The sequence below is a fragment of the Vulpes vulpes genome, chromosome 8, assembly GCF_048418805.1.
Source record: "Vulpes vulpes isolate BD-2025 chromosome 8, VulVul3, whole genome shotgun sequence".
NCBI lineage: Eukaryota > Metazoa > Chordata > Mammalia > Carnivora > Canidae > Vulpes > Vulpes vulpes.
The window spans coordinates 58,477,037-58,765,394 of NC_132787.1; the positions used below are offsets into that span (position 1 = coordinate 58,477,037).

The window sequence follows — 288,358 nt, forward strand, 5'->3', positions numbered from 1 at the left end:
TTCCTATCAGGTATTAATCCCTTAATTTTGAATGCAAGTGGCCCCCCAAAAGGGCCCTGGTTGACCAGACCTTAGGAGGTCCTTCCTTAACTCTGACATAGGGAATGTAGGGACTATTCAGGAAGAGTATTTTAGCCAGAGAGATTTTCATTTGCTTCATTTGTTGCTCTGTATATTCATTCTGTATTTCCTAAAACAATATGAGGTATGGAAAGCAGAGTTTAAAAAACAATATAAAAGGGAATATAGTACTCCAGGGTGGGGCTGGGAGGCAGAGATTTGGCTAGTAAAGAGATATACACACATCTTGGGACCTGTGATTTTGAAGATTCCAGAACCATTTCTTGGATAACTCTGAAGAAAGAGTCCAAGGATTTTGAGAATGGGATTTTGAGAATTTAGTTGGAAGACCTTAAACTGAAGAGTCTGAGAGTTTGTACCACTGAACATGACATTGGTAAACAGACAACAGACTGTTTTAAGGCAGGGTTTCCTAACATCAGTACTACTGACATTTTGGACCAGATAATACTTTGCTGTGGGGCTGTCCTGTGCATGGTAGAATGGTTAGTGGTGTCTCTGGCCTATTGTCTTCAAGTGCAAGTAGCACCTCCACAGTCCTGATCACCAAAAACATACAATAGGTTACAACAGATGGTTCAAGTTAACATCAGCTAAACCCAGTGATCAATCCTAACATCTTAAAAAGTGAGATAATCCATCATATGTTCCTCTCAATGTGATGGAGTAGAAAGTACATAGCACTACGTATGGAGTATTACAGGGAAAAATAAAAAAGAGTGCTGAATCTAATTAAGTCTCTAGATTTAACTACCCAATAAAAGGAAATACATGGGGTTAAAGGAACAGGTTAAATGACACCAAGAGGATGCAATCTGACAAATTCAGAATGAAGGAAATTCTACAGGGCAAATAATCTAGTATCCTCAACAAATAAATGGGATGAAATAGCAAAATAATAATAATATTAATAAGAGATTAAGAGAAATTTAAGATACAGACCAACCAAATGGAACTTTGTAGATCTGATTTAGATTTTGATTCAAACCAACCAACCATAAAAAATATTTCTTTGGGAAATTATTTGAAATTAAACATGAACTAGATATTAGATGATATTAAAGACTTATCATTAATTTTGTTGAGAATAATAATGGTGTTGTGATTGCTAGTCTTAAAAGAGTTCTTATGTTAGTGATAGACAAAGATGTTCACAGATTAAATGATAGGATATTTGAGATGGCTAAAATATTCCAGTTATATTCATGTATTGGTTGCATAAAGATGTAAATGAAAAGTAAAAGAAAAAAATAAAGTGCAGAGACCATGTCTTTTTTATTCACCATTAACATACAAGATGGATCTCCTTTAATCTAAAGAGTTGGGTAGAAGGCATGTCTATAGAAACCAGGTTCCAATGATATAGATTATTGCGGAAGAGGTTTTCTGAAGAAAGAGAGAAGCAGGTAAGATGTGTTCTAAGACTTTGCTACTCAAAGAGTAGTCCATGACCCATGAGCACCAGCATCTCTTGGGTTCTATAATGCAAAGTCTCAGGCCCACCTCAGACCCACTGAATCAGAAACTGCATTTTAACAAGATACCCAGGTGATTCATTTGCACATTAAAGTTATAGACTTATTGCTTTAAGTGCATGCTCATCTTTTAATAAAGTTGCTTCATTATCCACCTCTGAAAGCTCCTAGTGACCAAATCGAAGATTTCATGCAGGATCCCCTGGGAGCAAAGATTTGTGTATTAATCTGTTGCAACACCTACACCAGTTCCCTTACTAATGGCCGATCTACCATCTATTCCTGGCCCCAAGCCACGCAACATCCTCCCTGCCATGCTTCCTAATTGGTAATCTGCCACCCATGACCTTGACCAGATGGTGTACTGCCTTGGGACCCCTGGCCTCATCAGCTGATTCCACACTTAGCCAGAACCACATTACAAAGAGAGGTTAGTGCCTGGAGCATCCATGGAGATGGATGGGCCCCCAAAGATTGTGGCATGCAATTAAAGGGAAAGAACTCTATTAAGTATTTTTATGAGAGGCCAAGGCCCTTTACAGATAGGGGTCACCAGCCCTGCTATTAATCTACTCTTGCTCTGTCCTCCAAATAGAAAATACTTTACATATGAAGAGATATGAGAAGGGCACAAGGGCAGATGTGGAGTACTTCAAATCCATTCGGAAAAGTGGGACCCTTTTCTACCTTCTCTTTCCCTAAGACAGGAAGGAAGGTTTGTCTCCATTAGTGTTATCTTTCCATTCGGGCAGAGCCAACTTGGGTGCAGCATCTATGCCTTCTTTGTGATTAACTTTTGTTCATGCACATGGCTGTTTAATGAATATTGATTCTGGTGATTGCTTTGATTAATAAGGTCTGAGGAATTTCACACTTAATATCTGAGTTGAGATGAGGCACGTGGCATCATTTCAATTCTCATGAAACTGGCCAACTACATCACAGCCTCTTTTATGAAGTGTCTTAAAAGAAATCCTTTCCATGTTTCTGAATATTTGCCATCAGATATGCCCGACATCTTTAAGTGGGGGCTCTTATAGTTTTGTGTCAGCTGCCTGTGGGTGAGCATTGGGGACTGTATTGGGGTAGAGTTTTAGGAAGTGGGCTCTAGAGCCTAATTGCTTGAGTTTAAATCCTAATTTTGCTACTTACCACCTCTGTGCCTCAGTTTCCTACATATATAATGGGGATGATAAGGTCTTCTGTCTCACAACTTCATTGTGAGGGTTAGATGAGGTAATATATGTAAAGCACTCAGAATAATGCCTGGGACAGAGTAAGTGCTATTAATGTCATTATTATCACCTATGCAAATACTTACTATGTTCTAATACTAATTATGACACTAACTGGGTACCCTACAGTTCAATTTAAATCTGACACTAACTACTCAGACTTAGCACAGAGCCCAGAAATTAAGGACAAAGTCCTTCTATTCTAAAACTACCTACCTGTAGTACCAGATACCACAAGATAAAGGGCAAGGTCCCCAAGACTGCTTTTACTTCAGATACCCATTGCAAGTGGTAACCTCAGGATACCTGCACTTCCGTGTGATTGGTTACAAATTCAGGGGTTTCTATGAGCCCCACTCCCTTCAGGTTTGATACATCACTAGAGGTACACAGGATAAGTTCTTGGGAGAAAGGCACAGAGCTTCTTTGCCCTCTCTGGCGAGCTTCTTGGCACATCCATTTCTTTACCAACCAGGAAGCTCTCCTGAGCACTGGTTTTCAGTTTTTATCTGGGGTTTCATTACATTGGCACAGCTGATTAAATCATCGGTCACGTGACTGAACTCAATCTCCAGTCTCTCCCCTCTCCCCAAAGCTCAGGGGGTAGGGTTGAAAGTTCTAGTACTCTTTTTTTTTTTTTTAACATTGGCATTTATTTATTTATTTATTTATTTATTTATTTATTTATTTATTTAATTTATTCATAAGAGAGAGAGAGAGAGAGGCAGAGACACAGGCAGAGGGCGAAGCAGGCTCCATGCAGGGAGCCCGATGTGAGAGTCCATCCCAGGTCTCCAGGATCAGGCCCTGGGCTGAAGGTGGCACTAAGCAGCTGAGCCACCAGGGCTGCCCAGTTCTAGTACTCTAATCACAATCATGTCTTGTTTTTTTTGACATGACCAGTCCCTCCACTGAAACTATTTAATAAGGCTCATCAAGAGTCACCTCATTAGCATAAACTCAGGTATGGTCAAGGGGCTCTTATAATAAAAAATTCTATCACACAGGAAATTCCAAGGGTTTTTGAAACTCTGTGCCAGGAACTAAGGACAAAGACCAGCTGTGTTTTTTATTATACAACACTCAACAAATATCCTAGCACTTACATTGGGCCAGGTACCACGTGAGGCAATGGGGAAAAATCTACACTTTCAATGGTTTTCATTAAGCCATAAGCCTGCAGGACAGTGCCGTATCTAGATCATGAATCAGGACCACCACCCTTACATCACCATCATGACCACCCACACAGGAAGCACATCTCAGGGGTTTGGAGAACCTCATTTTTGAGCTGCAGGGTACCTGAGAACTTACAAACAATTCCACCCTTTTACAGATGAAGAAACCAAGAATTAGTTGGCCCAAAGTTTTGTATGACATGTGCCATACATAATAATCTGATAATGCGGAGCTATTTCCATTCACCATGAGCTATGGGAGTGAAGACATCAGTACTTGATCAAAGGTAAAAGGTAGATATTTAATGTCCTTTGCATTAAGGGCCTAGTCATCTTCCTTTGCCTACCTACTATTATGGTTCTCAGAGCTAGCTTGGAAGACCTATAGGACATGATAGTGAGAGGCGTTGGTCAGAGGAACAGGCATCAGAACACGCTCCCTTTTCTCTTCCCTCCTCCTAAGCTAATTAGCTCTCCAGCCACCATCTTCCTCCCTTGGAGGAAAGGCCTTAAAACTTTGACAAGTCCATCTGACTCAATATGTGGGGAAGGGACCCCCACTATGTACAAAGCAACCTACTAGCTGCTAAGTATACAAAGCTGAGTAGGATATGGGCTTAAATGATATCTACATCTATAACATGAGAAAAAAATTAGAAATGTGGTACCAAAGGCCTAATATACCATCAGAATATAGGGGAAAGAAAGATGAACTCAGGTGAGGAGTCCAAGTAACACTGCTTTCAGAAGATATTGACTTCCTTGCTAATCTAAAGGCCAACGAGAAAGGACCAAAATGCTAAAATTATGGTGTGTGCCTGCCATGGTATGCAAATACACATTGTGATGTGTATTTGCATACCTCTAGTGATGTATCAAACCTGAAGGGAGTGGGGCTCATAGAAACCCCTGAATTTGTAACCAATCACACGGAAGTGCAGGTATCCTGAGGTTACCACTTGCAATGGGTATCTGAAGTAAAAGCAGTCTTGGGGACCTTGCCCTTTATCTTGTGGTATCTGGTACTACAGGTAGGTAGTTTTAGAATAGAAGGACTTTGTCCTTAATTTCTGGGCTCTGTGCTAAGTCTGAGTAGTTAGTGTCAGATTTAAATTGTATTTGCCTTCAATTATCTAAACTAGAGACTTTCCAATAATTTTTATCATGTGCCCTAATTTATAAAACATTTTGATAATTTTATAAATACATACATACTTAGCAATGGGTAAAATGTGAACATATACTGATGTACTGTATAAAACACATAAAACATAGCAAGACAATAAAAATGATAAACTGGGAAAACTGTATTTCCCACAAATGTCTATATCACATAATTTGTTCCCCCCTATTTTTTTTTTTGCAACCTGACACTGAAACTCCTGGATTGAGGGGTGGTGTCTGTGTTCCCTCCTTTTGAGCCTGGACAGAAGTTTGTAACTACCTAGCTAGACTAGGTCATAAAAGGAGATACTGCTCTGATTGGCTTTTTCTCTCTTGGTATGCATGCCTTGGGGGGCCTGAGCTGACACAGAGGAGTAGATGGTGGAGAGGAGTGGACAGTTGGCATTTACTCCTGGACAGGAAGATTCGAGGCTAGCCTTTGAGCTGATGCAGGTGACACCATGTGGAACACAGATAAGCTATCCCTGTTGAGCACTGCCCAAATTGTTAAATAGTGTGCAAAATCAATATTGTGGTTGTTTTGAATACTAAGTTTGGGGATGATCTGTTCTACAGCCATAGTAACTGGAAAAAAAGAAAAAGATGAAGTAAAAAAATATTTCTAAAATCATTTTTACTTTTTAAGGATACAAAAACTCTCTTTTAATATTATAATTTATAGACATTTTTAGTTAGAGCAAAGCAGTTGGATATACTTCATTAAAAAGTAAACTTCGTTTAACAATTTATAATACAATAATTCAAAGTTGTGGTTCTGTGCCTAGTTTATTTCTCTACTAGAATTTTTAATTGATAATGATTCGATATTCATATATATTTTGAAGTGATCAACACAGTAAGTCCAGTTAATATCCACCACCCACAGTTACACTTTTTTTTTTTTTTTTGGCTAAAGTACTTTTAAGTACTTAGTAACTTTCAAATATACAACATATTATTATTAACTATAGTCACGATGCTATGTATTATATTTCCAGAGGTTACTTATTTTATAACTGGAAGTTTGTACCCTTTGACCCTCTTCCCCATTAGATTTTCGTGACAGACTTGGCCAGGCAGATACCTCACTTCATGAAAACACAATATGTATCTATGGCTCGTACCCTGTTACTAATGTTACTAATCCATATCTCAAAGAGTCTTGAAAAATTTTAATTTTTTGTCTTTTTGTCAGAGCTAAGCCTACCCATTTTGCTTTTACCCCATAACGTGGCTGACAGCTCAGGCCAAAAGTAGAAGGTTGGCTCTACCATTCTCCTGTTTGCTTGTCTGCTGCTTCTTTACAGGAACCTCCTATTGCCACTCATTCATTTAGTGAGGAAGAGTTCAATTGAACCAGATTTTAAAGAGTATAAGCACTATTGCTGCAGTGATCTGCTCCTACCCTTTCTGTTTACCACCTCCAGTGCCTCCTCACCACCTTCAGAATGAATGAATGAATGAATGAATGAATGAATAAATAAATAAATAAATAAATAAATATCCAAGCCTCAAACCTGGCAAGCTATGTTGTCTGCTCCCTTACATGCACCTAGGTGCTAGCCTTTCCAAATCACTTGCAGCCTCTGTTCAGTTTCCCAATGAATGATTACAGAATAAATTGATATATATGAATTTAAGTCAAATGCACAGAAGATAGCCACTCTTGCAAATTCATATACACTTTGTCAAGGACAGCATAGAGAAGGGGTCCCACTTACTTGTAAGACAACCTTCTTACACAAAATGATGGCAAAAACTAAGCAAACATTCCTTAAAGGTGCCTGAAACTGTAGAGTTCAGGGTAGGGACAAAGGAGTCCTTCTCCTAAGTAAGGAGTCTGTACCAACCACAGTGTAATTTGTCTCTTCTGACTTAGCATGGATGTATTAATGACAGTCCCCCAACAATCAGTCTTGACCACCTTTCCCTCAGATGTGTGATCTTTAAAGCCTTATAATGTTTTAAGTATGGTTCCTATTATCCCTTAGAACAAGACTATTTATCTGGTACACAACTTTACTTTTCAGATGAACATCTGTGGCAAAATACAATTCTGTTACCCAGACATTTCTTTTTTAGCCAAACCTTTAAAAACTCATCTATTCTGTAAAGTAGGAAAATTTATATTCCTCTTTTCCTTAAGGGATGGAGGAGGGAAATGGAGTAGTCATATGCATTCAGCTCACCAGTTATTAATGTTGTGGATTACATTCTCTGTGGATTATAAGGGGTGTGTTTTTCATTCTGGGCCAACACTGACCGAAGTACCTGGGGAATAAAAACTCATTTTAAAATTAGCCCAAGCAAAAATAAATAAGGAGGGAAGAAAATGCTTTGTTAAAAAGAATAATCTGAAGCAGGTGAAAACCAGATAATACGGTTTTGATCAATCACTGCTTTGGATTGTCTTTTCCCTGCTTTCTCTGCTATTTGCATGCATAATTGAATGTTGCCTACTCCATGAAAAGAACACTTATGAGAAAATATTGCTATCAGGATGACCAAGAATGGTTAAATGTGTGCTTTACTAAAACTTCAAGGACCCCTTGTAGGAAATCTCTCCTGTTTGTGCCCACTGAGAGTTCAGGTCTGGTTCACCTTTCCTGGATAGCTGATGGACCTTCTAGGCAATGAGTTAGTTCTCCATATCTCAGTGCATCCCTATTAGGGATCCCTAATAGTATTTCCTTATGAAATGCCCTCAGCCATTCACAGTTCCTAGGAGATCCAAAAGTGACATTTCTTAACACTCATATTTACTTTTTATTTACTCCTCCTTTCTCTTATTCATCCTTTGGAAAGTATTCTGAAGATGTGGTCTCTTTTTCCTTTCCCAAATATATAATGACCTAAACCTATAGCTCCTTGGTAACCTCTATTTGGGAGTATCTTCATCTCTTATCTTTGTTGTCACTGGAGTCATAGCATCTGAGTTAGCTCAAGTGAAGAAGATAACATTAATTTTATACACTTCCAAAAGAATGAGAAGACTGTACATGATGGCGACACAGCTATTGGGATGACTTATTTATTAAAATGTAAGGTTTATAGTACAGATAAAAGAAAATTGTTTGGGATCCCTGGGTGGCGCAGCGGTTTGGTGCCTGCCTTTGGCCCAGGGCGCGATCCTGGAGACCCGGAATCGAATCCCACGTCGGGCTCCCGGTGCATGGAGCCTGTTTCTCCCTCTGCCTGTGTCTCTGCCTCTCTCTCTCACTGTATGAATATCATAAATAAATAAAAATTTAAAAAAAAAGAAAATTGTTTGATGGCAACTTCTTCTGTGGTAGAACATCCAATAGCTCAGGCCTGTATTTAGTGGAGTAATACCCAGAAAGCCTTTTCTTCCCTGCCTTGATAAGTAGTACTATGTATCAGAACATCAACAAATCTTGTAAAATAATACCTTGAGGTGTCTCATTCTAGAAGCCATCTTTAGAAGCCAATCAAGCTCAGTGAACTGCTCCAGCGAAAGTTCTTTGCTGGGCTTCTGTTGACAAGCTATTGACCTGAGGGGCAGAGGGCATCCTGGTTTTTTGTTCACCACTGGAAATTTCAATGTATTCAGAGACACTCCTTAAGAAGGACAGAAAATGCCTTCTTTTACTCTTTTTGTGATAATGTTAATTACTAGGACCTTGAACTCCACGCAAAATAAGTGAAAATTGGTCTTCTACAACTCCCTACACAGGAAGGTTACTCAGCAGATTTCACTACAACCAAATTGCTTTCTCCTCCCTTACATATTTTCCATTTTTTAATCTAGACTTACAAATGCAGTCATTGAAAAAAAACAACAACTAGCCTTTGGGCCTAATGTATTTTTTTTATTAATGATTTTTTTAAAATGGAACCTACATTGGCCTGACTTCCTTTTGTCTGAATAAAAGCTTTAGCACAGTATAAAAGGGTTGCATGTGCTGAAATGTTGCCCAAGGATATGTGTTATTATTCCTCCCCCCTTGACCAGCAGGGTCTCCGTTCTCTTTCCCTTTCAGCCTTTTGTTTGAACAGATGGGATTGGGGAAGCAGGGAAAGAAAGCCATTCTGTTCTCATTAACTCTCCCCATACACAAACACAAACCCGGGCTTCAGGGACTCTGAAACGGGATGGCTCCCACTCTATTGCCATTGAGACCCAATGTACTAAGATACAAAGGACGCCAGGCCAGAGGACTCACATCACCATTTCAATAAGGCCGACAACCAGTGAAATTACGTTTATATATGGTTTTTATAAATGCATTCACAAAAATATGTGCCTATATCTTATACAACAGAAGCAAACATTATACGTATAGAGAAATCAATCTATTATATATACGATATGTAGTATAGTACTTTCAGAAATTTGTCACATATGGTGATATCTTGAGCACAAATATATTTGTGATGAAAGATACTGGTATTCTGTGAATTATAAAATCCTCTCCCCCTTTATCATGTCTTCTCTCTATACAACAGAGCTTAAATATATTGAGAATGGTGGGGTTTTCCTATATCATGCTTTCTTGTTCAATTTTGATGTAAAAATTATCATTAAGGTTTCTAGTTTGGATGGTCTTGTTTGTTACAGCTCTTGACCAAAAAACACAAACATTTTAAAATATGGTCCAAATACTGACAGCTCTCTCTTTAAGGAGAGAGAATAAAAATAAAAAACTTAAATAAAAAAATCTTGAGAGAAAGTGAAAGGCTTTACAGAACTAGATGAGGGTGTTTCCCCCCTGGTGAGCTAATTCTGGGAAGTGCTATCTTTTGTTCTGGATGCTGGATTAGAAAGTGGTCTGGCCTATCTGTTAGATCATATTTGCCTTTAAATCTCCGTCCATCCTCATTATTATGATGAGGGTACTGAGGCAAAGATAAACAGAGCCTGCAAAGATGTCTTCTCATGGCCAGATGCTACCACCTGAGCTTTTGCCTCCATGAGCCCTGAGTCTCAGGGGGGCAAGGAAAAAAGGAACACTGCCCAGGAACAGATGCATTTATATTTCATAGCACATTCATACATTCAGAGTGCAGTCCCAGAGGAGTGGGATGCTACTTTTATTCTTCTAGGACTTCCAATGGTGTGAAATACGTAGAATAAAACTGAAATGGATAAAACTATGGAGATAGTTAAAAGATCAGTGGATTTCTGGGGGTTGGGAAGAAGGAGAGAGGAGTACATGGAATACAGAGGGTTTTTAGGGCAGTGAAAATATTCCACAAGATATCATAATGATGGATATGTGTCATTATACATTTGTCAAAACCCACAGAACGTGCACCACCAAGAGTAAGCCCTAATGTAAACTATAGGCTTTGGGTGATAATGACATGTCAATGTAGATTCTTGACTATAACAAATGTAGCACTCTGGCAGGGGATGCTGATAGTAGGGGAGGCTGTGTGTGTGATGGCAGAAGGTAAGTGGGAAATCTTTACACTGTCCTCTCGTTTTTTTTTTTTTTTGTCCTCTCACAGTTTTGCTGTGAACCTAAAACTTCTTTTAAAAAAAAAGTCTATTTTTGTGAAAAGAAAAGAAAAGAAAAAAGAAAAGAAAAGAAAAGGAAAGGATTCTGTGGTATCTCTCTTGGAGGAATTCCCCTAAACACAGGGGAATATTTGTGTCAAAAATTAAACATTTCTACGTGATAAACAGTCCTTTGCAGTTCTATGAAATATTTCCTTGGAGTTTGTTATGAACACAAATTAGCCAGTTTACTTTTTTAGACCCAAAGAAATTGAAGCACAAAATGCTCTAAGCCTGAGTTTGTGATCAAAAAGAGAAACCAGGTAGAATCTGTATTATTTATTGGTAATTGCTAACTCATGACCATAGGATCCAAAAGAACCTGTTGAAAATAAAGCATTTTGTCAACTATCCAGATCACATCAAAATATGCTGATATTTAATATCCTGTTAGATAGAAAAAAACTCTGCTGTATACCATAATTGTTTCCTGCTGTATACAGAAAACAGAGATTTAGACTCTAACTAGAAAATCTTAGAGTGTCTTTCAGGATTTTTATTTCCAAAATTGGTTCAGATCGACTAGGCTGAGGACAGAGGAAGAGGACTATAAATTGGCCAAACAACTGCAGGGAAAAAAGGCCAGTGATAAAAGGCAGCCAGTCCCAAGGGGAGTTGCCTAGCAGGGCGCTGCAGGGGTCAGCACTGGCTTTAGTCCTATTTAATATTTTTATTACCAATCTGAGGGGGGAGGGGAGGTGGAATAAAAATGAAATCCGCAGATGGCTACTCATTATGGAGGATTTGCAGACCCCAGGAAGAGCAGGAATGAAATTCAGAGGTTCATTTGGAAAGGTGGTCAGAAAAGGACAAAGGAGGCTGAAAGCAGCGAGATGGGGAATCCCTAGGCAGTGACTCCACTGCAGCAGGTGAAAGGCATCTCGGGCTGCAGGAATTCTGAGAGCAGCCTGGCAGCAGTCAAGTTTCACCCCACACATTTTGGGTGTTTGACCTGGCAAGGTAAAGGTCTGTGACACTGACTTTAGATTGCTGAATCTAGTTACAAGAGGACAAAGGAAATTTAAGTTAGGATCTCTCTCATCTCTGCCTTCATAACTGCAGGTGCTCCTGCTGAGGGGTGACTGAAGGCACACGGATGATTGAAAAGACCAGTATGTAAGCAGGTCCATGCCGTTCTTTGATGTGCACCCACAGCCCTCTGTCCTCAGAGCCTGTCACCCTGGGCAGGTTGGCTCCTTAGATGCACAGTTAGCACAAAGCCTTTCTTCAGGAATAGCTACCCACCAACCCGGCCTCCCTTTGCCAGTGGCCCATTCAATTTTTGAAGTGGTACCCCTGAAAGTTCTGCAAGCCTTCCTTATTTGCTCAACAGAGAAGTCATCATCAACTCAAGAGATCTCCCCTTTGCTCTGAACCCTCTGTGGCTCCCCACTGCCTGTAGGAAATTGGCATTCGTTAGCCTGGGATTCTGGCTCTCCCCTAAAGAGCATCTAGGTTTCTGCACTGTCCCTGGAGTCAGACTGATAGGCTTCAAACAGCCTGACTCACCAAATGCCCATTGTTCCAATTACCAATTACCAGGCACTTTCAACTACCAAATAGGGATAAAAACAGCAGCTGCCTCACAGTGTTCTAAGGGCCAAATGAAGTAAACATACATGAAATGCCTATATCAAGTCTGGTATACCATAAGTGCTCAAGGGTTGCCAGCCACAGCTTTTTGTTTGACAATTATTCACAATCTATCCCCAATAACCACTTTATAAAATAACCTTTAAAAACAACCTTCTTTAATTTATGGCATGCATTTTATCTTCCAAAAATTGATATTTCTAAGACAAATATTTAACCTACGATATAAAAGTAGTATTTTTCCTATAGAAGCTTGATGACCTGCTCCGTGATTGGACAGGTGTCGAAGTCTGTAGTGTTGCCTGCCTCATTGTGGACTAGCCTGTCATAGAGCATTCTTGGCTCTCTGGTCTCAGTCCAGCCATCTAGCCTCCCATCTTTTCCCTGCTTCCCCAGGCCTCTCACAAGCACATCCTGCCTTGGTCCAACACCCAGCCCCAGTCACCCATGTTGCTTGTTCCCCCACCTCACACAGCTAGGGGTTTCATGCCTCTGTGTGTCACTCACAATGCCCTCTCTGTCCTGCCACTACTTCCTCATTTGGAAACAAAATCTTAAGTATTCTCTTTAAGACCCAAGCAAGATGGTACCTCTTCTGTGAAGCCTTCCCAGAACTACTCTGCTCCATCCCATCTCTGAGGAAATGAGTCTCTTCTTCTGGGTGCCCACTCTTATGACTCCCAATATCCTGCATATCTGTCTCCATCTCGATTGTAAGGGCTCCCCAGGGTCAGAACCATGTCTTACTCAACCTATATTCAAATTCCTGGCACAACAGCCCTCAACAAATATTTGTCGAGTGGTTTATTAAACTTGTCAAATTAATGAGTGGAAGTTGTTCCAGCTAGAGAAAGGAAAGAAGCCCCAAGAAATCCAAGGATCACCTAGGAAAGGGGTACACCGGTAGAGGTAGAGGTAGAGGTAGAGAGAGAGAGAGAGAGAGAGAGAGAACAAACTTGGTCTATCCACTAGGACCCCCTGCTGGAGAAATTGAGTGCAAGTAGCTCTGAAATTAACCTTGTGACTGGGAGCCCTTTCCCCATGGGAACTGGGTCTGGGTTAGCCACAGAGAAGTGTTGGAAGTGAGGCTCCAAAATGCAATTTCACAGTTGGAGCCACCTCCCTCCTCCAGCGTGGCAGCAGCACGTCTGTCCTGGGACAGGCACACAGACTGTGTAATCAGGCTCAGCTGGTAATCAGGGAGCTGCCAAACAGACGCGAGACTAAATTACCTCCCTGTCCCAGACAAAGTGGCCTTCTCGATGAGGGTTAAAACCAGTGATGGAGGAATAAACAAAAGAAGGAAAGTGGCAGCTGCTACCAAACACCTGGCCAGTGGACAGCTCCCAACTCGTCCTTATTCACCCGCAGACCCTCTAAAGCCAGGGTTGCTTAATGAGGAACGGGCATTTCAGACCAAAGGTATTTGGTGCCAAAGTCATCGTTAGAAGAGGAAAACAATTTATGACCACAATAACAACGAAAGGGGCAGAACCAATTTCCTGTCAACAGTTTGCCAATGGCAGCCCGAGGAAACTTGAATGAAACAATGCGTCTCAGTTTCCCTCTTTTAGAATTGAGAGGAATGCACCACTCAAGATTCAGATGATGAGATCTTTTTGGAAAAGAAGACTCTATTACTATTCCTGCATGTGTGTGTCCTTGGGAGGGCTGGAAGGGACCTTGTAATTATAGTCAGAACCATGTAAGTTCATGAGCTGAGAGATACAAAGGGCTAGAGAAAGGAAGGAAAACCCAGAACTCAAATAAATGACCTAGGAAAGGGGCACTTCTGAGGCTTGGAAAGAGAATGAGGCTCTTTATTCAATTTGTAATTACTAAGAACTCTGTGTCCCAGGTCCATGCTATGTACTGAGCATGCGGTGGTGGGCAAATCAACCATAAACTTCATGCCTTCATGAAGCTTACAGGTGGGGGTGGGGGATGGGCAAACTGCCATTAAACAAATCTTCCCAAAAGTAAATGTCAAACTGCATCTCTAAGTGCAATGAAGAAGCAACAAGCTATAGGAGTGGCCATGGGGGACTGGATCCAGTTGGGTAAGGCCCCTGAGAAAGTGGTATCAGAGGGGAGAGATGAGGGGACAGGTGAGGTCCATTCCATGTGGAAGGGAAGGATGAGCATTCCAAGCTGCTTGGACAGATGGGCAAAAAAGGCTTTTGTAATTGCAGGTAGGTCTCATGATTCACTCAATCAATTATTGTCTGATTCAAACATTGTATACTATAGGTCTATAGCATAGGGCCAGGTTAGCTGCAAGGCAAGGCTGCTTTCTACTATGGAGGTGGATGATGAAGCAGAGGGTCTTCCCGAGTAGGATGGTAAACTTCACCTTCTACAGGGGCCAGAGGGAGGTGTTTTGTTTCACTCAGCTGCTTGGCTAATCTGAACAAGGTCAAGATGTTCTGCTACAGCTCGTGGGTAGCAGACACTGAGATGGGCAGGAGTTACTCCAAGGAAAGGATTTTAGACAGGGCCTATAACGTTACATCATCTGTATCAGGCATCTATTGCCATAATGATCCTGAAAAACAAGTGAGCCCAGCAGTCAGTGCATTACCACACCAGCATTTATGCTCATGCTCACAGTCTACAGTTTTTCTGCAATTTAGCTGATCTAGAATGGGCTACCTGGGAGGATCTGTTTCAGATTGTGGGTCAGCTAGGCAGGGCACCTGTCTTCATGTTGGGTTCAAGCCCACTCCGTGTGTCATTCTAGGATCCAGGCTGAAGAGGCAGGGCTACCGTCAAGGCATGTTCTTGTCATGGCAGATCACTGGATACAGAAACAAGACATTCAAGAACATTTAAGGCATCTGTTTGTGTCATGTCCATAAACATTCCAGTGGTCAAAGAAAGTCATATGACCAAAATCAACATTAATGCTACAAAGATGTATATTCCACCCATGGTAGGAAAGGGTAGGAAATGAATATTTGCTGACCAATAATGCAAATTATTATTCTATCCTTAAGATCAGCATGTGGTTATCTTAGGATCAGAAACTGGTGCTCTGGAAACTCGCTATTTGTATTGTCTGCTATTATTTCCTTTTTGTTCTCCCTTAGTATTTAGTTAAATTCTTTTTGAAAATGTCAGATTGTCTCAGCTGTGTTATGAATAACTGAGGGAGACACTTGTCTACCCTTGCACCTGAGTTTTAAATGGAAACTGATGTACTCCAGGGGGAGTATTCCAAGTGGGAGGTGAAACTCATGGGAACAGTTTCTAAGAATTCTTGTTCAGTAGCCACCACCACCCCTTGCATGAGTTCTCCCTCCAGCATTCTTCTTTGCTCACTCCATGGAGGACTCTGGGTTTGATTTCATAAAAAAACAGTTTCAGTGTGTACATGTGTCAGAATACAGCATAGTAGACACAATGTGCTACCCATCCTAAACCAAGTTGCTTCCAGCTGACTTGCCATCAGCAAAACAAGCCTCCATAAGACAGTCAGTTACTCTAACCACCAAGGCAAGACTCTACACATCAGATTTCAGGCATGTCTTCATCTCCAGTCAGGCAGGGCAAGCAAAGTTGACCAACACTCTTATTTTAGAAAGTGAAACTCTGAAAAGTTATAAACACGTCCATGTTCTTTCTGAGAGAAGATGCTGGAGATAGTCAGGATCTGTCACTAAAACTCAAAATGCAGATCCAACCTCTGTGTCACAGAGAGTAGCCAGACCCTCTCCTCATTCTTCCTTACAACCAGTGGTTCCGATTTGCAAGAGTGTTCCCCAAACTTTAATGGGCTAAGGAATCACTTGGGGAGGTTTGTTAAAATGCAGATTCTGATTCAATGGGCCTGGGGTGAGCTTAGAGTCTTCATTTCAAACAAGTTCCCAGGTTCTGACACTGCTGCTCCATCAAGCACACTTTGAGCAGCAAGGGATACGGAAACCAAGCTCTGTTCCTTCTAGGAAATGAAGGGAATAAAACTGCCACTTTAGGTATATGAAAATGTCAAAGTATGAGGCAACCTTTGTTAGACTTTGGTGGACTGGCTGCATATGGTTTCCAATCAAATCAGGGGAAAAGGGAAAAGTTATATAGAAGCTGATTTAGGCTTAATATTGATTCATTTAGCCTCAACCAACTGATTTAACCTAAATCCGGCTATAAAGAACTTATAACCACAGTTGTCTACCACTGAAATGACTATTTCCGAAGTACAGCACTTCCATCTCTGAAGGTGCTGGTGAATGTGTGAAGAGACTACTGATGAGAGAGGGTAGAGAAGACTCCAGCTGGGTGCAGAATGTGATCAGAAGACCACTAACCTTTGAGCTCTTGGTCTGTAATTAGATTGCATATGTGGTTTCTATACAAAGTATGATTCTTTCTAATTTGTGATTTATCTTTTTTGCTGTGAAATGTTCAGAAATGAAAGATGCTATAAAGCCATGCAGCTGATGGGAATGAATTCTAATCCCCTCTTCCCTCACAGACTTTGTCTTCCTAGGCAGTCACAGGTTTCTTAGGAATGGTGGGGGGCAGATGTGAAACTCTTACATACTGACCTCAAGGTACTGGCTTTGGAAGAATTCACGTGGGGTAATACAGAAACAAAGTATGAGAGACCCAGCAAGTCAGACAGGAGACAGTGCCCACCTGGGAACCCGAGCCTGTGGGCTCCAGTGCTGAGCCTGCCACCTGGATAGCTGTATGCCTTGGAGAGGCCATTACCCTCGCTTTTCCTATAAGGGGATGAGAGAACTAGACTCCATCCCTTTACTTTGTTTTCCTGTCTTCTAAGTCATGGAGCCTTCTGTCAAATGAAATCTAAAGAGGAACCTAACATAAAAAGCAAAGCTGCTCTCATTGGGGCAGAGGGCCTGAACTTCTCTATAGGCCCCTCAACACTCTATGAAGCATTTCTATGGGAGCCAACAGCTGCAAAGACAGTCTGCAAACCAAAGCAAATCTCTGCCCTAGATGACCTCAAAGGTCCCTCCTGTTCCAAGGCGGCAGGAATCGCCTCATCTGCAAGAGTGCCCTCTAAGACTGTGTAAAAGTTTGGAACTAAGCCTCTCCTAGCAGTAGGACACCTGTCTGTGAAAGGCGTGGACCTCCCCTTTTTGCTCTTATACACTCAAATTCAGGTTTTCATAGATACATGACAAAATCCTGAGCATGAGGTACTGTTCACTGATCTTTGGTTGCAAGGGACAGAAAATAAATTTGACCCGGTTAGGCAAAAAAAGGAAAACGGGTTGGCTCACACGTCTAACGTTAAGAAGCACAGGAGGAGCTGATCTAAAGTCAACTAGAACTAAAGACTCAAAACTACTCTTTCCCTTCCTTCTGTCTTTGCTTCTGTTTATGTGTTGATTCCATTATCACTTCCCAAGTGATAAGCATCAGCTCTGGTCATTCTTCAAGCTTAGTAACTAGAAAAGGGTGAAACGGCCACTGACATACCATGTCCAGTTAAAAAAAAATATCAAAGGGAGGGCTCTGCCTGGACCATCCTGGGCTGGGCATCCCTCTCTGGGACCCACTGCTACAGACACTGTCTGCATACAGACAACAGCACGGTATCCTCTGTGGTGGGCAGAATCCACTGGAGCCACGTTACATGCGGCTGTTATGAAAATGAGGGGAAAGAGGAAGGGAAAGAAAAACAGCAGATGTCCACTGTACCTGCCATCCCAAGCCTTCCTCAGTGTGGTCCAGTGTGTGTTCAAGCATTACTGTTCATTAAAGCTGCATACAGCCTTCACTCCAACCAGACCAGACTGTCTCTTGCCTTTTGCTTTGTCTCCCTTGCCTTGACATGCCCTTTTCTCCCTTCTCTGCTGGTCTCCAGGCTCTCTATTCTTCAAGGGTTAGTTCAAATCCAAACTCTCCCAGAAAGGCCTCTTCTTCCATTCTTTCCTTTCCAGGAGAAAGGATCTTCTGTCTGTACATTCACTGGTGTGTTGCCAATGTTTAAAAACCACTCTCCTGAAAAACAAAGAATCAGACAAAAACCCTGATTTTTAACTTGTCAATGTCCATGGTGTATACACTCCTACCATGGTCAGTTTCTTGCTCTCAGCATGATGGTCACTGAAAGCAGAGTTGGAAAGAAGTGTGCAACATGGCATCATTACATAGAATTCCTAGCATACAGATACAACAGACCCAAATAATCTCAAGAGCATATACATTAGTAAAGTGCAATAAATAATTACAAAGTTTATGAGTTTTTAGTATTTATTAGCTTTATCTTTAATGTAATTGTAAATTCGTATCATTTTAAAATATTGGCAGTGTTTTAAAATCATCTCATAAAATTCTTAGAAAATTAATAGCTACAGTTTTAACTTTCCTAGGATCTCATTTCAGTAGGATCACATAGTAGGTAGTATTTTGTTTCTGGCTTCTTTCATTAAGCCTAATACTTTTGAGGTTTATTCATGCTATTGCATGTTACTTTTTATGGATGAAGGATAGTCCATCACATGAATAATACCATAAAGTTGAAGTTATTCATGATTTTGGTTTGTTTCTGGTTTTTGGCTATTATGCATAAAGTTGCTGTAACAACTTTATGTCTAACATTTGTAGACAGGTCTTTTTATGGACAGGAGTATTCACCTGTCTTGGATAAATATGTAGGACATTGTTCTGTTGTAATAGTAAGTGTACGTTTTACTTTAAAAGGAACCACATAAATGTTTTTCTAAGTGAGCTTAATATTTTGCATGAAGATCAGAAATGTAGAAGAATTCCACTTGCTCCCTGTGCTGTTGAACACTTAGTGTGATCAGTCTTTCTAATTTTAGACATTCTAGTGGGAAGTGTGGTGACAGCTTACTCTGATCTTGATATGTATTTCTCTAATGACTAGTGATGTTAAGGATCTTTTTATGTGTTTACTTGCCATTCATCTACCTTCTTTGGTGCAATGTCAATTCAAATCTTTTGCTCAATTACCAATTGAGTTGTTTTGTGGAGTTGTTTTATTATTGAGCTATAAGAATTATTTATATATTCTAGATGCAAATTATTTATTAGATGTACATTTTGTCAAAATATTCTCCCAGTCTGCGGCTCTCATTTTCTTAATATTATCTGCGCCCAACCCAAAGTCACAAATATTTTCTTCCACATAACAAAAACTACTATTTTTTTAGCTCTTATATTTAAGTCTGTTTAATTTTTGTGTATCATATCAAGTAAGATTTGAGGTCCATTTCTTACATACGAATATCCAATTTTTCTAATACTATATTTTAAAAAAATCTTTGTTTTTTAGAATAGTTTTAGGTTCACAGCAAAACTGAGGGGAGGGTACAGATATTTTCCACATACCCCCTGTCCCCACACAGGCATAACCTCTCCAATTATCAACTTTCCCCACTACAGTGGCACATTTATTATAATTGCCAAACTTAAACTGACATATCATAATCACCTCAAGTCCATAGTTTACACTGGGATTCACCTTTGGTGGCTACATTCTGTGGGTTTGGACAGGTATACCATAACATGTATCCATAACATGTACCATAACATGTATTATGACAGCATATAGAATATTTTCACTGCCCTGAAAATCCTCTACTCTACCTATTTATCTCTCTTCTAACCCCTAATCTTTTAATTTATTTTTATTTTTATTTATTTATTTATTTTTTAATAAATTTATTTTTTATTGGTGTTCAATTTGCCAACATACAGAATAACACCCAGTGCTCATCCCGTCAAGTGCCCCCCTCAGTGCCCGTCACCCATTCACCCCCACCCCCGCCCTCCTCCCCTTCTACCACCCCTAGTTCGTTTCCCAGATTTAGGAGTCTTTATGTTCTGTCTCCCTTTCTGATATTTCCAACACATTTCTTTTCCCTTCCCTTATATTCCCTTTTACTATTATTTATATTCCCCAAATGAATGAGAACATATAATGTTTGTCCTTCTCCGACTGACTTACTTCACTCAGCATAATACCCTCCAGTTCCATCCACGTTGAAGCAAATGGTGGGTATTTGTCGTTTCTAATGGCTGAGTAATATTCCATGTATACATAAACCACATCTTCCTTATCCATTCATCTTTCGATGGACACCGAGGCTTCTTCCACAGTTTGGCTATTGTGGACATTGCTGCTAGAAACATCGGGGTGCAGGTGTCCCGGCGTTTCATTGCATCTGTATCTTTGGGGTAAATCCCCAACAGTGCAATTGCTGGGTCGTAGGGCAGATCTATTTTTAACTCTTTGAGGAACCTCCACACAGTTTTCCAGAGTGGCTGCACCAGTTCACATTCCCACCAACAGTGCAAGAGGGTTCCCTTTTCTCCGCATCCTCTCCAACATTTGTGGTTTCCTGCCTTGTTAATTTTCCCCATTCTCACTGGTGTGAGGTGGTATCTCATTGTGGTTTGGATTTGTATTTCCCTGATGGCAAGTGATGCAGAGCATTTTCTCATGTGCACATTGGCCATGTGTATGTCTTCCTCTGTGAGATTTCTGTTCATGTCTTTTGCCCATTTCATGATTGGATTGTTTGTTTCTTTGGTGTTGAGTTTAAGAAGTTCTTTATAGATCTTGGAAACTAGCCCTTTATCTGATACATCATTTGCAAATATCTTCTCCCATTCTGTAGGTTGTCTTTTAGTTTTGTTGACTGTATCCTTTGCTGTGCAAAAGCTTCTTATCTTGATGAAGCTCCAATAGTTCATTTTTGCTTTTGTTTCTTTTGCCTTCGTGGATGTATCTTGCAAGAAGTTACTGTGGCCGAGTTCAAAAAGGGTGTTGCCTGTGTTCTCCTCTAGGATTTTGATGGAATCTTGTGTCACATTTAGATCTTTCATCCATTTTGAGTTTATCTTTGTGTATGGTGAAAGAGAGTGGTCCAGTTTCATTCTTCTTCATGTGGATGTCCAATTTTCCCAGCACCATCTACTGAAGAGACTGTCTTTCTTCCAATGGATAGTCTTTCCTCCTTTATCAAATATTAGTTGACCATAAAGTTCAGGGTCCACTTCTGGATTCTCTATTCTGGTTCCATTGATCTATGTGTCTGTTTTTGTGCCAGTACCACACTGTCTTGATGACCACAGCTTTGTAGTACTACCTGAAATCTGGCATTGTGATGCCCCCAGATATGGTTTTCTTTTTTAAAATTCCCCTGGCTATTCGGGGTCTTTTCTGATTCCACACAAATCTTAAAATAATTTGTTCTAACTCTCTGAAGAAAGTCCATGTTATTTTGATAGGGATTGCATTAAACGTGTAAATTGCCCTGGGTAACATTGACATGTTCACAATATTAATTCTGCCAATCCATGAGCATGGAATATTTTTCCATCTCTTTGTGTCTTCTTCAATTTCTTTCAGAAGTGTTCTATAGTTTTTAGGGTATAGATCCTTTACCTCTTTGGTCAGGTTTATTCCTAGGTATCTTATGCTTTTGGGTGCAATTGTAAATGGGATTGACTCCTTAATTTCTCTTTCTTCAGTCTCATTGTTAGTGTATAGAAATGCCACTGATGTCTGGGCATTGATTTTGTATCCTGCCATGCTACCAAATTGCTGTATGAGTTCTAGCAATCTTGGGGTGGAGGCTTTTGGGTTTTCTATGTAGAGTATCATGTCATCAGCGAAGAGGGAGAGTTTGACTTCTTCTTTGCCAATTTGAATGCCTTTAATGTCTTTTTCTTGTCTGATTGCTGAGGCGAGGACTTCCAATACTATGTTAATAGCAGTGGTGAGAGTGGACATCCCTGTCTTGTTCCTGATCTTAGGGGAAAGGCTCCCAGTGCTTCCCCATTGAGAATGATATTTGCTGTGGGCTTTTCATAGATGGCTTTTAAGATGTTGAGGAATGTTCCCTCTATCCCTACACTCTGAAGAGTTTTGATCAGGAATGGATGCTGTATTTTGTCAAATGCTTTCTCTAGTGAGAGGATCCTCTCATGAGAGGATCATATGGTTCTTGGTTTTTCTCTTGCTGATATGATGAATCACATTGATTGTTTTATGAGTGTTGAACCATCCTTGTGTCCCGGGGATAAATCATACTTGGTCATGGTGAATATTTCTTAATGTACTGTTGGATCCTATTGGCTAGTATCTTGTTGAGAATTTTTGCATCCATATTCATCAGGGATATTGGTCTGTAATTCTTCTTTTTGGTGGGGTCTTTGTCTGGTTTTGGAATTAAGGTGATGCTGGCCTCATAGAACGAATTTGGAAGTACTCCATCTCTTTCTATCTTTCCAAACAGCTTTAGTAGAATAGGTATGATTTCTTCTTTAAACGTTTGATAAAATTCCCCTGGGAAGCCATCTGGACCTAGACTCTTCTGTCTTGGGAGGTTTTTGATGACTGCTTCAATTTCCTCCTGGTTATTGTCTTGTTCAGGTTTTCTATTTCTTCCTGTTCCAGTTTTGGTAGTTTGTGGCTTCCCAGGAATGCGTCCATTTCTTCTAGATTGCCTAATTTATTGGCGTATTGCTGTTCATAATATGTTTTTAAAATCCTTTGTATTTCCTTGGTGTTGGTAGTGATCTCTCCTTTCTCATTCATGATTTTATTAATTTGAGTCTTCTCTCTCTTCTTTTTAAGAAGGTTGGCTAATGGTTTATCTATCTTATTAATTCTTTCAAAGAACCAACTCCTGGTTTTGTTGATCTGTTCCACAGTTCTTCTGGTCTCGATTTCGTTGAGTTCTACTCTAATCTTAATTAACTCTCTTCTTCTGCTGGGTGAAGGGTCCATCTGCTGTTTTTTCTCTAGCTCCTTTATGTGTAAGGTGATCTTTTATATTTGAGTTCTTTCCGGTTTTTGAATGGATGCTTGTATTGCGATGTATTTCCCCCTTAGGACTGCTTGTGCTGCATCCCAAAGATTTTGAACGGTTGTATCTTCATTCTCATTAGTTTCCTTGAATCTTTTTAATTCTTCTTTAATTTCCTGGTTGACCCTTTCATCTTTTAGCAGGATGGTCCTTAACCTCCACGTGTTTGAGGTCCTTCCAAACTTCTTGTTGTGATTTAGTTCTAATTTCAAGGCATTATGGTCTGAGAATATGCAGGGGACGATCCCTATCTTTTGGAATCGGTTCAGACCTGATTTGTGACCCAGTATGTGGTCTATTCTGGAGAAAGTTCCATGTGCACTTGAGAAGAATGTGTATTCAGTTGAGTTTGGATGTAAAGTTCTGTAGATATCTGTGAAATCCATCTGGTCCAGTGTATCATTTAAAGCTCTCGTTTCTTTGGAGATGTTGTGCTTAGAAGACCTATTGAAGGTAGAAAGAGCTAGATTGAAGTCACCAACTATAAGTGTATTATTATCTAAGTATTTCTTCACTTTGGTTATTAATTGGTTTAAATATTTGGCAGCTCCCACATTCGGGGCATATATATTGAGGATTGTTAAGTCCTCTTGTTGGATAGATCCTTTAAGTATGACATAGTGTCCCTCTTCATCTCTCACTACAGTCTTCGGGGTAAATTTTAGTTTATCTGATATAAGGATGGCTACCCCTGCTTTCTTTTGAGGACCATTTGAATGGTAAATGGTCCTCCAACCTTTTATTTTCAGGCTGTAGGTGTCCTTCTGTCTAAAATGAGTCTCTTGTAGACAGCAAATAGATAGGTCCTGCTTTTTTATCCAGTCTGAAACCCTGCGCCTTTTGATGGGGTCATTAAGCCCATTCACGTTCAGAGTTACTATTGACAGATATGAGTTTAGTGTCATCATGATATCTATTCAGTCCTTGTTTTTGTGGATTGTTCCACTGAACTTCTTAAAGGGGAATTTTAAGAGTCCCCCTTAAAATTTCTTGCAGAGCTGGTTTGGAGGTCACATATTCTTTCAGTTCCTGCCTGTCTTGGAAGCTCTTTATCTCTCCTTCCATTTTGAATGAGAGCCTTGCTGGATAAAGTATTCTTGGTTGCATGTTCTTCTCATTTAGTACCCTGAATATATCCTGCCAGCCCTTTCTGGCCTGCCAGGTCTCTGTGGAGAGGTCTGCTGTTACCCTAATACTCCTCCCCATAAAAGTCAGGGATCTCTTGTCTCTTGCTGCTTTAAGGATCTTCTCTTTATCTTTGGAATTTGCAAGCTTCACTATTAAATGTCGAGGTGTTGAACGGTTTTTATTGATTTTAGGGGGGGATCTCTCTATCTCCTGGATCTGAATGCCTGTTTCCCTTCCCAGATTCGGAAAGTTTTCAGCTATGATTTGTTCAAATACATATTCTGGCCCTCTGGCCCTTTCGGTGCCCTCGGTAACCCCAATTAAACGTAGGTTTTTCTTCCTCAGGCTGTTGTTTATTTCCCTTAATCTGTCTTCATGGTCTTTTAATTGTTTGTCTCTTTTTTCCTCAGTTTCCCTCTTTGCCATCAACTTGTCTTCTATGTCACTCACTCGTTCTTCCACCTCGTTAACCCTCCTCGTTAGGACTTCTAGTTTGGATTGCATCTCATTCAATTGATTTTTAATTTCTGCCTGATTGGATCTAAATTCTGCAGTCATGAAGTCTCTTGAGTCCTTTATGTTTTTTTTCTAGAACCACCAGTAGCTGTATAATAGTGCTTCTGTGGCTTTCTGACATTGAATTGTAATCCAGATTTTGTAACTCTGTGGGAGAGAGGACTGTTTCTGATTCTTTCTTTTGGGGTGAGGTTTTCCTTCTAGTCATTTTGCTCAGTGCAAAGTGGCCAAAAACAAGTTGTACTGGGAAAAGGAGAAAAAGAGAGGAGAGAAAGAAGGAAAGAAAAGAGAAAAAGAAAACAGAAAAAAGGAAGAAAAAAGGAAAAAAGAGAAGAAAAAGAGAGAAAAAGAAAGAAAGGGGAAAAAAGGGTGGGGAAGCAATCAGAAATCAAAAAGAAAAAAAAAAAAAAACCACGGGGGAGTATCTTCTGATTCTGTATACTTTAAGTCCCTTGACTTCCCCTGGACCTGGTCCGTCCAGCTGGTCTTCTGGGGGAGGGGCCTGCTGTGCTGATTTTCAGGTGTTAGCACTTGGGGGAGCTGCTCTGCCCCCTGCCTGGTGCAGGGCTCAGTGGGGGTTGTTCACCCCGTGAGGCCCCAGGAGGAAGCCACAGTGGCGGGGGGGAATCTCTGGAAACCTGGATTCAGCCCCCGTAGTAATCCGGGGCTCTCCGTCTGCAGGGCCTGGGGGCTCCCGGGCGGGGCCGCTGATCTGCTCAGCTCGGGGCAGGAGCGTCCTTGCTGTCCTGGGCCCTCCCGGCCTCTGCCTGTCCCGGGGGAGGCCGGATCCTGGGCTGTGTCCCGGCGCCCTGTGCTCCCGGCCTGCACTGTTGGCTTCATGCTCCCGCCCCGCAGCCCCCTCCGCGGAGCCGCCGCCCGAGCCCCTCCGGCTGCTCCGGGTCCCGCCGTGCGCGCTGCAGCCCTTAGGGAGCTCGGCGCACTCTCCCGGGGCGCAGGTGCCTGTTAGTGTCCCCGGGAACCCGAGGGCATCCCCGCCCTCCTGGTCCTGCTCCAAGTCCCTGCGAGCCCCTTTCCGCCCGGGAAGGTTGGTGCAGCTCCTGCTCCTCCGGGACGGGGCTCTCCTGTCCTGGGGACACTCGCCCCGGCCTCAGCCCGGCTCCTCGCCGGGCCCCTCCCCCTTGGAGGCCTTTTGTTTCTTTATTTCTTTTTCCCCGTCTTCCTACCTTGATAGAAGCGCGAACTCTTCTCTCTGTAGCGTTCCAGCTGGTCTCTCTTTAAATCCCAGGCCGAATTCGTAGGTTTTCAGGATGATTTGAAGGTTATCTAGGTAATGTGGTGGGGACAGGTGACTGGGGACCCTACTCTTCCGCCGTCTTGCCCCGCCTCCCCCCTAATCTTTTTATTTACTGTCTTTTCCAATGTCTGATCTACTTTTAATCCCATTTAGTGTATTTTTATTTCAGATAGTTTATTTTTCATGTATAGAAGTTCCATTTGTGTTTTTTTAGTGGGACCGACTCTTGTCACTTAGACATTTAAATTATTTGACTGGTCCTATCAGTGTTTTAATAAGGCCATGGAATTTCTCAGAATAACCTACCAAATAATAGGGAGTTTGAAATATATAAATGTAGGGGCACCTGGGTGGCTCAGTCACTTAAGTGTCTGCTTTCAGCTCAGGTCATGATCCCAGGGTCCTGAAATTGAGCCTCAGGGTCAGGCTCCCAGCTCAACAGGGAACCTGCTTCTCTCTCTCCCTCTGCCCCTCCCCCGATTTGTGCTTTCTCTCTTAGCTCACTCGCTCTCAAGAAAATAAGTAAATAAAATATTTGAGAATATATATAGACGTGGACTATTAGTTGTATCACTTTGGGAAAGTCACTTAATTTCTCTGAGTTTAAGAATGATCATCTAGAAAAATAAAAGAATCATCATCTCTAAAATTGAACTGAATGCTAATGTTAACTGAATGGGCAGGAATTTGTTGGAGCAGCAAACAGGTGGAAGAGGTATTTGTGGCCATGAGGCCCCCCTCTCTTAAGTTCTATAACATCACTGCTTTGGAAGCTGGTTTTAGCTATGAGTCAGAGGGAGGATTAGGAGTCCCTCTGCTCTTGGAAGGAGTGGAAGAGGAATATTAGTAAATACTACAAGCCCAGACCATACATTGTAAGGTACAGTGGCTGTTCCCAGAACACAACTGAGATGACAATCTAGAGGATGTCATTCCTGCTCTTCAGAGGCCAGAAGTCTCAGGACTGTGGAGGGAGGAAAATGAGGGAGTTTCAGGGAATGGGTGGCTCCTACCATAGAACCCAGCTAACAGGATGGGCATAAAGAGGAATCAAAGGATCATATTCAAGCGTGACCCCCGAAAAGGTAAAAGAATCACGCAAGCTGTGACCACTTGTCTTGGGACAGTTAAGGACAGAGTGTCTTTCCTGATCTAAACTTATCCTGCAGCCCATGAGGCAAGGAGACAGAGCTATAAAGAGTAACAAGTCATACAGCTGAGGCTGGAGACACAGGCCAAGCCAGTGCTCACGTACCACACAAGGGATGAATTCTTTAGGTTCCGTGAGCACGCTTAGGATCACTGCTACTTAAGTCACAAGGACCAAAACGCTGGGTAACATCCAGAGAGAGGGACTCTCGGTCAGCACATCAGCAGCAATCTTTCGGTCTAGTCTAGGAGCCCAGGTTTTTTCAACTTCAGCACTAGTGATATTCTGGGATCAGACAATTCCTTATTGTGGGGAACTGTCTTGTGCACTGTAGAAAGTTTCATGCATCACTGACTTCTATCCACTAGGTGCCAGTAACACGCCAAACCCCTCCCCTTGGCGTGTGACAACTGAAATGTTTTCAGGCATGGCCAAATGTCTCCTGGGTTGTCAGGTCGCCCTCAGATGAGAACTACTGATCTGGCCTTCTGGACTTACACCTTAGAAAAACTGATGGCACTAGCAATAATATTTCCTGACACCAGAGCTCAGTGTGAAATACAGGGACCTCTGCTCAAAATCCAGTATTTATGTTGGTTTAGTTAGAGCTGTGAAGCAAAAAGCCATTTATATAAAAATCTGCCTCAAGCATTTAAAAGAAGGTAGTGGCTAATTACACACACTCCAGAGCATGAATCCCAGGGCTCGGACTCCAGCTTCCCCACTTATTACTGTGTGGCATTGGGCAAGGAAATTTCATCTTTGTGCCTCAGTTTATCTGTAAATTGTGGATAATCACAGGGACTACTTCACAAGGTATCTGAGAATATATATTTGTTGTTGTATGTAACACACTCAGGAGGACAGCATTTGGCAAATGGTGAGCCCTAAAGATGATCTATTTTAGCACTTCTCAGGGGGATTGCAACAATGTTCCAAGGGTACATGTGTTCATGACATTAATGCCACTAAGACTTCTTTCTTTTTTAAGTCTCCAAAATACTAACTTAAATATCTTGCCACTTGCAACTACTTGAGAGCCTCCAATTAAATATGAGTATACATGGCCTTGAGTGGGGTCAGATAGGCCAGCTCCTGACTCAGACACTCAGATTATCACTCAGCTGCCACAGTGGTTTTGGCTACTGCAGAGCTTTCAATTATCTTTATTCTCAGTCATCATGTTTTCTAACCTGTGCCTATAACATGCTCTTGTACAAAGACAAAAAAATACAAGGAACACTGGTGCTGAAACACAAGAGGATGCATATGAAATTAACTAATTCTACGACTACATCTGGAAATGATCTTCCTAAATCCATGAGTTTACTTTATCCAACCCAAATCCTAATTCACATATCCAGATACCACCAACATTTCTAAAGTCAGTATCCAAAATATACTATTATAGTGAATTTAGCCCTTCATTTATTGGGAATAAGGAGACCCTTCACCCCTGCGTTGTGTTATTTGTCCCAAAGAGCTTACAAACAGCCCGACGCCCATTCAGGTAGACACTGATTGCTTCCTCCTACTGCTCTGACTTTGCCTCCTTCCTGGTATCCAGGGCTTCGGAGGAAGCTGACTCCATCAGTCTCAGTGATTCAGTGTAAATGCATCCCTTGGACTCTGGTTTTCAGAGTAGACCTAATTCTAGCTTATGAGATTGGGGAAGATGGTTGTTGGTGGTTTCTGGGGGGAACAGTACTCACAACTGTCTTCCTGGAAGTGGAAGAAGAAGCCTGGAGCCAGGAGTTGTTTGTAGTCATCTATCAACCACCAGGAATAAGCCAATCATATGATGAGTGTTTAAGACAAGAGAAGGCAGAAGAGATGAAAACAAAAGAGATCCTGATGACACTGTCAAGCAGATGAATTATATCAATCCTACTGCCCTCCCCACTTCCAATAAAATGAGCTAAGCCAGCCTGCATTAGGTTTTTGTTAATTGAATCCTAACAAAATTTTACTGCTATACCTTTAGCTTCCCTATTTACAAATAAACTTAAAAATTATAAAAACTAAATTAGAGATAAATGCAATCTATGAGAATGATCAACATTATATCATGAGAGCAGTTTTTATTTTGCTTGTATAGTCCATACTAAATTTCAATTTTCCAAGACTTTTGCTTCCAGTCAAAATGGAACCAACTTAACCCTTGTCTTTAAAACAATAAAAACTAATCCAGAAAAGCACTTGAAATAAGTTTTTGAAATACTATACATTAGGCAATGAAAGAGTGTGATCCCTGAGATATAGGAAGCCAATGATGTAAGTCCTTCAACTACCCCAACACAAGGCCTTCAGAGAACTTCTAGATGATAGACAGGAAAGGATAACCACAGCAGAGTCCCTGCACTGAGGAAAAGGAGCTGAGGGCTCAGGGAGTCCAAAGAGGCTAAAGCTCACAAACCATAGCAGCAGAAAAGATCGCTGCACAGAGACACAGCCATGAAGATCACAGAGGGCCCTCCTTGAGTACCGAGCAGCATAGTGATGAAGGTATCTGTGTCAGGGAACTACATGAGACTAGGCAAAAGAGCAATCCAAAAGGATCATACTAGGGGGAATGGTACCCACTGCTCACATATGGCCTAAGAAGGCCTGTTTCCACTAGCCAAACTGAAAAACCTTGTAATTTGTGAGGCATTGGGTAGACTGCTCAGAAGACTCTTGCCTCAAGAATAGAGAATAATTAGTCTTAGGTCAATTACTGCTCTGTTCCCGCCAAAAATTATCTTAACGTTGAGACCAGAATGGAGACTAAACTGTCCCTCCAACCCCAAATTAATTTCATCACAAAGTTCAAAAAGATCTATAAAAATTTTAAAAACACAGCACCCAATTAGATAAAATTCACAAAGTCTGGCATCTATTTAAATATTATCAGGAATTCAAAAAAGCAGAAAAATAAGACTCATAATAATGACAATAATAATAATTGAAACTGACCCAGAACGGACACAGATATCAGAATTAACAGACAAGGAAACTAAGATAATTATTATTCCATGTGTTTGAAAAATTAATTTAAGGAAGATACAAAAAGACCTCAATCAGACTTTCAGAAATGAAAGTATTAATATCTAAGATGAAAAATACGCTGGCTGGGATTAACAAATCCTATACATTGAAAAAGAACAGACTAGTGAACTTGAAGATGTAGCAATATAAGCTATCCAAAATGGAACACGGGGGATCCCTGGGTGGCCCAGCGGTTTGGCGCCTGCCTTTGGCCCAGGGCGTTATCCTGGAGACCCGGGATCGAGTCCCACATCGGGCTCCCAGCATGGAGCCTGCTTCTCCCTCTGCCTGTGTCTCTGCCTCTCTCTCTCTCTCTCTCTCTATCCCTCTCTCTGTCTCAATAAATAAAAATAAAATATTAAAAAAAAATAAAAATTAGTCAATTTGGCAATTCACCACATCAACAAAGTAAAAAAGAAAAACCATATGGTCATTTCAATAGATGAAGAAAAAGTATATTCAACCCTCTTTCCAAAAAATAAAATCAAACTCCATTTCTGATGAAAATTCTCAGCCAATTAGGAAAAAAAAAATGAACTTCTTCAACCTAATAAAGAAAATCTATAAAAAATCTACAGCTACTGTCATACCTAGTAATGAAAGACTGAATTCTTCTCTCAGAAGATCAGAGACAAGACAAGGGTATCCATCTCACCATGCCTATCCACACTGTACTGAAAGCTCTAGTCAGTGCAATAAAGCAAATAAAAGAAACAGATGGCATCTAAATTTCAAATAAATAAATATTCTCTTTGCAGATGACACGCCTGTAGAAAATGGAGAGGAATCCACAAAAAAGCTCCTAGAAATGCATAATGGAGTTTAGCAAGTTTATAGGATACAAGATCAATATACAAAAATCAAGGGTATCTCTATGTACATCAAAAAAAAAAAACGGAAATCAAAATTTTAAGTTTATCATTTTAATCATCAAAAATATGAAATAGTTCCAGATAAATTGACAAAAGATAAGAGACATGTATACTGAAAACTACAAAACACTGCTGAAATGAAATTAAAGACCTATATCTAAGGAGAGATAGACCTTAATCATGTTCCAGAAAACTCAGTATTGTAAAGATGTCATTTCTCCCCAAATTGATTTATACATTCAACACAATGTATAAATATATAACTTGATGAGCTCATTCTAAAGTTCACATGGAAATGAAAAGGCCTTAGAAAAGACAAAAAAACTTGAAAGAGGAGAAGAAAGTTGGAAGGTAAATATTACCTGATTTCAAGACTTTCAAAGCTACAACAATCAAGTCTATGCAGCTTTGACATTTAAACAGATAAATAGATCAAATGAACAAAATAGAGAACCCAGAAATAGACTTACAGGTATACAGATAACTAATTTTTGACAATGGTATGAAGGCAAATCAGCGGGTAGTTTTTTCAAGAAGTGGTGCAAAACCAGTTGGATATTCTTACACACACCACCACCACCACCATCACCAAATTTGATCCAAACTTCACACCATATTACAAATTAACTCAAATCACAGGTCTAAACTTAATATTCACAGATTTATGTGTGAAAATAACCCAAACGTCTATAAATAGGGAATGGATAAACACACTGTGCATACTGATACAATGTAATTCTAATTGGCAATAAAAATGAATGAATTATATACAATAACAGGCTGAGTCTCAAAAGATAATTACACTGAGTGGCAGAAGCCAATTAAAAAAAAAAGAGTAGGTAATATCATTCCATACGTTCTCATAAGAGACTGGTGCAGTCTGCAAGCTGGACAGATGACAGTTTAATTCCCTCTCTATCTTTTAATGGTTGAATAAACTTTGGAGGATCACTCAGTCTCTCTGATTCTCAGGAGCCCACCCTTGTCAAATGGGGAAGATTAGGGACACCTGGGTGGCTCAGTGGTTGGGTGTCTGCCTTTAGCTCAGGATGTGATCCTGGGGTCCTGGGATCCAGTCCTGGACTGGGCTCCCAGTGGAGAGCCTGCTTCTCCCTCTGCGTATGTCTCTTGTGAATAAGCAAATAAAAAATTTTTTAAAGATTTTATTGATTTATTCATGAGAGACACATACACACGCAGAGAGAGAAAGAAAGAGAGAGAGAGAGAGAGAGAGGAAGAGACACAGGCTGAGGGAGAAGCAGGTTCCATGGAGGGAGCCAGATGTGGGAATGGATCCTGGGACTCCGGGATCAAGCCCTGGGCCAAAGGCAGGCACTAAGCTGCTGAGCCACCCAGGGATCCCAGCAAATAAAAATCTTAAAAAAAAAAAAAAAAAACCTAAATGGGGATAACTATGCCTATAGTTTGTAACCTCCCAGTGCCTCATTTTACCCATCTGTTCAATGGGGATACTAAAATTAGCAACTTCATAGGGCTGGTAAGAAGAATAAATGGATTAAATTTGTAAGGTACTTTAGAGTAAGACCTGGCACCAATTAAGTGCTTCAAATTTATTTAATAAATATTTAATGAGAACTATGATAGGCCAGGCTAATTTCGAGGATTACCATAAACAGATGCTGTCCCTGCTCCTATAAGGCTCAGTCTAGCTTGGAGAAAAAGAAATCCCCAGGGTAGAGATGTTTCCAAGGAGAAGTACTATCTAGGGGGAGTAAGTCAGCCTGGGGGCTACACTGAAGCTTCCCTGAGGACGTGACATTAGTTAAAACCCGGACTTGTTAGTGGGAGAGCTTTGGGGCTCTTTCTGCTTGGTCCTGGGGCTGCCTGATATTCAGAGGCAAAAAAGAAAGGATGGCCTTGGGGTTGCCAAGAGGCCTGTTCTGAGCGACTAGACAGAGCCTGAGGCCGGGGTGCACAGGGCTCTGGACACAAGCACCCCTGGGACTCTATACCAGGCCAGCAGGCTGACTCCCTGGGCCAAGGGCCCAGACAGAGGGAAGAACGGGATCCCAGAAAGAAAGATGCCATACTCCGCTTCGTCCACGCGGTGGAGTATTTAAGCCAAAGAAGGGACCTCTGGAGGCGTGAAGCCCTAGTTGCTCCGATTGGCCCAGAGTCACCCCCATCGAACCCTCTTCCCGCAGGTACGACATCAAACTTCTCAAACCTGTGGGCTGTGTCGAGACCTATCCTGGGAAGAGGAAGTCCTCTATAGGCGTTAACAGATGGGAACATTTTAGAGCCAGGAAGGGGCCAAGGGAGACTATTTGGGCCTGGCCCTTTTCCCACGAATGACAGCCGTGCGGGCCGGGAGGTGAGCGGGGGGTGCTGACCAACGCGGCCCAGCCGGGGCTGTCAGACCAGCCCAGAACCCAGGTCCCCCGGCCGCCTGTCACAGTCCCCTCTCTGAGGGCCCTCCGGGTCCCTCCGACAGGGTCCCTCCCTGTAGACCCCCCCCCCCCCCCCCCAGGATGTAAACTCAGTTGAGTTCAGATTAGTGACAAATCCCCAGTATGCTGCAGAGTGTCTGGTACATGGAAGACGCCTGATAAAAATATGATTAACAAGTAAGGGAAGACCATGACGTCAAGTCCTGATTGGTCTGTAAAATGAATTATTGTAAGGATTAAAATGAAATCAGTAAAAATTAAATAACATATGCAAAATCACTATGCCACCTATGAAGAATTTAAAAAAAAATGAAAGGGGTTAGGTCAAAGGACTGTATTTAGTGCCCACTCATAGGGTGGAGGACTAGAAATTGATAGCAAAAACAAGGGCCCTGCATTGTGACAATAATTAGCATATGTTTGTATTGATTTGTTTATTTTGCTTCATCCTGTCCTGTTCAAGCAAAACAAAACAAGACAAAAATACGTGCTACATACTCTAGCACGATCCCATAAACTAGGATTGTGTGCGACACACAGTGACTGGGGCAGCAGCTAAAACGGGAGTGAACTGATTTGGTGGATACAAAGTTGACTCAAAGTTCAGAAGCATTTCCCTGCTTACAAAATGAATTGATTAGGGCTGGTGAGCAAGAAAGCAAAGGAAAAACAAAGAGGAAAATAAAAGTAGCCAGAGAAATGGCTGGTACCTAAAAAGTAGACCATAGACGGTGAGAAAGCTGATTTCCACCGCATGTGTCCTCAGGGCTGGGCTGTGAGGCCCCCAGTAGAGTCCAGGATCTGGGGACAGGAACTCTCCACACTGGAGCTTTTTTTTTTTTTTTTTTCTGTTAATACACAGTTCGTCTCGAGCCAGACTTGAAGGTGAAACTTATATTTCAAAAATTTCTTTCTCTCTCTTGGTCATTTTTCATCAGTTTTGGTCAGGAAGTTCAAAGACTCTGACTTTCTTTCCCAGCTTTTGGTAAAATTTTTAAAAACTTACATATTAAGAAAAGTAGGGCACATTCTAAATAAAGGGAACCCCATGAGATTGAGACAATTGGAACAATTTTCAGAACCTGACTTTGAAAAACACAAGACATATATGGTTTAACTTGGAAATCTTGTTCCCCTTAAATTTTCTAAAGAAAGCAGAGATCTCACATGTGGGCCAATGACATGGAAAGTTAACCATGTCTTAGGATGGCTATTTTTGTCTTCATCTTTAAAAACATAGAGAATTTGCCATTAGAAAGAATTGAAGGCTTTCACAGTTTCACTGATGGGTTCTCCAAGGTCCTGGCTTCCTGGACATGAAAGTGTCCCGACAGACAGCAACTTGTCACCCTGCCTCTCATCATAAGGCCCTCTGGTCTGGTCTCTCTTGAGAAGGATGACAAACTTCCCTTTTCCTTCGATCCTCTATAAATGTTGTGCATGACAGAGTCCTCACTCTTTCCAAAGCTGGTTTTCCAAGCCAAAGGAAGACAAAAATTTGGTCTGAATTCTAAGATCCATAGATCACTCTAAAGAGTGGAAAGACATGACTAGACTATTCTTTGACCGGAAGAGATAGTTGAGGAGCCACTTAAGAAAATGGATGTTTGCAGAGGAATTGCCCTGAGTCAGAGTTCAAGCAGCCAGGAGCACTGGGCTCCTGAGTCCTCACGTTGGCAATCTCAAACAAGTTGCTAATCTTTCTGAATCTCAGCTCACCTGGAAAATGAGCACTAATTGCTTCTGCCCCAATTGTCTGCTGGATTCAAGGAGAAAATGGAACAGGAAAGGATTCACAAACTGTTATTGTTAGACACTGACAAGTATTATAATAACCTATGTTCCACCATCTCCAGCCAAGAATGAAGTAAGAATGATAGCTACCGTATCTGGGTACCTGCTTTGTACAATGATTTTCCGTTTCTCTGTGCTAAACCTTACAATATGGTCATAATTATCCCCATTTGACAAGGGGGATCTGAGAACTGGAGAAAGTGAGTGACCCTCCAAAGTGCATTCAGCTAGTAAAAGGCAGAATGGGAATTAGAAGTCCCATCTGTCCAACTTCTAGGCTCTGTGTACCAGTCTGTCTTTAATGAAGAGGAAAGAAACAAAAACAATATATTAGGGGCTCAGGTAAAAAAAAAAAGAAATATGACAGAAATGGTAGCAAAAAAAACTAAGAGGGTTTCTGAGGAAGGCTGCTGAACTTTTATGTAAAATACTTTAAAATTTATTTTTTAAGATTTTATATATTTATATTAGAGAGAGGATGGGGAGGGGCAGAGGGAGAGGGAGAGAATCTCAAGGAGACTCCCCACTGAGCATGGAGCTCAATCCCATGACCCTGAGATCACGACCTAGGCCAAAATCAAGAGTTGGAGGCTTACCCAACTGAGCCACTCAAGTGCTCCTGAAATTTATTTTAAAATAGGGATGGGTCCTCCTGGTGTCGAGAGTGTTCAGGTGTGGGCAGGGGTAGAAGAAGAGGAAGTGTGGCCCTGGGTGGGCTGCCAGGAAGGGTGTCCCTCTATCCCTCGCCTGGTGCCTGGCAGAGCCGTGTGAGCATGCATGGCACAGGGGCCAGCCCAGGCCCCGTTCCCAAGAAGAGAGGGTGGGAGGCAGAGAAAGGCAGGTGCAGAACATAAAGTTCACCTCGGGGGCTGCACTTGGTTCGTGTGTGAGCAGTGATGAGGTAGGGGACAAGCAGCCCACCAGGAGGGGACAGGCTGGATTCTCTCCCAATAGTAATTGAACGAATCCGAGGTCTGGGTGGCCCTGTGTCTGTGCACACATCTCCACTGGCCTGTCCCACCACTGTCCCACCTTTCTCCCGTCTCATCTTCTCTTCCTCCTTTTTGAGCTTATTTCTCTTTCTTGACCTTGCTGGCCTCCTTATTTCTCATGCACACGTTCTCCGCTTTCCTTCCTACCTCCTCCCTTTCCACCACTCTGACCGACTGTATCAGCGAATCCCTCAACAGTGTCATATCTAACTTTTTTATTCATTGCATGATTTATTTTTAGCCTGAAACAACTGCATCCTAAAAATGGAGTTCCTGATGAGACAGGGGCTGGGCCGAGCTATGCGAGGTATCTGGGGCTGGACCGCCCAGCCTGGCCCTCAGTCTCCACTCGCGTGTGTCCTGAGCCCACGCGTACTGCTAGGCGGAGCCCAGGCGGCGGTGGACAGTCGGTCCCCGGGCCCAGGAGGGACACAGGAGAGGGACCAAATCTGCTTCTCTGCTCCCCACTCCTCTTAACCAGTCCTCCGAGAGTCTTCAAGCCGCTTCCCTGCACTCAATCTTTCTGGGAAAGTAAAAGGAGACTTTTCCCAGATGAAGAGAACACACCTGTTCATTGCGGGGCTCTACCTGCTGGCCTCCTGCCGGGCAGAAGAGGGGCTCAACTTCCCCACGTATGATGGCAAAGACCGTGTGGTCAGTCTTACTGAGAAGAACTTCAAGCAGGTTTTGAAGAAATACGACGTGCTTTGCCTCTACTACCACGAGTCCGTGTCTTCGGACAAAGTCGCGCAGAAACAGTTCCAGCTGAAGGAAATCGTGCTCGAGGTAAGCAGGGAGGCACACTGACCACACTGGCCCAGTGACCGGGGCCTGGCCAGCGGCTGGGATGTGGGAACACGGGTGCAGAGGCTCTGTCCTGAAGGCCACCTGCATTTTAGTCTCGTTTGAATCTGAAGATACTCTTGCTGCAAAGCTGGGGTGTGTGAACAGCAAAGGGTGGGTCCCGCCTCCTAAAATGGGGACAATTAGATGTGCTGCATGATGCCTAGTTCTGATTGAAGCCTATCACATGACAGTCCCCTTGACTTTTCAAGGGCAATAGTCCCAAGCGACTAATTCTTCTGAGATGATGTTAAAACTATCATCGAAAAGCCTGGCTGAAATGCAATTCAGAGATTATTTGTGGGTTTCATTCTGGGGTGCTAACTCCCCCCTCTTGGCTCCCTGAATTTCCCCCCGCAATCCTGGAGACTCAGGAGGTATTTGACCTTGCTTCTCTTTCCATGGGTCAGATGCAGAATATCACGAAGTGATCTTTGCCTCTTGTGATTTTGGGCCAGTCTACATTGCAGGGGTGTGAAGATCGTTAGCTGCAAGTTCATTAACGGGATTTTTGTTTTGTTTTGTTTTACCTTCAGAAAGTTCTTGGTGTGCATTCAGGGCAGATGCTGAAGTCAGTTCTTATTTTATCTGCATTACATGGCCTGTTGTAAGCCTGGCACGGGGGCCCATTCTCTAATCCTTGGTGAGTGCCCCAGGGCCGATTTCCGCAGTGCCTCCTGGACAGTTTAAGATTGCTTACACCTCAGGAGCACCTGGGAATGCTAGGAACTCTAGTTGTCACCAAGATCCCTTCTCAGCCCCATGCTCAGCCCAAGCACAAACCTGGGGAAAGGACTATTGGAGAATTAACAGCAACTCACAAACTAGCATATCAGAAAGCTCAACTTAATCGAATACTTTGGTAAACCAAGTGTCCATATATGAAAACATGTCCATTTGCATCCCCCAAAATAGATTCTAATAAATTCCATGAAAACCGTCTCCAATATAGTAAAACATTTTTGATGACTTGAAAAGTACTTAAAAATCCTTAGTATCTCTGGAGCATCATACAAACACCTACTTTCAGAGCACTTACGTGTGGTGGTGTGGTTATTACAGAGAGCTGGGGCTGACGAAATGCTAAGCATTTTAAATATATCACCACTACCGTCATATTTTTCCTCAGGCTTATCCTGGGGGTTGGAAGTGGAGATTCAGTTCCTTCTGTGGATTGCAAGCAAAGAGAAAGCAGGGACAGTTTTTAGATCTTTGTACTATATTTGGAAACATCACAGGCTGGAAGAAACGAGGACATATAGCATAGCTTAGTCCTGACATCCTCACTCATATCGTCATCTCTGTTTCAAATTGCCCTACTCAGGTATCAAGAGACATTTTTTTCTGAAAAGGTGAGTGGAGGCATAAGGATTCTACCCGATATGCTCATCACTGTCTGATAGTCCAGATCTCAAAAAGAATGCCAGTATAGGTAATGACCTCCCATTTCTGATTCCCCGTCATAGTAAAGCGCACACACACACACACACACACACACACACACACACACATTCTCTCAAGGATGTATCTCCCCCAAAGTAAACCTGAGAAGGGACCTTTCCCTGGGCTGCCCATCCCTTCAGACACCTTTGATCCAAGAGTGGCCAGCAGAGACTGATGGGACATAGTGATGTCCCGCAGGCTGCTAAAGCTGGGGTGGACATCATTAGGGGGAGAAGGATGCAGAACTTAGAGTCAGGAGATCTAGATTTATATTCTGGCTTTGCCTTTCCTAGGCACATGATGCAGGGCAAGTCACCTAGTTTCTCGGAGTCTCTTTTTCTTCTCTATAAACATAGGAAAAAAACCAATCATCATACATGGGTAAGAAATAATTAAATAACAGTAATATTTATTGGATGCTTGCTGTGTACAGAGACTGTTCTAAGCACTTTGTGTACATTAGCTGGTTTAATCTGTATGGTATTTCTGTGACAGAAGCACAGTTCTTATCCTCATTTTACATAGGGGGACACTGAGGTACAGAGAGGGTAAATTGCCCAGTGCAGGCAAAGTCTTAGCTTCTGCACTGCACTATTGCTGTAACCAAATGAGATGCCGTTTAGTTAGCTGCTGGATACCCTGTTGAGGATCCTTTCGAGTCTGCCTTAAATAGAGTTGCTCCGCCCGTGGGCTGGGCCTGGGGAGGCCAGCTCTATCAGCAACAGGGTTGAGAGGCACCAAGCCCCCCACCACTACTCCTGTCCCTACCATGGAAGAACCTGGGGTCCCTTAGTGAGGACAGGGGAGGGGGAGTGTTTACTGAGGTGCTTGTCAGGTGCAGGCTCTTTTTCAGAGTCCAGGACAAAAATGGTTCCAGGAATCCCATGCGTAGAAAGAGAGGGATGAAGCCTCTGCATTTCCTTCCTCATCAAAACAGTTATTTTGTCCTCTTGATTCCCTGGCCCCCAAACCTGCGTTTAGGGAAATACTCTGCCAGTTTCAGGGTTGTGGCTGTTGAGGGATGAGAGAAGAGGAGCTCCTAGTGAGTATCCACAGGAAATGAGGCCTCGGCCATGGGCAGACAGCGCAGGGACAACCGGCACCTTTCCCCCAACTAATTCAGGAAGGTGGCTTCTGATGTGTCTTTATCACAATTCACTAAGACCTGGTGCTCATGAGCACATGCGGACACATATACACACACACAAAGGAAACACAGATTTCGTGGGACGACACTTAATATTATTTGGGGAATGCTTGGATTTTTAACAAAATCCTTTGTCTTTTATTCTGTTCTGTTCTAGTCCATTTTGTTCTTCACTTAAAAAAATATTGATTCCAGAGTGCCTGGGTGGCTCAGTGGGTTAAGCAGCTGCCTTTGGCTCTGGTCATGATCTCAGGGTCCATTGATCGAGCCCCATGTGGGCCTCCCTGCTCAGCAGGGAGCCTGCTTCTCACTCTCCTCCTCCCTTATGCTCTCTCTCTCTTTCTGTCTCAAATAAATAAATAAATAAATAAATAAATAAATAAATAAATAAAATCTTTAAAAAAATATTGATTCCAACTTGTTAAATTGATTTCATTCTATAATAGTGAGTTGTCACCTCCCAGTTGAAACACCTGAGAGATTTTTAGGGATTTGGAGCTCATAACTTGTCATGTAAGGGCCACCCCATTCTGTTAAAAACCCAAGGAAACCAGGGCCAGTTGTGCATATTTTGCCTGCCACTCTAAGGGATAGACAATGGAAAGACCCAGCAACAGCACCATCTGCAGGGTGAGGAGGTCATTCCCTGGGATTCAGGTTCTTGAAATGCTGATCAATCACACAAAGATCTGTCACTAGCAGGTTGGACTTTTGGAGTAGCTGCTATGGATACAGGGACATGAGACACCCAGGTGGCTCATGGCCTATGATGGAAGAAGGGCAAACAAAAAGCTATAGTGCAATGGGATCATTGTAATAGTGGAACAACTTACAAGGTGCTCTGAGAAGAACAAGATCTCCTGCTCTCGGGGAGATATGTGGAAGGCATGAGGAAGAACTGGTCTGTGACAATGAGTAGAATTTAGCAGGCAATACAGAAGGGCTGGGGGGTGGGGGCACTGCAAGAGCAAGGATTCTAATAGCTCTCAAGTACTTTCCCCACCCAATTTTCCTAAAATTTGGCCATGAGGGCCTCATTCCTTTAGGATGGCGTTTTTGTCTTAGCTGAGGCCCTCTGGGAGAGGTAGTCCTTTGTAATGTTGCCCATAACTTACACCCGCATCTAACCAAGTTTGAGTTCTGTGTGAGAACAAGGTCTGATAAGGGGAAGAGGAGTTGGGAAAGAATATATAAGGTCACTAAAAGCTTAGGTAGAAAAAGAGAAAAAAAATAAAAAGACACTCAAGCTTGGAGGAGCACCCAAGCTCAAAACTGTTTTCCAGTCTGACTGGGTCTAACTCTGGAGGGCAGGCACCAGGGGTGATGTGCGGTACATAGTTAGGTAGATGCGTTGGGTAGAGGCTTGCTGAATGTGCAACATGTCAGATGAAATGTTGTCCTGGGGACCGTCTAGATTGCTCTGAACCAGGACGCCTGAGTGGCTCAGCGGTTGAGTGCCTGCCTTTGGCCCAGGGCGTGATCCTGGAGTCCCAGGATCGAGTCCCACATCGGGCTCCCTACATGGAGCCTACTTCTCCCTCTACCTGTGTCTCTGCCTCTCTCTGTGTCTCTCATGAATAAATAAATAAAATCTTTAAAAAAAAAAAAAGATTGTTCTGAACCCTTTACTTCAGAGCTGAGGCTTTGTCATGACGGGACTGGTAATCCTGACTCTTGACTGGGCATTTCATCCACGAAAGAGCACATACTCATTTAGTAATGTTAGAATACATGGAGAAGAAAAAGGAAGGAAAAAAAAAGAAAGAAAAAGAAAAGAAAAAAGAAAAAAAAAGGGAAAAAAAGAAATAGCTCCCTCAGAAAGAAACAGTTCACGTCCTGAGATTTCTCTCCCATATTTTCTGTCTATATGTAAACATACATTTCTCTCTCTCTCTCTCTCTTTTTAAAGATTTTACTTATTTATATAAGTAAAAGGCAGAGGCATAGACATAGGCAGAGGGAGAAGCAGGCTCCCTGCAGGGAGCCCAATGCAGGACTCAAACCCAGGACCCCGGGATCACGCCCAGAGCCAAAGGCAGATGCTCAACCACTGAGCCACTCAAGTGCCCAAAACATACATTTTTAAAATGGATTTGTACCCTTTATACAGTTTTGTTTCCTGCTTTCTTCATTTCAGTATATCGTGAGTACTTCTGTGTCATTATAGAGTTTTTATATTCTTGACAAACATAATGTCAGCACTGGCCTGGTATTCCTTTGTATGACCATGCATATATTTTTTAAAGATTTTACTTATTTATTCATGAGAGACACAGAGAGAGAGGGAGAGAGGCAGAGACACAGGCAGAAGGAGAAGCAGGCTCCATTCAGGGAGCCCGACGTGGGACTCGATCCCGGGTCTCCAGGATCACGCCCTGGGCTGAAGGCGGTGCTAAACCGCTGAGCTACCTGGGCTGCCTGACCATGCATAATTTTGCCTATTTGGAGATTTTTGACACAATTTTCAGAGTTTTAAAAATCTTTGTTTAGACTGCCATTGTACTTTAATGAAAATTCTTTGATTTTTAAAAGCTAAATGAAATTTTTTCATAAAATTATCTGCCATTTACATTTTTTTCTCCCATGAATTATTTTTCTGTGTCTTTCCCCCATTTTTCTATTGAGGGGTCATGAAGGACCCCCATATAATGGTGTTCCATTATAAATTTTGTATACTATTTCCTTCAGCTTCGGCTGAGACAACACGCTGAGTTTTGCCACAGTGGCCAAGTTCTATTAGCATCACAGGACTCAGACCCAAGAGGAGCATCTGCCTAGTGATTTTGAGTCCTCCTTGCTCTTTGTTTCTTGCTTCTATTTCCCCCTTGAAACCACAATATAAGCCACTGCTGCTGTCATGTGTTCTACAAAGGTTGCCAGAGAAAGTCCTCTGACATCACCAATCTCTCTTGGGTTCAAATGCTTGAGAAGTGGTGTGCTCTAACATGGGCTTCCGAATCAGATAGACTTGGGTCCAGTTCCAAGGAAGAAGTCTGTGTGTGTTCGGGCTCCTTGTTTGTAATGTGGAGACAGTGGTGGTGTGATGTCAAGGTAGCATGGCAGGAGTGTGGCTTCTGGCACATGGAAGGTCCTCCACAAATACTGGCAACTTGCAGCCCATGCTCCCCTCTCCAGTCACGATTTTAGACACCACCCAACCTAATCCCATCGCTTAACAGACTGAGGATCCAGGCCACTTTCAGAGAGCTCAGGACTGGTAACACGGTGCCATGTGGCTTATTCAGCCAGCTAAGCTCCAGAGAGCAGGCGAGACTTGCCCTTGATCACAGATTCTTGATGCCCCCCCCCCCCCCATCTCAGCTCTCCATCTGCTCTCCACCTCTGTATGTGGTACACTCAGCAATTTCGCCCACACCATTAATTAACTAGGCCCCTTCCACATTTTAGGTCACAGTGCAGTCTATCTTTGAGGGGTGCTTCCAGTTTTCTTCCGACTCCTTCTCACTTACTCTTTCTCCCCACGGAGACATATGTTGAAGTTCTCCCTCTGGATTGGAAGCCTCCCGAGGGCAACCTGAATTCAAAGCAAACTTGGTAATAGAGGAAGTGAAAAAAAACCAACAACAATGGAATCAAATTCATATGGGCAAGGACCAAAATCCTGCTTGTGAGTCAAAACCACAACTAGAAGAATGATCTAAGGGTGTGACAAAGTGGCAGAAGGGCACCTGGGTGGCAGAAGGAGTCTGAGCAGCTGTGCACAAGGACTATGACATCCATATTAGGAGTTCCTGAGCTCCCCGGAAATGGCATTCTAAATAGCTAAGCCTGGTATGGAAACTGTTTACTTCTTCCTGTCCCCTCCTGCCTTCACACAGATCTTATCTTTCCTCTACACCACTCCATTTCCAGGAAGACAGCATTCCAGCCTGAAAAAGGAGAAAGGAAGAAGGACCAAAACTTTTTCCTAGTGAGCTTCATGCTCATATAGAAACAATGCCATGGCTACGTCAACATCTCCAGAAGGGAAGGAGAAAGGAGACATGCATGGACCTCAGTTTTAGGATCTCTGGGTATTCTGTATCGCATCTCATGTTCCAAGTTGATACTGTTAACTGTGCACATGTGTTTTGTGGGAGCAACTAAATAGGCCAAGCTATTGAATAGATGAGTGAATCAGTGAAAAGATGATAAATGAGCTGTGCTTTCCTCGTTGTGGATGGTGACAACTAGTTCAGTTGTTTAGGGTGAGCAATGTCCCTTGGATGGACAAGCAGTCCAAGCAGTCTTATAGGAATAGCCATACCATCCTGGTAGTTGCATGCCAGGTTGACCTGGTGCTCCTGTTATTTTTCAACAGACCTCAGCTAGGGTGAGAAGTCCGAGGCTGCTCCTCAGCATCTCCCTGCAGGGACCTTCTGTTCTTCCTGCTTACGGGGGTCCCACTTCCACTCACCATGTAAAAGCTACTGCCATCCACACACACAGCCTGCCTGGTGACTTTCTCCTTGGCCCTCTTAGATACTGAAAGCAGCATCATCACATAAAATTATTGGAAATGGCCTGTCTACCAGTAGGAAGACAGCTTTTCATTATGACCAATTTTCCAGTGCTGGTAAACAGATTATTTTCCAATAGTTTTTGATGGTAATTCTGGCATAGATCATTCATTGAGCCCTGTGAGGGATGGGGGAGGCTGGTTCCACCATCTGTAGCAGAATCAAGAATCAGAATCCTGATCAATGAAGGGCTCTGGGTTCTGGTGCTTTTTAAGGAAGTCTCTTGATGATGCTGTGCCCAGTCTACCAAGGTCCCTAACAGACTGAGCTCCCTTCTCTATTCTGAACTTAGTCTCCTAATCAATTTGCATATCAGTGAAATCTCTTTGGCTGGGAATGACACAATGTGTTTAGACCCTGCAGTATGCTCAGTGTCATTGACATGATTCTCATGTGCACTTTCTGAGCATGGCTGCCCCTCATAGCCAATCTCAGATGAGGGAGTCATGCTCAGGAAAAGCAGACAACTGGAGTTCAGAGTGCCTGAAATTCTCTTATACTTGCTTTTTGACCCAGAGCAGGTCATGGATAGGCACCTCATTTCACTTCTCTATTAAACCAGTCTTGTAGTTTCTATCAGTGAGTTTAAAGACTTAAATGAAAACAGATGAATAAAAATTTCTTATAAAATTATTAGAAGCTGTACAAGAATCATATTATTTTGTTCCACTGATTACTATTTAGGAGATTAATCTATGTAGAAGGCCTAAATGAGTGCCTAAAATTTAACCAGTGCTTATCAAACGCTAATTCTCTTCACCTGTTGTTTGAAATTCAGACCACATTCTTGGCCAATTGCAATAGTTCTCAAGTTTGGCTGCATATTAGAATCAACAAATAGTTTTTTAAAATACTGGCACGTCGAGGTGCCTGGGTGGCTCAGTTGGTTGAGTGTCTGACTCAGTTTTAGCTCAGGTCATGAGACGGAGCTCAGCATCGTACTTCACACTCAATGGGGAGTCTGCTTGAGATTCTCTTTCTCCCTCTTCCTCTGCCCACCCCCCTCACTCACATGTGCACTCTTCCTGTCTCTCCCTCTCTCTAAAATAAATCTTTGAAAACCAAAATATTGGTACCTGGGTCTCCTCCTCCTGGATACTGATTTAATTGGTGATGGGGGAAGGGATGAATCCAGGTACTACAGTTTTTAAAAGCTCCAGGGGTGATTCTCATGTGCAGCCAAGCTTGTAGACACTTGAGACTTGATGCTCAAAATACAGACCCCAGAGCAGCATCAAAGGAATCACCTGGGTGCTTGTTACATTTAAATGGGATTCTCTAAATGATTCATAGGTGTGGTGAAGTTTGCAAAGCACTGGTCTCTTGGGCTAGAGAAATTTTCTAACTGACCAGAATCATTTTGTAACTGCTTGACCTTTGGTCTGTTGACTCTCTTAAATGCTATTGGACCTGTTAGCATACCTCTGTGTGGTTTTTTTTTTATTTTTTTTTTCATACCTCTGTTTTGAAACTGCTGGGATAAATTGGTTCTGGGGCTGCAGGGATTCGGGTCTTCTCTGGGACTCAATCAAGCCTCTCAGTATTCTCCCACTGTCCCCTGTCACAGCCAGGGACTGACATTTTGGACCTTCTTAAAAGGGGATGATTGGGCCCATGGGAAGTCCTACCTTCTTGAGAGGTTTCCAGTTGTATTATGGGGTTTTCTAAGGCCAAATCAAAAAGTAATCTTTGGTCAGGGTCCAGGATTTACCCTCTGAAAGAAAAAGCCATCTATTTGGTTGCTATGTAACATTGCCCTTTTCTACAAAGAAATGACAAATCTGAGAACCCTGGAGAATATGGGATACTGAGGTGTTAACCTGTTTAACAAGAAACTGTGGGAAAGCTGCTCAGAGCAAACTAGGAAGTGTTCTATAATGTGAAACTTAGCCCTGTGACCATCCAAAGAGAAATATTCATTCTTTTATTTATTCATCACATATTCATACCTGCTTCCTTACCAGATGCAGATGAGAGGCTCCTGGGTGGCTCAGTCAGTTGAGCAGCTGACTCAGTTTTGCCTCAGGTCACAATCTCAGGGTCTTGGGGAATCAAGCCCTGCCTTGGGCTACGAGCTCAGCAGGAAGTCTGCTTAAAGATTCTTTCTCTCCCTCTCTTCCTTCTCCCTCTGCTCCTCCCCTGGTTCATGTGTTTGCTCTCTCTCTCAAATAAATCTTTCTAAAAAAATCTTCAAAAACAAACAAAACAAAACAAAACAAAACAAAACAAAACCAAAATGCAGACAGCATGGCCCCTGATAGCAAAGGACATATACTTTTATTAATGCTAAAAACTCATTCCCTTTAGTTCTTTCCTTAAATATCACCTTATGAACAAAGTCATTCCCCTGACTGTGTATATAGATCACTCTTTGAGCACTCATTAGATTTTTATTATTTTTTGTATATATATTTTTTATCGGAGTTCGATTTGCCAACATATAGCATAACACCCAGTTGAGCACTCTCTTTAATCTCTTTTCCCTACTCTTTCTCCATAGCACTTGGCTGCCAGGTTGCCCATTGTCTGACACCCTTATAGAATGTAAAATCCACACAGGCAAATGCAAAATTTTCTCTTCGTTGTTGTACGCCAGCACCTACATTAGTGTCTGGTTCGTGGTAGGCACTGAGCAGTGTTTGTTGAGTGAATGTTAAATGAACAGAAGAGAAGAAGGAGAAGGGAGATAGCACTTATTATGAATTTACCATAAATCATACCAATATGCATGCTTTATATGTTATTTTACTTAATTCTTACAGCTTTTTTTCACACTACATGCAAAGAAATGATCCCAAAAGTTAAGTAGAAATTTCCCAAAGTCACAAAGCCATAAAATGGCAGAACATGAATCAGGATTTGAATTCATATCTATTTGGTTCCAAATGACATGTCCCTTCCATTACACCAAGGAACAGCTGAAAGGGATTGCTTCATGTTTGTAAGCAGTGCCAACTTACTAAGGGACAAGTGTCTTTAGTTTGTATTCTGGATTTTCACCCACACTTGAGTAACATTTAATTGTACAGTTGAACTATGTGAACCAAAATGACCAGTGTGAGTAAATGGGCTAATGCTTAACACCGAATTGGAATTTAATAAAAATCCAGCAAACACTGAATAGATGAATGGATGGGATGGATGGATGGAGAGAGAAGGAATGGCAAACAATTATAAATCTATTGCCTATATTGAAAATATATTTCTCCTTGATCTCTTTAAGGTTAAATTAATTTTAAAAAAGCGTTGAATAGAAAAGTATAAAATTTGGTTGACTGTCAGATTCAGGGAACTTTTTGTCATCCTTGTCTAATCCCACTGAAATATGGGTAAAACCAGTTGGTTTTTTTTAAATCACAGGACACTCAGTCCCAAATATATATCCAGCATGGCCAGAAACCTCTGGGCTCTGGGAGGCTGACCCGGCCTTCAGACCTATTTAGCACTGGCAAATGTCCCTACGGTTGCATTTCTAAACCCCAAGAGAGGAAGGCAAAATGGAGTTACTGGAGTCAAGTAAATCTACAGATGGAATGATGTGGGAACCGTGGGCAGAGAATAGCAACACGCAGAGGATTCAGGTATTTCTTCCAACTGTTCACTGCCCAAAAATGGCATCCTCCAAACTTGCACCTGCTGCCCTCTGTAAAATCAGATGAGGTCAGGCTTATTTTGGTTTGGCTTTGGGAATGAATCCTCTCCTGGAGCCAGTCCTCTCTCAGACGATGTATACTATGCCCACTCTGAAATTGCAGATCTCCTTAGAGTCCAAGCGCCACCCAAATATTTGATGAGAGTTTACTGTGCACTTCCCAGGAGCAGATGGTGGAGAGACAGAAGCGCTATTAGAAGATCATGAGTCTAATCATAGAATAGATTAATTCTCCTTCCACCTAGAGAATTAATAGAGATTTTATAAAATGGAAAACACACTCTTGATTGAGAAGTTTTGAGACCATTGGAACTTTCTTCCCTCACTCTAATGCTCAATTCCAAAGAGGGTATTTGGCCATCATATCCCTTCTCCCAAAGTTATAAAATGTTAAGTGGAGACCTGAGATACCATGAAAGTCACAGCTATAAAACTATTAGAAGGTAAAGCAGTAAGATTAAAAAGTCAGAAATAAAGTGTTTCAGAATCACAGGGTTTTTCTTAGAAAACAGCAGCCCCGCTCTCTTGTAGTTTGAGCATCTCTAGTTGGTGTGGAGGATTTTTGTATAATTAACTGCTCAGCCTTAGCGTCTAAAGTGACTTCTTCCACCAAGAAAGCCAACCCTCCAAAAGTTCTGAGTCTGTACAATGAAGCCTCGAAGCTCCCTCTTCTATCAACTGGATGTGATTTTATCCAGATAGGCCTTTTTGGTTTGGACAGCCATGCAGGAAAGTGGCCAGCGTGCCATCTTGCAGTGTGCTGGGCTGGGCAGGCCAAAGCCGCTTCTGAGTGCCCACAAAGCCTGTTCCAGGAGTGCCCGCCTGCTGCCTGGTGCCCCACGCCAGGCAGGCCTCTCCTCACCATCTGCTGTGTGCTGGGCAGGGAGGCAGACCAGGCGAGCCAACAGGTACTCCCTCACATGCTCACCTGCCCCTACTTCACACTGACACACACAGCCAATTTGGCTCACGACACCAAACGATTCTGACCACACACACCCAATTTATTTATGAAGGCAAAGAAAGCATTCCCCGGACTCAAAACAGTAAACAGCAGCCCTCAATATTGCCTGGTAATCAGACACACACTTTGGAGTGAGACCCATCTGACTGGAGTCCTTGCACTACTGTGTGATTGCAGGTGGGTCACTTGGCTCCTCCAGGCTTCCTTTGGAAAATAAAAACCACAATGCCTCCAGCACAGAGTTCTTACAAAGAGAAAAGAGGTGATGTGTTAAAGTGACCGGCACATGCTTGGTGCACAGTAAAGGGCCGGCTGTTCTTAAAATGACTGTGTATGTGAAAGCATGTCGCAAGCTCCAGCTCTTCCCACGTACTGGATATCCGTGGTTTGTTGTCATTAGCGGATGCTATCAACATAAATACTGATCAGACATTTCATAAAGTTCGGCCAAGCAGTAACAGGCTTCTCTTCTGCTTTTCACGGCACCCTATAGGAGCAACAAGTCCAGGAGCTCCTGGCCTCGTCATTGTTTTACGTTTAGGAAGCCTCTCCATCTGCTGAGGCACCTCCTGCCTATTTTCTTTTCTTTTTAAAGATTTTATTTATTTGAGAGACAGGGAGCACAGGTGAGGTGTGTGGATCCTGGGATGGAGCCCCATATTGGGCTCCCTGCTCAGTGGGGAGTTGGCTTCCCCCTCTCCCTCTGCCTGCCACTCCCTCTGCTTGTGCTCTCTCTTTCTCTGTCAAACAAATACAATCTTTAAAAAAAAAAAAACTCTACTGCAATAATGCTTGTAGGATGAAAAGGAAAAAAAAACCTGGCCTTTCTCATTCAGCCAATTTGAACATTGCCAGATGCTACACGATAAAAGATTGTGATCGTATGTTAGAGACGGTTGTAAAGTAGTGGTTCTCAATGTGTGGGCCTGGGATCAGCAGTATCAGCATCACCAGAGATGCATTTCTTGTCATAAATGCAAATGTTTGGGTCCCATCCCAGACCTGCTGAATCAATAACTCTGAGGTAGGCCCAGAAAAATCTGTGTTCACAAGGCTTCCCTCCAGGTAATGCTGATGTGGGCTAGGGGTCAGAAGCCACTAGCTTAGTGTCATGGGGTTGCCAAAAATGAATTTTTTAAAAAGATTTTATTTATTTATTTGACAGGGTGGTGGTGGAGCACAAATAGGGAGAACAGCAGAGGGAGAGGGTGAAGCAGACTCCCTGCTGAGCAGAGAGCCTAATGTGGGGCTCAATCCCAGGACCCTGAGATCATGACCTGAGCCGAAGGCAGACGCTTAACCAACTAAGCCCCTCAGGCGCCCTATCTCAAGTGAATTTAGAGGGAACAAATATTCTCTAAGTACTTGCTTCCATGCTACTTCTACAAGAATTAAATCCCACTTTTAGGTTAGAAAACTGAAATCAGAGAAGTCGTGACCTGCTCATGGTAGCAGAGCCAGGATCTGGGCCTGGGTGTTTCTGGGGCCCAGGTGCAGAGAGTGGAATGTAATGGTTGAGAGCCTGGGCTCTCTAGCTACAGTGTCAGTTTGGAACCCAGCTATGTTACTTAAGCACTGTGTGGTCGTAGGCAAGTTGATTGACCTCTCTATGCATCTAAACTTCTGCTTTCTGTGGGTTTTGGGAAGATTCAATGAGATAATCCACCTAAGGCACTGGAGTAGTATTTGGTGTATAATGAACACCCAATGGGTGCTATTTTTATTATTGTTGTTACACTGCTTCTCAACATGGTGGAAAGAACACATAGCCTTGGTCCTTGGGTCTCTTCCTTGGCATTGACCAAAGAGAGAGCCTAAGAGTGCCAGTGGAAACCATCAACAGCCTCCCTCTTCTCCAAAGCTCTCTTGGAGGTCACCCATTTTAGCCTCAAGAGGCCCAATATTTACTTCCATCTCATAAAATAGCTGTTCCATTCCCTTGCCCGCCTCCTGCATGGAGACATCACGTGCCAACGCCTAGCTATACATAGCCCAGGCCTCATCTAAGGGTGGCAGAAAGTGACAGGAGATTACCGGGGATAAACGTCAGCTCTCCAGTTTCAAGGGAGGACACGCAGTTGTTGAATTGCTTGACATGTAGCCAGATGGTATCAGGGACAGTGGGTGAAAACAGTGTGCTTCTTGGCTTACATGGAAAGAGCAGGATTGCAGCCAGGGTATTTTTAATGACGACCTGAGGGACATTCACTTTGAGCAAAGATCGGTGACATTTTTTCCTCCAAGCTCCCCAGTCCTTGATTTTCTTCAGAATCTTGCCCTGCTGAAGGTACCCCTCCACACACTCAGTTCCCATTAACGGAACCACTGCATGCCTTCCCCATCTTCCCTCTGACCACTGAATGTGGTACAAATGTAGGAATGCATTTGGAGGGACAAACACAGGGTCCCTGCTAGTGTGCATTTGCTGTCCAGAGGCCCAGGGAGCAGTCACGCAGCCCACGGGACATGACTGCTGGTGCTGCTGGACTTTTCTCTCCCACCTTTCATGGGCAAACTTCTTGAATGAGTGATCCACACCTGCTCTAACATGTCCTTGCCACCCACTCAGCTGCTTAACTCCCAGTGCTTTGGCTTCTGGCCCAGATCTCTGAAAGGTCACTGGTGACTTACCAGTCTCACTTCACGGTGGTCCCACTGTCCGTGACTCCCTGTAATATTTAATCCAACCACCTGCTCCTTCTTGAGCTTCTCTCCTGCCGTGACTTTGGAGTCATCACACTATGTTCCTTGTCCTCCTCTGATATCTCCCCGTACTCCTCCTCCCTGCCTTCAGGGCAGGCTCCTCTTTCTACTCATGCCTCCTATGAGATGGCCAGTCTTCCAGCCTGTGGTTTTCTCACACACTGACCTCCCTGAAAATGCCACCTGCCCTTACGCCTCCACCTTTCACTTCCACTGCTCCTTTGGGACTTCACCCCCTGAGCACTAGGTTGGCACTTCCATCTCTTGGATGGACTTGGATTGCCATGGATGCGTGGCATCTAAATCCAAGCTGAGAACTTTGCCTCCAGTTCTGGCATGCCCTTCTGATATCACTGTGTCGTCCTTCACTCTGTTCCCTGGCTGGGGACCCTGGAATCATCTTGCCTCCTCCTTTTTGTGAGTTCTCCCTCATTTCTCTCTCCAAAGCCATGGAAGAGTTGCCAGTCTGACGGACTCTCTACTTGAACCATCACCTCCCACGTTACACCTCCTCCGTCCACTGCCTCCACTTCAGTCTGAGACCAGTCCTCTCCCATTCAGACAATGGCATCAGCCTCTCAACTGGTCACTTTTCCTTTCCACTCTCTTTTCTGTCTGTCTGGCCTATGCCCTCAGATCAACCTTCCTCAAACTTCAATTAGTCATATTGTTCTTCTACCCAAATACCTCGCTCAGAATCGCTCATCCTAATATTCAAATCCTTTACATTCTTTTTCTCATGTGCCTTAAATACATCACTCCATTCAGTGCCCTCAGATAAGCTCTCTTAAGCCCAAGTAAGCCAGCCTGTTCGACACCCACCCTGCATGTCTGCATCTCCCAACCTCCCCTTCTGCCATTCGTCTTCCTGAGATGCACTCAATGCTGACCTCTGCCTGTCTGTGCACTCCTCCTTGGTCCAGGTCTCTCCTCTCCCAAGCAATCTCCTCATTCATTGATTTATTTCCTTGAGAAATTAATTGTGTTTATAGTTACTGCAAGGTAGTGATGTGGTTCCAGCTCCTCTGACTTTTCAAGGAAAGCCAGAAATCTCAATTTCCATGTGAAATTGCTTAATTAAAATTTTTTACACCATGTTGTAAAGCTGCTACCTACCAGAGGCACATAGTCCCTTAAAATTATAATGTATAGACTAGTTCATGTGCAACACAGATATGAAATAGTAATATATTCAAGGTACAGAGACAAAAGAGGGGAACAATTCTACCTTTCAGGACAGGTTTTAGATCTATACAAGTAGATTTTCTTGCCAATCAGGAGTTGGACATTCATCCTATGAGTTTGGGATTTAAATTAAAGCCCAAAAATATAGCAGTGTTATCACTTTTTCATTTTACAGGTGAATTTAGTAATTTAATATTTCCATCAGTTAATGTAACCAGATGACTTTAAAATCTTGTCATTTTTATTTTATGAAAATATTCAATAGAACAAATTCAGGGTTTTTTTCAGACAGGGAGGGAGAAAGACGGGGGAGGAGAGGCAGAGGGAGAGAGAGAATCATAAGCAGGCTCCTCACAACCCTGAGATCATGACCTGAGCCAAAATCAAGAGTTGGAGGCTTAAATGACTGAGCCACCCAAGTGCCCCTCAGTGAAACAATTTTTTATGGGGATATAACTGACATATAACATTATATTAGTTACCTGAAACTAATACAATAATATATGTGTGCAATAATAATATAATATAATATAATACAATATACAATACAATATAATACAATAATAATATAATATAATAAATATATGAAATATATATAAATGTATATATATCTCTCATATATATAAATGCATATATAGTGAAATGATACACCACAGTGTCACCAACACATCAATCACCATACATAGTTACTAATTTTTTTGTGTGATGAGAACCTTTAAGATCTGTTCTCTCACCACCTTTTAGACATACAATACAGTATTATTAACTATGCCCATTATGCTGTAGAGTACATCCCCGAGTTTTATATTTCTTATAGCTGGAAGTTTGTACCTTTTGACTCCGATTATTCATTTTACCCACCCCCTATAAACTCCAGCAGTCACTTAGCTGTTCTTTGTATGTATGAGTTCAGTTTTGTTTTGTTTTGTTTTAGATTCCACAACTCAAATGAGATCACACTGAGAGCAAGGAACTAATATTTTCTGAGATCCATTCCGGTCAGGTTTATATATACTAGGGAGAGCACGGGAAGAAAAACAAACATGGACATAGAGCTTAACAGATATCAAATGAGTAGGTATAGAGAGACGATTGTATAGGTCAAGGTGTTTTTACGAACTGAGAAAGGTGTAAAGGAAATTCCCAAGACGCCTTGGACAAGAGTACAAAAAGTACTTGATTCAGACAGGGGGTCAGGGAATGCCTTTTGAGAAACTGTCATTTATGTGCAGACTTCAAGGATAGTAGGAGTTGGCAAAGTATGAAGAAAAGAATCTTCTAGAATGATGGAAGGGTGGACATGGAAGTAGAGCCATTCAGTGACTTTCTGTGAATAGACCCAGGCATTCCTTGCAGACAGCTGCAGCTGCTGCCCAGCCTCGGTCTTAGGGACACTGCTGAACAAGGACACTCCATGCACAGACCTCCTGGGGCAGGAAAGAACTTGATGTTTTGAGGAACTGAAGAAGAATGTATTAGGTAAGAAGCAGAGTGGCCCCACATGAGGTTGGAGAGGCAGGCAGGCCAAACTGTGCAGGGCCCTGTTGGGCATATTAGGAATTTTAGATTTCATTCTGAGTGCATGGAAGGTAAATCCACGCTGCTTATCACAGCCCCTTGGGCTCTGCATGATTTCACCTCCCTGCCCACGAGCTCGCTCGCTCTCTACTTCTCCATAACCCTTGTTTTCTACCTTTTGTCTTTATGTACCTACCAGTTAACTTTTCATTAGCTTCGTCCTTAATGAAATCAGAGGGTCCTTGACGCTCTAACCTGCCTTACACACTTTTGTTGAGCACATACCTTGATCATAGCAGGTCCTCGATGAAAAGTTTTTGCTTTATCTACATCCTGATACATTAGGCTTTGGTCCTTTTGAATTGGCACAAGGTCTAGAATCTTATCCAGCTGTCATAATATTAAGAAAAAAAATATAACATTTATTAAGCACTTACTGCATGCTGAACACTATGTCAGCAACTTTACGTGCATTATCTCATTTAATCTTCAAAATAGCCTCATGAAATAGATATTGTTATTGTCCATATTTTATAGCAGAGCCCCAGCACTTGTGATCCTGTCAGGAATCCAGGTCTCTGACCCCAAGCATTGTATTCTTTTTTTTTTTTTAATTTTTAAAAGATTTTATTTATTTATTCATGAGAGACACAGAGAGACAGAGACACAGGCAGAGGGAGAAGCAGGCTCCATGCAGGGAACCCGAGGTGGGACTCGATCCCAGGATCTGGGATCATGCCCTGAGCCAAAGGCAGACGCTCAACCGCTGAGCCACCCAGGCGTCCCCCAAGCATTGTATTCTTAACCACTGGGCTAAACTATTTAAAGATGGGATTCATTTATTCATTTAAAGATGAAATTTACTTTGATTCCATCATTGCAGGGTAACAGTGCTGCCATAAATACATACTCAATGCGATATAAAGAGAGAAAGGGTATACTATGAATATCTTCTTATTTACACTGACTTGTGCATATTACTTAGTATAACTTTTTTAAAATTATTATTAAGTTAGATTGTACTCAAAGGAATCATCCAGGGCCAAAGAAAATCCTAATGCTTCTGGAAAGAATGAGCATTGGACCCATGCCCAGGGCTTCATGTACCAACCAATAAGAGATAACCTCGGGGATCCCTGGGTGGCTCAGTGGTTCAGCGCCTGCCTTTTACCCAGGGTGTGATCCTGGAGTCCCGGGATCGAGTCCCGCATCAGGCTCCAGCATGGAGCCTCCTTCTCCCTCTGCCTGTGTCTCTGCCTCTCTCTCTCTGTCATGAATAAATAAATAAAATCTTCAAAAAGAAAAAAAATAGATAACCTCATTCTGTAGGACAGAGACGGCCATCTGAGAAGTAACCAACTAACCAGATAAAACCAGTGGAGAAAGATTATAAGCCAACAGGAAAAGATTGAAGTCACATCGGAAAAGAGTATTCCAGTTTTCTAAGAATTCAGGAAATATATTGACTCTATTTTTTTTCTCTTCCTCATATTTGTGACTCTTAATCACTGTAATTAGTGATTGCCTCTTCCCACTTTGGCTCAAAAGTCCCTTGAACTTATCAAGTGCTTGGGCCAGCTGATTCATATATCCAAAGTATGCTGAATGTCTCTAAGGAGCTATACGAGAGATCAGAGGTGCAAAATGGGGTCCTTCTCCTTTGGGAGGAAAGATTGACAATACAGAAGAGGTTTATATGTGACTCTAATGACTGCAAAATAAGTAAGTGTCAGAGGGCCATGTTCCTGCCATGGACTATTGGAATTCACAGAAAGGAGGCTGGAGTGAAAGATGAGCCTGGAGCTGCTTTACAGCCAGGGGTGCCAAGGCTGGCAGCAACTGAGAGAGTGCAAAAAGACTGGGCTGCAGCACAGTGGAGAAAGTAACATTTGAGCTGGAGATTTAGGATCAGAGCAAAGGCAGAAACAAGACATAGCCAAGTTTGAGAGGCAGACAATGTCCAGCTGGCCCCATCAGCTCGGCAGAGATTCTTGATCCTGGGGGTACTGGGTCATGTCGGGACTCAGCCCAGGAGAGCCTGGGCTTTCACCACAGACATTCTCCCCCAACCCAGTCTCACTGCTCTCTCTTGGTTTGCTGCCAGCACTGGCCACCCTTGGCCCAGCCCATTAAGGGTGCATGCTAGGGCTCACGGGAGTGATGACAGAGCTCAAGTGGGCAGGCTTTGGGCCTAATCAGGGTGGGAGGCGAGAGTGACAGGACACTACAGGGATCGTGCATGTGGGTGCCAAGAAGGAGGTCGGCAGGTCTCAGCTAGCATGGGTTTCTGGTCCATCTGTGACTGCCAGCTCTGTCCATCCATCTGTTCTTAGGACAGTGACTGGCTATGCTTAAACAGGAAACCCAATAAACAGGACTGAGCTTGCTTGAGATAGCACTTCTCACTCTGATGGGTTCAAAAGTCACATATAAATAATGATAAGGTAACTAGAGGCCGTAGCTTCCATGCCTAGGGGAGGCACACATTTGCATCTACCTAAAGCCCAACAACACATGGTGGGGTATACCTAAGAGAGGTCAGAATTAAAATTGCTGCTTAATGCTCAGAGTTCATCTCTTATATTCTTACTATTATTAATATTTCTATCCTATGCCTAAGATAGAGAGGTCAACAGAGCCAAGCATGGGCTTGAGGGTCACAGTTGAAAAACATGATACTGTATCACTTTTGGATGAACTGACAATCATTTATAGCAGAGCTTTCCACAGTGTGGTATGTGGTATGAGATCTGCTGTGTCAGAATCATGCGGTGTGGCAGTGTGGTTATGAAAACGTACATCTCTAAACCCCAGCCCAGCTCTATTCTCTGCTTTCTGGTGCTAAGGCCCAGGAAGTCCCATTTTAACCAGTGATTTAAATGTATGCTGAAGTTTAAGAACCAATGCTAGAGGCTCATGCTGCAGGAGTAGGAAAACTTACTACTATCACAAAACCATTAGGTCTCATCATCATTAATTTTGAATGATAGACAAGGGAACATATAAATAAACATTTTGATAGCACTAAATAGGGCAATCACACTTAAATATTTTAGAAATGACCTTGTCTAATGAATTGAATACAGCAGAATAGAGCCAAGTGACTTTGCAGAAAGATTGGCCTGTTCAAGTATTGCAGGAAAGCTCAAGATGAGCCATAACATAAACACTGATGATGATGTATTTCATCCTAAGCCTTCCCTAGTCTCTGTGAAAATCCAAGAAAGGAGAAAAAAAATGGCTGGAGGGGCAGGTGGTGCTGTTTGTTAACTGTTCTTCCACCCCCAGTCACCAGGGGCACTCCACAGAACAGCTTCTGTGCTTCTGATCAATATGTTAAGCCTTAAAGGAACAGAAGTGGCTAGGAGCAGAGGGAAAGAAAGGGAATGGGGAGCACGTGAGGAAGTTAAGGAGGGAAGAGTGAACAGGCAAAAAAATCCCTCAAAGAAGTTATAACAGGAAAGGAAATTCAGGGAAGAATCCATAGATACCAGGAGCAGTGAAGGGAGATATAAGAATGAAGAGAAAATTAGAGAAGCAACCACAAAAGGGGAAGTAGAGGTACTTACAGCACAAACTATAGAGCCAAGTAGATCCAGGGTCACTCCACCAAGAAAGCAAAAAATCTAAAAGAATGTGCACCAAAGAACAGGACTACAAAATATGTGCAACAAAAACTGATAAAACTGAAAGAAGTAGACAAATTTCTAAGGTTGAGAACAAGGCATAGATGTTCACTTTATTCAATATAATGCTGAAACTTCTTGTCAGTGCGATAAGGGAACACACAAAAATGAAAGGCATACCTCTTATTTTTTTTTTAGATTTTATTTATTTATTCATGAAAGACAGAGAGAGAGAGAGAGAGAGAGAGAGAGAGAGGCAGAGACACAGGCAGAGGGAGAAGCAGGCTCCATGCAGGGAGCCTGACATGGGACTCCATCCTGGGTCTCCAGGATTGCACCCCGGGCTGCAGGCAGCACTAAACTGCTGCGCCACTGGGGCTACCCTAAAGGCATAACTCTTAGAATTAATAATAGTTCAGCAGGGTTTCAAAATACATGATAAACATGCACAAACCAATTGTATATCTATTTACTGGTGATAAACTGGCTTCTATTATATCCATGTGTTTATTGCCACCAAAAGTTGAAATATGATACTATTAATAATCACTCAAAACTTTTAAATAGGTAAGTAGAAACCCAACAAAACACACAGAAGATTTGTATGCTAAAACCTATGTAATGCTGATGAGAGAAGTCAAAGAAGCTCTAACTAAATAGAGAGACATACCATGTTCATGAATTTACTATATAGATATAGTAAATATGTCACTTCTTCCCAAGTTAATAAACAGATTTAAATGGGAAGATTCAATACAATTCTTGTGAAAATCCTAGAAATACTTTTTGTAATTATAGACAAGATTATTCTAAAGTTTCCATCGAAATGCAAAGGAACTAAATGGCTAAAGCAATTTTGAAAAAGAAGAATCATGTTGGGGGGGGGGGGGTGCCTGGCTGGATCAGTCAGGGAAGCGTGCAACTCTTGATCTTGGAGTGGTGAGTTCAAGTCCCATTTTGGTGTAGGGATTACATAAGAATAAAATCTTAAAAAAAAGAAAAAGAATCATGTGGGGAGAGGTAGTCTGCTCACCTTCTATTATATAGCTACTGCAATCAAGGCCATGGGATATTGGCAGATAGAAGAGTTCCACGTAATTATGTCAACTGATCTTTGGCAAAAGTGCAAAAGCAACTTAATGGAGGAGAGATGGACTTTTTGACAATGTTGCTGGACAAAACAACAATAACAGCAACGTTAACATAAATCTTACACTTTACCAAAATGTAGCTCAAAATGGATCAAGAACTTAAAAGTAAAAATAAAACAATAAAAATTTTAGGAAAAGAAGGGCACTTGGTTGGCTCAATCAGTTAGGCAGCCAACTCTGGATTTTGGATCAGGTCATGATTTCAGGCTCCTTGATCAGCAGGGAGTTGGCTTCAAAATTCTCTCTCCCTCTGCCCCTACTCCTGCTCTCTCTAAAATAAATCTTTTTCAAAAAAATTTTAGGAGAAATTTTCAGGATAAAGATCTAGACGTGGGAGAAGATATGTGCAATGACCTATCAGACAAAGGGCTAGTATCCAAGATCTATAAAGAGCTTATTAAACTCAACAGCAAAGATACAAACACTCCAATCATGAAATGGGCAAAAGACATGAACAGAAATTCCACCAAAGAAGACATACACATGGCCAACAAGCATATGAGAAAATGCTCCGCATCCCTGGCCATCAGGGAAATACAAATCAAAACCACAATGAGATACCACCTCACACCAGTGGGAATGTGAAAATTAACAAGAAATGTTGGAGAGGATGTGGAGAAAGGGGAACCCTCTTGCACTGTTGGTGGGAATGTGAACTGGTATAGCCCCTCTGGAAAACTGTGTGGAGGTTCCTCAAAGAGTTAAAAGTAGATCTGCCCTACAACACAGCAGTTGCACTGCTGGGGATTTACCCCAAAGATACAGATGCAGTGAAACGCCAGAACACCTGCACCCCAATGTTTATAGCAGCAATGTCCACAATAGCCAAACTGTGGAAGGAGCCTCAGTGTCCATCGAAAGATGAATGGATAAAGAAGCTGTGGTCTATGTATACAATGGAATATTACTCAGCCATTAGAAACGACAAATACCCACTATTTGCTTCGACGTGGAAGGACCTGGAGGGTATTGTGCTGAGTGAAGTAAGTCAATCGGAGAAGGACAAAACGTATATGGTCTCATTCATTTGGGGAATATAAAAATTAGTGAAAGGGAACAAAGGGGAAAGGAGAGAAAATGAGTGAAAATATCAGTGAGGGTGACAAAACATGAGAGACACCTAACTCTGGGAAATGAACAAGGGGTAGTGGAAAGGGATATGGGTGGGGGGTTGCGGTGACTGGGTGATGGGCACGGGGGCGGGCACTTGGCGGGATGAGCACTGGGTGTTATGCTATATGTTGGTAAATTGAACTCCAATATAAAAAAAGGTTAAAAAAATTAATTAATTAAAAAAAAAAGATCTAGACATAGAGTTCCTAGACTTGACACCAAAGGCACAATCCATAAATGGAGAAGCTGTTAAATTGGACTTCATCAAAATTAAAGACTTTTCTTCTGTGGAAAACTCTATTAAGAATATAAAAAGATAAGCTACAGAGTGGGAGAAATATTCGTAAACCACATCTCTGACAAAGGTCTAATATTAAAGAGCTCTCAAAACTCAACAATCGGGCAGCCCAGGTGGCCCAGTGGTTTAGCGCCGCCTTCAGCCCAGGGCCTGATCCTGGAGACCCGGGATTGAGTCCCCCGTCGGGCTCCCTACATGGAGCCTGCTTCTCCCTCTACCTGTGTCTCTGCCTCTCTCTCTCTCTCTCTCTGTCTCTCATGAATAAATAAATAAAAACTTAAAAAAAAAAAACCTCAACAATCAAAAAGCAACCCATTTAGTAAATAAGCAAACCTGAGCAAGAATTTCATGGGAAAGGACTCTCTAGGTCAAATAAGTACATGAAAAAATGTTCAAATGTTCAGCCTCATTAGACATTAGAAAAATGCAAATTAAAATCATAATGAAATGTTACTACGCATCTATTGAAATGGCTGAAATTAAAAATAGTGACAACTCCAAATCCTGGCAAGGATGTGGGAGAACTGGATTACTCATCACTACATTGCTGGTGGGAGTGCAATAACCAGCTACTCAGGAAGACAGTTTTGCGGTTTCCTTAAACATTAAACATGCAATTACTTTATTCAGCAATCACACTCCTGAGCATGTTTCCTAGAATAATGAAAACTAACCTTCACAAAACATCTGTACATTAATGTTTGTAGGAGCTCTGTTCATGATAGTCAAAAACTTTAAACAACCTAGATGTCCTTCCATGGATGAATAATTGACCAAACTCTAGGTACCTCCATACCATGGAAATACTGCTCTGCAATTTTAAAAAAGATGGTCTTTTTCTCTACACAAAAATCTCGATGAATCTCCAGAGAAATATGATGAGTTAAAGAAACTAATCCCAAAAGGTTACATACTGTATGGTTCAACTTATGTAATATTCTTGAAATGAAAAGGTTATAGAAATCTCTTTAGGAAGAGAATGGGAGTGGGATCAAGCAGATGTAACTATAAAGGGATAACATGAGGGGTCCTTGTGATTATGGAAATATTCCGTATCTTGACCACATCAATGCCAATGTCTAGTTTGTGATATTGTACAGTTTCACAAGGTGTTACTTTGGAGGAAACAGGGTGAAATGTACAAGAGATCTCTGTATTATTTCTTAGAATTACATGTTAATCTATAATTATCTTTTTTAAAAAAGTTTAAAGAAAAGTAATTTTAATATTTCATGATCTCTCTGATAGCTTCTGCACTGTTTCTGTTTAAGCCCCCATTCATCAGAGGGCGGGACCTCCCTGTTTCCTTAGATGTGAGTTTCAGGAGGGTTAACATGATGCCAGTCCCGGGTTTGGAGTCATCATCTGTTCTGGTGTCTACCCAGAGTAGCATCCAGCCATCCGTCCACCTAGGACACTGCTCTATCCTCTTCGCTTTTGTGGCTGATGGTTCCATTCCAGTGCTCCACTAGTTATTTCTCTCAGTGGGCTGCGGGAAAACTTGAAAGACCATCTTGGGTCTATTTGGCAGACACACCCAGTGGATATTCCCACTCCACAAGCCGAGGGGCTGGAGGAGCTCGAGGACTATGCCTGGGTATTGGGGACACAGGTCTCCTTTGTTTTAAGTTTCCTCAGTTTTTCTGGCATCCTTCAGCTATATCAAGGATGAAACAGAGGATTTTTTTTTTAATTTTTATTTATTTATTATAGTCACATAGAGAGAGAGAGAGAGGCAGAGACACAGGCAGAGGGAGAAGCAGGCTCCATGCACCGGGAGCCCGACGTGGGATTTGATCCTGGGTCTCCAGGATCGCGCCCTGGGCCAAAGGCAGGCGCCAAACCGCTGCGCCACCCAGGGATCCCGAAACAGAGGATTTGATGGTGCATGGTTAAGTGACCACACAGTGCACGTTGTGGTCTCTTGTGTCCCCACGTGACTCCAGGTCCAGTTGGTGGCTAGGGAAGGGCTTGGGCCCCTTGTCATGTATCCACAGCCATCCAAATACTCTTTGCTTCCTTTTTGATTCTTCTCTCCCGCAATTTAAATTTATCTACCCAGAGGAAAGTGTGGGAGAGTGGATATATTCTTCCAAATCCTATGTCTTAGGTCTGGTCCTCACATTTTTCTCTCTTTGGTTCTCAGCATTCTGATAAATCCTTCTCCTGGGAGAATAGCATGGAATCCCTTTGTTGCCACTAGAATTGGTCAGATTAACAGGACACATGGAGGCAAATCCTCTTGTCATTACATCATAATATCATCCTGTGACATTTTCTACCATCTTTCTGTCCTCGGCCTACTTACTCTCCAGCTTGTCTTTCCCTTCAGCTTGTCGCCCAGGTCCTGGAGCATAAAGATATAGGCTTTGTGATGGTGGATGCCAAGAAAGAAGCCAAGCTTGCCAAGAAGCTGGGTAAGTGGGACTTTTTGAGGTCTACCAGGGAAGAAATCAATGTGTCTTGCAAGAAAAGTACAGTTTAATTTCTTCATGCACGATAACTGGACTATTTTTAAATGAATATAAAATGACTCTGCACACCTTAGGCCTGGGTGGGGAAGAGTTTCGTGAAAACAGTATCATGTGAATTATTTCACATGAATGATCTAATATATATTTGTATCATTGTAGAAACTGATGCCAAAGAGTTAAATCTTTCTTTTTTGGCTCCTAGAGAAGGTTAAAAGCCTAACCTTTTTATCTGACTGCTGTGGTGATCTCTCTGGGGGAGAGAAAAATCCTTTCTTCCATCACCTATTATTTCTTTACCCCTTGGCTGAAGCAGCCAACACAACATAGCATTAATAGTAGTGACTCTGAGGTCCCAGTGGTTTCTAAATGTAAAGCTAAACCCCAGCTGGGCATTATCATTAAGATCGAGAGGGAGGATTTAGATGAGGCATGGTTAAGTGACCATACAGTGCATGTTGTGATCTCTTGTGTCAATAAATCATGTTTAAGTGCAAGTGAGCTTTCAGATTCTCACACCCCTAATCCCAAGGAAAGAGAGAATGGGTAGGTCCTCTGCTTTCTGAACACTCACACATGTGTACTGTCCATTTTGCCTTTTCTGCATGACCAGTGAAGAATGGCTATTTAAAAATAGCAAAGGGTTATAAACCAGGACCTTTGAAGAAAGGTTAATTGGATTTGGAGTAGTAAACACAGAGGGAAAAAAAAAAAAAAAGATTAGTAGTGGCATCAGGTACGTGAAAGTTCATTATCTTAGGGCATTACAAACAATTGTTCTCTATTTTATTTTCAAGAAGACCAGCTTTTTTTTTTTTTAAGATTTAAATTTTACAAGACTGTATTTAGATTAGACTAAGAAGAACTCATGACTGTAAAATGATAATGCATTATTAAGGATGTCTGGCATATCTTTTTCCCTGGAGACAAATTAAGGAATATTTTTTCCCTTGAGCAGAAAAACAAGGTATGTTAAACTCTTTCCCTAGTCAAAAGCAACTCAATGACTTGTTTCTCTTCTCCTAGAACCAATTGATTCCCTAGTTTTCTTTCCTATTGTTTTCATGGGAAGCTGAATTTGGGAGAGTTTCCAGTAAATTTAGTTAGAGGAAAATACTAGTGTTCTTATGATCTAAAGATTTAGAGAGGACACGCTGGGCAAACTTTCAAAAGAATGGACCAGTGGTTATTCTCCCAATGGATAGAACTTTGAAAAATCTACATGAACTTTTCTCCAAGCTCAGCCTGGAGGAATTGAGGCAGGTTCTTTTGGACTATTTGGTTCTTAGAGCTTACAGGACAATTATAGTTTGTGAACCTGCTCCTTGATCTTCACCTGCTCTTTCATTTGCCCGAGTTTCATCTCCATCGGGCTATGCTGAAAAAGCCTCCTGATTTCACTCAGAGCAAAATCCGACATCAGAACACTGGCTGATGTTCTGAAGGTAACCTTCATGATCGGTCATTGCTGACATCAAGGAAACCTGGTACATTGGCCCTTTGGATTTACAAATGGTGCTCCGGGATATGACCAGAGCTCTTCAGAGGTGCATGGGACACAGCAGGCAGTGGACCAGCCTCCCTTTCCCTAGAGGTTCTGCAAGAGAGTTCATTTGGAGAAAGCATCCTCCAGCTAATAGAAAGCTTGAAAACAATTAGTCTAAGGAATTAAGGATGCCATGCAATTGGACTAAATGCTAGTCTCAGTTATTTAGCATTCCTGGGGGGGAAACACTGTTTTCCAGCAAACATTTGTTAAAGCACACAGCATTACACCAGGAGCAATGGAGGGTAGAAAAGATGTAGAACCTTCCCTGGTGGCATCATCAACAAAGTGGGAAAAGAAGATGTGCAGAATTCAGCTATGATTGAAAAGTAAGCTGTCTGTTCTGGCCACGGACATTTATGATGTACCTGATGTGTCCAGCCTCTGTACAAGGTCCTGGGGTACCAAGGTGACAGTGGTGCTGCCTTTGGAGAGCTTTCTGTTCCAGTGAGTGCTGTAAATAGAACCAAGAGAAGAGCAGTAGTGACAAGAGGGTGGCCTTCTTGGGAAAAATAAGTCCTAAGCTGAGACCCGAAGGAACTGACCAGGATGGGGGCACAGGGGTAGAAGTGACCAAATTTGGGCAACCAGGAGAACATCTGTGACTTTTCCTATGAAGGGCAGGATTGGCATTATATTGCAGAGGGACTGGAATGCCTGGGTAAGAAGTCAAGTGGGCAGGGGGCAGTGAAACTTTTGATAGGGAGAATAGGGTTGGCAGTATTTTTGGAAAATTAAAACAGTGTTAGAGAACAGATTTTTCTTTCAAGTTAAAGTCCAGGTGGAGCTGGTGGTTCTTGACTATTTCAATTTAAATGTGTACTTCGGAAGCCCGTTGCAGGCATGGTTTCAAGGGAACTGATCCTAAGTTTAATGCTAGCTCCAATGGTCCTGACCCCACTGTCACCCAAGAATCCTGAGCCAGACCTCAGCCCACAGGATGGCTCTTCTTGCATCAGAATGACCTTGTCTCAGGGACTCTTTGTTTCTTCCAGGTTTTGATGAAGAAGGAAGCCTGTATGTTCTTAAGGGTGATCGCACGATTGAGTTTGATGGCGAGTTTGCAGCTGACGTCTTGGTGGAATTTCTCCTGGATGTAAGCATTTATGTACAGTGGCCCTGCATGGAGCTGTTTGGGTTCAAATGTATGGGGAAGTAGCATCCTAAAATAAGAACAGAGAAGCTAGGTAATCTGTCCTAGTCTAAGACCGATTCCTCATGCTTCACAAAAAACTAAGGAGGCCTATTTCACAGTGGTTTTTTCTTTTTCTTTTTTTTTAAGATTTTATTTATTTATTCATGAGAGACACAGAAAGAGAGGCAGATACATAGGCAGAAGGAGAAGCAGCCTCCTCTCAGGGAGGCCCAATGAGGGACTAAATCCCAGGACCCTGGGATCACAACCTGAGCCGAAGGCAGATGCTCAAGCATGGAGCCACCAAGGAGCCCCCACAGTGGTATTTTCTTCTACTAGGAAGCTAGTCCTTAAGTTACCTTAGAAACTGTTTTATTAGTGACCAGAGGGTTATGAATCGGGACTGTGTAGTAGTAACCCATGAATTCTCTTAGCAATTACACACCACCATGCCCTGAAATACCCTTGGCTTTGTTCCAGCGCTCCCGGAAGGGGGTTTAAGAGAGTGGGAAAGAGAGGTGGATAATCACCTGGAGATGGAGTAACAATCAGCTGAGTTACCCTCAGAATAGAATAAAAAGAGACAGGGCTAATGAGCCCCCCAATATCACATTCCCTCCCAGCATGGAGGTCTTAGATCCACCTGCTTAGGCAGATAGAGGAACAAACACCATAAAAATATGTTATCCATAGATAAACGCACACTTTCAATAATAGCTGTGAAGCTGAATGCTTTTGAACAGATTCCTGTACAGGTAAATGACATCCCTCCTGATGATTCCCTGTCTACCAGCTAGCGCACAGGGTCTGTTGCCTTTTCCTCACAGCCTCAAAAACCCAGGGAGAGTGAGTCAGAAGTGAGTTGAAGGCCACCTTCTGCAAAAAAAACACCCATAGACTCTGCTTGGCTCTCTCCTGGACTCATACCTGCAAGCCCTCAAAAAAATGAGGGAGGCAACAAAAAGCCTGACACTGTCCCATCTCTATCAGTTAAGTGGAGGCTCTTAGATGCACAGAACAGAAATCATGCTCAACCACCTGAACCAAAAAGCACAAATAGAAGAGCAGAGTGAGTACAGATTTTAGACTTATTGATGAATCATAGGTAATGCTTTATGTGTGGTTTTTCCTCAAGCTGACTCTTCTCAAGTTGGCTATAAGATAACCAGTGACTGGAGTTCCCATGCACATCTCCTCATTCATATCCAATGTGTGTGTGGGGGGTTGTGAAGTGGGGGAGAGGATCTGGCTTCCACTGTTCTCTTAAAAGGAAAGGAGAACTTTCCTAAAGCTTTCGGGCAAATCTGCCCTAGAGTCATTGGCCAGAATTGGGTGACATGCTATTCCTAAATCAATAATGGACAAGAGAAGTAGAACTTGCCTAGTCTCGGCCTACCCCTTGAGTTAAGCCAGTTCCTCAGAAGGCTCTGCTGCTGGGCATACTGGGGGAAGATGGGGTCCACAGCTTCCTGCCAGTGTCCTACATGTGCGCCTGGTTTCTCACTGAGGAAGGAACGGTTCTCTTACTGGGAAATATTTCGTGTGTGTGTGTGTGTGTGGCATTCCAGCTAATTGAAGATCCTGTGGAGATCATCAACAGCAAACTCGAAGTCCAAGCCTTTGAACGCATTGAGGACCAGATCAAACTCATTGGCTTTTTCAAGAGTGAGGAGTCAGAGTGTAAGTTGTCTGTGAGCCCCACCTGTGAGTCTAAAGGATAGATTCCCAACCAGATATGTTAGAATGTTGCTCGTAAAGAGGATGGACCATCAGTATATCCTGTGCTGGGTGGAATAGAGGAAGAATCTTCCTTGTACCCACACAATGGACACATCTATAAAAATTATGCGAAGCAGGCAAGGATACTGGAAGAGCATGAAGGTTGGGCTATGTTCTCTGGTCTCGGGAGGCAGGGGAGCGGTAAATGTTTTACAGAAGAGAGAAAAGTCTTCCTCCCCTTTTTCCACCTGCCCACCTACCAATGGGACTCTCTTCTAAAATAGGCAAATAATGGGCTCTCTCTCTGATGTTGGCAGCTCCTGTGGCCACCAGTTGGAGAGCATCTCAGCCACTTGGACAGGATAAGAGGAAAATTTGTGTAGGCAGGGCTCAGCAGCCATAGCACAATGTGGACAATTACTGGCCAACCCCACAGCTGACCACCAAGGCTGCCTGCAATAGCACAGCCTCGCCCTTGGGTATAATCCCTTTGAACACTTTGTGGCTAGGTTTTGGGTGGGCACAGAAATGCATCATAGCATCACCACAACCCATATGAAGGCAGGAGAGTGGAGTGTGGGAGTCAGGAAGAGGAGGGACCAAGCAGGCTAATTCCTTGAGTATGTCTTTTTAAACAACTTTGGCAGCATGGTTTGATGAGGTAAGCTTTTTTCTGGAGGTTCAGCTTTAGAGAGAAGGAGAGTAAAAGTAGCATTAGTACATGCAGGACGTGCAAAGGAGGGCTGCTCATGATGTTTCTGGAAACTCCAGAACACTTGTAAAATATTTTGAAATTTATTTGTGAAATTGTTTCTTTCCCTATCTGCCAACTGGCACCCTTTGTCTTCTCACCAGCAAGCTGCCTATTTTCTTTCTCCCATGACCAGACTTAGCTGTCTTCTTGTTTGCTATATAAAAGCCTCTACTTACCTCCCTTAAAAGTGTGCTGGGGGGAGATGGCTAGCCAGAGAAGTTTGCCCAGCCCTCCTTTGGGTGACTTCAATTTTTATGTTTTTTATAGATGCTGACTACTCTGGCGTGCTCCACCTGCCCTCTTTTTCTTTCTCCTTAATTTCATCCTATTTCTCTTTATTTTTTTTTCTGTCCCACCCTTCAATTTGTTTCGTCCTCTGTCTCTTTCCCCTCCATTAAGTTCAGGATAGCAGGTAACAAGCAAGGCAAGGCCACGATTGGGATAAAGAGCACATCTTCTGGTTCCTATCCTCCTTACTAAGCCAATGACAAAACCAGCTTCGCTTAATCAAACACATGTCATGTGCCAGGGCCTATGCCGGGAGCTCCATATAGATACCTTGCCTTCTTTCTCACTACTAACCTGTAAAGTGGTTACCATATTATCAGCATTTTGATGAGGAGGAAATGAAAAGAACAAAAAAGTTAATAACTATCATATGGCTAGTGAATAAATCCTAGAGCCAAGATTTAAATCCTAGCAATCTGACTTTATAGCTCACACACTTAAACACTGTTTTGTACTTTCAAGACTTTATGTACTGGAATCCCTGGGTGGTGCAGCGGTTTGGCGCCTGCCTTTGGCCCAGGGCGCGATCCTGGAGACCCCGGATCGAGTCCCCCGTCGGGCTCCCTACATGGAGCCTGCTTCTCCCTCTGCCTGTGTCTCTGCCTCTCTTTCTCTCTCTCTGTGTGACTATCATAAATAAATAAAAATTTAAAAAAAAGACTTTATGTACTTTTTTAAGTCATGGCACACACAAAATGTGGTGATGCTTGAATAGCCCATGGGGTAAACTAAAAGGGATTTGGACTTAGTGGAAAAACAAAACAAAACATTATTTTGCTTTATATACTACCACTACTAACAACAACAACAACAACAACAATAATAAAACAAGATAATAGAAAAGTTATCAATATTGCATTGTATAAATCTTCCAAATAAAATGTTTTTAGAGTTTTTGGGGAAAATGTTGTACTTGCTTCTAAAGCTATAGCTTTTGAAATAATGACATACAACTCCTGGTGAAGGGTTTAAATGATCTTTTCTTGACCATCACAGTCAACAAGAGACTTTGCTTGTGCATGTGGATGACAGCAAATGACAGGGCAACAGTCATTGCTTTTTCTTTGATTGAGAAGTGGTCTTTTCTTCCCACTGAACAGAATTTAGGAAATCTAATCTCTAACTTGTCCTTCAAATGTGTGAGCATTCTTTAAGCCCTCATGGCTATTACTCTCCTTTTCATTGAAAACTGTAATATTCTTTGATAATCTGAATAGTTTTCAAATGCAATCGAAATTTCCCATATATTTCAAAATAATATCAAGGCATTTCCTTAGGAATACACAGATAGAGCTCTACTAGTCTTACCATGTTTTTCTAAAGAGTTAAGTAATAAAATCACCAGTGAGCCGTGTCAATCTCTTTTTTAATGCTGAATTATTATCTTTAAATTGATGAAAGACTTTGTCTTTAGGAAGGTCTATTACCAGATCATGTTAGTAATACTGATGATGATGATGATGATGATGATGATGATGATAAAAATAGCAATCATACATCATTCATTCCACTGATATTAGTAGACAATACAAACATTAGAATATATTAAATCAAAACAAAACAGAAAGCCCTGAATATTTTACAGTGTGTCACAAACTGAAAAAACACTACTGATGACAAACTAGCTTGGACTATATAGTCACAACCACACCAACAAAAAGACCCAGTCAGGAAGTCAGGGGAGCTGCCTCTCCAAGGATCTCTCTAGCTGCCATGCTTGCCAACATCTTAGATAGAAAATAATTGTTATAGGATACAAGAAGTTTATAGAAGGAACTATTACTTTCATATATAATATTAACTACTATAGAGTTTTGAATGGTTGTAGAAAACATGTAGAAAGGGTTTTGTTTATGATTTTATTTATTTATTCATGAGAGACACACAGAGAGAGGCAGAGACATAGGCAGAAGTAGAAGTAGAAGCTCTCCACAGGGAGCTCAATGTGGGACTCAATCCCAGGACCCCGGGATCACGTCCTGAGCCCAAGGCAGATGCTCAAACGTGGAGCCATCCATGCATCCCTAGAAAATTTTATCACCACAAAAAATATATGTCTGTTGTGACATACTCCTGGCTGTCACACATGGACTGAAAAGCATCATGATGTTCTCTCAGGCATCCATGTCTCTCTATTTCTTCTTGCCCTCCAAAAGAGCATGGGGTCCATGGGTAGGGAGTTGGTAAGGTGCCCAGGGAAGCAGTGAAGAATCCGGTATTTCTGCTGTAGTGTGAGGGTGTTTGGTCCAGGAAGTTTAATGGCACAGAGGCACTGGCTTTGGAAAGTGATCCCAACCTATCCTCTAGAGCAAGAATAATGGAGACACAGTGGAGAACTGGAGGGCTTTAATGCATGGGTAGACTGGAATGGTCTTGGGAGAAAAGGCTCCTAAGAGATTTGGGATCAAATTAGAAAGGGCTTGGAAGAACTGGGTGGCTACATCTTCCAAGAAAGTTGGGCATGAAGGTTCACATCTGGCTTGAGCATGTAGCTTTGGATGCAAGTGTAGAGAGAGGGTGGCAGGAAATTTCTGAGGGAACTCAGCTGATGGTGAAGAATGCCAAACTGGGGAAAATCTGGAGCTAGGGATGGGAAATATCCAGTATGGAAAACCCTGAGAGATGGGAAGAAAGATGAGGAAATGCTAAGGTAAGTCTGCAATAAGCTGAAGGTTGAAGGCTGGGTCTTCAGGAGCCTATTCCAGGAGGGGAAACTGAGGGTCAGACTAGAAGAGCCAGGAAGGAGCTGGTCACCATCAGAGCAGGACGTGAGGGCAGGAAAAACCTGGGATCACATGAGATCAGGCAGCAGGAGATTAGACCATGTACCCTAGAAGACAACCACTGTTTGGGCAAGGCTCAAGGCTCAACCACAGTTTGAAGTGCCACCCTGGGGAGTTACCTTGCTCTACCCTTTTTCATCTTAAAAGGGCTATACACTGGTTCCCCAGGTGAATAAGGGAATTCTCTGGACACAGGTGTAGGTCATCATTTCCAGGGGAGGATGTTCAAAGAGGTAGGGAGAGATTCATCAGGAACAAAGGGGTCAGGGAGGGAGGATACAGGGGATTCTATTGGAGCCCACCGCAGCTCTGGATAGACATAAATGACGTAGGTATGGCTTTAACCCTTCCATTCTCTCCCACCTTCTCTCTATTCATTTTCCAAACTTCTCACCCACCTTCTTCCCCATCCACTCAGTTCTCTACCCCAACTATCAGGCTATAGGATATATTTTCTGACTACCCAGTTACTTTTATGGGGATGAGTTTGTGTGAATGTGTATCTGTATATACAGACATTCTTATAAATTTTCAACCCTCCTCATCTGTGTTTTTTTGCACTTACCTCTATTCTAGCCCCTATCACATTGCACTGTGGTTCTTTAAAGATCCATACCCTCTCTGAACTGTGTGCCTTTAAGATCAGTGTCTTTGTCTTACTCATCTTGGTGTTCCCTGAGCCAGTATTAATCTTGAATGTTTTTGATTGAATATTAGAAAATTCTGCATGCTCCTGGAACTCTAGCATAAGCTTATGCCTCTAATGATCAAGAGAGAGAATACCACAAAATGGGAAAAGGTTAATCTTCTTAAGAATGAATCATAGGATCACCAACTTTCAGGATGATAAATGTTATGCAATATCACCACCACCACCACCATCACCATTCACATTCCCATCACCCTCACTTTAAGGCTAAAATACCAGTGTCTTTCTCAGGTAGCTGATAAGATGTAGTAAGGCACAGCATGGCCATGCTCGTGTGTCTCATGTCTATCTTGAGCAGTTTGGATTCAAGTTTGGGACCAGAATCAAGCATAAGCTTGATTGATTCTAAATCATCCTCTCAAGGGATCGGAATAAAGTTAATGAAAACTTAAAAAGAGGGAAAGAAAAATGAGGATTTACCAAAAGAGGGACTCCTGCTAAGAAGTTCAAGTACTTTCATGATGTCATTTTTGATTGAGGTTACTTTACCTATTAAGGTAGATTTTCTTCTCAATTTAGTGGTCATTTATAATAAGCTGTGCTCTCTCTAGAGGGTCACTCTAGAGGCACACTTACAACTAATGGTGAGTCTGAGTGGAAGAACTTTTTCCTTCAGTGTAGAATCAAATATTCTATTTTTTCTCTCTCTCAGTTCCCTCACTTTCTCCATCCTGTTTATCAATTTCTAAAAACTCATGAAAATGTGGTAAAGGGTTCTTCTTTAGCTCAATTGAATACCAGCTAATTTAAACTCCTTGGGGGAAATTGTAAGGGTTTAAATAGTACTAAATAATTTTCTATCTAAATAATATCTACTAGATAATTACCCAGTCAGGATTAATTGGCTCCCCACTCTCTCTACATCATTTAAAAAGAGAAATGTCTTCAGTGCACATCTTGAAAAGGTCTCTCTCTCTTTTTTTTTTTTTTTTTTATCTTTTTTTCCCTCGCAGATTATAAGGCTTTTGAGGAGGCAGCTGAACACTTCCAACCTTACATCAAATTTTTTGCTACCTTTGACAAAGGGGTAAGTACCCATGAAATCCCAATTTGAATACTTTTGTAGGCACAAAGAATTAAAATTTGAACTTTCTAGTACCTTTTTTAAATTTTAGAAACGTTTGCCATCCTCCATCCACTAACACTTTCTCCAGAAGTGTTGGAAATACTGCAGTAAGTCACTTTTGATTGGGAGATGACTGCAAAGATGATTAGTTCAGATGAACTAAGGGTATTTCTGAAAACAGCCAATGAAAAGTGGTGAACCACTCTTAACTGCCTTGAACACTAAGAATGGGCAGTGCATGAGCAGAGTGTGCCAGGACACTGGTTACTGCTTCCTTGTCTTTAGAGCTATTCTCTCCCTCCCCAGGGTTCCATACCTCCCCTCCTATTGGGTTAGGATGTGGGATGGAATGAGGAGGACCACTGGTCATCTGAAGCCTGAAGTGCTTCCATAGTTGCCTATATCTTCAAGAAATGTCATTAATGTACTCTTCTACATTTCAATTTTTCTTTCTTTCTGGATGTGGCACGTGCTATTGTAAGCCAAAGATCATGATATAGGAGGGACCTTTAATCAGTGCGTAATTTATTTGGGGTCTACTCTAGGTAGAGTACTCCACTCTAATTCGAGTTCTGACAAAAATGGCGCTATTTATTGAGTGCTTTCTGTGTGTTGGGTACAACCTGATATATTGTGTAGATATGACCTCTAATCCTTTAAACAACTTTGAGAGGCAAGAAGCCCCATGTCCCATATGACAAAACAGATTTAGAAAGATTAAGTAATATCCAAGGTCTCCAGTGGGTTAATGGTAGTGCTGAGATCTCAGTCTATGCCCCACAACAACCATGCCCCTTCCTTCATACCACACACTTAAGTAGAAGACTCTGTATCTGCCCTTGAGATTCAGGTCACATTGACACACACCCACACTCATATAGGAGACATACATAACATGAAAAAACTGCATACTTCACACACATGTAAAACAACCAACACACATATAATACACACAACAAACAGAGCACACATACATAACACACAACACACAAACACAACACTCATAAGGACACAACAAACAGGACACATACAACACCCATGAACATAACATTTACCTGCTCATACACACTCACACTCAAACCCAGACCCACACTTGTATAACATTCAGTACACACATTCACACATCCACACTTACACACATATGACTCTATCATGCACACACACATACACACTCACACCCCAACTAAAAACCTTCAATCACCATATTTACTAGAACAAATAAATCTAGGACAGACTAAATCCCAATCACATTCAAGTATAAGTTCCTTAGAAGGTGACCTACTGATGAGTACGGCAGTTGGAAAGCGGGGCTCATGGCCTTTATAGTACGGGGAGTTCAAGCTTTCCGTGAAAAACAAGAGGAAGCCTGTAGGTGCTGGAGCAGGGAAGGGGTATTACAAAAAGAGATTATATTCAATCCTGGTAATATGTAAATTGAACCACTTCTATGGATATGGTCCTGGCCTAAAAATTCTGTGTTGAAAATAATACAAAAGAAAGTCTAGAATCTGAGTAATGTAATCAAGTAATCTAAACTTGAAGAAAAATTACCTGAATTAAGGCTGGCTTAGAGTCAAGGGAGATCTTTTTAAATTTTTAAAAAGATTTTATTTTTATTTATTCATGAGAGACACACAGAGAGAGGCAGAGACAAAGGCAGAGGGGGAAGCAGGCTCCCTGTGGGGAACCCAGTGTGGGACTCGATCCCAGAACCCTGGGATCATACCCTGAGCCAAAGGAAGACGCTCAACCACTGAGCCATCCATGCGTCCCCTGAGTCAAGAGAGATCTGGAGCAAAAATACCAAAAGCAATAAGAACAATCACTTGTTAAGTACTTTTTACATGCTAGGCTTTGTGCTGAGAGCTTTACATAGCTCTTTCAATCATCTCAATGTGCCTGGAAAAGACAGATTAGTCTTCTCAATCTACAGAGAATGAAACCAAGGCACCGAGAGATTAGATGATTTGCCCATGGTCACATAGTGAGTTGAGTAGTGAAGCTTGATATAATCACAGGTCAGTCAGTGCTCTATACCACTGTACCCCAGAGAAAGAAACAATACATGTGAAGCGCTTAGCTGGCATCTGGCACGTGGTACGCATTCAGTAAATGTTAGTTGGTCCTGTTGTGCATAGAAAGCAGCCATATCAGCCCAGAAGAGTGGAGTTTGGGAGACAATTTTAGTAGAGAAGGGGAGTTACAGGGCAGCCTAAACTGAAAACATCACTGATGTTATGATAGGCCAGCAGTGACTGAGGTGGTTCCTGGGGATAAGAACTCCTCTGAGAGAACAGAACCAGGCAGGCAGGCTTGGCCAAGCAACAAAGCCTCAATTCTTAGAAGGGTGGCCCAATGCTGAGTTCAGAGTAGCATCTGTTTTCAGACGTGCCTCCCAGCCCAGCCATATGGCTTCATGTCTGTGGCCCATGAAGAAGGTGAGGTCAGGCTATAATTAAAAACTCAGAAGCCTCTTCACTCAAGACTCTGTAAGACATTGAGTCATAAGTGCCCCTATTCATGTAGCCTTGTGGGATTTTATAACTTAATGGGAGAGAGGCACACTCTACTTCTACATGGAACACGGAAAGAAGAGCAGTCACCGGCAGAGGACCCAGAGACATTTGGGACTTGAAAAGTTGCACCTGTCAGTTGTGGGGAGGAAGGGAGGGAGGGAGACAGAGCCCAAGAAAGCCTTAGTGGTGTCCAGCAGAGGGCGCTGGTGCAGAAGAGGATGCAGGAAGAACCTTTTGTTGGGACTTAGGGAAGCCCAGAGGGACAAGGGGGAGGGGAGTGCTTTGTAGAGATGTGAAGTCAGGAGAGGCCAGGGCCAAGGAGGCACTAACACGGTCCCAAAGATGAAAAGCCAACTGGCAGACAGTGGAGATAACAAGAAGACTTGGTCACTGTTGAGGTAACGGAGAGAAAGCCAAGAGAAGACTCAAAAATAACAAGAGTGCAAGACAGCAAAGATTGTGAAGCTCCTGAAAACATTAGAGAATTAAGGAGAAGAAGCTACTGAGGAACAAACCAATAAAAATGTTATATTCTAAATATGAGTTAGAGAACCATTAAGGCGCTGAGATGTCAGGGCTGCTGATGTAGATCTGGGAGTTAGTAGTTTCCAATCATTGTCCATATTGGTATCCCCCAAAGAGCTTTTAAAATCATGGATTCCTAGGCCCCACATCTAGAAATCTGTATCTTTTTTATGTTGTGCCCAGGCCCAGGAACATGCATTTCCAGGGAGTTCCCTGGGGAGTTTTACCTGGCCTGTACATTTGGGACCAGCAATGGTCTTTGCATCCAGATCCTAAATCAATTCACAACATCTCTGAATCAAATGGATCCAGAGAGTCAGAAGGCTAAGGATGACGTGCTTACTGACCAAGATACAACTGAAAAAAATAAAAGAAAGGGCTTCTCTGAGATACAGGCCAAGGGCACTCAGTGGTAGTGGTGAGAATAGAATGAATAGGCCTCTGGAGAATTTTTTGCAGGGTCCCCAGGACTTAAACTTTAGAATATCACAATCCAACTTTACATTTGTGGTCTTAACATCACAGACCCAGACACTGGCATTCAAGGACCCTCCTTCCCCTACACACACATACACACACACTTTGAAAGTTGAGAATGAAAAGAAATCACAATTCCAGTTGATACTTTATTTCATTTTTTTGAGATTTTATTTATTTACCCATGAGAGACAGAGAGAGAAAGAAGGAGGCAAAGACAGAGGAAGAAGTAGGCTCCCCATGGAGCAGGGAGCCCAACACGAGACTCAATCCCAGGACCCCAGGATCATGACCTGAGCCAAAGGCAGACACTCAACTGACTGAGCACCCCACCACCCCCCGCCCCAGGCACCCATTAAGTTGGTAGTTTAGAACATTCCACTGCCTAGACATGAATTCAGGCTCTATCCCCTCCACATGTGATCTTGATAAGTTGCATACACTGATTGGGTCTCTGGTTCGTTTTGTGTAAAATAAGTATTAATAATGGCTCTTACCTCAGCAATCCAAGAGAGGATTCATAAAGTACTGAAAGCATTTGGTGCTAGTGCCTGACACAGAGTGAACACTCTGTGTTCTTGCTACTATTACTGTTTTCCTTCATCTGGTCACTCCCCACTTCATTTAAGCACTGTTTGCTAGTTCCTAAAGTATGTAGTAGGTAAAGTCAGAAACCCAGAATCCAGTGGCATTTAAAGCCACTCTGAAAAAATAAATAAATAAATAAATAATAAAATAAAGCCACTATGAAAAAAAAAATGAAAAAAAAATGAAGCCACTATGAGGGGCCCAGTGTTGTGAAGAACAGCGTGGAAACCCAGACACTGGTTGTGCAGTTCCTAGTTCCTTCCCACACTCCCCACCAAATCATCCACACCACCCCCATTCCCTAGAAGAGGGAGGAAAGTAAGAAAAAACCCACACTTCCCTTAAAACCAAATCAACATGACCATAAATCTCTTTTGATTGACTATAACTCTTAACATGTCCTGTTTCCTTTAGCTCTGAAGAGGCTTCTGGAGTTTCTTTCCCTGACATACTGTAAGAAATGTCTTTTGGAATATAGTGACCTGAAATTAATAGCAATTGATGACAAAAGCCATAGGGACACCAGTGTTTGCTCAGAATGGCCTTCCTTGTATAACGGCTTATGTAATACCCAGTTCCTCCCCGTCCCCAATTAGTCACAGCAGCCCTGGGCCTCTGCACCGTTGGTTACCACCACAGGGCGTCAGCTCTTAGGCAATTCTTCAGTTTCAAGGGAACCACTGTTCATCCCTGTGCTTTCTTGGACTACAGCTCAAACTAGAAAAGAATGAGAATGGCATTTGGTTTTCTACAAAGCATTGCACATTCCAGGCCTCTCAAATCATTTCACAAAAAGAGATTTGAGCTCAGCAGTTCTGCAGGCAAACACAGCAACCGTTCTGCCCCAACAGCAGACTATGTGGCCACTTTAATCAAGAGAGCAGATGTCTTCCAGACTACAGGCTGGCTCTCCCTGAGCTTTGTACCTGGTGTAGGGTGAGTAGTAACTCATCCTGGCTGGCTGGGTACTCTCCCAGTTGTAGCACTAAGAACTTGAATCCTGGGACACCGCTTCCCTCTGGACAAACCAGGGTGGTTGGTCACCTTCTGGCTGGTAACAAAGCGGGCAGTTCCTAAAGTCTGAGAAACCATCAGACAAGCCCCAGTACTGAGATATAACCCCAGAGCCAGTGCTTCAGCCTAAATCACAAGTAGGGGTTAGAAGCTGATCGAGGACAGATTAATGGGTTGACCTCTGATTTTGAGTACTTGTCAGCTTTAAATGGTTTCTGTCAATTGCCTGTGCTAAAATTGGTTCAACTAAATCCACACATCCCAGAACACTGAGCTTGCTCTGTTGACATTTGCTTCTTCCTCCAGCCCTGGCAAATACAGTGGATTGATGATGATTGTACAAGTAGATTTCACACTTTTCATTCCCACCACTCCCTCTTCCTGCTTAGACCCCATTTGCCAGATAGAGTCTTTCCTTTCTGTCTGTCCTTCTTTGATTGGTCCAGTGAGGGTTCCAGCAATGAGTTTCTATCACTTCAACATTTATGTTAAAACTGCATGTATATGCTCATATCTTTGCCAGAAAACACACACACTCCTTATAGATGGGCAACCCACTGCTACTCTAGACTAGCATTCAAGGAAACTCTTGTTGTATTTCTCATTGTTACAGGTTGCAAAGAAATTGTCCTTGAAGATGAATGAGGTTGACTTCTATGAGCCATTTATGGATGAGCCCATTGCCATCCCTGACAAACCTTACACAGAAGAGGAGCTTGTGGAGTTTGTGAAGGAGCACCAAAGGTGCCCCAGATGGCATGCAGGGGAGGGTGGTGGTGGTGGGGTATAGTGTCTGGAAGATTAAGAAGAACTTCTCAGTCCTAACATTTTTAAGCCTCTCAGGAGCAACAAGTTGGAGCTACTACCCCAGCAGAACTGAAATCAGTAGTATGGCTTTGTTGGTCATTGATCAGTTGGGCAGAGATATTACTACCTTTTCTGAATATGGGGCTCTGTTTGCAAACAGGGTTAGACCACCTCCCCACAATCAGCAGATCCCCTCCAAGTCGAAGTAAGTTACAAGTCAAATTCTGCAATAATAACAATAGAGATTTAGTGACAGCCTCTTACATGCCAAATACAATGCTAGGTGCTTACAGAAGCTATTTTATCTAATATTTAACATTACAGAGTATTATTACTACGCCAGTTTTACGGATCAAGGAATTGGGCTCAAGAGTAGTTACATAACTTTGCCATGGATGAACATTTTATACATGGAAGTTCTGGGGGAGGAATATTTGATACCACTTAGAGTAGCTGTAGCATGAACCAGCAAACTTTTCCTGTAGAGGGCCAGAGAGTAAATATTTCAGTTTCTGCGGGCCAGATGGTTTCTATCGCAATACAAAACTCTGCTATTGTAGTGTGAGAGCAGCTGTGGGCCAGATGTAAACAAATGGGTGTGGCTGTATCAATAAAAGTTTATTTATAAATACAGGAGGCACTGGCTGGATTTGGCCCACCAGCTATGGTTGGTTGACCCCTGCTTTTGAGGGAGGGACAATATCAAAACATTGAACATGGTGGTGGGTTCACCACCTCACCACACCACCCACCCTCTCCAGCACGTGGTCACATATGTCTGTGGAACCTGGAACAAGCACAGTGATTCTATCACCCAGTTGTCCTGGACCCGACAGGGAGACAGCATTTGGAGGAGCAAATCTCAATGAGTCTGACACAGCTTTGCCAACATTCAGAAGAAGATAAAACCATGAACAAAATATAGTTTTACCTGTTCATCCACACATCCTCAAAAGCTTTGGATTGATGCCCCTGATGATAAAACAGTGCATTTCTGGTCCAAGAAAACCAAGACTTCTGTTTTTGCTCCCAGGTGTCCTCATTCTGGGTCTGCTCTGGGCTCTCAGAAGTGGCCCCAGTCTATGAGGAAGGAAATGGCTTCTTGCCCTGGGAATACACTGACCCTGCACCCTCTGACCCATTGTTTGTAATAGACTTTATTTATTTATTTATTTATTTATTTATTTATTTATTTATTTATTTATTTATATCTTTGAGTAGGCTCTGCACTCAGCATGGAGCCCAATGCTGGGCTTGAACTCACAACCATGAGATCAAGACCTGAGCTGAAATCAAGAGTCGGATGCCTAACTGACTGAGCCACCCAGGCACCACTGTAATTAGGCTTTATAATCCTTGGATCAAATGGGTCTGTGCAAAGGCTGGGAGCTTCAGACCCAGCTCCCCGTGTGGTGCATCAGGATAGAACAGCTCCATCTCCTTAGGGGAGATTTCTAGAGTTTTTCATGTCCTTGCAAATGAACCAGCATTGCATTTTACATTTCACTGTGCTGAAGCTGCGGTGTCTGCTGTGGTAATCCCTACTCAAGGAAGCTCGTCTTTGTTTTGTTTTTTTCAGACCCACCCTACGTCGCCTACGCCCAGAAGACATGTTTGAAACATGGGTAAGAAAGTGGCAAACTCTTTCTGCCTTGTAGACACCAGTATTTTGCCCAAGAGGAGTACCCCTTTGAATCCTCAAACTTCAACCACATTTTATTTTGCCAGAGTGGATGTCTGGATGGTGGAATATTTGAAGCATGGATAACATCACACTCATTTAAAGCCCAGTTCTCCATGAATCTAATTTAAGCCTCTTTGGTACTACCCATGAGGCAAAACTGCTCCATCTCTGAGTTTATTTCCCACGATGACTACTGGCTTCTGTTCCCTGGCCACCAGAAACCCAGGGTAACATAATGAAAGGAGTCATATAGACTTGGGTTCAAATCTGGAATCTGCTACCTGGTAGCTCTAAGTCTTACATTGTCATGTTATCTTTCTAACTTTAGTTAGTTTCTGCTTCTCAAATCAGGGCGTTTTGTAAGGATGAGAGGTTGCAAAGAGCCCAGAACCTGATAAGTGTGTGGCCGATCGATCTTAGTGGTTTTCATAAATATCAACAACTCAAGGCGCTGGAAGGCCCTGAGTCAGATTGTGCTCAGGTCTAAGTCATAGACAATGTGTCAGCAGATCAAATAGTGTAGAGAGAGGGTCACAGACATACAACCTGCCACCCCACCTCAGCTTTTATACAAAACTCCATAACCAGTGATAACCAAAGCCTGTGGAGCATTTTTTCAAAGCAGTCCATGTATTCTTTTAACCTGGATGTTTCAACAGTTCTAAAAAGTGTTGTAGAACAAGTATTATTTAACTTCATGTTACATGGGGAAACTGGTGATCATACAGATTAAGTTAATTACTACAGGCCAGCTAACTAATAAGCATTAGATCTTGGGATTTAAATTTACATCATTTGGAGCCAAATCTTGTGTTCCCTTCAATATAATTCCCTAGAGTAAGCCATATTCCCGTAAGGCAACATTTTGTCAAGGGCTGGGATGGGGGAGGGGGGCTGGAGAATTAACATGGAAGCATATATTTATTTATGCTTTGATTCAGAGTCTAAAATGACAGATGAACAGAACCATGGAGTAACTTGACACTTGATGTCTTATTACTGGTAACCTATTTGTACATCTGAAGGCAGAACAAACATTTCAAAAGACACTGAAGAGCAAGTAATCCAGTCTGGAGGAGTGGACTATTTAAGAACAACCCAGCACAATGGCAACATACTTTCCTAACATTTGAACTTTCCAAAAATTTAACCTTTTTTTTTTTTTAATTTTTTTTTTTTATTATTTATTTATGATAGTCATACAGAGAGAGAGAGAGAGAGAGGCAGAGACACAGGCAGAGGGAGAAGCAGGCTCCATGCACCGGGAGCCCGACGTGGGATTCGATCCCGAGTTTCCAGGATCGCGCCCTGGGCCAAAGGCAGGCGCCAAACCGCTGCGCCACCCAGGGATCCCAAAATTTAACCTTTAAAAGGCTTTGTTACTAGATTTAAAAATAACAAGAGTGTAACAGTGCTTTAAAAATAATATTCCTCTTAGTTTTAAAATTTTTTAAGATTTCATTTATTTAGTTGAGAGAGAGAAAAAGAGAGCACACATGCACACAAGTGGGGTGGGGGATGAGTAGGAGCACAAGGAGAAGCAGACTTTCCATAGAGCAGGGAGCCCGACTTGGGGCTCAATCCCAGGATCCTGGGATCATGACCTGAGCCAAAGGCAGACACTTAACCAATTGAGCCATCCAGGCACCCCTCAATAATATTCCTTTTAAAAGATATTTTTGCCTTTTACTTAAAATAATTCCAGACTTACAAAGAATAATGTAAAGAATTCCATGATCTCTTTGCCAGATTCCCTAAATGTTAACATTTTACCTCCTTTGCTTGATCACACAGTTCTTAACAGATAATAGGTATAAACATTCTCCCTACTGTCTGCCACCCCACCCCCCACCCCCGGACTATTTGAGAGTAAGTAGCAGACACAACTCCCCTAACCCCTACATACTTCAGATATTTTCTAAAAACAAGGAATGTCTCTCATAACCACAGTATACTCATCAGGAAATCAGTAAAACTCGATTTTATCTATGGACCTTATTCAAATTGACCAGTGTCCCACTAATGTCCTTTATATTACACACACACAAAATTTTTTTTTCCTGGCCCAGGATCTGATCTTGGCCATGAACACCATCATGGAATCCCCATATGACTTCTCCAGAAGCTGTAATCAGACCTAACCAGTCCCAAGTCTTCAACTAAGGAAGGAAGACAGGATCATCTTCCCATCCTTACAAAGGAGAAGCAGGAATCATTTGGTCAGAGGGATTTCTGGGGAGTCACTTCATGTGCCTTCCCCATCCACCTTTGCCACACAGGAAAGCATTGCTCTGAAAAGCAGCATCTCCACGGGTCCTTGGCCACAGCAAACCAAACCAAACCATAGAAGCTGGGGAGAGTGACCAGTGAATGAATTTGGAAGTCTTGATCTTCAACACCCACTTCCCCAGACATTGCAAAATATTTAAATCAGATGGGAAAACTAAGCTGAGTGAAAGCAAGTATTGACTTTTGTCTTTCCCCAGTTGTGCAGGTTCTTAAAGCAGCGAACCATAAAAAACAAATACTTAATTATTACTAAAGAAATTGGTGATGCAATACTTGCCTTGTGTAAATCAAATAGCTATTTATTTATTTAGAATACTCAAAGAATAAATAAAAAATCTTTTTTAAAAAAACCAAAAAATAAAAAAAGAGAGAGTATTCAAAGAATGTCAAGATGGAGCAGGGTGGTCACCCAGACTGAGTGCTGACCAGTCCTCCCCCTTTGACACCTTACCTTCCAACCAGCTTTCCAGCCTGGCAAGTGGTCAGGGTCCTGGCCAAAAGCCCACAGGGATGGGAATCAGCAGTGCTTTCGGGAATAACCCTCTCTCTGTGGCAGTAACAAAGTAGTACTTCCAAAAGGGGGCCAGAAACCTCCAGATAAGCCCCTGGGATGCTCCATCACACCAGGGAGTCCGTAGTTTTAAGCGCATGTTTTTTTTCTTTACATCACTTCATTCAACAAGAGAACAAGTATCAACAGACTCTGGAAGGAAACAGAACAAAACAGAAACAGTGGTAATATATCTGGTTGGTGGGTAACTGATGTGTGGTTTCCTTTTGGTATCTCTAATATTTTCTCTTTTTTTCAACTAGTGTGTAAGATTTTTATCACCGTATGCTTTTTTTTTTTTTTTTTAAGTCAGTGAGCATTTGATTACCTATTACATTGTGCTAAGCACAGGGGTTATAAAAATGAACATCGCTGTTGTGTCCTTAGGAGTTCAGGGTTGAGTAGATGAAACAGTCTCAAAACATATAATGCCACTCCAGTATAGCTCATACTATGACAGATGGACATACAAAGTGAAAGAGAATTCAGAGTAGGGTATTCAGCAAAGTAATTCCTAAGTCTCCAGCTCTTTGGGGGAATCTGGGGCTCAGTCAGCTTACCTTATCAGCCTCCATTTTATTTTATTGTTTTGATTTATTTTATTTTATTTTATTTTATTTTATTTTAGAGAGAAAGAGAGAGCAGGAGCAGGGTGGGGTGGTGAGAAGAGCAGAGGAAGAGGGAAAGCAGACTGCCTGCTGGGCAGGGAACCTGATGCAGGGCTCCATCCCAGGACCCCAAGATCATGACCTGAGCAGAAGGCAGACGCTTAACCGACTGAGCCACCCAGGCCTTCTCATCAGCCTCTTTTAACTTAAGAGTCATTAATCTGAGTTTGAAACATCTGCAAACCCTATAGGGGACAATAGATTCATTCTGTTGCTATTGGTGATGTCAAGGAGGAAAATTGTTTCTCCTACCCTCTTAGGTTCAGTTCTGAAGGGCCGAAAATTAAACTGACAAAATACAGATTGGCGTGGGCAAGAGACAGATTTAATGACCTATTTATTATGCAAGGGCGTTTACAAGGAAATGTGAAGGGGCTTATCCACCATCTTAACTGGAAATGGGAGAGGCAAGGGGTACCTTCTGGGAGAACAAGTGACTTGTTAGGAGGTTGTGGAGAAAGGGAACTTATGGAAAGACAAATGTCTTTTTGGGAAAGAGAAATGGGCTTTTGGCAAATAGGTGGGAGATTTGCTAGTTCTGTGATAATATCTGTCTGAGAAGAGAAATCAGAGCGGCTCTTGGGGATGAGGTTTATGACAACCAAGTTCTTCTGGGAGGCTCTGTTTTTAGGTAGATAAGGCATTCAGGGATTCATATGCTTTTGGCTCAAAATAATTTTTATGGCCACGGTGGCTTATTCTGGACCCTTTCAGTGAGAGAAAAATCACGCAAGGCCAGATAGAACTGGCTTGAATCCCAGTTAGGTCACGCACTAGTTCTGTAGCATTTAGATAAGTCCCTTCGATTCTTTAAGCACTAAATAGGAATAAGACTTTTGTCTGAGATTTAGAAATAACGTACTTACAAAGTACTGATACAAAGAAGGGCAGGGGGCAGATACTATGGTGGCCATTTTCATCATCAGTGTTATTTGAAGGCATAATTCTTTCCCTCAGAGTGCTTGCCATCTGGTTGAGAAGGGGCGATTTCTGCTATTAGAAAGATAGTTTCCAAGGCAATGTGGTTCAAAGGTCAAACGGGCGACCCGAAGCAAAGGTTCAAGAGAAAGCCCCTGAGGGGTGTCAGTCCAGTGCCTGGTGAGCTAGGCTCTTCCTCACTCATGCACATTGGATTCTCACTGACGAACCCTGATTCGTGCACTTGCCCATGGATTCTTGCCTTGTGAGTTTATTACTGAAAATACCTGGCACCCAGCATGCACCTGCTTCCTTACAAGTGTTCAGCACAGGTTTATGAGCTGACTCTGAGCCTTGATTATAGCCCTCCATTCAGGCACCATCTTAGGCCTGGGGAGTGACAGCCATATGATGAGCAGCCTCTTAGCAAACAAATATGGATTCTTAATTCCAAAACCAATTTCCCGATGCATTCTAGAAGGGCACACAGAAGTGAAGCCTGCTGCACAGAGTTAACACTGCTCACTTCCCGCTGATGGCAGGAGACAGAGACGAAGGGAAGCCTAATGAGAACTGATCAGGATATTCTGTTGGGTGATCATAGCAAATGTAAAACAGTGAAACCTCAGACTCCCCTTCTGGTTGCTGTCGGATCTGTGTAATAAATCTGCACACGCATACACACGCGCACACACGTACCTATCTGTAAAATTCAATTCCCCAGAGCGTCTCACCAAGCCCGTGCTCACTCTCTTGTTTTTAATAATAATATTTCTCATTTAATCTGTCTTAGAATTTTTGGAGGTTTTGTCCATTCCAAACTCAAAGGGAAAAATTAGCATTTAGATAGGATTGCACCAGCATTAAAATCAATTGAAATGGAAACGGGGATCATAGGAGGGTTGAGATGCCTGGAGTCTTTTCCACAGGATGATTCTGATATGACATCCAGGGTGCCCAGTGACTCCCTTTCCGGGGTCAGCAATAATCAGTATTCACTCCAGTTCATCACTGGTGCCTCATTTTTACACATCCTCCTCTCCATGTTTTTTGAGGAATCACATTTCTCCTACAGAGGCTCCTCCGAAGCTCCTGCTCTTCCTTTTGCAGGATGCATTGATGCAAAGGGGACACAGGTGCATGGTCCCTTCTGTCCAGGATGTAGAAATATGGAATGCCCTTGTTTGCCCAGTGACCCTGTTACTGCCATCCCTTCGACTCCAGATCCACTCTTTGCTCTTTGCATAGCCTCCCGCATCTCAGAAATGTGTTAGAGGCCTTCCGCCAGCCTTGGCCCCAAGCAGGAGCCCCCCACCTCCACCCCAGGAAGGCGCCCCTTGCTGACTACACAGTTCCCCAGTAGGGGCCGTGCTCACAAAGAAACCCTATGCTCCTATGCTCCTATATGATTCTTGCATGAACAGGACAGACCTACGGCCTAATTTACCTCAGTCTACCTGCTGCCAACTTGGGGACAGCTTCAGGATCTGTCAGCGGCATTCAGACTGTCCCATAATCGCTGGTTGCTGGTGGTGAATTCTTGAAACGCAGACCAACAGTTGCATTTACTGAGCTGTGCTTCTGGGCTTGCTGCCCTCGGGCTCCTGATGAGCCAGACTCATGTTTTTCCTCTTTTGCCTTTTACTGCTGCCCTCCTGGATCCTGCAGCCCACAGGAGTGAGGCCCATTCAGTGCTCGTGTCTTGTGTGTAGTGGGTGTTTGTCCGTCTCGCAAACCCATGCATTGGACAGCACACATTCCTCCCAGTTGCTCAGCAGTGTTTCCTTCCTCCCCGTGTGTCCCTCTGTCCCCCTGGCCCCGGGTGTCCACTGCCCCTCCACTGCCTCCCCGCTGCCCACTTGCATCCCAGCCTCCGTGTCTGTCCCTGACTTGCCCCCTTGTCTCTCCACCCAGGACCGTAACCTCTGATTCCTTTCTCCTCCAGGAAGATGATTTGAACGGCATCCACATTGTGGCCTTTGCAGAGAGGAGTGACCCAGGTAGGAAACCCTCCCCATCTGCCCCCTTACACCTTAAGCGGGATCTAACTTCTCACCTTTGGCAGCCCTCATTCCTTGCTCTTCCCTCACTTCCGGTCTCCAAGGCCACTGCAAGATATTGGGCACCCCCTGGTGGTCGTTGGTTAGCCACGAATCCTTTGTCAGTGTGCATTCAGCTAAGAGAAGAGATGTGGGTGGAGCTGAACCTCATTCTATTCTGCGTAGCTCTCCAAAGTATGAAGAAGCGCTGAATACTGGGGAGAATATAAAGACATCCTAGCTTTCCAGGGTGTGTGTGTGTGTGTGTGTGTGTGTGTGTGTGTGAGAGAGAGAGAGAGAGAGAGAGAGAGAACTTGTGTATTATTTACCAGGATTGTGATCTAGCCTATATAAATAATAATCCTACATGAAAATTACAACAAATGTATGCTTTGGTTTGTAAAATATGGTCTGTGCTTGGAAAACTTAATAGATAATATTCGTTCAAGCAGTGAGAACTGGACAAAACCAGCAGTTGATTTCTCAAGTGCAAAATGACCCTGCAAATGGATGCGTGACTTTGTTTTATTTTGGAACCTGGACGACTTTTTCCTGGCCTCACTCTTTTTAACATTGGCAGAGAGGGAAGGGCAGGAAAAATCAATATTGCTGGCAATAAAATGCTAAGTCCCTTTGGCAATGCTCTGTGAAGTGAAGGGGCCCCAGGGGGATCGTGTAAGTGCGCATTCCAGAGCCCGTAAGGGGAGTCTGGGCATAATCCGCACTGCAAACAGAGAAGGCAAGGCACTTCATTTAGGATGGCTCAGCAGCAAGGCCTTGGGCCGTGAGGTGCCCAGGCGGGGGTCCTCGGACCTGACAGTGTGGAGAGCCACAAGCACCAAAGCAACCAGGGACTGATTATGACAGGACCTCCAGAAACCTGTGATTTCACGGAGCTCGGAAGCAACTGTTAAGGCACCATCAGGCTTAGGAACTGCCACCCCAGGTAATGTAGAACGGTGGCACTTGCCTGGGACCTCTGTACACCCTTAGGGACAGCCAAGAGAGCTCCAAGAAGTTGAGCAAACTTCCCAAGAGGGCACAAGGAGTTAATGGGAGGTCACGAAGGAGCCATGGGTTGTCTTGGTCATCAGTACATACCTGGTCCTTGCATAGCACCCTGACACAGAGTAGGTGCTCAATAAATGGCTCTTGGAAGGTGAGCAGATAGGAAGATGACTGACGAAGACTGATTCTCAACACCAGTTTTTTTGTTGTCGTTACCACATTATCAGCCTCTGTGATTCTTACAGATGGAAACCTAAATGCTCTTATCACACCATTTCTAAACTTGTGAGATAATCCACACATGACAGTATTTGCCTTTTTAAAGTGTGCGATTCGGTGGTAATTTCAGTATAGTCACACGGTTTTGCACTATCTAATTCCAGATCATTTTCAACACCTTTTTCAAAAGGAAATCCCATGCCTGTTGGCAGTCACCCCTACTTCCCTTCCCCCAGCCCCTGGCTACCACTAATCTACTTTCTGTCTCTATGGATTTGATGACTGTGGACACTTCATGGAAATGGAATTATGTAATCTGTGGCCTTTTGTGCCTGGCCCCTTTCAGTCAGCATAGTACATTAGAGGCTCATCCATTATGTAGCGTGTATCTGTGATTCATTTCTTTTTAGGGCCAAACAATGTTCTGTTGTATCAAAACCAAATTTATACTCCAAATTATCTGAGGGTGTTTCCTCCTCCTTTGTTTTTGTTAAAGTCTTTGAACGCTCACTGGCATCTCAGTTTTCCCACTGTGGACTTGCAGGGTTGGCAAAACTCTTCAAGGATAGCTAGTCTTTGTCTGAAAAAGAAATGCCAGCATGGTTCTAGCAGTTTCTGGCCACCCCTCTGCCCCTGCAGGGGAAAACAGTGAAGGAAGCCAATTGCCCAGGTTTTACAAGCCATAATCAAACAGAGTCGGATCCCTGGTGTTGTGTGAACAGAGATGAAACTGCCATCAGTGGCAGCCTGCTGGCATGACTCCAGGGGGCTTCCTCCCCCCCCCACCCCCCCCCATCCAGGATTGTGGGGAAGCCTGTCTGGCTCTGTGGAACAATGGAACAAATTGGCCTCCAAGAAGTTGCAGGAACCTGTCTGACCGAGATTGTGGCTGTAATGAATCAAGCTCCTGAAACTACTTCCACCTCCTCCCTGCACAAATATCTCTGGGCCTGAAGCTGTTCTTTTCCCCAGAGGAGGCCAAGCCAGGGCTTGTTACTGGGAAGCTGGAAGAAATGCCCTGAAAGGGAGGGGGGGGGGGGATCAGGGCGTTTGCTTCAAGGGAGGGCCTGGCCCACTTGGGTCTGGGAAAGAAAGACTTTTCTGTGTAAGTCCCAACTCTGTGACTAGTCGGACCTTCAGTGACCTGCAAGTCACTGAAGTGTAACCCAGGGCAGAGGGGCCTGGCTGAGGGACCAGGAGCTTCATTCCTGCCCAGACGGCAGTTACTTGTGTACCTTTGCTCCTGCTAACAAGCTGTGCAAGGCTGATAGCCCCAGCCAGACCCCTACCGGCTTGGCCAAAGAAAGAAGGACATCCATCCGGGACATCCATGCAGCTCTCCTTAGAGAGCTAAGACTTGAGGGCCAGTGGGACGTGGAGATGATCTCACTGGGTCCCATTCTGTGATACGTGCATGATCATGACCATCCCAGCCTAGACGAGAAGAGTGAGTCTTCTGAATCACTTGCTGTGATTCGAATTCCAGCGGGCTTTCCTGACCTCTGCCTTGGTCCTGATTATGATGAAGTTGGTGATGATCACTTGTATGCTTATGTGATGGAACCCCACATGGGCACTGCTTGTTTTCTTCCCATGTTACAAATGAGGAGGGTGAGGCCAAGACAGGGTGACCTGCTAGGGGAAAGCAGAGCAGGAATGGAGCTGAGGGCTGACTGGCTTCCTTCAGGGGGCCAGGCCTTGCTGATGACCATGGGCCCCATCCAGTTATGACCCCTGGGGACCTCCAGTGATCATTCAGCCTGCCTCCTTCCTCTCTGTGCTCTTCACCACTCCCTCCACCTCCACCATGCGGAAGACCTGGTGAAGATCAGAGAAGATCAGTGGCCAGCTGGAGATCATGCAGCTAGAGGCACAGTGGACATGCGAGCTTTGATTTCCTGGTGGTTTTCTGGGCACAGTGCAGCTGAGCTTGCTACCTGCCTGGCTACCCTGCAGAGACTGGCCTGAGCATGCGCTCTGCTGCTGCACAATGGGCGGAGGGGGGGTGTTGTGTGCGGTGTGCAGGGCAAGCAGAAGGCGGGAAGTGAGACGAGAGCAGCCATCTGGACGCTTGAGAGCCAGTTAAGGAAGAGAAGTCAGCAGTCCCCCTGCTGTCCACTGATGTCCCCAATTGGGGATAGGACTGACTATCCCAGGGACCGGGGTCCCCCTAGGGCTCCTCTCCGAGTCATTCTGCCACTGCCAGACTGCAGATCAGCTCTCCAGGCCCTGGAAGGACAAGTCCTGTGCTCTGCTCCTGCCCCAGGCTGCTCCGTCTTCCTCCTCCAGAGCCTCCTGAGCTCGGGATGGCCCCGGAGTCACTGCTTGACAGGTTTGCAAATGAACACCTCTCCTCTGCCGCCCCCCGCCCCCCGATGTGTCTGCATCAGGCTGACATCTTCTTTATAACACCTGCTGAAAGGTTCTCAGAGTGGCATTTCTACATGAGTGCATGCTGGATGGATATCCTCCAAGGGCCCAGGGAATATTAGCACTAACAGGCTGGAAATGCAAGGACAGGCTGCCGTGCACGCGCGTGGATTGGCCGTGGAATGAGCGTCTCCAAGCCCTGTTCCAATTGGATTGCAACCGCCTGGGGGTTCTTGTAAAATGTTTTTGAGATCAGTTGTCTCAAATGGGAGGGCTGACTGCTTCTTTGAGCTTCCAGATGTAAATCTGGTTTATCAAACTTAACATTTTTTAGTTCTTGCTAGTGTGAACCATGCATGTAATCTTCACAACAGCCCTGTGCACTAGGTATCGTCCGTATGTTCTTCCCCGATACACAGATGAGGAAACAAAGGTATGGAGACATTAAACAATGTCGCCAGGTCACATAGCTCATAAGTGGCAGAACTGGGATTCAAACCCAGGCTCTCAGCCCCTAGGCTGCGCTCTGAGATACACCCATCTGGGCCAGACAGAGCCCTGGTTCCTAACAGGGCTGTGACTGGCCTGGAACTGGTCCCCCAGGGCTTGGTGCAGCCTCATTCCCACCAGATCCTCCCTGCCTGGGAAGGAGGAGAGCATAATCACCAGTTTCCCCTCCCACAGAGATGTGATTCCCCGAGGCCTCTTGCTTGCCGTGGGAAACCTGGCTGCACATGAGCCCTCAGCCCTGGGTCATGGGACTTCAGGTTCCAAGCCCGTGTGGCAGTCAGGGAGTCTTGGTTCTCACAGTGCCAGGTCCCTCTTCTTTATTTAGGCTGATCTCTAAGACTCCAGTGGCACTTAGGGACCTCGCCGAGTTAACCAAGCAAGCACACTGTGGCTGGGGGGAGGATGTGGTGTGATTAGAAGGGGGGGTGGGGGGCGGGGGGCATCCAACTGCCCCAGAGGACGCTGCCTCCAGGCTGTCTTCTCAAGCCCCTTGCTCTCCTCCTGTTGAAGCATTCACACTCCACTCACAAATCTTGAGCGCAACCTTGAGGAAGGAAAATGGCAACAGTTTTGGTAGGAGGCCCAAGACCCCAGAGGGAAAATGCTTGTGGAAATGGCTCTAGACCTGCAGACCAAAGACCTGAGTTAGAATCCTGACTCCTCCCCGCGCTCTCACGTGATGCTGGGCGAGCCACATTCTCTCCCCAGTCTCAACTCCATCCTCTTTAAAATGGAAATAAGAAAATCTTCCTGACTCTAGGAGGACTAGATAAGAAGATTAAAGGCAGAGACTAGTTTCAGTGGCTAAATAACTGCTAGGTCCAAAATCATGGAATAATATTTCCTCCTTTTTTTTTTTATTTAGCTTAAAAAAAATTATGGACTCTTCCTTCTAAAAGATACATGGCCACAATTTTAAAAGGTCTCTAAGTTTAGGTATCATTGATGAAGGAAACATTCATCTGTTTCAGATCTATCCATTCATTCATGTAATTCCAATTGTGGACTTGTCTTGGGCTTTACATTGAATTACAGAAGTGAAATATGGCTTCGTGCCCCTGTTTCCCCCATCAAAAAGGGAAAGTCCACAGTGGCTATTTCCCTTTTCCAAAGGCACCTGCCCAGACACCAGTTCTACAAAGAAACAGAAGCTCTCCCTAAAAGGAAATTGAACTTGTAACTTACAGTTGTAGCAACTAAATACCTGGGAGACCAGTTTAGTGGCCTTCCCTCAACTTTCCCATATGCATGAGAATCCATTCCAGCAGGTCTACATTCAAGGCTGGGAATAAAAAGGTAGAGAATGTACCAGGCCTGTGAACCTTGAATCAGGAATGTCCAAGTTAGCTTAATGACCTTGAAATAAAGGAATTAAACCTTGCTTTAACCCACATACTGAGGCAAGGTTCTCATAATCACACCTGCTGGCACAGCCACCCCTGAAGCCTTCAGTCATGGAATCATTAACAGGGGCCAGAAGGAACTGCCCCATAACATCATATCTCCTTTTTTTAAAGAAAGACGCAGAGAGAGAGGCAGAGACGTAGGCAGAGGGAGAATCAGGCCCCCTGAGAAGAGCCCAATGTGGGACTTGATCCTATGACCCTGGGATCATGCCCCAAGCCGAAGGCAGATGCTCAACCACTGGGCCACCCAGGTGTCCCAACATCCTATCTCCTGGCGTAACTTCCTATGAGCCTGTCTTCTCTACTGTGTGGGCCAAGACTGCATCTAACACACTGTTTGTGCTCAGATCATTGTACTTATTACCTATGCACTAATGGAGAAATGAACGGCCACATTCCCTTTATTTAAGCAGGAGTCCAGATCATTTAGGAATAATGGCTAAAGCTTACTATGTGTTAGGCGCTGTCTCAGTGATTTAGAGGTACTAACTCATGTGACCTACAACCACCTTATGAAATAGGTACTTTTATTATCATCATCCCAATTTACAGATGAGGGGCCAAGACTTAAGTAACTTGCCCTAAGTCACACTCAAAATGGCAGAACCAGGATTTGAACCAAGGTGGTTTGCCCCAAGTGTATGTATGTTCAAGCCTAATGCTGGGCTGCCTCCCTCTACTCTATTTTTGGAAATATCCAGGGATGCAGAAGGATTATGCCTATTATAGAATTCGTCACCCCAAAAATCAAAAAACTGTCCTTGGCTCTGGATGAAGTTTCTTTTGCTTTAGTGTCAAACTCATTTATCAATTTATTCTGTGAATGTTTTTTGAGTTTTCCTTAGTCTTCTGTAGGTGCAAAACCCTGTCATAGTTCTAAAATTGAGCACTAAGCCAAAATGTTGTCTTCTCTTGTTTTACATAAATACTCCAACTTGTTTGATTTTCCTTGTAGAATCCGATTTTTATTCCTTCAATCTTTTCATTTTTATCTCTAAACCTGCTCTAGCATGTAAAGTAGAAAGGGTTCCTGTATGTATCATTCCTTTTTATTAATTCCAACATTCTGTGGGGTTTTCCATCACAAATCTACAGCACTCTCTTGTGTGTGCAGCTGTAGTACCGATGACGCAATACAGTGCCTAGGCGGCTTCTCCCCTCCCTTTACACAAGTCTATCTCTTGTACCTCAGATTTACTTTCTACATGAATCAGGGGCTATGTCGTTGAATTTTATCCTCCTCATGAATTTCTGATTTGTCAAGTTCACTTTTACATTTGTAAAGTTCACCTTCCAGAGTACTTCCTTCTGGCTCCCAAGAGTAGTCATAGAAAGTGTTTTTAGAGAATTTCCCATTGTGGTGTGTGCATGATGATACATAATCCACAGGTTCCAGAGAAGGGAGATCCACAGTGTTCGGACAGCAGTGGCCAGTGGCACTCTAGAGGAGCTCGACATTCTCAGCCACTCCTACAGGCAGCAGGAGTTACAGCCCCCAAATCCAACTCCACCCAACCGTCACAATGATAATGACCTCTAAAGCCCCTGGCCCTATGCATCCCAAGCGTCTGTCTACAACATAGCTTGTGATATACAGGTTTCCCTCACTGTCTCAATAATCTCATCACATCCCTTTGCATTTACGAAATATCTATGTTATTACTTGTTTTTGCTGATGAAAAGAGGTCCAAAGAGGATTTTTGACTTTATGGAATGTTATTGCTTCTCTACAACATTTTGGTACATAGGAACATTCTACTTTTGGATATCGGGGGAGATCTGTAATTCAGAAATAGATAGAAAAATCTGCCCTATGACCCAGCAATTGCACTGCTGGGGATTTACCCCAAAGATACAGATGCAGTGAAACACCGGAACACCTGCACCCCGATGTTTATAGCAGCAACGTCCACAATAGCCAAACTGTGGAAGGAGCCTCGGTGTCCATCGAAAGATGAATGGATAAAGAAGCTGTGGTTTATGTATACAATGGAATATTACTCAGCCTTTAGAAGCGACAAATACCCACTATTTGCTTTGACGTGGAGGGACCTGGAGGGTATTGTGCTGAGTGAAGTAAGTCAGTCGGAGAAGGACAAACATTATATGGTCTCATTCATTCGGGGAATATAAAGAATAGTGGAAAGGAATAAAGGGGAAAGGAGAGAGAATGAGTGAAAATATCAGTGAGGGTGACAAAATATGAGAGACACCTAACTCTGGGAAATGAACAAGGGGTAGTGGAAAGGGAGGTGGGCGGGGGGGTTGGGGTGACTGGGTGATGGGCACTGAGGGGAGGCACTTGGCGGGATGAGCACTGGGTGTTATGCTCTATGTTGGCAAATTGAACTCCAATGAAATATATATATATATTTCTATATATATAAATCACCCAAGCAGAGCACATCTCTGCAGGAAGGGGCTGTAGGCTCTTCTTTCCGAGCAGGAGCTCTGCTTTCCAGGTAGCAAGGCTTGAGGAAGCCCAGCCTGAATCCTACGGCTAACAGTACAAGTTAGCGACATTGAGAGTGACTACACCCACTCAGAGCAGAGCTGCTAAGATTAGCATGCATTTCACCTGGAATGTATAGAAGATGAGGAAGTGTGGAGAAGAACCTTTATGGAGAGGCCCCAAGGAGCCAAACAAAGGCTGGAGCTCCTGGGGAGAGGAGAGACTTGTTAAACAGGTGCTCAAAGTCACTGGGACCTCTGACAAAGGAAGAAACTTTACAACGAAAGGGCAGTTGCCAGATGGAATTCCAAGGCAGGTGGTGGGTTGCTTGTAGAGAGGATGTACACTGCAGGCCACACATTCAGCCAGGCTAGAAAAGTGACTTTCCTGTCTAGAATCAAACTTTTTTTGTTTTGTTTTGTTTTTTTAGAATCAAACTTGTACCTGGTGGGAACTGGATCTGGTCACGGATGGCTCCCTACCTTTACCCCAGCATCCCTAAAAGTCAATTGTCATGCGGCTTCCCAGGCCTATCTGGTCAGAGTTGCTGTGGTTCCTGCAGCCTCTAGCCCTTGTTCCCAGAAGATCACCACTGGTCCTGTTCATCCCAACTGTGGCTTCGTCCGCATTCCTCAGAACCACAGAGAACTAGTGGGGCCTCCCGACAGACCTTCCTGCCCTAATGCTCCTGCACTAAGGGGTCCTCCAGGAGATTCTGGGGCCTTCCCATTTGCCAGAGTTTCATTCTGAAACAAAGCATGGGTCCCTTGTGCTCTGAGATTCCCTGGATGTGTGGAGTTTCTGTGTGTGGACACACAGGCACACATTGGCTTGCATCTGTGTGCACGCACACACACGTATGTACATGCAAACACATACACGCAGGGGCAGAGCTTATTCTCGGGAACTTTCCAGAATCTATACTATTTGTTCCTAGTCAGGAGTGGGGTGGGGTTGCTGGGGCTTTAGGGTGACTAAAACATTCTTCTGAAACTTTTTGTTTATGGTATAGATTTTATGCTCCCAGTCCTTAAATGTTTAGGCTTTAATTTTTTTTTAATTAAAAAAAATTGTGTTCTTGAGGCTCACAAGGCTTGTCTCTGCTTTTCTTATGAATCATCCCTCCCCTGGGGGCAATAAATGCCGCTGCCTGACTAGGGGGAGGGCAGAGCATACAAGGAAATGGTGCGAGAGGGAGGGAAGTCCAATTTACTATCTCAAAGCTATAAAGCCAGCTATAAATCAGAAGCTTGGTTTGAAGGTTTTAGAAATTCCAGGTTGTAGAAATCTCAGGGTCCTGCCTAAATGTTCTTGGTCCGTAGAACTCAGATGGATAGCAAATTATTGGTTTCAAGAGAGGGCACAGAGGGCCAGGCAGGGGTTCTTCTGATCCGGGATTGCACTTGCTGACTCCAGGCTGGTTGGTTTTCACATGTGGACCAGCAAATGGAGGCTGGCTTTGAGTTAAGAACCAGAGTCTTCCCTGTGAACTTTTCATTTTTTTAATTTAAAATTTGTATTGTTTCCTTTGAGTAAGCTGCTCGGTGGATGGAGATCTCATCTGACTCATTTTATAGAATACTCCTACAACTGGGGTATACACCAAATGGCCTAGGAAACCCTCATGGAAAAACCACACTCCCTACTCTTCATGCTGCATCCCATGTGCGTGCAGGGAGTAACTCAGACTTCTTGAATACTACTTTAGATGGCTACGAGTTCCTGGAAATCCTGAAACAGGTGGCCCGAGACAATACAGACAACCCTGACCTGAGCATCGTGTGGATCGACCCGGATGACTTTCCTCTGGTGAGTGGCCCAGACCCAGGCACCGTCCTTGGTCACCTTCACAGCCCCGTGTTTGTGTTTAGTGTGAGACCCAGAAGCATGAAGGAAGATGCGAAATAGGAGGACCATTTGCGGAAACACAGTGACCACCTCTATCCAGTGTGGAAGACCTTGGTGATATTGTGGGGCAACATTGAATTTTGTACCTGGTGCTGACGCTGACATGCTTACACTCACCATTCTCACTCCCTGGAAACCACGGAGCCGTCCACATGAGTGAGCTGGGTGAAATACTGCTAGTGCTTCCGTTCCTGTGCCCCTTCCCACAACTATCCTTGCTACAGGCTCTTTCCTGTCCCGGCAGGGGACCATCATTCTCCAGCAACCTGAGATGCTAAGTAATAAAAAATCACACCTGACCATTTTGCAGAGTGAAGAACTTTGTGGAGAGAACACCAAACTCTTGGAGGGTAGAGCCCCTGTCTGTCTTGTTTCATTGTGTTCTCTCAGGTCATAGCATGCTGAATGTATAAGAAATTTAGAGTCAGAACTCTTGCTCGTGTTAGTGATCAATGCCAGAAAGCCTTAAGTATGCTTAATTTTAAAGAGAATAAACAGAATTTGTATGGTACATGAGCCCAGTGGTGATGACAATGGACGTAGCTACTGTATGCCAAGAACTATAGTAAATTCTTCACAGGCACCATCTCATCAAACCCTCCCATCAACCCTATATAGTAAGTAAGGACTGTCATAATCCATATCTGACAGATGAAAAGAATAACAGCTGGCAAGGTTAAAGCCACCATGTGGGAGATGTGATATCCTTGTCCAGGTGTGTGTGATGCCAAAGATTTGTCTACTAGTGAGTCAATAGACTTTAGGCTGAATTTAATTGCTGGTAAGCAGTACAAGTTTAGCTATCAGAGGTTATAAATGTTAACTTCTCTTCTTCTAGGACTTACCATTTTTTGCATATTACATGGCTGATCATATCATGACCAAAAAGCCAAAACTGAGGGAGTTTAATGACCTCAAGGGTCCTGACACCCAATTCTACATATAGAATAAGTGAATCAAAGGCAGAGACTTTCAGGACACTGGGAGCCAAGGTCATAACTCTGGGTAATCATAACAATGTCATGGGCTCATCAGACCCTAAATACCATGATTCTTTAGTTAACCTCTGCCTGGCTGTGTTTCTAGTTTATTTGGACTGCTTTGTCGTGCAAGCTTGCAGATGGTCTGCCGTTGTCCCAACCTACTCTATATGTTTGTTTGCCTTGGTTTTTACAAAGGAGAAATCTTCAGACTGTTCAGATTTCCCAGGTTCCTGATTATCCCCAGTCCCCATCAGGCCATATATTCGCCTTGGAGAGTTCCTGCCACTGGACATTTGCATTGTCTTGGCTCCATGGTCCCTTACTCCTTTAGTCCCGCCCCAGTCAGACATTAGTCCCTGTGGATCCCAAGCCTGGTGAACAAAAAAGCCCTCCTTTTACTTGCATGGCCCTTCACTGCCTTCCCAGCTCATCTCATGGATCAGAGTAGTACAAGGTAAGGGATTTTAAAATGGAAGCTTGAAAGAAAAGTGGAGTAAAATTGTTCCCTCACCACACGTGAACTATAAAAGAGCCACAGTAATTTAGAAATCGTCATTGGATCATCTCTGTAATATTCCTCCTTACAGCTGTCAAAGCTTTTAGATGACATGTTTTCATAGTTTGTGTTATGACCTCTTCTCCTCATACTTCTTTAAAGTACTTGAGGGCTGAGGCCAAGTCTTCAATTTCTGAAGTGCCCACAGCTGTTTGGGAGACCTTTAAGCAATGGTGACCGATGATGGGAGGGCAGGCGCGTCCAGCCACAATATGTGGCTTTGACAGGGAATGCCCTCTGCCTGTGATCTAATCTTATTTTTTGTTGCTTCAGCTTGTTGCCTACTGGGAAAAGACTTTCAAGATTGACCTATTCAAGCCACAGATCGGGGTGGTGAATGTGACAGATGTGAGTATCCCTCAGGAAAACTCGCTTTGTCGCCCTTTGTCGTCCTGTTTTCTGCCTGGCAGTCCAGACTGTGACACTATGTATAGGAATCTAGCCTCCTCTGAAATGAGCAGGGCCCTTGGCTCTGCCCAAGCTCAGGAAAATTGCCAGTGTGGCCCAAGCCTTGCCTCTGAGCCAGTCCCAATCTATGGGGTCATGATTGTCTTCCATGGGCACTTCCATGGAAATACATGGCCCATTTCCTTCCTTCTGGGGCCAGCCCGTCCTATTTTACCAACTATTTGGAACTTTCCATCCAAGTATGCTGTCCTGTGTTTTCTCCTAAAGCCCAACAACAAATCCGTTTTATACAAAGGAACCCGCACGTGAAGCTGCCATTGCACAGTGGGTGATTGAAGGGGCTGCAGGAGGGCAGGAGGAAGATCACGGAGGAGCAGGGGCCATTCCTCACCAGCAGACACCATTGATCTGAGTCTGAGAGAAGCCGGTGTGGTGGACTAGTGGAGCAGGAGGAGCTTTAGACCTCAGTCTCGATGGTTGATACGAGTCCACCATAATAACAAAAACAGAAGGGGAGACAGATACAGCAGACAATGAGCAAATAATGGACAGAAAGAGATGGCCCCAGAGAAGTCACTAGAGCCATAATTGATTTGCAGTGGAAATGCTTGTGGATGTTAGCAATGTTATCCCATTGGTAGGCATTCGGTCACCTTGGGAATTCCACATTTATTTAGTCTGTAAACTGCTTTTTTAATTAGTAATACTGATTGATAATTTTTAAAACTTACTCAAAACATTTGTAAATAAAACGGTAGCCTATGAGGTGGAAAGCAAAAGTACTTCCCACTGCCCTGACCAGTTCCTGAGGGAGCCATTGCTGATAGTGTCATGGCTGTCCTCCCAGAAGTGGCATGTACGTGTTGGCTGTTGTTAGATGGGTATCTTGTAGATACGCTCGTGAAATCAGAAGGAAAAAAATACCGGTGTGAATATACTTGTGATTCATAATGATACTTGATTCCAATACCCCTGGGAACTGCCCCAATTCTGGGCTGCCTCTCACCCTCCAGCACTTTCCACAGGGTCAGGCTCATGCTGGGGATAAGGAGGGCAGGCAGGTCAGGGTAGGGAGAGGGGTCTACCAGGCAGTGCTGGTGACCTGGAGAGACTACTCCAGGGTGGGAAGGGAAGGCAGAAATTCGGGGGGTGGGGTTGGAGCAGCTGCTGGTCGTAGTGGGCTGGACCTGGCCCATTCCCCTGCCAACCCTCCACAGCCCTGCCTCCATACCCACTCTCCTTCCCCAGAGAGCCTTCTGTGCCAATTATACACACACACAATGGAAACACACTTTTCCTTTTACACTGTACAAGCAGGCTCCTACACACAGCATTCTGCATCGAGGCATGCCCATCAACCAGCGCACACGGGTTCCTGATGACTGGGCCAGGCTGCTGGAGCCCTCTGGTTTGGCTGGTCCTTCTGGCACTCACTTGCTCACTCTCTTGCTCTCTCGCTGTAGGCTGACAGTGTCTGGATGGAGATTCCTGATGATGATGACCTGCCCACAGCTGAGGAGCTGGAGGACTGGATCGAGGATGTGCTTTCTGGGAAGATAAACACTGAAGATGATGACAACGAAGAGGGGGATGACGGGGATGATGACGAGGACGACGATGATGATGATGGCAATAATTCTGATGAGGAGTCTAATGACGACAGTGATGATGATGATGAGTAGCCCCGACCCCAGGTGATGGGTGAAAACACAATCACAGCTGCTCACTACCATGCAGACAGCACCAGGGGGCAGCGAGCAGCCCCAGCCTCCGCACACCAGCTCCTTCTCCCTTTCCCATGCCTTTTCCCACCCCCTTCTCACCGGGAGCTGTTCCACTCAGCAAACGCCTCTAAACCCTGTAATCCCACTCAGCAGGGACTAGTGGGGAATTATTCCCATGTGGACTGTCTTGATTGTCTTGGAAAAGCTCTTGTTCTTTGCCAGACCGTCACTGGTCATGGCAAGGCCAGAACCTGGCGGTCTGGGGACGATAATCTTCTGACACCTCAACTCAAGTCTACTTGTCCTTGATGTGATAATAACAGAATTGACAGCCGGCAAACTCAAAGCAGAGAGTGACCTCACAGTCCGAGCCCAGGGAGACCCACGATTCATCCATTTAGCTTCGTGCCTAGAACATCAGTGATAATCTCTCCTTCAAGCGAGAGGTTCCCTCTTAGGAAAGGCTCAGCCTTGGAAACAATGTATAAATCAGGTTTTCTTGGCTCTATTAAACGTATTATTTCAAGGGTATGTCAGACCATTATGAATTCAGATCCAAAGGTTTGGATAGCTATCAGGAGGCCTTGATACACATGCGTACAAACGTCACCATCATTTCTAGCACGTTGGGATATGGGATGGGAGGTCGATTTGCTTTCTTAATTTCTTGTCAGTGGCAAGTCTCACATTATACACAAGGGGCTGGGGGAACTGTAAGGATGAAAGGTTTTAATTTTTTTTTCCTGCAGGGTTCATGCCCTTGATTGAGTCAGCTGGCTTCTTAGCCTGAGCTGGGATCTGGATACACTTTTCTGTTGCTGCTAGTGGGTGCTCCCATTGGGAGTAGAAGTTGGTTTATCCAGAGGTCAATCAATGCTCCATTTGTCAGCCCTCCCACACTTGAGCAGGTCAATAGCTAGAGTTCAGAATGGTGCCCCGAGGCACTGAGAAAATCCCAAAGTGCCTTCCAAACTATCTAAAAGTTACATTGTGCTCAGTAGTTTTAGCATTAAGTGTGCTGATATTATGATGTTCTAATTTATTTTCTCAATCTTTTGACACATGTGTAAGACACTGCAAATTCTTTGGAAATAGAGTAATTCTTTTATGGAATAGTAGCCAACTAACTCTGTCATTAAACTTATACTTTGAAAATATTGAGACTATTTTAAACATCCTCTTGGTTTTTCTGATCCTGCTTGTTCTCTCTTGGTTCCTGTCCTACATTTCCATCCCTTCTCTGTTTTTCTTTCTGGCCCCTCTTCCTCTGCCTGCCCTTTAAGTGAGAGTGTTTCACAGTATCTCTCAACTCTAACATTGTTCCAAGGTATTACCATCCATGCCCATCAGCTACCACCTTTGTGCTAATGACCTCCAAGTCTGGGTCTCTAACCTTGACCACTCTCTCGAGTTTTAGATGCTCTCATTGATCTTGGTTTGGATGTTGCACAAGCAATTCAAACAGCAGAGCAAAATCCTAACTCATTTTTTAAAAAAGATTTTATTTTTATTTATTCATGAGAGACAGAGAGAGAGAGAGAAAGGCAGAGACACAGGCAGAGGGAGAAGCATGCTCTACGCAGGAAGCCCTGTGTGGGACTTGATCCTGGGACTCTAGGATCATGCCCTGAGCCAAAGACAGATGCCCAATCACTGACCCACCCAGAAGTCCCAAAATCCCAACTCATTGCCTTTTCCCCTAAACTTCTCCTTCTCTTCATGGTGTCCAGATTGGAAGAGTGATATCACCACATATCCAATTGTCTAGGTGGTCTGAAGGGGCCCCCTTCCCTTCTGCAACCATGGTATTTTGTGCATACCCCCAAGCATGGAAATTGTCTTTTAGATTGTAGTACATATTTACATGTCTGTCCTTTTGCTAAATTGTAGGCTTCTTGGAGGCAAGGAATTTATTTATCTTTGTATCCTTAGCAGCTAGCACTTTGTCCAGCACAAAGTAGATACTCATTTATTGAATTGATGGGTAACTAGTTGATTACCTGGAATACCTATGATTCCCCAGCACTGTTGGATAACAATGCTTACAAGGCCTCCTTATTTTTATTTCTCCCCCTCATAAATCAAGGCAGGCACTTCCCAAGGCAAAACTATGCAGCAATCCAGTCAGATCCAACCACACTTCTACTAAGCTCTTGGGGGTGGGGGGGTATGTAAATTTTCAAAGCAACCTTTGAAGCTAATCTTTCAAATAGCCAAAGAATGTAATCTGTCATGAAAGTGGTCTATTCCCCAGCTCAGAAAATTCTCTTGTTCCTGGAGGCCTGAGTAATATGCATTAAGTCTAAGTCATATCATGGTATTCCCATATTAAGAATCACTGAGTGTTAAACTAGTACTATCTGTAGGTAGTCATGCTGTTTAGTTATTGGTCTAAACCTTTTTAAGCTGGTATTTTTATTGAATGCTTGGTATGTGCCTGGAGCACTATGCTATGTCCTTTACATGTATTATGTCATTTCATTCTTACAAAGTACTTATGAAGTTCTTGTTATTATCCCCATTTTACAGATGAAGAAACTAAGACACAGAGGGCCCAAGTAATTTTCCCAGGGTCACACAAACACTGCACAGGAGTATAAGTGTAACCCCATTTTTATACTTAAATCAAGGATTTAGACTAAATTCTTTAAATTAATCAATCAAAGGATTCCATTTCTTTTCCTCAGATAGCGTCCTGAGATAGACTCAAGTGAATTTCCCATAACCTCTTCTCACTGCTTATACCAAGATACTCTTTCTCTTTTCCTTCTGGAGGCCATAATCACCTTATCCCATATTGAAAATGTAGGGCAATTAGAACAGCAAGATCTGGCTGTCCTGTTGAGAAAAAAAAATTGTGTTATGAAGAATGCACAATCATTTTCAGTGTATTAATTAAGTCTTTATTTATTTGTGTGTGCCCATGCATGGTGGGGAGGGGCAGAGACTCCTTAGGAGTCTCCTAAGCAGACTCCTTGCTGAGCACAGAGCCCAATGTGGGGCTTAATCCCAGAACCCTAAGATCATGACCTGAGCTGAAACCAAGAGTCTGACACCCAACTGCCTGGGATACCTAGACAACCCCTCAGTGTATTCTTTAAAAGATAATATCTCATAATTAGAAATAAGTTTATCTTTTCCATAATAAGGCTGTGTACTGTCTAGGCCCTAGTTCATAAAACACAGGAGGCCCATATTCGAAATAATGTCATTTGTCATAGACCATTACCAAGTAGCTTTTGATCAACCATCCTGATACATGGAGACACATGCACCTCTCATAAGTGTTGATGGTTCTGGGGCTGTGCCCTCCAACTTCCCACTCTCACCAGGGCTTCTCAACCCTGTGCAGTAAGCATCAGAATACTGTCTGCCCAGCTGATATAGAAAAGACAGATAGATGCCTGGCACCAGCCCAGAGATCATGATGAGCCACCTCCAGAGCTAGAGCTTGACCATCTGCATTTTAGAAAGTGTCATTGGGAACTGACACAAGCCAGGGCTGGGGACCACGGCTCGTCCTCTCCCCCAGGTCATTTCTCCCAGCTCGTGCTTACCAACATCTGTCTCCAGACAGGCTTTCCTGTTTCCAAACCCCTCATTCCAACGGTTTCTCCTGGACAGTTTCATCTGGAGGTCCCAGAGGGCCCTCGAATCAACATGGCTTTGAGGTCTAAAGATCTCTCTAAAATTAGGTCAAGAAGTCAGCTGTGCAACATTAATAATAATAAATAATCACCATTATTATAGAAAAACAGCAATTTGGAGACTAGAGATGAGTAAAATAGGCTTCCTAGCTTCCTACCTCCAACTGCTGGCCACCCAAGGGAATCAGGCTTGTAGAGCAGACCCAGGCCATTGCTGCTCAGTGGGCAAGGACGGACGGGAAGGAGAAAAAAAAAAAAAACAGACCCTCCACAATAACTTCACCCCAAGAAACATGGACAAAGGGTTGTTGCCCATTAACCTGGTAACTCTATCTCTGGCAAAAGTCCAGCAGCATTCAGGAAAAGGTCCTTCTTCACAGATGCAGAGGAGCAGGGGAGAGACATACCCCTCCGACAGTGCTCAAGCCAGAAACCTTAGAGCCATTCCATGTGTCCTGCTACTGCACTAATTGGGGGCATGTGCTGTGCTCTCCTCTGCACCCACCCCTACCAGGCAACAGGTTTTACAGTCTCTCACCTGGGTTGCCCCAGCTGCTCTCCCATCTCTGAGCCAGGCTGCATGCTGAGATCAAGTGAACTTTCTTTTTTTTTTTTTTTTTTTTTAAGATTTTATTTATTTATTAATGAGAGAGGCACAGGCAGAGGGAGAAGCAGGCTCCCAGCAAGGAGCCTGATGTGGGACTCGATCCCAGGACTCCAGGACAAAGGCAGACACTCAACCACTGAAGCACCTAGGTGTCCCTCAAGTGATCTTTCTAAAATGAAAAGCTGATCATGTCACACACATACTTAAAATTCTTCAGTGGTTCTCTATTCCCAGTAGGTGTTTAAAGAAATTTTTTTTAAGACTAAGAGGCCAAAGAGCGAGCTATGAATGGAAAGGGTGTTGACTGCTGACTGTCGAGCTGTGTGCGTGTGGTGGGAGGTTGGGGAGGAGAAACGAGATAGGTCTTATGAAATAGAAAGTCCTTGAAGTGTCTTTCCTGCCTATGAAGAAAGCAAAGTCTGAGTAGTGCTGATGCTGATGGTGGTGGTAGCTAGGCTCCTGGGTTAGGAAAGGATCAGACTAAATGGGGCAATTTCTGCTACGTACAAGGAGTGTCTGTTTTGGAATTAGGGCATCCAGATAGCTCATTGGGGATTATAGCATCCAGTTGTTATTCTTAGCAGAAGTTGGGTCGGCACCCTTAGCATCAAGATAGGGCGTCAGGTGTAGCTTTGTAATTGGTAAAAGCCAATTTCCTTCACAGGGCACTCAAGGTCTGCATGACCTGCCTTCTAGCCACCTTGCCAGCCTCATCTCTTACAAGCCTCCCAGCCACCTGCCTCCTCTACTCTTAGAACCAGAAGTTGGTAGAAGCTGCTTGGCTGCTTAACAACTCCAAGCCTTGCCTCATGCTCTTCCATACTAGAACACCTGTCTTTTCCCATCTGCCTGGCAAACTCCCAACTATATTAAGTGTAAAGTAAGGTCCATCCTATGACTATTCCGGTCATACCCAGGTGAACGGGCCACCTCATCCACTGAGCCCTCACTGTACCACGTACAAAGCTCTCTTACAGAAGCCAAATTTATCCTGCTTTTACTTATATGTCTTCTTCCCCCTAGTTGTCTCAAAGCAAGCTTAGGAAAAAAGACGTCAGCTAATTCTGTTCCATCCTCAGTGCCTAAGTTCTGATAGGTACTTAGTAAACTCGTTAGACTGAGTACTCTCTAAGCCCTATGCAAAGCTAATTGAACAGTGATTAGTACCATGAAGAACATGCTAGTGATTATCAAAAGTTAATCAGCACCATTTTGGCAATGGTGTCATCTGTTCCGATTTGCTTCAAATAACAAATTGCGACTATACAAAAAATAGGAACGTAGAATCTCTTTGACTCAGAGAGGAGTTTCTGATGTGCAATGTTCTTTTTTTTTTATAAATTAATTTTTATTGGTGTTCAATTTACCAACATACAGAAAAACACCCAGTGCTCATCCCGTCAAGTGTCCCCCTCAGTGCCTGTCACCCAATCCCCCCCACCCCCCGCCCTCCTCCCCTTCCACCACCCCTAGTTCGTTTCCCAGAGTTAGGAGTCTTTATGTTCTGTCTCCCTTCCTGATATTTCCCACACATTTCTTCTCCCTTCCCTTATATTCCCTTTCACTATTATTTATATTCCCCAAATGAATGAGGACATACACTGTTTACACTGTTTGTCCTTCTCCGATTGACTTACTTCACTCAGCATAATACCCTCCAGTTCCATCCATGTTGAAGCAAATGGGGGGTATTTGTCGTTTCTAATTGCTGAGTAATATTCCATTGTATATATAAACCACATCTTCCTTATCCATTCATCTTTCGATGGACACCGAGGCTCCTTCCACAGTGTGGCTATTGTGGACATTGCTGCTAGAAACCTCGGGGTGCGGGTGTCCCGGCGTTTCATTGCATCTGAGTCTTTGGGGTAAATGCCCAACAGTGCAACTGCTGGGTCGTAGGGCAGGTCTATTTTTAACTCTTTGAGGAACCTCCACACAGTTTTCCAGAGTGGCTTGATGTGCAATGTTCTTTACTCAGGTTAGCAAAGTCCACTAGAAATACAGGCATCGTGATGAAGAGCAAAGTAGCATGGGGATGACAGTAGAAGTCCCAGGCCCCACTCTCTGGGAACAGAATGCTCCATAGCCCCCTAAGTATCCATTCATTTATTTTAATGTATTTGCAGACCCAAATGCTTGCAAGATGAATCAAGGACCTCTTTTGAATTAATCTGATATTTTACCCATCTGAACTCTTCACAGTAGTGATGGCTAGAATTGTTATTGTTAACCCTAGGATCCTTCAAAATCCCAATGATTCCCCCAAAATAATCATGTGTGATTAGGTTATAGCCGATAGCTTCAGCAGTGAGTATGCCATCATGTTCTCATTTACTTAGTCACTCAAATATTCAATCAATGGACCTTACAGCTTGTTTAGTACATGCAGATCAGAGAAGACAAAAATGAGTGGACAAGATGGAATGTCCGAGCAAAACTCTAGAAAAAGAAATGGTTTAAAGTACCTTGTGCCACCACCATTTTGTCTGAAAATATTACAAATTCTCAGAACCTCAATAACACATTCAGATGTAAATACAGAGAACGCACCCAAATGTCAAATGTAGTTTTGTTTTTCCACAGCAACATTAGCCTGTATAACTAGATGTTTGCATGACTTGTTGACACCAACAATGAATTGCCAAGCTTCTCTGGAAGCAGGGATACTGTCCCTGGCTGTGCTGCTGCTGGTGGGTCCAGTCTCTGGCACTGGGTATACAGGCAGTGACGTAATTGGTGCTATCTTGATATCCATCCCTCCACTTCCATAATCTGATAGCTTATCATCTGATCATCTCAATACTTCTCCAAAATTCTATAGCTGTGTGATGGGTAATGAATGAAAAAAGAGAAGAGTCCTTGGTTTATGTCTGCAGCAACTTGAGTCTTTTCTCTAGCAGGGGTTGCTAGTGCAGATTTAAATTATGCATGGATTGGCCAATGGCCCAGAGAAATAGACCTTATGGATAAGCTAAACAATGAACATCTTCAAATCAATTGCTATCTCTAACCCCTGTCCATGGAATAGGTTAAGAATTTGATTGTGTGTTATCAGTACTCTATATAGATAAAAAAAGATAGCTGAGGGTAGCAGAAGGCAAGTTCCAACATTTCTTTTTTTTTCCTAAATTAATTTTATTTTAAGTAGGCTCCACACCCAAAGTGGGACTTGAACTCACAACCTGACCCTGAGATCAAGAGTCGCATGCAATACTGACTGAGCCAGCCAGGCGCTCCCACTGTCCCCTTCTCCCCACAACACTTCTGTCATATTATCAAGTTCCTTTTAAATAGACCTATTTTTAAATCAGTCAGTAACGAAAACTGAATTACCAAGCCACTCATCAGAAGATTCCAGTATTCACCCCCCTCACCAATCCAGGGTCTGATGCTTCTCTTCCTCCTTACTTGACTCAAAGATCTTTATTCACTTGCTGATTTACTCAAAAGGCCTATTTCATCTTCATTTCTAGAGCCTAAGATTTTAGTTCTCAGTAATCTATTCATTTAAAACATTCTCTCAAGCATAAAATGATTGCAACAGATTTTCATTACAATGACAATCCACTCTCAGATTCAATCTATCAAAGTTATCTTAGTTTTCATAGAAACTTCACAGGTTGTCTTTTTTTTTTTTTTTTAGGATATATTTATTTAAGAGGGGGAGAGAATGAGTGTGAGGGGCAGAGGGAGAGGGAGAGAGAATCTCAAGCAGACTCCCCACTGAGGATGGAACTTGATGTAGGTCTCAAATCCAGGACTCTGGGATCATGACCTGAGCTGAAACCGAGGATGCTTGACTAACTGTACCACCCAGGTGCCCCTTGATGGGTTGTCTTTAAGACGGTATCAAAATTATGCAAGAGTGAAAATGTTCCCTATAAAAGCAGACAACTTTTTAGATTGAAATACATGAAAAAAGGAAGCGAACCACAATTTGGGATTTCTGTTTATTTTTCAAGTTTTACAGTATTAAAAAATGTAACATATAAAATGTTTTACAGTTAATTGGGATGGAGGATCCAAAAGGGAACCAAATAACTTGGCTGCCAGGTACACCATGTCAGTAGTAGATGCTAACATTATTAATGATGGATGTCACAATGAAAAGATATTTCATTACATACACCTCATGAACATAGGTAAACTTACTTTCGCAGATGGTTGCTAGTAGAGTCATTCATTTAGATGTTTGAAATGCCTCAACAGAGCCTGCCACCTGTTTACGCAGGACATCATATTTAGACTTTCTCCTACAGATACAGTGATCGGAGTAGAGACATTAGCAAAACTGCCTCTCCTGGTTACAAGCTATAGTATTAACTACTGAGAAAGAACACAAGGACCTCTGGCCACATCTTTGCTCTATCCATCAAACAGAGCCAGATGGTTTTGTCACAGAACTTTCTAAGTTCGAAATCCAGAAGCAAAAAATTCTTTCAACACAAGAGCAATTGTCAAATAAACTTATCTGAAGAAGATCTGACTCAGGCCTCCCTAGCCTTCTCTCTAGCATCTTTGCCACTGCACAAGGTCACACTACCCCAGTAAGACCATTCCCACCTGTGCTCATTCTGGTTAGTGTCCTGCACTCCACACAATAGTAGTGCTCATAAACAACTACTTGGAAATAAAATTTGGTTAATGTCATCATTTAGGGGTCTCAGGGAATTTGCTATTTAAAGCCTCCAGTGAATCCATTATAAAAATAAGGAATTACCACCAAGGTTTGAATTTTACATCCCTTTTTCTTTCTTTCTTTTCTTTTTCTTTCTTTCTTTTCTTTTTCTTTCTTTCTTTCTTTCTTTCTTTCTTTCTTTCTTTCTTTCTTTCTTTCTTTCTTTCTTTCTTTCTTTCTTTCTTCTTTTTGAGGATGATGAACAACATTAAGTGAACATTCCATTATTTCTGTGACCAAGGGGCACTGGCACATGAAAACCCACTGCCACCTCTTTCTACCTGGCCCCTGGAATGGTGACAGTGTGCAACGACACGAGTTAAACTAGACTCATCACCCACAGATCAGCTGCCTGGGTCCCACTGCTAATTCCCTGAGCAACAGGCACTGGACCTCAGAGATGAAGCTTTCCTAGGCTTTGGGCTCATTGGGAACTTAAGAGCTCCTAAATGATAAGTTCCTCCAGAATGAAAACTCCTGTTATAAGAGAAAGCTCCGATAAATATAAGCAAACACAACACCAGACAATTATACATTCAAATATTTTTAAGCAAATATAATTTCAGTGCCCAAAGAAGTGCCGAAAGGCCACTCTTAAAAAGCCTGGGGGTTTTCATATTTGCTCTCCAGGCTTAAGAGTATTTTTATCCTACTAAGACAAAACATTGGTGTGTTTTCAAGCTGTAAGACATATAAACTGTAGATTCTTAGTGTCATTTTGGAATTGGCCTTTTACAGTACTGCTTCAGATATTAGAAGTCTGCTGTTATGCTGGGGGGACTCAAAGACAACCCATTAAAGATATTTATTTTACAGGTGAAACAGCAAATTGGATTATCTAAGCAGAAATGGGATGGTGCATGGGAGACCCAGGGAGTCCTCAACTTCCTATCTTATTAGTTTTATCATTTCTTTTCTACCCTTTGAAAATCTGTCCTGATTCCAAATGAGTAGCCAAGCTGAGGAATGTATCAGCTTCATTTTCCTGTGCTCTGAAGAAAATGAACAGCATGAAAGAAAAGGGTAGTTTGTGCACAATGGAACAGAATCTTAAAGACATTAGAAGAGAGGAAAACCATGTTTTCAGACTTCTGTTTTATGTATGTTCTGTTAAAACTCTTGAGGGCAAATGTGGGGAAAAACAGTGGGATGTAAAATGCCTGCTGCGAACACACAGGTCAAGGAGGGAGGCCAGGGGGCCCCAGTTCCAGACCTCTGGAGGCTGGGCCTGCATGTGGTGCCTTTACCACCCTAACCAGAGGGAGTGGAGCACCCGTGAAGGGTTCCTCAGCTTGAGAAGAGGCCAGGTCTGCCCCTGCCCAGCTCCCTGCCTGGGTTGGAGGGCCAGAGGGGCCAAAGTAAAGGACAGCTACCAGAACAACAGCTCCTTGGTCTATGTGTGGTGCTAGCAGGGCTAGTTTTCCCAGGGGAAGGGCATTCACAAATTCTTTCAATTTAGAAATCCTATGAAATTTGCCAGCACGATGGAGATGCTCCCTCGGGCCACAGCTCTGGTACAAAATGGAAGAACAGAAGGGATCCCACTCCCTGGGAGGAACCCTCAGCCCAGGTTCTGATTCCAGGTTAGGGGTCCTCAGGTCCCTTATCCACATTCCAAAATGCCAGCTTGTTTAGATTACACATCAAGGTGCAGTGAGTGAGGTGCTGGAGTCAGACATTAGATTTGAAATCCCATTCACTAATCAGGAGACCTGAGACAAGTCCCTCCCTCTCTGATCGTCCTCTTCCTCGTTAAACTGAGAGAACTGCCTAAAAGGAGTTCATGTTCTAGAACAGCACCTAAATACGTAATACCTGATAAATGTGCTGGTACTCTTCTCTTCCTTGTGTGGCCAGAATACATTTGGTCAAAAACATGATCTGAAATCTAATTTTCTCAGCATCCACTTGGTTAAAGGGCAACACAGGCAACTTCAATGTAGCATCTAAACTACCTTGGTTGACTGCTGCACTGAATACCATTCAAGAACGGTGCTATGGGCTTAAGAACAATTCATATTTTATTTATGATGGAATATGACCACAAGCTTACATAGTAAAATCACAGCCGTGATATTTTTTTTTGTAACAAGATCCATAAAGCATAAATGCTACCCAGAAATGCATTACTTTACAATTGCAGGATCTCTGTTGGATGACTTAAATATTAACATTTCTGTGCTACTTTTGATAATCAGTCTTATTTTTCTTTATGAAGCTCAACTTTTAAGTTATATTGAGAAATAGATAGTAAGGCTTCCAGGGTGGTAAAGTTGGAGCAGTAATTATCACAAAGCTTGACCTTTCTTTCTCTGTTTCTTGCTGTTTTCAGGCCATAGGGTCCTAAGGCAAGAAAGAGTCTAATGGATTGCCTGCAGGACATCAAGCTTTCCAGAAGACACTTCTATGCTAAAGCCATTTACTCCTGGGGAGAAGCCAGTGTAACTGCCAGGACGGAATAAAGAGCCAGGGGAGAAGTAAACTGGCTTTAGAGCAACCTTCCAGAAAATGGGTGCTGTTAGGAAATCCCTCCCCCATGGGCCACAGGCAGAAACACACTCTGAAGACACTCACCCATACAAACACATGTCTAAGTTACTTGTTGACGGGACACCCACCAGCTGCACACAACACAGAGGTTCCAGAGGCCTCACACATAAATGTGCCATCTGTGTGGTAATTCGACTCAGAGCCATGCACATATATATGGAAAACACACAGCTACCATTTAGGGAGACTTGCATCGCACGATCCAGCCAGAGGGAGTGTGAACCAAGGATCTGATTCTGATTCTCTTAGTTTCACAGAGACTAACCCTTCCCCAGGTGCGGGTGGGGGACGGGGGGAGGAGGGGCAAGGCAATGATTTCCGCCATCCTGACAGGCTGGGGGCTTGCCACAGAGCTACAGCCTCATCTAAATACATGCCTGCAAAACCCAGAGGAGCCCCAAGTATGGTGAAAGGGGAGGGGGACACCCCATCTCATCCTCCCCAACAGCAGCCCAGCCACCACCACCTCCCTGCTAGAAAGGAGCTCCAGCTCCAGGAAAGAACCCCAATGTGACGCGTGCATGTGCACACACGTGCTCCAGGGCCACTCACCTCCACCCACTTCTATACAGAATTTGTCCTATCCGTAGACTTGAAAGGGGAGGACAGAGAGGAAGAAGGGGATGATGACAGCTGGGCAAAAACCTGCTCAAGCATCTTCTCAAAGGCTTACCTGGTGAACTTTAGCAGAAGCATTCAGCATTCTGACTTAACTGATTGATGCAAAGGATGGGAAAACTATAAAACCTTCAAGATCCTTCCAACTCTGAGCATGCAGAGTTTTTAACATTCAGTTCACGGATGATTAAGAAGTATCATCCCCTTCAGAAGTATATGTTGAACAGCAAGTTAGCCACTGGTTAAGACACTGCCGAGGGTGGAGAGAGAGATAGATCTCAGGCATGGGCTCCCTACAGGGTCCTCTCCACCAAACACTTTAACTTCCACGTTTTAATAACTGAGGTTGAAAGTCATAGAAAATCTATAAACATTTAAGGCAAATGAAATCTTACCTCCTCCACTGTGAAGTCTCATGTATTTTACTAGCCCTAGGGCACTTTACCTGCTTTTTAAGAATAGCCTATTGTAAATTGAACACCAATAAAAATTAATTTAAAAAAAAAAAAAAAAAAAAAAGAATAGCCTATTGGTTCCAAGAAGTGAAATAAAAATGCTTCGCGCTCGGCTGTGTGACGAGGCTTTCTGAAGCCTTCAATCTTTTTAATGCCATTTACATTGTTCCCACTGCACCAGTAACTCAGGTTATTAAGATTTTGAAAGTGCAAAGCCTTTATACAAAGATCCTGCATTTTATTTTGTTATTCTTTCAAAAGGGACTCAATACAAAGTCAGTGTAAAAAAATCAATATCCAATTTAAAACCGAAACAATAATTTCAGAAAGTCTTGACATTCTCCTATGTAAAGACTGGGGGGAGAGACAAGGGGGTGGACAGAAAATAAATTCCTTATTTTAAACCTTTCTTCACCCTGCTGGGAATGAAAATAGGCACCAAAGCCATGATTCCATCTTCACCCCTTCTGGCCTGGTAGCTTAAAGCAGGGTTGGAAGCACAATATTTTAGGGTGCATATGAATAGTGTCATCACGAACTCCATGTTCTGTATATGCGCCACAGCAACTACTTATGGCATCTTCAGCTGCTATGCTCCTGATGCAGAAGCCTGTGACACACTTAGTCTGGGACATCATAACTGTGACCCAGCTAAGGATCCCATGCACTTTGACCATCCCTTGTCCTATCTCCCCAAAATATATTTCCTGAGAAAGTCATCATCATTGTAAGGAATGTCCACTTCAAAAACTTAAGAACAGAAGCACCATGGTTACATGGTATGTGTTTTCCATAAACAGGACCACGTAGTTACATAGCACATCTTGGCTGCATGCCACACCGACTGGTACCTTCCTTCTTTTCCAACACATCGTTTTGAGCTGCAGGTTGTTGATTCAAGAATGCTGTTCGCTTTTTCAGGTACAGGTGTATTAAGAAGTATCCAAAGCCAATTCTGATTGTAAAAAATGATACACAAATACAGCACCCCTTTTTGGAATGCACAAACCAGGACGGGTACTTGCGGTCGCAAAGAGCATTGAGACAGTGTCTCCCTTTTCTAAAGCGACGTGACTGGACACCCCAAATCCCTAGGAGAAGCAAGGGTAAATATTCTGGAAAGGTCTGCCTATCCAGTGGATACAGGAAGGCAAATGGTGGCACAGGTGGGAGTGCCCCTGCAGCAGGGCTCTGCCAAGACGGCTTGCCACCTACCCCCCGGCCACGGCTGCTCCCCGGGGCCAAGGCTGAGCCTCCTGACACCAGCTGCATTTAAGAAACAGATCACAGATGAATCGTTTGGAATCCTAAGATTGGCTCCCCACCTTTCCTTTCCCCTAGCTCTGCTGCTCACCCACTCTCTCTCCCCACTTTACCAAGAACTACAAGGAATTCTAACACCAGGCCCAAAGTAGCCCCTTCCCTGGTGGCTGAGGTCATGAGCTGCACAGTGACGGTGGTCAGAAATCAGGGACTGGACAGCAGCGGCTGTCACTGCAGTGGGCACTGTTTGGTCTCCCTTGGCAGGGCAGCTTGCTATGAAGCCTTGCAAGGGCTTAGCTCCCCGGGGAAATTAGAGGCTCCAGGCTGCACCTGCCAGTCCCTGAGTGGCAGTATCTGTCTTCCCCCAGATCCCTGTGAGCAGTGGGGAGGACAGGTGGGAGGACAGGGGCTCCTGCTGCCTAACAGGGACAATCTGGCAGGCTTGCTCTCCCAGTGTTCTCCTTGGTTGGCATTCTAGGCTTCTTTATGCAGACAGTCTGTGGCACCCGCTGGAGGCAGTACACAGGGCCTGTGAGCACACAGGAAGAGCCAGGTCCTGGGCAGCTCTGAAGGCTGGGCTTCCCCGGCCAGGGCTACCAGCCAGGTGGGAGTGTGGTGTGTGCAGGGAAGAGTGGATGGCATGAGACGAGTGGGCAATCATGGGATCTGCAAACCTATGCAAACAGGGTCAGAAACAGGACAGGTAGGTTTTCTCTGGGGGCAGGGGGGACCAAAATCAAATCACTGAGAGCTGTAAACAGTGCACATTTTTTGTTGTGACCTTTCTCAGCAGAATCTAAGGCAACAGAGAACAGAGACAAAGGCAGGTATTTCTGGAGCAGCCCCGGGGCTCCCGTGGGTGACGTGGAACTGGACGTTTACACACCCAAACACGTACATGGACGTGTCATGTCTGGTTTCCCAAAACGGAATGAAGACGTGTCCTGCCCCCGGGAGTCTCGGAGGGGGCGGACCAGAAGCGCCAGGAGGGCGTGATCCTGGATGAGAGGTGGGGGGACCAGCTGCTGTAAGGCGAGGCTCCCAAGGACCACCTGCTCCGCTTTGGTTTACAGCTGTCACACAATTGCCAGGGAACCGCTTCGCGAGAAGTCCCATCCACGAAAGTTAGATGTCGTCCGTCACTTTTTTCCAGGGTGGACATCCCCTGCTTCCTTCCAGATAAAGTGCAGATGGTCGAAGGATATTGGTTTATCATCTGCCAGTTCCAGGCAGCAATGAGGAATAATAATAATAAAAAAAAAGATGCCCCTCTGGTATACATATAGATATATCTCTCTCTAAATATATATATATATATGTATATATATATATATTCTTTTTTTTTTTTTTTTTGTAATAAAGCCACACATAGAAAACTTTTAAACCGAGGTCTCGGACTGCAAGCGTAGGACAAACTTGTGAGATTTGGGGTCTATGAACTCTTCTGAGAGCACGATGAATGGAATTCTCTTCACATTGACCACGAGGCTGAAGTCCAAGCATTTCAGGACGAAGACGATTCCGTCCCGCAGTCCACTCGTCACGGCCTCGTCGCTAACCAGCCTCCACTGCGTCGAGAGCCAGCGCTCCTTGTCATATTGCAGGGTAGGGCCCGCATTGAGGTAACGTTCTAGAAAGGCCTGAGAAAGAAGGGGAATGGCCATTAGAGAAAAAATAGCCCGCTATGCTGAGGGCAGGGCTGTAGGGGCGTATCCACCTTACACTGATGGAGAGGGTGCCCAGCAAACCAAGACAGAAGCCAGCTAATCCCGCCGGATTCCCATCAGACCCTCCCAAGGGGTCCTTGCTGAGTTCTTGTTGGGGGAGGGAAGCCTCCCTGGACTTGCTCATTCCCCTCTGCTGACTTGCAACCAGAGGTGGGGCAGGTGGGGCGCTGGCGGCTATGTGTGCCCACAGGCCATCTCCGAGGCACCGGCCTGGCCAAGGCACGGCCCCAGGGCACATGCCGCAGCTTGTAACTGCACTGCGTCTCCTGCTCCTTCACAGAAGCTGCTCTGGCCAAAGGGCCGGCCACAGGGAAGGCATGCTCTGCAACTCACAGGTTGTCTCGGGACAAGGCACTAGACCTCCCAGTAAGTGGGGGTAGGATCAGCTCCTAACTCGGGCCCCAGGGTGGCTCAGGGCGTGATCCTAGAGTTCCGGGATCGAGTCCTGCGTCAGGCTCCCTGCCTGGAGCCCGCTTCTCCCTCTGCCTGTGTCTCTGCCTCTCTCTCTCTGTTGTCTCTCATGAATAAATAAAATCTTTAAAAAGAAAAACAAAACCAAAAAACAGCTCCTAACTCACAAGGCCACTGGCAAGGATGACGTGGTTGCCTCTAACTGTCTAATGGCACAAGGTAAAAGCCCAGCCAGTGTGGGCGATGGTGCTTTCCTGTGGGGTCAAGTGTGCCTGGGGCAGGTCGGAGGGATGCCAGAGCCCATGTCCCCATCCCTCCCATGCCTCACCTGCTCCAGCAGTGCTTAGCTTGTGGGAGCTCTTGGACACCCCCTGCCCTCCCACCACCCATGACGTTCACATGCACTGTTCCTCCTGGGCCCTTAAATTTCAGACCACTCCCTGCATCTCCAGGCAGAGTAACACACCTCCTCCTCCAAGGGCTTATAATCATCAGTCTGAGTCCCTTGTGACATTTACATCCCTAACAATTGCGTGTCTGTCTCCCACACTGGACTACACCCTCCTGGAGGGCAGGAACTTTTTTTTAAATCTGAATTTCCAATGTGCCTGGACATAACAGGAGCTCAATAGCATGTGCATTAAATCGATAAATATGCTGACTTAGCTGTAAGAAAAGAGAAGAAAAAAAAAAGAAAAAGAAAAAAAGAAAAGAGAAGAAAGAATGAGCCAGTGATTCAGATAGGATACGCTGGGATCTATCATTCTGGCCCTAGACACAGGTCAAGGATGCTTTCTGCGTGGTATCCTCTTCCATCCACACCTCACTACTGCTGCCAAGGACATTATTTCTGACCTGTAAGCATATATTCTAAGGCAGGAAGTAGAGCCACGCTGAGGCGTGTGTGCTGAGACACACTTCTAATATAAAAATAGCTCTTATAGGGGGATCCCTGGGTGGCACAGCGGTTTAGCGCCTGCCTTTGGCCCAGGGCGCGATCCTGGAGACCCGGGATCGAATCCCACGTCGGGCTCCCGGTGCATGGAGCCTGCTTCTCCCTCTGCCTATGTCTCTGTCTCTGCCTCTCTCTCTCTATCATAAATAAATAAAAATTTAAAAAAAAAAAAAAATAGCTCTTATGAATCATAAGAAAAAGATACAGCTCATCAATGAGAGAACTAAAATTAATAAGATAATTTATAGAATAAATATTAATAGAAAACTAACACAAGAAGATGTTCGATGACATCAATAATTCATGAAATATGAATTCAAGTAACAAATTTTTTTTTTGTCTCTTATGTGGGCAACGAGTATAAAAAGAATGGCAACAGCTGATACGTCAAGTGAGTGGGGGAAAGAAACAGAGTCACATCCCAGAGGCTAATGTGTAAAAACAGTGTCCCTTTGAAGTACAATCTAGCAGGATCTGTACCCTTGATCTATGTGTTCCTCTATCAGAAATTTATACTTTGGAAATACTTGCATGGATGCACAGAGACACCTGTGAAAAACACACTTGCGGCACCACTGTTTAGATGAGAGGTTGGCAAACTTTTCTCTAACATAAATATTTTCAGCTTCGCAAGCCACACTGTGTCACGACTGCTCAACTTGGCCTGTGTAGAGAGAAAGCAGCCATAGATGATGTGGAAATAAAAGGGTGTGGTTGTGGTCCAATAAAATTCGATTATCAGAAACAGTCAAGCCCTGATTAAAACTAAGGAAAGATGTTAATCCAAGTGCACGTTGCAAGCATCAGTCATACCGATCGATCATGGTGTTCAGTAGGATAAGATGCAGCTATTATGGAAAGAGTTAGAGCTTTATGACAGGGGCCTGGAAGTACTGACAGGGAAAAACAGTACAGGGATAGTTTTAAGTAAAAAAAAAAAAAAGTAAGTTTCCAAGTTCTGTGTGTATATGTGTGTGGTATGAACTCCCATTTGTGGTTTGCTTTTTTTTCCACCTCTGCTTTAACACACACACACACACACCTCCAAAAGCATATGCACCAACTCCTCATCACCGAGAACCATTTAGGGTAGGAGAATGGAAACTTCCCTTTGCACATGATATTTTTCTTTTCTTTTTTTTTTTTAGAGAGTCATTTATTTATTTGAGAGAGTGCATGCATGAGCGTGGGGGGAGGGGCAGAGGCAGAGGGAGAGAGAATTTTAGAGCAGACTCTGTGCTGAGCGCAGAGCCTGACGCAGGGCTCGATCCCACGATCCTGAGATCATGACCTGAGCTGAAACCAAGAGCTGGCTGCTTAACTGACTGCATCATCCATGCACCCCCATTATCTTTTTCTTCAATGCCTGATTTTTACACAAAGAAAGGGTATCAATTATTTTTAAGTCAGAAAAGTACACACTTTTTAAATGGAAATGGAAGCAACAAGGAAACTAAAAGATTAACACCGTGTTCATATTTTTTTTTGCATTGTTTTTTGTAACTTAATATACTAACAAAGATTCCTTCTATTTTTAACAGGTGATACACCATAATAATTTAGAAGCCACTGTTCTATTTTTAAGTTATGTCCAGTTTGGAGTTATTCCAGATTATTTTGCAAAGCACGTATTTTTGTGTATGCATCCGATTGTGCTGAGCGCTTTTTCTAGGAGAGGGATTAGTGAGTCAAAGAATATGCAAAGCTTTACAGATTCTTACTAAATATTTCTGTATTGCTTTCCTAAGGGTTGTTACTGAGGAGTGACAATGCTACCATAGATGGTACACACACAGGGCAGTGCATGAACATGGGTCCTTATGACAAAAGCCACCAAACATTACATGTGCACTATATGCCAAGCTCATTTACTCTCTAGCATGTGACTGACATGTCATGTTGCCATATTTAATATAATTTTCACACAACAACCCTATCAGGAGGATCCTACTATTTTCCCCATTTTATGAAAGAGGAAACAAACATAGAGTGACTTCTACAAAGATACAAACCTATCAACTGGTAGAGCTAGGATCTGAACCTGATGACAGGCCATTTGCTAACCTGATGATTCTATTCTGTTTCCTTGGCCACACCCTCTCTTAAATATATGGCTGTCTCCTACCAGCATCCCTAAAAGTGTGCTCATATAGTAATTCAAAAGACCATTCAAGTAAAACTACCTCCATGACACCCAAAAATCCCTCACCAGGTGATGGCATCCTCTCCACCACCAATAACAGTCATGTGTTCAGTCCTTACCATATGATGGGCATGGTTTTAAGCCCTTCACACAAACTATCTCTTTTAGTTCCCACAACAACCTAAAGAGGTACATATTACAATTAGCCCCAGTTTACAGAGTAGGAAAGTGAGGCCCAGAGCCATCACACTGTTCGCCCAAGGACACCAGCTCGTGGGTGGAGGAGCCAGGTTAGAATGAGTCAGCTCAGCTCCGGAACCCAGAGAGTTCTACCTATATTGACTCCCAAGTCCAAGTCTTTCCTCTGCCTAAATCCAGAGTCTGTCAAAAGGCAATTTGAAAAAAACCAGTTGCACCAAAGTAATATAAAGTAAATGGGAGTTGCTAATCCTCATGAGCTGGTGCTCTGGAGAAGCCATGGACTGCACCGCCCCCGGGCACCCCTGACCACTGGACCTGCCGAGCTCAGTAGCAGGCCGCACCTTGGGGGTCATGCTGTTGGTGATGCAGAAGGCCAGGTGCTGCAGGATGCTCTCCATGCTGTGGTAGTGTTGCTGCCGAGTGGTACGCAGGTACTTCTGCAGAGCCCGGGCCATGGAGGGGAAGATGGCCTGGGCGGCCTCCCGTGGGTCCATCACCTCCCCTGGGGCTTTCTGCTGCTCCTCGGCCTGGAGCCGCTGGATGTGGATGAAGGCCTCCTCCACTGCGACCACCAGTCTGGGGGGGTGAGGACACAGGATAGTTGTTAGGGTAGTGCCTGCCACAAGGCACTAGAGCCTAGAAGGCCTCCTCCCCACCTCTGTGTCCCAGCCTGCCACCAGCTCACCCAAGCCTCCCCTCCTTAGCGGTCACTCCAGATGGCTGGGCAGGGAGGGAGGGAGAAAGGAAGGCACAGGGGGAGGGGGGCTGTAGGGGGGAGATGGAGGGAGCCCTAGGACTAGGAGATTGACCTCTGTCCTCAATTCTACCACTAAGGGGGGTTTGGAGAGCTTGTTTCAATCTTCCCAACTCTAAAATGAAGGGTTAGATGAAAAGGGCTCTAAGATTCCTCAAACTCTGGCCCTGCAAGTACCGAGAGGCGGGCGGCTGGTGATACAGAAGCAGCCTGCAAAGGAGCAGAGTTGTATCCCCCGCCTCGATCCAGCCACCCACACCAGCAGCCCCTTGGGAAAAGGAAGGAAGAGGCCCAGCATCCATGATGGGAACCAACTCTGTCCACTTCATGTTAACACGATCAGAACCTTAGAACCCGCAAGGGCCTGGGGGTGGACTAGGGGGCTGCTCCAAGCATGGGCCATAGGAAGTCAGCATCAGCTGGGAATCTGTAAGACATGCAAATTCTTGGGCCCAACTCCAGCCCCACTGAATAGTAAGTCAGTCACTTCTGCAGGTGGGGCCTCAGAGCCTCAGATCTGTGCTTTAAGGGACGCGTGGGTGGCTCAGTGTTTGAGTGTCTGACTTTGGCTCAGGTTGTGATCCTGGAGTCTCAGGATCAAGTCCCACATCAGGCTTCCTGCATAGAGCCTGCTTCTCCCTCTGCCTGTGTCTCTGCCTCTCTCCCTCTATCTCTCATGAATAAATAAATAAAATCTTAAAAAAAAAAAAAGATCTGGGGATCCCTGGGTGGCGCAGCGGTTTGGCGCCTGCCTTTGGCCCAGGGCGTGATCCTGGAGACCCGGGATCGAATCCCACGTCGGGCTCCCGGTGCATGGAGCCTGCTTCTCCCTCTGCCTGTGTCTCTGCCTCTCTCTCTCTCTGTATGACTATCATAAATAAATAATAATAAAAAAAAAAATTAAAAAAAAAAAAAAAAAGATCTGTGCTTTAATAAGCCCTCCTGGTGATGATGGTGCACACGAAACAATCGAGCAGGAACACTTCCAAGGCTCGAGGAGCTCACGTTTATACACTGAGATTTCATTTTAGCAGTAAAAAAGATAAAAAAATCAAAAGTCTGCTACAATAAGGTGTTGGTGTCGGGTGCGGGGGGCAACGCACCTTGCTCTCCGCTTCTTCACCCGCCGCTCATGCTCTGCCTCTTCATAATACAACTCGTTGTGGCTTGAATCTCTGCGCCGAGCGGCTGCAGCGATCATGGCCCGGGACTGACCGGTGGCATTGTTACTGGGGCCTTTGGGGAAGGACAGTGGAAGAAGAACAGTTTTAATGCCAAGAGGCTGCAAAACAGCAGGAAACTAGTACCATGGTCTGTTGAGACCATCCACCCACCTTCTGAGAGGCACATACACAAATGTCAAAAGAAACTTCCAAAAGGGTGGATGGTACTCCTGGCTCACATTCGGTATGCTCATGAGAAGGAAATCTCCCCGAAACCCAATTTGATCAGTAGGAATGGAAAAAGAACTCAGAAGGAGATGAAGAATGCCGGACAATGAAAATGTTGGCCAAAGATAACACACAAGAGAATGCTGTAGAGGTTACTCACCATCTGTTACATAAAGCTGCAGTTTGGCCATAAGGGTAGCTGGAACATCACATTTCAGCAACAAGACAATGAGAGAGAATGAGAGGGATGGGGAGAACAAGCACAGAGAGAAAAGAAAGTCAGGGGACACAGAGACACTGATTACGCACAGGACAATAAGCCATGCTGGAAGGTCACTGGAGTCACAATTGTAATAAAAAAACAAAATACTTGAGGACTTGCAATACGGCACGTCTGTGAACACAGACTCGCAACTCCCCACCCTGGTCCCCTGACCACAGATCACTTTAACTTTTTAGAAGGACAAAGCATATCACACGCTTTCTTCTGTATCAACTATTTGGTTAATGGTTTGGTTTCACCAGTGGGAATTTTCAGTAAGTTTTCAGATCACAGGTGACGTTTACCAACCCTCTGGGAATTCCAACTGAACACACATCTTATAAAGGACCCCCCTCCCGGTCACCCCCTACCCTCGCCAAAATGGGGAGGGTAACCTCAGTAAAAATTGACAACCGTCCATTGATCACGTGACTTGCTAATACTATGATCCTCTTCTAGGCTCTACAGAGCTCTTGCTCTGACCCAAGACACCCAGCAAGAAATGACACTGTGTCCTGTTTCTTGCACTGAACCATCTGATAGCCTGAGATGCAGCTCTCATGTCCTCGGCTTGGCCTTTGGCCTCCTGCCACCCACTCAGCCCCAGCTCCCAGCCAGGATTGAGAAATCCCTGGAAGTATCTCACCAGATGCCTGAGCTACTGAGAGTTACTTCATGGAGCCTTTAAGTAACTGACCCAAAATTTGAAAAGCAGCTTTCCATAGATGTTCCCAGCAGGAGGCAGGAAACACACATCACTATTGTTTTCAATCAGAAAACCCCAAAATGAATGAACCTCCCACATGTATAGACTGTAAATCAACATTCCTTTGAAAGTATATTTGCCTGCAGAAAGAAAGAAGGAAAGAAGGAAAGCAAGCAAGCAAGCAAGAAAGAAAACAAAAAGGAAAGGAAAGAGAAAAGAAAAAAATTGTTCTGAATTGAGAGTGTACCAGAAAGACAGACACTGAGGGGAGGAAAAACAAAACGGACCATAAAATTTAAGCTAAAGAGTTGTCCAACCTGTGCCCCCCTACACCCCACCAACCACAGACACCATTTCAAGGCACGTACCATCTACATTGTAGACTTTCAGCCCGGCCATGTGCTTGGCTGCTCGGAATTTGGAGGCTGTTAGGAGATTGGGGTTATAGATGGTGAAATCTTTATAGTAATTTTCCAGAACCACCAATGCTGCTCGCTGGATACTGAGAAAAGAGAGCAAAATTAATGCAATGCTTTTTCATCAAAGAAGCAGGTCCCAAGTGACAACAAAAATAAATCCTCTTTTGGAGGGAGGGAGGGCGGAACACTACTGGTAACCTCCTGTAGTGGCAGGCTCCTGGCTCTGACCATGCCATTTGTCTCCAGGATGAGACTTGAAAGGTGAAACTGAGTTCGGTCATCAAGTGGCTTCTTGGCCTCCTCCCAGGCTATATCCACCTCATCTAGCCAAGAGTTGAGAAAGGAATCAGTTGTAACTTAGGTTTGTTGAGGCTGCACAGAACTTTCCCATTTCTCCCAGTTTACAGAGGAAGAGACGGAGGCTCCCGGAACGGTCAAGAGACCTAAAGGTGGTGGCAGGACAAATGCGTGAAAGAACAAAGTGTAGACTCAGGTTTCTCGGGTCCCAGTACAGGGTCTCCTCTAAGCTCCATCCCCACCCCCCCTCCCGTCTCTTGCTGTAAGGAAGGCTGGGTTTTGGGTTCTACAGAGATCAAACTACAACTGTACAGGACACAGGGCAGGGGGCACACGAAAGCAGCTGGCTGTAGACATTAATGAATCCCAAGGTTCCGTCCTCTGGGCTGCCCTGGGCCAGCTGGAGCTCCCTCTTTCAGAGAAAGCAAGACCCCCTTCCGAGCCCTCTGCTGAGATTCTGATCCTTCTTGGTCTGTGAGGCCTTCTGCCTCTAGGACTGTTGTCTCTGGCCCTCAGCTGGGATGAGGGGACACAGGGGACTCTCCTTGCCTTAATGTCCTTGACCTCTGCTGTCACCTGTTTGGCTCCTCAGACAGCAGCAGAGGAGCAGAGAATAGGAAACACCAACGGGTGGGAAGGCAGTGGAGGGGGAGCACCCATACTCCCTACTGGCAGCAAAAGAACTCACTCTTGGCCATAGATGTCGGCAACTCACCACTTCGATGAGAAACTTGTACTAATACAGCACGGATTTTCATGCACCATCTTGTCTGACTTCCACAATCATTCAAGGTAAGAAAACTGAGGTTCAGAAAAATCTCTGACCAGCACATAGCATGCATCTACCAAACAGGAGAGCTGCAAGTCCAATCTGGATTCACAAGCCCCCAACCTGTGCTCTTTCCCTGGGATGTGTGACCTCTGTGGGACAGTGTGCATACTGATGCCAACTCCACTCATTTATTTTTATTTATGTATTTATTTTTTAAGATTATTTATTTATTTATTCATGAGAGATAGAGAGAGAGGCAGAGACACAGGCAGAGGGAGAAGCAGGCCCCATGCAGGGAGCCCAACGTGGGACCCGATCCTGGGATTCTGGGATCACACCCTGGGCCAAAGGCAGACACTCAACCCCTGAGCCACCCAGGCATCCCTCCACTAATTTATTTTTACCTTGCCCTTTATATTTTCCTCCCTAGACCTGCTAAGCAGTTGTGGTTATAAGGATTACTCACAACAGCCTGGGAGCCAAGACGTAGCTGCCTTGGGTTCCTGGATGACCACCCTAACTCTGCATAGCTTGCAGATGTTCACTTTACACTGAGACAACGCAGCCTCTAACCTATTGGCTGGACACGCTGTCAACCCATTGCTCGGCTCCTGTCATTTAGCACGAGATCGAAAAACGATCTAGAAGTCAATCAGCTAACCTCCTGGAGAGCAGTCATGGCAAAGCTTTCTGAGTTACCTCCCATGGTGCCTCGATCCACAGTCTTGCTGCTTAGTACCGGCCTTGACCTGCACACTCACGGGGGGCTGGAAGAATCTGGCGAGACTAACCCTGTATCATGGAAGTAGAAGAGCCCTACGAGCAAATCCACATTTTCAAAGCCCTGCTCATTCATTACCCAGTTGCTCATCATCCGTTTCACGCTGAGTGCCTCCATCCGCCCAGCCCTGGGCATGCAAAGACAGGACGCCAGGAGCGGCTCCAAGGCCAGGCAGCTAACTGGAATATGCGTGGGTCGGGGGAACGTGGAGAAGAGCTTTGGAACACCCAGCCTCAGGTGGGTGCAAGAGTAGCTCCCCGAACAAGGGAAGGGGCCCCTGAGTTGAGGTTTCATGTCATAAGTCTTTGCACACAAGTCCCCTCTGTTCCCGTGCGAGTCTGCCCAGTGGCTTCCAGCTCAGTGTGGCCTAGTCTCCTCCTTGACCTCTGACTCTGGTATTTTCCAAAGTGGGGCCAGCCCTTCTTCTTCTCCTCCTCCCCCTTCCATCCAGAGACTCTCCATGGCCCGATGACACATGTGCGCACACACTCGAACTTGCCATTGTAAGCACATCTCCCACTCCCTGCCCCCTGCACCGCTTCTCCGGAGGCTCCAGGCTTGGTGACACAAGACGCCCCTCTACACTGAAATGCCTCAGTTCGTTGCACACAGACATGCTGGGGTGCAAATATTTCCTCCCACGCTTCCATATGGACATGGAAACATCTCTAGGCTCCTGGATTCCAGCAGAAAATTACTTCCCTGATCAAAATTTAAAAATAAAAAAGGCGACTCAGGGATTATTCACAGGCCTGTCTTCAAAACAACCCCCCCTGTGGTTGCTGGGGTTGGCTCTTCTGTTCAGCCAGGCCACAAAGGGGAGCCCAGGGGATCCCACTAACTCAGCCAGGGCCTGCTAGACGGGTGAGAGAAAGCTGGATGGGCGCCTGGTGGCCCGATTTCCCAACCTCCCCACCCCAACACCACAGACAATGCACTGTGCTGCCCAGAGGAGGGGTGTGTGCCCATGCCCAGGGCTGGCAGGGCTTCCTGGGCTGGGATGCACATCCCACACCCTTTCTTCTTCCAGCGCAGGGCAAACTGGGGCAAGTCCACGGCCCCCTAGAAGCCCACTCACTCCAGAGCCCTGGTGGCCCTCGGGAGTGCTCAGGGATGGGGCAGGGAAGACGGGCTAGGAGCTGCCCATGTCACATCTGTGGATCTCATTGTCTTTGAGAACCTCTGCTCAGGGGAACTGGACGAGGGGAAGAAGACAGGCAGGGCTCACTTCTTCCAGCACTGTCATCTCACCCAGAAACAGAGTGGACTGAGCCAGTCCCCAGGCTGATGAGCTACCCAAGAGCTGAGTGACTCTCCAGGGAAACTTAGAAATGCTTCTGAGAAGGCTGTAGGCCCTCCCTTGCCTATAGAAAACTCTCTGTGCAACACCCAGCAGATCTAGCAAATGTCAAGCTATGAGAAACTCCGCACACCAGAAAATATGCATAACTAAGTACCCAACTTAAATAAAAATGGTTGTGAAATTTGCATTAAAATCCAATATGCCAAAAAAAAAAAAATTCAATATGCCTTTTTTCACCTTTTTAAAGAGTAAGCTATATATGACTTAAGCCTTGCTGGTGACTCAGGATGGCTGTTTCACATATTAATTATGAGCTGGGCCAAGAAGGGAGCCAAGGGAAGATGTCAGACCCCACAGGAGACAGAAGCCACCTGTCCCACACCCCCTCACTGCAGGGCAGTCTGAGCACTGGCTGTGTCTTCACATCTTTTCTTATTCCCGCTGACGATGGCAATGGCGATCACAGTCCTCCCCAGGTGCCGTAGACTCTCTGCCTCTGGCAAGCCTCTTTCTATAGAGTATAAACAGGGAAAAGTGCTTCGAGGGACCCAAGGGAGGAAGCCTGCTCCAGCTAAGTGATACCTGCTGTGGCATGGGGAGTCTGAGGTCTATTTCAATCCAAAGTCTAAGGTCTTTTTCATCTCTGTTCTGGATCCTGATTCATGCTGTGGATTGACTGAATTTGTCAGATACCTAACTGTAGGTTCAAAGTAACATTAATAGATTAACAACTATTAATAGATCACTTAGCTTTCCAGTAAAAGAACGACTTGGTACCCACTGAGGGGACATCCTGCTGGGCACCTGGCATTGGCCCTCAGCCATGGCCCGCAAGACCAGGATGTAGAAGCACCCTTCTCCTTGGCTAAGGTCAAGGGTCAGTATCTTCCTGCCTCTGTTCTTTGCCATCTTCCACATATGGCATCTTCCAAGGCCAAAGCAGGCCCAATATCTTTTAGGAACCTTTTCTGACCCTCTGGCTTCCACTCATTTATCCCTAACTACACAGCCATCAACAGCCACCACACAAGACTCAAGAGGTCCTCCAACATGCTACACTCCCTCTTTTGGCCATGAAAGTCCCCTGTACACAAGGGACACCTCCTACAACTTCCCCTAAGAACATAATACTCATTTGGCTCAACTTGGTCATGTAGGAAACCCAAAATTCCAACAGGTATAGGATCAATCCTAAACATGTGTTTACTAAAACCAGGGGGTTTCCAAGGCAAGAAGGGCCTCAGGGATGGAGAAAAGAAAACCCTTCACTTAGTCTCAGTCTTCAGACCAGATCATCTCTAAGGAAGGAGGGAGGCAAGAGAAATCAAGTTGGTGAGAAACTTGCCATCTCTTTTATCACTGTCATATTCTGAGAAGTAGTAATCTAACTAAACAATCCTTACGTGGAAACCCTGCATTATAGGCAGGAGGAGGCTGATGTACAGATTGTGGACATGGCCCCACCAAAAATCCACGACAAGGAACATCCTCTCGAGGTAGAGAATGCTAATATGTGTTCTGACCTACCATTCCGTAGCACCATCCAGGCAAACACCTCTTCACAGATCACATGTATTTGTGGAAAACAGCACAGTGATATGTGGAGCTGTAACGGACCTGTGCACTGATAGGACTCCCAGATATGTGCACGGAGGGAAACATGGATGAGGCAATATTTAGGGTCTGAAGAAGACGAAGTTATTGCCAGTGTGAAAGTGAACCTGTCAAGTGTGCCTGGCCCAGGCTGATCCCAACGTGAACTCACGGAAAAGACAGGCTAGCAACGGATCAACACACGTCCAAGGCACTTCCACGGCCACTTCTGAAAGTGCAACTCACTGCTGGCCATGTGGCCTTACTGGTCTATTCTCTTCAGGACAAAGATGGTGAAACAAGAAGGCCTGTGGCCTTTTGTGGCTTATCAACCACGAAAACATCTCCAGTGCTGTTGACAACTGTCACACAACTGCTGTGGCAACAGGGATGGGGGGCTTGTGCTTGCCCTAGAGCAGAGAAGCATCTTCAAACACAGTTCACATCTGAGTTCGTAAAAACCTGAAAGACATGTCTTTGAAAGATGAATTCTGAAAAACAAAACTAGAACCAAATTACTGTCCTAGCTATTCATGCCTCCTGCTGTTCTGCGTGTTTCTGTTGTGGGAGAAAGCATGTGCGGAGCAAATGGCACCAGGGTTTGGCCCTGGACAGCAGGACTCTTGGCTCTATCATTTGTTTCTTGATCTTGAACAAGCTAATTCATTTCTCTAAACTTCTGATTCTTTGCCCAGAGGATGGGAAGAATACAGAAAGCCCTACTATAAACATAAGTGGCCCCCAAATACTCAACTTTATAAAATGTATTACTTCTTTTTAAAAAGATTTATTTACACATGAGAGACACACAGAGAGAGGCAGAGACATAGGCAGAGGGAGAAGCAGGCTCCCTGTGGAGAGCCCAACGTGAGACTCGATCTCTGGACCCTAGGATCATGGCCTGCGTCGATGCTCAGCCACTGAGCCACCCCGGCACCCCTATAAAATGTAGTACTGAAGTTCAAAGAAATGACTAGGGGTGGTGGGGGTAGCTGGTCAGATATTCTAGGGACAGACAGTGAGATTCAAATATGCGAGGTGCTGGCTGAAGTCTGGTGTCTCCTGTGGCAGTTATTAACTCCTGAGCTTAAATATCAGTGGGGACAAACCCAAATTCTATGACTTTCTGAGACTTCACAATCAGTTGGCATTGAGGTTGGAAAAAATTATCAGAGACTCGTGAATCCACTCCCTACTTTCTTGCTCCTAAGAAGGGGTTGCCTGCCTGGTATGAAAGATTAAATGAGATACTCTATTTCCAAGCACCTGGCCCAAAGCAAATGGCTTGTATACAGCAGCACTGTGAGCTTCCATGTCCATGGATGCTGGAGAGGCCTGTCTGTCCCCATGTGCCCCCGTCTTCCCCACCAAGAGCCCACCATGAGGCACAGCCACAGGAAACAAGCCAGAGCAGATCCTGTCCACACAGCTCTCTTGGTGACTTAGACTCTAAGGTGATGCCACTGTCTGCTTTTATGCAGCGTTTCCTACCAACTCTCAGCCTCCTGAAAATCAGGCCTACTTGCAGGGAGGCCTCCAGGGCACACACTGTAAAGAAGGACCAGCCTCAGAGTCAGAAGGCTGAGATTCCAGCTCTGCTCCTGCTCCTCTGCAGCCTCGGAGACGTCATTTCCCTTTCTGAACCTGTTTCTTGGTCCATGCTGGACAGAGGGCACCTACTGTTGCATGTGGACGATGGGAAGAGCAAATGAAATAATGCCAGGGAATGCATTTATAAGCTACACGGCATCAGACAACCACAAACTGTCAGGTTACTAAGGAGCCCGAGCATTTGGCAGCAACAGATGAGTCTGGCTGGTGGCTCGATTATTCATGTAGTCTCTGGGCATGAAAGCATGACCTAAACTCCACTTACACTGAATCACAACATTTCACTCTTCACAGAACGAAGAGAATCTTGGTGCTCATCCAAGCAGAGACACAAGAAGCAAAGAAATCAGAGCCCATCTAGGCCAAACTCCCAATCCACGTACCAATTCTCTTTTTAACACCCCAGAGGGCAACTGGCCTCCTTGAGAAAATAAAGTTCACTCTCACATGGCCTTGAAATGACCTTTCTCTAAGATTTGCCCAGTGGTCCGCCCACCACTTCTTTCTGGACCCAAACTCCCCTTTTCTTGTGAAAGCTCATCAAATATTTGAAGGAAACAATGGTGGCCAACAACCTCCCTCCTTTCCACTCTCTTACCAGGCAAGTAAGAGCACTTAAGTCTAGAAGAGCATGTGCATGTGTGTGCACACTCATACATGCACAGATGCACACACATGCTACACATAAAGAATTGCTTATGTCATTCACTTTTCCCTGGATTTGGTTATGGTCTCTGCAGTTAATACATGCTTAAGCATCCGACTCTTGATTTTGGCTCAGGGCATGATCTCAAGGTTGTGAGATCAAGCCCCATGTTGGGCTCTGAGCACAGCACAGAGGATGGGAAGAATACTGCTTATCCCTCTCCCTCTGCTCTTCTCCCCACTCTCTCTCTCAAATAAATAAACACAATCTTAAAAAAAAAATACATGCTATTAAAATCAGAAATATCCAGGCTTCGGAGCTCAGCCAGTCCGAGACCCTCATACTTTAGTCTTTAATGTCTCCCAGGGCAGCAAGAAAGGCCCTCCCTGAGTGGGGAAGTCTCATTCAGGTCTCAGCCACTTCTTTTCAAATATTCATTTGCCCTCTTTCACTCTGTCAACAAAAACAGCTTTCTTCGTGTGTGAAAAATGTGGAAGCATCTCTTACGTGTTAACACCCCATGTAAATGCCAGCCACCATCATTCTGATCACCTTGGTGGTGTGCTGATGGGAAAGCCCTGAAGAGAGAGTGTTCCAGTCCCAGTAAAAATCTGCAGAGGTCTGCTTTCACGGCCATACTCATCTTCCTGTGAGCCAACTAAGGATGCTGACACTCAAAACTCTTAATAGCCAGTTTCTCCAAAGCCATTCACAGGCTAGTATGAATTATGAGTACCCGTTAAATCCCAAGGACTGGGACACAGATATGAACAGAACCTCAAGAGGCTCTAGCTCCCATCGATGTGGTGATCTATGGGCTGTGACAGGACATGTGACTGTGGGAGTGGATGTGGAGGGTTTCAGGTGAAGACCCACTGAGGCGGCAAAGCTGAGTTTTTGTGCTAAGTCTTAAATGCTGAACGATGGCTACACCATGTGGACACATGCTGTCAAGCTCCTTCCAGGCAGAGGAAGCAGTGTGAGCAGAAGTAGGTGGGAGCGAGACAATCTCCCTAAACAACTTCAGTAAGAGCAATAGGGCCCCACTGTTGAATCACAGAGCAGCTCCGAGCATCTGCTGTAGTGGGGTGAACAGCGTCTCCCCAAATCTACGTGTCTACCCAGAACCACAGAATAGGATCTTTGCAGAAATGATTACAGTAAGTTCAGGTCATGCTGGTGCCTTTTTTTTTTTTTTTTTTTTAAAGATTTTATTTATTTAATCATGAGACAGAGAGAGACAGAGACACAGGCAGAGGGAGAAGCAGGCTCCCCTGTGGGGAGGCCCGATGTGGGACTCGATCCTAGGACCCTGGGATCAGGACCTGAGCCGAAGGCAGACGCTCAACCGCTGAGCCACCCAGGTGTCCCGTCCTGATGTCTTTATAAAGAAAAGGAGATACACATGGAGAATGTCACGTGCCAACAGAGCAGAGATTGCAAGGAGCGCTGAGGAGTGCTGACAACCACCAGAAGCTAGCGGGACAAGGAAGGATGCTTCCCTAGAACCTTTAGAGGGGGCATGGCCTTGTCAGTACCTGGATTTTAGGCACTGAGCTTCCAAAACGGAGAGAAAACACTGTTTGAAGCCACTCTGTATGCGGTCCTCTACTAGAGCAGCTTTAGGAAACACACAGACTTGTATTAGGGCCAGAAGGATGGAGGGCAGGGCAGCAAAGGCAAGAGGGTAAGGAGGGAGGGTGGGACAGAGGCGGAGTGTGTGGGTAGGAGAGAGGGCGGGCAGGCGACGGAGACCTGATGGACGCCAAGAGTAAAGGTGGCCTGGGCACCAGCAGTCTCCTATTCCTCCTCTTTAGGGAGTGTCTGCTCCAGTCACTGTGTTTTAGGCCTAAAGAAAGGGTCTTCTAGAAAATTCTAAAACGGCTCAGCTTTTTGTGAAAACACCCAATGTGCGCAAGCTGCTTGAGAGACTCCACTTTATCTGACTTCTCCCTGGAAGAGTCAGCAAGACTGCAACTTCCAGTGTGTGGGCCTCCCTGTCCCCTGCATGCAGAGATCGAGTGACTTCGGTGTGACCAGGACTCAGGGCGATTTGCAGCCACACCATGGAAGTCCCAGAGTTGAAAGTATAATTAGCCCCTGGACACTGCTGCCACCTCCACCAGGAACCTGGTACACGAATGTCTGCATCTCTGGGCCCTCCTACCTTATGAGAATGTTTATCTTGTGACTGCCTTTGGGGCTATGGTTTCAAGTCCTACACAGATAATAGGCAATGATCACCTTGAACTTGAGGACAGGGTGGGGCAGAAATGAGGAATGGCTGTGTTGACTGACAGATCTGGATCAGGTGATAGAAAGATCTGGAAGATCGGGGCGGGGGGATGGGGGGAGGCTGGATTTCTGGGGACTCGGTCACAATAAGCCAGGAGGTCTTGTTGCTGCTCAAGGTCTTGAGACATGAGGTGGACCGCCCACCCCGACAGAGGACACAGAGCAGGGGGGCCTGTCGGGGCTGGCTGTCCAGCTGATGGCCTTTCCCTCGGCAGTAAAATGCTGGCGAACCTGTGAAGACATGCTTCCCTTTTAGCGACAGACTTGGCTACTGCCACAGTAGGCCTGCCAGGCCAGACCTGCCGCCAGGCTAGGGCTCAGACCCCGCCCATCTGCCACCCACCCCAGCAAGTCCACCTTGGGCTGCATCTGCCCTGGCTGGGATGGAAATTCAGCTTTCTCAATGCTTCAAATTACTGTGCTGAATCACACCGGTAAACAGCAGAGATAGCTGCCTGCTTGGGGCTCTCCAAGGCGGAGATTGAGATAGGAACCAAGGTACCTCCAAGGCCCACCTGGGATGCTTGACTGGCATTCTCTCATCTGGCCTCACCTTTTTTTTTTTTTTTTTTAAAGATTTTAAAAATTTATTCACTTGTGAGAGAGACAGAGATGGAGCAAAAGCAAGGGGAGAAGAAGAGGGAGAAGCAGGCTTCCTGCTGAGCCGGAAGCCCAAGATGGGGCTCGATCCTAGGACCCGGGGATCACAGCATGAGATGAAGACAGAGGCTTAACAGCCTGAGCCACCCAGGTGCCCGGCCCCTAGCATTCCTCCCCACCCCCCTCACATTTCTTAACAACAGCACCTCCCTCTGACCTTGGGAAGAAGCACAGGAGCACAGCACAAGAAGTCTGGAGTCTGCAGGCAGCCAGCCTGGCCAAGTGGGCCTCTGCTGGCAGGGACTGAGCCAGGATCTGGTCCACAGACCAGAGTTGGGCAGTGGCTCTGCAGGGCCAGGAAAGCAGACCCCTGCCCACGTGTATTCTGGAGTGTTAGCATAGCTTATCCGCTGCATGAAATCACACCCACTGATCCGTGGGGGAGGCACGCAGAATGCCAGGCCCTGTCTGCAGGGTGAGTCCTTCAGGAAAATGAACAGCACTCCCTCTAGGATTCGGGATCCACCATCCAGGCACCTGCAGCCCTGTTGGAAGACCATCTAAAGCAGTTCTGCATCCACGAGCTCCCTGGCTCGCAGTGGCCGTGCTCTGCGAGGGGTAGAGGAAGACTTTTGGGCAGACGCTGTGCGAGGGAAGCCTTCCCAGCTGCGGCGGCTGCCAGGAGGCAGCTGTACAAACACAGTGCTGCAGTGTCCGGCACCTTACACTCTCATTACCGCCACTTTTAACAGGCACCACAGGGCCAAACCACAAACGGCAGCTCTGCGCCCGCCTTCAAAATTCTCCCACAGCAAAGCAGATCTGAGCAAAATCCTTTCCACTCTACTACTCTTCAGCTCTTATTTGTTTCTATCCTTGGCCTTTTTAGGGGGTGGGAGGGAAGACCAGCAAACTGAAAGCAGTTTTTTTTTGAAAAGCAGTCTTTACTGAAAAGCAGTTAAACAAAACACGCATTTCTAAAAATGAATTGTGTATGAAACCGTGATCACAGGGACGCCTGGGTGGCTCAGTGGTTCAGCATCAGCCTTCTGCTCAGGTCGTGATCCTAGGGTCCCAGGATCGAGTCCTGTATCAGGCTCTTTTCCCTCTGCCTGTGTCTCTGCCTCTCTGTGTCTCATGAATAAATAGATAAAATATTAAAAAAAAAAAAAAAAAGAAAGAAAGGAAAGAAAGAAAGAAAGGAAGAAAGAAAGAGAAAAAGAAACCATGATTATAAGTGACATGAAGCAAAACCTCTGGTGCTCATATAAAACTCTCCCTGACTTCACAGCTGATGGCACTGGGTCCTCCCTGAACCATTAGTGCCAGTCTTGAACGTGGGAGGGAGGGCGCACAGACCAGTGTGACAGTCCAATCTGATCAGGATCAGTAGCTTGGATATCACTTGACCCAGAATCACAGACAAGATTTCAAGGAGAGCTGGATCTAGCCTGGAATTACTAGAGTAACCTTAATCTTCCCAGGAGACTTTCCCTTTCTCACTTCTAACTGGAAAACTGAAGTGCATTCAAGAGAAGCAAGGCTCCCACTCAAGCTGTGAGGATGCAAGCCTGAGCTGGAGAAGGGACAATATGAGCTCTGTTCTATCAGGGCTGAACCACACTCACTGATCCCATGGTTTCCTGGGGCTCTGGGGTCAAGTGTCACCAGTGCATAAAGTTCCTGTCTTAGCTTGGGTTGCCATAACAAAATGCTATAGACTGAGTGGCTGAAACAACAAAAACTTATTTTCTTACAGTTCTGAAGCCTAGAAGTGCAAGATCAAGGGTTGGCTGATTCCATGTCTGATGAGAGGCCTGTTCCTGTAAATAATGTAAATAATGACCTTCTCATGACATCCATACATAGCCTTTCTTTGGTCCATGTATACAGGGGGAAAGAGGGAAACAGAGAGAGAGAGAGAGAGAGAAAGAGAGGGAGAGAGAGAGAGTACGCGCTCTGGTGTCTCTTCTTATAAGGACACAAATTTCATCAGATCTATGACCTCACTGAACCTTAATGACTTCCTTGGATACCCATCTCCAAAGACAACCACATGGAGTTTAGAGCTTCAACTTCTGGATTCTGGGTGACCACAATTTAGTCCATGACATTCCATCACTGGCCCCTAAAACTCATGTCCTTCTCCCATGCAAAGTATACCAATTCCATCCTAAGAGCCCCAAAGGTCTTGACTCATTCTGGCACCAGCTCTAAGTGCAAGTCTCATCTAAGTGCCAAGACTCAAGGTATAACCTGCACTGACACAAGACCCCTCTCCTGCCACAGTGAACCTGTGGAACCAGACAATATAGGTACTTCCAACAGAATAAGGAGACAGGCATATGATAGGCATTCCCATTCCAAAAGGGAGAAACTGGAAGGAAAGGGGTGATGGGTCCCAAACAAGTCCAAACACCTAGTGAGGCCAATTCCATTGGATAATTCCCTTTGGGTCAATGCTGTATCCTCGGAGCTCTGTGGGGTAGCCCTGCCCAAGCAGCTCTTAGCAGCGGCCAACTGGCCCTCTGAAACCCTGGTGGGGGCGCCTATCTTCTGAAGCCAGTGAGGGACCAACCTGGCCCCTGGGCCTGAGGATCTCTGGATCACCTCTGGGGTCATTCTCCTCTTAAAGGATAATGCACATTCACAGCCTTCCTTCAATCCACTCCCCTTTCTGTTTCCTTTTAGTACAGTGGTGCTGTTCTGGTACCAATCCCATCTTTCCATCTTTTTTCTTGGCTTCTGCTAGAATGGCTGATTAAATCCTGAATTAAATCAGTTGGTGCCTGGCTGGCTCAGGAAGTAAAGTGTACAACTCTTGATCTTGGGGTCGTGAGTTTGAGCCCCTCAGTGGGTGTGGAGATTACTTAAATAAATAGATAGATAGACAAACTAAAAAAAAAAAAAAAAATCAAACAGCTGTGTGGCCATTCCCTTGGTGTTTTCCTCAGTACACACCTAGTCATTGTTTGGAATATGCATAGGCTGAGAAGTTTCCAAATCTAAGTTTGGATTCCCTTTTGCTTTACAATTCCTTCTGCAACCCATCTCCCTCCTCTCACACTTTCTGTAAGCAGTTCAAGAGGATCCAAGTGGCATCTTTTGGGTGATAGATGCACCCAGTGGGTGCCTCCTCAGTACTTTGCTTAGAAATTCCTCAGCTGAGGGGCGCCTGGGTGGCTCAGTTGTTTAAGCATTTGACACTTGGTTTCGGTTCAGGTCGTGATCTAACGGTTGTGAGACTGAGCCCCTGTGACCAGCTTGCACTGGGCATGGACCATGCTTACGATTTTCTCTCTCCTTCTGCCTCTGCCCCCACCCCTTTGTGCATGCTTTCTCTCTCTGAAAAAAAAAAAAAAGAAAAAAAGAAAAGAAAGAAAAAGAAATTCCTCAGCTAAATATTCAATTCCATCACTCACAAGCTCTACCTGCCACAGAACACCAGAACGCAAACAGTTCAGCCAAGTTCCTTGCCATGTTATAACAAGGATCGTCTTTTCACCTTTGTCCAATGACATGTTGTTCATTTCCATCTGTGAATTTAGTGAGGGGGGGGAACACAGCAGTTCCTTTCAACACAGCAACGCTATGATCATGCACGATGATAAACCTGCACTGTTTGGAAAAGCAATCCGAGAATTATTTCCTCTAAAGCACAGATGGTCCTTTGGTCAGTAGCCAGACCTTCGATAAAAAGGTGCAGGGTCGGCCCCAAGTTATAAGGTGCTCTCGGTCAACAAATGAAGCGTGCTTAGGAACCCAAACAGTGAAAGCCCACTGGCTGACACGGTAGGATGGAGCTTCAGCCAAACGACTACCTTACAGAAGGGGCCATGGCAGGGGGCGGGGGGCAGCTGTGGAAAGGCAAGAGTTCTGCTTGTTTCTGTGCTTTCCGTCTCTCTGCTGATGACTACCCACTACCACTTTCCACCCATGTTCACATGCCTCCCTCTAGTAGCCCTCACGTGAAACATGTTACTTGTGGACTTTTGAGAGAGAGAAGTCAGTAATGAAATTTGTTAGAACTATATGCCAAAGTTGGAGCAAGCAGACTCCGAGAACGAGAGCCTGATGTGGTTGTGGGAGTCTGCTAGGCTGTGGACCCCGATGACCCCACGCTCCCAGCTCCCTACCCTGTGGCCCTCTTCTGTTAGGTCTGGGCTGGGGCTCTGACTTGCATTAACAAGAGAATACAATACAAGTAGCACTGGGCTGGTTCCAGACACAGGCCTTAGATAGCTTTTTGTGTTCTTGGGAACCTTGAGAGGAAGCCTACCTACCCTAATGAAGAAACTACTCCCCTAAAGGGCTGAGAAGGGAGAGAGTCGTAGAACATGTGGGAAGAGGAAGAAGCCTAGTCCCAGCAGCCTTGCCACGTGGCTGCAATCACACAGAAAACACTGGTCAGACCAGCAAAAGAACCTCCCCCAGCTGAGACCAGCCCATGAGAGTACTAAAACAAATGAATAAATAAAAGGCTGCCCAACACTATTACATTTTGGGGTGGTTTTTTACAGCCATAGTTAAAAGAGATCTTTTGGGGACATGTGACCTACAGAAAAGCTAAAAAGTTTTGACCAATGGCTCAAACCTACTGCTGTAGTCTGGAGGTCCAGGTTTTGTTTCCTAACTAAGCAAAAGAACCAATGGGCTAAGAAATGGCTCCAGAGTGCAAGCCAGCCATCTCTGACAATCCTCTGCATTCTCTCTTTCCAGCCCTGGGAGGGTTTTTTTTTTTTTTTTTTTTTTTTAAGATTTTATTTATTTATTCATGAGGCACAGAGAGAGAGAGAGAGAGAGAGAGAGGCAGAGATACAGGCAGACAGAGAAGCAGGCTCCATGTAGGGAGTCCCATGTGGGACTCAATCCCAGGACCCTGGGATCATGCCCTGAGCCAAAGGCAGATGCTCAACCACTGAGTCACCCACGTGCCCCCAGCCCTGGGAGTTAAACAGAATCCTGTATTTAACAAAATAGCTAGCACCGGCCTGGCACATGGTACCCAACTCAAAAATGCCTATGCATTCGTTCACGTGTTCTGAGAGCAGTGATATGACTATGAACACATCTATCCAGAGGCACGGGGAGGGCTGTGATTCCCAGGAAGCACGTAGTCCCTGGACCTGGCTTCTCCTCTGCAAAGGGCAGCCATCTCGTACCACCTGCCCAGCCCTGACAGCGCAGGAGGGATGAATGACATCGGACATCTGCAAAGCCCTCTGTCATCCCCCCGGCCCTGGGCAGAAAGGTTAGGAAGGACCTTAATCCATTTACAGTATCTCACTTTGTCCCACAGTAACCTTTTACCTTTCTGGAAGTTTTCAGATACACCCATAACACCACTCCTGCCAACAAGTGGGGCCACTGTACCTTTTCTGAGAGCTAACGAGAAGCATCTTTTAAGAAACTGAAGAATAGGCATTCTTCTGACAACTGTCAAAAATAGTTCAGTCAAAAAAAAAAAAAATAGTTCAGTCTATTCCCTAAAATCAGCTTTGAGAACACCACAAGAAAAGAACTCACCAACACTCTGCACTGAAGCCCATCAGGCCACTGCCACCGGGAAGGCTTTTCCATAAAGGGAAGGTGAACGGCCTGCCAACTAGCAGAGGAAGTCTTGCTATTCTGATCTCCGGGCTCACTCTTTGTGTCTTCTGATTCCCCCATCCCTCCTATCTGTTTCCACATTTTACAAAAGGGTTTAGAAGTTATATTTCTGGCCCCGTGACTCTTGCAGCCACTGCTGGGTTGAGACCAGATTTAGCCCAAGGAGCGGCAGGTGACTGAGCCCACAGGGTGCCAGCAGGGGAGATGCCAAGCCTGCTCCAGTTCACACACGCCGGCTGGCCTAGAGGCAGCCAGCCCTGCCAGGGGGCTCTATCTGAGAGTAAAGGCGCCTCCCCTTCCCTGGCCATCTTCCTACCCCATGAGCAAAGGCTCCCCTCCATGTGAGGGACACAGGGGACCTTACCAAGGGCAGGGGAAGGACTCCTCCTGGAGAGAAGACCAAAGGAAGATACTGGCTCTACCTCAACATGCTCCCCCCTAGGGCTGCTAGAAAGGTGCTCCCCTTGGGTCTCCCCAGGAGCTGGGGTTGGTGGCTTCAGGGTTAACAAGTTAAGGCCAGGCAGTTGTTGGTCATGGCAAGGACAGGCATGGAAGGTGTGCAGCAAGCCTGGGACTCAGCCCTGCCTGCCCACCCACCCAGGTCTCCCTGGGCAGCAGGGCTGAGTGGTCAGGGGCCAGGGCCGCTGCCAGTTTTCTGAACATAGCACAGCCAAACTCCCCCAGGGCGATTTTGTCTGTCCCCTCTGCACCCCTGCTCCTGTCCAGCTCGCAGAGCAACCAGTCTCGGAGGGAGGGGCGAAGGAGGAGCTGTGGAGGGGAAGTCAGCTCCATCACCTGGATGACTCAAGGGGAGATAATTCCCTTCACATTTCCACCCCACAGACAGGGTTCGTGCCAGTGAGAGTCGTGGCCACTTGCGTTAAGAGTCTCAAATAGCACCTGTCTCTACTGTAACCAGAGCTAGATCTCTTTCCACCCTCTTAATCTTGAGCAAGACCTGTCCTGTCCTGGGATAGACCGCTTCCTGCTGGGCTCTGTTGCTGCCACACTGCCTCGTTCTCCTGTGCTCCATCGCCTGTACCCAGGCCTGTGTCAGCAACTGTCCAAGTAGAGCAGCATCTACTTGACCGTGAAAGCCAAGGGACCATGAGCTCCAGGAGTTCCAGAACAGAGCTCTGAAGGCAGCCATCGTTGTGTCTTGGGAGCCCCCAGCTCTACATGTGGCAGATTTTTAACACAAGTCTGCTGGTCATTCTCCACTGAAAACGGGGAAAAGAAAGCAGACATGAGTAACAGCACTGACTTACTTATCTTCAGAGCCCCACAGGCACATGCAAAGGACTCGAAACATAGGATTCTGCCATGCATAGCATGTGACTCAGACACTGATTCCCTCCAAGGACCAGTCACAGGACGGCAGAAGCTCTCAGCGCAAACCACCCAATCCTGGGGGGTGGGGGGTACAAGCTAAGCCAGAAGCACAATAGAGGGGGCAGGCCAACAGGAGACGGTTTGGCAGTGTGACCCAACCCCAAACCAGGGCTGGGCCACCTTCCTGTCCCAGCCAAAAATATGACAAAGCCCATTGTTCTGACACCACTAGGGTGTCCTTGCAGGTCTTGGCTGCTCTGCCAACTACACAATCATGGGCCGGAATGGCCACAATTAACCAAGTGCTCACCATGTGTCAAGCAGGTTACACACAACGGCAGATATCGCCTGAGGAGGCAAGAGAGCCCAAGGAGATGGCAAAGTCAGGCTAGCTACTGATTGGTAACCATGCGAGTGCCGTCTGTACACCATGCTCCAGGCCAGGCACTGGGGATGCAATGAGAGTGACACACAGCCTCTGTCCTCTGCCCCCTCCTCAATTTGTGGAAGAAAACAGAAAAAATGGTCCGGTGAACATGAAGGAAGACCATCTAGAGAAACTTGCCCATGTGCACCAGTAATCCTGAACAAGAATGATCATAACAGTTGTGCTTGTAATAGCAAACAAAGAAGATAAAATAAAATGGAAATAACATTAATGGCCACCACCCCCACCCCGCCCCCGCCCCAACCAAACTTCTAGGGAAACACAAAGTGAGAGATGCCACAGTGAGGGCATTAAGTGAAACCCAGCTTCATGACAACGGGATAAATCCTAAATGAGGCCTGCCATATTGTTCTCTACAAATTGCTTAAATCCCCCAATCCCCTATTTCCTCATCTGTAATACTGGCAAGTATCAAAGCGTTCTGTGAAGACTGAACGTGACAATCTATCCAAAGTGTTTACCTCAGGATAAATAAACATGAAATAAAATAGAATATCATCACTTTTTTAGCCAACTATGAAACAGATTACATGCACAAATTTAAAGTATGATATCTCGACATATTTCTAACTTTATCGCATGTGTACATTTCCAAAACGCTCAACTCTCACAAGTCTGGGGTGTCTAACCCGCACTTCTTTCCTTATTGAGGGTCACTAGGGTGGCCCTGTAATTTAGTGCCTAAACCTGGACACTTCTGAGAGTGGAGGGGAAAAAAAAAAGGAATGATGAATAATTCCACGAGGACAACGGTGGAAACCAGATGTAGCATTCTGAGCAAACTGGAGGGGCCGGTCGCTTTGCCGCTGTTCACAGGCTCCTTTCAGGGGCAAGGCCAGCAGCCATCACCACATATCACCTCCATCCCTTCTGGAGGGGCCACGTCTGAGAACTGGCCCAACAAAACCGCAGCTTGGATGAAACTGGCAATGTGTCACCCGCCTCCCCACCAGCAGTCAGGAAAGTCAATGCACATGGACACCCTCCCAACACACACACACACACAGCTCCTCCCAAAAGCTGGAGAGAGGAGTCAGACCACGGTCCAGGCCCTTGGCCCCTGTCCTCATCCGCCCCTGTCCGCATCCGACAGCAGTCCTTCCTGCCTCTCGAGGACATGCCCCCTACCTGAGGTGTCCCAGGCTGTAGAACCGGGACTCGCCGTCGGTGGATCGCACCACTTGCAGCGTGAACATGGGCTGCAGCTGCCTGAGCTCCAGCAGCACGATGGCCAGGTAATGGATGAAGAGCAACGCGTCCACCAGGGACACGGCGTACTGCACGATGCCCTGGTAATTCCGGTCCCGCGAGTCCAGAATGCGAACCCCGTAGAAGAGCCAATAGGAGACCACAAAAAGGAAGACGAGGACCAACAACAGGGCGCGGAACACGAAAACCCGCGGCACGTCGGCCCTTTGCTTGCGGAAAAAGAGCGCCCACGTCCCGATGAGCAGGATGAGGAGCTTGAACGCCACGGAGATAAAGAGGCCCTCGCAAATCGTGCCGCAGGGCTCCAGCTCGTCCCGCCACAGGATGGGGGGCAGCAGGATGAAGGCGATGGGCGTGAGGAACACTAGAAGTCCGAGGACCGAGGCCACAGTGAGGCCCAGGTAGCGCTTGCAGTCCAGCCCCACACTGTCCTCCAGGTCCTTGCTGATCCTGGCAATGTCCTCCTGGGATATGCTGTGCTCTGAGGTGCCCGTGATGGCTGTTGTGGTCTCTCCCCAGTTGTCATCCTGATGGGGACAGAAAGATGAGTGTCAAGAGCCACATGTGGCAGGTCGTCAGTCAAAGCCACGAAGCAGGCACCTGGAGACAGGTGACGGACGAGGGGCCCACCTCCCCGAACCAACCCACACCCATGAGCAACCCTAGAAGGTGGAGGCCTAACTCTCCAAACAGAAAAGCTGTGAATCTTAATGAGTTTCCTTAAAGTTTTTTTTTAAATATAGATTTTATTTATTTATTCATGACAGACACATGGAGAGAGGCAGAGACACAGGCAGAGGGAGAAGCAGGCTCCCTGTGGGGAGCCCGACGTGGGACTTGAACCCAGGACTCCGGGACCACACCCTGAGCCAAAGGCAGATGCTCAACCACTGAGCCACCTAGGCATCCCACCTTGAAGCTTTCCAAGTTGTATCACATATTCACCTTTTCAAACAGAGAAAACACAGCCTAACCTTCTGGTTGGTTCGTGGGGTGCTCTGTTACTCTGACTAGATCATCCCCTGTGTTGCAACCTCCGGAAGGGCTCTGTGCCCTGCAGTAAGCAATCCCACCATGAGACTAACACGGAAGGGCTCGCCTCTGGCCTAAGAAGGCTTTGCTTTTCCTTCTAGATTCCTGGCTGTGTTAGAAAGGCTGACCAAGGCTAACTTCTAGAAGTGGGGTGTTACGATACCCTCCAGCAGCTCTGAAGAGCTGGGGAACTTACACTGCTACGTACAAATCACAGCTGACCTGTAGCTAGTCTTTGGGGTTTGTCTGTTTGTTTTAGGAAGTATCAGTGTCAAGCACTCCGTGACCATGGTTCTCATTGAGCAAGCTAAGCAAATTCAAGTATCGCTGGCCAGGACAGCTCAAAAATCCCTCCCTGAACACACATTCTTGTGACACACCAGACAGCAAGGGCACGGAACTCCCAGGCTATTGCAATGTGTCTATGACTGTCTTGCTTTCTCTTTTTAAACTTTGAGGTAGTTTCCAGTTGGACTCATTAGTCTCCTTACTGAACATGATCCAGTTCTTAGGATTCTTAAACCGTTCTGCTATTTCGCTGGGAACTCTGACTGCTACAAAGCAACAAAACAGAGCAAGAAAACAAAGAAAAGCCACATGGGGTCCAACGAGGTTTTGCCTCAGGGATTTGCGTATATGATTTACCTTGGAAAAAAACAGTCCGATGTAGGGGCAAGCTGGGTGAAATCCATGTGGAAGACACCAACTTAGAATAATCTAGTGTAAGTTGACAGCTGGATCATCAAGATAGGGATCTCACAACCAACAATAACCTTAAATTTAGTAATGATTAGAAAAATATGATGTATCAGTGCATAGGCTGCAACAAGGAGCCGTGGCAGTGGCAAAGGTCTTGACCTATGAGCAAAGAGTTCTTCAACTTGGAAAGTCTGACATACCATGAAAGAAACGACTCAAGACAATGGCCAGAAGCCACTAAGGCTCCCACACAGGGCTGAGGGAAGTAAAAAGTGGTACAATCACTCTTGAAAATGGGTCTGGCAGTGTCATGTAAATTTGACTAGATGCTCAACTGTACGACCCAGCAATTCCACTCTCAGGTTTTTATCCAAAATAAATGTGAACATATGTCTGCAAGACCTGTGTAAGGACATTTGTAACAGCTCGACTCAGAATAGCCCAAGATGGCATACCTCCAGTGTCTATTCATCAGGAGGATGGATAATAAATTCATGTAACAGAACACTCACCAAAAGCAAAAAAGGATGAATTGCTAAAACATGCCAACACGTGGATAAATCTCAAAATCGTTATACTTACTGGAAAAAGTTCGAAACAAAAGAATATGAATGGTCCCAATTATATGAAGTTCTAAAGGAGGCAAACTGAATCTATAGTGAGAGAAATCACAACAGACTTTGTCTTAGAGAGCTGCAGGTAGGGACAGGAACTGACTGGGGAGACAGTAGTGATAGTGTGAGTTTTATGGGCTCAGTTAGCAGTTTGAACTTCCTGAACCATATACTTTAGATCTGGTTCATGTCTTTGTGTATAAATTTACTTCAATTAAAAAAAAAAAAAAAAAAAAAAAAAAAAAAAAAAAAAACCTCACCAACAGGGGAAAAAAACAGCTACAAATTCAAAGATCAACAACTCATTATAACGTCAATTCACAAAATAATTTATTTTACAACACTCTGAGTGAAGAGCAAAAACCGGATTCCATGTTTTGCACTGGGCCTAAAATTTAGTCGATAATCGATGTGGAAGTAATTATTACTAGTATCTTGTGGCCATTTTGTTGACCACCACACTGCTATGATTTAGCTATTCAATGCCCTTGTTCCTACCAGAGTTGCTAACTTAATCCCCTGGACATTTTGAGAATGAGTATACATCTGTGCCTAAGAAAATGTAGATGTCCAAAAGGTCATCTTAAGCTTGGAGGGTCTTAGAACAGAAAGGATCTGAGATGCTCTGACACCCAAGATCTTCACTCCAGAGCCTGAGTTCCACAGAGGTCAGGACTGCCCATGGTCACAGAGCTACCAAGAAACACAGCTTCCAAAAGCCCATTTCAGTGCTGTTCCCATCACATCCACTTGGAATAAACACCAACAGCTTCTCAGTGAGCTCCAAGATGTAGAGAAGCTGCAAAGAAGAAATGCCTTCACAGTGGGCCACCTGCACCTCCGAATCTGCATCTAGAAGGAAAGCGACCCCCCTATAAGGTAGTCTAATCTTAGGATTAGTCCCAACCATCTAACCGTCCCTCTGGTCCTTCCAGAGCCATGGCAGGTGGGGTGATGGTAAGTACCAGCAACAAACTCTACATTCATCCCACAGCACCTCATGTGCTCTGAGGAATTCCAATTTCAGGCCACCCATCTGCTTATAAATGCATATATGTACATACCTGCAGGCGTGAGCAGACATTGGTTTATTTGGGGCCAAGGCCGGCCACACATATATTTCAAGAACTGTGGAGGGTGTGCAAACATGTTTCTGAGTATGCTTCAGATGTTTATTTAAGTCAGGTGGGCTGCCAGATAGTTAAGACCCAGCGAAGAGAACTCATACAGTGTCTTAAAAGTTCACAGGTTGCCAATATTTGAATATTGGGTGATTTCACATAAAAATGCTAATTTTCAGCTTTTCTTAAATACCACTAGACCAGGAACACTGAATTCCTGCATTCCTGAGCAGTAATAAGTGTCTGGAGCTGGGGAGCTGCAGTTCTGCTGACAGAGATGCATTCTCCAGTTTGCCACAGACCCCATCGCTCTGCACCACGACCCCGACAACGGAAGTGCCACACAGGTTACAGCTCACCCCTGAGCTTGCCTGATATGTTTTTTTGCCCCTTCTCTGTGACCCAAGGCCTACTTCACTCATCCAGTTTTCCTGTCAAGCATCTGAGTGTACAACCCCCCAATTTATTTCATGTACTTCATGGTGGTCGGTCTGGGCTCCCTTAACCTCTTGTTCCCCACTGTACTCAAGGTTTCTGGACAGCATTTCCTTCCTTCCCTCATGCACTGTTCCACTTTGGACCATGTCTCCGGAGATTACAGCCTGTAACTTTCCCTTTCTCTGCCCAGTCATCAGGCTGGCTGGCTTCTTTTCAACACCATTCAAAGCAGGCCAACCAATCACACTCCAGAAGAATCCCCAAGGTAGCCAATGGCAGGACAGGCTGTCCTTAGACCGACAAGAAACCACGAGACATAGATAAACTCATTACCATGCTAGAAAAATAAAGATAAAAACCCAAGAGAATCTACTGCAACAAGACTTAGGAAAACATTTGCTGAAAGGAGTCTCCATCAAGGAGCAGTGAGCTTACAGACTGCCTTTGATCCTTACCTGAACTTCCTCTGCCCGAGTAGAATCATTTGCCAACAGGGGCTCTCCGGTAGGAGCTTGAATGGTGACAGATTTTTCTGACCCTCTGCCATCTTTATTCCGGGGTGATTTGTGTCTCTCTCTATTTCTCTCCCTGGGAGGGGGGGAAAAAAGGTCATCAGCCAGCACATTTATACCATGTGAATCACCCCCCACTGAAATATATTATAAATTTCATTTTGAGCTTAGTAAAAATTCAACACACACACACACACACAAACACACACGCCATGCCAATACCCACCCAAGCCTCCCCCCTTGCAAGGAGTAACCTAATTTTTACTCCCTACTTAGTATTATCTTTCTGCCATTCCAAGACCCTAAATAAAGGCTGTCACTCCTCCCTCAACAATGGAATTGAAAATATTTTCTCAAAGCCTTTAATTGTAAATTTCAGAATTTCTGGAGCTGAAGCACATTTTACTGTGAAATTACTGACTTGATTTGGTTATAACCTGCCTAAATCTATTTTCTCGGACTTTCCTGTGAGGACAACATGGCAAGATATTTTACACGTTGGTCTGTCCACAAAAATCTGGGACACACTGTCACCCTACACCTTTGGACAAGTTGAGAAGAAAGGAAATTCTAAACCAGTACTAAGAAGCCTTTACTTCTCATTCTTACAAAATCAGACTAAAAGTCACTCCCCTAGGTTCTGGCTGAACTCAAAGGCAACCCAGAGGAACAATAAAAGCCAGGACAAACGAAACCAAGGGGCGTGTTTGTGTGTGTGCATGTGTGTGTATTTTTAGGCTTCCTGAGGAGAACAGGCTGCTGCCTCATTTTACCCCAGATGGACCTCCTGGGTAGTGGTCCAGGGTAACCGCCAGAGCACCCTGCCATGGGTCAATCTTGAAATTACCAAAGGAATCAATCACTGTGCAAAACTCAGAAGTTACAACCTGGCCATTAAGCACCTATGGACACTGGCACTCCTGCCCCCCTACCTGAGAACACTCGACAGAGGAGCCCCCACAGAAGGAGCCTGCCCATTGGTGACCAAGAATAAGTTCCCTCAACTCCCTGTTTTATGGGCCACCTTGAGATTAGTCCTCCCTTCAAACACCTGCTGTCATTCCCAAGGTGTCCTCCCCCAACCCAGAGCAGGACAGAGCACTGTGCACAGATTTTGGGGACAAGAGTCAGATCTCAGTTCTACCCCTTAGATGTGTGACCTTGTGCAAGTTATTCAACTTCTGAAAGCCTCAGTTTCCTCTCTGTGAAACAGGGACAATGATAAGAGATAATGTGTGCAGAGCTCGGTACGGGGGCCTCAGGGGAGATGTAGAAGCAACTGTTAACACACGACCCAGCTCCTTCCTCTCCACGGCGTGTCCCCTGTTAGCCTGCTACTTAGCCAACAAAATCACACACAGACTTCCTGCGGGCCAACACCTACCTTATTGGCACCTCCCTAGGATAAGCACTGGTTAGTTCCTTCAAAGAGCAGGGAAGCATCCTGGGGCCCAGACACTCTCAGTGAGGAGCATCTCGAATTTCTAGAGCATAACCTATCATCCCGATCTATTGCTAAATAGAGTCCAGAAACACATGTGTCCTGGTCAACTTGGGTGTTTTAGTTTAACCAGGTTAACGAGGGGGACAGCAGAGAATCTGTTCACCTAGAGATGTATCTATAGATGCCAGTCATTCCACCCCCCACCCTCACTTTGGAGAGCACTCTACTAGGTGCTTTATTGTATTAATTCCATCCGATCCTAACAATCACTATATGAGGATGGTAGTCTTGTCTCCATTTTAGAGATGAAGAAATTGAGGCTTATGGAGGTTAATGGACCTCCCAAAATAGTAGTAAGAGGCAAAGCAAGATGTGAACCCGATTCTGCTCCCACCACCTCGATTCACACCCACTGTGCAGCGCTGATCTGAAGAGCAACCGGAAGATCTAGCATGACTGTTCCTGATGCTCGCCCTGACACCCTCTACTTGAACTACTGGCGCTCTGGAATGCGCCTGTGGTGCGACTGCTGGCAGTCACAAACTACTGTGCACGTGAATAGCATAAGGCCACAGGCCCAAGGCTCTGGGCTGCCAAAGATAATCACTTCACAAGGCCCCAGTGGGAGAAACAATAAACAACTGGGGAGAGCCTTCCCATGTGCCTGGGCAGTCTTCCGGATGACCTGTGTGGATGAAGTCTAGAACCCTGCTCTCCAGGGCCTGCACCAGCCAGATCCAGGAGGTTCCTCTTCTAGCTTATGTTTCCATCATCCCCACCTGCTCCCCGAGCTATCGACTTTCTGTAATCAGCCAAGTCACATGCTCCCCTAACCCGACTATCTATTTACCAGTCCCATGGGTCAAATCCTGTGACAGCACAAATTCCACTGGAAGTCAAAATTCTTTCAGTGAATGCCAAGTGCTGGAGCCTGAACACAGCCGAGGCAGAGAGCAGGAGAGGGACACACCCAGGGCTGGAAACAGCTTCTCTAGGGCCAGCCATCCCTCTGACCTCTGGCCCATCTCGCCTGGCTCATAAAGGGCCCAACGACATCCAAAGGAGAAGTGACTGCCTGAACCATTCCCTTGGTGACATCTGGTAAACCAGATAGGAGCCTAGGATCTGATAACCCCAGGAAGGTTTTATCATCCCCCTAAGCCAGAAACCTGAAACCACCAAAACCAGCGCTTTTCACACCCCAGTGTGCAGAGCCACCAACTGGGGCAGGGATTTAGGTGCAGATTCGCTGGCCCCACGCCTAGGGAGTTCTGTAGGGGAGAGGACAGGAATCTGCATTTCTCATCAGCACCCCAGGTGATCAGGATGCAGGTGGTCTAGGAAACTGTCCCCAAGGTTCTTCCACCCAAATGCTCCTAGAGAGAAGGTTGGGGGAGTGAGTACTTCGAAGTCTGGCGGTTTGTGAAATGCCTGTATACAGCATACAGCAGGGGGTCAATAATGGGAGCCGAGAGGTGAGTGTGATGCTCAGCTGTACAATATTGAGGTACAGAGTGGCTTCTTTATTAAAATAGCATTAAATGGATCTCTTTACCTCGGAGACTGTGTCTATGCAACATCTACCTGTAAGGTTACAGACCAGAGTGTATCTGTGCTTGTGTGTATGCAGGCGAGAGGGTGGGAAGAGCAAGCAACAGCACGCAGGAGGCCCAGGCATGTGTCTGTACCTGCACGTGTGTGTGTGTGTGTGTGTCAACGCATCTATTTAGGCAACTCCCCCGCTGGGCGTCTGGGGGCTGCTGTAAAACCCCCTCGCTGCAGCCAGAACCCCCATCCACCCCTGTTCCCTTCCCACTACAGTAGGCATTTCCTGGGAAGACTATTTCGCTAGGTTTCTGTTGTTTGTCTATTTCTATTTGGGGAAAGCCGGCCCCACCAGTCACTCTTCCCTTTCCTCCTCTACCACCACCCACTACCTGTCCCTTCCCTGCTGATAGTGGGGCTGGCTGGCTGCTTCCGCAGGCTGGGCACCCGCTCAGGTGGGAGGGCTGGGCACTCCACAAACTGACTCTGAGGCCGCCTGGGAACAAAAGCACCAATTCCCTCTGCATTCTGGCCGCCCTCTTTTCAACAGTGCATTTCAGCACATTAGTCACACGAATTGCCCCCACCTTCCCCTTATCGGTTCCTCCTGCTGCTCCCCATCTAGCACAGCCCAGAGGGGAAAGCTTGGGCTTCCAAAGGCCCAACAAGTCAGGCCTGAAACCTATCTCCTAGCCTCGGAACGTCAGGCAAATAACACTGCCTCTCCGCACAGCCACTCTACTGCCTGCTGGAGGGAGGCACCACCCCTGGGGGGACAGAGACTGAAGGGCCTCTCCAGTGCCCACCAAGTGTTTATCAGCATCACTGCCCACTGCTGTACGGGACTTGGGGAACCACTGCTCCAGACTCCCCAGATGAGGCAAGATCGCTGAAGTCTGCACCATTTTCCCAGCAAGTGAACTAACTGGACACCCTCTGGAGAGAGCAGACATCACAAAACCAGGCCACTGACTTCTTTGTCAAAAAAGAGTCACTTATCATGTTTGGAAACCAGCCAGTCCCTCAAAGATGATCTCGGTGTCACTGGGCGTATCAAGTTTGATGCATTTCATTATTCCTCTCTGAGTTAGAGGCCTGCAAAAGTTACCAAAAAGCCCTCTTCTTTCCCACTTTTTCCATTCAAATCGCTGAGCAGAGAAGCTGCACAGGGAGCCTCCTGGGGGTACCAGACCCTTGGCTGGGTCAAGGGCCTGCATACACACTGATGAGGGGTATCCTTACTGCGCAATATTTTTTTTTTTTTTTTAGGATTTTATATATCTACTTATGAGAGACACAGAGAGAGGCAGAGACACAGGCAGATGGAGAGGCAGGCTCCCCACAGGGAGCCCGATGTGGGACTCGATCCCAGGACTCCAGGATCACGCCCTGAGCCCAAGGCAGATATTCAACCACTGAGTCCCCCAGGAGTCCCACTGTACAATATTCTTTATGCCCTGCCGAAACACTCCCTGGCACACACCATCTACAGGCTATAAGCTCTGCCCCATAGTTGGCCGCTATGCCCTACAGGGCCCTCAGAGAATTCACTGCATGTGGGGGTTGTTTTTTCATCAAGAACCCATGGAATCTTGAATGGCCATCCCTTCCACACAAAGCTTTTCTGAATAGGCTTTCAGTAACACCCCCTGAGTACTTTACTAAAAGGCTCAGCTTGTACTATCATTTGCCAAGTACTTTCCACATGGGCCCTAGAAAGTATTAACAGTTCCGCATGCTGTTTCGATCGTAAAGTCACCACAAGGGCACTGCTGTCTCAATTTCTGGGGGCCCCAAGAGGCCTCAGAAAAGAGCAAAGGACAGCCTGGGGCCCCTACGTATGACAGTTGGGACGCACATGTATAGGCAGAGGAGGCCAGAGATGGTTCCTACTCAGAATACTATAATGTGTCATCCCCAATCCATCCCCAAGCACCAGCAGCACCCCAAATTCCTATGCCTGTCACTGCCGTGTAGAAAAGAGAAGCTTGGCACACCAACAAAGGAATGACCGACCGTCTGCAGGAAGATGCAAAGATGTCGTGTTTCCAAATGGCTGTTTCTGGTGTTTTATGTATTTACTTATTTTTTTAAAAGATTTTATTTATTTATTCATGAGAGACACAGAGAGAGAGAGTCAGAGACACAGGCAGAGGGAGAAGCAGGCTACCTGCGGGGAGCCCGATGTGGGACTTGACCCTGGGACCCCGGCATCACACCCTGGGCCGACGGTGGTGCTAAACCACTGAGCCACCCGGGCTGCCCTCATTTTTAGGATTTTAAGACCAATATGTGAAAATTCAGAAAATAATTGAGGTTTAAAAAAAAACCAAACTCACCCATAATCTTAATAATTCTATACTCAGAGACAAGACAGGTGCAGCCAATAACATTACCATTCATCTTCTTATAAGAATATAGAATGATTATAATGTACAGAGTTTTGAGTCTTGTTTTTTTAGAACATGCCCTTGTAAACATGATTTCTCAGACCATTAAACAATCTTTAGAAGTTTCTGTTTCATACGCTTTTATCTCATTCATATTTTTAATTACAAAACACACCCTTGAAGAAGACTGAACAGGTACAGAAAGATAAAGCAAAAACAAAATTCCCATCAGTCACTGCCTTGTGTCCAGCCCCTGTCCCATGGGTGACCACTGCTGGCAGCTCAGAGAACATCCTTCTACACCTTTTGCAGCCTGTGTACATCCATACGGGCTCGCAAATACATAAGTCAATTAGATAAACACATTTTATTGCCCTATTACAAAACAAAACGCCACTCTGCATTCGGCTGCTTGTGTGAGCAACTGCTTGGTCAGGAAAACACCACTACAACCGGCGCTCCCGGCCCTCCCAGCCCTCGCAGCATTGCCAACACAGCTGGACCTTTGGGCTCCAGCCAGTTGGGACCTTTGAATGTGGTGCTGAAATGCCAAGACTGTTAATAGCATTAACACAGTCACTGATTAGTGACCTCCCACTGTGGGCTAGGTTAAACACTTTATATGCACAGTCTTACTGAATCCTCTCAACAGCCCTGTGAGATGGCCATACCCACTTTACAGATGACGAGTCTAAGCAAGAGGCAGCACTACAACTTCACCAACTGTCTTCTTAACCACCTCTCCATTATTCATTCATTCATTCATTCATTCACTCATTCATTCCCTTGTTCCTTGACTTACCAAACATTCTGCAGGTCTATAAACAGCAGACTCTACAAGTGCCAGGGCAGACCTGTGCATTTTGCACAGACGAGGAGGAGAGTTTGGTCCCCATCACCCCAGATGGTGGTTTTTGTTTTCTTTTCTTAAAGACTTTATTTATTTATTTGACAGAGAGAGAGCAAGCACTAGCAAAGGGAGAAGCAGGCACCCAGCTGAGCAGGGAGCCTGAGGTGGGGCTCGATCCAGGCACCCTGGGATCATGACCTGAGTCAAAGGCAGATGCTTAACCGACTGAGCCACCCAGGCGTCCCAATGGCAATCTTCCATTACCTAGGCTTGTTCCCTGGGAAAACTAGCCAGAGAGCAACATGGCACAAGACCCATCCTACCACCTAGTGTATAAACATCACAGCAAATGTCTAACAGACAATGAATCAGCAACTTTAGGTGAAAAGCAACAAATCAACACCTTTTTTTTTTTTTTTAACTTTCATTTACATTTTTGGTAAAGCTTTGGGAGAAGCGTCATCTCTGAGAAGTCCTTAAAAATGGAAAACATTTCCACTGCAGGAAGAAACTCTAATTTAAAACCAATTGTCAAAAAACAAAAAAAAAAAAACAAAATAAAGTAAAATCAACTGTCAGACATTTAGGTCATCAACCATAATGACAGCTATAAAATGTAAATTGGTGGTATGGTTACTCCCAAAGCAAGCTAAATGCTCTGAGAGCCCAGCTTTTCATCCATGGGTGGACTGAACCTCCAATATCAACAGCCCCGAAACCCAGCTTCACTTCTTGAAAAGTGAGTCTGGGGGCCCCTGGGTGGCTCAGGCCACTCGTGTGCTCTGCTCTCTCTCCATCTCTCTAATAAATAAAATATTTAAAGAAAAGAAAAGTGAGCCTAGAAAGCGGGACCAACCTGCAAGTTTCCCCAAATGGAAATAAAGGTGTAACAATCAAGAGCTTACATACCCTTGTCTGTGAGATTTCTTCGAATGACTTGAATAGTAAGAATATCCAGAATATGTGGATTCGGTATCCATAGCAATGGGGAGCTTGCTCTTGAGGAAGGAGCGGGCAGTGTTTCTCCTCAGAGGCAGAGAATTTCACCTACTAGGCTCCTAAAGCCCCAAAGGGCCTAGATATCCAGGAGCCACTCTTCAAAGGGAACAAATTCTAGGAAAAACAGGGAGAAAAAAAAAGATATTAACTTTCAAAGGTAACCTAAAGATTCCAGAAGATAAATGATGGCAGCTACCTCCTCTCTGGGGCCTGTTCCAGAACACATGAGCAAAGAGGAAGAGTCTGAATGCTAAATGCTTCCCCAAGTGTCCAGGAGGGAGATAGGCAGGTGCTGGCAGGCCAAACCTCTATGACAGTGGCAGGCACAGCAGCAGAGGGAGAGACCTGGCCCTTGGCCATTTCCTGGACGCAGCCTCCCTGTGTGGGTTCAGGCTGGAGGAAGTGGCTTCCCATCCGACAGCCTAGACAGTGCCCAGCCCCCACTGCCAGTTTGCTGGTGACCAGAACAATACCCAGGGAAGTAGCTTTTAAGGGCTTTTGTTCATAGTTTCCAAAAGACAATAAAAAAAAAAAAAGTTCTCTATCTCTTTAAAGCAGGAATCCAAACTCATGAGAATTTATCTTTGAGAACTGATTCTTTTTGGAAAAAAAAAAAAAGAAAGAAAGAAAAACTATTATGGCATTGTTTACAACAGGAGAAAGCCCAAAATAATCTAAATGCCCCCAAAGCAGGGCGGGGTTGGGGAGGGACGAGGTAAGGAAATCAGGATTCCTCCACCCAAAGAAATATCAGATAGCTGTTTAAAATAATCAGGAAGGATGGAAAGTTTTACAACATAATGATAAATTTAAAAAGCAAACTGCAGGACTGTAGATACATCCTGAATCTGCTTTACAGTTACAGTCTTATAAAAGGCTTCTGTAAACACAGTGATTAAGAAGGGACATCGGAAAAGGAAAGTGAGCAGGTGATTTATTAGTTGTGGGCTCCTGGGTCTTTCCCCACATTTTCATTAGATATTGCTTTGCAATAAAAATAAATTGGAAACATTTCCAAGTACATTCCTGAGCCCCACATGCCACAACCTTTACTCCTAGAGGCCCCAGAACCACGTTTGTCTCTCCCTTTATCCTGCACCTCCAGAGCTGGTCTCCGCCCATCAGGGCTCCTCCTTGCAGTGTTGAAACTGCAAACTAGAGCCAGTGACATAAGTGTGAAGACAGAACAAAGGAGCTGCAAATGCCACAGCCCTACCCCTACTGGGAGGGGACCAAAGCTCCCTGACCCCTGCACCCACCTGCAGGCCGGAAGCCAACCTCTGGGTCACTTCCACATACCAGCATACCTTCCAGGCTCAAAGATAGCTTAAGATGCCTTTGCCCTTAGCATTCGTTCTGTGTGGAAGTATGGAAATGAGGTGTGTTTGCTTGCAGGCACTGTGACCTCTGGGCCCAGCCTCCCTTGTCCTGGGTGTTCTGGCTCATTGTTTCATTTCTCCTCTGCCATCAAGAGCCCCAGGCGAGCAGTGGGTTCTAGCCCAGCACTCTTCACCCTCTGATACAACCCAGGAGAAGCCCCTTGCTTTTCTCAGGCTCAGACTCCTCACCTGTCAAACTGGGATAAATCACAGGGCTGATCTGAGAACACTAACACACACAGGGTCTGGGGCTGGGTTCCAATCCCAGGCTTTACCCACTTCTTGGTCATGTAACCTCAGTCACATTACTAGACCTCGCACTGTAAACCGTGAGGAACAGGGAGGCTGTGAGTAGCAAGGGGGTTCCTACTGCATCGAAAGGAGAGTTGTGGCTCCCAGCACCTCCCTGTTCAGGTCCTGAAAGCTGATGTCCCTCCTTGTCTTTCTCTGCAAGAGCAGAGCATGGACAGGAGCAGGGCAGAGCTGGCCCCACTCGCCTTTCCACCTGCTGCCCGCCTACAGTCAGACAGCACTGGGCGGGTGTCTCAGCCCCCCAGGTGGCTAACTACAGCTGTGCGCTGGAGCAAGGCAGTTTCTCACCCGTAAAATGCAAATAAGGACCCTAGTCTGGGGGCTGAGTGTAAAAACAAACATAACAAACATAGTGGCTTTTTTTTTTTGGAATGTGCGTTTTGCTCTTGAACCACCTCCACTTTCCTAGAAAACTTCAAGAGCACACTCATCCTCTTTTTTTTTTTCCTTTAGAAACATTTATTTTTTTAATGTACCATTCAATTTTTATTTTTATTTATTTTTTTAATTAATTTTTATTGGTGTTCAATTTACCAACATACAGAATAACACCCAGTGCTCATCCCTTCAAGTGTCCCCCCTCAGTGCCCGTCACCCATTCACCCCCACCCCCCGCCCTCCTCCCCTTCCACCACCCCTAGTTCGTTTCCCAGAGTTAGGAGTCTTTATGTTCTGTCTCCCTTCCTGATACTTCCCACACATTTCTTCTCCCTTCCTTTATATTCCCTTTCACTATTATTTATATTCCCCAAATGAATGAGGACATACACTGTTTACACTGTTTGTCCTTCTCCGATTGACTTACTGCACTCAGCATAATACCCTCCAGTTCCATCCACGTTGAAGCAAATGGTGGGTATTTGTCGTTTCTAATGGCTGAGTAATATTCCATTGTATACATAAACCACATCTTCTTTTTTACTCCTGACTCCGCCTCCCACCGTTTTCAGCCAGTAATTTCAGTGAGCTTCCAGCTCCAGTGCCTTCGATTCTCACTTCCTTTCGGCTCTGGACTTGGTGGCTTCTGCATCTGCTTTGTACCTAGTGGACACCTGGCTCAGGAGGTGAGCTAGGGTCCCTGGGCCTGTCCAGAATGAGCTTCTTCCCATGATGGCCCTTGGCCCCAGCTCTTCCAATCTCCCCGTTCCCATCCCCACTTCCAGCTAATTTTGGCTAAATGCTGCTGGGGTGTCTCAGAGGCAGATGACCCAGGCCCTTGCAGACCTGGGCTGGCTGTGACATGGCTGAGCAACTGTTGCCCCGCCCCCCCATAAAAAAAGGCCATTTAACATGAGCTCTTCCTCTGTTGGTGAGAGCAATAAACCAGGCTCCCTACGGAAGGCGCATGGTAACCCAGGCTCCCCTTCCTTCCCCCCTCTGCGAAAGGACATCATTCTAAGTCCCCATTAAAATCTCTGGCCATCCATTAAGACAACTCCAGGCACGTCCCTTAAAGGAAATCATGGGTTCCCAAGTGCCTTCTAGGGAAAGGCTTCACCTAACTCTACCAGCACCCACATACAGGTTCTCCCACAAGTCCTACCTGTATTCCTCAGAGGGGTGATCTGTATGCACTGCCACTCCCTCCCCCTGAACTGTCCCCCCATCCTCCTCCCTCCACACTCTACTGAAGCAGCTCTAAGTGGGCCAAATGCAGAGGTCACATCCTAGTCCTCCTTTCCAGAGACCTTCTGATCCCATTTTTGCATTCATCTTACTCCGCATTCAGCAAGCAGGCACAGGAGGCCATGCTAAGCAATGCTGGCACAGCAACAACAACAGCACATGTGCACAGCAAGTGGCCTGTCCTCCCAGAACTTTCCACTACCGGTCATCCTCTGACACGACGGCGTTGGGGCTACTATTTCTCCAACACTCTTTCCCTTGCCCCCATCAAGTTATCCTTTAAGGCTCAAAACTCGCCCGTTCTTCTTCTCCGTCTGTGGAGACGGAGAAGCATCTAGCATAAGCTCCCCGGAGATGGGAGCCACGGTGTACCTATTGCAGGATATTCTGGGGATAACAGATACTTGACAAACACTGAAAAAATCAATCCCGCTCAGGGCACCTCTCCTACTCGGCTGCCCCTGCTCTTTTTGGAGCACCCCCACAAGTGCCCCCTGGAGTCCTGGACTAGTCTTTCCAACATCCTTGGCGAGGGGGATCCAGTCATCCCACCAATCCCGTCTACCCAGGCCTGTGCCACTTCCAACACTCTCTCTCCTGTGATTCGCATGCATCCCACTGTCATTAAGTGGCACCTCCAACACTCTCTCTCCTGTGATTCGCATGCATCCCACTATCATTAAGTGCCACCTCCAACACTCTCTCCTGTGATTCCCATGCATCCCACTGTCATTAAGTGCCACCTGCCCTCAGGAGCCTCCTCTCATTCCCCCAATGCTCAACCACCCACCTCCTCCAGGCTCCATACACAGAGGGCTAACCTACTACTAAGTCTGCAGCTCGCTGCCCCCCCAACCATGGAATCCAGTCTCCGCTGAGTACGGGCTCCTTTCCTGAAGTCATGCTGTTTCTATCACAGCTATCGAATCCTGTCCCAGATCTCGGTAAGGATTAAGCATGAGCAACAGGAGGCAAACTAAGAAAATCCAGAGCGGACTTATTTTCAGGGCCAATGAAAGAGCTTGCATACAGTTAACACAAACACCCATCATGAAGCTTATCACCGCAATGATGTTTATAAGATAGTTCGCTTGTATGCACAAGAAATTAGCAGAACTCAAATAAGGTCAGAAGGATGCCTTATCAGGAAGACAGCAGTAAAGTAATGAAAAGGAATCAGGTCCCCAGGGTAATAAACAGATTGGCTGCCACACAGTCACAGAAAGGTGTAAATATGGATCCTGGAATCTGGATCCTGTCCCTCTATCATCCTGACCCCAGCGATGACCCCCATGGTACAGGGCATGGGCAGCTGCCAGAGTGATCTTTCATATCACAAAGTGGATGTCACTTCTCTGCTTAAAACCCTTGCATGGTCTCCCACTCCAGTGGGAGTACAACACAGCATCTTCCAATTGGTCAGTGGGGCCCTGCCCACCTCGCCAGCTGCACCCTCTTTCTTCAGCGCCAGGCCCATCAAAGCACCAGGCTCTCTGCAGCCTCAGTCTTGGCAGAGCCCAGTACAACTGCTATACTCTCCCCATACCCCATTTTGCTCCACTCCTACTCATCCCTCTCTACTAAATCCTGCTTCTTTCCAGATCCTCTTGTCTACATGAGGCCCCTTCACAGCACTCCATCCTTTCCCTTTGTATCACAATTTCCGATGACACCTTGGCGTGATTACTTCACATCTGGCTCCGGAAGAGACTGTGAGCTCCATGAGGGCAGGGACCACGTTCCGTATGATTTGTCCAGCTCCTAGAATGCAACAGGCACTCAGTAAATATGTGCCGAGCAAGGTTTTCTGGGGCAGACCTCAGGTCGTGGAGGCCACAGACCCATTGTAGAAGGAATGGTGGAGGCTGCCTATTTTACATTCTCTGTTGGAGAGGACAACGCAGAGATCAGGTTAGCAGTGATGTCAGAACCACCAGCAATGTGCTCACAAAACCCTTTCACTCGGCAGCAGGGTTTATGGTCCAGACAGGCTAAGTAACAGTCAGCAGCAGTCGCCTGCTATAGTAGGAGCAAGGGCCACAGTACCAGCTACAGGCACTGCCTGGAGAGAAGCTGGGGCCACAGGCCAGGCCAGGGTCGAGGCTAGTCAATTCACATCCCCCAAAGGCCAAGAGGGCAGTGTTGAGACAGGTGCACTTTTGCCTGCATGGCATCATCTGAAATTCTGGGATTCCCAGGCAAAAAGGTCAGCGAGAACCCCCTTTGCCACACTTTATTAAAAACTGAAGATGGGTGGCCTCAAAGAGAATCTTTCCCTCAAGTTAAGTTCACCCACATAAAACATACCTGCCTACTACTTAAAAGAAAAACACAGTGTTCAGAAGCTCATATGAGGGAAATAATATGTTATGGTAATGACAGTGGTAAACATTAAGTTAACCTTGACGAAAAGGAAATTATAAAAACATCAACAGCTCTGCCTACAGCTATAAAATAATTAAGGGAACTCTGGTTTGGAGGGTAGAAAGTTATCTCAGGAGGGGGTACAGAGGTACAGAGACAGACACACAGACACACACACACACACACACACACACACACTGCACTTAAAGGGTCATTCTACTCCTTCAGCAGTGGGTCTACTTCTAAGGGAAAGAAGTTTCTGGCACAGTCGTTTTTACGTACACTGTGCACGTGACTTTTCTATCAGATACATAATGCTAAAGTGTTTTCCTCCATTAATTATTTTTTCCCCATCAATCATTATTTTTATTGTTTTGCGGTGAACATTATTCTCAAGGTCCCCCCCTTTCCAGTCAAATGGCACTTAAGGGGAAAATGTAAATGGAGATAATTTAGTTCAGTCAGCTCTTCTTTGGCAGAGGAGGAGCAATGAAGACAAGTTCTGAAGTGAAAACTGTCATCGTTCAAATCCTGGCTCTGGTACGTGCCAGCTGTGTAACCTCAGATCAAGTTACTTACCCTTTCTGTGCCTGTGTTCCTAACAACATAATTATATTTTACTTATCGGCTTGTGGTGGGTATCAAATGAGAGAATTCATAGTCATTTAGAATAGTGCCTAGCATGTGGAAAGCCCTCACACCATTTGGCGTTGTTATTTATCATCAGTAAAGTCAAATTCATTCAGTTACGAAGCATACCTTCCCATGGCACAGGACCTCCTTAGCACTTGCATTAAACTTAACGAATCTTGTTGGGTCAGTGCTACTCTACCCAGAATGAATACCATTAACTTTAGCTAATTTAGGGATTTCCATTCTGTTCCTTGGACCTCCTTTTACTAGTCCCAGGTTGGAAGTGAATATCAGACAGATCAAGGAAAAAAAAACAAAACAAAAACTGTTTTATGGAGTTTATTTGGAGGACTTGGGGGGTTGAAAAGGAGGGTGGGAAAAAGTATGGCAAGCTCTGAAAAAACTTTTGCTGAACTTGTGGCCTATAAACCATAAAACATTATCCAGGTCACTGATGTGGGGATCAGAGGGCTTGTGGCATTTGTGACAAACCCAATGATTCTTTCATTACAACAGACGCCTTAAAATTGAATGACTCTGGGCTGCTTGTGTTCAAAATGTCAACCTCATTTTACCTGTTTTGCCAATGATTTCAAATCACCTTCCTAGAATAACTACTCTTGGTTCGAATCCCTAATTACCTCTGAAACAGCCCCAGCAGCTGGATATAGATTTCTGAAGAGCTGTGAATGGTTAAGGTGTCTGGGGTCCCGTGATGTAGATCTGTTTTCAAGTCACCCCCTTAACCCCTGCTAGACTTTTAAGCTTCAAAAAATAGATTTTATGAGTACCACCTCCTCTGTAAATCGCATGGTGCCAAGTCCAATGACTGCATCCAATTAAATGGGATTCAGAAAGACCCTGATTGGGGAGAACAGCATGTACCTTTTCATCAGGCTTCAGGCAAGACCAAAGCCACGAACAGAAACATGGTCCAGCCCCAAGTCCCCTTAAACTTGTCTTGTCCGCCTTCTGGAAAGCGGCATAGCACAATGCCCACATCACATGCCCACACACAGCCAGTCCCCTAACCACGGCTAGTTCGCTTTACAGAGAGAAGGCATGGCACTAATAATCTTACAGGTCACTGTGTGCTTACTGCGTGTTGTGGACCGTTTAAATCACTTGCATGCAATATCTCAATCCTCAAAACAAGCCATGTAAGGGACAACAGATATTCATGTCATGTTACAGTTAAGCAAAGCAAGGTCACAGTAAGTGAGGAAGCCGTGGCGTGACCTCTGAGAATCTAATTCCACAACCTGCACTCTTAGTTATGGAAAATAGCAATACAGCAATTAACCAGAACCGTTTACTTATACATTGGAGGGTAGGCAACGATCATAAATTGTCCCAAACCACACATAACCCACAAAGAATTTTGCAATTTCAACTCCTGCTCACAGGTTCAGTGTCCCAAGCATTGTGGGGAGTCTGAGAGAAAAGAATCTCGAATGGCTGTAACTCCCAAGGAGTTCTCAGCCCAAAGGTAGACGCTGCCTGTTAAAATACAACGTGATAAGCACCCACGTGACACAAACGCTGCCGAGGTCTGGGGTAACAAACAGGGTGTGTGTTTGTGTGTGTCAGGGGCATAGAGGGGACGACACTTTTCTCACTCAACATCCGTTTATTCTTCAACAGACTGGGTGACACAGAATGGGTGCTCGGGGAGGAAACCATCCTCTATGGTTCTGTCCTGTTGCTCAAAACACATAAGACAATAAAAATGGGGATCCCTGGGTGGTGCAGCGGTTTAGCGCCTGCCTTTGGCCCGGGCGCGATCCTGGAGACCCGGGATCGAATCCCACGTCCGGCTCCCGATGCATGGAGCCTGTTTCTCCCTCTGCCTGTGTCTCCGCCTCTCTCTCTCTCTCTCTCAATGTGTGACTATCATAAATAAATAAATAAATAAATAAATAAATAAATAAATAATAAATAAATAATAAATAATAAATAAAATAATAAAATAAAATAAAATAAAATAAATAAAATAAAATAAAATAAAATAAAATATAAAAATGGACTGCCCGGCAAGCCCTCCTTACAAATATGCCACTGTCAAGATTCTTGTCCCATTTTACTTACAAATGAAGTTGCAACCCAGTCGCGCCGCCAGGCCTGTAAGAGCCAACACTTCACCAGCAACGGTCCACTAATTCCCTTGGGAGACACCCAGGTTTGGGAATGCTCAACGCTCCCGGGTAGGCGAAGAGTGTTATTTCTCGGAACTGCAGAATAAAACAGTTTCCTCCCAGAAGTCAAAGCCCCAGAGATATCACACTGATTTAATTCAACTCTAAAAACTCTAATTAGTGGTTACATAAAATGACTAATCACTTCTCCCCGGTCTGGGGCAGTTCGCGCCGTGTCACCACGCAGCCCACCCGCAGGAAGCAGGATGCTAATTAGCGTTGACCGGTGACACAGCTATAGTATTTCCCAGCAACTCCGTAAAATTCATAAAACGTATCAAGCGAGAATGCCAGATTCTTTACAGCTTTTGCTAGCTTTTGGCATAAAGGTCTAAGAACACACGCAGGCATTTCCAACCGCGGCCGGGACGGCGTGAGGGTCTCGCAAAATGCACGCGGCGGCCACACAACCATCACAGTAAAGCGCCGTGACATCTCCTGCCGAGCAGCTAAACGGGCTCACGACACCGCCCCGGCCCCGGCCCCGGCCCCGGCCCCGGCCCCGGCCCAAGACGTGGAAGCGGAGCGAGGGGCTTCTCCGCGGCGAGGCTCAGCCGCCCGGGTCCGGCCGCCAGGCCACGGCTCCGCCCCGCCTGCCTCCGCGGGCGCCGCGCCTCAGTTCTCATGAAGCTTCACACTTCCCGGGCGCGCGGCGTGGGGCAGTTCAAAGGCTGCAGGAGGAAAGGAGGGCCCGGCCCGGCCGGCCGCGGGGGGCTCCTGCAGCGGGGCCCCTCGGGCAGCGGCTCGCCGCGCGCCGGCGGCTCCACCCCGGCGTTTTTGAAAGTAAACTCGTACCTGCCTGTTGCGCTCTCCGCGGCGCCAGCGCACTCGCCCCCCGGCCTCCGGCGCCGCCTGTTTCGGGAGCGACGTGCGAACACGGGCCGGCTCCGGGCGCGGACCCGGGCGCGGACCCGGGCGCTGACCCGGCGAGCCCCGCGGCGGGGCGGGAACGCGGGGCGGGAACGCGGTGCGCGCCCGGCTCCCGGCCCCCGGGGAGCGGAGGACCGCCCGGCCCCGCCCGGCCCCGCCCGCAGGGACGGGACGCGCACCGGGGACGCACCCCGAAGTCCGAAAGTCCGAGGCGCGGGGCGCAGCAGCGACCGCGGGGGCGGGGGCTCCCGGAGGCACGATCGGGGCGCGGCGCGGGGGGCGGGGGGCGGGGGACGGGCTCCCGGCCCGAGGCGAGGAGGGCGGGGGCCCGGGGTCCCAGGCGGGGGCGGGGGCGGGGGCGCGGGGGCTCCGCGGCGGGGGGCCTGCACCCCGCGCCCGGCCTCTCGCGGGACTCACCTCTGCGCCGGCCGTGCGGGCTCCGCGGCCCGCGCTCTCGGCTCTCAGCGGCCCCGGCTGCGCGGCCTGCGCTGGGCTCCCTGAGAGGCAGAGCCCCGCCGCCGCCGCCGCCGCTGCGCTGCCGCTTTCCGCTTCCTGTCCCGGCGCCGCCCCGCAGCCCGAGCCCAGCCCCGCGAGCCCGGCGCGGCCGCGAGCCAAGAGCAGCGAGCGCGGCCGCCCCGCCGCGGGCCCGGCCCACCTGCAGCGCAGGGCGGGCCCGGCCGGCGTCCCCCCGCCCCCGCCCCCCGCCCCCTCCCCGCCACACCCGCCGCACGCTCAGTCACCCACGCGCGTGCACACTCATGCACGCACGGGCTGACCTCACACACGCCCGCTCCTCCGCACATCGCGAGCACACGGCTTGCGATTGACCCCACGCGAACCCCAACATACTTGCACCCTCAAAAGCGCGCGTGCACGCGCCCCCCCACACACACTCACAATCATGCACAAAACCCCAGCCTGTTTGCCTACACGAGAGCCCCGCACACATTCGTACTGACCAGGGACTAACCCTCCCACCACCCACACTCATATACACGTTCCAAGAACTGAACTACAAATGTCCGTAGACACCCACACCTCAACCAATGTACATTACTCACACTTAAACTCACACACAGCCCAGGAAATGAGCCCACAAATAACCACACACAGCCAGACCCCCACTGCCAACCCTCTCCCTGGTAACAGAGGAATCATTGCCCATCCTCCCCCCACTCCCCCCCACCCCCACCCCGCCGGTTTTCTAGAAACTGCTGGAAGAACACACCTCTGAAGGCCGGCAGGCAGCCCCAGGTTTCAGTCCTGATTCAACCAGATTGGCATCCATCTCTGAGTCCATTTCCCTGTCCAGAAAGTTAGAGGCTGAGAACCGCAACCTTGCAGGATCATGGTGGGGAGATAGTGCAAAGTGGCTGGTGCCAAGTAGGCCTGAACAGATGTCAACTGTTTCTACGAATATTTGCATTCTTCTTCCTTAGTTGTCTTGTGTGGGTAGGGCTAGGGATCCCTGTAGAGAGTCTGGAATCTGGCTGGAACCCAAAGCTGCTTACATGAGCTCTCGAGTAGAGGCATGCCTGATGAACCACTGTGGGCAGTTGGTGTGGGGAAACACACCTACCCCGAGCTCGCCTTACTCGGGGAACTTTAACCCCCAAAGCCATCACTGCCCCCTCACCACCTCTCTTCCCCACCCCATAGTCTCTCCCGTATATTGGACTTCTTCAGGGCACATTACATGTCTGGTGTGCCAACCCTGACCCCCACCCTCACCCCCCAGCCTGCCACCAGGTTTCACTGCTCACTCTTGGCAACCCAGGACATCTGCCTACCTTTCACCAACCTGTCACCAGTCCCCAGAGGGCAGGTGCTGCGACTCGGGTAGCCAGCTTCCTAAGGATAAAGTCAGTTGTCTCTCCACCATGCTCAGGTGCAGAAATGTAGAGCTTTATAAAAACATGTGTCCTTCATCTTTAAAATGTAGACCCTTCAAGTTTACAACAGGCCAGGAATTTCCATTTCTTGTTATGATGCTCCTGAATAGTCCCTATGAAATACACAAATCCTCACTAAACATTGGTGGGAAGTGACTATAATTCACTGCAGTTTATGAAATCTAGGGGAATGGTGCAAAATAAACTCTATTCTAAGACAATAAATTCACATTTAAATGCCATTTAGTCTTTGTTTTAACTTCTCAAGTATCCAAATGTAACAGGTAAGAGCTGGAAAACATGTCAGGTGCTGAAGGACGGTCTGTATCACCTGGAGGCCTGCCCTGGCTCCCATTTTCTATATAAAGCCGCTTAGGCTTATTTAGCTCTTGCCTAAAGCTGAATTCTCCAGCTTAACCTGAATTAGTAATGAAGGTAAAATTGTGGATTCCATCTGCCACTCCATTGTTTCACTTCTCCATTTGTTACAAACCCAACGAGGTAAGTACGGTACTAGGTGTTGGGTGTTCTCAAGACTCCAGCATGACTATTTTTGTTTCACAAATTCATGCATATATTTCTCCCTGCCCATCCTCATGGACCTAGAATGCTACTCACTAAAACTTCCTCTGTCTGCCAAGATCCAACTCAAATGCCATCTCTTCCCAAAGCCTTCCCTAGTTCTCACAACCAGAAAGCATTCCTCTACTCTATTTAAACTCACATAGCACTCTGAGTTTTTATACTCACCTTCTTACCTTGTATTGGTTATTCTGCTGCCCAGTAATGTAACTACCATGTCTCATTTATCTTATTTCCATCAAAGATCTTTCCACATAGTAGTTGCTTAAAAAAAAAAAAAAAAAAGCCTAGCAAAAGAATGAATGACTATAAGATACCACTTGCCCTTGAGACGTTCATAATCTAACTGGGGAACAATCTAATTGAAAAGTTATGACATAAGCACATAAAGATAGCTAACAACAGAAGAAAATACATAAAATGCCAAGTGCACTAAAGGTACACTTTTCAAGAAGTCACTTATCCAGCCTCGAGAATCCTGAATACACTTGAAGAATAGCAGTTACATGAGAAAGGCCTCTGATCAACAAAATAAACCATACAAAATCCATGCTTTCAAGTGGATAGACTTTATAAATAGGAAAATCTCTCACACCCTCACTTAGGTACTGTTTATACTTCGCTTACAAACCTTTCTAGTAAACTTCATCATCTGATTTCTAACCCCACTGTCAATTAGACACTTATCAATGGAGAGCAGGAGATGATATCAGGAGACCCCAGAGTCTACAAAGGGGGGTCATTGTGAAGCTTGTTCAATTCCTAAGTGCCAATTACATGTCTTGACACACTGTCAAGTCACAGAATAATAGCGATGAGCCTGAGGTTAGGTGGATATTCTGTATATAGTACTCTAGGGAGACAGGAAAATTTTTTTTTAAAACAGGAGAAAGATTTGTATCCAATATGTTTGAAATGTTATAAAATGCTGATTTTTTTATAGAGAAATATTCTGCGAAAGCCACATATGTAAAGGATACATGTTATCTAGGTTAGTAATGCCGGTGATGGAGTGCTGAAATGTGGGTTATTAGTGTCTAAGGAGAGAGTCACAAGGGCCTGGATGGTCAGTCAGGGTCAACTTCTCATTACCTTGAAGACAGAAAGAAGGAGAATGAGCAGAGGTGGATGGCATGGCTGGAAGAGTGATTGGCTTATCTCAAGTGCTTAATAAATATGAGTTGAATAAATGGGTAAATAGAATTTCTGTTTGGAGTAGGGGCAGGGGTGTGGGAAGACCAGTGTCTGAGATATGGTCAAGGGCAATAGCCGAGCAGTTAGTCTCAAGATAAGCACTCATGCTAAGACACAGAGCATTCAGAATTGAGTGGCCAGCTTAGAAGGTAGAGAATTTTGAATCCAATGTAGTGTTTGAACTTTTTTAAAAACAGGCTAGCAACATAATAGAGTATTTATTCATTGGTCCATTCATTCAAAAACATACACTTAAAACCTACTACAAGCCAGACAATGTATGAACTACTAGAGGTACACAGATAGGTATAGAAACAAATATTTCCTGAATACTTACTGGTGCCAGTCACTATTCTAGGCAGACAAAAGCTTCTGCCCTCATGAAGTGTATATTCTAGAGCAGAAAGAGAGATGGACAAAGGAGCAACATGTATGTTGGAGCCAAACAAATAAAAACAGGAGGAAAGGGATGAGGGCAGGAGCTCAGGCTGCTGGATGAGGCTGCTACTCACACCCACACAACCAATATGAGAGCCCTGTGACTGACCCAGACTCGAGATGGGAACCCTGTGGGTGCAGAGAAAGAAGAGCCAGCTCAGCCAGCAGAGGCAGCATGGCTTCCCCTGGCCGTGACTCTGGGAGAACTTGGAGGATGAGTATCTGGCAGATAAAGAAGGAGGAGATTTTCTGGGTAAAAGCACAGAAGTGTGATGAAGCACGTCCAGGAGGCTGTATTGGATGGCGGTGAACAGTGCTGAGAAGCTGGTGGAGAGCAGGGCAGGGAGGAGGCTGTGTGGAATGCAGACTGGAGGCCTTGGGGGCTCTGGTGCCTGCCGGTGGTGTCATGGGGCAAGGACAGGAAGGCCCAGAGTGTTGAAGCAGCATGCACCTGCGAGCAGAGTGGCAAGGGGTGAGCATAAGGAAAGACGCAAGGCTGAGGTGGGAGGGAGAGGGGAGAAGGGTGGGCTCAGCCCAGAAGAGGAGGCACAGAAAGCTTTATATGGTGAACCTAGAAGTTTGGACATTATCTGGCAGGCAATCGGGAACCTATGGAGAGGAGTGAGATGAGCTAGTTTGTGGCATGTGGAGAGTGATTTGTGGTGGAAGACGTGGAGGCAGGGAGACCCAGGCAGGGGCTGGTGAGACACCGGGAACCCGAATGACAGATGCTGCCATTATCTTCCAGGCAGGTGGAGAACCAGGAGGAAAATGTGCAAGGAGGGAAGGGGAGTCCGTTTTAGGCATGTTGGATGTCAGTACCATCGGGATGTGTCCGTGCAGACAGTACTAGAACCGACTGAGCACTCATTCTATACCGGGTTGTGCTTTGTATTTTATAGGTGTCATTCATTCCTCACTCTTGTAGGAATTATTTTATCTGCATTTTACAGAGAAGAAGACGCAGGCATAGAAAAGGGGAGTAAGTTGCGGGAGGTCACCCAGCAGCTAGGAAGAGGTGAGGCCAGGCTCTGAGCCCAAATTGGCTGATTGCAGATATCCCATCTTTAATCCGAAAGCTATCCTGCTTTTTGGCAGTGTGGGTTTAGTCCCGGGAAGAGACAGGCTGTATAAGGTTTTTGGAGATTAGTTGACGATGCAGTAGATAAAGGAGCAAGAAGTGGGTAGAGGAATGAATGCAGACTGAGAGACAGAGAGATAAGACAGGGGCAGGAGGAGGTGAGACAGGTGCCACTGTCCTGTTTCGACATAGGAAGCCCTTAAGCCTGTTTACAGACCAGGCTTACAATGAAATCGTACATTTCGTAATTTCAGAAAGAAAGGCTAACTTAGGAGACAGGTGGAAGGACGAGTCTTGCACAGGTAGAGATAGAGGTGAGCACACAGGGTGGGCATAGGAGGTCAAGGGCTTCCTGGGCATTCTCCATGAAATAGGAGGCAGGAAGCTCCAACCAACCTGGGAAGCTGGGAGTTGGAGTCAGGCCAGGGAGAAGCAGCACGTCGATGGCTTCCCAGGGCTCTTTGAGAATCTGATTGCCCCTGGGATGAACACCACGGAAAAACACACATTCCCCAGTTTTTCAAACGATTTGAATGGGCTCACGCCCTGAAGACCTTGGGGGGACCCCAGACATAGGGCTCTGTAAAGTCTCTTCTGTGTTTAAGAACTGTCACCCCTTATGAGTTGAGTTTGAGGTGAGGGTAGGATGTCCAGCGCTAACTTGAAAGAGCAGTTGAAATGGTAGGAGTTTCTATCAGAGAGCTTTGAGGGCCTTGGCTGTGGAGTCTGTGGCAGAAAGCTGACAGGCTCCGGGGAAAGCCACCGGGCCCACGGGAGCCTCACCAAGCAGTCGTGGCCAGGGACCAAGTGCGCTCCTAGCTCTGCGATGAGGCCAGGCACCGGTGCCCACGCTGCCACAGCGCACGTCCAGGCAGGCAGGCCCCCTCCCAGGCCCTACAGCTATCATTACCCTGGGGGCTGGGAGGGAGCAAAATGTCAGGTAGGGCTCTGATCTCAGAAGCAGGATCCTGCCAAGCCTTTCGGTGGTTTTGTTATCAGTGGAGGGATAGAGCCAGAGGCAGAGAGCCTGATGAAGGTGCCAGTCAGCGCACAAGACCTTGGCCCTTGCTTCTAGGTGTTCCTGAGTCGATCCCACTTGCCTGGGCAGCGCAGAGGATCACATTCAGGGCTGGTTGTGGGCAGGGCTGAACTGGCTAATGATACCTTCTGGGGCCTGGAAGTTTCTTCTTCACTGCTGTTTTTAATCTAGGGAGTCATCATCAGTAATTCATTACCTATTTATGAGAAACACTTGAATAACACCCTGCATACCACGTTAAGCTAATTACTTGGCACAACACCTGGTAGCATTACTTCCTGAGGGTGAACAAGCCTCTGGCACTGCAGGCGTGGGCTCAGACCCCTCAGGCATGGACGGAAGGCCCCCAGCCTCTGGCCCAAACTCAGAGCCACTTCCCCCCTGTGTCATAAATGGTCTGCATGGGTCCGGCAGAGGGAGAGCTAAGTCTGGGCATAGTAGGACACCACCATTAATCCGCCCTAGTTATTGGGGTTCGTATTCATCTTGCCTGTATTTTCTGTATTTTGAGGCTCTGACATCTGGCCCTGGGAGACTGTCCCTTTCAGGACTAGCTACTTCCTGGGGACAGTGAAGCCTCCCTTGCGAGTATGCTTCTCCCATGCAAACCATCAATCCAGAGCCCAAATCCTATCCACCTCCTTCAGTAGGCTCTAACACTCTAGGCCAACATCCACAAGCCCTACTCGCCCCCAGGATCAAGTGCCAGTCAAGTAGAGGCAGCACTTCCCCCCAGAACCTGCTGAAATTATTCAAGGTAGCAGGTCCTAGGCTTGCTTACCCCATCTAGCTCCATCTCACAGGCAAATGAAAGAGGCTCTTGCCCTTGTTTTCTGTTTATTCCTCTGCCTCCTAACTGACCCTGTGCTTCCCTGGGTGACCCCACACAGTGTGGTGTGCTCTCTCCTCTTGGGAACTATCTTTTCAAGGGTAATTTGTCTCCTGATCTGTTGGCCTTATCATACCTGAGTAATAAAACTTGCATTTTTAAATAGGGTTTCAAACAAAAAGTAAAAATAAAATACGGCTTCTCCTGAAACTTTGCTGATTTGTGAGCCATATGAATGACCAAGCAGAGAGAAGAAATTAGTATTTGTTGGTTTAATTATGTAATGACCATTGTAATGGTCATTTAAAAAAATCTCCTATCTCATTTAATGGTATTTCCCTGGTAGTTGCATAAAGTGTATATTTTACAAAAGCTCAGGTAGGTTCAGTGACATTCCCAAGCTCACGAGACTGAGGCTACACCCAGTCTGGCTCCCAGTCAAGAATTTCTCACTGCACTGCTTATAGATTGCTGAGACAGATTTCTTTTTGTTATTTCTTTATTCCCTCTCCCCTTCTCTGACCAATGATTACTGCCCGCCCCATCCTCCACCACTTTTCTTTTTTCTTTTTTTTTCTACCTTTACCTTTAAAAAGAAATTCCTTTGCTGTGTTCTTTTTTTTTTTTTAATATTTTATTTATTTATTCATGGGAGAGAGAGAGAGAGAGAGGCAGAGACACAGGCAGAGGGAGAAGCAGCCTCCATGCATGGAGCCCAACATGGGACTCAATCCTGGGTCTCCAGGATTGCGCCCTGGGCCGAAGGCAGGCGCTAAACTGCTAAGCCACCCAGACTGCCCTGCTGTGTTCTTTGTGTTGCTTTCCCACCTTGGTGAGAATCTGAAAGACAAATAATAAATTCCATGATATAATAACATTGTTTCTTTTCATTACAAAAGACTTGAAGTTCTGACTTTATAATTCTTTTTACATTTTAAAGTCAATAATACAATTTTTGGCCTGTGAATGTCCGATTATTCCAGCACTCTTGTCGAAAAGTCCACCTTGCTCTATTGTATTGCTCTTGTGTCTTGTCAGATATAGTTGACTGTAGTCACGTGAGTCTGTTCTGGGCTTTTCCATTCCGTTGATCTACTCTTCCCCAGCCTTGTCGGCATCGTCTTGGTATTGGTGTAGAATTCTGGACTCAAGAGAAGGAATAGAGGGTTTTTCCTTCTACTCTTCTTCCTGCAACAGTGGTTCCTTGCCTATGTCCTGGGAGAGGCTTTTCTACCTTCTCCCAGAAGCCATGGATCTAGAGAGTTCACTATTCCTCCCTCGGTGGCTTATTGCTTCTGCTTCAGAGGAGAAGAGGGGCCAGGGAAGCAACAGGGCTTTGTGCCATCTTCTTCCCTCCTGTGTCAGAGAGGAGACTCCCTCAGTCTCCTTCCCTGCCCCCAATCTTTCCTGTGAGTGCCCAGTGGAGGGTCATGAAGAAGAAATTGCAAGGGAAGCAGTTCTCCTGGCGTCTAGGGCCCCCAGCTGTTCTAAGCTGACATGCTGACCCACCCTTGGCCTGCAAGAATTTGTTGACATTTTAGTTTATTTCTTATTCATTTGTTTGGCAGCCACATCTGTCTCCAAGTGAGAGACACTGTGTGTCCCATTTTTGCCGTCTGTCCATCTTAGGAATTTGGTTTACTTGGTTGCCTTGTGAAGTCAGACTTCTCATGGGCTCCATAAAACTTAAATTCTGTAGCCTATCCAGCTTTTCTTCATTGTGAGAGTGGGAACAACATTCTTTCCAGCTTTCTTCATCCCAAGTGGAAGCCTCATTCTCTTATCATCAGATTTGCTCTCATTCTCAATGGCCAGAAGAGGTAAGTCTCCCATGTTATATATGGGGAAACTGAGCTCTTGGAGAGATTGTGGTCCTCCACTGGTACGTGATGATGCTGGGACTCCCCAGCTACCAGAAGTCTAGGAGGTCTTCACTGGGAAGGGGCAGGCAGAAAGGGTCCTGAGGGGTGAGAGCACATGGAGAATAGGGGCTGCCCAGGGGGTGAGGGTCATAGGTCTTTACACCTCTGACAGAGGCAAGATTCCAGCAATCAGCCAAGAACAAAAAACCTGACTGGGTGGCTTCCTGAAATTTCACTGGCCAAGAACTGTCCCACCTAGGGTGAAGGGGCATTGAGATGGTGTGATGAGGGCCTCTCCACGGAGTTCAGGGGCCAGGCCAGTGCCCCTCCCCTGCCTGCCCCAGTGGCCTTCACAGCTGCACTCTCCTGTGCACACCCAGCCTGCTCCCCCACAACCGCCATCCATGATGCAGACACACTTGCTGCCTTGCCATTTCTCCAGCGTGCCCCTCCCTTCCCTGACATCACGGACTTCTTCCAGAGGTTCCCTAACCTGCAATGCCCTTTCTACTCCCACAAAGTTGCTATCCCTGCTGGCCGTTCTGCCTATCTAAAGCTGAGGATGGGGGAAAAGCATGTGTTTGCATTGCATGTGTGAAATGAAAGAAAGGCTGTGAGTAGGAAGGGCAGGAGGAGAGGTGCTCAGCAAAGGTGGGAGACAACTCAGGAGGTACTCAAGAGGGAGGAGAGACTGGCAAAAACGGAATTGCTGATTTTATCATTTCAGAACAGCCCTGGAGATGTGCCTTATCTATCAGCGCTAATGTTTTGCTAAGGTGCAGGTGTCTAGCTACAAATGAGACAGCATTAGCCCTGTAGGGTCACAATGACAGCTCATACTGGGAAGCCTCCTGTAGGCTGGCTGAGTGGAGGGGGACTGGGTGAGGTGTCCCAGGCTGCAGACAGAGTAAGCAGGGGCAGGATAGAGGCACTTTTGTTAATGGCTTGAGGGGTTGGGGGTGGGCTAATGCCAGAGTATATGGAGTCCCACCATAAGGGATTCAATACTATACCATGTTCCCCATCCCATGTCCTTAAAATGCTAATCTTTCAAAGGGTAATATATTCAATTCCTTTGGTTCAATTTTATGTTAATAGCAAAGGTTTTGAATCCATTAGAACTGAGTTCAAATCCTGACTACCAATTACCAGCAATGAGCATTGTGAACCTTTTGTTTTTGGTTCTTAGCTGAGTGTCCATTTTCTCACGGGGGTAAAAGGTGGATAATAAAACCTGCCTTACAGGTTCATCATGAGGATGAAATGAGAGAATGTGCATAAAATGCCCCACATGGCATCTCTTTCAAGAATCATCCATGTGTCCGTTCACCGAATATTTATTGAGCAGCTACTAATGGCAGGTGCTGCCTCTATTACATGCTGGAGGTTCAGCAGCAAACAAATCTCCCACCATCGTGGAGCTCATGTTCTGGAGCAGGACAATAAAAAAATAACTACACAAGTAAATATAAAGTAGGTCAGACAGTAAGTATACTTTGGGGGCAAAAAAGCAAGGGGATAAAGATTGTGGGGGAAGGGTCACTATTCCAATTTTCTGTAGGGCAATCAGAAGACCTCTCTCATGAGGTGAGATTTGGGCAGAGCCTACAGGAAGTGAGGGAATCAGTGCTAAGATCTGGGAGTATGGCTGGCAGAACAGGGAGAGGGAACAGGGGTGTGGAGCCCGCGGCATGCTGGGCAAGTGTGAGGGAGGGCAAGGGCGGCCTGTGGCCGCAGCAGAGTGAGGAAACGGGGAGCCATGGGAGAGGTAGGGCAGAGGGGTGTTATGTCACGCAGGACTTCTGGGCTCTGCTGAGAACCACAGCTTTACCTGTTGGGAGCCTTGGGAGGCCTGTAGGAGAGGAGAGCCACAGGCCCCCTCTTCCCTCCAGGTCCTTTGTGGAGTGTAGACTGCAGGGAGGGGAAAGGTATAGATGCAGGGAGACTGTTTAGGACATCATTGCAATACAAGGAAACAATGGCTGGGACTTGGATCTAACTGTGCAGGTAGTGAGAAGTGAGGTTCTAGATAGAAAGCGAATGTGCTGATAAGTAGAATGTAGTATGAGAGAGGGAGCAAGGATAACCCCCACGTCTCGACTCAAGCAACTGCAAGGACAGGTATGCCAGTTACTGAACTAGGAACTCTGGAGAGGGTTAGTTTTGAACATGTTTGATTGGACACCCAAGAGGAGCTGTCAAGCAGACAGACATGGAGTCTGGCATGCAGAGGAGAGGTTTTATCTGGAGACAGCAATGGACAGGGAGAGGTAAGGCAGTGTTTGGGGACTGTTCCTTTTTTTTTTTCCCATCCAGATTTGGCTGTAGGGGGGTATAGAGAAGGTTCTGGAAATGAGGGTGGGATTCCAAGAGCTCCTATCCAGGCTCTACTACGTGTACTTCTACAGGTGATTCCTCAACTTCAATCCCATTTCTTTGTCCATGGAGGAGGAGCTGGACCAAATGATCTAAGGTCTGACATACTAAGGTGCTTTGAATATCCCACAAAGATGCAGATACACTTAGAGGATGATGTAGCACAACAAACTATTAATAATACCTTGTGTGGGTCCTTCTAGGAATTGCCTACTTGGGAAAGCCAGGGAGGATAGGATGGTTAGAACCCACAAAGTCCGGTGTTACAGCTAGGCAGGGCAGGACTGGGGGCCCACCTGGATGGACATGGGATTCTGTTCTTTACTAGAAGGGAGCAAAAGATGGGCTTCCCAACACCACCTGGAGCTGCTCTGAGTCAGCTGCCCACACTTGTACTCCTGGGGCCTGGCCAGCCCAGCAGCCGAGTGGCCTGTTATTTTGCAGCTCAAACCCAAAAGCCTCACCTTCCTGAGTTCTGACTGACTGCCTTTTCTAAAGGGGGCTGTCTCCCTGCCTGGAAGCGCGTCCCTCTGTAGCTGTACAAGTCAGAACAGGCTTCTGGTTCTATGATTAACTGACAGAAGTGGTTCTTTCGGGGCACCTGGGTGGCTCAGTTGGTTAAGTGTCTGCCTTCAGCCCAGGTCATGACCCCAGGGTCCTGGGATCAAGCCCCATGTCAAGCTCTCTGCTCAGGGAGGAGCCTGCTTCTCCCTTTTCCTCTGCGTGTTCCCCGTGCTTATTCATGCGTGCTCTCTCTCAAGTCAATAAATAAAATCTTCAAAAAAAAAAAAAAAAAAGTCGTTCTTTGGTTTGAAACCCAACAATCTGTGATTAGTGGCCTCTCAGAGAATGTCCTGATGAAGTGGAACCTTCACTTAGCCAAGAAAGAAATTTAACAGTGTCATTAGCACTTCAAGTTGCTAAAATGGGGTAGGGGGCACTTGTAGAATATATTATCATTAAATGAAAAACAAAAGGAGTCAGGTCAAATTAAGCAAGAATCTAAGTCCAGCCATAGAACAGGGCATGCTAGGATTTAAATGAACTGGCTGCATGTTACCCCCAACAAGGAGCTCATTGCAAAGGTCATGCTGGTAAGAAGTGATGCCCACAAGCAGAGGTTCAATAGAACCTTCACTCCAAGGTCATTCATAGCAGGGAATAGCACACCACTTCCATTGGTCCAAGGAAGGCATAGGTGAGAATGATCAATGGCATGGTTCTCAAACTCTGCAGTGCATAGGGTCATCTTTCAAACTTACAGACTGCTATGTCTGTCTCTAAAGATCCAGTGTCTCTGGGATGTGGCCTGAGGTTTGACATTCTAACAAGCACCTCTGGTGATCATGGGTCACCCTTGAAGAAACACTGATAGAGGAGGGGAGAGACTAAGGGACCAAGGGACCAAGGGGGCTGGGGACTAGGGGAGGGCCCCAGTGTTTTAGGGGAGCATTTGCTAACTGTGGACACTAAAGCTTGAAGCTGTGTGCAGACCAGCAAGGCAGGAGCAGGATGAGGCTGCTAATTGAGCCTGTGCAGACTCATCCCTGGTGGCCAAGTATTGGGGTCCATCCCTGGAAAGGCACACAGGGTGGCTGAGAAAGTGGGGAGAAGTGAAAGCAGGAGGAGGGGATCTGCAACTTTGCCTGGATAAACAGGGAGGAGAGAAATGGACAATTAGCTCAACTACATAACACGCCAATATAATTTATGAGGTGTGCGTATGTACACATGTTTCAACCATGGCTAATTCTGAAATGAAAGGGCTTTGTTTCCAGAAGATTCATTAGTAAGACTGTGACTACTGTGCTGGTATTCTCCTGGCTGAATGTGGAAGAAGTTTTTGAACTGAGAGTCAAGTTTTACAAAGAGAAATTTTACAGGCCTGTCAGGGAAGCCTGTTGATTTAAATGGGAAGCTGCATCCCAGAGGGGTAGGCTTGCAGGACATTTTCCATTCAGTCTGGCATAGAGAGGTTAGGCTCTAAGTGTGAGGATGTGCGAACTCACCAGCCTGTAGTTATGAATGGGGCCCCTTTATCGTGTAAGACCACCCCCTGTTGGCTCATCACCTCCACCCTGTGTCAACACGGCACTGCCGTGGACGATGAGACAGGTAAGCGAGCATAAGCAAGGAAGAGGGTGCAGACGACCCTCCGACCAGGTCGTAAAATCAGTCAATTTTTCAATCTGCATATTGAACAGGATCATTCAGCTGAGATTGTAATTTTGTTTCTCTTGGTAGAAGGAGCAATTTATAACTCTGGACAGCTATGCAAAGAAGTGTGGAGATAATGAATAAATAGATGCGGAATTCCTTCCAGTGGGTTGTATTGCATGGGATTTGTAATGGTTCTTGAAATCATCCTGCTGCTTTGTCTACTTTTCTGTTTTTATGATGTTTGAAATGGGTGAAAGAATCTGAAATGCTACATGTGCAAGGCTGATTTATTAATTTACAAAAGTAGCATCATTGCTGAGGATAATTTTCCTTGTTAAGTCTGCCACGACAAGAGTCTCAACTGCCTGCAAGAATCCAATATGTAAAATTGTGATTGTCTTTTTGAATGTCTGAGGAAATATGATTAATTAAAAAATAAGTGGAGCAAATGTTTAAGAAGGATTTAATCTGTTAGACTTGTTAGTTGAACATTGATCAAAGAGCCAATAGAAATGGTATTTTTAATTCTTTTTAACTGATGAATTTGTAAATAGAACAAGATGATTTGGAGGTTGAACTTGAAGGTTTAAGATTAGGTTTTAAAAATGAAAACTTTAATATGTCACATAATAGATTAAACACACACATACACACTGAACTATAATTAGTGTTATGCAGGTACAAAAGCCTTCTTTCCCTGTCCACACAAAAAGGAAATAAAAAATTATAACCACATTCTCATCAGCTGCCTGCAGAGCAGCTCCAGGTCCTGCTCAACATTGGTTGTGATTATTCTTATTAATTTCTGCCAACCCTATGTATCAAAGTGATATTTCATTGCTGCTTTCATTTCCATTTCTATGCCTACAGTGAGGCTGAGCATATTTTCATCTTGAATTGGACATTGACAGGGGTGTCAGAATTTCTGCAGAAGCTTCAGAGCGAAAAGCCATGGATGATGAATACTACCAGATTCTAAAGAGAGGCTCTGGACCCCATCCCCACAAGGTGACTAGGGAGTGGCTGAGCTGGTTCAGAGGTTGCTTCCCCATCTATAAAGAGAAAGTATTAAGTCAGTGAGGAAGACAGGAGATTCTGAAAGGGATGGTGGAGTGGAGAGTGCTGCAGTTTTTCTTCCTCTCCTCAATGTGGGGAGAAATCCCTTACCCTCAAGCTAAATAGGAAGAGCCCAAAGATGTGCTCTTAGGAAATGGGGGAATTCCAAGGGGACCGATCTTCCCATCCTGGCCAGCTGTTCATTTGGGGAGATTGGAAGGGAGGGTGCATTATATACATTCCACCAAGAGGCACGGGAAGGATTCCAATAAAATGAGGCTACAGCTGCTACCTGCCCATTCTGGGATCCCTCTGGCAATAGAGCAGCAGGTGAAGAAAGGAGTTGCGAGACTGGGAGGGACAGTTGGCCCTAGTTACCATGATGATCTGGAGTCAGGTTGCTGCTGCACAACGAAAGTACCTCTGGAACCCCAAGGACTGCCTTCCCGTGGCCCAACAAAGGCTCTGACCTCTCTAAGGTGAAGGTCTGAAGACCACACCAAGCAAGCAACCTAGACCCATCCAAGTGCTGGCTGAGCAGAAGGGAAATCTAGAAGGAGCCGTGGACGTGGGGCCTGACGTGGGGATGAAGATAATTGAGGGCTTTGGCACCACTTACAACGCACACTCTAGTTTGCTTCAATACGTCTTTTATGTTAAGTCTGGCCATTCCGAAGGCTCTGTAAGTTTGGACTTAATGTCCGGCATGGCTATGAATGGTGCAAAGACCCATCCTCTTGGGTCACCTTTGTCCTCTGACAATTCCTGAGGCAACCAGTGGGGCACTGGTGTAAACTGACAGCATCTGGCCTCAGCTGCACTGAATCCCTCTAGCTTTTTTCTCTGCGGTTCTTCTGGCACTGCTATGTGATGTACCCACAAGAGTACTCCCGGTCATCCTCAGATGTGTGCCCACCTTCACCTGCAAAGGGAGTTAATACCTTGTGGGGCAGTCCAGGTGAGTCCTCCAAGAAACTGATGCTGAGTTGGAGTTAGGGGTGCATGTGGCTCATGGGGGTGTGACTCCAATGAAAGATACAACAGGGGTTGGGGGAGAGTTTGGTAGGAAATACCTCTAGACCAGATACAGGTCAGATACCAGTGAAAGTAAACTAGAGGAAGCAGGGTTGGACAGGGAGAGCCTTAAATGGTGACGCCGATCCGACAAAGTGTTGAGCCAACAGGGAGCTCTGGAACAAACATTGCCTGTTAGTGGAGTCCTGTGTTGGGCAGAAATAGCAAGATCCTAGGACACCTGACTGTGCTCACCCATGAACTGGGTGCTGCTCCAGAAGGGCAGGACTAGCTTAAAAGCTGAGGCAGATCCTGAAGGCACTGCAGCTGGAGGCTTTTGGCTAAGTGTACTCACTCCTTGCTGCTATATGGCAAAATTTTTGTAAAGATTTATTTTGTTTTTTTATTGAGAGAGAGAGAGAGAGAGAGAGAGAGAGAGAGAGAAAGGGTAGGGGCAGAGGGAGAGGGAGACAAGCAGACTCCCTGCTGAGCAGGAAGCCCCAAGGTGGGGCTCAATCCCAGGACCCCGAGATCATGACCTGAGTTGAAATCTGGCTCTATGGGCTGAACCATCCAGGCTCCACTGTATGGCAAATTCTTGAAAGGATGGTGAACAGCACACCTCAATGGCTGCCACATTAACCCATGGAGTTAAGTTAAACTTCACCCAGTGAATTAAATACTCCCCTCTTCTTTCTCTAGGGCAGACAATTCTGCAGCCTAGAGGGCTTCCCAGAGGGTCAGCAGCAAGACTGATTCCAGTTTCGTACAGCAATAATCATCTCAGTAATGTAACCTTGGCTCGATTTTCCCTCCTTCCTTTGACGCTGTCCCTTATGCCTCACTCTTGTTTCTTGAGACCTGTTTCTCAGGTTACCTGCATGCAAGGCCTGATCTCAAATTCTGTGGGAACCAAGGCTGACGGACAGTATTTTACATTTCTTAATTCAACAGCGCCCTCTTCAGCTAGTACAATGAAGTTCAGTTTCTTAATGCATGGGGTGTGTGTGTAGGGTCCTCAGTGATTCAGATTTTGTGATACTTTCTGAGGACACTTGAATTAAGATGTTTCCTCTTCTTTCCTCTCACCATCAAGCCTCTAAGGGATGCCTCCTCCTTTCAAGGCTCCCGCTAAAATCCTCAATATTTCCTCCTTTATAACACAATTAAAGCACACTGTTTCCTCTTAGAAAGTTTTAGCAGCATTCCAAAGATTTTCACAGGTAGTATATTCATTATTCCTCACTTTTAAGTTGTCATAGCCTGGGGCCTTCAGAAAGCAGAGCCTGAAGCAACAGTTTGGATGTTAACATGTTTGGAAGGTACAAGTCCAAGGCAGTAAGGGGAAGAACAGAAGTGAGGTGAGAAAGTCTGGAAGGAAATAGAAAGCCTAAGTGTGCCATGTACTATGAGCTGTGGAGAAGCAATGGTTGCTTGGCACCTCTGTCCACTCTGTGCATTAAATTTCTCCAGAAAGATTGGAATAAGGGACCTCACCTGAGAGGGGTCTGCAGGAGAGAGAAAGGAGGAGGAATTTATCTTCCCAGGGGCTTTTCATCTCCCACTCCCCATTGGTCAAGATTCCTGCCAAATGATACTCATTCCTCTACATTTTCAGCGGGTATCATCAAACCCTTTCCTGGGTGCTCAGGAAGCCAGATCCCGCACCCCACAGTGAGGTGTTCACTCGAGTCCCAACTGTAGAAGCAACCTGGTGTGTGGGTGGGTGACTAACCAAGCAAGAGAGAGAAGCAGGTAGTTGAGAAGCTGAGAAGGTACACAGATTTGTTTTTACCAACCATAGATAATATCTAATTTCCACCATAATTAAATGTTTGACTCATGAATCGTTAAGAAATGCATTTCTAAGTTTTCAAATATATTGATTTGTAAGGCCATCATTTAAAAAATTTGATTTTCTGTGTGCCTGAAGAACGTGTGTAATCTCTACTCATTGAATGCAAAATTCTGTATATGTCCATTAGATCAACCTAGCTAATTGTGTTGTTCAAAATCCTCTATATCCTCCCTAGTTTATAATCAGGACTGGCCCTTTAGTTACTGAGAGTAACATGCGTGATAAAATCTAGCATAATGGAATGATACATTTCTCTCTGTCAATCTTGCTTTTTATAGATTGGGGCTATTAGGTACTTAGAAGTTTAGAATCACTGTTTTTTTTTTTTCTTGGTAAAGTATTTTATTTTTATGTGGCAGTCTCTTTATCTCTAATAATGCCTTTTGCCTTAAAGTCTCTTTTACTGACTTTAATATATAGCTATAGCACTTTCTTTTGGTTGCTATTTTCCTGGTTTCTTTTTTCTTTTACATTTCATCTTTCTGTTTCCTTAATTTTTAGCTGTGTCTTTTAACACATAGTTGGTCAGGCTCCGTGCTCAGTGCAGAATCTGCTTGGGATTCTCTCTCTCTCCCTCTTCCTCTGCCCTCCACCCCCACTCATGCTCTCTTTCTCAAAATAAATAAATACATCTTTTTAAAAAACACAACACATTGTTGGATCTTTAAAAACCGAGTCTGGCAATTTTGGTATTTTAACTAGAGCCTTCAGGCATTCATAGTTGCCATGATTACTGATATGGTATCATACTAAATGGTATTTCTACTATTTTTTAAAACTTTCTGTTTGTCTCATGTTTCCATTATTTTTTCCTTCTGTCTTACCTCTTTTGGATTAATTTCTACATTTTCTTATTCCATGTTCCACTCTACTAGTTCAGAAGTTACTATTTTTTTCTTATATTACAATGATTACCTAAAAATTTTTGACATTTATACTAACCAAAGTTAATCAATGTTTTTTCACTCTCCTCCCAAAGAATGAGAGAAGCGGAGAACACTAACTCTGATCACCCACTTGCAGCTTCTGTGCTATTGTCATGCTTACATCATTCTCTCTTTAAAGTTAATTAGGCATTATTTTCATTACCTTATTATATAGTCAAGATACTTAGATTTACTCACACCATTACTGTTTAATTTTCTTTTTTCTTTTTTTTTTTAATTTTCTTATTATTGTTTCTTGCATCTCATCTATTTCTTCTGGAATAATTCTATTTTTTTCCCCTAAATACTCTTTGGTATTCCTTTGATGGATAGTCCTTTGTGGTAAACTCTTGCCTTTTTTTCTGGGCCTAAAAATGAGTTTATTTCATCTTTGTGTTTGAAAAATACTCTTATTGTTATATTAGTTATTTTCTTTTCAGCAAGTTAAGGCTATTATTCCACTATATTCTTTCATTATTGCCTTTGAACAGTTATCTGTGCAGTTCTCAATTTTTCATAGCTAGTTTCTTTTTTCTCTGCTTTGAAGATTATTTTTTCCTTTGGTGTTTTTAAGTGGATTTATTTTTATTTAGTTAGTTTATTTAACAAACATTGAGCCCTTTACTGGGCCTCAGGCGTTTCTAAGCACTATGTAAATATGAACTCATTTTAACCTCAAAACAACCTGATGAGGTAAATGTTATCAAGTATCTTTATATTATGAGGAGACAGCCCCACAGAAGTTAGGTAACTTCCCCAAGTTTACAAGCTAGTAAGTGGTAGCAGCATAATTTCAACCAGGACAGTCTGGACCTAGAATTTTCTTTACCAATATAAAGATATAAAGATAAATATTGTCTTCTTGAGTGGGCTTTGGAATTTGTATCTTCAAAAATTTAATTCATTTTATGTGTTTTATGTAATTTATTGGCATAAAGTCTTTTGAACTGTTACTCTATTATCCTGTTAAATGTCTGTAGGGTCTGTAGTGATGTCCTCTTTTTAAATCCTGTTATTGGTAATTGGCATCTTCTGCTCTTATCCTTATTTTCATTATTTGCTTGCTTTGGGTTTAATTTGCTCTTCTTGTGCTTGCTTTGGCAGCACATATATTAATTTGCTTTTCTTTTTCTTATTTTTTGAAATGAGAACTGAGATTACTGACTTGAAATTTTCCTTTCTAATATAAATATTAAATGCAATAGATTCCCTCTAAGCACTACTTTATTTTTTTAAAAAGATTTATTTATTTATTCATGAGAGACATACAGAGAGAGAGAGGCAGAGACACAAGCAGAGGGAGAAGCAGACTTCTCTCAGGGAGCCTGATGTGGGACTGGATCTCGGATCCTGGGATCATGCCCTGAGCTGAAGGCAGACACTCAACCACTGAGCCACCCAGGTGTCCCTAAGCACTACTTTAATTTTGATATGTTGTAATTTCATTTTCACTGAGTTCAAAATGTTTTCTCATTTCTCTTGTGACTTCCTCTTTGGTGCTTGGGTTATTTAGACGTTTTTTGTTTAACTTATGAATATTTTGAGATTTTTTCTTTTTGTTATTGATTTTTAGTTTAACTGAACTGTTGTTAGAGAACATCCTTTGCACAATTTCACTCCCTTTAGCTTCATAAGGTGTCTTTTACGGCCCAGAATATGGCTTATCATGATGGATGTTTCATGTGTACTTCAAAAGAAAGTGTACTATGCTGTTGTCATGTGTAGGTTGTTCTACAAATGTTAACTAGGTCACATTGTTTCAATAGCATTGTTCAGGTTTTCCATACCACTGCTGATTTTCTTTCTATTTGTTCTATCAATTATGAAAGTGGAGTGTTGCAATTGAAAACTATATCTGTAGATTTATTAATTTCTCCTTTCAGTGCTTTTAGTTTTTGCTTCCGATTACCTGAAGATCAGTTGTTAGGTGCATACACATTTGGAATTGTTATATATTTTCAGTAAATTAACCCCTTCATCATTATGTAATCACCCTCTTTATCTCTGGTAATATTCCTTGTTCTGAAGTTTGCTTTGTTTGATGTTAATATAGAAACTCTATTCTTTTTCCATCCTTTGATATAACTGTGACTTTACATTTAAAGTAGGTTTCTTGTCAACAATAATAACTGGTGGTGTCTAAAAAGCTAAAAGAAGGAAAAAGTATTGTGATGATTAATCTTATGTTCACCTCTGTGGGGCGATAGGGTACCCAGATATTGGCCAAACATTACTCCTGGCACCAAGATCTGTTAGAATTATTTAGAGAAAGAAAATCAATAGGATTTGTTTGCTTATTAGTTAAAAGGAATTAGTTCACACAAGCCAAGGATGACAAGTCCCAAGATCTGCATTTGGAAAGCTAGAGACCCAGGAGAACTGATAGTACAGTTCCAGTCCAAAGGCTGGCAGTCTCAAGGAAGAGCTGGTATTTCAGTTGGAGTCTGAAGGCAGGAAAAAAATGATGTCGCAGTTCAAAGGCACTTAGGCAGGTGGAGGAGTGGCAATGGGCTCATGCTGGTAGAATTCACTGGCCTTGCCATCTTCCCCATGACCCTGAAGCAGCTGGCCTAATAGGACAGTCAGATGGCCATTTGAAGATGCAGCTATAGTGCCAGCTAGGTGGCAATTCCTTGCAGGCTAGGACAAGGTTCTCCAGAGGGCTATATATGTTCCAAATCAGCATCCAATATATGATGCTGTTTCTCCCATCGCTCACATTCACAGGTGCAGGAATCAAGGACTGGAACTGGGAGTGATACCACTCACTATAACCCTTCATGATCTACTTGCAAAATGTTTACTTTCTGTTCCCACAATTTTATATTCTGCTGGCCTAGAGGTCTCAGTTTCAAAGAGAGACAAAAAACAATCCCACTGAACTGGAAATTGAAACGGCTGCCTGGCCACTTTGAGCTCTTCATGCCTCTGAATCAATAGGCAAGGAAGGAAGTTACTATGCTGGCTGGGTGATTAATCCCAAATACCTGGGAGAAATTGGATGAACTCCACAATGGAGGTTAAGAAGAGCATATGTGAAAATCAGAGGATCACTTAAGACATCTTTTAATATTACCTTCATGTTTTCATTTTCATTTCCTTCCATGTATTTTTTAATTTATACTTTAATTTCCTGGTTAACCCATTCATTATTAGCAGGAGGATATTCTTTAACCTCCATGTATTTGTGGTATTTCCAAATTTTTTCTTGTGGTTGACCTTAAGTTTCATATCATTGTGGTTGGAAAATATGCATGGTATAATCTTAATCTTTTTGTACTTGTTAAGGGCTGATTTGTGACCTGGTATATAATCTATTCTGGAGAATGTTTCATATGCACTCAAAAAGACTGTGTATTCTGCTGTTTTGGGATGAAATGTTCTGAATATATTTGTTAAGTCCATCTGGTCCAGTGTGTCATTTAAAGCCATTGTTTCCTTGCTGATTTTCTGCTTAGATGATCTGTCAATTGCTGTAACGGGCGTTAAAATCCCCTACTATTATTATGTTATTATCACTGAGTTTCTTTATGTTTGTTATTACTTGATTTAAATATTTGAGGGCATAAATATTTACAATTGTTAGATCTTCTGGTTGGATACACCACCTTTATTATGATATAGTGCCCTTCTTCATCTCTTATTACAGTTTGTGGTTTAAAATCTAGTTTGTTTGATATAAGTATGGCTACTTGGACTTTCTTTTGATGCCCGTTAGCATGACAAATGATTCTCCATCCCCTCACTTTCAATCTGCAGGTGTCTTTAGGTCTGAAATGAGTTCTCTTGTAGGCAGCATACAGATGATTCTTATTTTTTTATTCATTCTGATACCCTATGTCTTTTGATTGGAGCATTTAGTCCATTTTCATTCAGAGTGATTGCTGATGGATATGAATTTATATTACCTATAAAGTTGTTGTTTCTGGAGTTTTTCTCTGTTCCTGTCTAGTCTTTGTTGCTTTTGGCCTTTCTTTCCCCCTCAAAGAGTCTTCTTTAATATACCTTGCAGGGCTAGTTTTGTGGTCATGAACTCCTTTTGTTTTTGTTTGGGAGACTCTTTATCCCTTCTTCTATTCTGAATGACAGCCTTGCTAGGTAAAATATTCTTGACTGCATATTTTCCCCATTCAGCAAGTTCAGTGTATCATTCCACTCTCTTCTGGCCTGCCAAGTTTCTGTGGATAGATCTGCTGCTACTCTTATTTATCTTCCCTTGTAAGTTAAGAATTTCTTTTCTCTTATTGCATTTATTTATTTATTTATTTATTTATCCTTTTTAAAAAAATTTTTTTATTGGAGTTCAATTTGCCAACATATAGCATAACACTCAGTGCTCATCCTGCCAAGTGCCCCCCTCACTGCCCGTCACCCAGTCACCTCAACCCCCCACCCACCTCCCCTTCTACCACCCCTTGTTCATTTCCCAGAGTTAGGTGTCTCTCATGTTTTGTCACCCTCACTGATATTTTCACTCATTTTCCCTCCTTTTCCTTTATTCCCTTTCACCAATTTTTATATTCCCTGAATGAATGAGACCATATAATGTTTGTCCTTTTCCGATTGACTTATTTCACTCAGCATAATACCCTCCAGTTCCATCCACGTCGAAGCAAATAGTGGGTATTTGTTGTTTCTAATGGCTGAGTAATATTCCATTGTATACATAGACCACATCTTCTTTATCTTTTCATCTTTTGATGGACACCAAGGCTCCTTCCACAGTTTGGCTATTTTGGACATTGCTGCTATAAACATCGGGGTGCAGGTGTCCTGGCATTTCACTGCATCTGTATCTTTGGGGTAAACCCCAGCTGTGCAATTGCTGGGTCATAGGGCAGATCTATTTTTAACTCTTTGAGGAACCTCCACACAGTTTTCCTGAGTGGCTGTACCAGTTCACATTCCCACCAACAGTGCAAGAGTGTTCCCCTTTCTCCACATCCTCTCCAACATTTGTTGTTTCCTGTCTTGTGAATTTTCCCCATTCTCCCTGGTGTGAGGTGGTATCTCATTGTGGTTTTGATTTGTATTTCCCTGATGGCAAGTGATGCGGAGCATTTTCTCATGTGCTTGTTGGCCATGTCTATGTCTTCTTTAGTGGAATTTCTGTTCATGTCTTTTGCCCATTTCATGATTGGATTGTTTGTTTCTTTGCTGTTGAGTTTGATAAGTTCTTTATAGATCTTGGAAAGTAGTCCTTTATCTGATACATCATTTGCAAATATCTTCTCCCATTCTGTAGGTTGTCTTTTAGTTTTGTTGACTGTTTTTTTTTTTCTGTGCAGAAGCTTTTTATTGGGATGAAGTCCCAATAATTCATTTTTGCTTTTGTTTCCCTTGCCTTCATAGATGTATCTTGCAAGAAGTTGGTATGGCCAAGTTCAAAAAGGGTGTTGCCTGTGTTCTCCTCTAGGATTTTGATGGAATCTTGTCTCACATTTAGATCTTTCATCCATTTTGAGTTTATCTTTGTGTATGGTGTAAGAGAATGGTCTAGTTTCATTCTTCTGCATGTGGATGTCCAATTTTCCCAGCACCATTTATTGAAGAGACTATCTTTTTTTTTTAATTTTTTATTTATTTATTCATGAGAGACACAGAGAGAGGGAGAGAAGCAGAGACACAGGCAGAGGGAGAAGCAGGCTCCATGCAAGGAATCTGATATGGGATTTGATCCTGGGACTCCAGGATCACGCCCTGGGCCGAAGGCAGGCACTAAACCGCTGAGCCACCGAGGGATCCTGAAGAGACTGTCTTTTTTCCAGTGGATAGTCTTTTCTGCTTTGTTGAACATTTCTTGACCATAAAGTTGAGGGTCCACTTCTGGATTCTCTATTCTGTTCCATTGATCTATGTGTCTGTTTTTGTGCCAGTACCACACTGTCTTGATGACCACAGCTTTGTAGTACAACCTGAAATCTGGCATTGTGATGCCCCCAGCTACGGTTTTCTTTTTAAATATTCCCCTGGCTATTCGGGTCTTTTCTGATTCCACACAAATCTTAAGATGATTTGTTCCAACTCTCTGAAGAAAGTCCATGGTATTTTTATAGGGATTGCATTAAATGTGTAAATTGCCCTGGGTAACATTGACATTTTCACAATATTAATTCTTCCAGTCCATGAGCAGGAATGCTCATGGATTCCAATCCAAAATATTCCATGATGGAATATTTTTCCATCTCTTTGTGTCTTCCTCAATTTCTTTCAGAAGTGTTCTGTAGTTTTTAGGGTATAGATCCTTTACCTCTTTGGTTAGGTTTATTCCTAGGTATCTTATGCTTTTGGGTGCAATTGTAAATGGGATTGACTCCTTAATTTCTCTTTCTTCGGTTTCATTGTTAGTGTATAGAAATGCCACTGATTTCTGGGCATCGGTTTTGTATCCTGCCACACTGCCGAATTGCTGTATGAGTTCTAGCAATCTTGGGGTGGAGGCTTTTGGGTTTTCTATGTAGAGTATCATGTCATCTGTGAAGAGGGAGAGTTTGACTTCTTTGCCAATTTGAATGCCTTTTATTTCTTTTTGTTGTCTGATTGCTGAGGCTAGGACTTCTAGTACTATGTTGAATAGCAGTGGTGAGAGTGGACATCCCTGTCGTGTTCCTGATCTTAGGGGAAAGGCTCCCAGTGTTTCCCCATTGAGAATGATATTTGCTGTGGGCTTTTCGTAGGTGGCTTTTAAGATGCTGAGGAATGTTCCCTCTATTCCTACACTCTGAAGAGTTTTGATCAGGAATGGATGCTGTATTTTGTCAAATGCTTTCTCTGCATCTATTGGGAGGATCATATGGTTCTTGTTTTTTCTCTGGCTGATATAATCAATCACATTGATTGCTTTATGAGTATTTTGTAAATTTTATTATGATATGTTTTGGTATTGGCCTGCTTTTGCTGATTTTGAGACAATTTCTCTGTCTTTCCTGGCTTTGGATATCTGTTTCCTTCCCTAGATTAGAGAAGTTTTCAGGTATAATTTGCTCAAATAAACCTTCTGCCCCCTTTTCCCTCTTTTCTTCTTCTGGAACTCCTATAATACGAATATTATTACACTTTACGGAGTCACCGAGTTCCCTAGATCTACATTCGCAATGCATATTTTTCTCTCCCTCATCTTTTCAGCTTCATTATTTTCCATACTTTTATCTTCTATGTCATTTATTCATTCCTCTGCTTCTTCTATCCTTGTGGTCATTACATCCAGTTGGATGTAATTTTGGCCTGACTAGTTTTTAGGTCTTTTATCTCTGCAGTAAGGGACTCCCCTGGTGCCTTCTATGCTTTTTTTCAGGCCCAGCTAATATCCTTATATTGTTGTTTTAAATTCTAGATTAGGCATATTACTTACATCTCTTTGGATTAGATCTCTAGCCATGACCTTTTCTTTTTTCTTTTGGGAATGATGATTCCTCTATCTTGGCATTTTGTCTAGGTCTCTGTCTTCTTCTCTGTGTTAGGAAAGCCTTTTATGTTTCCTGCTCTTGAGAGTAATGGCTTTAGGAAAAAGAGGTCATACAGTGTCCAGGGCCTAGTGCTTCAGGAAGTGTTTCTGATGTATGTTGTGTGCACTCTGCTGTTCTTTCCCTCAGGTCAGTCCTCTTCAGAGTTTCTACTTGCCTGCATGGGAGGGTGGGGGTGGGGGTGGAGTGGTGGTGTTTGGACTTTGTCCAGTGTGTGGCAAGTTTTAACTAGGTATGTTTTGTTCTGCTTTTTAAAAGAAGATAGAGGGATGCCTGGGTGGCTCAGCGGTTGAGCATCTGTCTTTGGCTCAGGGCGTGATTCTGCAGTCTTGGGATCAAGTCCCACCTCAGGCTCCCTGCGAGGAGCCTGCTTTTCCTTCTGCCTATGTCTCTGCCTCTCTGTGTGTCTCTCATGAATCCATAAATAAAATCTTTAAAAAAATAAAAGAAGATATTTCCTCTAGAGCTGAAGCTTTGCACACTCTATAGTCAGTAGACTTGGTGTGTGCATATGGGGGGTTTGTGCTGGTCTTCTGGGGGAGTGGCCTCTGCTGCTCTGGCTCTCATAAAGTAAAGCAGCACCTGCAGAGCACTGGTGTGGGAGGGTGTGGTGTAAGTGGCTCCAGCCTCCACTGTGGGCACGGTGTTGCTTGCTGAAGTCTGTCCATGCTGGTGGGGGTGAAAAAATGGCCTCAGCTGCTCTTGTCTCTGGGAAAGGGAATTTGCACCCAGTGCTGCTCAGGAAGAGTGAACTAGCTCCCCTCTTATGTTCTAGGCTTCCCTCAGATCTCTGCCTCCATCCTATCTGTGTCTGAGCTGTCTGCCTTCCTGGGAGCGCAGTCCTCCTGTGTTTTACCTCAGGCATGCCAGCTAGTTTCAAAACTCCAAATATTAGGGATCTGCTAGGCAGGCACCTATGCTGAACACTGGGGGAAGGTCTCACCACACTGTGGTTGATGCCAGTTTGTCCCAGAAGGGCAGTTGATCAAACTTGCAGGGGCTTGGGGTTTATGGTAAAGGGTGGCAAAAAGCCAGTGTCTAGGCTAGCTGCCTTCAGCAGGTGTCTCTACCCGTATGCTAATGAACAGGGAAGTGCAATGGCACCTGCCAGCTCTTTTATCTCCTGAGAGGCAGTGTCATCTCTTTTAAATGCATTCGAAGAAGGGGAACTATCTCTCCCAGGGAATCTTCAGATGATGCTGTCTGCTTCTAGGGCCTCTGCCTTCCTTCTCCATAGCAGCACCACTACACCCACCAGACTCCACACAAGCCCCTGGGTGGACTTCTAAAACTTCAGTCTTCAAGCCCTGCTGGCTGTAAAAACTCACGATAATCAGTCACTCTCATTTTCCCAGTCAATTGTTTTGGGGAAGTGTTTTTCTTGTGCAACCTCCTGTGAGCAGTTCTTAATATCTTTCTCTGTCTCTCTTCTCTCTTTCTTTTTCCTTTCTCTCTCTCTCTCCTTTCTCCATGATCAGGGCTCCCTCCCTCATGATTCATTTCACCTTCAAATTATACCTCCGCACCTGCTACCTTCCATGATGTGGCCTCTTTTCTCCTTCTAGTTGTACAGTTTGTTCTCTCAGTCCTCAGATTGAATTCCTGGATGTTCAGAATGATTTGATATTTTTTTTAGCTGTTTTTGAGGGATGAGATAAGCATAGGGCTCCCGTAATTCTCCACCATCTTCAAGATGAAGGGAACTAAGTATTATCAATTTTAGGTCATGTATTTAAGTTACATGACATCAAGGAGAAGAACAAGCATAACTCAAGGACTTTATGTCCTCTTCTGAGGAAGGAGTTAGTGTATTTTCATTTGTATGTGGGATGCAGGTTATCTCTCTCATCTTAGGTGGCATTATGACTTTTTCATTGTCTTTATTTGGAGATTAAATATGATTTAAGGTGATATGATGGGTGCCAAGTGGATAATGCTTGGACTTGTGATGGTTCATTTTAAATGTCAATCTTTTTGGGTCATGGGGTGCTCAGATAGTTGGTCAAACATTCTGGGTGTTTCTATATAGGTGTTTTTGGGGATGAGTTTAACATTTATGTTGGACTGAATTGTTTTTTAAAGAATGTTTTTAAATTTAGCTTTTTAACTTTTATTTATTTATAGGTAAGCTCTACACCCAATGTGGGGCTCGAAATCACCACACTGAGATCAAGATGGATGAGTTTGACATTTAAACCAATAAAGCAGATTGTTTTCCCTACTGTAGGTGGGCCTCATTCAATCAGTTGAAGACCTGAATAAGAGCAAAAACAGTTGACCTTCCCCTGAATAAGAGGGGGTTGGGTATGAGGTGCTGAGATTAAAGATCCAGAGATGACTATGTTGAATCTGTGTATCTGTCTAGAAAGAAACCAGTAAAAAAAATATGAGCTTGAAACTTGGGAAATTTTGCTGAAGATACAGATTTAGGGGGAGTCAGCACAATTCTTAAAACCATGTAAATGTACATAATTATCCATGCAAAACAGGATAGATAGAAGATACAGTCCTTCATGAGAGTTGTTCCCAAAATGTGGTCCAGAGTTTTGTCTCACAAACACCTGAGATGCTAGTTAGGACAACACATTCCTGGGTGTCCCTCCACAAACTAAATTAAAAGGTCAGTGCCCGGAGCCCAGAGATCCTCATTCTTAATAAGAATGGGTGATTTTCATGCACACTAAGGTCTGAGAACATCTGCATAGCGAGGAGACAAACTGACTTCATGGGAGAGCCATTCCTGACATGGTGACAGATGGCTTGTGTGTCACTAGATGGCACCAAATACACACTAAATCTCCAGTTTTGCTGATTCCTCAGCCAGAATGGAAAAGGACTTGTAAGAGGCTCCTCTGGATTTTTTACAAGAAATTCTGTAGAAGGATTTCCACCAGACCTTCCTCATAGTGAAAGAAAGAGAAAGACAGAAAGCTGACTGGAGTATCTGCCCTGGCACTATCAATCACCCACGAAAGGTGGACCCAGTAGAGGTTGAAAGTATTGATAGGAAACAGGTAATTAAAATTCTCTGCCAATGGACTTTCTGCAACCACACGGGTTCCACCAGGTGGTTCTGGGAGGCAATGGCGTGAATCTCCTAAGACCCAAACAAGGGGCAGTGCTGTGGAGAACCAGGGGCCTGCAGTTTTCCCACCAGCACCCCCAGTCATGGTGTCTGTTTGCACCAAGCAGAGGTGAAGCTGTGAATTTCAGGGTCAGACCCAGGTCTTAGGTCACCCTCCAGAGCCAGGTGCATCCTTGTACCCGTTTCTTCAGCAGCAGTATCTCCTCTGCCTTTTCTTGAAGAGCTCTTAATACCACAGTTGTTTCCAACATTCTGGCTGAAAAACACCTGCTCCTGCTGCTCCGCTGCCTGTCTAATGCTCACACAAACTTGCAAGCCTCTAACAGAATGAGGAACCACTATAGCATCCCTCTGCTTTGCCTTAGACCCTCAGTGCTTCACCCTTGAGCCATTTCCACAGCATTTGACTTGCACTCCTGCCCCCAGGCTCCTTGATCTTCCCTCCAGTCTGCACATGCAGTTGTTAGATCTCAAAGCACTCCTGTTCAAAGTCTCAAGGCTTACCCTGGCATTAAGGATTCCTGTCTTCTGGGCCCATCGACATGAGACTGCTGGAGCTCCTGTGTCAGGGAAGTGCTGGTGGAGGGGAGCTGGGAAGTGAGCAGGAGACCTGGGTGGGGGGGCACTGAGTACCTGCAAAGGGAAGGCAGGAGTATCACAAGCTTAGGGATGGGAACAAACGGGGAGGGTTCAGTCAGGAACCCTATGGGGGAGGGAAGACACATTTGAACAGGGTAATGGAGGAGGGTTTCACGATGGAGCAAGGTACAAGGATCACAGGATCGCGGAAAACCGGTGAGAGATGAGGCCCACAATGCTGCTAGCGACACAGGGAAGAAAGCCATTACCATCCCCAGGCCAAGGTCAGTTGAGCAATTACTGGAATCTAGCAAGTAATCTAGCCAAAGCAATCTAGCTTTGGCTCCAGGAGAAGCCATAGGAGGACTGGAGGGATCCAGGGGAATAAATGTCCCAAACTCTCTTTCCTTGGATCTCTACTTCCTGCTTCCTCTCATCTCCACTTCTTGGGATCCCTGTAGGGGCCTGCCTTTGGCCAAACCCAGTGAGAAGCCAGAGGGCAGGGGTGTCCTTTGATGCAAGTGTGAAATTGAGCCTGAGACAGAGCAGAGAGGAGAAGGCAGGACGGGACCCTGGAGGAACAAGAAGCTGGGACCATGGAAGTCACATGGTGGTGCTCAGTCCTTTACAAGTTCATCATTGTTGCAGCAGGACAAGTCTAGGACTTTCTGAGCTGGAGGGACCTACACCCTGCCCTAACACACAAGACACTTCTGGCAAGTTCCTTAATGCCTAGCATGGAACAATGGTGGTAACAACATGTTATCTTCCAGACTGCATGAGGATTCAAAGAGATGCTGTGCTTCTGGTATTAGCCTGATCATGGCCAGGGGGAGATATGGGGACCCAGGGAAAAGGGTCTCTTCCCTTGCCATGTCCTTACTATATGCCTAGGAGTCCACCTCCCTGCCCCTGGTGCCCTCCCACTCTCAGTCCTGTTCTTCACGTTCTCAGGGCCAGAGTGAGCACCTGCAAGCCCAGGCAGGCCCAGCGGTACTCCAGCAGCTCAGGGCTGAGCATGGGGATCTGCTCCTGCAATAAGGGGATGAGGCTGTGATCCTAGGGTCAAAGAAATGATTGTTTACCAATTCATAGGAGACTGGGCTGAATTGGTTCCAAGGCTGTGTAGGCTGCTGAGGGAAGAACTGGGGGCCTCTGCTCCTCCTTGCACCCCAGATCTGAGGAAGCTGTCTCCCACAAGGCACCTGTGTTTCTACAATACTGCACTCCCCTCGGATGCACACCACATGCCTCCTTCCTCCATTGGCCGGCCTGGAGGGGACCACACAGGAGAGTGAGGCATGAGGAGGCAGGGCTGGGAAGGCCTGAGTCTCCCCTACTCTGGAAGCCTGAAGTGTGACCGCAGTCTTATTTCCTTTTTTGTTTTTTAATTTTTTTAAATTTTTATTTATTTATGATAGTCACAGAGAGAGAGAGAGAGAGAGAGAGAGAGAGGCAGAGACACAGGCAGAGGGAGAAGCAGGCTCCATGCACCGGGAGCCCGACCTGGGATTCGATCCCGGGTCTCCAGGATCGCGCCCTGGGCCAAAGGCAGGCGCCAAACCACTGCGCCATCCAGGGATCCCCGCAGTCTTATTTCCTAATGGGTTATTCAGTTAGAGCTTTTTGGGTAAGAAGCACTAATGAAAATTTTATAAATTGCCTTGCTTTGAATCCCTTTCTTTAAAATAGAGCAGAAGCTTCAAGAAATGGAAGCAGAGGTGCCTGGGTGGCTCAGTTGGTTAAGTGTCTGCCTTCGGCTCAGGTCATGATCCTGGGGTCCTGGAATTGAGCCCTACATTGGGCTCGCTGATCAGTGGGGAGCCTGCTTCTCCCTCTCTTCCCACTTGTGCTCTCTGTGTGTGTCTCTCTCTGTCTTTCTCAAATAAATAAATAAATAAATAAATAAATAAATAAATAAATAAAATCTTTGGGAAAAAAATAAGAAGAAATGGAAGCAGACCAGACCTTTCTCAGATGGTGGAGGTCCCTGCTCCAGAGGGTCCTAGAGTATCTAAAATGAAGCAGGTGCCTGGGTATAGGTGAGTTCTAGCTTGCATCCTCTTCCCCATCCTCCCTAGAGTCAGGAGAAACCCTCAAAAGCAAATTATGGTCTGGCCGTGAAGCAGTCTGTGAGGGCCTGGTTCTGGGCTGCCCAGCTTCCCCTGGCTTCCTCCAGGTGGGTGGGCCAGCCCTCCTCTAACACCCAGGGCCACATCTGTGTTGACCCAAGAGGGGCCACACCTCCCAGGCCAGCTTCTCCTGCCTCAGCAGCAGCTGCTAACTATCTCCTCCCACCCCCAACACACAGACCATGCAGGAGACCCTGCAAACACATGTCCAGGCACCATCTCCCAGGCTGCGCACAGTTACCTGGGGCATAGGAGCCTGAGACCCAGAAACACATGCCCAGATGGGGAACAATGACAAATGCAGAGCCTGGCGTCCAGAAATCAAAGCCTTAGCAGGTAGAAGCAGCCACCGAGGATTACAAATAAGTCAAGGGAGAAGAGTTGGGTCAGACCACCTATTAGCTTGCTAATCTACCAGGCTGAGAACGGTACTGGGAAATAGCTGAGAAAGGGAGTGATGATAATACAGTAGGTGCCATTTCCTTCTTGCCAAGAACTGCTCTGCAAGTTTTACAGATGTTTATCAGCCACCCTGGACTGTGCATATTGTTTTGTTTTTTTATTTCCACTCCTGAGATAAGGAAATTGAGGGTTAACAGAGCTTGGGTACCTGCTGGCTCTCCTAGCAGTAAAGGATGAAGGATTCCAGACCAGATCCCAAGCTTTTGATATGAGGGTGTCACGTCCCCATTCCTGGAAGGGAAGATGAGCAGGTGGGGTCTGGCAGCAGACCCCCAGAATGGGTCAGTGTTTCTAGGAAGTAGCATTTAGGCATCAAGCACTTAAATCTGACCCTCCCTCCTCTGATTTTAAAATATAATCTCTCTTGAACTCTCAATTCGACACTGCCTCTTCTTAGTGACAAGTTACCTCTTCTATTCATTTGCTATATTTTCATCTTTTATGTGGTGTATAGATGCACCTGTGGTGCCAGGCTCTGCCCTGGGCCTGCCAAGATCATGAAAACATGCAAGTGCTTTGAGAACCTCGGAGAGGACATTTTTCTACCTGGAGGAGGAGCTGGGAAGGCTTCCTGGCGAAGGATGTGTTTGAGCTGGGTGTGAGGAATGTTAGGGTTTGGTGCAGGAATCCTTCTGCTGGAGAAGTGGAGATAGGAATTTAAGGGGGGGAGGTGACAGCAAGCTAGAATGTCAAACCTAAGAAGTTCTGTCCACTAGACCGCCTGCAGTGCCTTTAATCTTTTTTTTTTTTTTGCAGTGCCTTTAATCTTAAGTAAATCTCTCCCCTCTTAAGGTCCCCCAAATTTGCTAAGGTCCCTCGCTTGTTCTTGGAAAAATTCTTTATTTAAATTCAATTTAGTTAACATATACTGTATTATTAGTTTCAGGGGTAGAGTTCAGTGATTCATCATTTGCATATAATGCCAAGTGCCCATTACATCATGTGCCCTTCCTTAATGCCCATCACCCAGTTATCCCATCCCCCCATTCACCTCCTCTTCAGCGACCTTCAGTTTGTTCCCGAGAGTTCAGTGTCTCTTATGGTTTGATGGTTTGCCTCCCTCTCTATTTTCATCTTATTTTATTTTTTCTTCGGGCTTTCCAGGAAGTGGCCTACTTTATCATCTGCAAGAATAGGACCCTAGAAACCAGGAGCTCACTCACATTCCCAGCAGGATTTTATAGGCATTAGCTCTATAATTAAAGTCAACCCTTGTTCCTTAAAAGTAGCTGTTCACACTTAATTCAATGAGGATTATTCTTGTATATGGCACTCCAGCTAAAGTCTTGGTTGTACAATCTTTTGTCCAATTAGATCCTGGTAAGGACCTATGCAAAAAACTATTACCGCAGAAATTAAGGAAACTCAGAGTTCAGAATTTCTGATTTGGGGTTCAGGGATAATAAGATAACATTTTTAAATGTTTTATTTCAGTTTACTGAAGCAGTTTATTAAATTGATTTGGACTATGGAAAGCTTAGGGAAAAAAAGGACTTTCTTATATACATGGAAGATAATGACCTTATTAAAGTGATATCGACAATATTCAAAGAAAATAACCATAAAGATGTCTCTCCTCAGTTTATTTGGTCTTATGACATTAATTTTTGTTTTAAAGATTTAAAATCCTCAAAGATTTTAAGAGAGGGAGAGCATGCAGCATGCATGTTCACCTGAGTGGAGGGTAGAGGGGTGGGAGAGGAGCAGAGAGAGAAGAGAGGGAAAAGAAATCTTCAAGCAGACTCCCTGCTGAGTGTGGAGCCCCCTCAGGGCTCAATCTCACAACTCTGAGATCATGACTTGAGCAGAAATCAAGAGTCAGATGCTCAACCCACTGAGCAACCCGGGTACCTCCTTATGTCATTAATTCTTATTATGCTGGATCCTGGGCTAGTTAGTAGTCTACTTCCATGAAGCCATCTGTTTCTAGCCATCTTTTCCTGGAAATCCTGACTCAGTCCACTATTGTGGCCTGGAAGTTGCCTAATCAATGCCAGGACGGAAGCCTAGACTGAAGAGCCAGTCTTTGAAGTGTCAGTTGTTTATAGTACAAGGTACTGGGCTGGGAGACTGTCCTTTGCTGAAGACACAAATGCTGACCTGTATTTACAGAAGAGTCTCCAAGCAAGCAACTGAGACAAAAGCCACCTGTAATTGACAGAGACTAAATATACCAACAGACAAAGGATGGAATGTATACGGAGCTGATACACAATCTGCAGCAACCAGCCCAGGAAGCCAACCTACTGTATGTAATAACTTCTTCAAGGATCCAAAGGATAACTTTCATAGCAATTGGCCCCAAATGGCCAAAACTTGATCAGTAACTGAAAGCTTCCCTAAATTTTGCCCGCACTTCCCAAAAGGGCCAACTAGAGAAGGCTGAAAATGATTCCCTAATCAATCACACAGAATGTCGATGGCTCCCCGAGTCAACAGGGCATATCTAAAGCCTTGCATCTTTCCTGATATAGAGATATCCCACTATGCCTGCCTTTAAGTCTCAGTTAAGTGGCAGTGGGTGACTCTCCTGCTCTAGCAAACTCAGAATAACTAGCGTGTTTGCTTGTTTTCATTTGGGTGGTTTTTATTGATTTCCACAACACAGACTTTATGACTGGTTATTTCATAACTGATTACTGTGAAGTGTGAAAGATCTGATGAATGTTCATAAAATGAAAAATGCAATTGTCAAGGAACTTTGGTTGCTTCCAGTTTGAAGATTAAAAAGTCTTGAGGTTAATATATAATAAATGTCAAAACATATTTTTCTTAGAATATTAACTAAAGAGATTCAGTAAGTATGGACTAGGGCCTATATATTTGTATTTTTATAAAACTCCAGCAATGTCTGCATCCCAACTTAAGAGTCACTAGCCTAGAAGATGCTTTACACAAATGAAAGTGGCCAATTAAACATTTTAATAATATGCAAAATTATTACCAGTAACAGGATACCATTGTTTTCTGGCAAAGCACTTCTATTACTCTGATAAGTACAGGAAAATGCAACTGACTATTTTGTCAGAGTTTTGATGAGTGTTATTCCAGAGGGAAAAAACATTATGGCCAAATACCCAGAGACTTCCCACAAAGTATATAATTCCTGAAATATTTATATTAATAACATTTTACATATGCAAATTTAACACAGGGAAGGTTGAGTATCTTTTCTGATATGACGACTCTTATCGTGCAACTCTTATATTAGATGCACATCAAATTAATCAAATTATTTCTAGTTCTCTTTTTATAAGGTAATAAAACAAATCATTGCGATTTTCCAGAAAATTTTAGGATAAGAGAGATCCCGAAAGTTTTATTTTTTCCTGTGTGTGGGATCCAAATTTGAGCAAAGTTAAAAAAAAAAAAAAGCTGTAAGAGGAGATTTGGATAGTTGTCTAAAATTGGATCATGAGTTGACTGAAAAACAGTATTGGTTGCCTTTTCAGTCAAAATGATAATAAAACATTTAAAAGTAAACCTAAGTGATGCAGGGTTGAAAAGAATCTTTGTTCTTTTGTAAGTAGAGACACTTTTTTCTTCTTAGATAATAAAGATCCTAGTGAAGTCAATATAGAAATCAGAAAATTATTGGTAAGACCCAGACTCTCTATTATATAGGTAGATATAAAGAAAGTAGAAAGTAGCCTTTCAAAGGCAAGCATGTCAATTGGTAAACTGAGAAGTAAATTCATCAATGTTAAATGAACTTTACTATAATTGTAACACATTTCATAGCTTTTTTTTTTTTTTTTCAGAGGCAGGTAAACCAAAGCAAATAAATTTAACTTTCCAAGTTTTGTCCTTCATTATACTCTTTTGTATTCTGGAACAAACTGACACTTCTATTTTAGGACAGTAGTTCTCTATCAAGGGTCCAGGGGGTTGAAACTACTTTAATAATATGAAGATGTTATTTTTGCTAACATGCAATGCCTTTAATCACTGCTATCTTTAAATGAGCCAATTAATAAATAAGTGCCTTAAAAATTCTCAGTATCAATTTCTAATATGGATAAAATTGACAGTTATAAACCACTTCTATAAAAGCTCCTTGAGATCTGTTGTGGACAATGCCTGTGATGATCACTAGTGACCCTGCTTCCTGCTATCACATCTTTGTATGGTCTCCTGTCCTTGAGTGTGGGCTGGACTTATCGACTTGCTTCTAATGAAGAAAATATGACATAAGTGATGGGATGTGAGGTTAAAAAAAGACTGTGACTTCCTTCTTGGGTGCTCTATCTCCCTCTCTGGTTTACTTACTCTGAGAGAAGCAGCTGCCATGTTGTGACCTCTACAGAAAGGCCCTGTAGTTGGAAACCAAAGAAGGCTTTTGGCCAACAGTCCATGAGAAAAGATACAACCAGGCTTAAGCACCCCATGAGGTGTAGTCCTCAGGCAGTGTAAATTGACCAGGTGAATTCAGTATGTGACTTAGATAATCTCCAAAACTGTTAAAATAATATTTTTTTAACAAAAATAAGATCACAATTCACCCAAACATAAAATAAACATGTACAAAACATTTTATTTAACTCATTTATTAATGTGAGGAACCATAGGACATTACAACTGCTTCAATGAAGTCAAGAGGAAATACTTTCATGGGCCACCAGGAATGTCAAAACAAATTTGCTTAATTATGTGAAACCAGCCAATATTCACAGGGAAATAATCAATTTCACCTTCACTAACTATAATTTGCATTTCCATGCACAAGAATCAATGTATTATTAGTTTGTACAACATCAGAGTTGTAAGATAGCTCAAAGGCAATGACAGGTGGAGATAACCTAGTGGGGTGTACTAGACAGGACACCATGTCATCCTCTTTGCCCCTTTCAAATTGTTTTCCAATTCCCCTGATAGAGAGCTCTGAAGAATTGACTCCACGTGTCCCCTTTCTCATGTCTGATTAAATTAGAATATTTCTCAAATATGGCACTCCAGGTGTGGATTTGATTGTACAGTTGATGTTTACAATTATACCCTGGTGAAAACAAAGCCAGATTTTTATCAAACCTATGCAATAGCTCCACTGTGTTCAAAAAAGTCTAGGGGACTCCCTAAGCGTTTCTGAATTGACAGGTGAAGGGAGTGCCAGTGAGAATTGGATACCATTTGTTTCATTTCAGGGAAAAAGCAGAGTCTGCCAAATAGGGTTAGAGATAGCTTAAGAAGGAAGAGAAGGTGTTTTTTGATAAATCCATTGAAAAAAAAATACGTAAAAACAACACGAAAAATACTCCAAACAAAAAGCTCCAATTAAACTTACCTCATCGAGTTCACTCTAACGTAGTAACGTCAATAATTCTGCTGCTGCTGAGTTTTTAGTCTGCAGTTTGTTTTCATGAAATCATTTGCTTCCAGTCTAGAAAAAGTCTTTAAAATCCCACTTAGTCCTCTAGTGTGGTCTGAAGTTGGCTAAGAAGTGTCAGCGTGGAAGCCTATACCCAAGAATCTGTTTCTTGAACTATCAGTAGTCAAAATCTCTGACTCCTTAGTTGAAGACACAAACCCTAGCTTGTAGCTTATTGGAGAGCAAGTATCTAGGTAAAACAGAAGTTATTTGTAGATGACAAGCATTGAAAGGCTAAGGCCAATTGTTATAGTAATCAATAATACCAGACTATAGAAAAATAAGATTCTCTGCAGGGATACATTTTATATGAGTTTGAATCAATGTTTTTCCCTGAGAACAAAAAAAAATGTATGATGGAGAGTGAATGCAGTAAAAAATTTTCAGGGCCTTCACATAAAGCATACAACTTTAAAAATATTTATATTAACAACAGTTTACCTATTCTAACTTAATCCAAGAAGGCTAAGTGTTTTTTTTTATGATTTGGTAATTCTTCCCATGCAGCTCTTATACTAATGTTGAGCTAGTTAGGAAATGTGGAGCATTTCAAACAAACCTAATTATTTCTAACATCCCTCATTTTGTAAGGCAAAAATAACAAATTGTTGCCACTTCCCATGAACCTTTCGGTTACCTCAAAGATTTGTTTAGGTCCCCAGGCCTAAGAGCCCATGAGGGGCACACCTCACTGTAGGCAGTTTATCTGCCCCTTCAGGAGAGTACACTGTAGTAGCCTGGTGATGATCTCCAAAAGCTCTAAGAACATTACTTTCAAAATGGCAAATTCATGACTCTCATAGAAATTTAAATTGGACATATGTCAAAGATTATAGAACTCTTTAATTAAAGAGGGAAATAATAAGGTATTAAAATCGGTCCATTTTTTAAATTTTTATTTTATTTAAATTCAATTAATTAACATATAGTGTATTGTTAGTTTCAGGATGGAATTCAGTGATTCATCATTTGCATATAACACCCAGTGTTCATTACTTCAGGAGCCCTCCCTAATGCCCATCACCTAGTTACCCCATCCCCCCCAACCACTTCCCTTCCAGCAACCCTCAGTTTGTTCCCTATAGTTAAGAGTCTCTTCTGGTTTGTCTGTCTCTCTGATTTCATCTTATTTCTTCCTCCCTTACTCTATGATCCTCTGTTTTGTTTCTAAAATTCTATGTATGAGTGGAATCATATAATTGTCTTTCTCTTATTATTTCACTCAGTATAATACCCTCCAGTTCTATCCATGTCAAATGGTAAGATTTCATTTTTTGATCACTAAGTAATATTCCATTGTGTATATATATACTACATTTTCTTTATGTATTCATCTGTTGATGGACATCTAGGCTCTTTTCATAGTTTGAATATTGTGGACATTGCTGCTATGAACATTGAGGTGCATGTGCCCCTTTGGATCACTATGTTTGTATTCTTTGGCTAAATACCTAGTAGTGCAACTGCTGTTAAAATCAGTTTAAATTGGGCAGCCCGGGTGGCTTGGCGGTTTAGCGCCGCCTTTAGCCCAGGGCGTGATCCTGGAGACCCAGGATTGAGTTCCACGTCAGGCTCCCTGCATGGAGCCTGCTTCTCCCTCTACCTGTGTCTCTGCACCTCTCTCTCTGTGTCTCTCATGAATAAATAAATTTTAAAAACCTTTAAAAAAATCAGTTTAAATCAAGATTTGACTGACAGTAATTTATAGTCTCTCTAGGATTAAATTCATTTGCTTAGTTATGGACACGGATCATTCACATTGCTGTGGAAGAAAATGCTTGCATGACATCAGTGTGCTACAACTTAAGCCTGAATTATACAGAGCTGTGAAGAACCAAGTCTATCAAAGCCAGCTCTGTAGAGCTGGACCATCCTTCACAGTTCCACTAGACAAGGCCAACATTTCCTAGAAAGTGCTCCTAATAATTGCTTTTCTTCATTTTTAAGTCTGACATATTTTTCCCCCTGAGAAGCGGAGAGGTTTTTTAGAGGAGTTAATTTGTCCACTTGTGACTGTGGGGGTGAGGGAGGGGCAGGGAACCCGATGAGGGGCTATTCATGTATCAGCAATGAGACCAAATTGTGACAGCCTTCTATGCCATGCCAAAAAATCTGAACTTTACCCTGTGTAATAACAAGGTTGTGAAGCCACGAAGTGACATGATCACTTTATTTTATTTATTTATTTTTAAAAGTTTTATTTATTTATTCAAGAGAGATGCAGAGAGAGAGGCAGAAATGCAGACAGAGGGAGAAGCAGGCTCCTTGCAGGGATCCTGATGTGGGACTTGATCCCAGACCCCAGGATCATGCCCTGAGCCAAAGGCAGAAGCTTAACTACTGAGCCACCCAGGCGTCCCATGATCACTTTATATATATATTAAATTAGATATTAAAAATTATTAATATAATTTTACTATATTAAAATATATAATTTTTAATATTAAAAATGATTAGTGGAAGATTTTATAGAGAAGACAAACATAGAAGTGGGGGTCAGTTAGGAGGTTGGTGTGATGGCTCCAGGAAAAGACACAGGTTACTCAATAGTCAAGAAGAAGAGGAGGAGATACGGCAATTCTAGGGTAAAACCAACCAACACTTGGCAAGGTATTAGATTCAGAAATCCAGAGATAGAATGCATCCAAGTTTATCCCAGATTTCTCACTTGTAGCCATTGTTGGGGTCTGGGAATACAGGAGGAGCAGTAGGTTCTAGAAGAATGAGAAAAGCATGAGAGAAGCCTGGAAGCCTGGAACAACATCTAACAGATAGTTGAAAATATGGTCAGGAGTTAAGGAGACCCGTCAGGGCTGGGAATGAGATGTCAAAAACAAAGGGGTGGCTGCTTGGCCCAGAGAGTCAGATGACCAGAGGGTGGGAAATGATTTCTGGTAAAGAGGGAAGGGAGCCATGAAGCAAACTGGAGAGCTGTGGAACATTTCCTTTATTTGACTCTTTATTCTACTACTTGTGACAGGTATTATCCCCTCCTACCTTTGTGGAGGCTATTTGGGAACATCGTTTCCTTGACCAACTGCATTTCTACTATGTTAGCCCCCTCACCAGCATAGAACCCTGCACATGGTTGCCATTCATACATATTGAGTAAATTATTAAAAGAGCTATGAAATGAAGAGACTAAAAGGAAGTTCTTTTTTAAAAAAATATTTTATTTATTCATTAATGAGAGACAGAGAGAGAGAGAGAAAGGCAAAGACATAGGCAGAGGGAGAAGCAAGGTCTCTGAGGGGACCCCGATATGGGACTCGATCCCAGGACCCTGGGATCATGCCCTGAGCCAAAGGCAGACACTCAACCACTGAGCCACCCAGATGTCTCTAAAAAGAAGTTCTAAGACACAAAGGGAAACTGAGAAAATGGTCTGCTAGAAATATCTTAAGAGGAACATCAGGACAATACAGAAAACTGTGGGGTTGGGATAGGGAGGCATCCCAGGGAGGCACCAATATGCATGGGTATGCACAACAGCTTATTCTATTCTGGTGGCGGCATGCCCCAAGGCAACCTCTCCCTGTTCCCTGGAGCAAGGCCCTCTGTGTTTGGGTCATAAGCCAAAGCATTGCCTTCTGACCACATATGTAGTGTGCATCCTTGTAGGGAGGCTCCTTTGGAAAGGAACTGGGTCTGCCTACAGAGCTCGCAGATTGGTTGCCCAAAGGAAGCACTGACTCATATCATCAATGAAAATAACCATTTCACCAGGAAACTCAACTTTCTCCTTAAAAATATTTATTTATTTATATAAGTAATCTCTACACCCTATATGGGGCTCAAACTCATGACCCTGGGATCAAGAGTCACATCACATGCTCCTCTGACTGAGCCAGTCAAGATGCCTCACAAGTTTCTACTTTTGATTTCATCTTTGTGAGTCAGATGACCACTAGATTCTTTTTGTCAATGTGCGCAATTTACGAGTTATTTCCCCTGCTGGCTCTCCTATTACTGGTTGATGTCTTTCTCACCTTATAGTCATTATCTGGCACTATAGAACTAGTATTTAAAAGTGGAAGCTTTACTGTTAGACCAGATGGACTTAACAGACATATATGGAACATTCCATTCAAAAGTAATAGAATATTTCTCCAGGGCACATGGATCATTCTCTAAGATAGATCATATATTAGGCTACAAGACAAGTCTTGACAAATTTAAAAAGATTGAAAATCACATCAAGCATACTTTCTGACCAAAATGAAATGGAACTAGAAATCAATTATAAGAAGAAGCTGGAAAATTCACAAATATGTAGAGACTAAACAACATTCTACTGAACAACCAGTGCATTATTGAAGAAATCAAAAGTAAAAAAATAAAAAGTGAAATAGAAAATGCTCTGATTCAAAAAAAAAAAAAAAGACAGACTCTTTAATAAGTGGTTCTGGGAAAACTGGATAGCAGCCTGCCGAAGAATGGAACTAGATCCTCATCTTACACCGTATACAAAAATTAACTCAAAATTGATTAAAGACTTGAATATAAGACCTGAGACAATTAAAACTTCTAGAGGGAGGGGCACCTAGGTGGTTCAGTCAGTTAAGCATCCAACTTTTGATTCTGGTTCAGGTCGTGATCCCCGGCTTTCAGGAAGATGGTCTGCTCTCAATGAGAAAGAAAAAACACCCCATCTCACTCCTCTAGCAAAGGTACAATAATGAGTTAACTTTTTTGAACCTTCTTCATTTAATACCATCGTCGTAGTATGGTAGTAAACGAAGTAAACATTAAGGGCACATTTCCCAACTCTGTCCAGTTTCATCTCCAACATATCAGTAAAACCAAAAATTTAAACTTCTGGCAGATGAGGCATTTATTTAAAGCAGAGGTTCCCATCTCTCTTAACCATGAGGATCCCTTTAAAATGTCAAACAATTTAGTGGAGTCTCACAAGTGTATTTGAGGTTTTAATGATGTTTTGTTGACTGAGAAGTCATTCTGACTAACAGCTTTTATGGATTCAGTAGCCCTCTTAAATGAATTTCCAATTAGTGAGTGACAGTGCTGTAGGCCCTCACAGTGTTGGTTGGCAAAGAATCAAACCTCCTAGTTTAGTTTCCTGCCACCTTAACTTTCTGGACTTGGCTGGTGTGGCCAAGAAGACCTCAGTGAATACAACACCCGCATCATCTTGGTAGTGCTTACCCTTTTGGTTTGGCTTCTTGAAACCTGACTTCCATCATGTGAGGAAGCCAGTCTAAACTCCTTGAGGATAGAAGACCATAAGGAGAGAGAGAGGCCCAGCTGCCCCAACATGAGTGAAGGCAAAACCAGCAGAATCACCCAACCCACGAGCGGAATCATGAGAAATAACAAATCGTTGTTTTAAGACATTAAGTTCTGGAGTAGACTAGTTTGTTATGCAGCAACAGATAACCAAAACACCATGATATTTACATAATTTGAAATAGACTAGTATGTAAATGAATCACATGGCTTATTCATTCATTCATTTAATAAATATTTATCAGGGCCTACTACACGCACATCATTCAGACTATCCTCAAGATTGGCTCTGCATGAGGATCCATGGACCCTGTGTAATAACTCTATGGCCCCAAACTCGCAAGTAGAGAAGGATGTCCCAAATTAGGATAATATTCTATTTAAAGTATTTTCAAACTAGAAAAAAACTAGAACCACCTCCCTACCCCACCCCAGGTCTGTAACACAAACCGACCCTTTAATTCTGGTGGTCTGAAAATAAAGCCTGAGCTGTGGCTTTGTACCTGCCTGAGCTAATCATTTTTCTTTGCTCTACTCCATGATTATATACTGTACTGCGTGCGTTCTGGTCAGTTTGTCTTCAACAGGAACTAATCATGTGTTAATGTAGCTCTTTACAGTTTATAAAGTGTTCTTCATTTTACAAAGTACTTTCCTGGAAATTATCTCATTAAACCTTGAAATGACCCAGGGAGGTTGTTTGCTCCAGGCCCCTTGGAGCAAACATGTGTGGAGAGGGTCAGTGCAAATCTGTCACCACTGTTGAACAAATGCTTTTGAGCACTGACCTTATGAGTGGTTGGGCATTTTCATAAACTTATATTGAAGATGGCACTCTCATAAATGACATCTTCATAATACAATTCAAAAGGTGACACTCTCGTATATGGCATTAATGCTTTTTCCAGTTAGAATTTTTGGTCAATTTCTGTTTCATTCCCTGAAAGTTTTAGTTAAGACAGAAAAACTTTACCGTCTCAGATCCTTTGTGATATCCATTAAAAGTTTGGATTTTTCTCTTTTTGAGGCCCCCATGCCCCCAGGGATATTTTAGTGAGAAGAATGTGATTCAAAGATTTCCAGATGTTACTTTTCAGATGTGTCTCAGCAGGCATCCGTAAACCATCTGGTAGCAGCAACAGCTGGACTAGGTCCAAATGTAAATGTTCATTCAGGTAAAAGGGTATTAATAGGAAAACTTGAACCAATTAGTGGCTTGTCAGCTAAGTGTGTGATATTGTTTCATCGACTCTCAGTAACCAAGACAGGCTTCCAAAATTCTCTAGCCAGTTTTCCTTTCTGCTCCAGGTGAGTATTTCTCACTTGGATATTCTAAGAAATCATTGATGGTTAGTCTCAGGTTAAATTCTGCTTTATTTAAGTGTTCTGAAGTGTCTGGGGGGTGTTCCTTTCACCCATATTTAAATACCTTTGTACCCCCGTGCCCTTTCCAACTAGAGAAAGAAAGAACTATCTCTGAAATGTGCAGAGGAGCAGGAGTGGAAACAGATAGTGGGTCTCTGGGGGCGCTGGTAAATGTATATCTTGATCATCCAGCTTCTGACTCAGGAAACTGCGCAAAGCATAAGCAAGTGACAGCATTCCCACCTCTTCCCTTAGTTCTCCCAGCCATCTGACTCTGGGACCTCCAACAGGATAGGATCATCTCATGAATTAAGGTCCTCTCTTTTCTGGGAGGTTTTGATAATTATGCCGGGGGTTGGACTGAACTTTCCCTAGCTATGTGCTAACTTTTAACTCGCAAATTGGTGAAGATAATGGTGAAGATCATCAGAAAAAAAAATCACAATTCATAAAGAAAAAATTTCAAGGAGAATATTTGATCTACATGTAAAAAAAAAGTACTGCCAAGCACCTCAGAAACAACTGTTTTCTTAATTTAAACATGGTGATAAAAGCAAATATTTATTAAGCATTTACCATGTGCAAGGTACTTTGCTAATGTATTTATATAGACAATCTCATTGAATTGTCACTTTGAACTCTTATTCATCCTAATTGTATAGATGAGGAAACTGAGCTGTAGGGCATTAGGAAATTTGTGCAAGGTCCCAAATCTTGTAAATGGTAGTTAGTGAAAGCCTATTCTGCCTCAAGGATATCCACACATGCTAATATTTCTCACAATAATTTTGGGAGGCAATTTTTGTTCTTATTATTCCCACTTTGCAGGTGAGGAAAATGAAGCCCACAAATTCTATGATTTTTCTTTAGATCCCAGAACTAGCACATGGCACAGTGAGAATGTGATCTCAGTTCTGCAGATTCCAAAAGCTTATGTTCTTCTAAGACCCTGCAGTATCCTTTTCTGGGTAATTAGGTCCAAAGCCCTGAGGACACAGAGCCATTAAACCCACAGAGCTAGCCTTGGGTGGATTGGGAGCAGGGGAGGGGGTCCCTATTTGGATTATCCCTAGAATCCTTTGGGTATGATACTTTGCAAAAATCAGCCATTGGACCTTTTTGGAGAATCACAGTGTTTCCTGGTCTCATCCCAATGCTGAAATAACAAGTTGGCTAACTGCAATGTGGAACAACATTTGATGATTCCCCATCTGGCCATCGGGTCATCATGCAGCACTGGAGGACGTCTCTGATTGCACCAGGGGAGTTCTACTGGCGATTTCCAAAAGCAGCAAGGAAATCCATCTGCAGTTAGGAATCAGGTTCACATGAAAGAGGGATTTCTGAATCAGAGCAGACAGTAGACTCTCGACCACATCAAGGAGGAAACAGACTTTGAGGCAGACATTGAGCTGCAGCGTTGGGGAATGTGGACTGATTAGCCAACCGCAGGGTGGGTGGTGCTGAGCTCCTGGCTAAAACAAAAAGGAAGAGTGAGGCTGGAAGGTGAACGGAAGCAGGCAGGGAGGCATGAAGTGTCAGGATCTACAGCATCTGGGGATGCTTAATGGGGAGGAAATGTAGACCTCCCACACAGTAGCACTATTATGAGCTCTGATTACACACAAGGGTACAGAAAAAAATAACAGAAACTAGTGCGCTGGTAAAATAATAGCCATCCCTGATGCGAAAAACCTATGGCTTTCCTGAAGCTTACCTCTTCACCAATGTGTTTAAAAAATAGATGATGCCCAGTGTCTCCGTGCGACGAGAAGGGAGCTAAGTGCATGTCTACCACTGATGCCTCCTGGGAGGCCAAGGACAAAAAAGTCAAGTCTGAACCAAGATTCCTTTGGGAAATCTATGCAATTGTAACTCAGGTCTTGAGCTGGAGGGCAGAGTGGGGCCGGGGGTTCTGGGAGGAGGGAGGAGGAGGAGCAGGACCTTAGCTTGCTCTTTCACTCACTCATTCATTCATTTTGTACAATGTTAAAAATGTGTGCTCTGGAGTCAGGCTTACTTGGATTCAAATTCTAGCCCTACTTCTTGAGAGCTCTACGAACCACAGTCAGTTACTTAATCCACTATAGGCTTCAGTTTCCTCCAAGCAGTCCCTGTATCACGGAGGCATTATAAGGAATAAAATGTATGGTCCAATAACATGATAATCCACCCCTGGGACAGGTGCAGACAGATGATCAATGGACATATGCAGTGATCATTACTGAGTCTTTCAGTAAGTAATAATGAGCTCAGGGCTAGTTACCAAGGTGCAGAGATGATGGCTTGGGGCATAATGTGTTACCTTCCACTTGGGGAATACGATACATGGCAACTTCTAGGCCAACGTTCTTCTTCCCTTCTATTTCCTGTCTTCCCACTTTCCCATATACAGAAATAGATGGAACAAAATAGATGGAACAAAAGAGAAAGCAGGCTCTGTGGTCAGAGAGGAGATGAGAAAATGAGAACATTCTAGGACCTTCTCTGTGCCAGGCACACAGTAGGCACTTAACAGTTGAACAAGAAAGGTTGACGCCAGGGGGCCACATTCTCAGAGGAGAATGGAAATTCTTATTTAATTTTTCTGGTGTTTCGGCTAAAATACAGTCACTCATTTGGACTTCAGGGTTGCAAACTGGTGGCCAATGGATCGGATCTGGCCCAGTGACAAGTTTTATTTGGCCTGCACACTATTTTAAAGATTGGGACATTTTACATTTTACTCACATAAAAACCTGAATTTCTGGCTTCTTCTGAAAAATGAGAAGGCTTGGCAACCCTGGTCTGCATTCTTGTGTGGTAGAGGGAGTCAGAGGAGGCTGCCCCCATTCTGGGGACTTTCCCTTCTTGTCCCCCTACTGCCACCACCCCCTATTGTATTTCAGTCTCCCAGACAAGGGCACTGCTTTTCCCATGCTTTTCCCAAGTGAGCCACCATCTCGTTGGATCATCTTGGCCATCCTTGAGGTGATCCCAGATGAGAAGAAAAGAACTGAGGACTCCTGGCACAGTCTTTTCTCGAACCCATGTCCTCTCTGCATGCAAGCCTTCGGTGCCTCTCTGCTTGGGCTGCAATTCTCAAAGACAGATCTTTCTCTTTCTACCCAGATCTGTTGGCCCCATGTCAACACAGCCGACACCACCCTTCCTTTGTGATTACTCCCCTTCCAGGCAATAAGAAAATGTTTGAATGACAGTTATTGTGGCATCTGATACAAGGGCAATTTCCCTCTGGTTAGCCAAGCACAGGATGGAACATAACTGCACATTCTTTGCATTCCGTCGGCGTGACTGAGAGCCATCCCATAGCACAGGCTTCACTGATCCTGAGATCAGGACATTCAAAAGGGAAGACACTGGGGAGTTGGAGCATCACACAGTAAGGCAGCTTTCAAGCTCACTTTGTTCTTTTTATTACCTGCAATCAATGGCACACTTTTATTTTTTTCTCCAATGAATCCTTACACGGGGGGCCTGATAAACCCACACCTTCCCCTGGCAGCACATCCTTGGGTCCCCAGGGGGCATAGAGAGCCTAACTGAAAAACATGGTTTTAATCACACTGTCCATTTCACAAACGAGGAAGCAGAGGCCTGGAGGGGGACAGTGGCTTGTCCACATTCCTGGAGGGTAGAAGCGGCGGTCGACTCAGAGAGGCTTCATTCTGGGTCAGGTGCCATTTGTCCTTTGACTCGTTGAACTCAACAGCAGCTCCCAGAGCAGCAGTAACAGCTGGACCTCTCTTCTGTCACTCTGACTGGGCAGTGCGACCTTCATTTTACAGCAATCAAGCCGGACCCTTCTCTGGCTGAGTGACAGCACCATCACTCATTTCCGATTTCTGGGTCTGTCCAGCCCGAGTGCTGGGAGTACTGCTGTCTCTCTGGAGCAGCCAGCCGCCAAGATGGCTCCACTGACCCTGCCTCCTTGTATTCACACCTGCTAGTCTCCTCTCACATTGTGCCAGGTTGGTCTGTAGGACCAATGGAAGTACTAGGTATCACCTCTGAGATTAAGTTAAAAAGACACAGCAGCTCTCATGCTCTCTCTCTCTCTCTTTCTCTCTTACTCTGGGGGGAAGCCATATTGTGAGCATCCCTGTGAAGAGGCTCATGGTGAGGTCCACTGCCAATAGTCACATGAGAGCACTGGAAGCTTAGCACACAGCTCCAATCCTGTGTTCAGGGAAGGCAGCCCTGGCTGATGGCCTGACTGAAACTCTCCTGGAGATCCTGAGTCCGACCCACTTGATTAAGCTGCTCCTGGACGCACAACCCACAGAATCTGTGAGGTCGTCAGTTCTCATTGTTTTAAGCTGCTGAGTTTTGGTGTGATTTGTTACCCAGCAGTAACACTAACAGATCACTAATACACAGCAGAGGTCAGTGGTGTGTGGTGATGGGCACCTTCAGGAAAACTTTTTTTTTTAAGATTTATTTATTTATTTGTGTGTGTGTGTGTGTGTGTGTGTGTGTGAGAGAGAGAGAGAGAGAGAGAGAGAGAGAGAGGCAGAGACACAGGCAGAGGGAGAAGTAGGCTCCATGCAGGGAGCCGGATGTGGAACTTGATCCTGGGATCCCGGGGTCACGCCCTGGGCGGAAGGCGGCGCTAAACCACTGAGCCACCTGGGCTGCCCAGGAAAACTTTAAAATTCAGGCAAAAAACCCCCAAGCATTTGGTTTCCTATCACTAACTATGATTTTGAGGTCATGAATCAAAAGTCAGAATTTAACAATGTTATTACACCATATTTAACCAAACTCATATATATATATGCTTATATATATATATACACATACATATATATACACATATACATATATACATATATGTATATGTATGTGTGTATATATACATATGTGTATATATGTGTGTATATGTATATATGTATATGTATATGTATATATGTATGTGTGTATAGATATACACATATCTACATACACATATATACATATACATATATATGTATATATATGCACATATATATGTGTGTATATATATGATTGTTCCCCCCTTTTTAAAGATTTTATTTTTTTTATTTAAGAGAGAGCAAGCAAGATTGAGCACAGAGAGGGAGAGGGAGAGAGATGGGGAGAAACAGACTCCCTACTGAGCAAAGAGCCCAACATGGGGCTTGATTCCAGGGTTTTGGGATCACAATCCAAGCTTAAGGCAGACACTTAACTGACTGAGCCATCCAGGTGCCCCCTTTTTTCATCTTTTTAAAGAAACTGTACATGGGACTAAAAATGAAAGGTTTTTGGTTTTTTAAAATTTAGATATAAGTCATATAACAGATAATTCACCTATTTAGGGGCATCTGGATGGCTCAGTCAGTTAAGTGGCCTACTCTTGATTTTGGCTCAGATTATTATCTTGGTCATGAGATTGAGCTACACATCAGGCTCCGTGCTGGGTGTGGAGGCTGCTTAAGATTCTCTCCCTCTGCCCATCCCCCAATAGACTCTCTCTCTTTCTGAAAGAAGAAAGAAAATTAACCCTTTTAAAGTGTACAATCAGTGGTTTTTATTGTAGTCACTATGCCATGCAACCATCTAATTCTAGAATACTCCAAAAGTATGACCCTTATTTGCTTATCCCTGCCCCCATCCTCTGACAACTATTAATCTGTTCTCTTTCTCTATGGATTTGCCTATTATGGATATTTCATATAAATGGAATCATATAGTCCTCGGATCTCCTCGGCCTTTTATGTCTAGCTTCTTTCATTTAGCATGTTTTCTGGGTCCATCCATGTTCTGGCATTTATCAATACTTCATTCCTTCTTATTGCCAAATAATATTTCACTGAAGGGATATATCACATTTTGTTTATCCATTCATTAACTGGTGGATATTTGGTAGCCACTTTCTGGCCTACTGTAAATAACAGTAGCTTCATGAACATTCATGTATATATTTTTGCGTGAATATCTATTTCCACTTCTCTTGGGTGTATACTTAGGAGTAGAATTATAGGGTTGTTGGGTAATTCTATGTTTAACTTTTTGAGGGATGCCAGGCTGTTTTCCACAGTGGCTATACCATTTTACATTCAAGATGGGCATTTTGAACCTAGTAAACAGTCTAACACTGGACAGAAGTGGAACATGAAAACATGCATAAAATTGAGACCTAGAGAAATTTACTTCAGTATATTCGAGTTTTTGCTTGACATTTCATCATTGAGCATGTGGGTGACTCAGGACTTGTGGTTGTAGTTGAGCCTACTAGCTATATCCTAACATCCATTCTTCCCTCCTTCTTAGTAATTGGCCCCTTGAATTTAAGCTGGCCCTTCACGCCCAAAATAAAGGTGCTAATTCTTAACTTCTTATGCAGCAAGCATGGCCACTGACTGAGTTCTGGCAAATGAGATGTAATCAGAAGTTTGGTACGTGTCTTCCAAAAAATGACCTCAAGGGGAAGAGACATGCCCTCTCTCTTCTTCCTCTCTTCTTCTGACTGGAACGCAGAGGTAGTGGCTGAACTCAAGATGCCATTTGGCATTAGGGTCTTCTTGTTCTGTGCCCCTCTCTTTCCACTTTGGCATCACTGACCTTTTTCCAACTCCTCGAACAGACCGTGTTGCATCTCACCACAAGCTTTAGACAATGGTGGTCCTTCAGCTGAAAATTTCCCCCATATCCCACAACTGTCTGACCCAGTCAATTCATGATCATACCTGGGATCTCCTGAGAGAAGCCTTCTCTGACTGTCCTGACCCATGTGAGGACCAGCTCTGTGCTGCTTTCTGCTCGCTATTATATCTGGCACAGGGCCTGGCACATGGCAGGTGCTTAAAGAATGTTTATTAAATGAATCAATAAATGATCCCTTGCCTAGTTGTATGAACTTGACACTTAGCCTTTTCAAGATTTCATCATTGGAAAATGGAGACAATGGCAGCAACTACTTCTCAGTGTTCTTATTAGTATTAACTGGGGAAGCACTGGTGTAGAGTTTCAAGTGTTAGCCACCATCATGGCTCTCACCATCAAGCTTCTTCTCTGACCAGGTGTGAGCAAGATGCTTGAGCAAGGTGTAAATTCACTGTGTGAACAGAGAGGAGACTCTCCTATCCTGATTTCTCAGGATTACAAGAGTATAATACCCAAGAGTATAATAAGCCTCTTCTATCATCCACCTAAATGTCCCACTGGACCAACACACATATGTATATACCTGTGACTGATGGGGGGATTATATTAGACACAAAAGTCCAGTGACGTGAGTAGATGTTAAAAAGATAATAAAATGTAACGAGAAAAAGCCTGAATTCTGTTGCCAGAAAGACTTGGAGTCAAATATGAGCTTGTCAACCTTGTGAGGTTACATGGTCCCCTGAACATCAATTTCCTTATCCATGAAATGGGAGAATAGTATAATTTACCTGCCAGCACTGTGTTGAGGATTAAATGTGAGCAAGTCCCATTGCCTGATAGATGATAAATGCTCAATAAGTGGCAGCCAGTACTGATTACCAGAAACGATCCAGAGCATACTTGATTTGATGAGCTTGCTTCTTCCTGGGATAATGAGGCCAGGTGACGTGTGGGGGTGCTGGCACATAGCATGCAGGAGTAGCAGGAAGAGGTTCTGTCCTCAGCAGCACCTCAAACTGAAGGCACACCAAGTGAGGATGAGCCACACGAGGCCTCCCTAGGATCCATGCCAGGGGACAGAGACTGCAGATAGAGCTAGTCATGGCAGGACCTCCTCCTTGGTTGCTGCGAGCTGGCCTCTGCCCCTTGAGCAGCACTTGTCCCTGTGCTTGAGGCCTGATTGAGGATCATTCTTGTCATCTCCCCTAATCCAGGTTCATTAAGTCCCAACATTTACCATTTTCTGATTTGGCTGGAATCTACCAGAAAGGGTAACAAATGACAACAGAGCTTTCTCCCCTCTGTCCTTTTCTTGTACGGAGTAAGAAGGAGGTAGATGATGAATAACAGACCTATAAGAGATGCATAGGCCAGTCTGTTACAGGGGTCACCAATGAGGAGTCACCCGCCCTGATTTTCCACAGGAGCATTCTCCTGGCCCTGAAGGCATAACTGGCAACACAATCTCCAGGCCAGTTGTCAAACATCACTAAGAATTTCAAGATGGTGATGGCAGAGCGTTGAACCAAGCAGGGGCTCTTCTACACACAAGGTCCTGGATGACAGCACATGTTGCATGCCCAGGAAATGAGTCCTGTTCTGCAAGTCTATAGTGCTATTAAGTCCGGCAAATAAGATTGTCAGAGAGCCTCTCAAGGAGCAGGAGTCTATGTTTATGCTTGGGATGGCAACTGAAGAAGTGAAGGTGGAAAGTTGGAATAGAGATTAATGGCCAAACCTTCTTGGAAGGCAGAACCTGGGGTCAGCCTGCAGTGCTCAGGATGAGGCCTATTGTGCATGTCTCTTTCTCATGTGGGTGGCCAGTCTTTGCAGACATTCCCATTTATCATAGTGGGATACGTGACCACAAGACTTTGCTGCTGAGTGGGACTAGAGCAACGGTGAGATTTTTCTCTCTTGCCTGGATTTCTGTTGTCTGTCAACTCTCTTTATCCCAGCTGAAATCACTTTTCTCCCTATACTTCCAGGATCAGGACTCTGAAAATTCCACGTATGGGGCAAGCCAACCAAAATACACATTTCTTACCATGGATGGGTAACTTACCATGGAGTGGTTACCCAATTGCAGGTTTGGGAATGCTCTGTACCCACCCACTTGCTCATATACTGCCTTTCCCAGCACACACCTAGGTCAAACACACACAGGCACACACACAAATGATTGTGACTTAGCCCAAGTCTGACACTCCATTAAAAAATGTGAAGTCATACTATGCTCTGAATGTTTGTGTCTCCTAAAACTCACATGTTGAAACCCTGATGTTCAACATGATGGAATTTGAATGTGAGGCCTTTGGCTCTACCCTGAGGAATGAAATTAATAATGCCTTATAAAAGATGCTTGAGAGAGCTTTCTTGCCCTCTCTGCCATGTGAGGACACAGAATGCTGCGACCCCAGAAAAGGGCACTCGCCTGGCCATTCTGGCAGCCTCATCTTGGACTTCCGGCCTCCAGACTGTGAGAAATGAATTTCCGTTGTCTGTAGGCTTCCCCAGTCTACGATAGTTTGCCATAGCAGCCCAAATGGGGCTAACACAGGTCAGAGGGTGATGTGGGTGTCTAGTGTCCTTCTTCCCTGAGACATCGTCCTCCCCCTCCAAATCTTTGTGAAATTCTATTACGCTCCCCACCACCAAAAAAAAAAAAAAAAAAACACCCTAAAAAATAAAACCAACCTACCAAAAGCTCAAGACTGCTTGCTCGCATGCCCCAACCCATGAGGTGGCTGAGGCCTCCTTGAGAAGTCTATAACCAACTCCTTGATTTAGGATCAGCCCTAAAGTGGAGTCCATGCTTATACTGAAAGATTGTAATTCCCCAGAAACATTCTGAGGATGTGGGGGACTGCCTTCATGTGGAATATTTACATGACCTCATTTCATATGCACCACAGTTTTTGAGTTAGAATAAATGTCAAGCAGTCAATTGTTGGTCACAGCACAATAGTAACGAAAACAGAAGGAGGTCCACTAGTTTTCCCAACAAAGGTCTTATTCAGCTTCTTGGTCACACATGTTGAAGCCTCCATTCCCCTGTAATGCTTAAACTTGCTTCAGCCCATTATGGGGCAGGGATCACTCCCTCCGGAGGCTTAGACAAACAGCCAAGTTCCTTAGGTGAGGGTCATCATCAGATCTGCTTCCCTCCCAGATGGTTTCCACTGCCTGCATGTCATCCCTCTCACCTCTTGGCCTGCAGCTGGAAGGACCACTCTTGTAGCCAATTTCATGCTGTCTCTTAGGAGCCTTGCCCTTGGCAGCTCTCCTCAGAAGAGTGAAACTTGATGATGAACTTTAAATTAAAAGTCTTCAGAAATGGAAAATCAAGTTAGGAGGCACAGAGTGAGAAGGAAAGAAAGAAAGAAAGAAAGAAGAAAGAAAGAAAGAAAGAAAGAAAGAAAGAAAGAAAGAAAGAAAGAAAGAAAGAAAGAAAAGAAAGAGTGAATTTATCCCCAGGAGCCAACCACTTCACTAATAAGGGGGTAAAAAAGTTACCTGTATTGCAGGGTTTCTGAATTTTGTTCTTCAGCTCTTCTTATACTTACTTTAGACTCGGCCAGTAGGTTTGTTAGCACTGCCAATGTCTGAGTCCAACCCAAACGCACTCAGTCATATTCTTTGGGGGAATTTGACTTTGGACTCAACATTGCTGACAAACTCCTCAGGGAATTTGTTGGATTAACAAAGTTTGCAAAGTACTGTGCCACAGGTACTGTAGCCTTGAGAATGAACGAAAGACTGGCAGTCAGGGAGTTCTACTGTCATGATTAATATGAAGTGCTTTTTCTTGAATAGCCATCTGGGGAAATATTAACAGATATTCCCTTTGGTTTGTGGGCTGAGCTAAGGCAAAGAAAAAACCTCAAAGAGCCAAAGGACTCATAAAAACAAGTGCATGAAATATGCTACTTCACATTTCCACAGTAAAAGAGAACTCAGTGGTGGCTATTACCTGGAGAAAAACAGACAATGTTTCCCAATGTGTTAAAACGGTGCCTGGTTACCAGCTGTATCACAAGGAATTCCAAATTTCACTTCATGCACAGAGTAAGCAGAGTGGAAAGAAAAAAAAAAAAGAGAAATGCACATGGGTCCAGAGCACATTGATTTCAGAAAAAAGACAAGAGGATTTTCTTGAACAATTACTCTCCTTCTGAAAGACCAAGTGTCAACTACAGAACTCATGTCCAGAAACAGAATGTCGTATTGGTTGGAAGGTCTTTGAGGAATATTTCATGTTGGTAAATAAAGCCTATAATGTTACACAGTTAAACTACATTCAGTAGAACTTGCTTCCAATAATTTGTCTTCATGAACAGAAGCTCACTTCTGCTCCATGAAGGGACCATCTGTAAGGAGCTTACAGAATCATAGCTTCAGTGGAATAGTTCTGTTGACCAGTGTCCTGGCCTTATTTAGGAGCTGTTGGGAACACAAACTGGAAGTTCTTATTTGCTAGACAGAAAAAGCCCTGATTCTTTAACCTCTAGGAAGCAGAATATTGTGGTCTTTCATAAAGACACAAACTTTCTACTTAAGTCTCTCTTACCTGTTCTTTTCACGGTCAACTACTTTCCCATCATGCCTCCCATTTAAATCCTTCTCTGTATTTGTAAATGAAAGTTTGGAAATGAAAGTTAGTCCTTGCTTTAAAAAATGTGGACATCATCAAGTAGCATGAATTGAGTATTTTGAGGGACAAAGGGACAGGTTTCATCATGGCCTAGAGGCTAGTGAAAATAGAATAGGCTAATCATAGTCCTCATCATACTGTGTGATAACAGACTGTTTACTTGTCCAATATCTCCTCTTTGATGTAGCCCTTCAGGGCAGGGACTATGCTTTATATCTCTCTCCATCATTCTGTATCTAGACAACTGGAACATAATAGGCACTCATTAAATATTTGTTGAGTGAATGAATAAAGCCAAGATCAAAGAAATGGAGTGGGGGGTGGGGAAATGAGTCTCTCAGAGTGTGATTAATGGGTATAATAGTCCAATCACCTTGAATTTAATCAAAGGCTTACTGGAGGTTGCCAAGAAGCAAGAGACCTTGGAGGTGTGAAAGGTTCATAAACAGCAGGGAGTCCTTTCTATTCATACAGGTCCTTGAAGACAATATGCTAAGACCTCTTCATTTGTCACATGGAATACATGGAATAACCATCTGAAATAGATAGTGCTTTAACTCTGAAGTAAAAACAACTTGGTATTTTTTAATGAGTAAAAAACTCCAAAATTCCAAACTACAAATTGTCCCTGCATAGTGCCTATCTGTTGTTCAGAATGCCCAAGAAAGCAAGCTTCCTACCATGTCCTAGGCATGCTCCACTTCCCAGAACAACCATGTGGTTTGAATAGAGTTTGCTGTCTTCATTTAGATCCCTCCCCACTGGCCAGAGTGATTGTTTCAGAGGTCAGTATGTAACCTGAGCAAGGTCAGTCCTTGGACCCCTTTCCTGGCCACAACCCATGGTTCAAAGTGAGATATAAACTGAGCCTAAGAGGGGCCAAGGAGAGCCCTTCCCTGGGTTAATATGAGGGTCTCAGGTCTCTAGGGATAGATGTAAGTCTGTAGGTTGACTATACCACCCACGGTGCAGAAGGAGCTGTTCTCAGCAAGAGACTCCAGAGTCCAAGAGAACACCATGGGTCACCTGGGCCCTTCCTACAGGTTCCTGAAACTTCTATCTGCCACATACATTTGAATAGGTTTCTGTCATCTGCAGCCAGAAAAGGTCTAATGCACTCAGCTCGATATTCCAGGCTCAGCAGTATCAGGTGAGGTTAGTGCTGTTCTTGGTATAAAAAGACGATTCTGTTGCATTTACATGTCCTCATGCAATCATTAGCATCCAGCTGCTAACGCAAGTAGCTCTCCATGCAATTCAATTCCTTGTGAAACCAAACACAAATGACTTCTTTTCAAAATTCAGTTTTGTTTTGAAAAATACAGCTTTATTTCTTGTGCCATTGCAATATTTCATTTTGATGGTTCAGAAATTCACTTTAAAACTTTCAAATAATTCTTATCTGCATTGATGTATTTCCTAGACTATGTCAGTTAGATGTTGATCTCTGGTTTTTTCCATCTCTTTTGTCCTCTAGGAACTTCTGCAGCTGGCTGACTCAGCTTAGCTACTGTACAGAGGAAGATATTCTTTTTTTCCTTAAATTAAAATAAATACAGAAATTGCTTTGAGCTGCTCCCCTCCTCTCACAGACTTCTTAGATCTGGGCCACATATTTCTCTTTCATTTCAGCCAAAACAAAACAGAACAAAGCCAAAAAAACCACAGGAGGAACTAAGAAGTAGTGAAATAAATAATACAAAAAATGCAAATAATTTTAAAAACGTGAGTTTTTTGTTTGCATATAAGATTAATACATGCTATCAGTCATGGAGACTACCAAGAAAGCTAACTCAATGTTGGGCTGAATAATAAAAGACTATTTTTTGTATAACAAGGAACATGATTGATAGTTCTCTATTTTTCATTTATCAACACAATTACTATGCGTCTGTACTATGGCGTGCAATTCAGGATGCCACGCTTGGAGAGTGATAGTCACAAACCGACGAAGGTCCAGCGTCTAGGAAGCTGTAGATCTGAAGTCTGTGACATTTTGAGGAATGAGTGAGAATACTGAGAATGAGCCAGAAAAGAAAATAAACTGTAGAAAAGTGAATTACTATGGGCCCATCAGACGGCAAAGAGTAACTACTTATCAAGGATCTTATAGAGGGGATTTAGGCAGAGTGAAAAGATTCGGAGTTCTAGAATCTCTCTACCTGCCCTTCAGCCGTGGATGACACAGCATGAAGAAGAACAAGAGACCGTAGCCCTGCCACATATGATTATGGTTTTAACCTTGGAGAATCTCTATCTTTTCATCTATTAAAATAGCAATAAAAATATTAAACTGCTGTGTTTCTGTGAAAATTAAATAAGATACAGTATCACCCAAATACCCTCCAGGTATTCAGCCTCTCCTCTTGGCTATAGAATATACACACATCAATGACGCATTGATGAGGGAAGCCCCTGAATGGTAACTCTTGTTCAAAGGAGGATAGTAGAGACAGAAGTATTTATAGCCACTGAAAGGAAGACTTCTTTTCTTAAAAAATTTTAAAAATATATTTCATTTATTTATTCATAAGAGACAGAGAGAGAGAGAGAGGCAGAGACACAGGCAGAGGGAGAAGCAGGCTCCCTGCGGGGAGCCCGGTGTGGGACTCGATCCCAAGACCCCGGGATCACCACCTGAGCTGAAGGCAGGTGCTCAATCACTGAGCCACCTACGTATCCCTAGACTAGAAAGAAAGACTTCTTGAATGAGATTGCTAAATTAGTGACAACACTGGCTAACGATCCACAGGACAGCAAAACTGGAAACTTCAGGGATTTTCTTTCCTTCGGATGGAAATCATTTACATTTCATTTCTGTATGTAGAGGAGGGAGAGATTTTTTTTTCCCCTCTGCTCAGTTTAGATTATGAAGATGAGGGCCTGTAAATAAGATTGACCAAAGACAGATCAACAAGGGAAACACAAGGCTGTTAGTGTGTGCAGGGTGATGCACGGAGAGTACCCAGAGCTGTGTAAGTCAGAGTGGGTGGTTAGAACTTGGGTTTATTTATCTACTTAGGGTAAAACAAAGAGAAAGAGGTTTAGGGTTCAGGGCAGTTGAATGGGTGAAGTGGGAGTAAAATTATGGGAAGGGAGGAGGATGGTAAACAAAGGTCTTTTAGTCATTTACGACTTCTTCCTGATGTGAGATGGAGATACCTTTTTAAAAATTGAGATTCCCTTTATGAATATAAGTCTCCTTCATGAAACGCAAACTCCTGTCCTGTTTTTACAGCTTTTCCTCCATCTGCTGGTTCTCAGTGGCCTTTCGCTCAAAATAATCCATATATCAAAGAGGCATATTTTGAGATGGTATTTCCTGGTACCCCTTATATAGGGCAAAAAACATTTGCGTTAACATGCATCCTCACAGAGTCGTACAATATCCTAATCACTAGTAAGCAAGCCCTGAGTCACTCACATGCTTTCAGAGAATGAGATAATGCTCGGGTGGAGCTGCTAGGTGGTGCTCCCAGATGACACTCATAGGACATTCAGTCATCCCGTTGCTTACTTCCAAGTTGCTGAGTTTCCCCCTCTTCATACTTTGATAGACTAACAAACTGTCTCAGTCTCCATCCCACAAAAGTCCAGTTCCATTTGCAATTTTCCTACAATTCCTGGGGTCTTAGGTTCTTCCAGTCACTTTGATATTCTGCTTGGGATGGTTAGCTTTCTGTGTCAACCTGGCCAGATTACGGTGCTCAGTTATTCAATCCAATATGAATCTAGGTATTGCTGTGAAGGCGTTTTATAGATGTGGTTAACATCTACAATCAGTTGCCTTTATGTGAAGGAAATTAACATGATAAGATGGTTGGGCCTGATCAATCAGTTGAAAGGTCTTAAGAGCAAAACTGAGGTTCTCTAAGGAAGAAGTTCTGCTTCAAAATTGAAGCTGGGGATCCCTGGGTGGCACAGCGGTTTGGCACCTGCGTTTGGCCTAGGGCGGGATCCTGGAGACCCGGGATTGAATCCCACATCGGGCTCCCGTTGCATGGAGCCTGCTTCTCCCTCTGCCTATGTCTCTGCCTCTCTCTCTCTCTCTCTCTCTCTCTCTCTCTGTGACTATCATAAATAAAAAACAAAACAACAACAACAAAAAAACAAAATTGAAGCTGTAGAGGGGGTACCTGGGTGGCTCAGTCGGTTAAGCATCTGCCCTTGGTTCAGGTCATGATCCCAGAGTCCTGATCGAGCCCTATATTGGGCTCCCTGCTCAGCGAGGAGTCTGCTTCTCCCTCTCCCTCTGCCCCTGCTCATGCTCTCACACTTTCTACCTCTTCTCTCTCTCTCAAATAAATAAATAAAATCTTAAATAAACAAACTGCAATTTTAGCTCCTGCCTGAGAGTAGGCTCCAATCTGCTAGCCTACTCTGCAGGTTTGGGACTTACCAGCCCCTTGTCACCAGCTGGACCCCAAGATCTGACTTACTGCTTGTATACCTCAACATTTGTCCCACATTTCCAGCTTGTCTCTTATCTTAGGCAAAAGATCTGAGGAGCATAGCATCCCATGATGGATTTCAAAAGTACCCTTTCAAGCAATAACAACTGTGTGGAGGAGGGGCTCCGGTGGCCCAGACTACCCCCTGACCAGTTTCAACTTAATGCCTGACTCATGCCTGAGCAGATGGAGCATAGAGTGATCCATGGAGTGACTAACAGTTACCTTTACCTCATTATAGTACTAAAATCTCTGCCCAAGGAGGAGCACAAGCCTCATTTACAGAACATACGATGTATGTCTACACATGTTTCCTTAAGGCCCATGCATGACCTTAGACGCACCTCTCCATACAATGACAAGGCCCCCTTTCTAAATGTTCTTCATAATGCACCCTGGTTGGGTCCGAGGACACAGAGAGGGTCCTGCAGGGCTAGCCAAGAGGGTCCTTTGCTTTGTGCAGGATAGAAATCAAATGCAAACCAAGAAGAAGTGAGAGCAGAGTTTATAAAGATTTATGGAGAGTACAGATATGGACAGTGTCTGTCTGGGAGACTCAGAAAGGAAAGCAGAGTGAGTGTCGACTGTGCCTGGGGCCTGGGGTTTTTATCGATGATGGCGGTCTGGTGCACTTGTCTTCTCAGCAATCCAGGAATAAAGAGGAGTGTTTAGGTATCCTCCATAAGTCATTGAGACCCTGGAAGCAGGGATCGGAGTGAGCCCAGTCAGTCACTCCTTAGGCATTTGCTATTGTGCTGGAAGACTCCAAAGAGACCACTAAGTCCTTGACCTTTACAAGGAAGACATGTCTTAGCTTTTATATCAGGAGTGGATAACGTAGAGGTGTAGGTCCTAGTAAGAAAAGAAGCAAGAAAAAAAAGGAGTTAAAAAAGCAGTTTTTCACGGGATCCCTTTAGTTTCCCCGTCTCAATCTCAATCCTAAATTAAAGGAACCCATTCACCCTGGCTCAAGGAACCACAGCTTTGGAAGTTTTTCCCTGTTATCTCCTTATTTGCAGCAAATAAAGCTTCCTTTGTGTGATGAGTCCACCTGGTGTAGTTTGTATCTGTGACTCACCAAGGAGTGAACTCATTTAGTTCTGTTACACTCCCACAATCATATAAGCCAATTCCTTGAAACAAACAAATTTATAAATAAATATATAAAAATATAATATATATTATATTATATATATATTATATATATTATAATATAATATAATAAAAATATAAAAATAGATAACACATAAATACATAAAATATATACATATTTATGTATATTAGATATTTTTTATACATAGATATAGATATAGATACTGGTTCTGGTTCTCTTGCCAGCTTTCTGTGGCTGTCACCCTTACTCTATGCTAGTTTACTCCATGCATGAGCATTACTAAACTTCATTAATTCACGGAATCCAAGGTATGTTACTAACATTAGCAGAAGCTTTGGTGATAATCTTTCTCTAGAAAATGTAATGGAGCAGGAAAATGAATAACATTGTTCTTCACAGCCTTCTGTGAGCAGCACAAATGGATTTCTCACTGGTCAGCATTTCTTTGATCCCAGCCTGCTGCTTGATTGGAGCCTATCCTCTTCCCAAATCTGTCTCCCTTGCTCTCTTCCTGGATGTCAGGCCTCTAAATTTCAATTTCCTCCAACTGCCAAAAGAAAATCCCAAATTGCCAGCACTCTATTATAGATGAATATAAATTCCACAAAGACAAGAATGTCGGTCCATTTTATTACCTGATATTTGCCAAGCACCAAGAAGTGCAGTTAGGCATTCAATAATTACTTATTGGGTGAATGAATGAACTGAATGAATTAAATGAATGCTAAACTTTCTCCTCCCAATGACTCTCATTCCAGCCTAGCACCAAATGGTCTACTTTGCATAACTGAAAAAGCCCATTAACAATCTTTGCAAAATAAAATGCACCATCTTTTGCTGAATGGTTGGCGGTAGGTATGAGTTTATCTTGGCTATAATCCCTGGTTATTCAAACACTAATGTAAGTGTCCTTGTGAAGGTATTTTATATATGTGATTAAAGTCCGTAATCAGCTGATATTATAGGGGAGATAATCCTATTGCTAATCTAGGTGGCTATGACTCAATCATTTGAAAGGTTTAAGAGCGGAATTGAAGTTTGTCTGAAGACGAAATCCTGCCCATACATGCTCATGCCCAAGAGTTCCAGGTTGCCCTTCTCAAAGGTCTGCCTTCTGCATTTTAGACTCAAGAATTGTGTGAGCCAAATTCTTGCAATAAACCTCTTAATGTATATCTCTTGTTGGTTCTGTTTTTCAGGTTAAACCCTGAATGATACAGTGTGGTGTAGTGTTGGTGGCCACAGTAATATTTTTTAAAATATTTTTTTCTTTATTTATTTATGATAGTCACACACACAGAGAGAGAGAGGCAGAGACACAGGCAGAGGGAGAAGCAGGCTCCATGCCCCGGGAACCCGACCTTGACCTTTACAGTAGATAGAGAGTAGATACGAGATCCCTGGGTCTCCAGGATCGCGCCCTGGGCCAAACGCAGGCGCCAAACCGCTGCGCCACCCAGGGATCCCCCACAGTAATATTTTTTAAGGCAATTTTTTTCCTTCTTCTGTATGAAGACCCTGGCATGGTACCTAAAATATAATGAACATTAATTAAATGGTAGCTCTCATTACCCTTCTAGAATTCAGAGAAAACCACCTAAATCCAGGGTTTACTTGGATTTTGTGTCTTTGAGATCCCAGTCATTTTTGTCAGAAAAGGTTCTCACACTTAATTGATAAATGATCAACTAAGGCATTGTCCAGTTCACTGCTAGCATTCATTTTCAACTTGACACAGCCTAATTTTAGAATAAGTTTTTCCCTGATAAAATATGTTTAATTGAATAGGATCCCAGTGGAGGTAACCTGTAGAATGGTGTCACAGACATGGGTCACCTACAACTGTCCCTATTATTTATTTATTTAGTTATCTATATTTATTTTATCAACTAGGCTCCATGCCCTGCACGGAGCCCAGCATGGAGCCCAATGCTTAGCATGGAGCCCAACAACCAATGTGGAGCTTGATCTCATGACCCTGAGATTAAGACCTGAGCTGAGATCACCTAGGCACCTCTGTCCCTATCTTTTAAATAGAACTGCTCCATATTCTGGTATTTCCCATATTGTGAATTCTATCTCCCCAAGGAATAATTTTTGGTGAATTCTTACATATCTGAGTGTCTTTGCTGCTAGAGGATGGACATGTGACTTAGATCCCAGACGTTAGTTACCAACCTGGAACAAGACTTGGTTTGGAATGAATTACCTGAGACTAGGCCTGGGACAGTGGTGACTGTGGCTCCCTCATCACAATTCTGTGTCACCAGGTAACATTCCTGGAAGTCTGGTCTAGAACCCAATGCTGCAGCCCTCTCAACAATTCTGAGAGTTATCCAGGGTTTCATAATAAATCCAAGAGTGAATAGACGTGAATAACTAAGCACTCTGCCCTGACACAAACGAGTTGGGGTATGGAAGATGCTTTATACAACTTTGCTGAATTAATTATACACTTTGTACATACATTTATTTCTAAATTATACATGTAAATTATGCCCATGGGGGAGGAGATTTTCTAATAGTACAGATGAATGAGTATAAGGTGAAAAATAATTCTCTATGGCATCATACCCGACTGTACAGTCTGACTCTCAGGGGCAACAACTATTAACAATTCCTCTTGAGTTCATTGAAAAAATGTTGGTATATGTATACACACACACCTCCACACACACTCCTAATTTTTTTTGAACTCAAAAGAAACACTATATTTTTCTGTAACTTGATTAAAAAAATATTTTATTTATTTATTCATGAGAGACACAGAGAGAGGCAGAGACATAGGCAGAGGGAGAAGCAGGCTCCTTGCAAGAAGCCTAATGTGGGACTTGATCCCAGGACCCCAGGATCACTACTTGAGTCAAAGGAGACACTCAACCACTGAGCTTCCCAGGTGCCCCTGTAACTTGATTTTTAAAAAAATTCTCAATATATCTTAATTCAGCATAGATTTACCTCCTTATTTTCATGGTTATAGAGTAATCTAATATATGAATGTGTCTTCATTTATTTAAACAGGCCCCATTGATGAACATTTAGTTGTAACTAACTTGCAGCTCTTCCATTACTGCTTTCAACATTTTTTTGTAAGTTGACAAATGACACGTCATTGTACACACACATACACATTTGTGCAAGTCTATCTACAGAATAAATTCCCAAAGTGGAATTGTGACATCAAAGGGTACTCGAACTTTAAATGTTGATAGATATTGCCAAATTCCCCTCCAAAAACGTTACTGAAATATATCTTACACTCAGCAATTTTCCCCTCAAGCATTAATGAGCTTTAAACTGCAGCAGCTGGAGTTTTGTTTGTTTGGTTGTTTTTAGAATTTTGCTTCCTAAACATTGCGTTCTGGGTTTACTTGCTTACTCAAACAAAAGAGCAGAAGCAAGGAGATGAAAATGAGCACAGAGGAAGCAGAGACAGACAGGCTCAGACCCAAGGACTGAATGGCACAGACCAAGGAGCAAGGCTCAGGCAAGGAAGCTTGGGTTGGCAATGTGTTGAGCAGGAAACGCATCCCACAGACAAGAGCGCGGACTGCAGGGCTTCCTTCAGATCCTCAAATATGGGGCTACAGACATAATAGATTTACTTAGGTGAAGTATGTGAGCGCATATGAGGTAGGAGCTACATGAAAGAAGCCTGCACTTACGCTGCCTGTCCCAGGATATGGCCCAGTGTTCTGTAAGGTAAACAACAAAAAAGCTTTGTGTGCTTCCCAACTTTGGAGACACACCTGAAGCCTGAACTGTATGAAGTGCTACAACCCTTTTCATATTATTCATAAATTCAGGTCCACTAGCTAAGGTGTGACATTAACCTCGACAATCAGTGTTTCTCTGGCTCTGTTTGCCTCCTGCTTTTCAGGAAGACTAACTTTGCTTACGACCCTGCCAAGTAGTTCTGACTTGCTCAGGAATTGTCTACATGTGCTCAGGAGGTCAATTCTTTCGTCTGCAAAAATGGGATCATCTTAGAGACTCTTCTACTTCTCTGGGTGATTGTGATGGTATCTTCCCTGACTGTCAGTGCTCAAAGAAGCAATTATGTTATCGTCAGTGAAAGAAACCAGAATATGTTACCCCAAAATATGCCATTTGGCATAAGGATTATTTTGAGCTAAAGGTAATTGAGAAGTAGATACGAGAAAAGCTCTCTGCCCTTTCTTTATTTGCTTAAAAGCAGGACATAAATTTCAAATTTCTCCTATCTCTATGAGGACAGATTATCAGTTAAGAGAAGGCACCGGAGGAATCTACATAACAAATTTGACTAACTAGCCTTCATCTCCCATTAAATACCCATATATTTACCTTTCCACAGTTTGCTGCTCTTGCAAACCCAAAAACCTCTTTCCTTGTCCTGTCATTGTTCTTTTTTGAAGATGGTTTGTAAACCTGAATTCTAAGCTACCTCTTTGAGTTACCATCTCTGGTTACCCCTATATGTTATATTTGTAATACACAGGTTAATAAATTTGACTTTCTCTTGTTAATCTACCTTTTATACAGAGCCCAGCTTAGAAACCAAGATGGGTGGAGGAAAAAATTTTTTGTCTCTGCTATTATTGTATCATTGCCTCTATTTTCCCCTTTAGATCTGTTAGTACTTACTTGATACTTTGAAGGGCTCTGATACTGAGTGCATATATATTTATAATTTTTATATGTTCTTGACAAATTGACCCCTCAATCATTATCTCTCTTGTTACTGTTTTTGTCTTAAAGTCTATTTTGTCTAATAGAAGTATAGCTACCCCTGCTCTATTTTGGTATCCACTTGCATAGAATATCTTATTCCAACCTTCACTTTGAGTCTATGTGTGTTTTTAAAGCTGAAGTGAGTCTCGTGTAGACAGCATATTGTTGCATCTTGGTTTTTTAAAATCATTCAGCCATTCTGTGCCTTTTGATTGAGAATTCAACACTTAGAGTAGTTACTGGTATTAAGGCCTTACTAATACTTTCTTATCAAATGTTTTCTGGCTGTTTGGTAGTTCTCTTGTTCCTTTCTTCCTTTCTGGCTGTCTTCCTATGTGAATTGATCATCTTCTATAGTAGTATGCTTTGATTACCTTCTCTTTTTGCAAATCTTCAATAGATTTTTGGTTTGTAGTTGCTATGAAGCTTACATAAAACATCTTATATATATAGGAGTCTATTTTATGCTAATATGAACTTAACTTTGACCACATATTTTAAAACTACCCTTTTATGTGTCCCCCTTTTATGTATGTGATATCACAATTTACCTCTCTTTATACTGTGCATTAGTTAATAATTATTGTAGCTGTGCAATTATTTTTTAAAGATTTTATTATTTATTCATGAAAGACACACAGAGAGAGGCAAAGACATAGGCAGAGGGAGAAGCAGACTCCCCATGGGGAGCCTGATGTGGGACATGATCCCAGGACCCTGGGATCACTCCCTGAGCCAAAGGCAGACATTCAATCGCTGAGCCACACAGGCATCCCTTTATAATTATTTTTAACATACTTACCCTTGAACTTTTATGTCAGAGTTAAGTGGCCAATGCTCCTTTATATCATGTTGTAGAATTTTTAAAATTTGATTATATATTTAACTTTACTAGCATATTGTATATTTTCACATGTTTTCATGTTACCAATTATTGCTCTTTCATTTTAATTTTAAAAAATCCTTTTAGTATTTCTTGTAAGGCAGGTCTAGTGTTGACTCTCTCAGCCTTTGTCTGGAAAGACTTTCTCTTCCTTCATTTCTGAAGGATAGCTTTTCTGAGTCAAGTATTCTTGGTTGCCAGATTTTTTCTTTCAGCACTCTGAATATATCATCCCACTCTCTCCTGGGCTGCCAGGATTCTGCTGAGAAATCCACTGATTAAAAAAAATAATAATAAAAATAAAAAAGAAATCCACTGATAGCCTTATGGGAGTTCCCTTTCAAGTTACAAGCTTCCCCTCCCCCCCCCTCCTTCTTGGTACTTTTATCAGTCCATCTTTGATTTTTGAGGTTTTAAAATAATGTGTCTTGGAGAGAATCTCTTTAAGTTGATTTTGTTTGATGACCTATGAACTTCATGAACTTGAACATCCAAATCTCTTCAGATTTGGGAAATTTTCAACCATGATTTCATTAAATAATCTCCCCTTCTCCTTCTCTTCTCCTTCTGGAATGGCAATAATTTGCAAATTGGTTTTCTTGATTATTCCATAGATCACATAGGCTTTCTTCATTCTTTTTCATTATGTTTTCTTTATTCTACTCTGACTGGATAATTCCAAGATTCATGCCTTCTATCTCACATATTCTTTCATCTGCTTAATCCATTCTTGATGGTGAAACTCTATTGATTTTGTTTGTTTGTTTGTTCCATTCATCGTATTCTTTGGCTCCAAGATTTTCTGTCTCATTGTTAAATTTCTCATTTTGCTTGTGGATTTTTTTTCTTAATTTCAGTGTATAGTTTTTCTGTGTTTCCTGATAGCTTATTGAGTTTCCTTAAAGTGGCTATTTTGATTTCCTTGTCAGGTAAATCATAGATTTCCATTGTCTATAGGTTCAGTTAATAGAAGATCATTATGGATCCTTTGGTGGTGTCATTTTACTTTGATTTCTCATGTTTTTGGAGTTTTGTGTTTTTCTCTCCACAGCTGAAGTAGTATCATCTCCTCTAGTCTTTACTAACTGCCTCTGGGAGAGAGATATTTTTCTTCAGTCCAGCTAGAAATTCTGGGATTATCTCAGACCTTCTATGGATATACCTACTCCATGCTTTTTGCATCTCTTTGTTTCTTAGGTCTGTATGCCTTCTCTGGACTTTGCAACACACCAGGCTGAGAGCTAACAGTCCATCTTTTGTCTTTCCAAAGGTGGCAGTGAAGCTCAAGAATGTGTTTTTTTTCCCCGGGCCTACAGATTTGGGACAGCTTTCTCTGTGTTCACTATATATCTGCCAAAGCCTGCTTGCATTGCAGGTGGGAGCACACACAGGGAGCCTATTATAGGTGATGAGCTGTGTGAGTGAGGCATGCTGAGTGCTGGGGTGCCAGTTGGCCAGCTGTAGGGATAGCAGGTGGGACATTCCCAGCAACTGATAGTATGCTTGTTGAGGGAGTCCTTCTGCTATCAGGATTTTTGTCCCTTTAATGTCCCCAGGGAGTCCCATCTGCTACTCTCTCTGCCTCATCCTGCTTCCTACTCACATAACTCATGATTCAGTATTTGGGTGGGGTGATAGAGAAATGAACCTCTTTGGCAATGTGCTGCACAGCTGGGAAAGCTAAGTGTCCAAGTACTCTCCTTTTCCCTGTGGGATAGATCACCAGCTGATAGGGTATCTCTTGATCCTAAGCTGTGCCAGCATGGGGGAAGAGTAATAAAGGTAAAGTCAAGCTGTTCCTCTTACCCACTCCAATGTGTCCAAATCTATACACAAATTCTTTTGCTCTGAAAGAGTGCTGAAACTTCTCTGGAAACCAGAGCCTCTGCATAGGCTCTCTCAACCATGGGTGATTGTGTAAGACAGTGTTTTCCAGGGTCTTCTGGACTATAGTCAAGAAAGGCTGAGGTAGGTTCATGAGCTGCTGCAGCATCCACAGCTAGGATAAAAATAGTCTATTACCTTATACATAGGTGGGCAAGATATAGTATGAAATCTATAGAAACTGTGCTAGAGTTCCATGGAATGCCTTTTGAGAAACTCTACCCTAATGACTAAATGACTTAATCATACATGCAAAGATCTCAGAAGACTGGTGCAGAGTGGTGGCTATTACTGCACTGGAAACAAAGGTACTTGCCATTGGGAGAAGATTGGCATTAATACCCAAAACTATAATAAGGTCATTGCCTTAATGAAATAAAGTATATCTGAGTTCTCTGGGCACATTGAGGAGGAGCTCCAAAAGTTTGCTCCACAGAATTAAGAGATGGTTTTACCTAGTCGTGGTATTCGGCTGAGATATGAAAAATGATTAGGTGCTTTCTAGTCAGACATTGGAAGGAGAGGGTGCTTTCGATAGACAAATCACACAGAGAAGCATCATTACATGTATAATAGATGATCATCAGCAAGATAAACATAAGAAGGAAATGTACACATTCTATTTCTAGTAGTCTTTAGTCTACACAGATGATCATTTCCTCATGCACCTTTGCCTCAATCAGAACTGCTAGAATTTAAAAGTGTTTGCTAAATCTAACTTCCTTACATGAGCTAGACAATTTGCAAAATCCAAACAAATTTTAGTTTGCTAATGGCCATAATCAGAGCAGAAGTGTGCACTTAATAACATCTAGCTTTAGGAAAATAAACAAGAACACAATTAGTTCATATTCAGTGTTCTGCTCTACTCCAAGTTTACCTTTTCTGCAGCCATTCAGTAATTAGCTGGGAAACACAGGAGCAGGTATGTTTGTGGCAGTGCTTCACTCTAATGATGTTTCAGGAAATTCACGATCATGTTACCATGTTCTTATTGAGCTTTCAAAAAACACTTTACATTGAACAAACCTAATGCTCTTTCCAGCACTTGTTGGGATTTGAAAGTAAATCTCAGCTCTTGAGAAGAATGAGAGAGATTTAAGGAGGTGTGGAGAGAATGCTGAATTGAATCCAAAATCTCTTTATAAATGTATTATGAAAAAATAATTCAGCATTGTTTTTAAATCATGACTTCTAGAATGAGGGATAGAAATTGGCAAGTCTTATATAATATGTAGCCTTGGCCAAAATAGTCTTTCACTTTTTGAAGTTTTTTTTTTTTTTTCCTATCATTAGTGAAAACTCTGTTGCTGCCTTGAGTTTGCAAGCTCTTTGGTCAGAGTCCTTGCTCTGTTTAGAGAACAAGCAAAGAGTCATAGTGGAATTTGCACTGGAGAAAGCAGGCCCAAGGGATATGGATGTGAAGCGTGAGCGTCCTTCTCTTCGTTAGCTTTCTGCCCACAGTGGTAAGTAGCCAAGACCCTGCTGCCCCTGGCACCACTGTGGGCTGTCATCAGTCTCAGGGACAGCATGGCAGTGCAATCAGAAGCTTCTGGTGCCATCCAAAGGAGTCAACGACATGGAGCACGAGAGGAGGGATAAGAGAAATTTGGGAATGGTCATTATCTGACTTCCCACAGATTAATCATTTTGTCCAAAGCCCTGAGGACCACGCTGTGAAAAACACTGTACCAGGAAAAGGATATAGAGGAAGGAAAAGGAACAAGGGTGGGGTGGGAAAGGACATGGGGTGGGAGAGAAGAGAGAGGCAGTCTGAGGGGAAAGGGCAGAAAGGGACCAGGGAATTCTGTTGGGTCAGAGGACCTTGCCAGGACCACCATTCGCTCAGAGCATGCTGGGCCCCTAGATGGCGCTGTGCAGTTAGCAAGTTCAGAAAGCAACCCTGACTCAGAGCAGAATCCCCCCTTCCCTCTGGTGCCTTTCTCTATGTGCTAATGGTTTGGATCATTTCCCCCAAATTAACTCTTAGATGCTGCCTTTTGTCCTCTTCTCCTCTCCCTCCATTCTCTTTGCTCTTTCTCATCTACCCTGTGCAATGCTAGGTGCTTTATATATATGTGTGTTATCTCACGGATTTGCACAAGAAGCCTGTGTGAGAGGCCTCATAATCTGTTTGATGTATGGAAACACTGAGAGTCAGATATATGAAGCAAGAAGCCCAAGCTCTCTCAATCATTAGGCTCAACAGCTGGGAGGCAGGTTTTGAATCCAGATCTGTGGGACTGCAAAGTCTGTGCATCTGACAGTGGTCATGGTTGGTGTCATCTTTCCTGTGCTTTTGCTAGGAACCAGGCTGTCTGCCATCTGACCCCTCAGTCAATCGACACTCTTTATTGGGTAAACACCATGCTGTATACAAAGCCCTGCCCTGAGCCCTGTAGCAGGGAAAGTCATTGGTGACTTCCATGGGAGAGGGGTGAGTCATTACTTCCCCCAGAAGGAACCCAAGGTGAGTGCCTTGCTCATTGGTCACCAGAGTGACACAACTGAGTGTGAGTAATAAGAAAAAGGAAGAGAGCAAGGGGGAAAAAGGGAAGAAACAAATAGCCTTTAAAAAAAAGATTTTATGTATTTATTTGAGAGCAAGAGAGAGAAAACACAACCAGGAGGAGGGGCAGAGGGAGAGGGAGAAGCAGACTCCCCACTGAGCAGGGAGCCTGATGCAGGGCTTGATCCCAGGACCCTGGAATCATTACCTGAGCCAAAGGCAAACGCTCAACCAACTGAGCCACCCAGGTGCCCCAAGAAACAAAATAACCTAAATCATATGATTGTGAAGACTTTATCTTTCACCTAGAATTCTACCTCTTAAGGTAGAATGGAAGCAATAGGCTAAGGATTCAAGAAATAGATGCTACTCTCAAATAAGTATCTCACATACTTATTTGTTAGTAATTAAATGGTACAAAACTCAAGATAAAGATCACAAGTAGGTGTTATTCCAGTGCTTATAATACTCCTTGAAACAGAAAGCATAATCATTCCATTTCACTTTCTAACTTGCTTGAAATTGGAGGGGAGTGAAAAAATTGTGAGAGAGAGAAAGAGGAAATAGAAGCAAATAAGGGACAGAAGAGAAAGAGAAAGAAAACACACCAAAAAGATCGCTCTGCACGGGGCCTGCTTGGGCACCTGTGTCTTTCCTTGGGATCCTTTCTTGCCTATTTCTCCTTTGTAGCCCCATGACTTTTCTCTCTACACATATCTGAAGATGAATAGGGAAAACAACCAGACTTCAGAGGTGAGTGGCCCCCCACAGCACATCTTACTGTCAGCCTGTTAATGACATGGTCATTTTCTCTGCATTGAGAACAATGATTGCTCAGTTATCAATTCAGGCAAGAAAATAAAATTAAGAGAAGTCTAGCCCAGATGAACTACTTCCTCAAAATTTACAAAACCGTCGAATGAGTTTAGTGTAGCTGTGTAGATACAGAAGAAAAGATGTGTCTGCGACCAGCAGGGATGACGAGCAGACAGCTTTAAAAACGGTGCCCTATGTCCCTAAGACTGGACTAAGCAACTGGCAGGTTCCAGAAGAGAATTAAGAGGAAAGAATTAAGAGAAAAAGCAAATATGAATGATATAGTGTTAATACTTTCCTTATATAAAAGTTCCTCAGGGCTTGTCAAAACAAAGGGTCATCTTGCCATGCATGAGAGAGAGAAGAATGACTTCTGTGACATCTGGTAAAGTCATCTTTCGTTGGAGAAGGTACAGCGAAGTGTCCAGAGAAATGACCTCCTTTAGGCCCCTCAGTAAACTGTCTGGGTTCTATCAGTGGTCTTGACTTCGGAGAAGAGAGCAGCATGAAAGGCAGACATCCAAGTGAGTTGGCTTCCAACTTTCAAGATGCATCTAGGCAAAAATTCTTGAATTGAGCAGCTGTGAACCATGAATAGTAGGGCCTCAAAATGTATTTGGGTACAGTGTTAAGATCAAGCAAGAAAACATTTAAGTTGAAGGGCTAATGCCATTGCAATCACAATGAGATATTATCTATGGAGTGAAAGATTAGGGGAGACTGAATTTATTGTCATTCAGAGGAAGTATTTATAAACTTGGCAGAGCCTCGTGTGAGAGCAGAACAAAGACTGCCAAGGGGGTTCATAAATTGAAATGGATGATCTGAAAGTATTTTGCACGTATGCTGCATGCATGTGGTTATGTAGACACAGCATGGCCCGAGTTTGGTACTGAATTGCCCTGCAGAAAGCTTTCTTCTGTGGGCATGGGATGGGGTCTTAGGGGAGCTGGAGTCAGTTCCCATTAGAATAGGGATGGAGAACAAATGCTCTTCTGAGGACGAGCCTGTGCAGAGGGACAGAGATGGAAGGAAGCCCAAGATTGCCCTGAAAGGGGAAGGGGCTACAGTGAGAGCAGAAGGCACTTCCTGATAAGTTGCATTGAGTAGAAGAAAGACCATGAGGGTTAAGCTGGGGGAAAGTGGGAAAGGGCATGACAGTACATGGAGAATGACACAAGGAATCACAGCATAAAGGCAAAAGGTTCAGCAGTTGGCCGGGGGTGGGGGGGTGTTGCGGGGAGGGGACGGGATAGGCTCAACCAGTAAGGCTCATGGGCCAAATCTGGCCTGCTCTCTGATTTTGCAAGTAAAATTTTATTGGGAGTTTTCATTGGTTTGCACATTGCTTATGGTTGCTCCAGTGCTGAAACAATGGAGTTGAGTCTTTGTAACAGAAGTCATTAAAACCCACAGAGCCTAAAATATTTAGTATGTTGCTCTTCGCAGAAAATCTTTGCTGAGCCATCACCTTACTGGTGGTGTCCACACCCCTCTCTGCCACTCAGATGCTATTGGTCAGGCCTGTTTGTCTTGATGGCAAAGAATGATTCTACTCTACATTTATTATCTACTATTTATATAGTGCTTAAAGCTCCACCAGATTATTCTTGGGGAAGTAAAGTTGTGTGATATCTTGTACAAAGTCCATAACAGGTACTGCTAGGAGACAGGAATGCATGCCCAAGAGACCTCTAATAGTGTCTCCTGAGGACACTCTTTCATTAAAGCAGCATCACACTGTTATGGGTTTTAAGTGTATACCCCTCAAATTCAGATGTTGAAGTCCTACCCCCCAGTACTGAGAATGTGACTTTATATGAAAGCAGAGGCGTTGCTGATGCAATTAGTTAAGAAGAAGTCATTCAGGTGGGCCATTAATTCAATATAACTTGGTGTCCTTACAAAAAGAGAAAATTGGGCAAAAACCCAGGGAAAATGCTATGTGAAGATGAAGGTGGTGATGCTGACAATGCAGCAGAAGCCAAGGAGCACAGAAGATTGCCTGCAAACCACCAGAGAGGGGGAGGGGAGCGGAGGGGAGGGGAGGGGAGGGGAGGGAGAGGAGAGGAGCAACCGCCTCTTCCTTCTCCATCTTCCCCCACCTCCAACAGAAGCAACCACCCACACCATACCTTGATCTTGTGCCTCAAGCTTCCAGAACTCTGAGACAGTAAATTCTGTTGTTCAGTTTGTGGTAGTGTGTTACAGCAGCCTGAGCAAACTAATAATACACACACGTCCTGGGTTTCCCATGCAGACTTTCTCTGCTGGCAGTGACCATCTCCCCAGGGGCCACCTTCATTCTCATGAGACATTTACTTCAGTCCAGAGCTTCCAGGAATCCAAGGGTTTTGCTTTCTTTCTCTCAGAAAATCCCCACTTGACAGATATGCCTTCTGACCCCTGACCTTCTGCTCTGGGATTGCCTGATTTCAACAGTTTCTCCCTTTGCCCAAGACTCCAGCAACTGTTATGGGCTTCATCTGCATACCCACGCTTAGGACAGACCAGAAGTGCTTTATCATATTTCTAATTCAAACTCATCTCTGGGGTTTAATCATAAGTTGGCAAAGTCATCAACACTCTCATAAAAAGGCATATCCCTCAGAGGCCTGGTTGCCCACGGGAGTGCCCCAGATCCCCCAGTAGGCCAGGAGCTACAGCCCCTGACTTACAAATCTGTAGGTGCACCAAACTGCATTGGCTCCATTCAGTTTTAAAGATACTTATTTATAGGACTATATTTTATTAGGTCTGGTAAAATATTTATCCTCAAATAGTAAAAATTTAACTAATGGTTCAATGGCGCCTGGGTGACTCAGTCTGTTAGTGTGTGACTCTTAATTTCAACTCAGGATGTGATCTCAGGGTCTTGAGATCAAGCCCTGCATGGGCTCCATGCTCAGCATGGAGTCTGCTTAAGATTCTCTCTCTTTGGGGGATCCCTGGGTGGCTCAGTGGTTTAGCACCTGCCTTTGGCCCGGGGCGCGATCCTGGAGTCCTGGGATCGAGTCCTACATCGGGCTCCTTGTGTGGAGCCTGCTTCTCTGTCTACCTCTCTCTCTCTGGGTCTCTCATGAATAAATAAGTGAAAAAAAAAAAAAAAGATTCTCTCTCCTTCCCCCTCGTACCTCTCACTTGTGCTGTCTCTCTGTGTCTAAAACAGATAAATAAATCTTAAAAAAATTTTTAACTAGTGATACATACACGGATCCATGAAATAGTTTGATTTCAAAAAAGAAATCCTCGGGCAGCCGGGGTGGCTCAGTGGTTTAGCGCCGCCTTCAGCCCAGGGCGTGATCCTGGAGGCCCGGGATCAAGTCCCACGTTGGGCTCCCTGCCTGCGTAGAGCCTGCTTTTCCCTCTGCCTGTGTCTCTACCCCTATCTCTCTCTCTCTCTCTCTCTCTCTCTATCATGAATAAATAAGTAAATATTTTTAAATAAATAAATAAATAAATAAATAAATAATAAAAAATAAAAATGATCAATTCCCCCAATCATTCTCTTACTTGTATGAATGATAAATAGGTACCAAGGCAGGAAAGGAACAATGCATACTGTCCTCAAGGAGCTCTGAGTCTAGAGGAGAAAGCAGATAAAGAAATCAAGGATGAACTGCAAAGAAATCAGTGCTGTGTGGGAAGCAGGTGCATTGGAGAAAAGAGGTAGACACCAATTCAACACAAAATGACAAAGTCAGTAAAAGTTGAAACAAACTTTAAAGAGTCGTGGATGTTTGAACTTGACTAGGAGTTATTCTGGTAGTAGTACAAGGGCTTTCCAGAAAGAAGAAAGGCGAATTCACATTTTGTGAGCACCTGCTATATGCCAGCATCATGCCAAATATATTCTGTATATTTGTGTCTTTATTGTGACCTTCTGAGTTGGGTAGTATAATTTAAAAAATGTTTATTATAGTAAAATATATATAATGCAAAACGTATAATTTTAACCATCTAAAGCGCACATTCCAGGCATTAACTACACATTCTTATGTAACTGGTCCTGTCATCTATTTATTTCCACGTGTTCATCTTCCCAAACTAAGACTCTGCACCTATTAAACAGTAATTTGCCATACTGAGTCTCTCCAGCCCCTGGCAACCACCATTCTACTTTTGTTCTCTATGAATTTGACAATTCTAGGTATCTTATATTGGTGTAACCATACAATACTTGCCCTTTCGTAACTGGCTTAATTTTGCTTTGCATACTGTCTTCCAGGCCTGTCTATGTTGGCATGTATTAGGACTTCAATCCTTTTCAAGGTGAATAATAGTCCACTCTATGCATATACCTCATTTTATTCATGCATTTATCCGAAGATGTTTGCTTGGGTTGCTTCTACCATTTGGTTATTGTGAATAATATTGCTACAAACATGAGTGTACAAATATCTATTCGAATCTGTGCTTTCAGTTCTTTTTGTTTATACCCAGAAGTGGAATTGCTGGATCACATGGCAATCCCAGGATTACTTGCAAAAATTGGGACACCAATTTTTAATTTTTCTGAAGAGCTGGAATATCATTTTCCACAGAGGCTATATTATTTTACATTCCCTCCAGCAATGCACATAGGTTCCAATCTCTCCATGTCCTTGCAAACACTTGTTGTTTTCCTTTTTTGTTGTTGTTGTTAATAACCATCCTAATGGGTGTGGAGTGATACCACACTATGATGAGATGGGTATGGTTATTATCTGCATGTTTTTCAGATGAGGAAACAAAAGCTTACAAACTTGCTCAAGGTCACCTGGCAGAGTCAGAATTTTTTTTAAAGGATGAAATAAAACTGTATTTATTTGCACACTACACAGTTGTATATGTATAAAATAGTCCAAAATAATTAACAAAACACTGTAAGTGAACTTATGTTCTATTCAACATAATTCCAATAAAAAAATCTCAGTCCCTGTAGAAATTGATATATTTTTTGAGAGGATTTTATTTATTTATTTATTTAATTTATTTATTTTGTTGGAGTTCAATTTGTGAACATACAGCACATCACCCAGTGCTCATCCTGTCAAGTGCCCTCCTAAGTGCCTGTCACCCAGTCACCCCATCCCCCCACCCACTTCCCTTTCCACTACCCCTTGTTCATTTCCCAGAGTTAGGAGTCTTTCAGGTTCTGTCACCCTCTCTGATATTTTCACTCATTTTCTCTCCTTTCCCCTTTATTCCCTTTCATTATTTTTTATATTCCTCAAATGAATGAGACCATATAGTGTTTGTCCTCCGATTGACTTACTTCAATCAGGATAATACCTTCCAGCTCTATCCACATCGAAGCAGAGTCAGAATTTAAACCTGAGTGTATCCTATTCTGGTTCCATGTTCTCAAATGTGATACCAGATGGCCCAGTGGGGAGCTGGGAGAGAACATGGGAAGTTTGGGAATGTCGATAGAGGAATAGATGGGGGGGAGCTGAGAATGGAGATGAGGTTGTATGAGTATGCAGTGGCCAAATCATAAAGATCTTTGTGTTTTTTCCTGGAAAAAGTTTCAGTTCATATAAACAACTTGGAAACCTAAAATGTATATGGCAGTCATATTAGTCTAAGGATAAAGAGAAAGAAACACGAGATGAGCCCATGAAAAAAAAAAACACCCCCTCCCCCGTTTCTCAGAAATTTAATCAGAATAGCTGTAGGTTAAGGCTTAATGTAAGGAATAACTTATTTTTCCATCAAAGTACAACTGAAAATAACCAAGAATAATGTTGGTTTCACATTTTTCCATTTGTACTGAGCAGGGATATTTTGGGGCATCTTATGGAAAATATAACCTCAAGGGTTAAGGGAGCATTCATCAGGCATCTCAGTGAATTCCTATAAGGAATTTGTGTTTATATGAGGCAAAGCCTCTAGCACATGGTCCTAGACCAGGGGCCCACAAGGAAGGAAGGACCTCACTGTACATCTTGGGGTTGTCTATCCAGGCATGCCCAGACAGCTTGCACTGAGAGAAGGGTCCCTATAAGCGAGGGACTAGAGCCAGCTGGTCAAATGTGAGGGTGGCCTAAGGAGCGTGGAGCCTGTCACTGGCGGATGAAAGAGGAGGCATTTACTAGAGGAGTATTTTTGCCAACAAACTAGACCAGCACAGGGGCCAGACCTAAGTTCCCTTAAAAAAAAAAAAAAAGAAAAGTTTGGGTATAAATAGAGAGAGAGAGAGAAAGAGGAATAGTAGCTGAGGGCAAAGGAATGAATAAATGGGTATGCAATGAGGCAGATCCATTATTACATTAATGTTTTGAAAGAGACTCAGAGCAAGAGATGGTATTGTCTGTTAGCCCTTCGATCCCAGATGCCTGGAAGGATGAGACCATATATTGCCAGGATCACTCCAGCTTTGTGAACCTGCTGAGATCAATAGAAAGCCTGCAAAGCATAGTGGCCTCGTTCTGGGCGACATTGTGATCATGTGATATGATGACGGGCTGGACTAATTGCTAATGACCAGGTAGGACTCTTTTTTGCAGGCTATATCTACTACATACCCTGATGCGGTATCACACTGGCTTCAGTGGTAAGATTATAATGACAATATTGATGCTCAAACTTATGAATTGGGAAATTGAGTCACGCCTCTTCCTACCCTACACTGGCTTCTCCAAATCTTAGGCATAGAAAACCATGGTCAAAGGTTGAAGGTAGTGATGGGGCACCTGGGTGGCTCAGCAGTAGAGCATCTGCCTTCAGTTCAAGTCATGATCCCAGGTCCTGGGATCCAGTCCCACATCGGGCTTCTCGCAGGGAGCCTGCTTCTCCCTCTGCCTGTGTCTCTGCCTCTCTCTGTGTGTCTCTCATGAATAAATAAATAAAATCTTAAAAAAAAAAAAAAAAGGCTGAGGGTGGCCTGTGTAGGGAAGACCTCTGGGTCTGAGTCCATTTGTCAGGCTGCAGGAATTTATCTCTACATTTTTCTGTTTTTTGATATTTTGGAGTAAGAGACATGAGTGAAAACTCCTTCAATCCCAAACCAGCAGAGGGCTAAAGGATTAGAATAAGAAGTGACTGGTGACTCATTCTGGGTATAAAGGGGTTTAGGATGTGTGCTTCTGAAGGTGGCAGGGGGTCAGAGGGGCCAGGAGAGGGTTGGTTAGAGGAGAAAGGGCAGAGCATAGGCATCTGAAGGTGTTGTGCCATAATGTTATGCTCTGAGTCACTGGGCCTCCATGTAGAGAAGGCATGTCTCCATGCCTTGTCCTAGACATTGAATATGAATATGGATATGGATATGGATATGGATGTGGATATGGGGAAACCCAGAGCCTCAAGGGCATCATCCCAGAGACTCAGAACCCTATGGATACACCTAGGCATCAAGGGTGCCAATGGCCAGAGCTTTCCCCCTTAGGATCTTCCCCTCTGATGAATGCTCAGGTGAGACCACATGAAGGAGGAAGAGGCAAGGTACAGTGCCTGTGAGGTAGGACGGAACAGGGAAAGGAGGGCCCTGCAGAGAGGGATGTTGTCTGTGTCCCAGTGGGGCTGGAGGTCCTGCAACTTCACAGTGCTGAAGCAGAACTGCCCAAACAAGCTGTGTGAACTTGACCTTTCTGGGCCTCACTTTCTCCATTTTCAAAACAGGAGTGAGGTTGGACTGTTTGATTCTAAGATTACCTGACTTGGTATCACACAATTATGGGCCATTTTGCCTAATGGATGGGGACAAGAGTGAGCAGGTTGGAACACAGCAGCATTTCACTAAAGCTGGACTGGGGTAGGGGTGTCCCATTGGCTTGTGGCCTCTGAACAGGCATGGGGGCACCACACTGTACAAGGGCCAGCATCTCCCTTTGGCTTCTGACCAGCTTGGAGGGCAGGGGCCGTGACACTGACCTTCGAACCTCCTGAGGAACCACGTGGAGAATAGGAGAAACACAGGGCACACTTTGTCAGGGAGAGGTATTTGAGAGTCTTTTTAGTCTCTGGAAAAGAAGACACTTAAGGAGAATGCAAGTGGGGTGTCTAAGCCCCCAAACGATGTCCTGAAGTGAAAGCAAAAAGAAATGGACCTGTTTTGCTGCTGGGTCATGGAGGGGTCGGGTGTCTGTCACTCACAGGGAGAGTTTAGATGCAGGAGACAGACAGCTGAAGATAACTGGGAAGTAGGGGTGTGGAAAATAAACCTCAGAGAGCAGCATCTGTCCAGTAACAGCAATAATAGTAGCTGTCACCTGTTGCACAACCAGGTCCCTCTTGCGCTATGCTACTCCACTCAACATTACTTGCTTAGTCTATAAACATCTGTGGAACACCTGCCGTGCTCCAGGCACTGTGCTAGACTCAGGGGCTACAGTGTTGAGCAAAAATAGGCATATTTCCGCAGTGCTTGAGGTGGGGTAGGGTGGGTTCTCAGGCTGCTGGATGAGTCAGGAATAATTTAAACATCAGTTCTTTCTCCCAGCCTGTTCCTCCTGCAGCCACATGGCCCTGCCAGGAGCCTGTAGCTCTGTCCCTGGGGCCCCAGAAGGTTGCAGATGAAATGCAGCAGCACACCCAGGTGGCTCACCAGGTGGACAGCACAGCCTTCGAGCTTCCCTGCTCTGGGCCTCCTGAGTGTCTGCACGCATGTGAAGGGCCCCTGGGTGCATTCCTCCTAGGGTTGCTTGCTGATATGTATGTTATGAACAAACATGCAAACACTAGTATGCATGTGTCAAAAGGTGCACATATGTTCAAGTGTGTGGTTCTCATCTGTGCTGGTGGCTTGTGTTGTGTTCATGAGCAGGAGACTATAGGCCATCAGTCTGTGGGTCTGTGATGCAGAGGATGAGCAGGTTTGAGAACCTAACCAAAACCCAGGCTTTCTGTCCTCCCAGGGATTTAGGGACTTGGCTTGCCGAGGGAGGGGAGGGAAGCTGGATCCTGAGGGGAGAGGAGTCCACATCCCTATGTGGGAACTCAGGCTGTGTCTCAGGTTTTGCTGGGAGGAGGAGGCAGTGAAATGAAGAACAGCTGATGAGAAACCCACTGGGAAGGTGACCTCTTGCCACTCTGATGCTAGGAGCCTGAGATGTTCCCCTTCCTAGGTCAAGTTGAAGCCCAGGACATAAGCTCCTGGGCCCCCTGGCAGCCCTGGGGGGTCCTGCCCTGAGCTGCTTTTCTTTAGTTGCTAGGACTCATCAGCTGCAGCTTACTGGATACTCACCCTGTATTATTTACTCCTCACGGACCCTGGGAGGTGTGGGATATTGTGTCCATTACATAGATGAGGAAACAGATTCAGAGAGGCCAAAAAACTTATCCATGTCACCCAAGTCAGTCTGTGGCAGCAAAGGACTCTGAACCCAGGTTTCTTGGACCTACAAGCCTGTGAGTGGTCTGGACTCAGTTCCATGGACTCCCCCAAATAAACTTCATTTTACAGACAAAGCCTAAAGAGGTAAAGGGACCAGGGCAGGGACACTCAACCTAACAGCCTCTCATCCTCTCCCTCTTCCTTTTGCCCTGTATTCAGCTTATCACATGCAGCCTTTCCTGTGCCTGCTCTGAGAAGGGAGTGCTGGTATACCCAGGTCCAGAGCCTGACATTGACTTGGCTCACACAAAGATCTCTTTCCAATGGGCCACAGCAGGCCAGGACCCTGGCGCCCTCAAAGGCTGTCAGAGGTCAGAGAAAGGCACTGCTCTTCTCCAACAGGCTTGGCAGGGGAAGAAGAAGGCCAAAAAGGTGCCAGGACCTTCCTTCCTTCACTGAGAGGGGCCCATCAGGCCTTGGCTTTTCCCTTTCCAGCAACAAATGTGCCCAGACAGGATGTACTGAGGGCTGGTGCCCAATGCCTGTAGGTGAATCAGAGCCCGTGGGGGGCCTGTGGGAGTGGAAGGGCCTGTGTCTGGACAGCAGGATCTGGCAGGGCTGTCTGATGAGCACCATTCCCGGGGAACAGACTGACACCCCAAGCTGGCTCAACTGCTCACTAGGAGCCACTTTCTTTATTCCTAAGCCCTGTGCTAGAGGACAGCATGAGCCACTGTGAGCCCAGGAGGTAAATTCCCCATGATAAAGATAATCCACAGTACACATGCAGGGCTGGAGGTACTCCTGGGGTTAAGTGTGGGTAGAAAAGGCCATCAGAGCTCAGAGGAAGGATATGTCCTATTCAACAGAGATACAATCCAAACCATATGTGTAATTTTATATTTTCTAGTAGCTATGCTAGGAAGTATCAAAAGAAATAGGTGAAATAAATTTTAATAATACATTTTCTTTAAACAAATATATCCAAAACATTATATTGATCCAAAATACAAAATATTATAACTATAAATTTATCCAAAATATTATAATATGTGATCCATAACAGAAACGAAAAATGAACTATTTTACACTTCTGTTTTCATAGTAAGTCTTCAAAATCCAGTGTGAATTTTTCACTTTCAGCCCATTTCTCCTTTCACTGGCCACGTTTCAAGTGCTCAGTAGCCACCTGTGCTGAGTGGCTAGGGTATCGGACAGCGCAGTCCTAGAGGTAAGCTGGACAGACTATTCATAGCAGGGGTTCATCAGAAGTTCCCCTACCTCCCCTTCAGCACCAGGGGATGGACATTCACTAACCTTGCCTGGGGAGACAGTGCTCCCCTGGGCTGACCAGGTTCCCTGAGGCTGCTGCTGGGATTTCTGGGCTGTTTGGGGAAGAGAGGATTTGAGATAGGAGCTGGAAGATCATGACATTGGGACAGAATGGAGAGCACACAGTAGCTCCAGGTCTGGATGAGGAGGCAACCTAGTGGCCACCTGTACCCACGGCCAGAGGAGTGGTGGGAAGGAGGCGGTCAGGAGTCCAGAGCTGCGCACTGCTTGCCTGCCATACTTCCTTTGGCTTTTTATTGCTTTTGTCCAAGGCTTGTTTGTTTGTTTGTTTGTCCTCTTTAAGTGCTGCTGACTTTCTTTTTCTAGCCACGCTAGGTTGTTTTCAACTTTTTGGTGGGGCTACAGTTCAAAGTCCAATGGCAAGCTGGGGTCTCTTCTTTTCTCTTGACCTATGTGGGCAGAGGCCAATATTCTTAAAGTTAGGCATATGCCTCTCTGCTTACCCTGCAGGGTCCCATCCTGGGTCCCACATCAGCCCCCAGGAGACAGTGCCCTACAGAAGTGACTGGGTAAGACAGTACAGTCTGGCCTGATCTTCAGGATGGAATCAGATGAAACATATATACAGATGACCCTTGAGCAACATGGGTTTGAACCGAGCAGGTCCACTTGTATGCAGATTTTTCCTAATACAGTACAGCGCCGCAAATGTATTTTCTCTTCCTTTTGTTTTCTTTTTTCTTTTTTTTTAAGATTTTATTTATTTATTCAAAATAGTCACACAGAGAGAGACAGTGAGGCAAAGACACAGGCAGAGGGAGAAGCAGGCTCCGTGCAGGGAGCCTGACGTGGGATTCGATCCTGGGTCTCCAGGATCGCGCCCCAGGCCAAAGGCAGGTGCCAAACCGCTGTGCCACCCAGGGATCCCTTCCTTTTGTTTTCTTAATAACATTTTCTTCCCTCTAGCTTACTTTGTTGGAAGTGGATAATACATATAGCACCCAAAATATGTGTTGTTCAGCTGCTAAGTTATCCGTAAGGCTTTAGGTCAACAGTTAAGTTTGGGTGGAGTCAAAAATTATGGGCAGATTTTTGACTGCCTGGGGGTTAGCACCTCTAGCCCTCACATTGTCACATGTGTATGTGCGCACACACACACACACACACACACACACACACACACATATATATATACATACATATTTTTTAATTCTACCATAATTCTCTTTTAGTCATTTAACTAAAAACATCATTGCCCTTCCCAGGTCATAAGAGGGACATGAGTGTATACAATATTATATATTGCACTATAACATGGCTTTATTCATTTTCCATTTTATTTCATTTGATTTTCATTATATATTTTATGAGAAACACTTGATTATACAGGATCGATACAAGATAGTGCACCTCCAATCTAGTTTAAGAGATTTTTTTTTACTATACCTCATTTTTTTTTGCCTTACATTCTCCATAAAAGTTATTCCTCATGTAAAAAAATTTTTTTTAATTGTATTTAACAAAGCAGCTTAAGCCAGCATGTATCAGAATCACTTGGAGCACTTGTTAAAACAGATTCCTGGCCCCCACTCCAAAGTTTCTGACTCACGGGTGGGACTCACGACTTTGCCTCTTGGATGCTCCCAGGTGACGCTGGGGCAGTGGGTCCTTGGGCTGCACTTGCAGTGGCCATGTTTTAACAAACACCAATATTGTCCTCACTGTACTTAGGACAGTGCCACGCTGTGCTCTACACACCATGCAAATATCAAGACATCATCCTCATGACAGCCTTAAGTGGTGGGGGCTCATATTATTTTAAAGATGAGGAAACCGAGTTATGGGAAGATTGAGTAACTTGCCCCAGGTTGCTTACCTAGTTGAGTACCAAAGCCAGGATTTATTCATATTTGTAGTCTGTTACGTTTCCCAAAGGAATCCAGGACTCCCGGATTGCATCCCTGGATGATTGTCGCAGTGACTAAGGAAGATGGGTAAATGAGTGAGGGGCATATGCTGTTCCAGCTCCAAACCTGGCATGAGCACTAAAATCACTTTCCAAGATCCAGTGATGGCTCAGCTTCTCTGGATTTCCCAGCCAGTGGTGTGGCAGGAGGGGGAAAGCAATGGGAGCAGCTAAGATAGAATCTCTGCAGAGTCAGCCAGGTGTATCAGCTCCTTAGACCAGGGATTGCAAATTCAGATGCCTACAGGGGCGAGACTCTAAACGAGAGAGCCTAGCCAGATATAAGGGACTATTTTCCTTCAAATCACTCATTCTCTCAGTCTGTTGTTTTTTTCCTCTTTTGGTAGATACATAGTTACAGGACACATTTCACATTTATTTCAACTCTACTGTAAGAAAAACAAAGCATAAAAGCATATCAGATGGCGCAGTGAACCTTTGGTCTCCTTTTGGAATAGACTGTAATTGGGGAGTGGTAAGACTAGACAATCTGGCTCAGCTGTAGTGAGTAGTTGTGCTCATTTCCAATCAATTGCCTCCAAAGGCCAACCTCAAGAGAAGTTGAAATCCAGATGTGTATGTGATAGCTTTTGGTTTTTAAATTTTGGTAATGACGCATATACACAGAGACACAAACACCAATGTATATCTACATTCAATCATTTTTCGCATATCATATTTATGAACTCCCTTGTTTGCTAATACGTATTTGAAATCTCCAAACCAATACTCGTGGGACTTTTCTGGCCATTTGTGGATATGCACACAGTGGCAAAAAATTGTGTCATCCAACACAAGCAAACCTAGCTGAGGCTGAATAATGCAGCTCTTTTACAGTGCAGTGTGGAACAAGAAGCTCCATCTCCGGTACCAGTTAGAAGGGGTTTGAATCCCAACTTTGGCAGCATCTGTTAGTGGGGCCATGTGGTATAATAAAAGTATATATATTTGGTCTTTGTGCCCAGACTTCTGGCACAGAGCTCCTAAAACTCTTGCTATTTCCTGAGTAATACAGTGTCTTTTATTATTGGTAACAGGCCCCTTTGACCACACCTAAGCTTATATTAGTGAGGTGACTCTTGGAAGTCCCCTAGGTAGCTTCAAGATGGGGGCTGGTCACCAAAGGAAACAACTCTGAGAATAGAGTTGGAATTTCCAACCAATCCCCGAGCAGCAATGATTTAATCAGTCATGTGCACATAATAAAACTTCAATTAAAAAAGTCTTGAAAAATAAGGTTTGAGGAGTTTATGGGTTGATGAACACATCAATGTACTAGAAGGGTGGCACTCCCACAGAGGGTATGGAAGCTCTGTGCTCCCCCTCCCCCTGCCCACCTTCGCCTATGCTTCTCTTTATTTTGGCCATCTCTGAGTTGTATTCTTTATAATAAAGATACAGTTTTAAGTCTAATGCTTTCCTGTGAGTTGTTCTAGCAAATTATCAAACTTGAGTGGGCTGGTCATGGAAACCCCTAGATTTGTAGTTAGACAGAAATGCAGATCTCCTGGGGTCCCCAGTTGCAGCTGCCATCTGAAGCAGGGTTGATTCTTAGATTCTTAATTCATCCTTAATTTGTGGGGTCTGAGATAATTCAGGGAAGTTAGTGTCAGAATTGAATTGACTGTTAGACGCTCAATGGTAGTGCGGAATTAGAGAATTGGTTGGCGTTGGACTGAGATACTTGGTGTCAGAAAAAAAACAAACTGGTAGCCTCTGGTAAGTCACTTAATTCCTCTGAATGTTGCCTTCTCTTTTGTAAAATAAAGAAAATAGAATCCACCCTGATGGATTGTTTTAGGATTTAAGATTATAATCTAGGCGAGATGTATGTATGTATATATATTTGTGTGTGTATTGATATCTCACATCAATTAAAATTCACATATATATTTCTTCTAGGAGCAATGATTCAGTATTCACATGTTTGATGTTCACAGTGACTTTCTAGAACATAACTACTGTAAATAACTAGAATTGACTGTAATAATCATTAAGTCAATCTAGCTCAGAAATAAGCAATTAACTATCTTTGGCTTGATTATATACATTCACTACACCCCTGGTCCCAACACTGCAGCAGACAGGGTGTATCAAGAGTTGGACTCAATCTTCTCTAGACCTTCCTATTAAAATAAAAAAGAGACACCTGGGTGGCTCAATGGTTGAACATCTGCCTTCCATTCAGGTCGTGATCCCAGGGTCCTGGGATCGAGTCTTGCTTTGGGCTCGCTGCAGAGAGCCTGCTTCTCCCTCTGCCTGTGTCTCTACCTCTCTCTCTCTCTCTCTCTCTGTCTCATGAATAAATAAATAGATATTTTAAAAATAAGAAAATACCATAAAAAGAGAAAGACTTCTTTAATTTTCAAAAATTAATATAGTTTATATTTTATCACAGGTTTAGGTTAACAGCAGAACTGAGCGGAAAGTACAGAGACTTCCCACCTACTATCCATCCAACCTCCTCAACCACCAACATCCTCCATCAGAGTGTGTACCATTGGTTACAATAAGTAAACCTACACTGATTAAATCATTATTAACCAAAGTCCTTGGCTTATGGGTTTTGAAAATGCATAACATCATGTATCCACAGTTACATTATCATACAGAATAGTTTCACTGCCTTAAAATTTCCCTCTGCTCCACCTTTTCATTTCTTTGCCCCCAAAACCTGGTGACCACTGTTTTTTTTTTTTCTTTATACCATCACTATAGTTTTGCCTCTTACAGAATTATATATTTAGAATCATACAGTATGGAACTTTTCAGATTACCTCTTTTCCTTAGTAATATGCATTTAAGTTCCCTCCATGTCTCTTCATGGCTTGATAGCCATTGATAGATCTATTCACTTATCAATGGACATTTTTCCTTGTATTTTTTTTTTTTACATTTCTTAAAATTGAAGTGTAGTTGACACAATGTTACATTAGTTTCAGGTGTAAAACGTGACTCAACAACTCTGTATGTTATGCTATGCTTATCACAATTGTAGCTTCCGTTCTTCATCATACAGCACTATCACAGTACCATTGGCTATGTTCCCTATGCTGTGCCTTTTATCCTCCTGACCTAGTCATTCCAAAACTGGAAGCCTGTGTCTCTCATTCCCCTTCACTCATTTTGCCCACCCCCAGCCCTGTCTCTTCAGGCAACCACTAATTTGTTTTCTAGATTTTGTGAGTCTGTTTCTGCCTTTTGTTTGTTTTGATTTTTAGATCACATATAAAAGGGAAATAAAAAAAGGGGGGATCATATGGTATTTGTCTTTCTCTGAGTTATTTCACTCAGCATAATATCCTGTACATCTATTCATGTTGTTGCACATGACAAAATCTCATCCTTTTTTATAAGTGAGTAGTAGCTCTCTGTGTATGTATGGGTAGATGGATAGACGGAGAGCTATCTATATCTCTATCTATCTATGTCTATGTCTCACTTCTTTATTCATCTACTGATGGACACTTGGGTTGTTTCCATATCTTGGCTATTATAAACAATGCTACAGTAAACATAGGGATGCATATATCTTTTTTTTTAATTAGTGTTTTTGTTTTCTTTGGGTAAATATCTCATGGTGGAATTACTGGGTCATATGACATTTCTATTTTTAATATTTTGAGGAACCTCCAAACCATTTTCCACAGTGGTTGCATCAATTTTCATTCCTACCAATAGTGCACAAGAGTTCCTTTTTCTGCACTTCCCTGCCAATGCTTGTTCTTTCTTGTCATTTTGATTTTAGCCATTCTAACTGGTATAAGGTGAAATCTCATTGTGGTTTTGATTTGCATTTCCCTGATGGTTAGTGACGTCGAGCATCTTTTCAAGTGTCTGTTAGCCATCTTTATGTCTTCTTTGGGAAAATAGATTTTTCCAAAGAAGGTCCTCTGCCTAATTTTTAATTGGATTGTTTGTTCTTTTAGTATTGAGTTGTGTAAGTTCTTTATATATTTTAGATGTATTAACCTTTTATTGTATATATCACTTCTGAATATTTTCTCCCATTCAGTAGGTTACCTTTCCATTTTGTTGCTGGTTTCCCTCACTATGCAAAAGCTTTTCATTTTGTTCTTCAATATTGTGTTGGCTATTCTGAATCTTTTGACTTTGCATATACATTTTTAATCAGTTTGTCAAAATCTCACAAAATATTGCATTGAGAATTTGATTGCTTTGCATCAGATGTATAGATCATGTTGGGAAGAATTGACATCTTAACAGTATCAAGTCCTCCTATCCATAAACATGGACTATCCATTTACTTCAATCTCTGATTTCTTTCATCAGAATTTAGTGGTTTTCCTCAAATAGATCTAGTCATATATTACTTTTTCTTTCTTCTTCCTTTCTTCCTACCTTCCTTCTTACCTTCCTCTTTCTTTTGGCAATAATGTCAATAGTATTGTGTTTTTATTTTTATTTTTTTATTTTTTTTAAATTTTTTTTTTTAATTTATGATAGTCACAGAGAGAGAGAGAGAGAGAGAGAGGCAGAGACACAGGCAGAGGGAGAAGCAGGCTCCATGCACCAGGAGCCCAACATGGGATTTGATCCCGGGTCTCCAGGATCGCGCCCTGGGCCAAAGGCAGGCGCCAAACCGCTGCGCCACCCAGGGATCCCTAGTATTGTGTTTTTAATTTCAAATTCCAGTTGTGTATTGCTGGTATATAGGAAGGCAGTTGACTTTTGCACACTTTGTACTTTTTTTATATTAACTTTGTATCTTTCAACCTTGCTACAAGACTTACTTATAACCTAGCCTTGTTAGTACCAAGGAGTTTTTGTTGCTGACTTTGGGATTTTCTACATAGATAATCATGTCCTCTGCAAATAAAGACAGTTTTATTTCTTCCTTCTCAATCTGTATACCTTTTATTTTCTTGGATCATTTTATTGCCTTAGCCGAGGCTTTCAGTACAGTGCGTGATGAAAGTGGATGTCCTTACTTTGTTTCTCATCTTAAAAAGAAAGCACCTAGTTTTTCACCATTAAGTATTATGTAGGGTTTTTGTATATGTCCTTAACAAGTTGAGGAAGTTCTCCTCTATTCCAGAAAAATAGAACCAAGAGGACATATATAATATAAAATCGTGGAGATATACCTGACATTGCACTTACTATTTTTTAAGCTTTTGTTTTTAAGTAATTCTACACCCAACATGGGGCTTGAACTCACAACGCTGAGATCAAGAGTCACATGCTCCATTGACTGAGACAGCCAGGTGCCCCCCCTGATATTTCATTTAGACAACTATTTCTAGGAGTCCATGTATCTTACCCGGACTTATTACAGAGTGTTCAGCACCTCTATTAATGTCTATAACACCGTTCTCAACATGCTAAGCAAAAACTATAGTTAGAAATATCATTTTTAGATGTTTCTTTACATGTTTCTTTAAACATTTCTCTATATGCATTACACAAAAATATACATAAACATTACATATAATATATATTTGCCCTAATGCCAATATCCTCTCATTCTGCCACACAAATGACACACATATTACACCTTTTATGTTGTCTCTGAGGTCATCAGGGCTCTGTTCATTTTATAAAATCTCTTTTCTCTCTGTTCTTCAGATTGGATACTTCCTGCAGGTCCACTGATTCTTTCCTTGGCTGTGTCCAGCCCACCAATGGTTCCACCAAAGGTATTCTTCATTTCTTTTTGACCTTCTCTTAGACTTTCCATCGTTGCCTACATCACTCATTTGTTCTTGCATGCTGTCTACTTTTTTCCATTAAAGTCTTAGCATGTTAATTATCATCATTTTAAATTCCCAGCCTGATGACTCCTACATACTTTTTCATATCTGAGTCTGGTCTGATGCATGCTCTGTCTCTTCAAACTATGTTGTCTACCGAAAGCTGAGTGTGATGTATTTGGAAAGGGGAATGAGGCAAATAGGACTTTAGTGCATTGGTGGGCAGATGTAGGGGGCGGGGAACGTTTCCTGCGGTCCTATGATTAGGTCTCAGTCTCTGGTGAGCCTGTGTCCCTGGGCTGCAACCTTTACAAGTGTTTCTCAGTCCTACTCACTGTCACCACCCCCACCACCTCCCCGCTTCCTGATTTCTTAGGTGAAACAAGAAGTCTAGAATGGGCTGCAATTGGGCATTTCTCTTCTTCCACGTCCATTAGGCTTTGGTAAAATCCCATGTGGTGAGGCTCTAGTGAAATAATCTATTTTGATGACAGACCTTGTAAGAACGGAGTCCTCCAGGAGCACCTGGGTGGCTCAGTCAGATAAGCATCTGACTCTTGATTTCAGCTCAGGTCATGATCTCAGGGTTGTGGGATCAAGCCCTGTATCAGGCTCTCTGCTGGGAATGGAGCCTGCTTGAGATTCTCTCTCTCTTTCTCTCTGCCCCTCCCCAACTCTAAAGCAAAAAGAAAAATAAAAAAGAACAGTCTTCTGATAGTGTTTTAAATGGCTATCTTGCCCTCTCAGTGCTGGAGGCACAAGGGGATTTTCCTCTGATTTTCCCTGTCAGAACATGGTAGAGCTCCTGGAAATAAAACTCATAAAAGTGTGTTCACCACCTCCTCCCCTCCCTCACCAAGCCTGGGTTTCTCCGTAGTTTTTAATTTTCGAGGATGTTCACCACACTGAACCACCAGCAATTTGTCAATTATACTTCAGGTTTTCCTACTATGGCCAAGTTCCCACGGAGGTTTCTGCCTACAGGTTTCAGCTCCGGTAAGTTATGATTCTCTATCCATCTCATCTCTCTAATTTTGGGGGCAGTGATTCTCCCTGTGGCCTCAGTTCTCTTTTGAATCTAAGAAATGTTGTTGATTTTCCATTCATTCATCTTTTCTTCCCCTCTTGTGTGAACAGGTGTGATGACTTCCAAGCTTTTTATGTTCTGGACCAAACACCAAAAGTCCTAGCATCTTTTTTCCTTTCCTTTCCTTTCCTTTCCTTTCCTTTCCTTTCCTTTCCTTTCCTTTCCTTTCCTTTCCTTCCTTCCTTCCTTCCTTGCTTCTTTTTCTTCTTCTTTTTGTAAGCAACAAACATTTTTTTTCTCACGACTGTGGGTTGGCTGGGATGTTCTTCTGGTGTGGACAGCTTTGACGGGGCTAGATGATTTCAGATGGCCTCACTCCCATGTTGGAAGTTAGGCTGGTCCAGGAGGTCTCAGCCGAGATGACTCATGTTGCTCCATTGCCCAGCAAGCTAGTTGGGACTCTTTCACATGGCATTCTCAGGGAGCCAAAAAGCAAGACGTCTGGGAGCTCCAAAGCACAAGCACTTTCTGCACCTCCATTTATGCCGTATTTCCCACGATGTCACAGGCTAAAACAGGACATACAGCCAAGTCCAGAGTCCCACAGTCCCTCCCGGGTCGAGTGTGACACGAATGGGGAAAAAAAGTCCTGTAGCTATCCCCCCATGACTTAGGACAGAGGGAGGTGGCAACATTGGCCATCTCTCTGTTCTCCCATTTCCTCCCTCCTTTTTCATAAAACACGCCCATCTACACACTTCAGAATTTGCAGCCTGAGGGCCAGCTCTTCAAGCCAGCAGGGGCCAGGAATAGGCAACGATGTCCATACTCCCGACCCAGGAGGCCAGGGGACACTCTGCCTGCCGTCTTGCCTCAACCTGGGCCAGGCCACCAGCGTCTCCTCAGAAGGCGCTCCCTGGTGTTCTGTTTTCAGGTTTTCCTGTGGACGTTATCCAAGGTCCCAGAAGAGAAGGAAGAGGCTGTGGGAAGAAGGCAAAATGATCTGGGGCATTCCAGATCGCTGGGAGAGTATGGAGATGATTGGAGGACCCACCACTCAGAGAGAGGGTCCTTATAAGGACCTCATCATCCAGGGCCCCATCTCACAGCTGGGCTCACCCAGTCCTCTGCCAGCCTCCTTTCTGGAGCACCCTCCCTCCCCAACTTCTGCCAAGACTTCGACATTCAAGCTGCCTTCACCTCTGCTTGTTGCTTGAATAATAACCCCTGGGAAAGACAACAGGCATTGGCTGTTTGAAACTTAGCGAATTTACCCCCACGCACAGGCAGCCCCAGAAGGGATGTGGGTGGAGAGCAGGTGAAGGTTTCTTCTCCCTGGAGGCAGGTCATCTGGAGGGTCAGCCTGCCCACATCTGTGTGCAGGAGAATGTGTGCAGCTGGGAGTGAGGAAGGCCCCTTCCACTCTGTGTAGGCACTGGGCGCTAGCTGGAGGTTCTCCACTGGGGCAGCTCCGAACCTGGAGGCTTTGCTCCTGCCCCCCGGGTGGAGAAGGGACAGCAATGACGGTGTGAGTAGGGGCGCCCTCAAAGTTCCTGTGTCCTCTGGCTTCAGAGCCCGGCCATCCTGCACCTCTGGGCGGTGAAGGATGGGCTGCTGGCCGGCAGGTGCGCAGGCCAGGGCGTGTGAGTCCATCTCTGCTTAGTGAGCAAGAGATGGAGGAATAAACGCACACGCCAACTACCCGCGCAAACTGCTGTTGCTCGGGAGCGGTGCGCCCCTAGGCCTGCCCCCCACCCTGAATGCAGGAACAGGTGTGCATCCCTGGGCGCTTCTGCCTCGGAATTGTGCTCGGGGCCCACTGTGGCCACAGGCTGGGACCGCAGCCCACGAAACTCCTCCTGCCTTCCTGTTGCCAGAGATGCTGTAAGACCTGGAGTGCAAGACCCAGTGACACCCGGGGTGGCCGCTGAAGGCCTCCTCCCCACTAATATCCCCGAGAGCTCTGCTGGAGCCTTGGTTGGCCTTTCTTCCCCACCCTCAGCTGGGAGTCCCCTGGCGCCAGACTGGGGCAGGGGCCTTGCAGTTCTTTCTGCATTCGTGGCCCAGGGCCTCCTGGAGTTTGCAGATCCGCCCAGAGCGGGGCTTGGACTCCCCCACCATGCCCCTGCTCCATGCCCGCACACTGTCCCCGGACCCCCAGGCAAAGGCTCGCAAGCGGACTTCCTTCATCTCAAAGGCTCCTTCCTGCAGGGAGCTTTTCAGGGCCCTCCTCCAACCCCTGGCATCCATAGACAAGGCTCACTGGGTGATGGGGGCAGGAGGGGAGGCACTGAACACTCTAGGGCATGGGAGTATTTGGACATTCCTTGGGCCAGGATTTGGAGTAAGACTCAGTTTTGGTCATTAAATAGTTCCTAAAGCTCCTCCCCCTCCAATCCTGAGTCTGTCTTTGGGGCAGGTTGTGGGCAAGCGTGTGTCCTTGAGCCGAGGCTCCTTACTGGGCACTAAGAGTATGGCAGTGGGACAGACCCCGTGCTCCCCTTTGGAGAGGAGAGATGAAGTCCTGGCACAGCTATAGCACCAAGGGGGGGATCAGGTGGGGTGTGTGTGTTTGTGCATGTGTATGTCTTGGGGGGACAGGCCTGAGCAGAGTTGCTGGGGGTGGGGTTGGAGGAGACATGGTGAGTGGCCAGGCCAGCTTAGGGGAAAGCTCCTCTGCTAGGCAGACTCTGGTCTGGTCACTTCGGTCCCCCTTGACCAGGGCACTGTAGACTGCCAGCCGTCGTTGCCAGAGTGAGGCAAATTGGAGTCTCCTACCCTCCCCTCTGTCTCAGGGACTTCACTAGTTAGTCACCAGCTCTATGGACTGGAGCCTTTTTTTTTTTTTTTTTAATTTTTTTAAGAGGCCAGATCTCTTACTTCCCACCCAAAGTGCTTTGAGAGAAGGAGACCCTTTCTATTTCCTCATTTTCACTTTGGCCTATCCAAAGCCTCTTAATCATGAATCTTGTCTTTATTGTTCAAAATCCAGCTGTAACCAACAGAACTTTTGCAGTGATGGAAAATGTTCTGTATCTGCACCATCCAATGAAGTGGCCATTAGCCATCCGTGACCACTGAGCACTTGAAATGGGGTTAGTGCAATGTTTAATTTAATTTAAACATAAATGTCAGTAAATAGCCATGTGTGCCTAGCGGCTACTGTATTGGACTGTGTAGGAGATGATAGGGGGGCTGCCCACTTAAGGTCATGGGGCCCCAGTGTGTCAGAGCTGAAAAGGATTCTGACCCTGACCCTTCAGTTTGCAGTGAGGAAATAACGCCAGGCAGGGCACATGAACTCAGAGAATCTACGGGGAAACAAGGTAGGGGCCAGCGTCCCCAGCCTAGGCTCATGCTCTTGGCTATGCACAGGGACGCAGCAGACCCCTCCTGCCTGTAGGAATGCTGCCCTAAGGGGTCCTTCCCAATCCCAAAAGGATGTGATTCCAGAGCACAAAGTTTGCCTGGGTCTAGTTCAACCCAGCTCAGCGACTCAACCTTTTTAATGAAAGAGCCCTCAAAAGAGTGACAGCTCCAGTGTCTTCAGGTGTATGCTGCCCTCTCCTCAAGCTACACGTCACCTGCAGACAGTCTGAGGGGATGGGAAGGGAGGAGAGTGTTCCTGCCAAGTTCCACATCTGCGAGCTGCACTAGTAGCAGTGTGAGCATCTGCTGTGTGCACGTAGACCCACACCAGGGCGTGTGAAGCTCTGTCCCTGAAAGGCACACCTGTACGTGGTAACGTGGAAAGCTCCCACGACCTAAAATCAGACGGGCTCGGTTCGAGTCTTGATTCTTTGATACTTCACCAAGCGATCTTGAACAAATGCCCTCCATTCTCTGGGGCTCAGTTTTCCCATGTGTAAAGTGAAAATATCATGCAGATTTCTGAGGTTCTATGTGTTTTTAGGTGGACTGTGCATGTAAATGGCTCTGTGGGGAACAGGGGTGCAGATCCTGAGCCCGGGGCTGGCTCCCTTAACTGGAAGCATCATTCTGACTGACTGCCTAGCACAATAGGTTTGGTCCTCAAGAGGCTGGAGAGGGCACAGGGCTGGCTCTCTGCAAACTTCCTATCTTTGGTTGTATAAAGACCTCCACACTTCCAAGCCCCACCAATAGCAGACAGTTGGGTCATCCTCTGTGGTGGCATCTGTAGACACCAGTCAGTGTCCCTCTCCAGGTGGTGGAGGCTGGTGTGCCCAGGTCACTGTTACTACAGGGGTCCTGGTGGGAAGCAGGAATGTTTCCTTACTCCCTGGCATGTATCCATTCTCTCCTCACCTTGCCTGACCCTAACAGCCATCTTCAGCACATCCCTGCTCCCCTCCCCATCCACACCAGGCCTCCGTCACATCCTGGCCATGCATGGATTGCGCCTGTCCTGGATGCAGGCACTAGGCTAGACACTGGGCAAACAGGGCATCAGGCTAGCAGAGCATCTGATCCCAGACAAGGCATTTAACTTATCTAAACCCACTGAGTAAAAAAGGAAATAAAAATATTTCCATGAAAGATCTCCAGGAGCATTTGATGAGAAAATGGAGGTAAAGGGTCAAATGCAGTGATTTGTAAACTTGGCTGCACATTGGCATCCCCCGGGGAGGTGTCTAAGGCACTGTCGTCCTGCTGCGGCACCTGGAGCTTCTGATTTAACAGATGGGAAGATGCGACCTGGGTATTGAAGTTTTAAAAAACCCCTAGGTGAGTGTAACATGCCTCCAAGTTTGAGAACTGCTGGCCTAGAATATCATCTATGCATGATGACTTGTCTGCACCTTTGATGCCCCTGCCCACCTGTCCTACCTGCTAGTGAAGGGCCCATTCCAGCCTCGCTGGTAATACATCATCTGCACTGTTGACCGCGTTGGTTCTAACTTTGAGGGGGACAGGGATGTCACACCTACTTATATTCCTCAACATACTGGGGGAAGTGGCAAAGGGAGCCCACTGGACATTTGAGTGCAGAGGTCCCTGAGGTAGACACAGTGCCCTCCCTTCCTGGAGGACCAAGTATGTGAGAGGTGGGGAAAGAAGGCCCGAGAAAGCCTTATTTGGGACCTCATGCTGCCTGGGGTGATTTCAGGGCCTGGACTAGGTGATGTCCCCACCCCCAGCCCCACACCTCTGTGGCTTCTCTTTATCTGTGCTCAGCTCCTTGGCCCCCAGTCTCTGTGAGCAGCCTTAGGGAGCTGGTGGGCCCCAAGGTGAGGAATGTGCTGATGTCTACCATGTGCAGCCCTCCCCACAGAGCCAGGGGACAGACCTCCCAGACCTCCCAGGGGAGGCTGCGGTCAGATAGGCAGAGGTGCTCCCTGGTCCTGTGGCTGGGCAGAGCTTGCAGAGAAGAAATGTGGGCGTGCTCGGGAACTGGCTGCACTGGGAGCCAGGGCAGCACAGCAGCAGGGTTTTGGGAGAGGCGGGAAGGTTGAGGATTCCTGACCCTTCTTTCTGATCGGCAGGGGGCCAATCTTGCTGCCGCTCAGTGGTGGAACATCCCTGGGTGATAGCGGGGGTCGCTGCCCCCCAGCACAACCTTCCCCTGGCAAATAGGAGCTCCTAAAGAAAAGATCAGGGGCACTTGGAGACCTGTAGCCTCTATAACCTCTGAGCCCAGTGACACCGGTAGTGAGGGCAAGTCGCTTTCAGGTGCAGGGTGGGGCAGGGGAAGGCGGGACCGATGGCAAGGCTGGGACGCTGCCACTAGGAAGCATGCAGAACATATTGCTTCTCCACCTTTCTTGCTCCTCCTGGAGCCCAACCAGAGGTGTCTCCAGGAGAGTCTGGCTGAGCCCGATAAAGCATCGCCAGCTATGTCACAGAAAAGGGACAGGCGCAAGGACAGTGAACAGTGCCTTGGTGTCCATCGAAAGATGAATGGATAGGGATCCCTGGGTGGTGCAGCGGTTTGGTGCCTGCCTTTGGCCCAGGGCACGATCCTGGAGACCCGGGATCGAATCCCACGTCAGGCTCCCGGTGCATGGAGCCTGCTTCTCCCTCTGCCTGTATCTCTGCCTCTCTCTCTCTCTGTGTGTGACTATCATAAATAAATAAAAATTAAAAAAAAAAAAGAAAGATGAATGGATAAAGAAGCTGTGGTCTATGTATACAATGGAATATTACTCAGCCATTAGAAACGACAAATACCCACCATTTGTTTCGATGTGGATGGAACTGGAGGGTATTATGCTGAGTGAAGTAAGTCAATTGGAGAAGGACAAACATTATATGGTCTCATTCATTTGGGAATATAAAAATAGTGAAAGGGAATAAAGGGGAAAGGAGAAAAAAATGAGTGGGAAATACCAGAAAGGGAGACAGAACATGAAGACTCCTAACTCTGGGAAACGAACTAGGGGTGATAGAAAGGAAGGTGGGCGGGGGGTGGGGGTGACCGGGTGACGGGCACTGGGGGGGCACTTGATGGGATGAGCACTGGGTGTTATTCTATATGTTGGCAAATTGAACACCAATAAAAATAAATTTATATATATAAAAAAAGGACAGCGAATAGAATAATGCAAAGTAGGTGCTCCCGCCCTCCCATGGGTTCGGGTTGCTGCGGGTAGGGCCGGTGCTGGCAGGTGACTCTGGGGAGCTGCCGGGTGAGGGTGGGCGGGGGCAGAAGGCCAGGACGAAGAGGGGCTGAGCCCAGGCCAGCTGAGGTGGCTTTGGAGCAGGTGGTCTCTGTGACTCTGGGGCAGGTGGTCAGGGAGTTCTGGGGGGTCAGGGCCATGTGGGGTTCGGCTCCTTACCTGCAGAGGAAAACCAGCAGAAAGGAGGCTTTTGCTCCTGGTGAGCAGTGAGCCGCAGCAGCCTGCTCTTTGGCCGGGTGGGTATGATTCACTCTCATTTGCCCTGCAGGCAATGGAGTCACGGAGAGGTGAAGTCACTTCCTGACATCAAGCAGGCCCTAGCGGAGCAACGGGGACAGGAGCCAGGGCTCTGGGTGCCCAGTCCCCAGCGGGTCCCCGTGCCTTCCTCCGCTCCACACTGCACGAGGCCTCTGTGGATCAGCGGCCACCTTAGGCCTGATTTCTGGAGAGTGCCCACGTGTGTGACACGGCTTTGCAGCACTCACGATAGGACGCATGTGCACATGCACGCTTGCATGCTTGGTGTGGAGGTGCGTACGTTACTTTGTGCGGGTGGAATGGCATGCTTCAGATTCAGCACACACGTGCACGAGTCAGCACAAGTCTCTCCTGCCTGCCCCTCCCCTGCTAACCTCAGGACCCACCGGGTGTTCCCTCTTGCCCGGGGGAAGGGAAGAGGCCCTCTCTCCCCTCCAAGGCCCAACTTCTTCCTATTTGCCGAATCTTCATCCCTCCCACGGCCTCTCAGCCTAGCAACCTCTTTTCTTTCCTCTGTGTTTTCCATCCCTCTGTTTCCCTTGGCTTCTTCCTCCACCTGTGGGTGTTGTCAGGCATCCCCTAGCCTTTGAAAACACCCTCCCTTCCTTGCCCTGGATCTAGGGGTGATAACTCTCAGGATGTCTCCCCCAGCCCTCACCCCCCACATTCCACTACCTGTTGAGTTTCTCAGGAGGGCCTACATTTGCAACCTCCACTTCCTAACACCAGCCTCTACCCCTTAGCTGCTTGCCACCTGCCCTTCCCTAACATCCTCCTTTAAAAGAGCCCTTCCCGAGCCTGTCCCCGACTGCAGAGCTACCAAGTGGTGTGGTCTTTTCTCAATGCCTCCCTTTCTCTCACTGGAGCAGCACGTCCTCTGTACTTCAGAGATTCCCCTGGACTCTGACCTTCCTCTCCATCCTCAGTTCCACTGGACTGGTGGTGGTTTCCTGATGACATCTCATCTCCAGCTTACACAGTCTCTCTAAACCCAGCATTTTGGGGCAGATCACATCCTGCTCCAGACCTGATGGTCACTCCCCCAGGGCTGACTGAATCGCAGAGAAGCTCAGTCTAGACCTGAAAAGCATCTGGTTTTCAGGGTTGTGCCCCCTGTGTGCCCATGACACTGAGTGTGGCATAATGATTTTGTCTTCCCTGTTGGACTGTAAGCTTGGGGAGGGCAGGGACTCTGTTTTGCTCCCAGGGTCTCACACAGTGCTTAGCATATAAGCACCTAATCTCTATTGAATCAATGAGTGAGCAAATGAATGGATGAATGATGTTGGCTGTTTCTGTGTGAGAGGAGCCATGGGCGTCACAGGAGGGTTCCAAGGTTGGCTGCCCCACAAACACGTAAGCTGCTAGATCCTTCATAATCACCAGGTTGGAGGTAGGTCTCAACTTTGCTCTGCCACAGGCTCGGCTTCCTTGCTGCTTAAGCTGGTAGTAGCACAGCTCGGTGGTGCTCCAATCCTCAGGCATCAGGGTGGGCTGGAGCCCACTTCCCCCAGTGTGATCCCTACAGGGGCAGGAGAGCCCAGGGGGTCAGATGACATGGGGTGACCCACAGACAGTGCCCGTGTCCTGGTTCAGGAAGACCTTGCATTCCTCCAAACTCTTCCTCCGAACAGATGGTAAATTCTGTCCCATTTTCCATGTAGCTGGAGGATCGCAGTGGTTGTTTCTCTGACAGAGGGACAGAGGCTCAAGCCTGTGCAAGAGGGACTCAGGTAGGGGGCTCAGAGGCACGTTATGTTATGGATATCTCAGTGAGTCTTCCCCTTCCCCAGGAAATCATACCACAAGGCCAAGGCTTCTGTCCAGTCCCTGTTGGAAAACAGAAACCCAGAGAGCAAATTCAGTATGTGTGTGCACGAGTTAGCGCAAGTCTCTCCTGCTCTGTGGTCCTCACCCACCAGCGGGGCACAGGAAATGGGTGGTCCTGGAGTCAGGCACTTGGATAATGGCTTTCATCCATTAAGGGGACTGTGTTTCTTGAGTCCCTATTGTGCTATACCTCTGAGAATCTTGTTTCAAATGGTTCATTTTAATTGCTAGCACTAGGATGAGGAGAAGATCCTGGGCACAGAGTATTCAGTACGAAGTTCTGACTGAGGATGGGGATGGGGTGATAGTATGTGGGTGGGTCTGAGAATTCAGTTCTGTCTTAGTCTCAGGAGAACTGGGCCATGGCCTTCTGGGTGGGCCGAGGACTTCTGAGATTTGCCCTTTATCTTGCTGGCTGTATCTAGAAAATGGGAGAGAGCTTCCTTTTTCCTGTCAGGGTCAGGGGTAGCAGAAGCAGAGAGGAAGCAGTTCAAACAGCAGGATGGGTTTAGCTGGGCGAGAGGCAGGACTACCCAAGAATGACAAGGCAGGGGGCCAGTCAGAGCCCCAGAGGTTCTGTGTCACACCATAAGCAGTGTAGACAGAATTGAACTTGCTGGGGCACCCAGAGGTTGACTGAAACTTTCAAAAATGACCTGAAGGTCTGGGGTAGGGAGCTGTCTTGGTCCATTTGGGCTGTTATGGCAAAGTACCATAAACCAGGTGGCTTATCAGTCACAGAAATTTGTTTTTTCCAGTTCTAGAAGCTAGAAGTCCAAGATCAGGATGCCAGCCTGGTCAGTTCTGGTGAGGGCACTCTCCTGGGTTGCAGATTGCCAACTGCTGCTTGACCCTCACATGGCAGAAAGAGGGCAAGGGAGCTCTCTGGGCATCTTTTATAAGGGCACTAGTCCCATTCATGAGGCCTCCACCTTCATGACCTAACCACCTCTCAAAGGCCCCACCTCCTAGTACCATCGCATAGGGATTAGGATTTACTAGATGGATGCGGGTGGCACAAACGTTCAGTCTGTAACAGGTGTCCATGCTCATCTTGCCATATTACTGGGTTTGTGGGGATGAAAAGAAAGAAGCTACCTGAGGGTTTGGAAGAGCCTTGGGCTTTGGGTTCCTGCCTGACCCCTTCCTTGGTCCTTAGGGTGAGATCAGGCAGATGGGATAGGCTCTCTGGGTTTCTGTTTTCCATCAGGAACTGGACAGGAGGCTTGGCCCTGTCTTATGATTTTCCAGAAAATGGGAGACCCAGTGAGATAAAAAGACAAAACAGAAATATTGATAATGAAGCAGGGCCCAAACTCTTGAGAAACCACTGGTGTGCAAGAGGTCAAGCTGTGTTGGGCAGCTCACAGAAAGTCCCACTGGAGGCCACACACCTGTGCCACCTACCAGTGACACCTGAGCTCCAGGCCAAGAGCCTGGGTTCCTGGGTTCTACCCTGACTGCCACTGATCCCTGTGCTCGTCCCTGCCCACTGTGCGTCAGGCTTTCCAGTTGTAAAATAGGCATTTTCTATAGTCTTTGCGTGTTCCTCAGATGGTCAAAGACAGTGAGGAAGAATGGGCCTTGCAGGGAGGAAGAGCTTTGAGTTCCAGAAAGAAGAGGGAGACAGGGAGAAAGTGAGGAGCTGAACCAGGCCCTCATGTCCAGCTTGTGGGTGAGGACCACAGAGTAAGTAGGCTGTATTGCCAAAGAGAGTCTCCTAGAGAGCTGGCTCCTCTCTGCACTGAGCCTGGCTGCATTCATGCCTCTCCTCCTCAGCCTTTGCTGGACTGAGGGTGTGTTCTTGGGGGAGATCCTGCCCCAGGGTGAGGAAGAAAAAATAGAATAGGTCAGGTCTCTCCCATAATGGCAGAGTCCAGAAGGCCCTGCTTCTCTTACAGCCACCCCTAAGCCCGGGCCCCTAAGAATCACTATGTTCCTGGATGCCCTCTGAGGGAGAACTTACAGGCTTGCTTGAATCAACTACGCTGGCATTAAATATAACCTTCGACCAAGTTCCTCTTGTCTTTGACCTCCAGGACTGCAAAGCCATTTGTTGATTGATTCATTCATTCATTCATTCATCCCGTAATTGTCTGTTGACTGCCTCTTCTCTGCCTGCACTGAGCTGGATGCTCGAGACACATATGGAGAAGATTCCTGCTGCCTTCAGGGAATGTCACAGGCCTGGAGACGGACAAGGAACCTTGCAGTGACCTCTCTGGGCAGGTGAAGGCTAGGAGTGTGTCCCTCAAGCGGGACAGAGGAGGCAATGCCACATGGAGCCTATAGGTGGCAGCAGATGCCCACCACCACTGGCAGGGGCCCCTGGATACCTGGGGGCAGGTACCCTGCCAGGTGCCAGGGGGTGAAGGGTACTACGCCACCAGGTTGGCCATGGCGGGGAGCCCGACATCTTGAGTCTCTTGTCCTCAGGAAGACGTGTTTGGGCCTAAGTCCTGCTTCTTCCGTTTCTCATCCTGACAGCATCCCAACGTGATGGGATGGGACCACCTGGCTGCTCCTGGGTGAGGGCCAAACACTGCACACGCACCAGGTAACCCCCATAACAACTTTGCCAACCAGCAGGCCTCAATCCCATTTTAGAGATGCAGCAACCAAGGCTCGTGGGGAAGAAGGTGACTCCCAAGGGAGGGAGCAGGGATTCAAAGCAGCTGTGCCTGACTCTGTTTCTGTGAAGCCCAGGAGGCGGTGCCGACACACCTGCTGTTAGCAGCTGAGGGGGCAGGGAGGGGGACCCAGCTCAGCTGAATCTTGCAGCAGGCTTTCCCATCCAAATGAGGAGTCCGTCTTCTTTACTTGGACTATCCTTCCTCCCTCTTCACTATCCCACACTGTGTCTAGGAGGACACAATGAATGAATCCTATCTTCAGGCCTGTTGGTGCAACATTACAGTGGAAATGACATGTCAGACTTGTGTCCTGGTTAACCGCTTACCAAGTGTTCTCGCAATTACGATCGTTATCTGATTCTGAGATTTCCCACGAGGCTGGTAACTTTATTGTTTCCATTTTACAGATAGGGAAGTGGAGGGTCAGAGGTTTTATCTCCAAGAAGGTGCATTTCCCATTCTTCATTCTAAATAGCCTTCTGCTTTGGGACTTTGCCTTTGCCAATATCCTTTCAGAAAATATTTTTGCTTCTTCCTTTTTTTTTCCCTCAAGTTTTTGATCCTTCAAAGCCCCGAGTGTGCCCCTCCTCCAGACAGCTTATTTGGAGGTTTGCCCGAACACTGGCCTTGCCTACCCTTGGACTCCTGCTCCTTTCCCCACTGGGCACTCATAGCCAGCAAGGCACAGCCTGATGTTAGGGAGGCAGCACGGGTGGTGAGAGGCCACAGCGCTCGTGGGATGTGCCCGATTGCAGGCACCTCCTCTTTACTACCTGTGTGACTCTGAGCAACCTACCTAACTTCTCTGGGCCTCTTCTGAGCCCCTCCGTAATGATGGGCTTAATCATACCACCCACCTCGGGGGACACGGGGTGGGGGTGGGGTCTCTGTGCCGATTATATGAGCTGCCTGCTGCTCAATAAATGTAAAGTGTATAAGGCAATGAAAGAGCCCTGAGAATGGGGGTCACGTACTCAGAGCTCCCAAAGTGCCTCTGATGCTCTGCACAGAGCAGGTGCTAAATTCGCACAACTGTTTTTCAAAAGCCTGATCCCCTCTCCACCATGGCCCAGTTCCCAGGCCTGACTCTTACCTCTTGGAGAATGAGACAGGATGGCTTTACCCTTGCCCCCGAGCCGGTAGGTGGGGTGAGGCTGCCCTCACCCTATTCCCCAACCAGGCAGTTTCTCTCTGGGAACCTCGCAGCAGGAGAAATAGACTTGGAAACAACAGAGCAGGCATGTGTCCAGAGCCTCAATATCCTCCCCTGTGCACTGGGCCGGTTGGGCTGCTGGGGCGTGATTTGAGAGGAGACATGAGAAGAGGTTCTGTGAAACCTAGGCACTTCACAGGGTGAGGCACTACGAAGGCCACTAACAGGCCTCTTCCTGGGCCTTCTGGTCTCCTGTGCACTCTCCAAACTGAAACCCCCTTTCTCCCAGGGGCCCCTCCCAACCCCCTGTCTTCCCTATGAATGACTTATTCCCACAGGGCTTGGCACAGAATGGACGTTAAGCCTCTCCACCCCCCTCCCTTGGGCTGCCTTAAGCCTTCCTCTTGCCTTTTTGCTGCCTTTTAGATCTTAAATCTTCCTGATGATCCGCCCTGTAGTAGGAATAATGGCTGAGTTCTTACCGTGTTTTCTGCACTGCACGAAGGGCTTTACATGCATTGTCTGAGGAAATCTTCGGAACAGTAGGTCCTGGCATTAACCCTGTTTTAAAAATGAGTAAACTGAGACTTCAGAGGCTTCCTGACAAGAGGTAACTTGTCCGTGGTTCTGGAGCTGGTTAGTTCTGCTAGTGGAGCAGCACGTAGACCAAGAAAATCTGATTCCAGGAGCCTGTGCTTTTCCCTGGTGGAGTTTGCTGTGCCCTTACCCTTCTGGACGCTTAGGCTGAGAGCCTGAGGGCAAGGGGCATGAACTCATCATCCCTGGGTTCCCCACAGTACCTCATGGAGGGGGGGTGCCTAGTGGGAGCTCTGGGCAGGAATCAAAAGATACGGCTTCTGGGTCTATGTACTACTTATCCTTTGTCTTTGTGCCTCGGGGCAAGTCACCAGGACCTCTCCGAATGGGACCATCCCTGCCCAGCTGATCTGAAAGCTTAGTGGGGCCTAGGTAGAGGGGACCCATGCACCCCTGGCACTGCCCTCTGCCTGAGTCACTGCCGTGCTGGGGTCTATGAGGAGACAGTTGGTGTGGGAGCCCCAAGTAACAGGAGGAGCCCCAGAGAGTCATGCTGCTCCCCGAGGCCCACCCAAGCCTCCCCCTCAGTATGAGGCTTTCTTTCTGGGATCCACCAAAGCCTGTGGCCTCTGTGGACTTCTCTTTTTGTTTACTCTGTATGGGGGAGCTAGGATTTTCCTACCTACTGACCTATTATCCTGGGGCAGATGGTAGGGCAGTCAGTAGTAAGTCTGCCCATTGTTGAACCTGGCTAGGAAAGTGCAGGTAACCACAGGGGCACTGTGAGTGAGGATGCTATGGCCACTAGGGCCAGCTGCCCCGCATCTCAGCCTGGCACCGGTCCTCCCAGAGGGGGCAGAGACTGACAGGGAACAGCACCGCATAGAGACAAGGACAGGGCTGAGACAAGCAACGAACCTGGGTTTCTAGACTCCTGGCTCAGATTTCCTCCCCTCCCCCCTTGCCCTTAAGCTACATTCCCTGTAATAACCTTGGCTGTCCCTCTGACTGGCTTCTCCCAGGCTATGTCTCAGTTTTCCCATCTGGAAAATGGGTGAATCCTTCTGGCTTATTCCCTGGTGGAGGAGATGGAGGGCTGCCTCCCTCAGGCATCTGTCAGCAGCAGCTGTTTATGGGCAAGAGCCGCACGGCCTGGCGGGAGAGGAGGCACCTAGTGTGGCCCTCTGGAAGCAGGGGCATGGAGAGGAGCTGTCCATCCGCAGTCGAGCTAGAAATAGGGGGTGGAAGCTCTCAGGGTTTGGGGAGCTTTGGCACATGTTCTTTCTATGGGGCCACTGGTCTTCCAACTCTTCCTCGGCCCTAACTCCCCATGGGTCCCACGTCTCTGCCTTCTTCCCTTTCCCTGTAGCTTCTCGACCAGGCTGGGGCAGCTCCCAGACATGCTTCAAACCCCTGTGTCTCGGAAAGGGTGCTGGTTATTCAGCCTACCAGGCCCCACCCTGGCTTCACTCTACTCACTTTTCAGGGCCCACTTTAACTGTCAGCACCTCCTCCAGAAGCAGGCCCTGACTCAGCCTGGAATCGACTTCTTTCTCCTGTGGGCTACACAGTGCAGAGAATGAGTGTTCTAGGAGACCACTGACCTCACTCAGTTCTCTTGTATCAGTTATTTACATGTGTGTACATTGGCCTCTTGCCTAGCACAAAGTATGGAGTACTACTTATTAAATGAGTAAACTAGTGAACTTTGACCGGCAGGGCAAAGAACCCTGGACTAGGCTCTACCAAGAACTTGCTATGTGATGTCGGACGGGTCTCTTTTCCTCTCTGGGCCTCAGTTTCTAAATAGGTACAATAAGGCAGATAGCTGGATGAACCCTTAGGTGTCTTCCAGTTCAGAGCCTCTGGCATTCTACACTTTGTGTCTCCAGGATCGTGCTTTCGGCCAGGGGAGGAAGAGAGTCCCGCAGGGAGAAGCATGTGCAAACAGCCTGTGGAGAGAGGGAGAATGAGGGTGGGAAAGAGTCTGCGTGACCATACAGATTGATGAGAGTGGGTGGGATGAGAGATGGAGGCTGAGGAGGCTGGGGATCATCACAGCAGACACTAACTGAGCGCTTACTGTGTGCCAGGCACCATTCCAGTTCTTAACACATCAATGCTCCTAGCAGTCCTGTGAGGTAGGTACCAGAATTACCCCATTTTACAAATGAGGGGACTGGGATATGGGGGATTCAGAAGGGAACCTGGCCAGGATTGGACTGACAGGGAGTGGTGGAGACAGGCTATGCATTTAGGCAGTAGGATCCAGAACTCCTTGCATCGCTGACTTGAGTGTTGAACCATAAAGGTTCTCAGACTCCATGCTAGGAAGTTCTATATCTGCCCTCCAAGATGGAAGCTGTCAATGGGTTATGCATTTTATCCTCATATAATTCCACATGTTTCACAAAGGTCACTTTGGCTGCAACAGGGACTAGCAAGGTACTAGAATGGGTCTAGGACAGTGTAGCATATACACATTAGGGAGTATGGAGTGGAACTTCAGAATCATGATGGAATCCTGGACTAGGGTGGGCAGGCATGGTGGGAATGGAGAAAATTGGATCAAACTGAGAGAAATTTAGGAAATAAAATTTGTCGGACTTGGTGATTAATTAGATATAGAGAGTGAGGAAGAGGGAGGGTGCTGTGGAAGAAAACCCAGATTCTAGAAAGAGATGAGGCTGGGGGAGATCATGAATTTAAAGATCTGTTGAGTGTGGCACTACCAGTGAGACATCCTAGGGAGATCATCAATGGCAGGTGTCTAGATGCATCTAGTGCAAGACTTAGGCACTTTTTCCCCGTAGGTCATTAATGCCACTGGTCTGAATGAAATTAGCCAGGGAGAAAGTACAGAGAAAGTCCGGGGCTCCAAGCTCCAATGGACCAATATTGGAAAAAATCTACACAGAAGACCCAAAAGGAGTGGCCAGAGAAAACCACTAGGTGTCCCTGAAGCCACAGGAGGAGAGTGATGAGCAAATGGTGGGTACACCACAAAGTCAAGTGAGACTCCAGTTAAAAAGTAGACAGTGGGGGATCCCTGGGTGGCGCAGCGGTTTGGTGCCTGCCTTTGGCCCAGGGCGCGATCCTGGAGACCCGGGATCGAATCCCACATCAGGCTCCCGGTGCATGGAGCCTGCTTCTCCCTCTGCCTGTGTCTCTGCCTCTCTCTCTCTCTCTCTGTGACTATCATAAAAAAAAAAAAAAAAAAGTAGACAGTGGACATGCAGTCAGGAGCATTTCTCGGAGAGCAGAGGGTCAGGAATCCAGGGATAGCAGAGCAATGATGGGAGGAGGTCAAGGAGAGGAAGACAGCAGCGTATAGGCAGCTATTTGGATAAATTGGCCTGTAAAGAAGAGGAAAGATGGGGATAGCTGGAGGGGAATGAGGACCAAATGAGGGGCTTTCCCTCCTTCCTTCCTTCCTTTAGTTCCTCCCTCCATTCCTTATAATGGGAGGGAGTTGAATATATTTAAAGGCATAGAAAGGACTCACCTGAGGGAAAGAGATATGTCCAAGTTGTAGCTAGTAAGTGGCAGAGTGGGGACTTGAGTTTATTCTCCACCTTCTCATGTGTTATCCTCTTCCTACCCACAGGGGTCATCAGAGAGAAGAGTGGTCCAGGAGACAGGAGAATGGCTCGCTGTATAGAAAGGTGTTGTGTTTGTGATTCTTCACCAGAGATGCAGAGATATACCCCAAGCTCTTGGGGAATGAAATGCCCCCCTAAATCAATAGCATCACCCCTGCCCTGACATGTTATGACATGACCTCACAGCACTATTGATAATTTGGGAGCCCCTTGAGGATGGTTTCAAGATCAGAGATGAGGTGGGGGCAGGTTGTCCATTCCCATGGCAGCTAGTGTCATTGGCATAACAACACAACTCTGCCTCCATCCCATAGAGTCCTGGTTTCTGTCATGGGTGGAATGTGGTGGCACTTTATGGTATGATACTGAGTCTCACAGTCCCTCTGAGAAAGAACATTTCCATCCTAGATCAAGCAGGATGGGTGTAGCACGAGGCTGTCAAGTAGGGCTGGATTTTCTTGTTTGGGGGCATGTGGATTTCCTGGGTTTTCCCTACTGACAAGCTCTACTCCTTCCTATAGCGATTCTGACTCAACAGTTTTGGGGGTCTCCAGAAATGTCCCCATAAGATCAACTGCCCTTTCTTGATCTCTATCACAGCTGACTCCAATGGAAACCCTGCTATTTCAGAGAAGCGTCACAGTGCAGTGGGGGAGCCAGCCTCTGACACCAGGAGCCCTGGGGCCAGTATTAGGCTTGTCATTCACTGGCTGTGTGCTTTAAGTTATTTATCTTTCTGAAGCTGAGGTTTCTCACCTGTGAAAATGGGGACAATTCATGCCCATCTCCCTGGGTCGTTATGGGGATGAAGTGAAGGGACACCCTCTTCCTGAGCTTCATTGCAGGAGGGTGGATGGTCAGTGCACTGTATCTTTCTCTTGCCCAGGGAGTGGGGCTTCAGTGCCTTGAGGCTAAGCCCCCCAGGAGAGATCTGACTGTGAGAGTGAGATATGTAAGCTTCAGTGGGCAGGGCTGCTTCTGGGGATGGCAGGCATCATCTTCCAAAGCGAGCTTCCAAATGGCTAAGTTCCCTGAGAAAGAGACAGTGTGGGCTGTGACCCATGTCCCTTCGCAAAATGTTTGTTACTCCACGACAATGAGGGAAGTTCGGGAGTTAAAAAAAAAATCTTCAGAAAATGTTTTAGAAATTTGACATTTTTGAAACATCCAAGTGGCATCTCTTTGGGTTTCTCTTCAGTTATTTTTTTTTTCTAATTTCAGTTTTCTAGTGATTCACTTTTGTTGTATTAAAAAAACAAACAAAACAAACTGATCCAGAACAGACCCCGAAGAAAAACCACTATTACTTCACCACATAGAGTTTGAGAAGCACTGATCTTGATAATACAAAAGCCATCTTAAAACCAACTGAATCCAATAAAGGGCTGGTTACAAAAATTAGCCACAAGTCACACATTGGTAAGATGGCAGCTGTTTCTTTAATGCCTCAGGGCAGAAACTCCAATCTCCCTCACACCTGCTCAGGCTCTGTGAGCCCTGGTCCCTGGTTTGAAGTTTATTACCTGGAATTTCTGCCCTAGCCCATCCCAGCCCTCCATCTTGGTTTCTAGCCACATGGCCGGAGTCCAGATGTAGGTCCTTCTCCTGCTGTAGCAGCACCAGTCTGAGTTTGAATGCCAGGCAGCTGTGGTGAAAGAGCCCAAAGGCCTGGTCTTTCGGGTCCCACTGAGTTTTGGGGGATGAGGGACAGGCACACCAAGGCATCTTGAGGGGCCAGATGGGATTCCTTTCCATACACCATGGGTTCTGCTCCCAGATGGCCAGGGGTCCGGGGGTCCCAGCTGCTGGCCTAGGACAGAGAGCCACAGGGAGAGGCTGCAGTGAGGCCAGGGCATCTTTAAATGCAGACGGATGGCTTCAGAACACCTGTTCCACCCCTATCCTATGACTCCCTTCTGCTCCTTGACGTGTAGGATGCTCGAGGCTAAAAGCCATACAGAACCAGCAGTACCCTCTGAGCTTAGGTAGCTCATTTGTTGCCCCTTCCTTCAGCACGGCTTTCATTGAAAATATTTACCAGAATAGTCTTAAATGTGTTTTATATAAAATTACTTCTCTTTAGGGAGCTAACGCAGTATAGCTTTGAAATAAAGAAAAGTATCTGTTGGACATTCTGCTTCGCTGCCCTGCCTGGCTTGTCTGTTGAGTCTCTGTATCAGGATCCCCCATTGGACTGTGAGCTCCTGGGGACAGTGGGGCCATGCTCAGCCACCTGCATGCCTCAGGGTGCTTGAAGTAATGCCTTGCATGTAGTAGGGCCTCAGTAAATGCTTGTGAAATGTATAAAAGCTAATGAATAGCTTGTGGAAACAAAAATCGAGAAAGTGGAGCAAAGACTATTGTGCTTCTACGTACCTGGGATCCAAGTCTGGTCTCTGAGAATAATACCTGTGATGCCCTCCTAAGCTGTGTGAAGACCTGACAAAGAGCAAGAATATCTAGGTCACTTGAAGCCCCACCTCTTCCACCCCTGGGAAGTTTTCTTCCCTTTACACAGAGGGTGAACAAGGCCAGTCAGAAAGGCACCTCACATGCAGAGCTGAGTAGGTTAACTCCAATTTTGCCAGAAGTATAGCACAAGTAGCTCTGAGTAGACCACAACCCCAGCCAGTTGTGGCAAGAGATAGCAGAGATGTGGCCCAGTGTGAGTGTGTGTATGGATGCTAGGGGTGCCTGCTCTCCCGGACCCTGGCCCGCATGGGAGAAGAGGAGCGTGGCACAGTCCAGAGTTCACAGCAAGCCTCCGAGGCCCTTCCCACCCTCTGCCCTCCTAGGGCCCTTGATTGTGACCTGAACTTGGATTGCAACCAGAACAACCCCTGGTGTGAGAAATCTAGAGCCTTTCACCCGCCTCTCTGCCACTCTGGTATCTCTCATCTGATCTTCTACTGATCTTTGCTTTGTGCTCCTGGGATCACATTCGTGTCTGAAGGGTGAGTGGTTATAGCTCTCACTCCTCTTTAAAGAGGGGACTTGGAGGAAGTAGGGGACAATAGATACCCAGGCTGGGCCAGGCATCAGGGCTTGGCAACTGCATCTGTGAACATGAGCAAGGCTGCTCCCTGCCCTGCATGTCTCACTGCCAACTTATACCTGAAACCAAATGATGCATGCAGGGCTCCCAAGGAGGTGATGTGTGTGGAATTCTGAAGGTTCAGGAGGATGCCGCTGGGTGGAACAGGACAGAGGAACCAGAGGTCAGGGCAGGTGCAGCACGTGTGGGGAATGGCGAGATCAATGTGGCTTCCCAGAGAATGGTCATCTAGTGGGGGTAACTCCTCAGACAGAGATTGGCCATGCTGCTTGGTGTGGTCTGAGGAACAGTTAACCCAGAATCTCCCAGGAAGCGACTGGGGGCTATGTGCCTGAGAAGTGCCCATGGTTGCACAGAGCAGGGCTATTTATTATCACACCCACCTCATACTGCATTCATAAATCTCAGATAACAAATGTGTCCGGATGCCAAGTGATCAAGACGTGGCTCTGAGACTCCTGCATTAGCTAAATCAGGCTTGCAACAGTGAGGAGCTGAAATCCTCTTAGCCAGAATGTCGCCCAAACTGGCTTGATTATCTGAAAGTCTGTGGTTCACAAGGGACTGACCAGTCATTTCCAGGCTCCTTCTTGAGAAATTTGACAAGTTAATCTAGAATATCTAGAGCCGTGCTGTTCAGGATAGGGGCCACTAGCTTACATGTGGTTATTTTAATAGAACACTTTCATCATCACAGAAAATTCTACTCAATATTGCAGGGGAGAAAACAAATTCTGTTCCTCTGTGTGTTACTCAGAGATTTGACACTGGGTCTCTTGTGTGTGCTGGGACGAATGTCAGCTCTGAATGACAACACTCAGAGTTTGTGTCAGGTACCTGGACAGCCAGTCAATCTGGTTGGTCAGTTTGGTGGGGGAAAAGAAAAGAAGCTGGTCAGTAAATACTGTCTGTAGCAGTGGCGACATCGCTAACTTATTCAAAGATTCCCTTTTCAGCTACTCAGTCATTTTCCAGACATTCGTGGGGTACCTGTTATGTCTCAGCACCATGTCTAGACACTGGGGATTCCACAGGGACGGGACAGTTGTGTTTCTTGTCCTTGTGGAAGGTGTAGTCCTGTGTGGTTGGGCACCAGCATCACAGATGGATCTTGGAGCATTACCAGGGTGGCTTTAGATTTCTCTCAGGATGTATTTTAACCAACTGCCTGGGATTTTCAATGAAACAGCACAGTAAAATTCTAAAGATCCCAATTTGTGTTTCAAGGGGGCAATGCCCAAGTCTCCCTGTAAGTGCCTCAGGCTTCTTCTATGGTCAGCCAGGGCCATCTGGACACATTTAGAACAATGGAGGTGAGAAAGGGGTCCTCAAGGCAGCTTGGGAGGCCCCCAAAGGGAGCTCCTGGGGGCAGCAGGAGTAAACACAGGCCGAGTGGCTGCTGAAATGGGTTGGCTGTAGAGGTTAATGTACCAAGGTTCAAAGCTTTCAAGAAAGTCTGCAGGGCAATAACAACAAACGACTTTGATTTAATTATGTACCACAGACTTTCTAACTGACTTTTGAGGGAAACAGCACTTCTAAGATCCCAAATCTGGCAAGAATTTGCCATAGGTGATTTTTTTCAGGTTATTTTACAGACTGACATTTTTTGTGAGACTCAGGAAATAAACAAGTCCTTTGAAATGGTGTGTGTGTGTGTATGTGTGTGTGTATGTGTGTGTGTATGACACCGCAATTTTCTAATTTTAAAATAGCATAGCTTGTTCTTGATCATAATGTGTGTCTCAAATTATAACTAAAAGTCTTTTTGAGTGCCGCTTAGAAAAGTGTGTATAGAGGTATGTTGCAAAGTGTTTTGTGAAAAAACACTGGGGGGGGGTGTGGATCGGGGGGCTTTTTTAGTTTATATTTCAGGCAATTATTTCAAGGGTTGAGTGATGAAGAGTGCAATTATTTGTACTGAGAATGGGCCTATTGTTTCGAAAATCTTCAGTACCCTCTGTGAACATTTCTAGAGGACTTACTGTGTGCTTGGCATTCACCTGGCTGCAGGAGGATATACAGAGAAGTGAGAAACCTTGGCTTTGTAAAGCTGGCAGATTCCCAGGAGAGACAGGCACAAGTCAGGCTGCACAGGAGGGGGAGATTTGCCCTCATGGGGGGAATCCAGGAACGCCTCTTTCAGAAGGAAGGGGCGTTGGACCTAGGCCAGGCATGTTCAACTGTCAGCTGGCTCACTGCACCAAGGAAAGAACTTCCCCAGACTCCACTAGCATGTTTGAGCCTCTGAGCACCATCCTGAGTATTGGAAATTGTCCCTAAATTGAACTTCATTTTATTTATTGATTGATTTTTTGTAATTTTAAGAGTTAAGTTGGGGTAGATAGAGATTTACAACAGAACTCTAAAATTTCATTTGTTTTTATTATGGATTTGTGAAGTCTTTCTTGGAGTGAAATCATCATCATTAAACTATATGCCATGTACCTGAGGTTGGGAAGCAGAAAGGTAGTAATTATATATGCAGCCAAATCAGAGGGATATGGGCTTGAATCCGGGCTCCACTCTAGTGAAATCTTGGGCAAGTTCCCGGACCTCTTTGAGCCTCAGTTTACTCACCTGGGAAATAGTAGTCAAAAGTCCTATTCTATGAAGTCTGTCTGTGGTTAGAATTTAGTAAGTTACTTCAGTGAATTTCTCAGTATACAGTCAGGCACGTAGTATGTGTTTGGTTGCTGGTGGCTAAAACATAACTGACCCCTTGAGTTCTTAGCCTTATCCCATCTTAACTGACCTATGCTGTACTCTGGTCACTTACAATTCAGTACCAAAAATGGTGAACCCAAGTCCTTTGGGTGAGGGATAGTGGGCAAAAGGCTTTTCATGGAATTGTTTTAAGTAAAAGTCTGGAGGGAGCTACCTTGCATGAGGAAAGTTCTGACCTATCTTGTTGAAAACACCCTCTCTAGGCACTCCAACTTGAGGTAACAGAGGTAGGTTCATGTCCATCTCCTCTGCTCTCCAGGAGCCTGTATTCATCTCACTCTGGCTCTTGTCACCATGTTGAAATAGCCTGTACAGTTTGGCCTCTCCTAGTTGACCATGAGCTCCTTTCAGACTGGGATTCTTCTTAATTCAGCAGCAAACCCAGTGCCTGGTATTAAGCTGGTGCTCACTACTTGAGTGAACCAGTAGGTGGATACATGGGTTCAAATCTGAGCCAAAGCGATGGCCAGATGCCAATATCTGGATTCTCTTTCAGTTCACTTCAGTGAGAGAGAGGAGGCAAACTAAAAATATTTATTCAATATGTTATTTACTATCCTAGAAGAGCTAGTAGCATTTCCTTAAGTGGGCAAACTTGGGAAACCCAGAGAATTTTAAGGTTGATTGTTAGCTTCATTCTATTCAGCCTATTGCCCTGACTCATGGAGATTCTATATTTGGGTAATCAAGAGAAATTATGGTATTCTCTCAGCTGGTCATGGGGATTGATTCATCCTATCTTCCTCTCCTCAACTGTTAGACCTGGAACAGCAAGGAGAAGAGGATGTCTGGGAAAGTTAACTCAGGTTGGGTACTGAACTAGGGAGCCAAAGGAAGGAGAACTTCTAAGGTCCAGGAAAGTCATTAATTGATGAGTCTGCAGAGGAAGAAATGCTTTCATGGCCACACGTTATGTCAGTCCACGTCAACATTTCCTGCTTCCCACCTTCAGTGTAAACTCAGCAGAGGCTGGTCACTCCCTGATTCACCCTATGTAGTAACCAGTAACCATTATTCATTCATTAATTCAACAATGTAGAGGAATTTCTGTATATAATATAGAGTACAAAAACTACCATATTAGGGCACATAAAAGTATATCCTAATATAAGCCTATCCTCAAAACTTATGGTTTGAAAAGGTAGAAAATGAAACATTAAAAAGAGTTAAAGGGCCATGGGAGGCCAAGAGGCTGGAATATCATGTCATTGCCACTGTCAGGTGGTATTACCAATGAGGTTGAGAGGCTCTGGAGGTAAATAGGTTAAAACCCCAGAATTACCATTTATCAACTGTATGACCTGTGGTAAGGTACTAAACCTTGTTGGGCCTCAGTTTCTTCACTTATTGGATTTCTGTGAGGGTTAAGTGAGAAAATGGGTGTGAAACCTCAGCACACAGCCTTACATACAGATGACTGGGATTTCTGAGCTTACTCTGTAGGCCAGTGGAGCTTTAACAATCATAGATGTCCAGGCACAGCAGTCAGGGTCACTGGGTTATAAACATGAAACGTACTTTTTTTTTTTAATTTTTATTTATTTATGTATTATAGTCACAGAGAGAGAGAGAGAGAGAGAGAGAGAGAGAGGCAGAGACACAGGCAGAGGGAGAAGCAGGCTCCATGCACCGGGAGCCCGATGTGGGATTCGATCCCGGGTCTCCAGGATTGCGCCCTGGGCCAAAGGCAGGCGCTAAACCGCTGCACCACCCAGGGATCCCCATGAAACGTACTTTGACTAACATTAAGCAAGCAAGAAATTTATTGGGAAGACATAGAGTGCTCACAATTGAAGAAAAGCACAAAAGCAGACTTTGGAAGACACCAGGTGGTTCTGGGGTCTCTATGTGGGCATCATGGGCAGTTAACTTCAGGGAGCTTTGCTGGAGGAAACAGCTCTGGTCATTTTTCATTCCTCTTTTTCCAGCCCAGGATTGGGACCCTGGGATAGTCTGCATGGCCCTGCTTGGTCCCGTGCCCATGCCTCAGTTGAGGGAGTGGGGGCTAACATCTCCTCCAAGCAGTGTGTGGGGATGGTCTTGTTTCCCAGGGGACATGAGATGTTTTCAACTGAACTGATCATGGCCACATTGGAGATAACAATTGAACAGCACAGTGAGCAGCACAGTGTCCACTCTATATCTACATAGTAAGCATCGCTGAATGGAGCACAGGTAAGTCTACTTCTAAAAAGACCCACAAATAATTCAGAGATGCATCAAAAGTTGAAAATCACTGAAAAGTCACTAAAAAAGAGAGGAGTATCATTAGTTCTTAAGGCTGGGAGGGGAGGTAGGTACAAAGAAGAATATCTCTTCAGAACCTGAGGTCTATCATGATGGTTGGCCTAGTAGGATAATGCTAAGTGTGATTCAGCTCTCTTGTCTTCTAGTGGAGGAGATAAATACTATTCCCAGAGCTACAAGGATATGTACAAGGCTTTCAGGGACCCTTGACCTTTCCTTCAGACAACTATTTTGGTCTCTACAATACCAGTCACACCAGAGTCAGTCCAAGGCTCTCAGCAAGTGAGTGGTCTGAGAAGAAAGTGGGCTAGCACTGACCCAGGAGAGGTGATCATCCCTGCATTGGAGGTTATCACACTCTCAGATCGCAAAGAGAAGAAAGAACTGTAAGTCATTCTAGGGGAAATTCCACTCCCTGGTTTCAGGACCAGCTTCTTCCACCAAGGGATTGGGTATCTGCCAGGTGACCCGTGGGAGTAACCTGCACTTTCTGAACTTTTCTGTAGTGTTGGGGAGGGCTGAGGGAGCAGTAGACCTGGAAGTCTGCCAAGAGATATGGAATCATGGGAATGTGCCTGACCAGCTCTGGGAGGTTGCCCAGCCCTGCTGGATGGGAGCTTCAGGGTCTCTGAAAGACCAAACATTGCTCTAGACTTTTTGCTCTAGGTCCATTAATCCTGATGACAAGTTCCAAAGTTGCAAGGGATTGCAGATCACTTGTATCTATAGCCTGACATTAAAAAACTGACTTTGGCTTTTCTGTGTATAATTGGCACCCAAATATAGCTGAAGCAAAAAGGAAAAAAAAAAAAAAAAAAAAAAAAGAAAGAAAAGGAGAGGATTTTTGGCTTCCTCTCCAGCTTAAAAATTATACCATGAAATTTATTGCTTCCATTATCCAAAAATGTCCATTTGGCGCAGGCCTGCCTCTCCCTTTGCAGTTACCCCACCCCTGCACAAGGTCTTCCACACTGATCTAATCAGCAGTGAGCTCTTGTGTCTGGAAGTCCCATTGTAACTTCTGTTCCTACCAGGAGAGACCCCGGACAGGATTAGATCACAGAAGCAGGGTGTCTTTGGGCACTTCCAGTGTCTCTCTGTATGGCGTATACAATTTCAGAAAATGTAGATTACTAATGCAAAGATATTTACTTTTTTTCCCTTTATCTTTCATTGTCCAAAGAAAGAGTCGATCTCTTATTGGATGTCATTAGATTCCCTCCCTGGATCCGATTTCACTGCAGAAAGTAAGTTTTGGTCAAATCTTTGAATGTGAATTGAGAATTGATCATGTTTCCCTTCCCCAGAATGAGTTAGGAGAACAATGCTTAATCCAAAGGAATAAATTTTCAGTTGTGGAGTTTGAGGCAACTCAAACCCCAAGATGTGGAGGATTATTTGGACTGTGTGTGGGGGGGTAGATCATTAGGATATTGGTTTGGTCACCACAACAAAGGCCAAGATGGTGGTGACTTAGTCAAGGCAGAGATTTCTTTTTTCTCTATTAGCTAGGGCTAGTATGGTGGTTCACAGCATCAGGGGGCGGCTAAAGATCTTTCTGTCTTATTGCTCTGCCATCCTCAGAATGTGCCTCCACCTTGGGGTCCAGGCAGCCAGTCCCAGCTCCAGCCAACAGATTTGTGCTATTATAGCCCACAGAACTGGGCAGGGGACTTTATAGTGACCCAACCTGGAAGCTGTGTGAGTGACCTCTTATCATGTTCTATTTTCTAGAACCTTGCCACAAAGCTATACGTAGTTGTAAGATAGTCTGAGAAATAGAGTCTTCAGTTGGGTCCATGAGCCATGTGTCCAGGCAACACTATATGACCACAGAGGACATGAAGGATAGATATTGGGGTGACAACTTGTAATGTCTGCCATAGGAAGCCTTCCTGCTCCTTTGTAATTCACACTCCTGTTTTATATTTTTATAAAGAGTTTCTATCTGACCTTCAAACCTGTCTGTCTCCTTGTTGGCCAATGTCTATGAATACTTTCAACAATCACTCTGCTGTCTAACTTAGAGCCCTAGTGACATTACTGCTGCTTTTTTTACCCTCATTTCCCACTCCTATATTGGCCACAAAGTCCTATTGCTTTGACTGCAGAAGTATCTTCCACATCCGGCCTCTTCACTCCTTCTATACCACCACTGCCTTAGTTTGGGGTTTCAATATTCCATCTCACTCCCTGTGTTATTAATTTGTTCAATAAACAATTACTGAGCACCTACTTTGTAACAAGTAATAATATAGGTGCTGGCAGTAAAAAAAAAAAAATCCTTGCCCTTCAATAGCACATAATATAGCAGGGGAGACCAAACTAAACTAAACCAAAACACTCATGTAACTAGAGGCAGTGCATAAATGACTGAAGCCAGCTATGTCTTCCTCAGGCCATCACCCACCTAATTCTTATGCATTCTCTTCACTGTTCCAGAGTTATATTCTTTAATGGCTAAAATCAAAATAACATGAAACAACAAGTGTTGGCAAGGGTGTGAAGTAGACAGAACCTTCATGCACTGATGGTAGGAATGCAAACTGGTGAATCCCCAGTGGAAAACAGTATGGAGATTCCTAAAAATTTTTTAAATGGAAATACTGTATGATTCAATAATTCTACTATTGGGTATTTACCCAAAGGAAATGAAAACAGTAATTCAAAAAGATACATGCACTGCTATGTTCATTATTGTGGCATTATTTATAATAGCCAAGATATGGAAGCAATCTAAGTGTCAATCAATAGATGAATGAATAAGGAAAATGTGGTGTAAGTATGCAATGGAATATTATGCGGCCACGAAGAAGGAAGGGATCATGTCTTTTGAGACAATGTGGATGGACCTAGAGGGTATTATGCTAAGTAAAATAAGTTAGACTGAGAAAGATAAATACCATATTATCTACTCATAAGTGGAAACTAAAAAAAAATTAATAGAGATGCCTGGATGGCTTAGTGGTTGAGCTTCTGCTTTCAGTTCAGAGCGTGATCCTGGGGTCCTGGGATTGAGCCCTACATTGGGCTGCCCTGCAGGGAGCCTGCTTCTCCCTCTGCTTATGTCTCTGCCTCCCTCTGTGTGTCTCTCATGAATAAGTAAATAAAATCTTTAAAAATTAAAAAAAATTAAATGAGTAAACAAAAAGCAGAAGCAGAACTATAAACACAGAGAATAAACTGCTGGTTGCCAGAGAGGAGGGGGCGGGAGGATGGGCAAAATAGATGAAGGGGTGTGAGAGATACAGGCTTCTAGTTATGGAATGGATAAGTCAGGGGAATAAAAGGCACAACATAAGGAATGTCACAGTCAATTACACTGTGACAGCAATGTAACAGGACAGGTGGTAGCTACACTCATGGTGAACATGAGCATGATCCATAAATGTATCAAATCACTAAGTTGTACACTTGAAACCAAGGTAACATTGTATGTCAACTATACTAAAAATAATCTTTTTTAAAATTCCACTTATTTATTTGAGAGTGAAAGACAAAGAGAGAGAGAGTAGGGTGGGGAGGGGAGGAGCAGAGTGAGAGGGACAAGCAGACTCTGTGCTAAGTACAGATCTCAATGCGGGGCTCAATCCAAGCACCCCAAGATCATGACCTGAGCCAAACCAAGAGCTGGACGCTTAACCAACTGAGCCACCGAGGCGCCCCTATACTAAAAATGATCTTTTAAAAAAATAAAAAGGCTGATTGTGTTACTATTCCTTCTTTAAAATTAATTTCCATTCACTCCCTGTTCCCCTTTTTAATAATATAAAGGAGGCAGGGGTGATATTCAAGGTTTTAACAGCTTACATGGCCTGAGCACTAAACAACTTATAGACAAGGCTATGCCAGTGTCCATGAACCAACCCTACAAAGAAGGCTCCTCCTCCTTTGGTCCCAAAGTCACATCCCGCTCCAAACCCCCTGTGCCCTGGCTGCTTGAGCCACTCTGTTCTCTCGACGTGCCACGCACTCCCACCACCCTGTAGTTTGCTTTCATTTTTCCTTCTGATGATGATCCTCTTACTCCCTTGGTGGTAAGTTTTCTTCCTCCTCTTCTTGGATCTGCTCCTCCTCTTCTTGATAGCTGATCTTTCTTGAAGAATTTCTCTGTTTCAGGCACTGTTCCAAACACTCTCCATCACATGAAAGCTTATTTGACTCTCACAACTATGCAGTTACACAAGTATTGTTATCTCCATTTTAAAGATGAGGAATCAGGACTCCTGGGTGGCTCAGTGGTTGAGCCACTGCCTTTGGCTCAGGTTGTGATCCCAGGGTCCTGGGATCGATTCCCACATCTGGCTCCCTGCAGGGAGCCTGCTTCTCCCTCTCCTCGTGTCTCTGCCTCTCTCTGTGTCACTCTTGAATAAATAAATAAAATCTTAAAAGAAAAAAAAAAATAAAGATGCAGAGTCAAGTTAAATAAACTGTCCCCAGCCATCCAAGACAAATGTCATTTTCTGTGTGAAGCTTTTCCAGACATTTGCAGGCAGAGTTTGTTGTTTTTTGCTTTGTGTTCCCATAACACTTTGTACCTATCTTTATTATTTCCCTCATCGTATTGTAAGTCATCTGTTTACATAGTTCTCTACCTCAGCAGCAGATGGTAGAGTCTCCAGGGCCTGGGACAACACTTCGCATACAATAGGCATTCAATAAAAATCTTTGCCTATTGAACAGGGAATGCTTAAGCTCTAGGAAAATGCCTTTTACCTTGGTGGTTTCCCACACCATTTTACCAACAACTTCAATTGTTTTCTAAAAGTATTTTTTTCAGTTTTGAATATTTCTTATAGTCAGGATAAGCACCTTACCTGAAAGAAGAGGAGGCAACAACCAATGTGGTATGAATTCAGGAGCTTTGAGAGAACATTTCTTACAAGTGAATGCCTACCTACTGGCTACCAAGAAGCTTCTGGCCAGAATGACAACTCTGATTTCAGGCTTTAACTGCTATTGGGGTTCAGATCTCCCTTAAATAACCAACACCTTGAGCTGTTAGTTTGCATGCCCACTTCCATGTGGGTGATGATTGGTGAGGAAGCTTTATCACAGGACTGCTAGAACTGGACAGGAGAGCATTGTGTGCTCATTTCTGGGAAAGGTGCAGAAGGGTCACAGGGAGGAAAAGGACAGTACTCACCAACCCAGAGCCAGGTGACGAGGGGGAAAGGCAAGTTCACCAGATTGCCTTTCTCTCATTCTTCCGGGGTCTGAGCCTCTGCCCAGCGCTGTCGCTACTAACATCCTTAGAGCAGGAAAACAAGAGCCAGACACTAGTAAATTTCATGGGACTTAAAATCTCAACATGGCCCTCTTCCTAACTTTGGCAGTCTCCCTCCTTGGTTTTAAAAACATTTTAAATGGGTAGCCAGCAAGAATACTGTCTTTTCATGTCATAAAGTGTGTATAAGATATGCTCTGGGATCCTCATCAACGATCAGAAGCTCCTTCAAGGTGATACTGAATGCCGTACTTGAGAAGATCTCTGGACCCCAGTGCCTGACACACGGTAGCACAGGTCTCCATTTCTTCTGACAAGTCATCCATAACGCTAATCAACAAGAAAATGTGAAATTATGTAGAACTAATTCAGTTTTTAAGATGTCACTATACACTCACACAGACACCCCCCCCAATATAATTGAAGTTATTATGAAATCATGATTTGTATCCTTACACTTAACATAAATCACAAACTCTTCATTTTCATAATCTCCATAATGATCATTGTAAATGACTACTTATTCTATCCAGAGAATGAACCACAACTGAGTTAGACATTTCCTGATAGTTGAACATTTAGGCTGCTTATATTTTTAAAAATAATTACCATGTTTCTAAAAAAAAAAAAAAGTAAACAATGACATTCCATTGCTAAATACTTCAATTTGCATCTCTAAACAATAAGGGCTTTTAGAAAGGCCAGTGTCAGCTTCACTCCTAACTAAATGAACATTTATTCCTCAATATCTTCTAATATCTGGTTAATATTAAAGTTCCCGATAGTTCTGACAATGTCTTTTTACTGTTTGCTCAAATCTAAATCCAAACAAGGCCCATCCACACATTGCATTTTGTGTTATGGCTTTGAGTCCCTTTTAACCTAAGCCCCTCCACCCAGTCCCAATCTTCTATTCCATTGATTTGGTGAGGAAATTGGGTCTGTTTCAATTAGAATTTTCTACCTTCTGGATTGTTTCCTAGAAATAGCATTAAATATATTCTCCTAATCCTTGCATTTAAATTTCAAGTTGGATCTTAATCATATTCTTTGGTAAAAATACTTCATAGGGGATCATATCTCATATTGCATCAGCAGGTACATAATATAAAATTGTTCCACCAATGGTGATGATACATTTACTAATCAGTGAGCTTAAGTTGGGACAGCCTGATTTGTCCATTTTAAAGTTGTACATTCCCCCCTCCCTCTAAACCATCAAGTAATCAGTGGGGTGATGTTCTAGTATCCTGCAAATACCCAGTTCTTCAGTCTTTACCCTAGTGATTTTAGCAGCCATTGCTAAATATCACCTAAGTCAAATATATCACTAGGAGTTGCAAAATGTCAGTTTCTAGTTCTACCACTTCCTGTATATTTATTCACTGGAATTCTGTTGAGATTCTATTTCTCTCTAATTTATTAATAGGGATTCTTCTATAAAGAAGAGCTTCCTCTTATTAACTAGAGTTATTTAGTAAGCCTGCATTCTGGTTAATATTGGTATGCAGCAAACCGCCCCAGACAGTGGTATAAAACAAGAATTTTATTATGTTTGTGGATTCTGTGGGTAAAGGAATTCAGACAGGGCACAGTGTGGATGGCACGTCTCTGTTCTGTGATGTCTAGGCCTCGACTGGGGAGACCAGAAGGCTGGGATGACTCAGCTTCTGGATGCATCAATGATTTTGGAAGCTCCTTCACACATAAGTTTCTTTGGGGCCAGAATGACTTGAACACTGAGCTCATCGGGGAATGCTCACCAGAGTTCCTACCTTTGGACTATCTCTGTGGCTTGGGCTTCCTCACAGCATGGTGGCCTCTGAGAATCTGAACTGTTTTACTGAGATGGTCAGGGCTTCCGAATGAATGTCCCAGCAGACATGCCTTTCTGACTTATCCTCAGAAGTTGCAAAGCATCACTATCTCCGTATCTGTTAGTCAAAGTGGTGACAGGCCTGTCCAAATTCACAGGGAGGGGACGCAGACCTACCTCTTCACGGGGAGATACAACAGTCATGTTGCAGAAGAACATGTGGGATAGGAGATGTTGTGGCCACCTTTGGAAAATAGTGTTTGGCACAACCTAAAATATGGTTCCTACAGGAAAAGAAAATAAATATCTGATTCTACCCATTGAATTAGTATTCAGGGCAAGAAGCCAGCATAGTGGATATCTTGAATGGTGACAAATTTAAGTGTTTTTCTGAGAACTGAGTGTGAGGCTTTCTCATTTTTGATAGCATTATTAATGCCCTGATTTTTTAAAAATGGTATATTTTAATCTATTCTTTTTGGCACACAGATTGCCCCAACTTTGGCTCATGAGATCCTCTTCAAACTGGCTGCTGTGTCCTCTGGATAATACACCATAACCTTTGATAGCTTCATTGTTTGCAGGCATGACAAGGTGTGTCAGGCTTGGATTATACATTACCTGGCCTGCTCCTGGAATTGACCATTTCTCTTAGGAGCTCCACTTCCTTTCAATGAAGAATGGTATTTAGAAACCAAATCTAGGTACTGAGGATGTTCATTACTACAAGGCTGGTGTTGTGTCCAGGGCTTTCCAGTGGATAGAGCAAAAATAGTTTTCTTTTTTTCTTTTTCTTTTTTTTTTTTTATAATAGGTTCCACTCCCAACATGGGGCTTGAACTCATAACCCTGAGATTAAGACTTGCGTGCTCTACCAACTGAGCCAGCCAGGCACCTATAGAGCTTTAAATTCTTAAAAAAAAAAAGTCCGGCATGCATATATGTATCTTTAAATGCCTAATTTTATACTAATATTTATAGTTCAAATTTAACTAGTATAGGATTTTAACCTAATATCTTTTTTATTCTTAAAATAACTTTTAAGATTTATTTGTTTTCTTTTTCTTTTTTTTTTTTTTAATTTGTATTTAAGTTCTAGTTAGTTAACATACAGTACAATATTGGTTGCAGGAGTAAAAGCATAATATCTTTGATTTTATGCTTTTATGTCTTTAATACTACCTTGCAATATAAATTTTACGCTATAAAACTATCTTAGAAAACAAAAAATAACTTCAAAATGACAATGCTAATATCACTTCTAACAATAGGGTATAATTAAAAATAAAGATTTTTTCAATTTTATTTTATTTAAATTCGATTAATTAGCACATAATGTATTATTAGCTTCAGAGGTTGAGTTCTGTTATTTATCAGTTGAATACAACACCCAGTGCTCATCAATGACATACCCTCCTTAATGCCCATCACCCAGGTACCTTATCATACCCCTACCCACCTCCCCTCCAGCCACCCTCAGTTTGTTTCCTAGAGTTAAGAGTCTCTTATGGTTTGTCTCCCTCTCTGATTAAAAGAAATAATCATAAAGTAAACATTTAGATTCCTTCGAAGTTTTTTGTTGTTAGGCTTGTGTATTTATTTTTAAATTTTGTCCTTGAGAAAATCACACTAAGCTTATATAGTGAAGGTACAGTAAGAGAATGAATGTCCAAAGTATACAGAGATGAATTTTGCTTCTTTCCTGCCCCTATACTGCATTCCCCCTCACCCCAGAGCAAACAATTTTATAAGATTTCCATTTATGTTTCCAGCATTTCTCTTTCGAAATATAAACAAATACATATGCATACATACAAAATCATGTTTGTATTTATACCCTACCTCTCTTTACCCAAACAATAGCATAGCATTTGTTTTTTTCTGTATCTTGCTGTTTTCACTTAACAAGATATCAAGATGACTCCACAAAACTACTGGAACTCTTCCTCATCATTTTCACAGCTGCGTGCACTCCATTGGTGGGCTTACCATTGTTGATTTAATCTTTCCCTGGAAGATGGAGATTTGGTTTGATTCTTATCTTTTAATTTCAGGTAAGGCCACCAGTAATGACTTTGTGCATATGTTATTTTGTATTTGTTTTTGTGTTACTGTATCTTTGGGTTAGATTCCCAAAACTGGGACCATTGATGTCCAAGGGTCGGTGCACTTGTCATTTGGCTTGATGTTGCCAACTCCCCACCGTAGGGGGGAAGCCAGTGCATTCCTAAGAGCAATGAAGGGGAAATTGGTTCCACATAGCCTCATCATCAGAACATGTCATCAAACTTTTAGATTTTTGCCAATCTGATAGGGGAGAAATGGTATCCTGCTGTGCTAGTATTTTGCATTTCTCTAATTATGAATATGCTCAAATAACTTTAAAATTTTAAAGACCATCTTTGTTTCCTTTATGAGTCTTGTCTGTTCATTATCCTTGTCTTGTTTCTCTATTGAGCTGTTGGTCCCTTCCCTCTTCCAATACCTATGAGTGCTGTGTTGCCATGCAAAAAATTTCTTTTCCTTTTTGATGGTCTCAAACTTATCAATGTTTCCTTTTATTGATTCTGGATTTAAGCCATCATTACAAAGGTTTTTCTCATTCTCAAGTTGTAGGAATTCATGCATTATTTCTCCACTGTTTTTATGTAATAAAGAATTTGACTATTCCCTTAGTCAATAAATTCCCTTATTTATTCACCATTATAAATAATGCTTATAAACATCTTTGTGCATATAGCTTTTCCTTCTCCCTGTGTTTCCGATTATCTCCTTAGGGTAGAGGCCTAGAGTGGAAATTCTCCATCAAAGAGGACAAAACATTTTAAAGATTTTGATATGTAATTCCAAACAAACAATAATTCTTAACACCATAGTAAATGAATTGGCAACAAATTCTGAGCCTCTTGTTATGGGCAAAATGTTTAATCTGCTTGTCAGTTTTCATAATTCAGAGTGTGTGCTATAATTATAGGGTAATTCCCTGGGGCACACCTGTAGAGATGGAATGTCCC

At 44.5% G+C, this 288,358-nt stretch overlaps 2 protein-coding genes and 1 long non-coding RNA gene across 7 annotated transcripts; 1 reads left to right on the forward strand and 2 right to left on the reverse strand.

Annotated features, from left to right (window-relative positions):
• Positions 1–36,442: 36,442 nt before the first annotated feature.
• Positions 36,443–101,611, forward strand: CASQ2 (calsequestrin 2). 2 transcript variants are annotated; one of them, XM_025994688.2, is made up of 11 exons: positions 36,443–36,989; positions 62,699–62,783; positions 65,379–65,479; positions 67,087–67,198; positions 72,725–72,798; positions 78,571–78,701; positions 80,344–80,389; positions 86,819–86,873; positions 96,586–96,686; positions 98,598–98,672; positions 100,196–101,611. In XM_025994688.2, exons 1-11 carry the CDS (start codon positions 36,756–36,758, stop codon positions 100,412–100,414), a joined length of 1,233 nt encoding a protein of 410 aa, XP_025850473.2. In that variant the 5' UTR covers positions 36,443–36,755; the 3' UTR covers positions 100,415–101,611. The 2 variants fall into 2 exon arrangements, with proteins under 2 accessions (XP_025850473.2, XP_072622905.1); XM_072766804.1 differs by lacking the exons at positions 96,586–96,686; positions 98,598–98,672; positions 100,196–101,611 and adding an exon at positions 95,308–95,965.
• A 7,038-nt stretch (positions 101,612–108,649) lies between these two features.
• Positions 108,650–115,200, reverse strand: LOC140599977 (uncharacterized). Its single transcript, XR_012003068.1, has 2 exons — positions 113,086–115,200; positions 108,650–113,022 (listed from the first exon to the last, which is right to left on the reverse strand). It is a non-coding gene; the product is annotated as an uncharacterized lncRNA (long non-coding RNA).
• Positions 115,201–115,610: 410 nt separating this feature from the next.
• VANGL1 (VANGL planar cell polarity protein 1) lies at positions 115,611–163,320 on the reverse strand. Of its 4 annotated transcripts, none has more exons than XM_072766807.1 (9): positions 163,184–163,311; positions 161,790–161,932; positions 153,298–153,501; positions 146,103–146,235; positions 141,663–142,270; positions 123,196–123,329; positions 121,572–121,704; positions 120,056–120,290; positions 115,611–115,917 (listed from the first exon to the last, which is right to left on the reverse strand). In XM_072766807.1, exons 3-9 carry the CDS (start codon positions 153,366–153,368, stop codon positions 115,657–115,659), a joined length of 1,575 nt encoding a protein of 524 aa, XP_072622908.1. In that variant the 5' UTR covers positions 153,369–153,501; positions 161,790–161,932; positions 163,184–163,311; the 3' UTR covers positions 115,611–115,656. The 4 variants fall into 4 exon arrangements, with proteins under 4 accessions (XP_072622908.1, XP_072622909.1, XP_072622907.1 ...); XM_072766808.1 differs by lacking the exon at positions 161,790–161,932 and adding an exon at positions 158,378–158,465 and having other exon boundaries at positions 163,184–163,310; XM_072766806.1 differs by lacking the exon at positions 161,790–161,932 and having other exon boundaries at positions 163,184–163,320.
• Positions 163,321–288,358: the final 125,038 nt, after the last annotated feature.

Coding starts and splice junctions, on each gene's coding strand:
- CASQ2 (XM_025994688.2), top strand. CDS start 36,756: ATGAAGAGAACACACCTGTTCATTGCGGGGCTCTACCTGCTGGCCTCC. Junction 72,799..78,570: donor TTGCTACCTTTGACAAAGGG/GTAAGTACCCAT, acceptor TCATTGTTACAG/GTTGCAAAGAAATTGTCCTT. Junction 96,687..98,597: donor ACCCGGATGACTTTCCTCTG/GTGAGTGGCCCA, acceptor TTGTTGCTTCAG/CTTGTTGCCTACTGGGAAAA.
- VANGL1 (XM_072766806.1), bottom strand. CDS start 153,368: ATGGATACCGAATCCACATATTCTGGATATTCTTACTATTCAAGTCAT. Junction 123,330..141,662: donor TACAGCCTGGGACACCTCAG/GTAGGGGGCATG, acceptor CTCTTTTCTCAG/TATCCAGCGAGCAGCATTGG. Junction 115,918..120,055: donor CCAACAGCATGACCCCCAAG/GTGCGGCCTGCT, acceptor CTTCTTTCTCAG/GCCTTTCTAGAACGTTACCT.